The following is a 236,124-nucleotide window of genomic DNA, read 5'->3' as shown; positions in this document are numbered from 1 at the left end:
ATGTTAGAACTACATCATGTTTTGGAAAAGTGCAACAAAGTGATCTATTGTTGTCAGAGCTGACTTGATGCACTTGTTCTGTGGAATTCGGTGAGTCAGGTCAAAGGTGATACATACACTACTTTATTTTGAAATGCGCACCACTTTTTGAAAACTGGACACCATTTTTTCTTTTCTCCACATCTTTGCAGAATCATACAGACTTGATTTTCATCACAGTGAGAGACGGCCGGAGTTGGTCCCCGAATGAACCGCTGTATTGTTCGGGTGCAGTGAGGCAAGCCTCTGTGAGGGTCGGTTTGTAAAGTAATCTCGAAATCCCCCGGAGTGGTTCAGAGACGCAGTAACACATCCCAGACATGACACATCCGTGCTGTGGATGCAGTGGAGGAAAAAAAACATGATATTTACCTTCAGCGGGAATGAGGAAGCCCACAGCTAAAGGCCCTCGTTGTGCTGATGTTCATTTGAAAGGGCGGAGTTGCCTAACATGGCAGCTAATGGCACTAATGGACTTGTCTATGACAGGGCTGCACAAACACAATGAGTACGCATGAACTGCTTTTGTTGTAGAAGAAGCGAGGAGATGTTGACTGAGAGGCCTTTAATTAGGCAGAGCCCCTATTTTGAACGGATCATTGTACCCGACGTGCCCTCGGTTTGCAGAGGGCTAGATTACATAGGAGCCAGAGGAAGAATTGGTGTGTGGATGACCAGGAGAAACCAACACCCTTTCCCACAGTCAGGCCAATATGTACCCCAAAGTCAAAGTCAACACACCTAGTCATGCAGCATGCAGGAAACAGCGGGGCGTCGGCAGGAAAAGGGGAGCCATTCTAGCGAGCTCTGGAATTTCCATTTGCGTTTTTTGCGAACAGAAACCCACAGAGGACGGACTTTGTACACGACGCTGGCTAAATCTAGGCTGACAAACAGCCACCAGTGGATGAGAAGCTTTAACATTTCAGTTCATTTTATAAACAGCTTTGTTAAGGCCATCCATTTTTTATATGTGACTGCGTCAGGGACTGCAGCGGCATTTTGTTTCGAAATGTACTCGTGAAGAATGAAGTCAGAGAAATAAAGAAGGTCGGGGGTTGAACAGGAAACAGTGATGATTCTTCTGTCTGTAGAAAAACCCGCCATTAGCAGTATCACATCTCTACTGTGAATCTCTCACCTTCTCTCGGGTTGACACTTACTGACTTTTTCCAAGCTGCTTCATACTGTAGAAACCCAGCAACTAAAGCAAGTGTGGCAGAAACATTCCAAAAGTCTCACCTGGTGCGCAGTTCGTCATGTTCCCAGTCTCCTTCCACGTGAAATAGTTTAAACTGTATGTGAAGGTGAGATCCCGGATCTGTTTTCCATCCATTACACCAACAGTTTTAGTAGCATTTAAGGGTGACTTTGTTTTACGTTTACACAGTCCAGAGTTCTTGAAAAATGCCAAAAGATGAATAAAACATTGATGAAATGAGCAAAGACTTCGGTGCACGCTGCTTTGTGTGAAGGCAAAAATGCAAACCGACCAACTTAAGTCTTCTAATGGCCCACGGCACATATTTCTTGTCACCAACACCAGACAACAAGAGGGATTAGAAGGAGGAACAGAGAACAACAATTCACTCTCCGGGCTCTTGCAGTGCAGTTGAGGGGAAAGGGCAGAAATAGCTGCTTCATTAGAGGTTCGCTTGAGGCGGGGACATGCTCAAGTTTTCAAACACTGTCATTATAAGAAGACAGCAAGAAGATCAAACAGTTGAGAGACCTTCACGACACTGAGGCCTTCTAAACGCCTACTTAAAAAATAGTTGGAAATGGCATATGCAGAGAGCATGTGTACAATATTGTATTTCATAGTAAAGTATACTTTGTGCACATCAATAAACTGAGTCAAATTTTATTTTAATCTACGTAAAATGACACATGAAGACAGGAACATCTTTCCTCACTTTAAGTATTAAGATGCATCGTCTTATTTACCGTACTTGAAATATTTCAACGCAGAGGCTGTAGAAATATGTTTTGTCAGGTCACAGTGGGAAAAACATAAAGATATATTAAAAACTGCTACCAAAAAAGAGAATTCCTGGTGAGGAAATCCAAAAAAATAAAATTGCTAATAACAACAGGGAAGTAGACGTAGGAAGATGTTTTTACCAGCCTATTGTTGAATGTTTGTGGTGAAATTGAGTCAAAAACAAATACAAAAAATAGTACATCTTCACACTGGTTAAACAACAAGGGTTTTTAATTTAATGTTTAGCTACTTGTACCCCCACTCAACAATGCAATACAGTACTGTAACGTGCAGAGTGAGAAGTGAGATGTGGTTCAAGAACTGACCCTTAAGGTACGCAAAATCAAATCTTTGTGACAATAACAACAAACAAAATACAGATTAAACATTTTTACTTATCTAAAGGATATAGTCTTTAACTGGTGTACAGCATTTGGAAAGGAAACTAGGACAAACTGGTTAAATAATATACAGCCAATACATCAGCATCTGGAGAAAATGAAGTGCATCCACATTTCATGTAGAGACAAGGAGCAACAATTGTTGCTAACATTGGACGTCAAACGTCGGTTTCATCCTTTCCCATTGATGAGCATCACTTCTTTCTAGTGTGAACGGACGGCCGGCCATCGGGACCCAACTAAGCCGCAGCTGTCAGGGTCTGCAGTAACGCACGGCTCTGCATGTGTATTAAAGAAGGCGACACATGTTCCAGAGGAAGCATGAGATGTCGGCCTCCTCCTCTTTAGTGTCTGCCCGTGTGGAATGAATAAAACATGTGCTCCATGGTGGGCTGAACAATGTCAATGAACCAGCGCCGAACAATTCAAGAGGATGTGAATGGTAATGGAAATAGTCAGAGCCAAGGCTGCAGAAGCTGTTATTACCCCCCCCAGCTAGTTACAATGATCTCTCATCGTCTCCGGGCCTCCAAGCAGCGGCTTCACTTCAAACTGTGCCAGTGAGGTCCTCAATGCGACGAGGGATTAATTTGATTTGCACGCTCACTAATGAGGATGTAATGTAAATTGACAGTGGAATAGTGTGACCGTGACTGCGCTTGTTATGTGCCGCAGTGGGTTCAGTGTCACGGACGCAGCAAGTGTGAGCTATGAATTCCAGAGTTTTCTGAATTAACCATGAGCTTCTGCTCGACTTGGCGTAGAGTGAATGATGTTATTTGGCTTTCGTTGCTGTTTTTAGCTCACATGGTTCCATACTTAGAACTTCTGTTTCCACTGCAGCATGAACGGATTCAGAAATACTTCCAAAAAGCTATTTATGTACACGCCCGTTGTTAGCAGCATCTGTATGCATGTGTCCCGCATGTGAAGCGCAGACAGCGAAGGAGCTTTGTGAATGACATCGTCCAGGCTGAGGCAACGAACAGCAACAGCGCCGTGCGAACAGAGGCAGAGGAGCGTGCATGTCTGTATACACTCATGACAAATAGCAAGTTACACCGATGTGTGCACGCCAGAAGGCCACAAATAAGCCGACGCACACTAATAGACCAAGCAACTCATGCGGCTTTAAGAGCAAGCAGGATCCACTCTTCTACATGAGAAAACAGGTCTATAAGGGTTCATTTTCAGCGTCTTCTCATCATTAAAAAGATATAGATGTTAGTTCAGGATGTTCCATTATTTTGTGCCGTTTCGCTTTCCTTGTTAATTAAATGCTCTCCAACTGGGCGGAATCAGTTATGCTCTAATACTCTGCAGCATGGTGGATGATGGGGGCTCAGGTGGTCGAGGTAATCACAAGGTTCCGTGTTTGATCCTCGGCTGCTTGAGGTGTCCTCGAGTGAGACACTGAACCCGTAACCTCGGCACATTACATCATTGTACGGATGGGTAAATGTAGACAAGTGATGAAAATCACATTGAGAGGCCAGAGGACTAAAGAGCACAATGTTAATCCCCATCTTCCAATTGGAAGACCGCCACCTCTTCTTCAAAGACCCTCCCATCATCTTCATAAACTACAATGTGATTAATCAGATTAATTCAGCAGCCACATATTTGTGTTCGCAAAGCAGATTAGTCCACAAAAAAAATATAATTTGTATATATATATATAACACTAATTTAACACTAATATTGGATATTATGCAGACTTTACTATGGACAAACTCTTCGATGAAGATGCTTCGCTTCACTATTTCCACTCTGTTCTCTCCTTATTCACTTTCCTTTCCTCTGACACAACCAGAGGGAGGAGGGTCGCAAGCGGTTGAGCAATGAATGGATGTTATTCAGGGAGCTCTCCAAAATGTGTGATAAATGGGGTTGATACATGAGTCATGATGGTAGGTGATCTTCTCATCAGTCCAACCACAGAAGTTTAGTCTTTTTTCATTTGTGCTGCAAAATGCTCAATAAAGTCAAAGTTATTTTGGATCAAAGTAGAATGCCAAGTATGTGTGTGTGTGTGGCTGAAATGGCACTGAAGTGTGTAGGAGTAGATTGTGTCATCATATTTCTGTTTTTCAAACATCAAAGAATGTACACATTCAATGCCATATGTGAAAGCACATATGCACTTCCATTGACCTCATCCTCTTATTTTACCACAGGAATCTCCTGTGCAGGCCTTTCACATATGGCAAGGAGAGAGAGAGAGTGGAAGAAGATTTATTTTTTCTATGGAGCCTCAGGAAATGGTCTTAAATTCAATCCATTTATGAGGACCACCGACCAAATAGTGCTTGAATCCTAAAATCCTATTATAGGTAGATGACATCAAAAAAGAAGATATCGTATTAATAATTATAGAATAAAAAGATTGGAGACAATATGCTAGAGGGGTTGGTACCAGATGGATACAAAGTATTCTTATATTAAGTGTCCATTCCAGGATTGTTATTGAAAGTTATCTTGACTTTCAGCACCGGGCCTCCTTCTGAAATTCCACACGCAGCTATCAATCACACACCCAGAATGCATCTGTGAAAACACTGTGTCCAATTAGATCATCAAGAAAAAGGAATCTTAACTTGACCACCATAAATCAAATCCAGGTTGGCTCAATTCTGAAGAAGGAGTTTTGTAATTTCAAACATACTGTATTTAGATTACAACATAATACAGTGATATCTTCCTGTCATCTTCACTTCACGTAGATGTGCGATTCATACTCTTTTGAGTTGGTGAGTATTGACAATAAACAAAAACTGGCTTATTTCAGAAAATGTGTTTTAGCAACTCATAATATATTGAAAAGTTCCAGATAAATAGAGCAAAAGAGTTTGTAGTGAAATCAGCTTCCCATGTTTCTTTTTATCATGTAATTCAAAGTAATTCCTTTTTGGTTACCACCTAACAAATGGATAAAGACGTTTGTGATCCGCTAATTGTCTACATTAATTGTAAAGGCTCACATGGTTGCTTCAAAGGTAACAGTGTGTTTTTTGCTTTAAAATCCAAACAAGCAAAAGTAGCAATAAGATGATAGAACAACAAAAATAGTGAAATGCCATTGGTATTTTGGCTCTTATTGTCACCATTCAGAGATGGGATGGGTGGGGTAATGTGATCTAGCGTGGCCTGACTGCGGTGCAGAAAGGTCAGCAGGCGAAATGCCACAACATGTTAGCATGCTGTGTAGCCTTGCAGCCCGTGGACAGTGGTGTGAAGAGCAGGAACCAATCCCCAAAAAACCCTTGTCACACCCAGAGTGCCTGAGCCGAATATGATCTGTAAACAATGCTTTGGATTCGCAGCGACATAGTGGAGACACAGAATTGAGCGCAGGTCCCATTCAAATAGATATTAGATGCATAGACACTAGTGCAATAGTGCTCAGAGGAATTGCCGTTTGGCGGGATGCTCTCTACATTCATAGTTCACACGTTTTAACACTACAGCAAGTGGAAGTGTACAGGAGTCGCAGTCACAAAATGGGTTCATGTAAAGACAGAGAGAAGCAGCAAACAAAACCCTGTTTTGCATACAGTCAACTGCGCCCAGTTCATGTCGGTTTTAAGGTGGTAGGCAGCACTCGAGGGGCTGAGGGCGATTTAGGACATGTAGGCGGCAAGGTAATGTTCCCAACCAGCACTAAACATTAAATATTAATTTATAGGTAGGAGACAGAAGCAATACAAACAAGATTGGGTTTTAAAAATCTAAATATCCATTTATCTAAATGCAGAAGAATCTAGGTGTGAAAAAATGTGATCCAGCAGGGGTGTGTGTGAGTGTGTCACAGCAGGGTAGCACCTACTACCCCCGACTAGGTGTGAGATTGGTGTACGGACCAGCTGGAGTCATTTACAGTAAAAGAGCACACTCATCACAGAGAAAGGCAGCCTTAAGGAAACAAATGATACAAAAGGAAGATATATTTACACTGTAAGCAAACGCCCTTTGACTTACCGGTACTCCTTGAATAATGTGTTCAGGCCTTCATGGCAGTGTCTACAAGAGAGATCTTTGGGCTCCACCTGGTGGAAACCATTTCATGGCGCTACAAACTTCTGTCTCAGCTCATTTACCTACGTCTGAAATATCCAACAGATGTCATTTACAATTGAGGGTATTTATTTCATACTTTTTTCACTGATTTGAAAGCCTTTCAGGATCTTTGATTTCATGTCGGGGTGTTTTCTCTATCTTTAATTCTTGATGTTTGAAATCGTAAGGGGCTTAAGGGCAGAATAGTGGAGGGAGTGTACGGTCCAGCCACAAGACTTCCACCTACGCCATCAGGGGGATTGAGATCAGGTGTGCCAGGAGACACACCTGGACCTCATCAAGGGGTGGGTACAAAAAGGCAAGGAGGAGCAACATCAAGGAGGAGACAGGTTGGGTGCCCCCTTAGATGGCCGTCAGGCGGGCGAAAGCAACCCCGGGAAGCCGGATAGTGGTCTGGTTTAATTTAGATAAACGTGTTTTGTTTTATTAAAACCTTCTACAAAGATACCATCTGCCTCTTGACTGCTGACTCCATTTTTCCAGAATTCTCAGTGCAATCCTTTCACAAGAAGTATACAGTTTAATATTACCATTATGTGCCACCCTTGACATCGCTTATCCTTCTTTTAGTCTTCATGCTATTATTGGTTATGCTGTTTTTAACGTCACACTGCAATGACTTGAAGGTAATACCTTTGGGCAAAGTTAGCATCTAATGCTTAGCTACATAAAGGTTTCAAAATGTCTGCCAACAAATGGTCTGAGGAACAAAACTAAACCGCCTCAAAGTCTGTAGGCGTGGAGATTTGCCTTCATGGAGCCGGTGTTACAGACTATGTGGCCTTTCAGAACAGAGGAGTCTATGTACCAAAAGATTGCACACAGTTTGACGTTGTATAACTAATTATGTGTCTTCTGAAGGTAATTGGTAGAACCAGATCTTATCTAGGCGCATCATAGCAATAGGAGTGAATACATTATGCATGTGACAATTCAAAGTTAATTTTTTTTGTCCATCCATTTTGCTTTTCAATTCACTGGTTTGACTCCAATGTAGAAACAATTACATAAAAGTACCCAAAACTGATTGGTGCTTGTCTAATCCAAACAGACGCGTAATTAGATGTTCCAAATGAATGTTTTCGCCCTGTTTAAGCACTTGGATTGCTTCAGAGTGACAAAAACAAATTCACAGTGTGCCTAGAAAAGCTTGTTTTAATAATTTTCATAAAAATAAACCAGGTAAAGACAAGTCAACAAAAAAACAAAAACAGGATGATATTCCTGCCTTAAGGCCTCAACAATGAACGGAAAAGTGGGAAATTTAGAACAAGGTTTTAAGTGAATACATTTGAACAATGTAGAATTAAAGATGATTTTAAGAATAACCATTTAGGGGCATTCAGTCTATTTAATACATTTGTTTTATGTTCAATGTAATTCATTGCTTAATTCAGGTTTAAGCATAATACAGATCTGAATTGCCTCCAACCGCAGAGACGACCCACAATGTAAAAATCTTCAGAGTTAGAAAACTAAGCCATCTTCATTATGAGGTGTCCATTGAAGGGGTTTCTGAAATGTAAGAACAGATACATGCATCTTATTCACAGTGAACACTTACAATACACTGAGGAAAGATTATTTTACATGCCCAATCAGCACTATATAATCTTAGTAAGCATATAAAAGCTGACATCAGCAGGGTCCCCTGCTTCTTCGTAAGTATTTTAATGGATTGGGCTACTAAATTAGTTTAGCTTGCCATGTGCAGCGTTGCTCTGCCCACCAGAAACAGAATGGAGGAACAGCAGACTCACGCGTTTCATTGAAGAGGAAGGAATCCTGATACTCCTTCATGTACTGAGAGGATCTGGCCTCATCCAGGAACAGAGAGTAGACCCTTTTGATGTCCTCCACCTGAACTTCTGTCCCCTGAAACAGCCAAAAAAACAGTGATGACAACACTGAGACCACAGGCATGACTAAACTACCTAAATATAAATCTGTCCAGAGACCTAAAAAAGTTCCTTTCGGTCACGCGTCAGCTGAAACACTACACTCTGCTTGTTTGAACTGAGCCCACCTTGCGCTTGCGGCACACCAGTCCAGCGGTGCTGATCAGCTGGATGGCGTAGCGCAGCGACGTCTCCATGCCAATGCGTGTCAAGACAGTGTGAGCCTCTTCGCTCAGCTCCACGTCCTCCTCCTCGCACCTGGATCGAATAGCATGCAGGTTTATTTTCCCCTTCTGGTGAGTAAGCAAAACCTAGTTGGCTTCCCAGTGGAAGAACACAGATTCTCACCGGATCTTGAGGATCTGCCTCGTCTCTTTTTCGGTGTAAGGGGAGGTGGCGATGATGAGCAGGCGATCCAGCAGGTCGATGGGGATGCCGTGAGGGCTTTGATAGTTTGTGCCACGAATACTAAACCATACAAGAGATACATATTTAAAGAAAGAAATAACTGGGATAAGAAAATTTATTCCAATGAATTTTAAAAACTTCAAGTCAATATTTTATAGTAGTCTATCAAACCAGAAATACAGGTTAAAAGTTATTCAAACGGTGTACAGATCTACACAGAAATTGTACCGAGTGATGCCCCTGTTGGTCGCCATGATGAGAACTGGGGACAAGTCGCTCTCCAGGGCTCGGTTCAGGAAGGAAAAGCACTCCATGTCCAGCATATGGACCTCGTCAATAAATAGCACCTGGAACCACAAGCCAAGTCATAATAAGACAGACGAACCAAATATTACATTTATAAACACACACACACACACACACACACACACACACACACACACAGTTGCACCTACCCCAGGAATGATCTCGGCCTTGCCCTCTTCCCTCCACTCACACACTTTGGCGTTAATCTGCTCGCGCACTTCCGACTTGATCTCCCCGGTGTCCCCAGAGAAGAGAGCCAGAAAGCCTTGCGTGCGGCTGTTGATGACGTCGATCTCATGGAGTGACACTGTGTGGACAACTTCTTTTCTCTTCTGCAACTCTCCCTCTGGACACTGTACAAACTGTGTCTACAAAAGGACCAAAAAAACAATACATAATTTAAAAAAATAAATACTCATAGCAAACTATGGAATAAATTGTGTCAGCTTGACATCTGCTGGGCTACCTGAGCTCCCATGGCATCGTAGTCCCTGGCTCTGGTGAAGGAGCGGCCCAATTTGCTGATCTTTCCCGTGGCTTTGTCAATGGTTATAACATCTCTGACAGAAAACAGAGAGACCGTTTTGACGCCCGTACGTATATCCAACAGGCCTCAGTGATCCCTATAAATGAAGTAATTAACTCACCCTGCTTGAACCTTATCTTTACTGAGACTGTCGATCATCTTGTTGCCCAAGTCATAGATGGTCTCCATCTCAGTAGTCTTTAGAGTCAGCTTGCCCACTTTGGCACCCTGAGAAAAAATGAAATAATACTGTGTTTGACCGTGTACAACAGCAAGTTGAATGAGAGCAGTCCGAATTGCATCAAGGCAGCCTACCGATCCAGTGGCTGGTCTATCGATCTGGATCTCCACCACCTCTCCTTCAATAATCTCAGTCTCTTCTCTGAAAAAGAAGGCGACGATGAAGACAGATTCATTTTGACACAACGAGACAATGAATAGATGTAAAATACTGTTTGCTCGCTCACTCACTTGATCCTCACGCCGATGGCTTTCCTAAAAGCTTGGCTGAGTGCCTCCGTCTTGCTCATCTCTAGAGAGAAGATCTCACTTCCAGCCATGGCCGTGAAGGGTGTATCAGGGCCAAGAGACTGGGCAATGCCTGCATGAAAAAAAGACATCGGAGTAAACTTAGAACTAGTGAATCTGGGGGTTAAAACACTTGCTTTAACAACAGTATAACTGAAGCCAATTCTAACAACGGTAAGACTTAGAGATGAAATTACTTTGTGATCTGAAATGCCTCCTGTGGCCCTTACCCATAGCGATGGCCGTCTTTCCTGTGCCAGGTTGCCCAGCAATCAGTACGGCTCTGCCAGCTATGTGGCCATCTTTGATCATCTCCAGGATGACCCCTGCTGCTCGACGGGAGGCCAGCTGGCCAACCATCCCCTGAGATACCTGCAGGTGAACAGGAACGTGTATCCTTAAGCCAAACACTAATTATTGCACAACTGCACGTTATTCTGTGCTGTATTGCGATATCTAACTAATGAGCAACAGATACAATCTAACTCACACCTTGTGGGTGTATTGTTGAGGACTCAAAAGAAAGTCTTTGTCAAATGTGTGGCAGTTTAAACACAGGACATTATCAATGTCATTAAGCATTGATTAAACAAGCAAAAAAAAGTACGTACAGGAGCGAGGGGGGGGGAGCTTATGGGATTCTGCAGTTCATTTTACAAGCAAACTCTTCATCACATCGCCAGACTTAACCGGGGAGGATGGCATCATTTAATCAGAGTCCATTTCACCAGTGTTTCTGAGGAAGACTAGGCCACAACTTGATGCCAAATGAGAACAATAATGTTGCAACCAGAAAAAAAATAATTAAATCAATATTTTACTTCATGACCTCAGTGAATATGTCAAAGAAAGATAGACAAAAAAGCTTATTTGGAAAGTACCTAAACTAAGTGTATTTCACAGATATTTCTGACTGCCAGGAACAGCAACCTGGGCTTGTTTTTTTAGGGTGGATTTTGGATTTTTGAGGGCCACAGGAAAACACGTCTTGCATTAAGTTCCCCTTTTCTCTAACTGGGAGTTTTGGCTGCCGCCAGTGGTAGCAGACGTATGCCAATTAACACGTTCTCTGAAGTAAGACCATCATATCGGACAGTAAAAGTAATGCATTACTAACCCATAGCATATATTTTATCATACTTTTATTTTATCTTATTGCTGCACTATGTCGTCATTATTGTACTGTCTTCTGTCATGCACCACCGCCAAGACAATTTCCATGCATGTCCAACATATTATGGCAATAAACGTTTCCTGATTCCTGATTCAAATTTTTACTTTAAGTTGCATATTTGTAAAGTGCTCTGGTGGGCTTTTGATAGTTAATTCAGGGTACAATGATTTAGAAAAGTAAAGTCTGGTGTTATTTCCTAGGAACCAAAGTGTATTTCACTGGTGTTGTGTGCAGAGGAAACCAATCCCAGAGCAACAGAGTATAAACAGACTTTGCGCTACCTGTCTTGGCTCCAAAGCATCATCCAATCCAAGGCCACGAATATGAGAGTGTGCTCCTAAGATAAAAATAAAAAAGACAAGATATAGAAAAGGAGGTTAGGAAGAGTTATAACTTGCATAAACATATTGGGGTTGACCTGTGACAGCCCACATCAACTTGTCACCCGAAAGAGCTCAGTGTCATATAATGTGGAGTCTTACCGATCCTCTCTATCCGTGTGATGTCACGAACCTCTGGAACCTTTGTACCCGCCATCTGTACAGAAGGAACAAAATTAGTTTAAAATAAGAAAAACAGTAAATGGTTCCAGAGAACAAATACTCCTCCTAGCCTTTCTACTTCCATTTTAGTTAAATGATAATATATTGGTCACTAATAACACCATGACAAAAAAATACGGCAAAAGCGGCAAAATGTTAATGATTGATATACTTGATACAACAAAATCTTACATATGAATAGTAGCTCACATCATCTATATGACCTTGCTATATACATTGGGGCTGAAATAAGTAAACAATACAAATGTATACAGTCAGAATTATATAGAGGTTTGATTTTTGGTTGATCAAAACATTTGCCGTCACCAAACTTTACCATCAGTTCAATATCCGATTTCAAATTGTCCAATCAGCAGACTTTCAGTCGGGCGTACTCCTGAAATAGGTCTGTACTGTACTGTATTTTGCAACTATATTAAGTATTTTTTCCGATTATATAAGAGAAAAACGTATTCGCACTGCAGGATTAAAGGACGGAAGTAAATAACAATAGTGGAAAACATATTTTTAACAATGTTTAGTCTGTTGTCATAGTGACAGTTGTAACGCATGGCACAACATAAGACAGTTAGGCGCATTGCTGTGGCATTCCATTTAAATTTTACTTGTCTTATTTTTTTCTTTTACCGTTAGTAATCAGAAATGAACACAAAACAAATTAACTTATATGCTGAGGCTATAGAACTGCAATAATACCTTCTCGGCAGCTCTAGCACAACAAACCATAACGCTAGAGCTAACTAGCTCTAGCTGATGTTATGTTAGCAAACTAGCTAGCTTAACACTTCGGGTTTTCGTTTTTGGTTATTTTCGCTTGTTTTACACATCACCAGAGTTTCATCCTGCAGCAAATAACATCACATTAATGAAAACACCCTATCAGGCCTGAAGCATTTACCACAGTTACCGAATTTAAACTCACCCGTGCAGCCACACTTGAACAAATGTGAGAATGCGGCGCTTCTTTCTAGTGGTGCGCAGGATAATGTGTCCGACGAGAAACAAGTCCCTTCTTCTTCTTCTTGTTTGGTTTAATGGCAATGCGCATCCATCGTATTGGTGCATTACCGCCACCTTCTGCCCCGGAGTGTGGATCAGACATGCTTGCTATCTTTCTCCCAAAATACCCCTCCCTCCCCCCAAAATAAAAATAAAATGAGAAATAAACATTATACATACATACACACATATCTAAATAAAATGAATAAAAAACTAAACTATTCCTATCCATACACATACATATACCCAAAATCACCTTTGTTATACATCCCTGCGTTTCCATCAAAATTGCACAATGGTAGGTAGATTTGGAATTGTTCAGAGGGGTAAGTCACAATTACTATGTTGTTTCTTGTGAGGTCTTGCACTGGTTCAAAAACGTAACCCCAACAGTGAATCATTTCCCCACACAGAAGCTCTGCAGAGGGGGCTGAACACTGGCTGATGACAGCCTTGGTGAACACTGTACATTCCTCCACTAGAGGTGGCAATCTCACAAGGGATTTTAAAGCTATTTACTAAAAGTGCACAATCCCTCAACTTTTAAGTACACATACAGAGACTGGAGTTCAAAAAGAATTGAGGGGAAGTATGTCCGGATCAATGTATGTATCAATCAATACAATATTCCTTAAAAATGGGAAACACTCACCCCTCAAGGAGTTTTTCATATCCTCTCTAATTTAGCTTCAAAGTTTTTGCTCAAGGCTGCAGTGTTAAGATTCCACATTTTAACTTCACTTGAGCCCTCGTCGCAAGGATACTGGAGGTTATACACATTAGAATATATCTATATACATATCTATTCTGTTTTTCAATATAATCAGCTAGTAAGTTTCAATGCATGTAACTGGCAACAAAATAATGCATAATGAGTCAGATATGGTAATTGATTAAACACACTGAACATATTTTTAGGTATTTCTATTATTTCTATACGTATGAAACACTGTCAGTGGAACCAAAATGACCACACAGCGTTATTATCAGGATTCTTTGAAATTACAAGCACTAAAGATTTAGTAAAGAAAAATGTAAAGAGCCCATAGTTTGAATTTCATGTACATTGTAACCATTATATTGGAACTGATTTTAGAAAGAAAACAAGTTACTGTTGCATCACATGATACTTTCAACTAACTTTCGACCAACTCAGTGACGTAGATCTTTCGAGTCAGACCGGACCGACCTCTAGTTCAGCATTCCACAACCATTCAAAACCTGCTGCTAGACGAAACGCCTCACCTACTACTCTGTGATTCATCTTAAACCTCTCATACCTCAAAGCTTGCATAACTCACGTGATTTCTGTCTTAAAACACATTTTTTCAAAAACAGGTGATGTTGTTTATACAAACACACCTTTTTTTCCACAGTTTTAAAAGCGTAGTGGTTGTGATTTTTGGAACAACAATAGAGTGAAGACGAATCCTTTTAGATCAAGCTTGAATTAATTGTGCTCCCCCGGCCTGCAGATAAAGAGATTATTCCAGCAGAGGGAAAGTTTGCAATTGAGAAATTCAATAAGGATATCCCAGTTCAATCTTTGTTAAAAGTTTATTGATCATCATAAGTTTAGCAGGATCTGTATAAATGAGGACGGACATATTTCAATCAAGTACAACCTTCATAATTTTAAATGACAATTTTCATGTTTTCACTTCAATTAACCCAATCTAACATTACACAGATTTTACATTGATTTGCAAAATCAGGCATCACAATTACCCTGAATCACACAACACATCTTCAATAAAAAATACCTAATAAAAGAACAATCACATATCATCGATAATAATTATGGTTTTGTTCTGTAAATGCTTTCAGTTCTGAATTACATGGATCATAGGAGGTGGGTTATTTAATCACTTATTGATGAGGGTGATGCCCGAGTCATACCAAACCCAGAAGCCTGGATGGACAGCCTCACTAAAGGAGGCCTTGAAGCGGTGGATGAGGGTCATACTGTCCCCTACAGCGTAGAAAGCGAGGGTGCCCCTGGCGTGATCTAGGAACACCCCGATACGTGATGAGTAGGGCGCGTTGATCTCGATCTGGTCTTTGCTGTGGCGGGCCGAGTAGCTGGAATCGGAGCAGAAGAGGCTCCAAGACTTGCGGTTGTAGCCGATGCGGCAGGCGTCTCCGTAACCTGTCCTCTTGATCCCTTTGTAGGTGACTCCGATGGCAGCCCCCTCTCCGCTCCAGTCAACCTCCCAGTAGTATGCTCCCCCAAAGAGAGACTCCTTACACAGGACCTGGGGCAGGGAGTCGAACCTGGCCGGGTGATCACCGTAGGACTGGGGGTCTTTCTTGAGGACAGCTTTCCGGTTCCCCCGAGACAAGTAGAGCTGTCTGTAGGCAGTGTTTGAGTCCAGGGTGAGCTCGCAAGCATCTAGGGAGATAAATAGATCATGTCATTCACAAGAGGAAGCCTTTAAATGCTTGGGTTAATTGTGAAAGAGGAAACCCAAGATGGACAAAGCCTCTGGACAACCCCCTCACCATAGCCCCACCAGTGGCAAGTAGTTAGGATTCCTAGTTTTGTTAGATTCTGGACTTTTGCTTCGATATAATTTAAAGGAGAAGTGGGAGACCCTTTGGCTGGGCACAGAAAATCAGATTAATAACTAGGGTTGGATGTCACCTGCCTGCTGTTTATCTCCACCTCTGCAGGTCACAGTTGGTGGGACATTCGGTGGCCTCTCCTAGATCTGCTCGGCCTATTATCTCCCGACCTATTATCTGGAATGCCAGAGGTATCAACACTGCTTGTGAAATTCCGGCTGATAAAGTGTGTCTTGAACATTACCTTGAGACCTAAAACATTTGAACCCCTTCTTTCTGATCTCAGAGACCATGCAGTTTGTTTTAGTTGAATAAAAATAACAACCGGTCCTATTGCTTATAACAGATTACACTTACTAAAGCAGAACAACTGTTTTCTCGAGGATCTGCTGAGATTTGATGGTTTGCTTCTAATTGGGCTGGTGAGAGTGAACATCAAGTTCCATGCTCTCACTTTAAACACGTATGAACGGCTTAAACTGCAAACTTAAAATCACAAAGCTCTGTGAGTGCCAGCTGAGAACTTTCTCACGAGTCAAACCCAGTCTCAGTCAACACTGTTGGGCATCCAGTATAGTTACTGAAACCACAGGGTCTGACAGAGAACCACATCGGCAGTTAATTTGCCTCCAATATGCTGAAATGATCAGGGAGAACGGGGAGCGGAGGAACGCAGACTCACATTTCATGAAATCCTCTCTGTACTGGGGGTCCTGGGGCGGTAGAGACTTGTACACCTGGGCCTCATCACCTGTGAAAATGAATCATTTAAGAAAATAGATTATTCATTTGACTGATCTTCTCTAATTATTCTATTCATCTAAGAACATGAATCGATAATAACTGCCTTTAACATGAAATTCTGTCCTCGTCAATGTGTCTGATCAAAACTGCCACATTCGATGTCACAGGAGTGTCTTTAGGGATATTACTGGCAGTTTGACTCTCTAATCAAAGGAAACATTTAAGCATTAAGCCATTTTTAAAAGGTTAACTAGGTGGCACCTGAGGGAACTCAGGCTTCCCTTGAGAGAACAACTTCAAAGAGGACTGGACAAAGCCCTGCTGAGGACAAAGGACATTGTAACTAATGTCAAATTATGCTTAACGTTCTATTTGGTTCTCTATCATTCTTATATACCATTCATGGATTGTTTAAAGTTATGTGTAATATTAATAACAAAATAAAACCCATTTCCATCATCCCCCAACAAACGGAAAGTTTTTTTTCTCAAACATTTGACTTACTTTTTATTGACTGTCTCTTTTTGGATTCGTCCAGTTGGCAGAAGGTCATTTTGTTAACTGCAAAAAAAAGTCATTGAAAAAAGATGAATACAGTAACAAGTAGGCTACTTAGTGATACTAGATCATTGACAATATGAGTAATATGAGTAAATCTGGTTCGGTCCTTTTGAACTCACCTGCCTTGGCCACCTTGACCAGTTCGTCATTGCTGAATTCGTTCATGTGCTGTTTCATCTCGGAGACGGCCTTCGTGACTGGGCCGAAGGTGAAGTAGGGGTTGACGCTCACCGTTGGCAGCTCCTCTGCCTCCGTCTGGGCTATCAGCATGTGGTAGCTCTAGCCACAGAAGAAAAAAAGCCATGATACAGTGTACTCCAATTGTGTTTGTTTTTCCACCTGCGTTGCAGCACGCACGACATTTTAGTGATGTAAGGGGTGGATTTCTTTTCTTCTTTTTTTTACATTGCCTGCTCAGCATTTAAGGGGAAAGGGCTTTTCTATCATGCATTGGATGTTTTTAAAACATTGATTAATGGACATTTGACTACTGTCTCCATGTGTCCGTGGAGTGTGTTGTCCCACGGTTACCTGGATGAAGTGGATGTGATCCTCAGTGCGGGACAGCTGGGTGATCTCCGTGTCCCTCCTCTTCAGATCGGCGATCTCATGGGTCAGGCGCTCCATGTGGCCCTCTGCGTTGTTGAGTGCCGCTCTCTTGTTGGCGGAGATGAGCTTGGTCATCTCCTGCTGCATCCTCTCAATAGAGCGCATCATGTCGGCGAACATCTTCTCGCATTCCTGCAGCGCCGTGTGGGCCGAGTTCTGCACGGGAAGCGAGCATGCACGGCATCAATCAAACGGGTGTCACACTGACGCGGGCCGTCATGCCTTCTACGCAGAGTGGTACAAACCTTGAGTGAGTCCACTGCTTGTTTGAGTTCCTCCATCTGCTTGAGTCGGTCATGAATCTTCTCCTGGATCTCGGCCTGGGTAGCGCCCAGCCGTTGCTATGGGGAAAACAACAAATTGTTGTTATTGATGATGATGACAACAATTCCTCAAATTAACGTCGCAAATTGAAAAGAACACATTGAATGTGTCATTTTCTTTTTCTTACTTAATGTGAGAATTTATGTTAACGGTGCAAAAAGTGGACCACAGTCGCTGTAAATTCTGGAAGGAACTTTATGATCATCGGGGTGTGTCACACATAATGTTTCATCTATTGTTAACTGCTCTGTTAATAATTACCCGCCACTGTGTCATAGGTCCATGTGTCACTGCTGATTCCCAAATAAGCAAATGTTCATGCAAATTGACCAACGCTTGTCCAGCTGGGAAAGGCATGTTGTATCGCTGATATTAATGCTGTTGATGAGCTAGTGACCGCCGGGAAAGAAGGGAACATACCTGCTCCTCCGCCCTCTCCTGCTCGGCAGACACCATGTCGTGACCCTTGTGTTCTTTCACCGTGCACAGCACGCAGATGCACATCTGGTCGGTGCGGCAGAAGAGCTCCAGACCCTTCTGATGCTGGGGACAGATCTGTCTGTCCAGGTGGCCGATCTCATCCACCAGCTTGTGCCTTTTAAAAGTGTTTGACTCGTAGTGGGGCTTGAGATGCTTCTCGCAGTAGGAGGCCAGACACATTAGGCAGGTCTTGACGGCCTTGTGCTTTTTTCCGATGCAGATGTCACAACCTACATCCTGGGGCCCGGCGTAGTTGTAGTCGGGCGAAGGGGGCGGAGGCGGAAAGGATTCAGAGTTGCGTTGCATGGTGGAGCTCCGCGAGCCTCCAATGCGTCTCGGGGTGGGCCTCTTGCTGTAGGTGACCCTGCACACTGGGCAGATGTACGAGCCTGTGTGGTCGGCGTGGTCCCAGTAGGTCTTCAGACAAACGGAGCAGAAGATGTGGCCACACGGGATGGAGACGGGATCTCTGAGGTATTCCTTACACAGGTGGCAGCTGTCCTGGTCAGAAGACATGGAGACGATTCAACGGTCTGTGGCTCTAATGCAGTGAAGATGCTGTGGAGACACAACGGTGTGTGGCAGCACAGTGGCAAAGTGATCTCACAGCTACTACGTGCGCGAGTTATATAGAGTAAACAGAGAGGGCGGCTAAACTGGTTAAGCCGAAACCAGTCAAACAAGGGCGGGGCAACAATGGAATACAGTGAACGCCTCCGTCAGTTACAGATTGCAATGAGAATGAATAAAAGGTGTAAGGTACAAGGTTCTGCTTGAAAAGGTGTAGTTCCTCAGTTCTTTTCATTTAATTGAATGTTCTTTCATTAATATGAAATAATATATGCCTTAACTAGATGAACAAAAGCAAGTGCTATCAAAAAGAAAAAAGGGAAAAAGAAAAATCTGTAGCATAAAGAAACCCTTTACAGTTGAGTATAGTCTCATTGCTGAGTGTTAGAGAGTTTCCTTTAGGGATGTACAAACTGACATCAAGAGATTCTTTTCTTAACGTTCTTAAATTTTACAACTACTTAAACTGTAATGTCCGGTCACAAGCCGCATTGACAGCGACTCCTACTATTTGTGATGTGTGGTCAACAGATGAATTGCGGTGATGTTAAATGAACGACTTTGTAGGCCCTTGTTCGATTCTGGAGCCACTGAGACTTACCTGACCTTCACCTCACCTGTAACCAGTTAATGATTAACTTTACTTTGCATTTTATTGCCACTGACTCTCTCTGTTGTTTAACTGGACTGCTCCAGTTTCTGTAAGTCAACACTGGAACTAAAACTATTTCTATCATAAGTAAGAAAATGTCCACTTTGAAACCAACTCTAGAGTGTTGCTTCATCTGAGGTCATTACCTTCCTTCGTAGATTTCACCTTAGAGCGAACACGCCTCCCAGCCAAAATGGAGTTTCAGGGCAGTTGAAATGGCGATAGGAATGCAACTACACTTGATAGCCCAGATAACAGGAGGGCCGAGAGAGCCTGCTTCAAAGATTCCATTGTGGTGGAGCCAGCAGGGCCCAAGCTGAGTGCCAGAAATTATAGGGTCTGTTGTCCGTCAACAACAGGAACTACAGTTGATATGCGATACTAAATGTAGCGTCGTATTTGTCCAAAAGAAGATTCTGTGACTGGGGTCATGCTTAGCACTAAACAACACTATCTTGATAGATTAATGGCTGTGAGCTGTCATGCAGATGAATATAATTACGTTTTCCATATTTTTTTTCAAAATGATTTTATTAATTCATTTTATTTTAAATAATCATATTTAGTTGTCAAAAGACCTTGGGATGTTGATCTTTATTGACTGCAAGTCATGTGAATTAAGTCTGTCTAAGGCAAAGAATACCAGAGGAAATGGTTGAGTCAGCGTGACATCCGTTCTCATCCGATTGCAAACTAGGCCAGAAGGATTTAAATTGACACTTCAACAGGTCTGTAAACTGAAACCTTATTCAAATAGAATTATTTTCTTTTTAAGGAGTTCCGTTTTTGTCTGTGTTTTTTTTTTCCGACCCAGACGGCCTTTTAACCCTTTTTTCGCTAAGCAATGGATTTTGCTTCCACACTTTACCTTGGTATCTGAGCCACTCAATAGTTATAGTTCATATAGTTCCCAACTTACGGACAACATTTGCCCAAGTATTGGTTTAAAATCACTTAAGAGCATACATGATCGACTAAATATCTGTCTGGGCTCAGTCCAGTTTTTTATGACATACTCGTATGAATACCATGAAAAGCCCTCAACGTGTGCTGCTTTCTGCTCCTCTTATGACCGTCGTTGTAGTGTCGGCGATGCTTACTGTGCAGCCTTTCCATTCACATTCGGTCTGTTTCACCACTATTCCCTTTTTTTGTGTCCACCAGTATCAGCAAAGTTTTCCCCAAACATATTTAGATTAGGTTCTCGCCCTGTTTATACTACTGGCGTTCAGTCATGTGGATCCTTGCTTCCTTGAATCAAATAGCCTTTTGTGTTATCGTGCACTTTTCCTGGAGAAAGCAGGTTGACCTCTCGCCTAGAACTGGGCTTGGGCTCAGCTTCAAATGACTGTAGAGTTTCTGTCTGCTTCTCTAAAGAACACTGGGACATGCAACTCTGTAAGAGAAGCCTGTTATTAAGTCTTATTAAAGTGTCTTGTAACATAAAGTTCTCCATGCTTTACTTTCACCAATGTGTACACTGTATAGGTGTCACTTCTCTATCAAGAGTTAGAAACTCCACAGTAAATCAGAGTAATAAATCCAAGTTTTCATTCCCATGACAACAGCTCTCACTACTATCAGGTAGTTCATTTGTAAGCAGAGAGCGCTCCTCTAACTCTGGTGGAAGAAAGGAAAAACTGGCTTATCTTAAACCGACCAAATATGGAGAGGTGAAACTGCCGAGAGTATGAAGTAATGATATGAAACCAAGGTGCAGCCAATAAACTTTTTGCAAACTTTAATTACATTTTTTTATTGCCTTAGCATTCTGCATTAGGAAGCAAATACTAAAATGACTCTATGGATATGGACTTTAATAAAAAGTCCATATTCCTTCATAGTACTGGCTCTTGATCAAACAACAAAGGTATTGGAAGAATATATTGAAATGCTAATGAGAAGCCATCATGTCAGCAGACTTTTATTGATGCACAGTGAGTTTCCCCCCAGCTGCACTTCGTACGCTTGAGAGGAATATTTCAAGAATTAAAAAAACCAACATAACTTTCGGGTGAAGCCTGAACTCAAAAATGTGGGACAGGCATTGCAACAACACACCTGGACCTCACAGGAATGTCCTGTACGAGCACACGCACTTGTGCACGTGTTCCTTTGGGTGTCTCATTATTTTCTTTTGGCCGCTCAAACATTAACACATCTACAATCACCATGTAAACGTAGCCAGACCGGTCCGACTGGACACAGTGTCAATACGGCAACCCGGAACGAGGGGTCTGAAGCAGTTATGAAGTTATGTGGTGACGAAAAGGAGCAGCAATATCCCTGATGCTTGAAAGTTACCCAAAAACGCTGCTTTGAGCTCAGAGGCGTCTCTGTTTGTTCACAGGGTGGTCCCTGGAATTCCAACAGTACTAAGGCTTCCTCTTGTGTTTGTCGGAGTACAACCGGTTTAAGACAATGGCGATTCTGTCCAACAACAATAGGAGGAAATACAGCTGCAGAGAACTGTGCGCATACCTCCCCCGCAGATGAGCCACATGAGAAATGAGGGAATAAAGGAAACTGTGAGGAAAAGGGAAGCTCTTTTCTTTCCCTTTCTTTTCTGCAGATTAGTTGCCCCTCAATGTGCTTCTTTCATTTATTTTTATTCTCTCTCTCAAAATCTGAATCAGAAACATTTATTAGGCAGGTATGTTGTACGTACTAGGAGTCATGTTGGGTGGTGCTTCCAGGAAAACCAAGGAGAATAATATACAATTAAATTAACAATAGAATATAAAAGGATTTAAAATAAGATATAAAATATCAGATAAAGTTCAGATTGCAATACTATTGAAAGTGTCCAAAGGTGTCTTGGGTTCTCTCTCTCTTTCTCTTCCCCGTCCTTGCTTAACCGGCTTATCTAAACTGGGCAGGGCTCGAGCTACTCACAGTGCAGGGGGAGGACCTTGTCTGCTTTCAATCAATAACCTCTGGAATTCAGAAATACAAGTAGGTCCTGTCTCTGGCAGGCTGCACCACGCTCTTGAGGGCGGGACCCTGGGCTCATTCGACGGAATCTGAATCTGCTCCTGGCACTCTCCGTTTGTTCCTGCAGGTCTGACTCTTTTTGGAGGCTATCGCGATGGCCGACCACACTTCTCCAGATTATTTCAGCTGTTCCCTGTGTGTGAACCTGCTGAAGGACCCTGTGGCTATCCCTTGTGGCCACAGCTTTTGTATGGACTGTATCAGTGGCTACTGGAATGAGGCTGACTACACAGGGATTTACATTTGCCCTCAGTGTAAAATCACATTCACCCAGAGGCCGGTGCTGCGACCCAACGCCACCCTGAACATGGTGGCTGAGAAGATAAGGAAGAGCGGCCTCACCAACCTCAACACGTCCCAGGGGAACGTCTACGCCGGACAGAACGATGTCCCCTGTGACTTCTGCTCTGGGAAGAAATTAAAGGCTGTGAAGTCCTGTCTTAACTGTCTGGCCTCCTACTGCGAGAAGCACCTGAAGCCACACTACGAGTCGGCTACTTTCAAGCGGCACAAGCTGGTGGATGAGCTGGGAAACCTGGACAGGAAGATCTGCCCACAGCACCAGAAGTCCTTGGAGCTCTTCTGTCGCACAGACCAGATGTGTATCTGTGCTATCTGCACAGTCAGTGAACACAGGGGCCATGACATTGTCTCTGCTGATGCAGAACGGGGAGAGAAACAGGTAACATCCTTTTAATAAATTGTTTTGTTAGTTGTTCAGAGAGTGAAAGTGTGATTTTGTGTCAGGGGGAGAAGCAGTGTATTCAGTGGAAGAGAGAAACGACACCGTTTCACAGATGAACGTGCTTAATATATAAAGTTTACATAGACACTAGTGTTTTCAGTTAAAGCAAACCGTGTTTTTCAGTCAGCCGCTAACTGGCAGTTGTACTTTGACCCGACGCTATCAGCTAAAGCTGTCAGGCATTCGCCGCCAAAACAAATCCAGCTCTCTGATTAGCTGCGGGGAGGCATGGGGGAGTGTCTTTCAGTTATCGCCTCTGAAAGCTGCTTTTCAGGGAATGCGGTGTTCCAGCTGTGGGAGAGATACACAGAAACTGTCTCTTGACTTCCTTCTGTGGCCTTGGTTCCCAGCCGTGAGAGTGGGAGTCTGTAACGATACTGGAATGTCAGGAAGTCCAGGCCCTCAAACAACTCCAATCAACCAATCACGCCAGTGTAACCTTGGCAATGCACATTCAAATCACTCACCAATCCCAGGAGTAGATGTAGAGTAGAAGTGAACAGATACTGCGGTATAAATCCTACAGGGTAAATCCTCATGGGTAATTTAGATGGGTTTTAATGGCAGCCATGCAGGCTCAATGATGACAGGGTTATAATTCATCCTGCTGTTTTCCTCACAACATTGGGAGTCTGGTTTCTCTCCTCCAAAGATTAACAACCTGAGTCTCACACGTCTCACTCCATCTCCCACCACCCTTCTCATGTTCACCCCCGTAGATTCCCCACATTCCTCAAGCTTATCTTGAAGAATGGGTTAGTGGGCTCGAGCAAAAGCTGAATTAGAAACCCCTCTATTCTGAATGTCAGTGCTGCATGCACCTTAAAACATCTCTTTAAAAGTCACATTCCTGACGTGATCAGAATTCCAGCACAGATTTTTTTTTACCCCGATCTCCCTCTGAGATAAAAGCTGCCGCATTAAGAAGCTTCTTTGAGTGGGGTTTATTACACATACCAAAGGGCCTCCCCCGATAGTCCTCGATGAGAAAGAATTTTTTTCTACCGAACCAACAAATATGGGGCTTAACATCTCACACAATAAAACAGCATGACATTCGACTACCTCTTTTAAAGTTGATGCGATTTTTATGATCAACGTTGCTGCATGATCCATTTTTTTACAGACAGTCAGTATGGTAGTGCACGCAGAACCAAACAGTGAGAAAGATGGGTGTGTAATGTGCCTCTTATTCTGCAGAAACTTCTGGGAATCTCCCAAGCTGAGATTAAACAGAAATGCCAGGAGAGGGTGAAGGAATTGGACGAGCTGAAGACTGCAGTGGATTCGTTGAAGGTAAGAATTCTGTGCTAAAGACAGACATGGCTGTAAAATGTTCTGTGTAGCGGTGTCTTTGGGACCACTGACACCTGGAGTGCTCTGTCCAGAACTCGGCCCAAAGAGCCATGGTGGAGAGCCAGAAGATGTTCGAGGACATGATCCGCTCCATTGAGAGGATGAGGTCAGAGGTGACCAAGCTGATCGGTATCAACGAGAAAGCTGCTTTCAACCAGGCCGAGGCTTTGATCGAGCGGCTGGAACAAGAGATAGATGAACTGAAAAAAAAGGAGTCCGGCCTCAAGCAGCTCTACAGCACTGACGACCACATCCACTTTCTGCAGGCAAGTAACAGCTTTGGAGCAACTGCCGAAAGACGAAATGCAACGTGTGGTCTGATCTGGGTATCAAAGCTGAAGTGTTTCATGTATGGGTGGGGTTTTAAAAAAGACTTACACCCTTCTTTCCCTGGTTGTTCATGATTACAATGACAGCATAACGACATATTGAGACCTTTGTGTAATTTTGGGTGTAGTATGTAAGTATTTTCCAACAAGCAACTGCCAAAGTATTAATGGCAACGCTTATTGCAAAAATGTCCCTACCTTTGGACATCCCTTTTATTATGAATCCGTCTCTGGAGTGATGTGTTTTAAGCAAGTGTGAAAAATATACTGTTCCTCAGACGGGTCGCATCGATGTAGTCTCTGTCCTCTGTCATGACAATGTTCTCCTCTTTTGCCATCAGAACTTCAACTACCTGTGCACCCCCACCGATGACGGCTTCATACCCAGAGTGACGGTGAACCCTGACTTCTCCTTTGGCTCGGTCAGGAAAGCTGTGGCTGAGATCAAAGACCGCCTGGAGGAGTTTGGGAAAGAGGAGCTGCTGAAGATCTCCAAGTCAGGTGGGATTTCAGCAGCAGAATACACCTCTGCATTAGGGCAGAAGAAGGACACACCATGAAACATGCTGAAAATGAATGTGTTCTGTGTCGCAGTGAACGAGGTCCCAGTTTACACCACAGAAAGTCGAACATTGGACAGAAGGAGCAGAGGTGAGTGTTGTAACTCCTATAGCAGACTGCAGAGGGCTCATTATTAATGAGATTGACAATGTGGTCAGCATGAACCGTAAGGGGCAAACCACAAAGTGAGTCTTTAGTTAAAAGCACATCACCAAAGAATTAAAGGCATGTGTGTGGGTGTATACAGTTCACACTGACCTGACGCAGCGCTTCTTCATATGCAGGCAAAGAAATGGTGGACAACGCTCCCCCTTCTCTTCGGGAGCCAAAGGCCAGGGCAGATTTTGTGAAATGTACGTATCTGGGCGTATTTAACTGAAGAGAGTTAAGCTCCAACACAATTGAATTGCTAATGAAACCCTATGAAAATGTATTGGCTTTGCTCCACAGACTTCTGCCAGCTGAAAATGGACCCGAGCACAGCCTACAAGGAGCTGTACGTCTCTGAAAACAACAAAAAAGTGATCCGCACCAGGGACCTGCAGCCCTACGGAGACAACCCGGAGAGGTTTGACAGCTTTGCCCAGGTGCTGTGTCGAGAGGCCCTGTCCGGAGGCCGCTTCTACTGGGAGATCGAGTGGAGTGGGGAGTTCTCCATCGGGGTGGCCTACAGGAGCATCAGCAGGAAGGGCAAAGGCTCGCTGTGTCTGCTGGGCTACAACGACAAATCCTGGAGTCTGCTCTGCTCCGACTCGGGCTACTCCGCCTGGCACAACCGGGTGGACGTAGCCGTCAGCGGCCCCCACTCGCCCAGGATAGGCGTGTACCTGGACCACTCTGCGGGCGTGCTGGCATTTTACAGCATAGGCAACTCCATGAGTCTCCTGCACAGGTTTGAGACCACATTCGTTGAGCCCCTCTATCCGGGCTTCGGAGTTGGAACCTCAGTCAAGATCTGCAATGTCAAGTGAACACCCTGATATTTCAGCTCTTAATTAGAAATTTTAGCTCTTTCATGTGTTTTTGGAATATATATATTTTTGCTATATCGTCAGACTGTACCAAACCACATTGATGAAGTTATATTGCTTTTTTTTTTTTATTGTATACATCACATATTTTACAGTTTGCGTTAAATCACAATTAAAGGCTTTTTTTAAATACATTATTGAAATACATAATCACTACTTAATTACACAAGAAAAATATATAGTCTGAGCAGAACTACTGTATAATGTTATTACATGTCAGTATCACATTTTTAGATGTACCCATATACTTTGTGCAGTATATCACAAGCGATGATTTGATTTGGGGTCATAATGGATGTACCCTAAGATGAGGGACATTTTATTATGATTATTACATTGTGGTCAAATTTCATTGCATAAGTCTATTAAAGTATATTGCATATTGAGATCAGTGTGAGTAATACGGTAACATTTGTTTTGGTGCAACTGGATTTTTTAGTATTATGGTTCAAACTTTAAATACATTCAGAGACTATTTCTTGTTCATTTCATTTTGTAATTTTTTGACATTATCGGAGTGGTGAGAGTTTTTTCACTTAAACTAACCCTTGTTTTATTTATTGTAGGTTTTCTTAATGTAAATGTAATGACAATTTAATTGATACCGCAAAAGACTTGTTTTGTAATAATAAAGATTATTCGTTGGTCGCTCTAAATAAAGAGCTAAATGAATAAATTAATTTTGGTGCTCAATAATGATCTATTCCTACCAAAGAATATAAAATGACCAGGTGGCGTCATATCTATATTGACAAATGAACGGTCTAACGAATTAGAGAAGTTATGGATATTAATGACAGGTCTACTTTTGTTTGTGCTAAAGAATAGTCAAAACCTTTTCACAAGTACCTGTATCAGGAATGATGCAATTTATCCTTTTAAAGTATTTAACTGGTATGTTAAACAAATTAACAGGCTAGCGGCTCCGAAACACATCACAGCACATCCTGAACATTGACAATACCGACGGCTCCCTCTGTTGCTTGATAACGGGAACTGAACTGTAATAACCACTGTTATCGTTAATGGGAGTATAATCATTAAATGAACCATCAAGCTACAGTCAAGTGTTAACATGTGACTGCATATCTGCATTATTAGCAAAAACTAACCTTAAATAAATCGAGACATTTAGGCCTTTTAAAATGGACAAAAGGACACCATACTGTATTACGATAGACCAGATATCCAAAACCAGCTCATGTATATTTACATTCAAATGTAAAGCTCTACATTGATTTTTAGTAGACAATCATGTTCAAGACAGGCGCAAGTAGTTATCCCAGCAATCCAATTTTCACAGGAATGATGTGTTCAAGGTGCATACTACTACATAAAGTAAAACCCATTTGGGGTAGTGACACATGGAGTTTATCTAATGGCAAAAGTCTTTATTTCTCCACATTTTTCCGAGTGGGAAAACTACACGTTAGCAGCAACAACCTCCTTGTTGTCCAACAATGAACAATTAGCACCCACAATACCAAGCTCTTGAATTGGCCAAAAAAGTTCAGTTCAAACTAGAGTGTTTCCTTGTGTGGTGTCAAAATGTCTGAAAACAGCGACTACTAGATGAATACAAGAAAACATTTGTCAAATACATGCACTTATTAAAACAAAAAAAAAAAAGGAATCACAACACAATTGTTTTAACAATAGACATCTGTTTATTGGTTCCCAGGATTGTTGCAGGAAGTTGAGCATACAACGCTCAAATGAAAAATAAGAAGCATGACAGTCCAAATTTCAGACATCATAGCCAATGATGCCTCCTTTGCCGATGCACTCTCCAATGTAAAACCACATCAACACTTCAGTGGCCACCAGACCATTCCTTACGGCATCCTGTGAGGAAACAAGAAATTGAATTAGATTTTGTCATGAAAGAAATGTATTGAATAAATTTGATATTTGCCAAAATTCATAATGTGGTCAGTTGCTCAATCATGTTTGGATTTTGTACAGGCAAGGCAATGTTATTTGTATAGCACATTTCAACCACGTACTTCACAACAAAAAAAACACAAAAATAAAGCAAGACGATTAAAAACAGTTAACATTAATTAAAGAAAGTCATTAAAAAGATAAAAGACAACGTTAGAATAGATTTGCAGTGTAGTATTCCAAAATTCAGAAATGGACAATTAAAGTCAGCAGCAAACCGAAGTCTTAATCTACAGCACCGACAAGTTCAATGTAAAATAGTCTCAATGTAACGAGAATAGTTATTTATACCAGGTAAAAAAATATTCTCCTTGCCTGTTAAATCGTGATTTGTTGCATGTCTTAATCAATTAATTAAAAATGAACAATTTAGTGGTTTCAATAGATGGGTCAGTGCAGGCCATTGTAGAGTCCTACAAATGACAGAAATTACACAATCACTAAATAAAGATGATTGTTCCCACTTGGCTACAAGACTCGGTCAATTGTGAACGACTACAATTGTTTAGTTGTCTGCCAAAAATGACTACTGAAAGAAAGATTGGAAGCTTTGTATTTGCAGCTGATTATTTAAAGTTTTGCTACTTCACTATTAACAGTTGACATTCAATAGAGAAGCTAACATTTATTTGTTTTAGTAAGAACAAAAAAAAAGTAATTCAATGTTTAAATAAATTGTCATTTTAAAGTGTTCCGTTGTATAACGTTTTGACAACTTAAGCAAATCAACAATTAGCTTGGCTGCAAGAAATTAATAATACATTTTAATTTAAAAAATGTTATTTATTAAAGTGAGCCTTTTGTCAAACCTCTTAAAATGACTTCGGTGAAGTAAACGGATCCTGCTACACCTACAACGACCATAACAGACGCACCTTCACTGTGATTTGACCGAGACGTCCTGACTGGAAAGACTTGATGATGGCAGAGGCCCCTTCGATGGCCTTGGGGATCTCGGCAGGGGAAGGTGGCACAAGTTCAACCCGGGCATAGTACCAGAAGGTCGCTAGGCGAGGTTTTGAGTAGGTGACAGCGGCTAGAGGAGAGGAACATTTGCAGTTACGAGTCTGCTGCACGGCGCCGCTACAGTTAGCTGTGAGCTACAGAGATCATAGCATGTTGATTGGTAGCTTTAGCCACTTAGCTAACGTAACTTGGCTTATGCTTAAAGGTTGCAAACACAAATCACGCGTGCTAGCTAGGTAAAACAATTTGGGAAGACACAAAACATGAAAGTAACATTAAAACTCAATTCAGTGTTTGTGTGTTATTTAATTATTGCTAACGTTGGATAAATGTATAACCCGTTTATTCACCGCTGAGTCTCAGTGCGACTGACAGCCTCGGCCTAGCTAACCAATGTTAACGTTAGCGAATGTCCTGTCAATAGAGATTGTAAAGCCTCCGGTTGAGTCCACGTTATTAAGTCCTATCTGAGATTAATAACACGAGAAATTAACTTACCGCTGAGCAGGGAAGGTACTTTAGTGACCAGTTTTTGGACTGCCTGTGCCATGTTGAAACGTTTGTCGATGCTATGTGCACCTCCGCTTTCTGCTGGCCGAACGAATGTCACCTCCAGACGAAGGACCCGTGACTCCTTGGACCTCACAACTGCCTGTACAAAAAGAAAATACTGCTGCGCTGTAACTATGGTTCACAAAATAAATCATTTCTTTTTTTATGGCTTAAGTATAAATCACTTCATTAAAATGAATCTCATTAGTTAATAAAATACGTAAATATTTACAATATGTCCACTAATGGGGTCAAAGAAACTATGCTGTTTTTTATTCGTCTCATAATTCAATTTTTTTATAAAACAAATTTCGGCGTACCTTCAAAGGCCATATAACAAGCAAATGATGAACGTCCCAGACTAATATTTGAATGACGGTACATCACCACAGGGCATGATGTCATGGTCGAGTGGACCTATAATAATATATTTGGTTAGATAAATTACTAAATGTATCAGTAAAACACAGATAATTCATAACCTTTTTACAACCAATGATCGTGTTAGACAATAATCTTTGTAAAGATTTTGCTGGAATACTTAATGTGCACATCCCCACTTTGTCTATGAATCCCATTATGCTTTCATTAATTTTCAGGAGGAATCATGCGTTTGCCTCGATTCTTTTTGGGAGTGAAGTATTTGGTGGTTGGTGAAACACAGATAAAATGTTGCACATGTGGTGGGGTTGGGAACGCAGCCGTTCGGCTGGCTCCTCCCCGACCAAACGGCCAATTAGTGGCAGGCCAAGACCGCCCCCTTTAGAACTTAATTGGCCCATAACATAAATTAGTTAATTACTAATTACAGTGTTAATATGTTACACTAGTAAATTGAGTTGTGTTTACTATTACAGAACTGACTACTGAAAAGCAAACGGCACAATTGTCTGAGTTAAGGGAGAGGGGACAAGGAATCCCAGATGTGTTAAAAACAATAAACAATTGCCGTAACAAAACTCACGTGCGTTACGTGAAACATTCCTAAAAGAAGCTAAAAAATTCTATCCCAAAAAAGGCAGACATTAAACTAGTTAAAGCCAAATTATATTGAGTAGCATGTTATATTTGAGGCACCGAATGCTTCTTTCAAATGTATTTACCCCAGATGTCAAGTTTCCAGAAGTTTAGAACATTGTGTTTCTAAATGTTCTCTTGAGTTGGATTTACAGTCACTCCCAATCAGGGATTGAGGGTACCAGCCAGACGCCGCACTCAGGCCTCTTACAAGGTGTCCTTTCGCTTTGTTTCATTTTTGTTGATTTCATGCAGTCAAAATGAAATATACCTGTGCAAAAACAAGCAAGACAGTGATTAAGTTTTTAGTGATACATTTTTTTGTGTTTCACTGCCGATACTATTTCCATTGAGTGTTTAAGGGTAATGTGGAGTTCTGAACCTCTGATTAAGGAACAATACTGTTACCCTCGCCCCTTCTGAGACAAGAAGTCATACAAAGTAAACTGACTCGAGCTTAAAAATGAAGAATTTAATAACTAACAAGTATTAAGCAATACAGTTAAAGTGAAATAAAGCATGAATAGTATAATATTTTGCAAAATAAAGAAGTCCCCCTCTCCAGTCTCATATGACCATCAATATTGGTTCACAAGAGGCTTCTGCCTGCCTCTTCTCCAGCTCAGCTCTTCTGATCTCACGTGGGTGTCCCTTGTGATGTTGTCGTATGTAATTGGCTCACATGACTCCCGCCTGGTTTTATCTGATGGCCGCATCTGAAATCCCTCATTGACCCGACCAATCCCGATTCACTTCAGTACAATGAATGATCACCCCTTAGGCTTAAAGCTTCATCATGTAAACATAATATAGCATGCATAATATCATCAGCTAATAGCTAGTACACTTTAATAATAACACAGGTCCAAAAACAAAATAATTGCCTCGCAGGGCTGTCATATATCCTTTGCTCACTCACTACCTGACAGGAGAAAAAAAAAAAAAACCCTCTTCAGGGAGAAAATTGGGAGAAATTCATCAAGGAAGGATTAAAGTACTTCCTCCAGGTTTTAACGTTAAATTTGGGCAGAATGTTTATGTGTACAGTAATTAAAATGACTTGAATGATTATAAATTGTGTTTCATTCATATTGCAATTATTTGATCTAACACACTAATGTAATAACTAATATCTAACACACAAACTCTAATTCTATCACTTAACATTATCACATGTATTTTAATTTCTGCTACTCTGTGTGCTCTACTGCTTGAGTCCCTAACCGTAGTCAATGATTCTGTTATTGTATCGTATTTCATCTAAAAGAGTAAAGTAGATTGTGAGTTTTGTTATGTAATGCAAATGTCTTATTTTACTTTACCGTATTAAACTGAAATGATTAAGTTGTCTGGTTTTTATTTGTGGGGAGTAAAACGTAAAAATCATAGCAGCTTTGGAAATAAACGGTAGCCTTCTGGCATATACCGTAAAATGAATGCAAAATCAAGTCATCCTACTATCACATACTGTAAAAATGTATACTGTAAAAAATAAATTACAGTAGCTGCATCAAAAAAATGGTGGTCCTTTATTACGTGGAGCATTATATGTAGCCTGGATTTCATTTGACGGAGATCAAACGTTGCAGTTGTTGCCCAATGTTTCAAATCACTTGATGGATAATCGTACCAAAATACATGATTTGTTTCAACTTACACTATTGCAGTTTAATGTATCTTATTTAATTTGTGATTCTGATAGAACTGATTAAGGCAATATTGACGTATTTAATAATTATAACAGGCAAGTTTGTTTGTTCAGTTGGCGATGTCTTCTTCTGAATGTCTGACACTCACAAATTTGATATTTCATAGTTGTCTTCTTCCTGCTGAGAAACAAACTGTATATATAGATATACGTTAAATTTGGTATCTGGTCACTAATGAATTGATGAACATTATAGGTAACATCTCTTGAAAGTTATTTACCTCAGTGTCGCCGACATGCGTTTCAGTCTGCTTGCACTTGTTGTCTCCCATCACCTCCCTGACTAGTAAGAAAAGAAGCTTTCCTCCTTCCTCCACAAGCTTAATCACATCCTCCAGATACTTCTCCTCCACATTTTGTCCATTCACTTGCATCACGACATCCCCCTCAAGTAATCCTGCACTCTGCCCAGAGCCTCCAAAAGCCACCTTCAAACAGATGAAAAGAAACATCGAAAACCACATTTGACCATCGATAATGCTCCTGGGCTGCTCTCTTCTGGTTCCTTTTACCTCAGAAAGCCTTAAGTAATGTTCTATTTTATCCTTACCTGGCTGACAAAAGTCCCAGGACCTTGTGGAAAGCAACCCAGGTGAAAGCCAAACCCTGATGGGCCTTTTTGCAGGGTGCAGTGCCTGGGCTTGCAGGAGCCATCCACTTCCTTTTGTGCTGGCTGCTCTGCTGCAGCAGCTGATACGCTGCTCTCCTTTTCCCTCACAACACCATCCTCACTAAAGAGAAGAGGTGACAGGCCCAACTGCAAGATAAAGCAAACAAATTGTTTACACTGATCTTTATCCAGATCCTTATCCTGCTGGATCTCCAATTATTGGAAATTGTATATTTTTGGGAAAAAAACCTATCCGGGATGCCCACCTGGGTGTAGAAGTCCATCCCCTTGAAAGTGATGGTCGTGAGGGAGACCTGGTGTCTGCTCAGCCTCACTCTGTCCACAATCTCCCCATGTGTAAGTGTCTCCACTGGCTCCCCATTGACCTCGAGCAGCACCTCTCCATCCTGCATCCCGGCCCTCTCTGCTGCGCTCCCACTTTCAATCTGACGTAGCACGTGAACTATAGATTTAAAATAAAAATACACTATTTAAGAGAGCGGCTCAAGTCTGGAATGCCGGTGTTCAGGAGTCTCGTTTAGTCCTCTCACGTGTGGGTCCTGTTCGCTTCTTCTCCAGTCGAAGGACAAAGCCGTACCCATCACCCCCGCTGACCAAGTGCAGTTTTCTGGGCCTGTTAGGCAGGTTATGTGAAACGGCCATGCTGGGCAGGATGGGCATCCTCTGTCGCATGTAGTTCTTCTGACTCTCGCTGTCGATCACTAAGATGGTGATGTGCTCGCCACATTTTCTCATCTACAGCAGAATGTTATTGGTGACTGCTAGTCAAGAATGGTCACAATGACTTCAGACTTGTAATGGTTAATACCAAAACTAAGGATGGACATTAAAAACAAACTTTTCTTCTTGATTATGAAAAAAGGCAGACTTTGTACCATCCTGCTGAGTGTAGAGTGTGTGAGGTCGGCCACCGATGCGCCGTTCATCCACACCAGTTGATCTCCCTTACACACCCCTGCCTGTTCAGCTGCACCTCGCGGGAACAGATTCACAGAGAATCGGCCTTTCTCTCCTGCAGAGCACAAACAGGAGGAGCCACTTAGTAACACGCGCCCTTCTGTTGGACATCTAATCTCAAACCTTGGACTTGTTGTTACCTTTCACTGGTGTGAAGGTGATGCCGAGGCCTGAGGCGGGATCCCTGGTGATGTGGCAGAGTCTGGGGGGTTTGCATCCCTCGCCCTTGTGAGCTATGCTCAGACTACGGAGGTCGTGACCTCTGGACAAAGCCTGCTCATACTGCTCCCCATCCAACACTAATAAACATAACTGCTGTCCACTTACCGTTATTTTCCTAGCCACCTGATTCATTCAAATAAAGAAACTGCTCCAGTTAGAATCAGTCCTTCTGTTACTTTGATAATGAAGGAACCTTAGCTTACCTCTGGGTGAGAGACATGGTCAACATAGCAGTTGTTGACTTCCAGAAGTCTGTCTCCATCTCGAAGGCCACTGCGACCTGCCACCCCTCCTGACACTACATTTCTGATTATGTGACCCTGGAGTCCGCTCTCCACGCGCAGATTGAAGCCATAGGACCCGCCCTCCTCTTGTTTAAGAACACACAGGCGCGGGCTGAGTGTCCACACTGAGTCCAAGTAAGGGACAGACAGAGAAGTGCTGTCAGAGCACAGTTACCTCAAGCTTGTGTGCACACAAGATATTTAGAAATGTGGCTACCTGTGTCTTCTGTGGTGACCATCACTGGGTTGTCTATTCCCTCTTTAGGATTAAATGTAAATTTACTGCAAAAGGAGAATTTCAAAATCTTTGATTTTGCTTTAGGTCGTAAACTGACTATTAAATGTGATAAATGAGCTATTTTCCTTTTGTTTATGACACTGTAATTTCAAGGTCTAAGCATATACATGTAAATGTGTAAAAATACCAGATTTGTTTCTAAATTGAAAGTGAATGAAATGAAAGTAATAAGTAAATTGCCTCACTTACAAATAAATGACACTTAATGTGCATATAAGCTGCACAGCCTCACCTATTATCACTACACAGACAGCGTTAATCTGGGAACATCAGGCCTTATCTTGGGTCTTAAAGATTACTATGTTCCAAAAGTCACCATGGCAAGCCTTAGACTATCCAAAAGCTGCATGTACTGTTGAATGTGTTACTCTGTCTTTCAGGATAAATGTCCAACTCTACTCTATGCCAGGTTATTTTAACATTATTCTTTAGCAGCAGTATCGTGTCCACGCTTGAGTTTGAACTGACACTGAAGTGAAGACAGCACTTTAAAATGTATTAACATTTGAGAAAACAATTAAAAGATAGGCACACTTACTCTGTGAGTTCCATCAAACCTTGATAAAACAGAAATCACATGGAGAAATATTTTTAGCAGCATAACATTCAGGTTGTGAAATCCAATATTAACACATTCATGTATTTACAATTTTAACCAGAATATTACTACTCATACAACACACATCAAAGCTTTGCAAATGTAGTGTCAGAACGCGGGGTGCGGGGGCAAGGAGGGAGGACTCAGACGGAGTAGTGTTGATAAATAAAAGGACTTTAACAGTCAAAACTCAAACTCAAAATCACTCCAACCAAAAAAGGGGAGGCAGGAGGAGAAAACAAAACAGACAAAAACCAGGGACCTGGACTTGAAACCACAAATAGACTTACTTGACATGGCCGGTCGACATGTAATGACGCCACACAAGACAAGAGACTCACAGGGCTTAAATACACAAGGGAGGTGCAGGTGATTGAACACAGGTGGAAACAATCAGGCACGGCAGACAATTACGGGGGAAGACAAGACAAGGCAGGAAGTGAAGTTACCCAGGAACACAAGAGACATGAAAACTACAAAATAAGACAAGAAGCAGACCCAAACCGTGACATGTAGAAGAACGTTTCAGACATCATTATTTGCCAAACATGACGCTTTTGATTAATCTGCACTCACAGCTCTATGAACGTCTGCGCGGCTTTGTCTTCTAAACTGTGAGGCATTAGCAACGATTAGTACGATTTGACGATTTGAGTCTTGGATGACAGAGCTGCTGACTTTAACTGTCAGAGCCCATAAAACTGTGGTTGACTTTATGCAACCATCTTTAGTCTTTGGCCTCTCTTTGGGGATGGAATCAATGGACATTAAAAACCGTATTGCATTTGCCCAATGAATATGTGAGCAATAGAATAATCCAAACTTGGCAAGATCTATAGTCAGTATTTTCACATAAGTGGATTGTGGTATCAGAACGTTATTAATGAACATTCAGGGAAATTTAGAATAGGATTACTGGAAAATATATAGTTGAGCTCACAAAAACATTATTTCTATGACTTTATGTGCTTAAAAGACATAAAAGGATATGACTGGTACATTTACTGAACAATTTATTCATTAAATTTCATTCCTTCTTTTCTAATATCCAGGTGGTGTGCCGCTAGGACGCATTTTGGGCCCTTATGTAAATATCTCCTCTGTTTAAAGACAATAATGTCTTATTGTCTGATTATGTTAAATTAAGATTAATATCAACTCTCCTTTAATGCCCTGATGAAATCCCCATATGAATACTACATTTGTACTTAATGAAAATAAAACATGTCTGCCACATGCAAATAGGTTTATATTCATATCTTCACTCTGACTGGTTCAGTCACAGAATACAAATACGTTGAGAAATTTATTTCACAGCATCATGTAGAAAATGTTGATGATGAACTTATTGAAGCATAGTTTGTTGTACCTAAACAGAAAGAAGCAAGTGCGAGAGGATCGTAGATCTGGATAACAGGGAAGTCAACATGCAGCTGCCTCCAACACGAGGCCAGGTTTCACTGCTAATAATTATTCTATCAATATTATATAATGTGCTAATAAACATTCACCTCTATAGTATAATGCGTTGTGGCTGTTAGCAGGAGAATAGCTAACGCAGTGAACCGTCACTGTCCTCACCCTGCTTATCTATTTGGTTCATCGTGTCAGTGACACTGAGTCCTTGTTGCGCTGACACAGTGTAACAACATAAAAACAAACTTTTTATCATAAAGTAACGCAATTAGAAACTCTTTGCTCCCAGAAGAATTAATTCTCTCACATAACCTCTAAGTAGCTAAATAGCCTAAGCCACGGACAGCTAATGCAGAAAATTAGTCACTGTTTGCTTTTCCATACTATAAACCTACTTTTCTAATATCCAACTGCATAGTTGTCCTCTATATAAAACACAAAGACAAGCTGCTGAAGCTTGATCAGATGAGAGTTTTGAGTTGTTGATTGATGATCACAATTAGAAATAATATTTACTTTCTTCATTAAGTCAGAAGTCAAGAGTTTTATATAAAATCTATATTTCGTCAGGTTTCACTGGAATCTCTGTTTTACTAAATGTAACACCGTACAAAACCAAGGTAGCACACGCATGAGAAAAACTTTAAAAAGGTAAAAACATAAAAGCAAGAGGAAATTTAGGTACGCAGGGGAGAAAACAAAGATTAGGAAATGTTGAAAGGCTTTACATATATTACCTGCACTTGATCTCATCTTGTGTGTCTTTCCCATCTGTTCAGCAGTGTCCCACACACAGGGATGGAACAGAAGGAGTGCTGTATGACCAAACATTTATTTTGACCAGACTCCTCCCTTTGAGGGACAGCAGGCTTAATGTTTAATCTCTTTGGGAAATGTTGTACAGCACTGTGGACTGACTGTACTGAACAAATTAAATAACTGTTCTGTTCTTGTTGCACTGTAAAAATGTAGAACTGTGTGAAATACTTTCTTCTCCCGTTCCCATGAGATTTACATCAGGAGACTGTGTGTTGGTGTCAAGGCCAAAGCTCGAGACATGTTGCACAAACACACCAATAAGCCAAGAAAAATCCTAGAAGGAGTGATACTGATGAGCATGACGGAGAACTGAGGGTCTGGAAATTCACAGAAGGAAGCAGTGTGAGAAATCATAACATAATACCTTATATCTATTTCACTTCACTTCAGAGTTCAAGATCATTAACTTAATTACTCACTTTTTAAGATAAAGATCAAAAGACAGTAAGCATTTAATAGTTTGTCCTTGTGTTCAACTGGACAGAGGAACTATCTATATATGTTTGAATGATGATTCAGCAGGATTCCAACAATGCCTCTGGAACCCAACGATTTTGTATAACTCAAAATGTCAGCGTTAAGCTCTTACAAGTCTCTCACATTTCAGCTTTCATCAACAACCAATACATCAACATGTAGATGTTTTTTTGTTGAAAGAACCAAACAACCCCTGTAAAATTATTTCACAAGCATCAGGTCTTGATAAAAACAAAAAAATGTGGAGGCTTTTAAAACTACAATTTCTCAGTCATTTTTAGTTTATTCAAACTAGTTATATGTGTATGCCTTTGGGATTCTCAAAATGAAGTTAGTACAATTTACAGTTTCTTACTGTGTGTCCTGTTTAGGGGGTAACTTCACTGTGGTACAATCACTTATGACCAACAGTGACTCTTTCAGACAAAGGTGATTCTCATCAGACATGCTGGGAATGGAGAGAGGAGGGTCCAACCCTTGCGTCCCCGAAACCCTAAGCCCTGAACCCTCTTAATGACTTAATTGACATCACCTGGTAGGTGGTTGCGTCTCGATGGGCTTGAAATGCTTTTAAAAATGGGACAACAATTTGCTGTCACCATAACAATGTCAACAAATATGGTGTACAAATGTGGATATTTGTTTTCTACTTTATACTCCCTGGGGATAAGTAAATATCGTATGATTTCATGTGGGTTTTTTGTTCCATTTTTCATCCTTAATGTTTCTGTGTAAATGTAATATTAGAGTCGGAATCCCCATATTGTCCTCTCTATTGACCTTCTTTTAGTCACAATGCTTTCACTGGCTAGTAAGAGTAATTGGGAAAAGATTTGGGAAAAGATTTCACAGCGGGCCTACAAATTCTGCCAGAGATATCTGTAAACACAGGACAATTTGACAGTGGGACAAGCCCTAGACCCTTCGGTAGTTAGTGGAAGTGCCTCAAAGAGTCGCAAGGTTGGAGATTGGGATCAAGTCATCTTCAGTTTGTTTATTCCAACTATGAGATAACACACACTCCTTATTAAAAACCGTATCTAAACCTGTAATGATTTATTGCCCACTAGATGGCAACAATTCTCAATATAAATGTGTGTTCACTGAAAATAGTTTGATCGTTTTTCATTCAAATTAGTTCAATTGAAAAATTGAACATATTCTAAAATTCGTAACAAGCCAAGTCAAGTACTCAACATATGTACTGATTTTGGGGGAAAACAAGTTTGAACTTTCGACTACATTGTGAATCTCGGCATTTAGTGCAATGAGAGTAGCTGTCTCAGATACACATTTAACATTATAGGTAACATTAAGTGCAAAGACAGCAACAGGTCCACACGTTTAGCAGCTTACCATCCCCTAAAGCACACCAAAATGAAAAGTTTAACATACTATAGTATTTGTGACAAGTGACAAACTGTTCCTTCTCTTGCTTGCAAGGTGCAAAGGCCCACGCACAATCAATTAGTAACTTCCCCACGTTCAAAGGTTAGGCTCCACTATACTACGAGTTTGTGAAAATGAATGTGCAAGCATTTGGCATGTGTGTGTTATGGTTCTACTTAGACGGACACAATATTTACGAGTTTACAAGGGTGACCTTATAGCCATCTCCATGTGAAGCTAAAAGGGGGGGCATGTGATTGAACTTGGGAAACGGACGGAAAAAGAGAAGAAATAACAAACTTTTAATGTTTCTACCATATGTTTATGTCATAACACCTCCCTTCTTAACGGCTTACAGGGAGAGTGAGATAGAGATGGGGAGGAGTGATTGAAAGAGAGGGAGAAAGAGAGAGAGAGAGAGAGAGAGAGAGAGAGAGAGAGAGAGAGAGAGAGAGAGAGGAGCCAATAGGATTCTAAGGAACTTTTCAATGCTTGTTCCGGATTCATGTGTCAGCCGCGCTCAGTCATCCCTCATGAGTTCCTCCCAGCCACAGGAAGACATGAAGCTACCATCTGTGCCTAAATCCTTGCCAAATCACTGCAGTGTACTAACGGTCAGAATTCTTTAACGAAGACAGTTACCTTTATGTGAGCACGACCCTGTTGGCTGCACATAGCTCAAATCCGAGCATGGCTGTTCCTCTGTAGGTCTCAATTGACTACCTTGAATAGAGATAAAGACATCTTGTTAGAACGGGACGATAGCAAAGGCTGGCAAGCCACCAGCACTGCTCATCATTTTGCATATTCTGTGGCTAAGCTCAGTCTCAGTGCGCCTGTGTGACATCCTTGCAGAGAATCCAAAGGCCACTCTTTTATCGTGACACACTTGGCTTCTCTGTTAGTGTCTGAGTCTCGCGTTTCCACTGCCTGTGAATCCATAGCAACAGCTACGTGAATGGTCTATTCAGGACAGCCTCGCTGCAACCTCTGCCTGTGAGACTGCATGCAAACAAACTGCACAGTTGGTTTGATCCAGCATTTTAGACCTGTCCCCAGGTGGAAATAAACACTCAGTAATAAATTTAAGGAGAAGAGGACACTATGCTCCATGAAATCCCCATGTTCTCCTCTACTCAATATTATTATTATTATCAGTATTATTGATATTTTTATTTAAGGTTTATGATGCTGGACATCCTTCTTGAACATTTCTGTAAATGGTATAGCCTACCCCCCAAACTTCCCCTCCACATTTGATTGTGTAATGCTTTAGTCTGTTTTAGTTCTTTTCCTCTTTTTCTTTTTCTCCTTTTTTTCTGTAAAGTCATTCTTGATGGATTGCAATCCAGATGTTGTTTGGAAGGACACTGATGCTATTGAGACAATACTTTTTACACCATAAGGAATTTCAACATAATTTTGAGCCAAACCTAATAACGTCCAGTATATCTTTTTGAAAAATTGATTCATCTGCAAGAAAATTGTTGTGGAATAGCGAGTGCATGGTGTAAATATATGTGTGTTCATGTTATTTATCCCCAAAAAACATACAAATGCAAAAACATTAAACTAGATTTTTGCCATTTTACTTCTTATGTGAATTTAATTCTAAGCAATGTATTAGCAACTTACCATAGCCTTTTCAAGGCAGAAATAAAATGCTTTTTCCTTATGCTGTCCCAAATTACCTGATGTCCCAATATACCTGAATTCACCCTATATGTTTATATACATTTATTTTTGTTATTGCCTTTCCTAAAAAAGTGTCCGTAATTGACAGTTTTATGCCTCTCTTTTTTACCCAATTTAACACAATAATTGAATGAAGGTTCATTCCTGACGATTTGTTCTATTTTATATGTATATGTATCTACATCATAGAGGCCTTGCAGGAAAAGTGTTGCATTCCGTAGGCATCACCTTTGTGATTGACAAATGCTATGAATGTGTTTCTTCAGAATCCATAATTGCTGGTTCATCACAATGACATCTCTGCTGAAAGGTCAGCTCGTTTGAGAAACAGTTTTTCCAGCATTTAGTTTTACATTGAGCAATAAAGTTACATCCTCTGCTAAGAGAAATTGTGGATGTAAAAAAGGGAAACGATCACTTGCACACTCCACCTAACAGATATGGCCCGATTCTGACCAACACGCACTCTACGGACATTGTGGAAGATGTCATTATTCTATAGAATTTCACTTTTATCCGATTGTCTTGCAAAAAAAGACATGGCGTTCATTTTATTATATAATAGTTGATGTTGGAAAACAACGTCAGTGAAAATATGTCTGTGCATCAATCTGTGTCGCAAAATATAGTGTGATAATTGCTACACTGTCTTTTGAAAGTCATTACATCACAAACACAGCATATATAAATTTGTGTACAAAAGGTTGGTTGCAAATGTGTGTCCTGAGTGTGTCCTGAGATCATTCCATGTTATGGAAAGTTAATTCATTTACAAAATATTGTGAATATTTAACAGTAATATCTAAAAATAAATACATGAATGGTGATTTATGATGATATGACCATTGAGGATATGAAGCGCACATACTGGGAGCATATAAAAACACAATTAAGTGCTAATTGAGAATAAGATTGAGTTGAATGTCCGGCTTGAGTTTAGAGTGTTCTGATTGGCTGAGTGGAACGATTGTACAACACATGGGATTGACGGGAATTTAACAGATGAATGATGTGGCAAAAATCAAAGGGCAAATAGAAAGAAGTAGTTCCTGTTTTACATGTATTTTCTTCATGTATGTGTATGTCTAGATCTTGGCACTGTTTTCTAACTCAAAGAGGATACTAAACATATCAGATATTTCCTAATAAACCTATGAAATAGTGATTAGACAGCCACTGGTGTACTTTTAAAAAGTGTGACTGCGTATTCATCCGCCTCGTTGAGACTTCCATTTCCGGGATATTTTCTCTGCAGACCAAGCGCCACCGCCATTGCAGGTCCAGGGAGTCGGTGTAGTGGCAGTCGGTTGTTAGCAGGGTAACCCCGCAAGTAAACAGTTTAGGGACAATTTAAAAAGTACCACCCCACCGACAGCAGGTTTTACACGAGGCTTACAATTAATTCGTTAAGACTTTAGGTTGGAACCCCCCTTGCTGTCCGGCTAGGATCTGAGGGCAGAAGCCGTATTTTGTTAGCGATAGAAGAAACCGGAGGGGAGTGCGAGAGGAACCGCCATGGCTCAGATCCTGCCTATTCGCTTTCAGGAGCACCTGCAGGTATGTGGATGAATGAATGGGTGAATTATTCTCAAAGTTGTCTTTCAGTCTTAATTACTGCGGTATTCTGAGTGGCTCATGGAACTTTTCAAACACAAGTTAAGATAGCTAACAAGCCGAGTTAGCTTACGTGGGCTATGCTAACTAGCTTGGCAGGGTGGATGACGTTTATCTTAGTTAGCATCTAACGTTAGCCTGCTTGCTAACACTTTGACTAACAACCCTGGCTCAGCATACAAATATAAAAGGTTGACGCAAAGGCTATTTAACTCATTAAGTAAGTCATAAGTCATTTTTATAAATGTTGTTATCTGACATTTCTTATGAGGTAAAGTTAACTTAATGTATAACTATCGGCAACGAATAAAAAGGCAACGACTTCTCAGAAAAAGTGCTTCCTGAGTACAGCAATAGCGTTACACCTTGCTGTATTATTAGTACAATACTTATGGGTGTAAATTCATTTGATTTTATAACAATATAACGTTACATTTAATTAACGTTAGTGGTTCATTATCGTATCACCTGCGCTGACCTGGTCAAACCGCAGTTCGTACACCACTTGCCATTTAGTAACTTGTCATGTAAATGCTGTGTTTATATGTTTGGAATTAAGCTAACGTTATCTATTTGGAGTTTAACGTTACACAATGGTGCAAAATAGGTTGTTTTGAAACTTTGAAGGTTGTTACCGGACCAAAGGAGGAGAATGACGTCGGCAGGTGTTAAAGTGGTCATGTGGTGTGTAGGCTTGTCGATAGCTGACTGACATTACCAGGTTGAACACCTTTGCTAAGGTTAACCCAGGCTGAATAATTAACAAATAACGATTTATGTCAGGCACAGCCTACTCTTTATAAGCCTGGTAGTAATGAAGCAAGTGTCGCATACGTCTCAAGTGCTAGAAAACAGGCCTCGTGCACTATCTGCACTGGGCTCCTTTTTTTAGTTTAAATGGCCACACCTATACTATAACCTTAACAAAAGTGCCAGCTTGTCAGGTTAAGGAAGCGGAAACATTTGTGACTGAGCTTAAAGGGTTCAGTTTATAGGGCTGACTTTCAAGCTGTAATGAATAAATTATAGTGACTATTGGTGTTTTCATTCAAGCCCTATCTGAGATACATGATCTCTACACCTATTGGCTTTTAATTTAATTTTTCTTCGCCCTTTCATTTGTTATAAATAATAAATGCTTTAGGCTTCATTCTTATATAAAAGATGACTGAGCTCAATGTTGACTATTTACTTGTGATCCAGGCAGTTGCTCAAATTTTCCATAAAATGTCTTGCATGTTTTGTGAGAATAGCAAGGTCGGGTACTCGTTTAAAGCGGGGGATGTTGTCCTGAGGTTTGTCTATTTCTTTTTCTTTTTTGGACTTAAATGATGTTAGAACAAAAGACTATCAACAAAGTATCTCAGTCCAGCACTGGAGTCTGTATTTTCCGTCTTTGTTTATATGGCAGCAATTGCTCTGTTAAAATATAGGTCTGTCAGACTAGATTCTAGAGTTTCACAAAGCAATGCGAAAGTCCTTTTTGCAAACAGTTACAATGAAATGATTATGGATTTATTCTTGACACTCAAGTACTCTTTGCAGGAGTGGGAGTGAAGAAAAGTGCAATGCAGAAAGGTGAATTGCTCTGGCTACTCTGAATTAGAATTGAACTAGTATTTTATCTTCAGCAGAGGTGAAGGGCTTTTACAATTTGGTCCAAAGCCTAAATCTTTACAATATATTACATTTGTTGTAACCTTTGAATGAACCAGGGTGTTTAACCTGAATCTTTTTTTTTCCTTCACGCTTGACACGTTTTTCTTTATTATGCATTTCTTTGAAGAATAATACATTGTTTTATTAGGATTGCTAACACCATCATATGCTAGTTCTAGGATGTGAACGGTGTGCCTTTCTTGATTTGTGTCATTGACACCTTACACGGTCATTTTGTGTGACTAATCAACTCCCAAGAGACTATCCAACTATCACTAATGCATGACCTGCATATGGTGTTTCATGCATGTTTCACGCATGCATCACTGTAATCAGAATGCAAAATATCAAATCTCGGCAATATAATGTAAAAGCCATATCAAGATGAATTGTCAGAATTACCTTAGTCATTACGAATGGGTCCCCCCTTTTTTTTTGCATCTTTGATTGCTCAGTCTGCTCATTTACCTTAACTTCATCAGCTAAAATAAGGTTGCAACTCCACCCTGGGACAGGATGGAAGTTATCCTTGTTTATTGATGCCTTTTGAGCCTTCTGTTTAGGTCAGTCAGAGGCAATATGAAAGTTTTTTTTTTACTCTAAATTATGCTTTTATTCATTCTAATGAAGCGTGCACACAATTATTTAATTTACATTGATTGTATGATTAAGATATTGTTCTAATAACATAAAAAGCTAATACTAGGCCAACTCTGCATTGCTTATGACAGCTTAAAACTAGGCATTTATCTCAGTCTGTACTCTTCTTCCATCAAACTTTACAATTGTGTCTTCTCTCATCCAGTCAACTTGCATTTTTATATATCCATTTTGGTATATAGTGCAAACTTCAGATAAATAACTCAAGTAAAATTTCTGGATCTCCCCACAAAAGATAATGTATGCAATCAGTTTGTCATGCTTTCAGCTTTGCACACTTATCCTAGCAAACTGAAAATATGTAATGGAAAATGAAGGAATGACTGCATAGCAGTTACTACTTCTGAGGAGCTAATCGGTTATCAAAAAACAGTCAATTTAACTAATCCTCAGTACACATACCTACCTGAAAGTTGGTTGTCTGTAACAATTAAAAGTGATTCTCAATCTTGTTTACATAATGACACCCTGGTGACTGTTCTTGACAAAGGCTTCCCTTGCATATTTTATTTATAGTAAGCAGTTTGACAAGCCAGGTTCTCTTTACTGGGCCAACTAGGCACTGTTGATGATCTATGCAGGGAAAAGCCTCAGCTTAACACACCATGTGTTAATTCAACAATGCATTTCACATGCATGTACATAATGACATGTTGCTGTTAATGTGCTTTCTCTTCACATGTGGCTGTGTGGTTTCTATACTCCGTATACAGTAATCTAATATTTACAAAACATGACTGTCTTTGCTCAAACTCCCAAGAACCTGAGCGTTAACTGTCCAAGATTACGTTCATACAAATGCCTCAATTGTTATATAATAAAAAGATCTATGCCTTACTACCAAAATTCTATGGTATTGCTTGTTTTACATTTTCTCATCTCTCTCAGCTGACAACTTTTTTGTTTGACACTCAGATGAGTCCCACAAACTCTGTTATCAAGTTTTGAAAATATTATGCATATGCAATGTACCCTTTCCATTGAAAAATTACCATCAGTATTAATAACTAATAACTGGCACCTTATCAGATGCCAACTTCATGGCTGATATTTGCAAATTGTCCTATTTCAATAGTGAATTTGTGATTAACCGTAAGATTCAGATGAATGTGTCTAGTTTTAAATTGGGGGGTTTGAGGACTCCATTGCCATAATACGCTAAAATAAGGAAATTCAAATCTGGAAGGATGACCATGAATGCATGTAATTCAGATTCCATGGTTTTGTAAAAAATACGCTATGTTTGTTACATCTCTACTGTTTTACCTAGTGGGACGGCCATTAGATTGTGGTGTTGTGCTCTTAAGACATTGCCTTACAAGGATTGTATGGTGCACTTTGAACTGTGCAAGGAATTGACCACGTGACATCTTGTGACAGGCCGGTGAGGATACAGAACTGCTGAACACATGACTTTCCGCAGCACTGTGTAAATGTAAGATAGTGTGCGTTTGTGGAAAAAAGGAAACTGCCGTCCCAAAACCACCTCAGCAGAAAGGCTCTGGAGTGGAGATGGATGAGCTCCAGAAATGCATCCTTCTTGCCCCCCTCCACCCCACACCCCCTCTTACACCCATGCTTTATCAGTAAAGGCAGCTCTCTTGCTCCCCCACCCCTGGGCTGGTCATGTCTCCAGCCAGTGTCACATGGTAGGGGAACAGGCAGCACTGGGCAGGCTGTTTTTTTCAGTCCATGTAGACAATGGGTCCCTGATTTCCTGTTGTGGAGGACTGCAAAGAAGTGCTGCAAGCCTCAGCACATTACACAGCACATCCTTCCCTGCTAAACCTTGAACTTAACATGTACAGAACACATTCGCAGGGCTTTTTTTCTGCTGAGCAAGACGCTGCTTTCCTTATTTCAAGGAGGAGCACAAATGTTGGATCAACAAATAGGATCCTGTGTTGTTAAAACTGCTGGCTGATTCCTGAAAAGCAGCGATCATCTCAATTTTCTCTTGGATTTAGTCAGTTTCACTGAGCTTTCTTAAAAGAGAACATGCGTCTTCTGAGCTAGAAAAGTTTTCTATGGATCAGCAGGAGAACGTCATCGCTAGGGCTGTGTGATGCATCAGTCATTTGCAAGAGTGGGATAAACATGTTTTGGAACCCATATACAATGTACGCCTGATATTAAACGGTTTTCATTGAGGCTTTCATGGGTCCACATTAAGGGATGGGTATTGTTATTTTTATCCCTTTTTCCGATACCGGTGCTAAACCGGAAACGATAATTGGTGAAGAGGTTCTTTTAAAAATTGAACAACTGTTAAAACAATACGGTAACTATAAATTAATAAACACTTGGCGGAGCCAATAATTTAATAATTGTAGGGGAAACACTGACAAATATCAATAGAAAGTAGATGGCTAGCCAGTTAAACAGTAGGCTATTGTTACCTGCTGCCGGGATGCAGTCATCAGTTAGTGTAAAGTATTTCAATATGCACTGAAATCTGTTTTCGAGTCAAACCGAGACCGTTTTTTTTTTATCGATGCCATCCGATCTACTGGTACTGGTGTAGAGATCGCGATCGACCTTTGGGCACCCCTGCTGTTAACGGTTTCTCACGCGACTAATGGTTAAGATTGTGACTCACTTTGGTGTTGCTAGCATTTTTCGCTGCCATTTCTCTGGCTAGCTGGACTTGTTGCCAAACCAACATTGACATTAAAATCCTGTTTTTTATCCTCTAGACTTTTACTTCTGTTGTTTAACAAGCTTAGTTACCTGGGTTGAACAGTGTTCAGATTAGTCTTTTGATCATGCTGGATTATACACGGCATTCCTTCTCTCTTAGCTTTCTGCCCAGTCTCCCTCATGCTTTCCTCTTGCTAAACTGTTGCTGTCTAGCTGCGGAGGGATTTATACGTTTTAGGCTAGCTTTTGCTCTTGAATGCTCAACCCCTATACCCTGCTCCACCGGTGACAAGTGCTGAAGGTGACCCTGAACCCCTGGTTGCTCCCCTTGTGGTTCAAACCACCCCATTGCCCCTAATTCTTAGACTGGGTCAAGGGTAGAGGTCAAATTCTGTGAACCAAATGTATGTGAAGATAAAATTGTTTACTTAACAGCTGAGCTAAAAGCAGCAGGAGCAGTGCACCTGGCTCAGGCAGGCTAGATTTTCTGAATTGATTGTTGCTCCACTGGTTTGACCTGCTTTAAACCAGATTCCTGTAATTGATGTCACAGAAGCGTTGGTCCTCAAGAGGTTTGCCGCCACGGTTTCCATAGTAAACCAGTCAGAAAGCTCAAACTAGGGTGTAATCCATATTCCAGAATTGCTATATTGATCCACTTATTTATTCCAGGGAACAAGATAACATACTAATTGTGATTAGTCTGTGATGCAAAGTATTTTCCCTGTGAATTGAGGGGCTTCCTGCTGATCAGATGGGAAGAGAGCGGGCAAGGAAATCTGTCTAAAAAAAAAAAAAAAAAATTGTCTAATGATTGAGGATAGCCTCCTGTCCTGCTTAATATGTAGGCATACCTAGTCTGGTTTATAGAGATTAGAGCAACTTTATGGACAGTCACACATGTTTAGATCTCATGGAAACATCATGTTGTTAATTTCCATGTCCTTTTTAAAAAAACAATTTTTAACACCAGAGTTCATTTAGAGGAACATGGCTCTTTCCCTTTTGTGGTGTGTAAATAAATGTTGCTTGAATAAACACTGCTTCTATACCAGATGGTGGCAGCAATATGAAACGCAGAAGCGCCAATAACGTTTCTGTATGATGTCACCCTCCAGTCAAATAAGAAACTAATACACTGATGAACGCTTGCTACAGACAACTTTTCAGTTCTTTCCCCATACCTTGTAGTAACACTTAATACGGCAAATTACAAATCGCAGTGTCATCGAGAGGTAACAGGGTTACACACTCTTGAAAGAATGTGGGTGGAGGAGGGTGTGTCCTGTCATTGATAAAAGGTGTTACCATTTTCGTTGATAATTTCCTGGAACTGTGGTTTCTGTTTGCTGATTAGGACTAAACTACACACAATTGTTAAGTGGAGCAACATTTTATCACATGCAAGCCTTGAAATGAATACACAACGCTGAGAAATGTGGCTAAATAGCTTACAGGCTTATTTGCAGAGATCCAATTTGTCTTTACTAAAGGCTACTTTTGACATCTGGAAATGTAAGTTACGAGGCCACAAATCCATGAGTGACTGGTAAAGCACAGTCATCGATGCTTGCCAGTAGAAGAATAAAATAGAGCAGGGGTCCCCAACTGCCAGTCCATGGGCTGACTGGTACTGGTCCACACCACTTTTTATTTTAATCATTTCCGAAATGTTTTATTTTGAAAATGAACCGGTTTCTCTGCCAATTACACCAAGACCGGTCTGCAAAATATTGTCTATGAAAACTGAGGCAATAAAGTTTGGGAACCCCTGGAATAGAGAACACGTCATTAGTATAGGGCCTTAGTACAGTGGCTTGTGGACCTGGTGATTGGAGACCACTGTGGTACAGAACAAGTTCAAACAAATCCTGTTAAGCTTTCTGTTTTTTGTTCTGACCATTCGGGTCCCTTTTAAACAAAAATATACATCTCTGTGCACTTGATTTAACAAAGTTTATATTTGGCAGATGTGAAGTATTATTACTTTTAACAGCTCAGTGATCAAGGAGCAACCTGTGCACTTTTTTGCACTGTGAATTTGAACTGAGTTCTATAATTGACTACTAAATGCATTTGTCAAGCTGTTTCTAGAGCTGCTGTGTCTCATGTTGAATCAGGAGGAACTTGTGCTGCAGTGTAATTTGTAAAACTGGTGTAGCCTGTTGCAGTTGGGTTGTGAAAGTAGAGGAAATTGCAACAGCAAACATGTTTTTAAGTAGTTTCATTTCCTTCAGGTTTACCTCACTATAGCGTTACCATTTGCAGTGTGTTCTCAAGAAGCCTGTGAAGTTCAGTTTGTGTAGTGAAAGTCGTTTAGCTCTTGCTGCACTCATTTTGGCATTGTAACAATGATGCATGGTTTGTAATTGTGCCAGTCTTAGTGCTTGTGCAGATGTTGTGCTGTGTCAGGGTTTGTGCGAGGCATGCAGGATGCCCCGTTTCCAGCCTTGGCAGTAGACTGGGATGCAGAGCTTGCTGGTGTGCTGCAAAGCATTTTACCTATGGCTTCCAGCTTCTACTTTGATGCAGATGAAACCTTCTTATGGTCTGTATCAGTTAGTTGCTGATGCAGGAACATTAGGGAACACGGGGAAACTGAAGCCACACTGCTGGACTGTGGTTTACTTTGTTAGTTGTATCAATTTGGCATTTATCTAATTAAGTGAGCTCCTGGTATTCAGCCTGCATTGAGACTAGGGCTGCAACAACGAATCGATGAAATCGATTAGAATAGATTATTAAAAGCGTTGGCAACGAATTTCATTATCGATTTGTTGTGTCGCGCGACTATTATGTTTGAGTATTAAAAGAAAGTTGCGCGCGCCGCGCAGAGCTGAGAAAAAAAAAGTTGAGCGCTCGCGCAGCAGAACATCGGAGAGACCCGTACTACTGTTCTGAAACATGCGGAGGAAGAGAAGCCAATGCGATCTAAATATTTCACACTGAAATGGGGGGTGCGGGTCCTAGCGGGCAACGGGGGGGGGGGGGGGTGGTGCGGTTTTCTTTGCAGCGCCAGTAGTTTTACGTTCTAATCGCCGCGCTCGACTTCAAGGTGTAACCTTTATTATTGTTCGGTCTGAAACAGCGCGCCCAGTGACGGGCGGTGCAGCAATATTGATGTCCGGGTGGAAATCAGGAGAAAGGTCGGTCCGGGATATTTTCGGGAGGGGCTTTGAAATTCGGGAGGGTTGACATGTCTCATTGTAAGATATGCAAAAGCGACATGGCCTGGCACGGGAGCACCACGGCAATGATTCATGATTTTGTGCCTAATATATTTAATTTGGCGGCTGTAAAGTATACATCATGCGATGTGTGTATGTTTTTTGTGTTAGTCCATTTTATTTGCTTACTTAGGGATGTTCAAGGAGCAATCTGTTAGTGCAAAACATATTTAGAAAGTGCACAGTCAGTTCTATTTTTCAATAAAGGGTTGGAAATTAATGTTTTTACATTTTTTATTTTTTTATCCGATTCATCGATTAATCGAACAAATAATCGACAGATGAATCAATTATTAAAATAATCGTTAGTTGCAGCTCTAATTGAGACTACAGTGTCGTTATATAGTTCTTGTTAAATCTTTGGTCTATGCATAAATTGACGCTGGTTTGACCATACCCCCAGCCCAGCTCTACCCACTCCAGCTCCTTGTGTCCAGGGAGCTGCTGTACTATGTCAGGCTTGATTACCTCATCAGTTGGCTGTGGTAGTGCAAGGTTGCTGACCAGTGTCAAAGCCTACTTATTGAACACGGTTGTTGTTTGATCACGCACTTAGACTGTTAAGAATAAGAATAATGTGATGCCTGTGTGGCCATTGGTTACCTTTTCAAAAACCTAATACATCTTTCCCCCCCCCTTCCCCACATACACACTTTCCTCTTTCTCAGCTCCAAAACTTGGGGATCAATCCATCCAACATAGGCTTCAGCACCTTAACCATGGAGTCTGATAAGTTCATCTGCATCCGGGAGAAGGTGGGTGAGCAGACTCAAGTGGTGATCATTGACATGGCCGACCCCAACACGCCTATCCGCAGGCCCATCTCAGCAGACAGCGCCATTATGAATCCAGCCAGCAAAGTCATTGCACTTAAAGGTAAGGCTGTGTATTGGTATTGCAGACCACATGGCGCTAAAACTAATATTACGTGTTGTACTGAACTTGCCGGCAGCAGCATTAAGCTCTGATATGTTTGGTCAGTATACCAATGGTATCCATTTAATACAAATATTTTATATATATATTCTCATCTTTTCATGTCCATAAACACCGAGCTACTTTAGTTTTCCACTGTTAATTAATTTGTAGGGACACACGTATGTCTCTTCCAAACATTTGTCCAGTAAAATTTCAAAGTAGTATATTTTTGTTTTTGTCCAGCATCCATAATTGCTTTGACTTTTTTGTTTTTGTCTTTTGTTCTTTTTTTTTTTCTTTACTGCTTTCTTATGTGTTTGCAGACGGTGAGTTGAAATTTACCTACTTCATTGTGGAAGTAAAATCCTGTTTTCAAGAAATCATTTCAAAATTATCTCATTCAGCATTTCCCTTTTCATGTCACTATATTGATTTCAGCTGGTATGATTTTATAATCATTTGCCATTTGGCACTTAACTAGTTTTTGGTACAAATTTCCCAAAGCCTGATTTTTAATGTCGTAGCTTTTTTATATCTGAGCCAGTCTCTGGATAATTTTTTAGACGTTTTATTTTGTAAACAGGATTTAGCTTTCACAGCCTCATAGCTTGCTGAGATTCCATAATTTGTATTACATTAGATGTTAAATGTGGTACTACTGTGGGTAAAAATTATTTAATTTAATTCACTTCTCAATTTTCCTTTTGAAATCCATTCCTTCTGTGTGACGTGGTCATTACCCACATCTGTTATTTCTCTTGTTTCTTAGCTGTGTTAAATGTGTTAGTTCACTCATTCTTTTGCCAAACTGGCTCTCCAAACCAAGGCTTGAAGATTATATTTCTACAACTACCACAGAGCGTATACTTAGTCCTGACTTGTGGGAAGTCAGTGTGGATTTGGATTTTATTGGTTCTAACTTTTCCCGGGTGAGGAGTCACTTGGGACAAGATATTTAGGAAAAAAATTGTTGCGTGAGAAAAGTTAAAGAGCTCTTGTCCAGCTTATCCATTATTGTGTGCCTTCTGTCTGTCTGTCCACCTCTTTGGCTGTGTCCCTTCCCAACTATTAGAATAACATTTCATAAGCATTTCACAGCTTTGGCTGGACTTAACTGCAGTCCCAGTCTTATGCTATGAAATGGATGGATGTCAAAGATCCGTCTCGTAAGGTGGATTGCATCAAAATGCATTCACAATGATCCTTGGGGCATTGCCATGAACACTTAATTACCCCCCACCCCCCCCCCAGTTATAACTGGGAGTATGCTATTTTGTCTCCTCCACTGAGGATGAGTTACAACGTGCGGTTATAAAATTTGTGCTGAACTTTTATAGTTCTAGTTCATCGCTGACAATCATGTGACATGCAGACAGGATCACAACAATAATTCTGTCTATATTCATTATGCTGCCTTGTTAAATTAAATTCATCAGGCTTTTTTTCCTTTTAGTTGGTTTATATAGACTGTCATAATTCCACAGTGAATCTCTTAACCTCAGTGTGTCGTAAACTTCTAAATTGATCTAAATTGTGCTGAGTATAGTTCTAAAAATGCTTCCCACAAGCTTCACCTAATGTGAAGTAGCTCTGGTGTATTGTGACCTCCAGATCCATATTCCCAGAAGTTATAGTACTAGTCTTTAATAATTTGGCATAGGGTTAGCATAGATTCTTCCCCTCTGTCTATTCTCACTGTCTTGATAATGCTTCTCAGCCGACCCTGTCATTTGACACAGTATCGAGCCGTAACCATTTCTAAAGTACGGACACAATACGCACACCTCCCGACAGCCAGTCGGAATTCAATTCCAAATCCCTTTGCTTGCTCTTGGCTGCTGCTGCAAGTGATCCATTCGCCACACCGCTTTCTGTACTCTGATCCCATGGCTTACTGATGACAAACTGATCTCGACAGTTGTGCTAACGCATTGGTTTTTGCTTTTTCTCACTTTGTCAAAAAATATTAAATAATGAGCAAACAAGGAAGTCACACTGCTTCTTAATAAATCTTCACTAAATTACCCTAACTAATGAATATGAATGCAGGTGAGTGAACATTTTTTGAATGGGTAGTTCTGATCTTTGAGACAAATATTTAACTATAATCAACTAGTCAACATAATCATTTTGGGAAACCTTTCCTACAACTGGTCCAAAAGTCTCCCCTCCAGGTTAATTGTTCCTGTATTTGTCATGCGTCTATCGTGTTTCACCGTAATACATTTGACTCCGATGCAGATGTGTTTGCCTTTTTTGTAAGTTGTTTGTTTCTTGCTTCTACCCTCCGTCTGCTTCGTCTTGTCTCAATGAAGGCTGTTCATTTGATGGGGTGGGCCACGTAGTCGGACATGACAATACATTACATAAATACTGAGTGCATTTGTAAATCCTCTTTGAAAAAATATGGTCTGTCGGTCTAAACTGTTTTAGTCTTGTATATATGTAATTCATAACTATTAAGCTCAGACAGATGCATTCAGACTGCAGAAAGCTTTTTTAAAAACATTTTTTAGTTTTGCTGACTAATAAGGTAACGATTTGAAAGTAGGGCAAATTGGAACTTTCTTACCTTATTTGATCTATAATCCTATGTGCATCTGGGCTTGAACAGCGCTGCACTTTACAGGTATCTTATGAATTGGAAGTCCATTAAGATCACTAGAGTTTAGAATAAAATGTACTTGCATAAAGTACACAACTGTCAACAACTACTTCCAAGAGGTTAAAATTGAATTGGTTTATACGCCAGTTGTCTCACTACACTTAAGCTAGGACACTATTTCCGACTACAGCATGTATGGCTTCCCCTTTCTATTAGTCATGGCATCATTGCTTGACGACCTTGATCATGTCAATCTCCCTTTTCTATCAAAATTTAGTGTTTCCTACAAATGTATGTGCAGACCCATTGTTGGTCAGAGACTATAACATTCTTCTTGGGCCCCGTTTCCTGTCCTTCCCCCTCCCCCACTAGCCGCCAAAACCCTTCAGATCTTCAACATCGAGATGAAGAGCAAGATGAAGGCACACACAATGACCGATGATGTTACCTTCTGGAAGTGGATCTCCCTTAACACAGTTGCACTTGTGACTGATAATGCCGTCTACCACTGGAGCATGGAGGGGGACTCTCAGCCTGTGAAAGTCTTTGACCGCCACTCCAGCCTGGCAGGCTGCCAAATAATCAACTACCGCACCGACGCCAAGCAGAAATGGCTCCTGCTCATCGGCATCTCAGCCCAGGTAAATAAAGTGTATTACCAAACATATTTGAAGATTGAGACTTGCCTTCACAGAGAATATGGAGCCTTTTGGCATTTATGAGTGACTATTGTTGCACAGTAGCTTAAGCCTTGTTTAGTCAGTTGGTTTAATGTTATTTCACATTAATGTCCGTTTTACCCTTTTCAGCAAAATCGGGTGGTTGGAGCCATGCAGCTGTACTCTGTTGACCGAAAGGTTTCTCAGCCCATTGAAGGCCACGCAGCGAGCTTCGCACAATTCAAGATGGAGGGAAATACAGAGGAGTCTACTTTGTTCTGCTTTGCTGTCAGAGGGCAAGCTGGAGGAAAGGTGATTGGAGTTAATGACATGGAGAAACCTTTTAACGTAATTTAGCAGCATTATCATAGCAAATCCTGAGTTTCTAATCGTTTTTCTCCTCTGATGCAGTTGCATATCATTGAAGTGGGGACCCCACCAACTGGCAACCAACCATTTCCAAAGAAGGCAGTGGATGTGTTCTTCCCTCCAGAAGCCCAGAATGACTTCCCTGTGGCCATGCAGGTGTGAAGTACTCTTCCAGATTACATTTGTTGTCCTGCGAATGTAATAATCATGGCATTGCTGAATAGTATCATCCTGTTTTTAGATTTTCAGATTTAATTCAGGTAATTCAATCCGGTGCAATAGGTCAAGTTTATTGTGAAGCTCTTAAGATGCCAGTCATTGCTGTTCAAATTTTAGATTTTTTTGTAAGCAAACAATGAAACGATGTGAAATCTAAATCCTTACAAAGCTTAATGATGCATGTCTGTTCAAACCATAATCTAACTTTCAGACTCTGTACTTCATCTTTTCTTTTTTTGACAGATAAGCTCCAAGCAAGATGTGGTTTTCCTCATTACCAAATATGGCTACATTCACTTGTACGACTTGGAGACGGGTACCTGCATTTACATGAACCGCATCAGCGGAGAGACCATCTTTGTCACTGCTCCGCATGAGGCCACCGCAGGAATCATCGGGGTCAACAGGAAGGGACAGGTAAGTCAGGCAGACTCAGACGTTGCCAGGAGGCATTATGATTAAATCCAAGGTGTAGGGTTACACACACACACACACACACACACACACACACACACACACACACAGAAGAGGGTTGTGTTTTACTGCTGTTGAAAAGCTGAACCACAGGAGAACTGGATCCAGCCAGTTGATTAATAATGATCCAGCAGGCCACACACCAAATGAATAATTGAGCAAAGGGGAAAGTTGATCTGAGGCGGTGACTGATAGAGCGGTGTTGTACGTGCAGCTCATGCAAAGGAACACATACACTGTGGCAGTGATCAGAGATAATTGGTGCCTCCACTTGGTAACCTAATGCTAAGTAATACATTATTACAACCCTTTTTCCCCATACATTTGTCTTGAATTGTCTTTGGACAAGCAGCCAACAGAGGCATCTCCATTAACATCAAATCTGATATTTGTTTTAATCCAATACTTACAAAATGTTTATTCCTCCTGTGGGATTATTGTACTGTTTTGTAACCAAAACGCACTGTGGGAGAATGAAAAAAACACTGCTAAAACACTTGGGTCAAGATAAAAACAAAAGATTAGAACCAATTTGATCATGAGACTCCTTTTTAATCCTTTTTTGAGACTTTGTGTCTGATTCACTTCTACGCTTCTTCAGTATTGTTGGGCCCACACTGCCTTAACTGGTTCCTTGTGGCTGTCAGGAAGTTTTTAAATGGTAGCTATGGACTTCAGTGTCTGCTTGTGAGGCTCAGCATGAGGCTCTGATAATGGGACTCAAACGCAGAGTGTACACCTTTCAGACCTGATGGGATGGCTGCATTGCAGACCTGCTGGACACAACCCAGTGTTCTCATCCAATCACAACCCTCACCTTATCTGTTTTACTTGTCTGTGTGTTTCGGTGTGGGCCACTGTATCAGTTAATAAACGGTTCATGTGTCATCTGACTTTTGGTGCCCTTTTGGTGAAGTTATTTTGGCCCGCTTGCCCCCTTTTGGCCAATCCCATTGCAATGGCATTATAATTAAATGAAGGATTCACTCACTTTTCCAAATAATTTATTGAAAACTGCCATGATCTCTTATTATTCCTGAACTAAATATTTCCAACTTAATCTCTTTCCGGTGCTGTGCTCCTTTCACCACCCTTACAATACATGCAGAATCTACTCTAAGGGACCTATTTTTACGACCAACCTCAATAAGCCAACCGACATTGGAGTGAGAGTGCTTCTGCTTTAGTGGTTGGAAGAATGAAACTAGGATCATTGACCTGCTGGGCTTGTTTGTAGAGGGACCAACACCAGCTGTCTTCCTCCCTTCAACCCCCCCCCCCCCCCCCACCCTCTCCGCCACCTTTCTCTTTTCATCGGACTAATTCTCCTTTCGGTTTCTTTTCCCAGACTTCTCACAAAGCCATGCGTTACACTGACCCACTAATGATACATTTGCGTTCAGCACCCACAACCGAGAGCCAGGCGGCGTTTAATGCTATTGCCCAGTTACATTCAGCACAGTTTCCCACTCTTCGAATTTCTGGCACAGACCGAATAAGGAATGTTTATTTATGCCAGCATAGTTTACATGTTTCAAAGATGAATTCATATAAAAAGTCAGGTGGGGGAGGTAGATCACCATGACTTGGTCGATTGAAAAGTATTCCACATGTGTTTAAATATTTGATTTAGATGCATACAAAAGGAGGGCCTTATGGGAACATAAAGTCTCTTTGCTTGATTTCTGGCTGGCCACTGGTGATTGTGTTAACCATGGTTTCCACTGTAATGCAGGTGCTGTCAGTCTGTGTGGAAGAAGAAAACATCATTCCATACATCACGAACGTGCTCCAGAACCCGGACCTGGCTCTCCGCTTAGCTGTCCGCAACAACCTTGCCGGTGGTGAAGAGCTCTTTGCACGCAAATTCAACAACCTGTTTGCAGCTGGCAGCTATTCTGAGGCCGCCAAGGTTGCTGCCAATGCACCAAAGGTACTCATCCTGTATAATGGTGCCAATCAACAGCTCCCTGAAATGGTGTGAACAAAAAGGAATGTAGGGTCCACGTGGTTGTAGTTATTGCAGTGTTTTGTTTAATGTCCCACCGATGTGCTACAACTGAATTACTTGGCACACTCATTTTGCATAGTGACTGAGAGTTTTTCTTAAATTGTACTGTTTATCAGTCATTTAGATCTCCTCTCACCGTGAATTGACCTTTGCCCATCTTAGGGTATCCTGCGAACCCCAGACACTATCCGTCGCTTCCAGGGTGTTCCAACTCAGCCGGGCCAGACCTCCCCTCTGCTGCAGTACTTTGGCATCCTGTTGGACCAGGGCCAGCTCAACAAGTTTGAGTCGCTTGAGCTTTGCAGGCCGGTCCTCCAGCAAGGACGAAAGCAGCTCCTGGAGAAGTGGCTAAAGGAAGACAAGGTATGGTTGATCTCCATTGCAGGCTCCAGTTACAGGGAGAGGCTCTTCCTGTTACTGGCTGTTTGTTTATTTGACTCTCCTGTCATATCCGATCGTGTGAGAACATCAGTTATGCCAGGAATTTGCAATGTTGCTCATAAATGGGTAGATTTGGGTCGTTCTAAGCCACATTCAATAGTAAACGGAATGAGACAATACAAATTGTATTTTAATTCAATGTTCATGTTTTTTACCGTACTTGCTATTTTTTAACTTGGTTTGATCTGACAGTTTGGGTGTATTTCCATTACGTCTTGTTACTTGGCCTGTATTTCTCTTGTACATGCAATGCATAAAAGTATGGAAACTACAACAAACACAAAATGGAAATAAAGTATACATAAGTTTTACAGTTTGCGTCCAAAGCTGATGTTGGTTGTCCTACGTTTCAGTTGGAGTGCTCTGAAGAGCTGGGCGACCTGGTGAAGGCGGTGGATCCCACTTTGGCTCTCAGCGTCTACCTGAGGGCCAACGTCCCCAACAAAGTTATTCAGTGCTTTGCAGAGACTGGTCAGTTCCCCAAGATCGTCCTGTACGCCAAGAAGGTATGTTTGTCTGGCTGAGATTCGGTTTGAGCTCTGGAACTAAAAGATGCAGGGCCTTTCCATCCTGCCTAATTCAGAGATGTAGTTTTCAAGTTAATTGTAAATTGTGTAGCAATTAAAAGACATGGTCTCGCTGTATCCGTTGTTTTGGTCCCAGGTGGGCTACACTCCGGACTGGATCTTTCTGCTCCGTAATGTGATGCGGATTAACCCAGAACAAGGCCTGCAGTTCGCCCAGATGCTGGTGCAGGATGAAGAACCACTGGCTGACATCACACAGGTCAGAGGAAGGGATGAGGGTTTTCCTGTGATCAATCAGGAAAAGGTTGTTGCCTTACAGCACACGGGAGATTTGGTTGTTTAGGTTAAAAACTTCCTTGTCTCGGGATAGTCGACCAAATACTTTTTTAAAACCATGACAAATATTTTACTGAGTCACATGACACAAAGCTGTGAACCTCAGCTGTCTTGTAGTATAAAGGAAATTCAGCTCTTGAATCACTGAAGACATATGACACTTCAAATGCCAACTGCTAACACAAGTATCTGTTGCCTCATGTGCTGCACTGGCGGGTAATGAGCGTAAAATGTGTTGCATTTAAGTCTTTCTTAAATCCTTGGGATGCGTTTTTTTCACCCATCTTTTGCTGCATCTCTCCCAGTGGTCAGAACCTTAGGTGACAGTGGCTGACAGTTTTCTGCTTATGTTGTTGTTGTGTACAAATGGCTAAAGGGCAGTTGTATTTTTTGTTTAAAAGGTTGAGTGTTTTTACAGATAAAATGAATATGCTCCCTTGTGTCTATCCAGATTGTGGATGTATTCATGGAGTACAACCTGATCCAGCAGTGCACCTCCTTCCTACTGGATGCTCTGAAGAACAACAGACCCTCAGAAGGACCCCTGCAGACTCGCCTGTTGGAGATGAACCTCATGCATGCCCCACAGGTAAACGCATCTACACGTTTTACTTTAACAATTAATAGAGCTCATGTTACATTTTTTTATTGCCTTGTCATCTTTGCAGGTTGCTGATGCTATCCTGGGAAACCAAATGTTCACCAACTACGACCGTGCCCACATCGCCCAGCTTTGTGAGAAGGCTGGCCTCCTGCAAAGGGCCCTGGAGCACTACACCGACCTGTATGACATCAAGCGCGCTGTGGTGCACACACACCTGCTCAACCCAGAGGTAGGCTTCACTTACTGACTGAAATGGATAGAAAGATAGCTTTAAGTTTTCATTCCTATGGCTTAAACTGCAACTCCCTCCTCATATCTCTAGTGGCTGGTGAACTACTTTGGCTCGCTGTCAGTGGAGGACTCTCTGGAGTGCCTCAGGGCCATGCTGTCGGCCAACATCCGCCAGAACCTGCAAATCTGTGTCCAGGTGGCTTCCAAGTACCATGAACAGCTCACCACGCAGTCTCTCACGGAGCTCTTTGAGTCCTTCAAGAGTTTTGAAGGTGAGATTCCAAACTTGACACTGCCCTACTGCTTCGATTTAGAATCTTTCTTCAGTGGAACAAAAAGTGATGAGAGTGTATACTGTTATTGATGGGGATGTTTGTTTATACATGAAGGAATTGTAAAGGAATATTCTTGGTTTGTGTATTGAGTGACTGATCTGTCATACATGCGCACTTTAATTCTGTTATGTCAAACTATTGATGGGTACATGCGAATTGTATTAGATCACAAATTATTTCCTGTGAAATGCCACATTTCAAGAGACCTCTTGTTTGGTTCTGTCACATTTCCCTACAAATTGTGTTAACAGAGAAACAAATTTACAAGTTCATGGCCATTGATGTCAGACTCGATGTGCAACAGATTAGCCAAGAAAATCCTTAAAAGTGCATTTGGTGTTATACAGTAGGGCATTTCACAGAGCGAGACATCAGTGGTATTCCACATGTCCTGTAGTTGTTTAAATGCTGCCATTCCCTCATGCCCAGTTAGGTGTCACTGAAATATCCGTTAGACAAGTAGGGCACAGCAGAGCCAGAACAATCAATAGATGTGCAGAACGACCTGGAGGTTATTGCGTTCAACTTTTACTGGGAAATGACTCAAAGTTAAACGGCTAAACAGGAAAGTTCACAATGGCCGCTACGGAGATTTGTACTAAATTTAAAAATGTAGCGCCTAACATTAGATTGTGGATGTAGAAACGTAATATATGTTACTCTTTGGCTCTCAGGTCTGTTCTACTTCTTGGGCTCGATTGTGAACTTCAGTCAGGACCCTGAAGTTCACTTCAAATACATCCAGGCTGCTTGCAAGACAGGCCAGATCAAAGAAGTGGAGAGGATCTGCAGAGAGAGCAACTGCTACGACCCTGAGCGTGTAAAGAACTTCCTCAAGGTAAAGTCACAGGGAGTGATCCAAGGCTAAGAAAGTGTTGCTTCTTTTCTTTTACCTGGTCCTTTTCTTATGTGGTCACTCTCCCTTATACTTGGTTTCTTTCTGTTCAAGGTTTGCGTCCTTTGTTTTAAACCTTTAAAACCCAGCCTCAAATCATGGTTATTGAAGTAGTGTCAGCATTTACAATGCTGCATGTTATTAAAGGAAAAGCTTCAACTCAAAATTTCGACTCCCTATGGATTAGACAGTTGTTGATGTCACTGGCAGGTCCCCAGCAGTGAATTGTCTTTTGTGTTTTTCCTCCTTTGTCTTTGGATTGGCAGGACATGTATCAGGTAATTTTCTGTTTTTTTACAGGAACGACACCCCCCCCCCCCCCTCCATTTTTTCTTTTTTACCCCTGAACTTCACGCGCAGGGTTGAAATGATTGTGTATGCTGATACACAAATCATACTCGTATTACATGTCGTTATATAGTTCTAGCCACTCGTTGACTGTTTAGTGTGTAATTGGAGTTGGACTAGTTAGGTACCCGCACTCTCTATTTGACATTGGCGGTGTGAGTGTGTGTGTGTGGTCTTTTTTTTCCCCCATAGTTCTGCACCTTCTTGGATCACACTGATAACTTGCACAACCGTGGTTTGTTAATCCTTACTGAGTGTTAAAGAAGGCATTGTGTTACACAGAACTAGTGGCCAGTGCTGTGTAGTGTTGACCTGAAAATGGAAGAAATAGAGACTAGTCAGGTTACTGTACTCTGGGGCCAGTCCCAGATGTAGCCAATTCTGTACTAGTCAAATGTATGTCATTACATTACATGTCATTTAGCTGACGCTTTTATCCAAAGCGACGTACAATAAGTGCATTTCCACATAGATACAAACTCAGAAAACAAGAAAGTACATTTTTCATCAAATAAGCAGTTACAAAACATGTTATAGAAAAGTGCCATTATAAGTACAATTTAAGTGCTATCATTTGTTAGTGCTACGGTTTGCTAGTGTTTTAGTCAAGGTAGAGTCTAAAGAGGTGTGTCTTGAGTTTTCGACGGAAGATGTAGAGGCTCTCTGCGGTCCTGATGTCATCGGAGAGCTCATTCCACCATCTGGGAGCTGTGATCCAATGTGTTCATTGAAAAGAAGTTGTAATAATGCTTATGTTTAGCCTTCCAAATCTATGCGGTGTTGTAAGCGGTTGGCATGCATCCTATGATCACAACTACGTATTATAACCAATGGGGATAAGTTTGTTTCAAGATAACATTTGAAGGAAAAATTGGGTAAGAGTCTGCCAAATGCTTGTAATCGTTAGATGTTGAGTAAGAAAGCTAACCTAGAATCTTGAGAGCATGAAACATGCTTATTTTGCAATGTGACGTACATTTGTTGTGACAAACCTATGAGCCTTTTCAGTATAGTCTTAAATGTATCATTTTTATGTTCAGTGAGTGAAGAATGTGTCATACCTACAGCAAAATGAATCTATTTGAAAATAAATACAAACTCTTTTTCAGTGCTGTGTTGAAAGACTGATCATGGTCTACGTGTTTAGTGGCTTGGATAAGGCTCTGCTATTTTACTGAACCCGGAATTTCTCTCTCCTCCACACTCTGTTACGACCAGGAAGCCAAACTCACCGACCAGCTGCCACTCATCATTGTCTGTGACCGCTTTGACTTTGTCCACGACCTGGTCCTCTACCTGTACCGCAACAACCTGCAGAAGTACATTGAGATCTATGTTCAGAAGGTACGGCTTTCATATCCTTTGTAGTGATGATAAAGCATTCTAAAATTAGACTGATTTATGGTTTAACTTTGTGTCTTAGGTGAATCCTAGCCGTCTGCCTGTTGTGATTGGTGGTCTCTTAGACGTGGACTGCTCGGAGGATGTCATTAAGAGCCTAATCTTGGTTGTCAGGGGACAGTTCTCTACTGATGAACTGGTCGCTGAGGTGGAAAAGAGAAACAGGTACTGCACCATTTCTACCACATCTTTCTAAACCTACTGGCTGAAATGGTCAAATGTAGTTTTGTCCTCCCTGATGAGGATAATGGATATTTACTTCTATAAAGTAAAAAAAAAAGGTTAATCACCTCAGTTTCAGGTTTGAACCAACTTTTCTATGAGTTATAAATGAGCTTTTAAACATTGTCGCCACATTATTACTTTAAAGACAACCTATGGTATTTGAAATCACGTTTTGATTAACAGCCATTTCTAAAATATTTTCGATAAATTGCAATAATCTGATTAAACACTGATCCCCTCGTGGACCAGCTATTCTATTAATTGCTCTCAATAGGATTTTAATAGCGCTTCATTCCTGTCTGCGGTGTTGTAAGCGGTCAGAAAACGTGCTGACGACCCTCTTCCCTGACAGACTGAAGCTACTGCTGCCCTGGCTGGAGTCCCGTATCCACGAGGGCTGTGAGGAACCCGCCACCCACAATGCTTTGGCAAAGATCTACATCGACAGCAACAACAACCCGGAGCGCTTCCTGAGGGAAAACCCATTCTATGACAGCCGCGTGGTGGGAAAGTACTGCGAGAAGAGAGACCCCCACTTGGCCTGTGTGGCCTACGAGAGAGGACAGTGTGACCAGGAGTTGATCAATGTGAGGATGAATACTTCTACTAGGCCTGTCTCTCACCGGTGTGGTACGTTAAACTGCCATCACTAGCAGAAAGAATATTAATTGAGGTTGCTTCTACATCAGGTCTGCAATGAGAACTCCCTGTTCAAGAGCTTGTCTCGCTACCTGGTGCGCCGCAAAGACCCCGACCTCTGGGCCAGCGTGCTGCTTGAGACCAACCCGTTCAGACGACCACTCATTGACCAGGTATGGTTTCCACCGTCTCCCATTTGATGCAACTGCCTGGTGTGCTCTAAGCTACTATTCCTTGTCCCTTAGGTGGTGCAAACAGCCTTGTCAGAAACCCAGGACCCAGAGGAGGTATCCGTCACAGTCAAAGCCTTCATGACCGCAGACTTGCCCAACGAGCTCATTGAGCTGCTGGAGAAGATTGTATTGGACAACTCTGTCTTCAGTGAACACAGGTCTTTAGTTTTGAAATGACACAGCAAAGAAATCCCCAAATGTCCCAACTAAAGTGTCCAGCGGTTTCAATTTCTGGTTCCTTTTCTCCCAAGAAATCTGCAAAACCTGCTGATCTTGACTGCAATCAAAGCTGACCGTACTCGAGTGATGGAGTACATCAGCAGGCTGGACAACTATGATGCTCCCGATATTGCCAACATTGCCATCAGCAACGAGCTCTTCGAGGAGGCCTTCGCCATCTTCAAGAAGTTTGACGTCAACACCTCTGCAGTGCAGGTCAGTTGCTCTTAAACGGCTGGAGAAACTCCATTATTGAATGAAGTATTGTTGAATTTTCTTTTTTTTTGGTTTCTATCTAGGTGCTTATCGAACATATTGGCAACCTGGACCGGGCCTATGAGTTTGCAGAACGCTGCAATGAGCCGGCGGTGTGGAGCCAGCTGGCCAAAGCTCAGCTACAGAAGGATTTGGTCAAAGAGGCAATCGACTCCTACATCAAAGCCGATGATCCCTCTGCTTATATGGAGGTGGTACAGGCTGCTGACAAGAGCGGTAAGGACACTTGTTGAGCTAAAGTATAAAGATTAAAAAAAAAAAAAAAATCCCTGGCAGGATTTTATTTCATAGCGTTCAAATTGCCTAGGGCTGTACTGCAGTCAAGAGGGCTTTTAAGAAACTAGACAATGTAGAGGAATTAAATTGTTGATGAATCACTAAACAGAAAGCAGGGGGTCAAAAAAGCTGTTTGTCACTTTGATAGTCGTTATCGTTTCTCTAGCAAGCCTACCCAACCCTCCTATAAGTGTGTTGAGGCAACCTCTCAAAGCTCATGATGACCTTGCTTCTTCAGAGCTTGTGTCACAAGCTCTCAGGTGTTTTATGTGACTGCTTATGAAAACATTTCCTGATTTTGACACGGATAAGTTTTAAAATAACAATTAATAAATCATGGGGAAGAATTTGGAGAAAGTTTAGAAGCAAATTACTGATGCTGGCCTAAAAACAAGCTTAATTAACATGATTAATGTAAAAAAGCACCAGCAACTTGATGTCTGGTTTCTGTGTGTTTCAGGAAACTGGGAGGACTTGGTCAAATTCCTTCAGATGGCTCGCAAGAAGGCCCGTGAATCCTACGTGGAGACGGAGCTCATCTTTGCCCTGGCAAAAACCAATCGCCTGGCTGAACTGGAAGAGTTCATCAACGGGCCCAACAATGCTCACATCCAACAGGTTAGACCTGCTCTCATTCCACCTACTGGGAATAAACTGTTGGGGTCCATACGTAGGAAGAGCCGTGTCTTGATTGCATCCGTTCTGTAGGTTGGTGACCGATGCTATGACGAGAAAATGTACGACGCTGCCAAGCTGCTGTACAACAACGTCTCCAACTTTGGTCGCCTGGCTTCCACTCTGGTGCACCTCGGGGAGTACCAGGCTGCAGTGGATGGCGCCCGTAAGGCCAACAGCACCCGCACCTGGAAAGAGGTGTGCTTTGCCTGCGTGGATGGAAAGGAATTCAGACTTGCCCAGATGTGCGGTCTCCACATCGTGGTTCACGCCGACGAACTGGAGGAGCTGATCAACTACTACCAAGTAAGACGGGAATTAGGTGTACGCTTGCGTTTTCAATTCCTTCTGCTATTCCCACCCATCCTACATACATGCATTACCGGAATTTGACCACACCCCATGTTCCCACTTCTCTCCCAGGACCGCGGTTACTTTGAGGAGCTCATCACCATGCTGGAGGCCGCCCTGGGCCTGGAGCGTGCTCACATGGGGATGTTTACAGAGCTGGCCATCCTTTACTCAAAGTTCAAGCCCCAGAAGATGCGGGAGCATCTGGAGCTCTTCTGGTCCAGAGTTAACATCCCGAAGGTCCTGAGAGCAGCGGAGCAGGCTCATCTGTGGGCCGAGCTGGTGTTCCTGTACGACAAGTACGAAGAGTTCGACAACGCCATCATCACCATGATGAACCACCCAACAGATGCCTGGAAGGAGGGACAATTCAAAGACATAATAACCAAGGTACAGTTGAATTTGTTATCAAAATCCATTGTTCATGTTTTTTTTCTTCTTCAATATCAGTGTTTTATGACTTTAATGTCTCTTATTTGGATTTTTCTTATTACAAAACTATCATGGCTCATTTTGCAGTGCATTTCCCCCTTCAGTGTTTATGCTAATTAGTCTTATGGCTTTCACTGTGTAGGTGGCCAACGTGGAGCTGTACTACAAAGCCACTCAGTTCTATCTGGAGTTCAAGCCCTTGTTACTGAACGATTTGCTCATAGTGCTTTCCCCAAGACTGGACCACTCCCGTGCTGTCAACTTCTTCAACAAGGTACCCTTTAATCCCTCTTATAACACAAGGGATGTTGTATAAACTTTGTCTGTTGGGGTTTTAAGATTCAGTGTTTTTCCATTCATATGTATATGCAGATTATTTGATGTTCAAAATCTGAGTGACGCTCTACAAAGCGCTCTTGACCACTGACTTTCATTTCATAACATTTTCTTCTGCAATGGTTTCATTACACCTGAGGGCAGAATTGGTGCAACCAATTGTTACACACTAAACAATAGTAAAGGATGAATTTGTCAATTTTCTGGCTAATATGACTGTATGCACGTCTCCACAGGTGAAACAGCTGCCTCTTGTCAAACCCTACCTGCGGTCAGTACAGAACCACAACAACAAATCAGTCAATGAAGCACTTAACAACCTCTTCATCACAGAGGAGGACTATCAGGTGAGCGGGCCTGTGACATGGTAATTGTATTAATGTCATCCATGTCATTCTTCCTTGTTTTGACGTCATCACCTTTATACTGTCAGGCACTGAGGACATCAATAGATGCCTACGACAACTTTGATAACATCTCACTGGCCCAGCGTCTGGAGAAGCACGAGCTGATTGAGTTCAGGAGAATTGCAGCTTACCTCTTCAAGGGCAATAACCGCTGGAAACAAAGTGTGGAGCTCTGCAAAAAAGACAAGCTGTACAAGGTGCTTGTTTTTCCCTCTAAGAACATTCACTTGACCGTTTCTGATACGCCGCTGAGCTTTGGCTGGAGGCCGTTCCTGAACCCGTGTGTGCTGTGTCTCTCCCGCAGGATGCCATGCAGTATGCGTCTGAGTCCAAGGACATCGAGTTGGCGGAGGAGCTGCTCTCCTGGTTCCTCCAGGAGGACAAGAGGGAGTGTTTTGCCGCCTGCCTGTTCACCTGCTACGACCTGCTGCGGCCTGACGTGGTGCTGGAGACCGCCTGGAGGCACAACATCATGGACTTTTCTATGCCATACTTCATTCAGGTCATGAGGGAGTACCTCAGCAAGGTGGGTTAGCGCTTTGCGGAACGGTGACATGAACTGATTTTAAAATGAACCGTGCCCATATAGCTGAAGCGAGGCACATTTTACATTGTTCTACACCTATTGAAGCAGGATCTCTTATGAGCCATTGTGACCAGGTTTTTCCCTTTCTTGAAGGTGCTGCCAGATATAAAGATACTGCATGTAATTTTCATAATTTTTTTACTTTCTTTGGTTTAGGGATCAGACAGAAAATCAAATGGTTTACACAACTGTAGCCGATAATCAGTTTTAAAGAAATAATGTAGCAAAACATATATGGCAAATTGACATTCCTTTGACCGGGTCATTGATGTGATGGACAGATTCAATGATTTCCAATGGTTCTGTTTACCAAAATCCCTATACATCGAAATTATTTTAATGTTTTCCTATCCTGCAACTCTTCTCTTGCAGGTTGATGCAGTATATGAACAGGTGAAAGTTAAATGCTGTGTATTTGATCAATTTAGCTCTGAAGGCTGCAGCCTCGAGTGTGCATGTTTTTAGCTACTCATTTTGAGTCGCTGAAACCGAAATTCAAGTTGAAATCGAATGTGTTGTGGAATTTTCTACATACATGTTACTACGTCCAAGGAAATTAAACTAGTAATCGGCTGTAACTATAGAGGATTGGACATTTTGTGGTCCCTTCATTAACATTTGATGCATTTTGATATCTGGCATTAACTTGCATGCATAATAAGTTATGCAAAAACGTTTGTTCAATACTTTCAATGATGGCATCTGCAATACAGTGCCTCGCTAAGGAGACAGATCAAACCTCTACATGCTAATCAAGTGACAGGCTTCAACATGTATCATTTTCTGCAACTTCACGTAAAAGTGCATTTCCTCACAGATGTTGCACTTCACAGTATGGAGGGGTTGTTTGGTAGTGGTTGTAGGATAAAAGCATGTCCATGACGTGTCTTGCTGATGTGTAGCAGCGGGCTGTTGGTTTGTGCCTTGGAGCACCTGGTCTGACTGAGACGCACCTTCCCAAACTGCATTTCAGTGCTGCTGCCTCTTACTTGCTGCCAGCGGTGTGACACAAAGAGCATGACACTGTCTGTTTCCCAAGAACTTGGGGGGGGGCGGGGGGAGAAACTGGAGAGGCATGGAGAAACTGAATGACTTATGCTTATGTACGAGATGTGGGAGTACGCTACTTTTAACTCTCACCCGGTGACCTGGTTCTTTGGCTTTATTGACTGTTCTGCTTATTGCTGCATTTGACTTGCTGCGCATTGTTGTTGTTGTACTTATTGTCTATTTATTTGAATAATTGGCTGCTCTTACTGTCAGCCTGGCCAAGCAAGAGGGATCCACAGATGAAAGGGATTGTAACTGTTTTCTTTTGTTGTTCAACTTTAACATTACTAGTTGGACTTCTACCGCTAGTGGTCAAGCTTATATTCTGTATGAGCTCCTCGTACTGTGTGACGGGTCCAAACGTTTTGTTCAAAGCCAATTGTTCAGTCACTTTAAATAGTCTTGTTCTTCAGTTAGGTTTTGTCTGGGTTCTGCGTGAAATCTGCCTAGCCCTTCAACCCTCATGCGCATCCTTTTTCAAAACCAAAATTGTCTCGTATTCATTAATTTAAGATTTTTTGTGGGAGGAGTTATTGTTTTTGGTGTGTTGCATGTGGTCATTCATTGAGGCTTTTCTCTAAATGGTATTGCTTATTTGCTTTGCAGGTGGATAAACTAGAAACCTCAGAGACTGTAAGGAAAGAGGAGGAGCAGGCAACAGAGACGCAACCCATCGTCTATGGTAACAGTCCTCTGGTGACATTATGTCCATTCCACTGATTAAAAGCAATACTCCCCCATATCTGGTTCAACATAGAATTAAGACACCAAAAACGTAATGAATTCAATTTATGGGTGTTCTTTGACAGTCATTAATTCGACATGCCTTGTGTACACATTTAATTCTAATATAGATTACAATTAAATGTTGTGTGTGTGTGTATTGCAGGCACGCCCCAGTTGATGCTGACAGCGGGCCCCAGCGTACCCGTGGTACCTCAGCAACCGTACGCCTACGGCTACCAGGCGCCTGCAGGATATGCTCAGCCAGCCGCTCAGCCAGGCTTTGGCTATGGCATGTAAATACCCCCACACCACCCGCCCCCTTCTCTCCACCTGCAGACTGGAGCAACCATCCATCCATCTCCCTCGGTCCTTCACCAGACCATTAGTGTCTCTCTGCCCCCCCACCCCCCGGGGGCGGGGAATAGCACAAACGACCCTCTTTCCCACCCGTTCTTAAACTGTCATGAAGGAGTCTTTCTGTTGTCAAAGAAAGATTGAATCACAAGATTGATTAATTTTCTCACATTCCATATTGACTAGATTAATTTCTTTTGTCTGTTTTATTTGCAATTGGAAAGTTTATTTACAATGGGGGGCTTTTGGGAAGAGCCAGTCCTCTTGGTTAAAAGAAGAAAAAAAAGGTCTGTCATGAAGCATCTGATTTGCACTCATTAGTAAAAAGAAAATTAATGTTGAACCTCTTCCTATTGATGTGTGTGGGCAGCTACTTCTGTCCAACTGTAAAATGCATTTAATAATTGTATATCCAGACACAAACGCTACTATGTTCTTCTATATTTGAACATGAGACCGCCGCTTCCATGACCACAATCCTGAAACACTACATTGTACCAGTCATGTCCCCATACACAGAAAAGTGCTTTACATAAGATTTACAGTTGGATTCTTCACTGCAAAGCCTATGTGGGACTCTCCTAACTATTGATATTCAGGCAACATTTCCATGTGATTTAAATACTGATCTAATGTGGGACCACTCCACCTCAAGAGGGACTGGAGAACTGTTAGACTAACATGCCCCCCCCCTCCCCGACCCCCCACTTACTGCTGCGGTTGTTTCTGGATTTTTCAAAAAGGATTCGTGTTCTGTTTAGGGTTATCTGTGTACTTTTTCAGTTGACCTGCTTATCCAGTTCAGAAACCCTATCACAGGACTCGTGGTTATTTGAAGCTTTTATCAAAGGCTTGCGTGTATACAGGAAATTAACTCCTTTGAACTTATATTCTTATCTAAATTACCTTAGATTGAAATTGTGCACTTAAGATACTTGATTTGTGCATAATCAGTATCCTAATGAATGAAACAGCAGTTTTGTTTTTCACTTAAAAATAAAGGCTTCTTGTTTGTCAAGAATAGTGTGATTGTGTCTTCTTTGCACTGGGCAGGAGTAAATTTCCATTAAGCCCAAAACATTACTGCACATTCCGCTTAAAGGGGCTTTAAACGTTAAAATGAATTGAATTGATGTCATGGTTCTGATTGTACTGCTAAATACAGAGCACTGATCAGCTCCTGTAATGTGCATTGTTTTGTTATTCTATTGTCCCTGTGCAGATGTTTTCCTGTGCAGTCAAATTACTATAGTGATACGACTGATGTAATCCATTTGTGTTGCACAGCAAATGTCCAAATCTGGCCATTAATGGCCAGGGGCTAAATCTTGACAGACTTGTGTTGTGAGAGTTGATGTCTTGACAACACATGCATAAAAATGTACGCCTAGGTGTGCAACCAACATTTTATCTATATTTTACATATTTCAAAAAGGGTGGTAACTGAGCTTGTGAACAGGTTTTCAATAAACCTAGTTTCTTTCAGGCTCCTCCCTCTGACAGCAGCCCAGCCAATGGTACAGCGCGTTTTCATTTCCTAATTCATTCATACACTGACTCCGATGTATTTTAGCGCAGTTTTGACATGAACAAAATAAGATCTGTTGCGTTATTTCTCGAACATGGCATGTCCTTTTCTGGATGGTGCCATATTACTTCGCAGGGTGTTAAACATTGGGGCACCAGATTAAAATACACAAGTTAATTACGGTTGTACCAGGTATTATTCTTGTGATTAAATATTACCATGAATGTGTATTGCAAAAGATTTGATTTCTGGTTCATACTCACCGTATGCTTGCATTAATATTTTCAGCTTAATTGGGGTGACGTATGATGACAGATTGTGTTCGTTGCCATGGTAAAATGTATCATGGCTCTATTCATGCGGCCTTTATACTGTGGTGGTGCACGTGCTCAACTGAGTCAACCTACTCAGTGGATCAAATCTAAACTGTTGTTCTGAAACTGAAAACTAAGATGAGGGAAACTGAGTTTAGGGTTTAACTCAGTTTGTTAAACCTACTTGAAACTGACCCCAGCTCACAACTGATGTTTTGAGCAACTCCTGGGAAATTTTGCTTTGAAGTCAAACTGTCGGGAAAAAAAATGTTTTTATTGTGATGGGATCAACAATAGACATCCATTCCTTGCATTCAAGAGTCAACAAAAAACAAGCTAACCATGTCAAGCATTACATTTTAGCCTAAAACTAGTAGAGTTTCAAGTCTCCAGTGACTTTGTCAATCAGATCGGCGGGTCCAGGACCGACACCGAGCACAGTGCGCGATCCGGGCGCGATTTGAGTTCTTCCTGCGTCCTGAATTAGGCTGATAGGAAGCCCCAACTCTTTGGCATGGCCCAGCAGATCGATCAGGGTGTCCTCATCAGGGGCCTTAACCACCACCTTGGGCTGGCCGCAGTATTCCCACTGTTTGAGAAGCTCGGGGTTCCTGCGTTGAACCTGCTTGTAAGCTGATACAGCAGCGTGTGAGCACTGGGCAGCGACCTTCCCTTTACCCATCTTCAGGTCATTTCGGACCACTAGTACCATCTTGAACTCGCCTCCTTCTCCCATCACACTAGCCTCACCAGTGCCGTTCCCCAGGGCTCCAATCAGGTTTTTGGAGGTCGTGCCCAAGCGAGCACGAAGGTGCCAGCCAAGCAGGAGCCCACAGCCCAGTCCTGCTACTGCACCCAGGCCCAATGGACCACATGCCAAGTCCATGGTGTTAAGCCTGCAAAAAGGGAGTACAGAAAGAATTGGTCTTTGAATGTCTCATCGGCACCTATAAACTTTTCTGATTTGATCACTTTCTTCCTTTAGTTGTCTTCTGCGCAAATTCAGAATTCAAGGTGAACCTTTAAAGTTTTTTAGAACTTTTAAATTGGAATTTGTACAAATTATGATATTGTTCACACGATATACCTTGACAACAATCCTAAAATATACCGTTTAGTAAGTGACGGATATTATTAGGCCAAGTAACGTTATATCGTTTAACAATTGTAAATGAGTAACGTTAAAACTTTATTTACTGATGGTAACATTTGTTTGCACATTTGTTTTCTAAATACCTCACATATATAGGAGATTTGACTTAATTGTTCGGTATGTTTTTTTTAAATTATAAACTAACGTTGACTACAACGTCGTGTGCTAACAAGCCAACGTTAGCTAACGTTAATTAACTTTGAGTTGCCTAAGTTAACGTTAGTTCTATTGAAGTTAGCTTCCGAGCTGGAAGAGACCGCTTCCTCTCCAAAAACCCTTAAGTACAATACACATCACTTGGCAAACCAAATAACATTCAGTTGATATATCATTCCACGGAAGCGCCAAACAGCATTTAGCACACAGGCTACATGGCAAACAACGTCTCATTTCATACCTACTGGTTTGTTCAACGTGACAACCGCGTAATGAATGCCGCTTCGTCTCATTTTTTTGTCGCTTGGTGATGACGTAATGACGCCAATACTACCCTATAACCTTTCAGAATAAAATATAAATAACTTTTCTTTTTAATTCTCCTTCTTCACTTTAATAAAGCTGGTAAGAAGAGACTACACACGAAAAAATGTTGGAAAAAAAGGTTTGATCATCATCATCCACAATGGAAGTGTGAAATTAGAATCAGATAGATAGTAAAATGTGTTGTAACGTTATTCTCTGATTCGGCAAAGCCATTTGAATAACAACTTTAACGTAAGTATTTCACGAAGTTTGAATAATTCATGTTTGTACAGCTACAGGAAAGCTCACACCTTGCTATGTCCTCCATGAAAAGGTGTCCTATGCAGACGCAGTCCCTCCACCAGAGGACAGCATCAGACTAAGGATGTGATATATTTTACAGTAAGAGCTCTTTTTTGTGCCACCCAACCACAGATGAATCTATTTGATCAATAAATACATGTGCCGTCCTCTCTGTTTACTTTTTGTGTTACATCTCAATGCCGCCACTCGCTGAGTGTTTAATGTTACACTGAAATGAATTGGGGCTGATTCCCATCAGCGTAAATGCTGACTGATGGAGAGAGTTCATAGAGGTTCAATACAAATTGGGTCCACCTGCATGTATTCAAGGGGTTGTGTAGTAAATACACCTGTATTTAGAAAGCTTCAATGTTTTGTCAGTCAGTGGCAAAAACCTAACCAATCAAAAAAAACAATTACAATATAGCACAGCTGTAAATAGCATGCAAAAAGAAGACCAGTGAAGGAGGCCATGTACCAAGAGATATGTCTCAACCATGAAGGAGTCCGCCAAACTGAATTACTGGGTTATTTTCAAATGCTGTTAAATAATGTATTCAAATCTTTTTCCATCACAACCAGTGAAAATATAACTCAGTCATTATGATTTACTCTCCCTGTCTTCTGCTCATCTGCTTTGAAGGTCATCTGTGATTCTAACTGAGGTCCGTCAGAAATCAGATGAAACATAAAAAGTGCAACGAGGTCACACAAACGCTTACACATTATACAGTATGTAGCACAGAGCTCGACTGTGTTGACATACTTCTTCTAATCACGGTCATGGGATGGTAATTAAGTTTTTGACCAAGAACTGATATTTAAAGATGCAGCTACTAATATGATATTTTGAATTTTTCTAATTTCTACGTTTGATGGCAAACAGGAGCAGTCTCCTCAGCTTGTCATTCTCTTTTTTTTTTGCACAAAACTAAGAATGGAACCAGGCAAATAAATTGACGCTACTTAAGTTGGAAGCTATTTATATACGATCAGCTTTGATCTTAAAGTCCTGTTTGCATTCAATATTTAGTTATGTGGTCAAACAAATCGGTTTATTTGTTGTTTAATATGGCACTACTGACCTAAATGAGATGATCAACGCCACTGAAACATATATTAACCCCCCTGTCATTTCTAATCTCTACTCATTGTTCCCTTCTCAAGGGCACCTCACTCTCCCTACTCAAAGCTTTCCCCGTTGGATTCAACACTAACGTTTAGACCAACACTGCCTCCTACTGAGCAAAGCACAGAACTACAGGCCCCTAAAACTCCATTGAAATGTAATATATTTTCACAATTCCTTTCTAAATTCATAGTTTCAAATGTTTATTTTTGCAGCAACGTTTCTAATATATCTGAGACACCGAATAGTTATCTTATTTAATGTGTCAAGAGTACAAAAGACAAAAATATATGTATAAAATGTTTTTTCCTTTAAAAGCCACATTTATGTTACTACGTGGAGTTCATCTTTTCCGTATGTCAAATTGTGAGATGAAACTAACATAGTATTCTTTACAACACACCAGTGTGTGATATTCAGTGTGAGCATAGATTGGGTGCAGTATACACGGTTAAACACAATACACAAACAGATCCGGCCTAAAGATAGCGTGCTGCATATGTTCTGTCATGCTGCTGTAAACTGAGACGACCGCCTAATGCCAGCTGGCTGAGAGGCGACATCGCAAAGACGTTTTCTTGTTCTCACGAGTATTTGGTGTTATGGAAGAGCGTTGACTAATTTGGGATAGAGACTGAACTGAATGTAAAAGTCGAATTAATCCCGTAAGACTATATTGCTTTAAAAAAAAAAGACTGTTCAAGTCTGTTTGTCATGTGGAAAGGACTTTCTTTTATTACTTGATGCTCCTCATGCACAAAATACTAAATTATCTCACAGCAGTGCTACAGGTGATTAACTGATAGCTGACCTCTGGGCAGCCTCCAAAGGTTACACAAGCCTATAAGTTTTGCACTTTAATGTATTAAGTATGTATATTGTTATAGAAGACAAAGAAAGCCCGGTCCCCTTGAGAGTTACTCTTAGTAAAGACAAAGTCCAAAGTGATAAAGTCCAAATCGACAGTCTATCAATAAAGTTGGATGTTTTTTATTAGCAGTCAGACACATCTTCCACCACTCAGAGTTATGAAACCCATTTCTCCCTCCGATAAACAAGGTGATGCTGTTACTCAAGCAGGGCAATGAGGTCTTCTGTCTCTAGTTATGACCTGAAAAACATGATGTCCTGAGGTTGTTGTTTGTTTCAATTGGGAAATGAACAGAGCTCTCTTTGCCCAAATCTATTCACTCTCTGTGCGAAACCTACTGAGGCCTGAGAAGTGTTAGAAGTGAGTTCCAGGAAAGTGATCCACTTATTTATAGACCTTTAATTAGAATGGCCCTCTGGAGGTTTTACCAGTCAAATGATGAAATCTCCCCCCCCCTTTCCGTGTCTCTCTCCTTCCAGCCTGCTGTCCCCACCCCCCCTGAAACTCTGTTTCAGTCCTTGATCCCGCACTGGCCCCCTCCTTTACCACACCCTGCTCTCAAGTTATGATGCACTTCATGGGTAGCCTACTCTTGTCCTACATTGCCACTGGGTCTCCATCATAGCTTTCCAAGTCGTACGTTGGGTGAAGCATCAGCTGAACGGTGAGTTTATTTTCTCTGCATAATGCACGCAATAAACTGTTATATTATAGACCTCCTTTGTTGTTTACATGTTCTGAATTAAAAGTCTCTATAGTGCACTGTTATCTCTCTTTGCAATGTGAAAATTGATTTGATCCGCAGCATATCCAATTCCTCATCCAGAAGTGCGTGTTGAGTTTCTCATTGTCCCTGGCACAAGAGTTTCTCAACAGGTCTGGGTTGTTTTTGTAGAAACGATTGCGCAATCAAGTGCTGGATCAGTGCCACTGTGTTTCACACATCATGCAGGGTTGCAATGAAAGTGTTTACTACTGTAGGTTCTGATTGTGTATAATGAATAGTTTGGATCAAAACCCTAATGAATAATTTTGTGTAGAATTAAATACTTGTACATAAGCCTCTAAGGTGCACCAAATCTCAGAATAAGTGTTGCTTACGGAATATTATACATTGACACACTTTGTTGAGGGCTTTTATGAGATAATCTATGGTTCATGTTGACACAGTTTGTGCTTTCAGAGCATTCTGCCAGAGAGGTCTTATTTCAACCCAAACATAACCAAGTCAAGTTTGTTGCCTGATGGTAAAGAGATTTCTGGCAGAACATCCTAGAGGGAAACCTTTCCCATGTGCTTCCAGTCGGAGTGCGTGCGTTCAAAGTTTTGGATGTGTGATGAAAGGCTTTTGTTTGTGGTGCCCCGAGAAAACCCAAACTGTGAGAGATCTCCAAATGCCTTACAGCTTAATTGTCTGGGAAGATTTTTCATTTTGCTCTGTGTGACACTTCAGTTGCTCCAATCAGACTCAGCCATGCTATTCAGTGTATTTGCCCAAAAGGGCTGCACACTAAACCAAAATATACTGGACCCACCAAGTGGTATTCAACCTTTTCAGGTGTCAGGTCCCGCAGCAAGATACCATTTTATGGAAATGACATGTTAGTGTCGGTCCCCCTGGCAGACCCACGTTAATACACAGGATAGACGGATTAAACGTTCCATGAGAGGGAAAAGATAGAGTGAGTGTGTGTGTGTGTGCGTGTGAGGCTCTGACAACACTACCAGATGGTGAACTGCATACCTCCGTGTTGGAGTTCCCGTCTCAACGCTCACTGACAGATTCCAGAGAAACCTGCGGCTCCGTGCCGAGACACTGCACATATGCTTTTAGACATGTTTGTGAATCTGTGTGAATTTCCTATGAAATTCTTCAATATGGTTTCCTCCCAACATGTTACCGTTCCTTCCTAGTGTTTTTTCACAAGAAGGTCCCGTGTTCCAAACCTCCCAGCGACTTGTATGTGACTCGCTTGCCCAATCTCTCTGCGCCCCATGTTGCCTCCTGCCACTCACCCCCCCGGGGAAAAGCGGCATGCAAGATGACTGAACGTTCCTTCTGCTGTGAGCCATTTGATTAATAATCAATGAATAGATTACGGATCCAGTGTACACACCTCAAATGAAACAAGACTTGCTCCAAGTGTCAACATCAATGCTTTTCGTTACTCGTCCGGTCACTGCAGGAGCAGGTGAACGCCAGGCTGCTGCGTGGGAGTGTGTTCGGACACGCTGAAGTGCAGTGGTTTGGAGGCGGCGTCTGTTGATGTTGCTTCGTGTGAGAGTCTGTGTTTGCTTTGGGCTTGCATCCGTGTCTGACTGGCGCGCACTGTGCACGGTACGGTGCGCGCGTAACTCAGTGTTAAAAGGCCCGTCTCTTGTTTCAGCAGAACTCCTTCCTGGTCAATGAGATGGCAGAGTGCGAGGCAGCAGGCGAACTCTCTCAGAGGCACCTCGGTGTCACGGAACAACAAAATGCCGAGCTGATGGGTAAAGATAGAAGATTTCTAAAATACAGCTGACAGATGAACTTAAGAAAGTGTTTAATAATTCTTATGTTGTCAGTGAATGTGCACAGAAATCCCCCTGTAAGAGTTGTTTTGTTGTATATGCGTAATTGTTATTTGTGCGTGATGTTGCCTACGCTGTGCTGCTAGACTCGAGTCTGTTTGAGGATGGGAGTCAACAGAGGAACAGGCAGGAGCATGAAGACGTTGTGTTATGGAAGAAACCTCTGGTCACAATCCACTACTTTACTCTGGAACTGCTCGTCACCCTGAGAGACTGGCTGTGCAGGTGAGGCCGAGGGCGTCAAAATCACCGCTCTGTTTCTGAATGCATGCTCCTTGTGCTCTCCATATCATGAATGAATGCATTTTGTTAAAATTAAAATGTATCCTCCAATTTGGGGAGAGAGAGAGAGAGAGAGAGAGAGAGGGATATTTGGTTTTTTTCTTATCTTTTTATGCCTCAGTGGAAATTTGACAAATTTGAAGAACTAAGTGGCTGATTACATTTTAAGCTGTAATGCCTTTGTTTAGTTGGACTTATAAATTAAAATAAAAACTGTCCACAATCACAAAATGCATATCTGACTGTGAAATCACCATTATAATATTATATTTATAGAGGTGCTCGGGCTTCCTGTCAATTGCTATCGTACACTTGCCACAAGCTGTACCTCGCACACACGCACGAAAGCAGATGCAGGCGTATATAATCAGTCATGAGGTGACCTTGAGGGCCTCCGTGCTATCAACCCAGAAGCCCTTCTCCCTCAGAGTTTAGTCTTCATTCAGATACTTAATGGAGCTTCTAATGCAGCTCTAATGATTTGTTTTTCCCCCCCTCATAACAAATAAACCTCACTGCTAGTAGAGCTGTCGTGGTCTTTCCACCTCACTGACTGATGTCACCTTTCTCACAAAAGCAACAGCTAGAGTTTGACGTCAGATTCCCCGAGCTGCACAACGTGTCCTTTACACACTGAACAGTCTTTGTTGACACAAAGGGCCTAGAAGAAGGTCAGAGTATACGCTCGGGGAGGCCTACGTGGTTAAGTGTGGGAGGACAACGTGTTTATTTTCTAAACTACAAGAGGATGTGGTGAGCCGCAAGCACCACGAGTGGTGCTCTGACAGAGAGAAGCTGCTGTTCACCAACACTCAGAGAACATGTTGTAACTGCTGCTGCAGGCGGGTGTATGGGACCCCACTACTGATAGGGTAGGGGCATGTATACTCATATATACAGTATATACACAATAGAAGTCTGATACAATTGGTGCTGCCTATTAGTGAAGGGTTTATAGACATAAACAATCCCAGGAGGAACACTATTACATGACAGGCTATAGTCATCAACAGTCAACTTTGGTACTAACATTTAGTACCAAGTATAGAGACGTTTATTTGCATGTAGAGCAGCGGTGTGAACCGATACGCGGATGGGAGAGTCAGTAGGTGGGCGACAGGTGGGGGGGGGGCTGTCCACAATTAGCCATGGTGTCGGTCATGATGAGGCTAGTGAAGGCTCTCAGCACACCGGTAAGTTCATTACGGAGGGAATCATTCTTGTGACCTTTTGTCTGAAAGCTAACGTTACATTATCAACGTGGCTACAGCTAACGTTAGCTAACGTTTGGCTGATAGGCATAACATCGGTTTTACAACACAGTGTTAGCTGGCTAATGTTGGGTTAGCAAGTATTTAAAAGTCCCCAATTTAAAACCTTTTCAAGAAAAGTCTGTTACATACGAAATGTTAGCAGAAATAGGACACAAACAAGGTTATAACCTAACGTGAATTAGCACTCAGGGTCCCTAGCTTGTTTTTTGGCCCTCTGCTCCGAAAATGGCACCATGATAAAAATAACTAACGTTACTTTGTCTATCTCTCTGACATCTCTGTTCGGTCAGGATAAAGGGGAAGCTCTGTGAGTTATCTGGTGTGTAAACATGTTATTGGTGAAGAAATAAATCATTATAACATAAAGAAAACTCATTTTGAGAATGGCCCGGAAACGTTCAAAGTTCTATCAAACATGGAAATTCATAATTAATGCTAATCCTTGATTCACCATCAGTCATTGTCTCAACCAATTTGACCCATTGCCCAAGTGTATTTCCTATATGACTGTTATTGATTATAATTGTATCTTATTGGACATGTTGCTTCCGAATCCCTTTCCTCTCAGTGACACTGCCTCTCTCCTCATCTTGTTTTCAACTGCTCTCACACTTTGGCCTCCCTACTCCCCATCTCCCTCCTAGTCTTTTGTACCATTCACCTCTGCATTTTGTCATTTTCCACTTTCCCTTTCTTTGTCTCCTTCTCCTAGGCTTAGGCAGCAAAAACAGACTGTGTTTGGCCTGCTGGTCCTGCTTATCCTCCTCTTCATTGCATACTCTATTGAAGGAACACACCAGAAGGTGAGTGAACACTATAGTTATTTCCCATAGTACATCATAACCATATTTCCGGGGGCTGTTGAGAGTCACCATCTAAACGGAGGTCCTGCATGTTGGGCTGACATAAATCATAAAGCTTGTGTCATGAGGGCGGGCATGAATCAATCATTTGTCTTTCTGTGCTTGGGCAAGGCACAAGCAGCACCAGCACTGCTAAGGTTGAAAACTTTATTGCAGTCCTTTTACTATTATAAGTACGATAATGGTGCGTTTGTCCCAAATAGTTATGGCCTCAGACTGATTGTGATTTGTACCACAGGTACATATGTGCACATGAACTTCCTGCAAAGGCCTGTTTTACCTGCTAATTGTGTGTGTGCACAGGACAAACTACTGCAGCTGTGGCTGTAAACACACACAGTTATTTTCCACTGTACTAGTTGTACATTTTCTGACACGTGTTGTAGTATTTTGAAAAGTTTCTTCTTGATAAACAGGGTACACATAACAATTGGAACTTCCCAGCAAAGAGTGGGTGTTTTTGTTTTGATGGGTTTTCTGGGAAATGGAGTCTTCGGTCCGAGCCTCCCCCATTCCCCACCAACCCCTCAGTCCCCTCCCTTCTTCCCAGTAATCTACACACAGCATGTTTCCTCCTGAAAATGACCTGCTGTGGCTCAAAGGAGGAGGTGCAAACTGAGTGATAGACGGAGTGATAGTGGTAGATATAGGGGAGGAAGGAGAGCATATAAAGAAAGGGAGATCTTGGCTTGTCTTACTTAACTAGTAGTGTTTTACACAACTAAAAGAACACCAAAAAGAGTGCTGTCCCTTTGTCAGTGTGCTGAACCCGGCTACCCTACAGCCCTCTAAACTCAACAACAACTCTGTTTCTAAAGCTCTCACTCTCTTCCTCTCTCTCTCTTTCTCTAACACTCCCTTGCCCTCACCCACCCTTTTAAGTGGCCTCTGTTCTCTGTTGTGCACACTTTCACTCTTGTACCTTGTCTCATTCCCATCTCTTTCCCTCCCCTCTTCTCTCGGTGACCCCCCCTCCCCTTGTTTTCCTCACACTCTGCATGTGTCTCTGCCATGTGGTTAACTGTCCCTCTTTCTGGCCTCTGTGCAGTATGTGCGCTACATTGAGAAGAAGACCCTGTGGTGCTCCTATTGGGTCGGCCTGGGCATCCTGTCCTCGGTGGGTCTCGGCACCGGCCTCCACACCTTCCTTCTTTACCTGGTAAGAACATTATTTCTTGTGACTCCATAATAATTTGCCTTCCACTTTTTGCAGTGCAGTTATTTACTTGCCTTAGCATGTTTATGATGGTGCTCAAACCTAGCGGATGGTGGTGGTGCAGTGACGCAGGTCCCAAAAGCCTGTGTTTATGCTGTTGTCGGGTCGTTGCTAAGGCTTTAATAAGGGCACCGTTGAAAGCTTTTGGGGCTCTTTCGGCATTTGCACATGCATACGTGAGTTAGTATGGGTTTGTGCATTTCAGAGAGTGGGGGAAGATGAATAGACACTGTGGTAGGCGCACTGTTTTGACAGGCAGTCTAGGAACAATCGCACTCCCTGAACCCTCTGACTGAGCGCACATGAGGATAAACCCAGCCCCCCCCCTGCTTTCTGAGTTCTTTCTCCTTCCTTTCTCCCCGCTCTTCTGCTCCCCACTGTGTTGCTCACTCTCACTTTCCGTTCTCTTACTCCTTCTCCTTTTTATTTCCCTCCTCTGCGTACAGTCCCCCTTTGGCCCACCCCCACACCCCTTCCCTTCCCCTTCTTTTTTTCTGGTTTTACACATACTCTTGTCAGCTTTTGAGTGTTTTTTGCTGGGTTTTGAGCGTGGGAAGGTTTTCTTGGTCTCTACTGCTGATCAGATCGGGGTCCTGAAACATCTCCTTGTCTTCACTGCTCTCAGTACATCTGTCATCAGGGAGTCCACTGTAACTCTAACCCAGTGGAGCGGAACTGGAAACTTGCTGTTTTTGAAAAACCAAAGTCTGGCGCTCCCAAATGTAATTTGAGAGTATATTTTGCTACTCGCTTCCATTGTGACCAACTCACTTGTTTATGAGCTTTCAATGTAGGATATCACCATCTAGTGAGCATTGCTGCTACTGCAGGTTGTGGTGTCATTGGGTTCATGACAGAACTTGGTGCTCTTTCCAGGAGCGGCTGTTGTGCATTTTTTCATTGACCTGGACTGATATTTCTTTTTAAAGGGCCGATACTTGTGTAGTTTTTTGGGAGGGATTTGAGCTATTAATAGCCTTCATGATGTTTTGGTGTTACTATACAAAATATGTTTTTCAAAACTTAACCTTATGCATGTTTTTGTTTTTTTCGGGGGGTTTTAAATATCACTTTTAAGTATTACTTAATGGACCACTTAAAGGGTAAAAATGCTTTTGATACTGCATTTAGACTATGAGACAGACTGTAATCTATTGATGGCATTCCAGCTTGTCCACGTTCAGAACAAAAATCGTCTGTGTTCATTGAGGATAATTCATTACTTTCAATATGTTAAATACTGGCTGATTGTCATTTTAAAATAAAAGTGCAGCCTGTGGTTGGCCTTATTTATAACTCTAACTATATATGTTTTATATAAGGAGCCCAGTCTGATCTAGCATCTAAATCCTCTCTAAAGGACAGAACTGACCTCAGCAATTTCCAATTACACATCATCTTTTTTTGTGGATCCTTGTTATAATGGTAGGGAAAACACTGGTAATTGAAATAGATCAAATGCACCCACACAAGGCTTGAACTTTCTGGTAAAAGCGACCTCCCTGTCGATAAGACTTAATAATATGGTCAAAATAAGAACTAAAGTATGTCTTGATGTTTAACCAGCTCTTAACTTTGATTAACCCTCGTGTCAACATTTGGAAACAACACTTTCACGGTTTGTCCGTGCATCACTAGAGACATATTTCAGCTAAGGGGCAAAGTACCACAATTCACTTTTATTTCACTTTTATTTCACGGCTAGTTTCAAATTGTGTGAAACACTTTCATTGCATCTTCCTGACAATGAGACGCAGAGCTCTAACCACCAGTAAATTAGACAATTACTTCACTGTCAGCAAATGAATAGCGACAGTTTAGATAATCAATTCATTTTTAAGCATTATCAAAGTTGGTTTAACAAAAATGTCTTTGTCTTCGTTGATAGTGAACAGACTTCATTGTGGTTTGGTTTTTCCAATAAAACAAGACTGATGAGGTCACCCTGGGCTCTTTTTCAATTTTGCTTCTATTTTTGAAATTTTCCAGACCAAATGGCAAATTGTGAAAGTAATCTAAAACTGAATAGATATTAACACTGATTATCAGTTGCCGTCATACCGTTTTTTTTTTTGTTAACCATAATAATCTTTTGCTGCAGCAGACGTTTGTAACTAAGCTGGTTCATTACTATTAACAGCCAGTAGAGGGTACCAGTGGTTTGAAGATGTGGATTAACCAGTTCAGACAAGTTCACAGCATACTTAAAATACATGTAGTATCATTCAATCAATACAAAGTATCAATATTTGTATTTACATAAAAGCTACAGTTGTTTGTACAATTTATTGTTAATATGGGAAATTAAAAAGAGCCTGCCATATATATATATATATATTGTTAGCATTGTGAACCATAAAACTACTCCAGTTTTTCGATTTAACATTACATCAGAAGCTCTTTATTTGTAATTGCCATATTTTTGTGGCATTTCCATCTTTCGCCCAATAGTGTTAACTTCATTCAATCGAGCAACGCTACACGCAAGGTTTTGTTTTTTAACAGGTGTTACTATGTTCATGTGTGGACACATGAACGTCTGCACATGAACATAGTAACAGCACACATCCGTAAGGGTTGGCGGGAAGCTGTAAACATTGTCTTATGAGACTACTGCAGAGCCAGTAACATGCCAACCGTCCCAGTCAATGAAACCAGAGCAGAAGTGGCAGCTCTCCTGTTCCCTGACATGGGGAATTGCTGCGCTGTGTCTATTGTCTGCGTTTGTGTCCCGCTGGGACTGCGGGAAATCATTGTCCACAGTCAGGACTGGTTATTGGAGAAAGATAAATCATTGCAACTCAGGCGTGGAGAATAAGACGAAAAAAGAAAACTTCTTGGCACACAATCAAGTGTATTTTATCCAGCTGCTCTGAGGGGAGGAGGTCGTGGGTGGGTACTTACAGGCCATAAAAACAATAGAATCATGCCGGAGCACTTGAGTAATCACATTTCTGATTTCTGGGTTGTAGAGGATCAGTGCGCACTGAGGGTCTTGCACCTGCACATGCATTGGTCATAATGATGGTAAAAATTACAAATATGAGTGGCAATAGCTTTTGTCTCCACCTATATATATTGTTTTTCTGCCCTTCAAAAATCCTCCTCTCACTGAGAAGGGGTTACCAATGCGTGAGAGTCTTGGGAAACTTGGGAATGCTGTAAATTTTTCAGAGCTCATTAGAGTCCACCACCATTAAATTATTTTCAGTAATGGCTGTTGCCATTGAGTCGTTATTGGCAGCATGAACAGTGTTGTGCTGAATGTTAAATCGGCAGCAACAAAGAATTAAAGTAATTAGGATAGAAGCTGCGCACTTTGCTGTTTACGTAAGAACAACTCGGGTAGTCTTGTTTTCTGTCCGATTCTTTATTCTCTTTCTGGAAGCATGCTTTTTGGCAGCCAGAAAGAAAACTGCCGTCCTATGGGAATACAAACCATGTTTTAGCATGTTTATAACTGTTGATTTACAGTGCCCTGACTTTTGAAAAAATAAACTTGCAACTTATCTAAATAGTGAAACACTATCGTTTTCTCTTTTCTGTTTTTTTTGGTTTGTTAAATTATAGGTTGCCGAGGAGGTTTTTTGAGAATATACAGATTCACCTCTGCAAACCCCCTAAAATGAAGTTTTGGCTATTGGCAATTACCAGGTGCTCAGCTTTAATTGGCCCAAACTATCACCGTTAAGTGCTCAGCAGGCTGGGAGAGTCTACTTTAAAAACACTGCTGCTGAGGTTCTTAAAGTTCTCCCGCTCAAATGCTGTTACACAGTTAACACACACGCATAGTCTCACAAGAACACGTGGGTGAGGGAAACTCGTTCACAGAATGTTGAACAAAAGGCTGATGTGTGTGTGTGTGTGTGTGTGTGTGTGTGGTACACTACCTCTCACTCACCTGACCCTTGTGGGGTTTTTATAGTGACAAACCTTGCTACAACCCGTGAAGCAAACAATGGGGCACCTTCATGTTCACATCAACGAGCAGCTTTGTTTGAATTGTGACTCACACACAGTTGAGCCGGTCTGTGTGACCTGTACTAAATGTTCTATAACTCATACGCGTCGCCTGACACGTGTTGATAAGAGAGTTGTTTATGACCATAGAGATGATTATGCTCCCGGTTGGCTCCTCAGGAAGTGTTGAATTTACTCTGATGGTTGTTGATTTATGGTATATATAAACATTATTGATTCACAACTATCTTGACTTTGTTGTAAACCCTGTCTGTAACAAACGTGACTTAACATAGCACCGACGCTCCTTTGTCTACCACATGGAGAATTGATACCTCGCATGCATGTCATAAGTGACACATCAAGATCCTATTCGGTTTCTTTTAAAAGCTATTTTGAGTCGCCACTGGCTGGAAGTAACGGATCTCTCGCTTTAACTTCCACACGTCTTAAATTCAATCTGTAAATTCCTTTTTAACTACATCGAGATAGTATGTCAGAACTCTCGCTTGGATTTGATGCTCCAACTACTGAATTGCTCATATTACTAACGAGCTATAAAGATATGTTGGTTTGGAATTTTACACTAGTAGGTTATAGATCCGCAGCTGGGTGGGAGGGGAATTGAACTTGCATTTTTTTAATGTGAACTTGGTTTAGCTAAAATAATCCCACGTCAATCTGTAGTCTTTCAACTGTAGAATTGAACAGTGGTTCAATTCTACATTTGAAAAAGGATGAAACACACTTTTTCATTGTGTGGGAACTCAAATGAAAGATATTTATGTATCGTAAAGTCGTATTTATGTATAAAATATTACAATCAGTCAAATGCTGACAGAAGTGTTGCTCAAATTAATGATTGTATTTAGCATTTTTGTCTGAAGTAGAAACCCTAATAAAAACAGTTTTTCAAAGACATAATATGATGTCTTCAAAAGGTATGAATAAGTTGTTTAATCGACCATGATACATAACAACACAAATGCTTTCATCTTTGACTTTAAAATAATTCATCTTCTTCCACATAAAGCTGGAGGCATAGATTTTCTGCACAAAATGTTACCCACTCATCTTTACCAAACTCGATGAATGCCAGAGAGATGTGTACATGGGAGTTGTGTGTGTGTGTGTGTGTGTGTGTGTGTGTGTGTGTGTGTGGTGTTTCTAATGGCATCTAAATGTTGACTGTCCCACCTCAGCCATCCGAGGCACGCGCCTGTCTGTCTCTGCAGGCCGCAGGAGTCCTGTTTATACCAAGTACAATAACCATTTCATCTGAAAGACATTCACTCAGAAACACACACACTAACACTCACATACAGCCCACAGGAAGCACATCCCGGGCCAAAGCTGGCTTAGTGTGTAGCCAGTCTGGACTGGCACTTACCATTCTGCCAGAACAAGCGCAGCCTGATCAGACACAACTAGAGGCACCCTGAGAGACTGCGAGTGTTAAGGTTATATGAAGCCGAGTTTTGTTATGAAATTCGACTATAAAGGTCACACAAGGCTTTTCTGTTCCCAAGGCTTTTACACAGCATCGGGAGGGTCGGTGTTGGGGTTGCTGCCTTAGCCCCAATTAGCCCCTCCAGTCGTTATTGTTGACCAAATTAAACATGCAATGAAGCAATGTACACCTATTGCACATTTTCTATACTTCATAGCATCATTCAACTTTAACACAAAGTTCTTTAACACCATTTTTAATTTGTTGAAATTTTAAATGAATATTTCCATAGCCATTGAGATGGAGAATGTAAATAATTGTTATCATAGTCTTAAAATGTTCAGTGTCGTATATAAAACTTGTATTTCTATTGCGTAGTGTCATTGTTATTTGCACACATATTAGGGTGGGAGTGAAAACCTGGGCAACAAACTTGAGGAAGGACGGGGCTTTTTACGTTTAAAATTCATCATTCATTATCTTCACTTAAATATATTTGAAAGAAAGTTTCCAAAAACAGTAAATTTCTAGCGATGTACCGCTATAAACTCAAATAACAACGTCGGGTATCTGTGACTGTGGGGCCAATCTATGCAATTAAATTATTTATACATACCCACTGGATTCCTAATTCCTGTTTTAAGTTGTGACCCATCTTATACAACATTAAAATTGTTTGCACTACCGGAATGTATTTCCTTATTGTACCAAGTTGCTGGTTTACAATTTACAACCAGAACAATATGAAACATTTACATTTGTGCCTTCATTTGTTACGTTGACTGTATTGGTATAGAATAAGTCTATTGGGGGAATCCCTAATATTACAAAAACAAGAAATTAAACGGGGCAGCCAGATTCCAAGTGTGAATTCGTTGCTTTTAATCGTGAGGTCCGAGCAGATGCAGCCCATAATCGTCCCTGTCACCAGCCATGGCATGTTCTCTGCTTGTTGGTTCATCGTTGCAATTGAAGCCTCAAACCAGCCATTGGTTGTTTTTTTGTTTTTTTGGCAAAGATAACCATAAACAGACGAGTTGCCAGTGACCAAGACCACCGGACGGTCCAGTCATTAACAGGTCGCTGTGGTTGTCAAAAGCCATATAAGCTAATTAGACATGGTCCGGCTGGCATAACCTGTAAACCGCTCCTCACAGTGGGAAACTGGGCCGCAGGCGGAGAGTGTTCGGTACCACGAAGCCCTGGTCAGGAACTCTGAGGGCGGTAAGAGGATGCAAGACGTAGGCCAGTGATGGAGCTGAGACAGAGAGGAGGGAGAAGTGGGTGGTTAAAAAACTACACATACACACACTGACTGTGAGATGCATTTGACGGGCTGGTCCAAATTATTTGAAAGTGAATTTATATTTACTGTTCAAGTTTAGGACTATCGGAGGTAAATTTGGTTCCAATATGTAGAACAAGTTTCTGAATAAATCAGATTTCTTTTTATCAGTAATCAGTAAATTTCTCAGTAAAAACACTCGAATATGCATGTTGTACTAAACCTATAGTTACATATCAATGTAAAATAAGAATAAAACATAGATAACATGAAACAGGTGATCTTTTCCTATGTTTTCTTGAGGAGCTACAAAACGTGACTGTATCATTATTAATGGCTTTAGGCCCATGTGTAATTTTCAAAAGCAAGTCATTAAAAAGCATACACGTTTTAACAAAATTGTTTAATGTATTTCCTAATCAAATAATACCTTATCACATCAATAAATAATTGCTATATTCATATGTATGTCACTGACTACCTGCTGGCACAATGACCCCAAACTGGCGGTAAGAATTTGTATTGTATCTTCTGTGCACACATAATGCTCCTGTTCACTAATAGCGGGGAAACTCAGGGTATCTTTCACTAAAGACCCACAGATATGGGATTAGTGTTATAGAGGCAAACCGGGAATAACATTTTACTTTGCTCTTCAGTTGTTTAATTTATTGTTCCGTAAAACATTTAAACCTTCACGACATTCCACATAACCACTCACTGGCTAACTTTTTAACAGGCCGTCTAATGGGCTCTGGGTCTCGTTGTGGCTTTCATTTGCCATGTCAGTGATAACATGTACCTCTCATTCGTTAAAAAACCTACACCGTGGAACACAAGAATGTTGTTTAAATACGTGAGTAAAATTACAGGAGGACCAGAGAGGTGGTGAAGATATATTTTTAACACAGACACACAGAGTTATATTTTATTATCACATTCGATTTGAGTTTCAGGGTCTGTGCCGATGTAATCACATCCACAAGTGGGGATCCCACTCCCCCAAGTGTTGGCCCTGTCAGCACCAATGGATATTTTAGAGGATCATTCAAAAAATGTCAACATTTGCAAAATCTCAAATCAAACACAGTTAGGATTTGGAAAAGTGCAATAGTTATTTTAGTATGCAAATCCTAACCACTACTTTGTTTATAGTAAACGGTAAACAACGTATGAGAATGAACAATGGTTTCTCTCAGAGAAGGAAAAAATACTTCCTCCTTTTTTTTCCCAGGTATAATTTGTTATCTATGCCTTTGTGTACGTGTGTCCCTAAAGTCAAACACAACCTGAGACAGTGCGGCTACTTGAATGTTGTGAGTAGTGAGTCACCGGTACAACACAAGATGACTGGGTTTTTGTATAAGCTGAGTAGCAGTGACACAGCGATAGACAGAAAAAGAAGGGGAGGTGGGGCGGGCTCTTGGAGTCACGCAAAGCTCTCTGTCGGCAGGCTGTTTGTGTGTATTTGGTAAACCTGAGATGGACTTTAAAGGTGTGAGCAAGATGAATATTGTGTTTCTTGGTCACACAAACATTCTCTCCAAGCGTGTGTGTACTTTTCCAAAGATTGGTCTTCTGGTTTGTTAAGAATGTCTATTTGAACAAATATCGTTGTCTCTTGAAGTCCCAGCTGTGCATTTTGTATATAATTCATGTAAATGTGACTTCTGGCTTACGAACACTGTAACTATTCTCTGTCATCTCAAAGGAGTTTGTTTTTTACAGAGATGAATGTGGCCCGTCGTCTCGTTCGCTACTGTCATGCCCTTCCTCGTCCTGCTCCGTCCTGTCCGGCTTTGTCCCATTCGGCTCATGAAGTTGGAGCCTCACCCCGGATAAGCCGCGTTGCTTGGGTCCTGCATTGCGTCATGCCAAACTCCCCACTGGGAGCACCCTTTCTTGCACACATACGCTTGAGTGGCTACACATCGACGAGATCGAATACAAGTCGCTAATCGGATCGCATTGTTTCTCACTTGTTTGATAATCTCTTTGATAACTTTAGTGTGTATCCGGTCTTCTTCCGTGACCTTTTCTTTGTGACTGGATCCTGTTCAGTATAAACCTAATTTAACGTTGTGCATAATGAACCTATGTAGAACGAATAGTTCCTCTGCAAGCCAGTGCTTCCAGCTGCTCTTTACAACAGGTGTCCTACATGAACTCACACATAAGTTAAAAATCTGCCTGTTTGTGATAAATTCTTGACACTATATAAGGAGGAATTACTCTCAATTAGATAATGGAGACATCCAATAAATACTGCTGGTATTTCATTTCAAAATGCCACAGGTGTGTTGAAATGGAGACCGTGTTCATTTTGCTATTTCTGTGCATTTGCGTATAATTGTGAGCTTGTGTTGCCGAAGGCTTGTTTTAGAGTTCAAATAAGAAGAATCCGCTGCTGAGTCAACTTTCCCTTCACACTAGAAATCCAACCTGCACCTCTCATTTCCTTTGAATCCAGTTTCCCTCCTTGGTGTCCTGTTACGCTTTCAGAAAGAGAAAGTGGCAGTTATTGCAGACATCCAGCAGATGTTTCATTGTTTCTTGGTGAATAAAGACCATCGCATTTTCCTCTGCTTTTAATGATATAAGGACAATGATGTCATTAAAGAAATTGTGTATTATTGGATGAAGGTCCATCTCCCACTGTGGCTATCTGCGGGCTGTAAAGAGCCATCAAAGAAGGCGCAGAAGGGCATGGTTCTGATACTATCAAGTTTGTGGAAAGGCACTTTTGCGTGGATGATCGTTTGGGATCACTACCATCCCAGACAGACCAATGGACTCGCTGCAGCAAACACAAGCATCACTTGCGGGATCAAATACAACACAAGTCAGCATCAAACTGTCAGGCAGTTTTAAATGTCTTTCTGCCCAAAGATCGTGCCTGATGAGAATGATTTCCTGTGTTAGTAAAACAATCCTGTTTATTTGTTGTTGTCCATGAGGCACATTTGTTTGAGTGAATGATTATTCAGCTGGTGTGTGTGTGTGTGTGCGTGTGTGTTGAGTTTCTACACCCCAGCGTAGGTTTCCATCCTTGATTGTTTCCACTCTTAATCTGTTGCCACTTCTCCCGTAGCCTTTAAACAGCATGAAGCAGCATAACAACCAAAGTTGTGTGTTTTTCTCTGTTTCCTAATGGTTTGTTAACTCCTCCAGAAATGAAAGCAGCAGGCACACTCCCTCTACATGCTAGTTTGGTGGGAAAGTCAGAGAAGAAGTTCCACTGCAGTGTTAATTACACAAGAGGCTGCACAGATACCGGCCCACATGTAACCATCCCCATGTCATGAATCAGTATTTGACTCCCCTTCCTCTGACTCAAACTACTCCCATCAGGTGGATTCACAACTCCTACTCTTTTCTCCTTTTCTTTTCATCTTCCTCTTTCTCCCCCTGTTTCTCCGTCTTTCTCTGTTAGGGACCCCACATAGCATCGGTGACCTTGGCAGCCTATAAATGTGGCTCGTGGATTTCCCCGAACCACCCTATCCGGACCAAATAGTCTGTCCCCTGCAGAACGCACCAGCACTGAGCTCCGATGCTGAGCTGGTGGGCGTGGAGGCTGCGGGGGCAGACGGGTTGGTGGGGTCAGCTGCCATCCAGGGAAGCGTCTCTCTCTGGACCATCATCTCCAAAGTCCGCCTTGAAGCTTGTATGTGGGTAAGTGCCTGCTACACACCGGCTGTGCACGCTGCCGGCAGCAACATCTGAAGAGCAGCCAACTGCGGGATGTGCAGAGTTACACTTTTATAAACATTTTTCATGGCCCAGTTTTGGTTGCAGCTTGGATTGACCATGCACATTCGCCACAGCTTTGACCAGAATTCCGAGTGGTTGCTTGGAAATTTTGTTTAATGTCAGGTGAAAACCTCCTAAATGTCAGGTTCCCAGGCACTAAGGAAAACAATCTTGTCTTCACATCGACCACCATGCATACTTAAAGGCGTCATTAGACACGATTGTGGAAACATAAAATCTAACAAAATTGAAAAGGAACCGTCAGACTATACATGCCAAGGACTCCAAATTAGGTGCACAAATCAGACCATCAGTTTTTTCTTAGTTATCAATCATTTTGTATGCTGTGGTAGTAGGGAAAATAACAACTTGGCCTTTCGTTTCTAGTTTCTCTCTCTGTCAATGTTAAAACAAAGAATAATTCTAATCTTTTAGATCTCCCTTTGACCGTGTGAAAGACTCTGTGGTGCTTGCACCCTTTTTGAAGAATTACTGTCAATTACTTTATAATCTCTGAAAGTAAGGATCAAGTTATCTAAATTTGCATCAAACTGCACATGCAAATGTCTTTATTGTTACTCACTTGCTTGGAAATCCCCGGCTTCTTACCATAAACCCCCACCCCCACTCAATGTTGGTGGTTTCACACCTTGAACCAGCCCTAGTGGCTGATGAGGAAGATGAAATGAAACATTTAACCACTATGGCAAAAATATATAAAAATAACATTTGGTCTTTCTGTTCTTGTGAGAAGCAGTAGAGCCTTCTTGGTGTGTAGTTACATTTAGACCAGGGCTCCGGTGGGTTATCACTGACTCACACATGTCTCAGAGTTACCACAAAACAGGCGCAGACTCACACTCACACGGAACACCAACACAACAGGTATCGCCACAGTGACATCTTTTCATGTAGACTGTTACAGGCAGTTAGACACTAAGAAAAGAGAACTCAGTGACGTTTATTATTCTTTATCTGTTTCCCCTGTTCTGCGTAATGTGGAAGTGAGGAGAGAGGGGGTGGGGGGTTACAGTCCCTCAACCGCCTCAGTAGGAGCTGCACAGCCAACAGAAATGGTGTTCACAACCTGCTTTGCACTGTGATTGGCTTCCTTATTGTTTTGAAATACATTAACTTACATACACACTTGCAAAATTTTAAATTGCACACATCAATATTTAATAGAGATATTGTAGGCTTCATCTGAATGAGCATGTGTTTGTTTATGTGTGTGTGTGTGTGTGTGTGCGTGTGTGTATGCCATCCAATCCCTTTGTAGTTACCATGGGATACCCTCCACCCAGTGACCACCACACCCATGTAACCCCATCTGGTGTGGCCTCGGCAGAAGCTTGTCAGCTCTATAGCTAGAGACACCTGTTGCACCCACCCACAGTTTCAAAGCGCCCACACCAGCATTCCTCCTCCCCCTCCTCCTCCCGCCGGGCCTCCCATCTTCTGCTTAAACTGGTGATGAGACACCCACCCCCCATCCCCCCACCACCACAACCTCTTCTTCTGTCTCCCTCCTTTCTCTTTCCTCCTTTCTCTTTGTTGCCTTGTCTGTTCCCCCTTGAAGCCTCTCGGTCCACTACTGTATGTCCGTTAAGTGCTGCACTTCAAACACCAACACTGTGCAGGTGGACGTCTTTCAGTGCCCCCTACACAAACACACACACGCACACAGATGCAGGCACGCACGCTCACTAATAGAGGCAGAGCTATTGAATGGAGCAGCTGCCAGGGAGATTAAGGCAGGTCTCCATTAGGAAAAAAACTGGCAGATTTCATCAAAGACAGCAGTGTTAAGTAGAGAACAGGGTGTCCAGATTATAGATGCCGTCTGCCAGGATTTGGGCTTGAACCGCCCCACAAGAATGATTGTTTGGGCTTGTTGTCGCTGCCATGGTTGCTAACTACCCACTAATCATCTTCTGGCTCAGAAATCCTGCTACATACAAGTAATGTGGCTGTGATTAGTTAGTTATGTTCTTCTAGGAGAGCGATTGAAGCTGTGATTTTGTGCGTTTTCCACCCAAACAACAGAGTTTTCGTCCAGTGCTGGGCTTCATAGGATGTTAGGCATGTGTTGAGGATTGAAATCATCCATATGCCATTTGTAATTGTAATGTACACCAACTGTATCCTTAACGTCTTCTTTCAAGCTTCTTGTACCACGACTCGCACCCTGTGCCTGGAAACATTGAGCTGTGAGCAACTCCAAAAACACTGCATTTCTTGGGGTCTGTTTTCATTGTGTTAATCAAGTTTGTAGCCCTTACCCCCTCCCCCTTTCCTCATGTCTTGGCGGTATGAACTTGGTGAACTTAACCAAGGGCTGCAGATTTATTTCCCTCAAATCACATCCGCTTCTTTCCCGTTAAGCCTCCTGCACTTTACAGCTACCAGCTCTTTTTGCTTGTCAGATATTGATATCTTGGTTTCCTTTAGGCGCCCCTGAGTTTGTTAGCGCATCTTAAATTCTCCAGAAACACTGCATTACCCATGTCCAAGGTAGATTAGAAAAGAGCAGTTAGTGGTGCTGTGTTGATATTCTGTTTATAAGTTGAAGTTTTTTCACCCGACCTGGACCTGTGTTTTGTATCCATGGTCGCTTAATAATCTTTTGGCTTTCCGTCCTCATAAATCCTTTCTGTTTTTTTCTGATTAGGTGCTCTAATCACACAACCCAGAGATCAAGCAGTGCAAGCTCCAGTGGATAGTGAAAAGTGTTATTTTGGTGCCATGAACCATGTGGTTGATAATTCTAATCAGCAAGATACCAAACAAAATAAAGCAAATTGAAACTAAATTAAAGCCGCATATTGCAAAATATATAAATGAAAGCAATACATCAGCTTCAGCATAAAATGCATTTTAATAAGTTACCATCATTAATAACCTGCACTCTACCTAACAACTTAAATCTCTCCCTTTTTGTTTAAGGAGAGGCCTTTCTTGCCAAAACAGGTCACAGTAGAACATAAATCCAGGGAGTGCTGCAAACGGTGAACTTTGAAAAGCTGAGCAGCGGTTTTTAACAGTCTCCACATCTGTTTCTGGGTTTCTGCCTGAGCAGGGTGCAGGTACAGCGATTGGAGAGCTGCCTCCCTACTTCATGGCCCGGGCCGCACGACTGTCCGGCACCGAGCCCGACGACCACCAGAGGTTTGAGGAGATCGTGGACCAGACTCCGTCTGCACAGGTGAGACACTGCTCCATGCACCCTCTCCGACCTCTATGTAAACCACCTCACACCTTCCTCCTTCTGCCTCTACACCACACAATTCTCATCTTGCAGAGCTTTAACTTTTATATCTGCAAGCTTCACTTCCTTCTCTCTCCTGTTCTCTTTTACGCTTGCATTTACCTTGTACCATTTTATTTCTGATTAATTATTGTTGGTGTTGAGTGTTGGTATACCTAAAATCATAAAGGCATATTTGTTGTACCAGATTCCGACATTGTGCTTTGCGTATGTGTGTATTTGTGTGCGTTTGTAGACCCTTGAGCAAACTCCACCTCAACGAGTGTCTCAACGGCACAGCGGGAATTGAGTGCTTTCACATCGTTATGACTAAGAGAACAGCAATAATGCGCTTGAGTGAAATGTTCCTGCTGTTTCCGTTTGTTTTTAAATCACCTGCAAAAAAAATAGTTTCAAATCAAACATCTCTGGTAATGTTTTAACAATGCCTAACAAATAGTTATTTTTGCACCTCTTGTGATTTTGAATGGAGAAGGAATGACAGTAGGTTGGTTAAGGATTTTCATCACACGTGTCTTTCCTCAATGTGCAGGCAGACATGTCAACCCTCCCGATTTTTCCGGGAGACTCCCGAATTTCAAAGCCCCTCTCGAAAATCTCTCGGACCGACCTTTCTCCCGAATTTCTCCCGATTTCCACTCAATATTGCTACACCGTCCGTCACTGGGCGCGCCGCTTCAGACCGAACAATAATAAAGGTTACACCTTGAAGTCAAGTGCGGCAATTAGAACGGAAAAAGATCAGACTGGCTGCAAAGAAAAAAAAAAGATTGTGCAAGCCCGGCCGCCGACCGCTAGCACCCCCTCCCCACATCGACCACAAGCACACCCCCAGGTCAGGTCAGGTGCATCATAAATGGGTTTGAACCTAAAATCACCTTTGTTTACTGTTGACTGTTGACAGAAAAAAAAATAGCGTTGATATCCAAGGTATGGATATGAGTACATAGTGATTCACAGAAGCAGTGATTTTGTTTCTCGTATTCATTTCAGAAACAGAAAAGCTGTAGTTAAGATGTGAATCATTACTTGCATGCTGTGTTCTATAAGGGTATAAATTGGGTTTCTGGTGACCAGCTGAACATATTTCCCACCCTAAATTGAGGCATTAATTTACTTATAGCTGAGGTGGGTGGTAGAACATATGGGTGCTGGGTATTTCACTGAAAGTGATCATACTCATAAACATCAAATTTGAGAAATTACCAGAAATTACTCTTTTTCAACATTGTTATCTCTCATTGGAGATAGTAAGACAAGTAAAAAAATAACCAGGCACATGTTTTCTTTCCTTTCGTCTTCCCTGATCAAGCTACTATGGAATGTCTTGTTAGGCAATTGATCAATGGATCAATGCTCATTCGCTGGTGTCCCTTGCATTTATTTTTTGCATTTGACTGGATCGCATACTCATAAATCTCACTTCCTTCCTTACTTGGCCCCTGCTTTTCCCTTTTCTTTTTAAGTCAAACTGTGTAGCCATGGTTCAAACAGCACTTATAGACCTACTTAATAATTCGTTGTGTAGCAAATAGTATACCAAATGATCAAATTATAATTGGGATATTTAGAAAATGTGGCAAAAATCCATGCCGAAAGCTGCACTGAGGCTAATGCTTTTGGACCGCTGGACATGTTTAATACTGGTGGATAAGGTTGCTGCTTTTGCTGGAAGAATGTTACAAACACGCAGCGTGAGGGAGAAAAAACGTTCTGTCCATATGATCGTCTCAACAATGGAGAGCTTCAGCGCGTCTTTATCCAAACAAACGCAGAGTGCGACGCAGGAGGAGCATCGTCGGTTTGTCTCGCATCCTTGCGAGCACAGATTAGAAGTGACGCTGCATGCTGCTCTCAGGAACACAGCATTAGTCGCTCTCTCTCTTTCCCGCTCACTCTCTCTCTCTCTGACATTGTTTCTTTTTACTGTCCCTCTCTTTCTATGCTCAGATTCTTTGTCACGCACTCCGTTAGTCTCCTACTGTGCATTACCCTCTCTCTCTCTGATGATATCTGGCAGCCGGGTACATGTACATGTAATGTGTGTTTGTGGGATTGGACCGCATCTGGAGGCAGGTTGCGAGCACCGACGAGGAACATTTTTTCTCTTGCCAGGGCTGCTACCGTTATTCGGATGTTCTTTTCTTGGGCTTCCCTTTTTCACTCAGTGAGATCCCGCGACACCTCTCTGATTTTGACTCCCACCTTTTACCTTTTTTTGTCCTTTTGAATTGGACACGGATTGCGTTCATCTGCTATGGATTTGTGTGTGAGGTTTTGATTGAAAGCTCAGTAGTAGTCGGGCAAAGTGGAAACAGACTCCAGTGGGATTGAATTGAAAAGACTTTGGTATTGGTGGATCGTTTTATATCAGACTGGAAGTGGTTACATTTTGACCTCAAGGATGTAACCTCCTTCAAAACCAACACTCCTTCAAAACCAACACTCCTTCAAACACACACACTCCACCCTGTGGCAGCAGAGCTGGATTGAAATGCACACTTTGTCCCCTCTACTCTGGTCACAAAGTCTTGTAAGTGGCATGGTATTTCTTCTGTCTTGCACGTGCCAACTTCCTGCCACAAGTGCACGTGATGCCCAGCAGCAGAGAACTCCGTTTTTTTTTTTCTCATTCATTCAAGAGAGCTATTCAAAAATAATGAAGTCATGCCTTCTCAAACGGCTCCAGACGCTTATGTCATGAACATCGACTTTTTTTCCCCCCTCATAAATCTTTAGCTCAGTGCGAGAGCGGGGGGTGCGCTGGAAAGGAATCCTCATTATCGTGCGGACCGTCTCGGTGGATCCTGCAAGGGTCGTGTTCATGCTTGTAACATAATAATATAGTTGTTTCTTGGCTTTTTTTTCCATTCGGCAACGAAAGGGTTAACAGGCTGTGAATTCTTGGTTGCCAACTCCCAGGATTGTATCTCCTGTAACTCAAATCAGAGCCATCTGCGCTGGGCGTATGCCTGCCTTCCCCCCGGCCTACTGCACTCAAAGGCTCTCTGTGCTGTGGTTTGCCCGGCCCCGTCACGTGACTTCTCTGAAAATGCCCCCTCCCTCCTCCTCTGTCTTTATTTCCAGTAAACTGTTTGAAAGGAGGGGGGTGAGTCAGAGTAAAACCAGCTTCCCTTTAACCGCAGCTTGTTAAAGAATTTGTCAACGTGGACTTGGGTGCATTTTTTGTGCGTGTGTCGGTGGGCGTGTGCGTGCATGTGTCCGGATAGATTTGAACGCATGTTCTTTTCTTTTTTTTTTCTTGAAAGGGAACCGTTGCTTCTATTGCGTCAGGAGTCCTTAAGTGCTTCACTTCCTGTGCCGGAGAGAGCAGGCGCAGGCTTGTCAGGAGTTAATGAGATAAACTTTAGCCATCTTTGCGTCAGTGGCTCACGGACGCTTCAGAGATGTGTATCTTCAGTGTGAAAGACTTTCATTAAAAAGAAACGAGAGGGAGAGAAAAATATGTGCGTGGGTGTTGACTTGTGCTATGCATAGATTTTTCCTTTTCCAAATAAAGGAGAGTGCCTTGTCGCTGCCTGCTTTTTGTCGGTTTATACCTCTTCAGTACTCCTAAAGACTACTGACAACAAGTTGTTTGCTTTGTCAACTTTTTCACTTGGTCCACTTTTTGGGGGGAACCCCCAGAGCAACTTTTGCATCCACTTAAGCATTTCAGATGATAAAACAGGCAAAAATGTAAGAAAGCACGCTATTGTAGTTTCAATATTCTGACAATAACCAGTTATAGATCAAGATAAAGAAACATTAATCCTGTAAAGTTGCTGTATCAAGTTTGTTTATTTTTATAGCTACCATCAAATGGCAGCAGTAATTTGAACTGTCATGTTAAATATGGAAGACAGGACATGCTATGTATTTATGGTCTAAGAGTCATTTCTTTGCCATGTACCTAATGTGGATTGAATCATATTTTCAATTAGTGGACCTTGTGACATAATTCCATGAATGCTAATATTGTGAGGAACATTATGCTATTCATCATTTATTAAATCATATTAAATCAAAACAGATGTGGCACATTTGTAATGATTGAAATAATGTGTGGTTCGCTATACCATTTAATTTAAAAGAGTTTAAGACAAAACTTGTCCAAGCACTGGTGGTATGATTATTCAAATGAGGAATCGGTAAGTCTGACTGTCAGAAGTATAATGCGGCTCACTTCAAAACTGTGCTCAGTCTCCCACAGAGCAGGGCGCCATTTGGGGTGACTGTGTAGACTGCAAATAAAGCATCTGTGCCGCTCAGCCAAAACTGGAACTAAAACCTCCACAGTTTTAATGACGCTGCACCCTGGACAAGATCTTACAGAATGTAATTGCTGCTAAGCCTAACCCTGCAGGCCAGCAGTGACTGGGGTGGGATGGGTTCGGCGGTGGGAGCGGGTGGTGGGAGGGGAGTGCACCTCCCTAGCAAAGATGGTGATTTTCCATAAGCTGCCAACAACAGTCTGAATGTCTGAACCCCCCGGCATACAAGATAGATGCTTCTCCCAGTCTAGAGATGCAGAACAGAGGGAAAGTCCAGGTTACACGGTTCAATTATAGTAAATCACAGTGTCAAAAGTTCACACACATGCAACCCCCTCCCCCCACCCCGCCTTTAGACCCTGCCCTCACCTCCTCAGAGACCCTTTGTTCACGCTACGGCGATATTTTCATCCCGGTTCTCATTGCATGATTTAATAGCTCGGCCCCCGGTATCTTTTGTAAACAATGGACGTGTCATGATGTCAGATATCTCCATGGCACTGATTGGTTCTACAGGTTTCTGTCCGCACTGCAACCGTCAGGTGTCCCCGGTCCAGAAACAGTCCTCAGCGGTTCATCGGTAAACCATCCATTCACATTCCTTCCTCCCATGTCTCCCACCAGCTGAGCAACACACACACACACTCATGAATGCACAGATGGGGACAGGCTAGAATTAAAACTACAGGCAAGTCCAAGGAGAAACCGTCATCATTGGATGTCAGTGCATGCAGAAATTCAAATTGTGAACCAATCAGAATCCCCCCCCGCCCCCTCCCCACACCACACCACCATATTAGGCGACATCCCATGTCTCTCAAGTTTCCTGTTTACTTGGTTGCACCCCTTTAAAAGATGGTCATTGGCACTGTACTGGTTTTGTTGACCATATTAGGTATGATCAGGTATTGCCAGGCCCCTCCCGTAGTTTGAATTTATGTTTTACAGAAAACTTATTTTTTTCTTGTATGTGCATACTACTAGGAATAATTTTCGTCAATTAATTTGTTATTTAAATCTTTGACCTGATCTGAAAAATATGTTTTCAGTAGGAAAATGTCCAGCAAACAGAATTCAAACATAAAATAATAACACAAGTCCCTAACTATAGTCCCTACTACTTTAAAAATGCAAATGATCTGGTTCAGGACAAATAATCAAGTTTCTGAATGTCTTAAGGTGTAAGTTCGCTTTAATACCAACGTTAATATGTGCATAGCTACAGTTGATGTGGAAGTGTGTATTTTACTAAAAAGAGGATATCTTAGTTTGCAACAAAAACTTTTATACCAGTTTAATCTGATAGACTTTTATTGCAAACCATCATCAGACTTTGATTTAATCAGAGCAAACTACAATATACAAGTTTGCTACACTAGAAGACTAATTTAAATGAGTTTATTTGTTAGCAGAATAAAGATCCAAAAAAGACAGCTGTTGCTTATGAAGAGATATGTAAAACAAAAATGCTTCATTCAATACGCCTTAAATATAATTTAGAAGGAATAGCCTTCATCTATTGGGATAACACGTTTACAAGAGGATGGCAGTAATTCATTTATTACATTAACTTTGTAAATAAAGAGAAACAATGTTTTCATGAAAAAGTGCAATGTCCCTCGTTTATTGAATTATTTTAAAACAATTTCTGTACAAGAAACATGCAGCGGTTATTAATTCCATTGTCACTGGAAACGTGTGACCAAGAGAACCGCCTTTGGTCAGAGTGACTCACAAATTCTGCCTCTTTGTGCCGGTCTTGCCCTATCCGTCCGTCCTTGCGGGTAACACAAACCTCTTTTCAAAACAATGACACATTTTTCCCCAATATACCTTTTCTGGGAAGAGGAGCCTTGATCAATGGGGATTTGAAACAAGGTGTTCTGGGAACGCAGTGGGGATGCAAAGGAAACCTCTGATGCAGGACCCTTCATAAAATGTAATGCCTAGGTAATTTATAAAATGATTACTTCCAGACAATACTAGATTTGCCAGTGCCATCTAAATTCTTATACGTTGGATACAAATGCTACAACTAGTTTATCACTTTCAAGGAGTAAAAATACAATTACTTGTGTATGTTGCAGGAGAATTCAGGTTTTATAGCTGTAAAGTCTGCCGGACGGTCATGAATTTAGCAATTCATTTAATTGTGAAACACATTTTATAAAAAATTTAAATAAATTAATATTCATCAAGTTGTAGACGGATTTTTTTGTTGTAGATATACTTATGCAGACAACTTAACTCACCAAGAGTTCTTCACACCCCACACATTTATTTAGTTGAATGTAGATAAATGACAACTAAAACTGAAATGTCTATGTTTTGGATAGTTTTTTATTGTTTTAAATGAAACACAGAAACTTTGGAGGTTTTAGAAACTTCTAACTGAGTGAATATATGCACACTCCATTTTTAACTTTGCACAGGAGTACATCTCATTTCTTAGGATCTAATTACTGTGTTTGACAGTTCAAATGTTGCTTAATAAATGATGACAACCTCTTTGTGGGGGCTCATTTACTGGATGTAGGAAAACCTCTTTTTTTTTATTACTCATTTGATAACTGAAAACTACTCGCCTATATTTCGTTTGATTTATACACCAATATGGTTTTAGACATAAAATGAAAAATAATTACTGAAGCGACAGACTTCAACAATTTAAAAATGAACTGAAACATTCAGAGATTATTGAGGAATCCTGAAAGCTGATATTTGATAATATGATTATTTTAAATTAGGTACTGATTCCAAACTGTTTTATTTGATTTAATCCAGCATTGAATATTCTTTAGATCATTCGTTAAAAAATGATTCCAGCTTGTTACACATATTTATTTAAAACACCTCTGTGATATTTCCTCTACCACAGAAATGTTAAATACATAGAAGAAATACATAGAAAAGTTAAAAGGCTTTGCTCTTAAGCAAATGTTTTAGTTTCCTACTTTATTATTTTAAACACATCTATTATCAATCTGAAAATATGTCAAAAAATGTATTATGAATTTAAATACACATTTTTAAGAATTCTATTCCTTTTAAATCCGGTAATTATCTGACAAAGACATCTGTATTAATTATGAATTATTGTTATTCTACAATTAGCTGTGATGTGAAACCAGTGAAGCGGATTAGAGATGCGTACTGTAAATAAAGCAATGTCTAAATTATACAAACACTATCGCACATTTTTCCAATTTCTGCTGTTTTTTAGGACTTTGCCAACCGAGGAAAAGTGGCCGTGCAGAAGCTCATTCAAAGGGTCGGCTTCTTTGGGATTTTTGCCTGCGCTTCCGTAAGTCACATCACAATTATTTCTATTACATATAAGAGTTTTCATCCCCATTAAAACATTTAAACAGGTTAAATGATTTTGTCATGTTAACAAAACAATTGATGTATGTGTGCTTCGTTTTTAAAACACACACACACACACAATTCTGAAGTATTCATTATATTAACAACAAATACATTCTTTGGCTAGTGTCATGGGACTGTGTTCGGTGGGTGCACCAGTAGAATATAGATGGAATGGATGGAAGACATTTTAATACTGTGCTACAATGTTTCATGTACCTTCTTAATGTCATTTTTTTTTTGGTTCTTGAGGTGAATTTACACAATATCAAACATTGCCATCTCTATTGTTGCCCTCAGATTCCAAATCCATTGTTTGACCTGGCAGGAATAACATGTGGACATTTCTTGGTCCCCTTCTGGACTTTTTTTCGAGCAACACTCAACACTCAAAAGCAGTCATCAAAATGCACATTCAGGTGAACCGCTGTTTAAGTTATATAAATTCATGAAAACAATACCGGGAGGGATTTCTCCAAAAGTGAAAATCTAGACTTGCATACAGCAAAACACCCTTTTCACAGCATTGAATAAGTTGTGGTCGTCTTGTATCTTTCTTAGACAGAAACCTCTTCTTTGTTTTTGCCAGAATTTGTAATTGTGTTTTCTTTTATATTCTTCAGAGGGCAAAGTGTGTTAAATAATGAACCACACTAATGCAAAGTAATTCTCTACAGTTGTTGGCTGTTAGCAAGGAGGCCATTTTGTGCAGCCAGTCGATGGAGGCAACCATTTTGTGTTTGCAGCTGCTGCACCCCCCAGTGCTTAGTACAGTAGACCAGTCCGAGTACAGCAGAAAATGAATGAGAAACCAAAGGATATATCCTAACCCCTTTGAATGGGAAAGTGCTTTTAGGACTTGGCATCCCAAATGTTTCCTCCAATCTTGGAAAATCTTCCATTTGTATCCAGGAGTTTGCAGTGTGTCTGTGATTACCGTCAGCGGCTTGTCTTTCTGTTTTTTTTTTTTCTGAGTTTGGAATTTGTTCATAGTGATTCAGAGAGGAAAAGTTAAAAGCAAAGATCCTTTTTCCTTTTTCCTCCTTCCTTATCATACAAAGCATTTTCAGGAGAGAAAAGGGTGGGGTGGAGGTCAAACCTGGTAAGCGTAAGCTAAAGCTGATAAACGTTGTTGGTGGGAGGTGATGGCAAAAGAGGGAGGGAGAGCTTCTGCAGCAGAGGGAGACTGGGGGTCGCATGCACGGCAGGCACTGTACCAGATTACACCCAGGGGTCCCAGGGGCCCCAACAATGACAGAGGTGAGTCCCTCCCGCGCTTGTGGAAAGAAAGACCTCACCCTGCTCTCCAGCATTACTAGGGGTCCCAATCTCTTCTGGAGCTGCTTCTTCTGGTCACGCGCGGAGAATGGTTGATGTCAGGGAGAAAGTAGCGGGGCCCCTTGAGTCAGCCGGAGGTCCGACAGACGGGCGTGTATGTCATTAAGCAAAAGTGAAATGAGGGAAATATTTAAGACCCTTTGACTAAAATGAGCGTGTCAAGACCATGTCACCATCACCATCTGTCTGGCCATGTTGCTTTCTCTTTCTCCACGCTTAGTGGGGGATGCCTGACCGTATGAAGAACAGAATCAGGGACTTTACTTAAATATTTGGACTGCGACTCACTAATTCTGTCTAACCCCCGCAATGAGGGTGGGTTAAAAAACACCCCCACCAAAATACACATATGACATACAGTATATAGCATGTTAGAAAAGCAGACAAAAGACCACCGTAGCAAAGCTCATCAAAGAGCGCTGGCACAAAATTGTTTTTGTTATCCTAAGTTTATATGTGACATTGTGATTGTTGTACTGATGAGGCTGTCACATTTATCCCTCCTCCCCTTTAGTGTAATACTTATACTTTAATAATATGTACGTTGCTCTTCGTCATCACTTACATTGTTTAATAAATGTCCTTAGTTTGCAGTATCTGCACTCCAAAACTTCTAATCAATGTACTCAGTTTATAATAGCTTGTGGAGTTCCATAATTCAGACACATCTGCATGTCAGAAAGTAGTGTTTTATTTTATTTTAATAGAATTAGCCTGTTCAAATTTAGATAAGACATTTTTAAACGCGTTAATGTATTTTAATGTGAAAATAACTGAAGCTACACATTTATATTGAGTGGAAGGTTATGGCTCCAACATTACATAAATTAAAAACGTCTCATCTCCTATATCATTTGTTGCACTTTTCCCTGTAATTCAACAGTTTATATTTAGTGTCTTTCGAATCCTTTGGATCTGGACTAGAATTTAAATAAAGTTCTGTGGGTTTGAACAATCCTTTTTTGCACAACATAGGTTTGTAATGATGGACCCGCAAAAAGCTGTGTTGGGTTAAGCCTTTCTAATGGCATGTTGAAGGCAACCTAGATGTAACTGGATCAAACCACTTCTTTAGTGGTCAAAATGCATATTGGTCATAAGAGTTCAGTACCGTACAACAACTCAAGATCCAGTCAATAATTGGATGCATGTCGGGGCCCCTGTGCAGGAACACACAGGGCTGAAATGAACCAGAATGGATGCCAGTTGCAATTCTGGCCTGATGACTCAGCAAGAATCAGAGCTGGAAGGAGCCGGCCTCCAGCTCCCCTCTGAAGCAATGACACATCGCCTTTGATTCCTCCGCTCCTGTATTCATCCAATCATTTACACACACGCACACGTACAAGCACTCCTCTGGTGTGATATGCTGACCTAGTGTGCTGTGTTGGTCGTGTACCGTAGAGCCCAAGCCTTTTATTTCTTGGCAAAAGGGCGTCTTCAAGGCTGCTTTTTAGACCAAACCGCAATGGCGGAACAAGGCATGGGCTCAGGAATAAAGGGTAGGTTGAGCGAGTGTGTGGGCGAGATGAGGAATTACCGTTTAAACTATGATGCATGCAGGGCCTTGTTCTAAAAACCAGCACTGACCTCATGGTTCAGTAACTGATTCGCTCTTTCTGTGTGTCTTTGTCATACAGAAACTGTTTGTGATCGTCACCTTCAGCAGGCACATAGTGGAGCAGATGGTCTCCCTCATAGGGTGAGTAGGCCTAAATTTCTGTGTATGTGGGTGTGTACTTACATGCGTTTGTTCGCTCACCAAAAGTACCCTTTTGGGTGTGCTGCTATCATAGGTGAAAGAGGGTTGGGGACCTTTTTAGGTGTCATGATGCATTCAAGTAAGTCCCTTTTGTCTGCAATCGGTCTCCACTCCTTTGTGACTCCATTGAAGGTCATGTAGAGTCAGAGGTGGCTTTGAGTGGAATAACCTGGTAATTTTCTAGTTTTTGAAGGATGTCTGGTTGGTTCAAGCGGTGTGAAATTACGTCACATTACGCTCTCCATTGGGCCTCAGACAGGCTACATTGTGATTAATGGCTTTTATTTTTTCCACTGGATGACTATGGGCATGAACTTGTCTTAGTTTCCTCTCAGTAACGGATGAACTCTTGTCTGTCATCGAAACCTCCCCGTACTTTTCTCTCATGACACACTGTTGTTGCCCTTTTAACCAATTATGTTACCTACATGACCTCATAGAGAGCTCAGGCCAAAAGAGAAGGCCTCTGGTGAGATGGGTCACCCTCACCCAATCTTTTATTCTTTCATTAAAATAAGCTTCTTCAGGTCTCAGACCAATCCGACTGTATATGCTGGTGTTTATTAGCTTGAAACCTCTTGAGAGAAAAGAAAATATTGAAATATTGAGTTTGATCCCCAAATAAAAACATTTTGTGCCAGTACTTGTGTATGCCAAGCTGAAAACCTCATCTTTATGTTACATTTACAAATGGCATATGGTTGTAGTCGTGCATTAAGATACCGGTTTTATCACTAAGCCAGACACAGAGGGGCTGGAAAAACCAAAAATAAAAAGTCTAACAAAATGTAACAATCCCACACAGATACAGATTCTGGGCTTTTTGGAAATGAGAGCAAAATGTAAGCCGAAAGAGCCTTGGTGCTTGGTGTGGGTGCTGATTGGTGCCATGATGGGTGTCCTTGTAGAGATGCCAGGGGTTGCAGCTGGAAACTGCCCTTGACACACCTGCTGGTGGGAGTATGTTTATTACACACACGCTCTCTCTCTCTCTCTCTCTCTCTCTCTCTCTCTCTCTCTCTCTCTCTCTCTCTCTCTCTCTCTCACTGAAATCGGGCTACCAAATTTGATCGGCTCTCTTTTGTTTTTAATATGGGGTCTTAGTGAGAGGGCTTCTTATGGCTGCTGTTGCTCTATTCTCCTTGTGTCCATTTTATTATTAATTTAATACACAAATCTTCTCAATGAGGTCTAATCAATGGAGGCTAAGGTTGCCCAAATTGGATGTGTGTTTGTGTGAGTTGGGCTGTGAAAGTCCCCTCTTGTCAGTCACTGTTCATTGAGCTGCAGATTCACAGAGACAGATCATTGGTTATTGACAGGTTTCAGTTTGACTCACTGCTCGCTACTCTCTAAAGGAAAGTTTCCCTCAATACAACTTGTCAACCGTCAGCTTCCTTCCTCGCTCATGCCCTGCCGTACTCAGCTCTGATCATCTCGTTTTCACTCTCACTCACACACAACCTTATGAATGGGTGAAAGCCTTTCAACCCCTTAAGCACAGGCAAACCACAGTGGGAGTGTTAACTGTGCAGGTGCTTGAAAGTAATTTTGCGCCGTGACACCCCCTTAAATACCCCCACCTGCAGTGGCCCCCCACCGAGTCTGTCATGTTGCAAGTGCTTGCACACACGTCAACTTTGTGCACACACATACATGCAAACATTTTTCCTGCTGATGCCCTCCTCAAAGAAACGGTATTCTACATTACATTTTTTTTTCATTCACCAAGTGTATTGAAACAATTTTATGCAACATCATCCTTTCTTGGTCTTTTGCAAACTAAATGACGTACTTTTGAACCTACGTTCATCAAATGTTTTACGTTTTTGAAAGTTCTTGCAGAATTTATTAATTTGCCTCTGGGTCTGAGTATTTCTAAATTTCCCCATGTGAAATGTCAATCATTTGCAAATAATTGTGGATGATTTGCTTTCCTTTTATCATATTTTGCTTCATGATTAAATTATGACGTCATTTCTAATAGAATAATGACCCAAATTTTGTAACGCCGAACCCACATTTCAACATTTGGCCCCAGTTTGTTTCAGTTTGCTTTGCTCTGGATTCACTATTTGTAAAACTCGGGAATAGTATTTGCCTTAGTCTGTGACTAAATGGACCGTGGTGACGTTCGTATATGTTTATACAAAGGTCTGTGTGTGACATCGTGCACAGAACATGTCTGTGCCTAAGAAATTTCAACTGATCACACACTGAAAATGTACATAACACTGTTACACTGTACATAAAACGTGTTATTTCACATGATTTTCTTATTTTAAGTTTCTACTAATTTAATTTAATCATTTATCAGCTCAATGACGAAACTCTGTAGTGAGTGAAGGTTAGACCATAAGTTTAAACTGCAGTGAAAACAGATTGTTTGGTGATTTTAAAAACAAGTGTGAGCATTGTGGTGCTTTTTTGTTTTATTTTAAAGTTTATAGAACATTTATTTCCAAAACTGAAGTTAGTAGTAATAATTGAGCGCTGATTTACAAGTTGTTTGGTGAATACAGTACATCATTATTGTGTAGTTATATTTCCATTTGGTTAATATTCCAAATCGTGTATACTCAAGACGGCTGGCCATGAATTCTAAAGTTTAAAAGCATATTGTGTAACTTGGAGATGTCTTCATTTATTCAATATATCTTGTTTTCAAATGTTGGAATTTTTAGGGATATTTCTGAAAGTTTTCACTTATTCATCAGCAGATCAAATGTTTTTCTGAATGACAAATGGAAAGTGTGTTAATAAAATCCAGCCTCATAAGAGAGCTTTGGATCTCTTTATGAGGCTTTAAAGATGTCAACAGCCATTTCCATCACCTGCGTTAACAAAAACAGCTTTTTGGCGGGACGGGAGGGGGTTTTACCGGCCAGAAATAAAATTCAGAGAATATGCAAATAACCTCAGACAAATTGAACATAAGTGACTTCAAATTGCCATTGTACATTTATGACTGTCAGATGTTCATTTTAAGAGTATGACCAAAAAAAATGTTATTCTAATTAATGTCTGTTTCGAGTGTCAAGACATTTCAAATTTGATAAATTACTTGTGGCATTTGAGGTTGAATCTGTAGCCCTCGGACAGCAGTAGTAGGATAATAATAAAGATAATTTTTCCTTTGAAGTGACACAAAGTCACAACAAAGCCCTCCTTGGACGCCTTTTGGGCTGATAACAAGAACTGATAACCAGGTCTCATGGAGCTGTGTGTCTGATCAGACTCGTTAGGCTTCCCACGTCCTCAGACCAATGTACACATGTCTCTACTTTAAGGACGGCAGTGCGTGTACATTCGTTGTTTGAGTCAGAAAACTTTTTTGCAAACTGTTGCGACGCTTGGCTTTGATCAAGATCTGAGGCAGTTGTACTGTCCAGAGTTTTTAAGTCTAGGGATTTTTTCTATTTGGCTAAATATACTTCTATTTCTACCACAAAATCACTTATAACTTACATTATATCATCCACATTTTTAATTGTACTCAAACTCAATTGATCTCTCTCTTGACATAATGAGAAACAGAGTTGGATACCACAAATTGCTCATTTCTAATATGAATATTCCTTTGAATTGTGTGTGTAATTGAGGTCAATAAGCCGAGACAGACTACAAAGAAGGAACAGGCCCCTGTTGCTGTGCTCCATATAACTTCAGGCTAACAGATTAATCTTTTTCTGAGCTCAGTCCTCCCTCTCCTCCTTCTTATCTCAGCTCGTGAGGTGGTGATATGCAGCAGGAAGAGCTCAGAATCAATCATTGCATGCAGTAAGGGCATAGGGAGCTTTCCTTTGTTAGACGTACTGTCTGGGCCTCCGGCCCCTGAGTTTGATCTGTTGTGAGTCACTCTGTTGAGGCTGAATTGCTAACTCTGATTCATGCCACTTTTGTTATATCCATATGTGATGATATGTGAGGAGGAAGAAGTAGCTGTCTGCAGGACACGGTGCGTTTACACTGTGTTAGCGGTGACTGTGGCTGGATTGGATTGGGATTGAATTGGGTTGGTTTTCTCTTGAGGCCTGGGAAAGGACATTGTCTGAGGGGATTATGTTTGTGAGAGTATGGAAAAGAGAGGAAATAAGAGAGGAGCAGAAACAACAAGAGAGACACCTTTACAGTTTAATCCTATTATATCTTATCTAGCTTTACACTTAAAATAACTGTTCTCTATAATCCGTCATCTTGATTGAGTCAGCCACTGACTGTGTCTTGCATTGAGCTTGACAAACCTCTCAGATTTAGGTGTCAAGGGAGGCCTATGACTGTAGGGCTCTCGGTGTGAAAGCCATTGAGATGCAGAGAGGAAGAGATGGGACCTGAAAAGGTTATCCAGTAGTCAACGGTGCACGTCTCCATGAGAATCGCAGCCATTTACATGCCAGTCCGTCCCTAAGGCTAGAGTCTATTACCAGCACAATAGGCCCGCAGATGGCTGTTCCATCCACACGAGGCTGCTGGCATTAGAGGGCCACAGCAGGCCGGCCGGCCGGCTCAGCAGGAGGCCGGGGCAGAGCCACAGGTCAGGGCAGCCAGCAGTTGTATGCGCCGCTCACCGGATCGTACTGGAACTTGAATTGATTTTTGAATTGCATTTGAATTACGTTATAATGTAATGCAATGGCTCAGATGTTCCAGCTGTGATAGTATACCTTAACTAGTTACTCATAGGTTCTAATTGGAGTAAGTATAATTTACGCTGTTTGTTCAAGTTTCTATCTGTACTTTTTGTACAGTCAGTTAATTCTTCTGTATAAAGACTAACTTTGTTCGTGTAACTCAGACGGTCTGAAAATGCAAACAACTTAAGTAAAGTTGGGTTAGAGGAGAAGTGAAATTGCTGAGAACCATGCAAGCTATTCTGGGTTTTCACAGTACTGCAGTTATTTGTGTGCATGTAAAAGTACTAGAGTTAAGGAGCAAAGTCACTGCTTGTTTCCACTGAATTCCCCCCATCTTGAACACACACCCTCGGCTCATATAGAAACTAGGTCTGTGTGGTTTCATGCTGAATGTGAGGTTGTCTCGGTTGAAGGTAACTACGGCGTCACCTTGTAAGTTGAAAGCAGGAAGGGTTTTTTTGTTTTATGTTCCCCATGTCACCCAAGAATGTCCTTCATCAATTAATATTATCTGTTCAATAATTGTACACGTCAAATATAGGAAGGGTACTGCAGTCTAAAACATAATCTTTCCATCGTTTTTACCAGTCGCACCTGTGTCACATGACTGATCTTATAAATAGTCATCTTTGAGCCGTATGAGCAACGTCTTTCCGTCAACCCAATCCACCAGAAGGGAGTATTCTCTATCCCGTTAGTCACCGGGTGCTCCGGTCACTTGAGAAGCGCCTTGACAAAGATTCTCTCTTTTTCATACAGCGTTGTTAAGTTTAATGAGAGGCCCGGTGGTGCGTCCGTTTTCTCATTTCCCCCAGTTCCAGTCGGGTTACCTTGGCCCATAAGCTCTGAATGAAAAGCCGAGGCAGTAACATTTAGAGAGGGGTCTACTCTCTCAAATTTCTGTAGCTTTGTGGAGAGAGGAAATAAGAATAAATAAGAATTTCATCGTTCAGAGTAACCTGTTTAACTGTACACATGACAATAAATATCTGGAATCTCTGATGCAAGAGGTCATAAAGCAATTTAGAATAATATTCAACTAATCAAGAAGAAGTACGGTTCGAAACGTGTGCTGCAGGTAATAGCACCATGAGGCAAACAAAGGGGGCACACAAATATCTGAATGTGATTGCAGCTTTGATGAGTAAGTGTGTATGTGTTTGTGTGTGAGTGAGTGAGAGATAGAAAGACAGACAAAGAGAGGTCAGATATGTGTTCCAGGTCTGGTGTCATATTATGTGCCTCCCAGAACTTCCTGCTCTATTCATTGTTTGGAGTCCCAGTCTCACCCTCTGCGCCCCCAGTCTCACCCTCGGCTCGTTCCCTACTCGTACTCAGGCCGAGGCAAGGAAATGACTCAAGTGTTTAATAATATGGACGGCAACTGGCTTGTATGTTGTTTTGGGACACAGTGCGCCATTGATTCATTTTTAGAGCAGCTCAGATACCAGGGGGACCACAAAGATGACCTCGAGCAGCATCATCCTCTCAAATGCATTGTTTGATGAATCCTATAATCGTCATGTGTGCTGTGATTCTACCAGTTATCATGAGTATGTGTGTCTTCGTCTGTGTTGAGAGAAAGAGAAGAGTCATCGCAGACACAAACTGACTCAGAGGCCCCGGACCCTTCGCCCTGCCCCCACCACACCTTAGTCAAAACAGACATGTTGTTCCCATCAGAAAATCCACAACAGCGATTATTTGAGAGGGAAGAGATAAATATGCTCGCAAACAATAGTCCAGTTTGGAATCAGCCTGAAAACCAGGGCCACCATAAATCTTGATTATGCTGAAATGTTTTTTTAATTTTTATCCCCAACACATAAATAATTTGCTTATTATTTCATTTTGTGACAATCTTCAAAGATTGTGCTTTGACTAAATTATAGGACTAGACAGCCATAGGATCTTAAATCCCATTCACACGGTATTACTGCTTTATTGGGAAATAACGTTGTGTTCAGGCGCTCTTCCAGAACTAGTATTCTGTCACACAAACATCAAACTTTGGTGGCTTCTAACCACAAGCTCTGCAGCTGGTAAAATCGAATAAACAGCTGGACTGTTGGGGCAACAAATCAGAAACATTACATTACATGTCATTTAGCTGACACTTTCATCCACTTACAATAAGTGCATTTCAACCATAGAGATACAAACTCAGAAGAACAAGAAACAAAAAAGGGCAATTTCGTCAAAATAAGCCGTATTACAAACCTGACCAGGTACCTGAAATCACTTTTCTTTTTTGCTTTTGTGATGTACAAACTTTTAAAATCAGAAAGAATTGACCTTGCTACCTTTCTTACCAACTAATACCTTCTCAGTATTTTGTAAAGCAATCACTTACAGAACAGAAGTAGAACGTACAGTGTTGAAGCGGATGCTTCAGAGCCTCTGTGGCTTCTACAACCCATGCAGTTGTCTGATCTATACAAACCACACAAACTGTATACAGTGTATTGTATCCTAAAAAGTCCCTGACATACATCCTTGTGTTCACTGGCTAATATACATGCATTGAGTCTACATGACCGTCGACCTTCAAGCCTTCTCAGGTTCTCATCTAGTACCACGTTCCACCCATCTTTGGTGTGTTTCAGACCTTCACATTTATATACCATGAGGTAATGTGTCCATTCCTCTTGTCTGTTTCAAATGTTCCCATTTGAGACTAATAAAGTTTAAGTTTAAGTAGAAATACAGTGGTTGTGGTTGTCCCATAGGAAACAATGTCACCACAGATCACACACAGTGGCCATTGCTTCCAGCATGACATCACAGGATGGATGGAGAAACGGGAGAATCAGCGATGCCCTGCACCACCTCCTCTTCTTCGGTTCTTCTAACTCCTCCTCTATTTCCTGGCTGCCTGTCGCTGCCACTCTACAAGTAGCAGAAGGACATGTCTGGATGTGTCTCCACTCACATCTGAGTCACTCACATTGAACAGCCCTGTCTCACCATTGGAAAGGTCCAGGCCTGGTTACACAGTGACCCAGTAACCCCAGACACCTCCACACCCAGACCAGGAGGGCCTGTGTGGGCATGGCGTGGGGTTGTGGGGGTTGGAAGGCTGTTTTATGTGGCTGACTGGGAAGTGAGAGGAATAATAGACTTCTATAATGGGTGCCCCCTGATTTCCTGGCAGCACTGCAGGCACCGGAGAGGACAGCATGTGTCCGAGCTTGTGCGTGCGTGTGTGCGTGGTGTGTGTGTGTGCGCTGGCTGACACAGATGGCTGTGGAGAAGGGATGTGATAAACACACTGGGCAGGGGATCTCCGTCCAGGAGTAGGCTCCATGCTTAAGTGGTGAAGTCACTGGGAAAAAGTCTGGTTGAACTGGAGAAGGCACACTCACTCACACACACGCACACAGATATTACCTTACAGCATTTGCACGTAAATTAAAACTCTCCTCACAATAAAGTAAAATACACTCCTCCCCTCATAATTCCATAATTAAATCATTCTACCACTTAACAAAACCAAATTGGAGCAGTATTTATTTATCAAGTAATGAGCTGTAAAAAAGCAACGAGTGGGTAAAGAGGTCAGTGTCGCCGTACCGCGGGTCAGAGCGCTGCCTCACCCTGTGTGCGTGTGCGTCTTCCGGCGTCTGTGCTGTTGTGTTAGGTGTGAGCTGCGGCCCTGTGGAACGTTGGGTAACACTAGCGATTGCCTAAGCCAGTTGTTGTGATGGTGTCGTAACAAGTTAGACCTGGCCAGGGTTTGGATGTCATGTGAGCCCTTGTTCTCAATCATCCCCTGTGTGTGTGTGTGTGTGTGTGTGTGTGTGTGTGCGCACCATTGGGATTACAGTAACATCAAGAATAAGGAACTGTGACTCTGTGGGTGTGTTTTTTTAAGGTGCCATTGTAGGTGGCAGCATTCAAAAGGGGCAGACAGTTCAAAGGTCGCCTTTCTTACTCATGCCTGCGGAATCTAGTTTTCTCAAAGTGAACATATGACGCCTAAACACTCACATTCACACTCTGTGAACAGCAGGTGGAAGTGATAGTTTATTAAAAAAATGAGAGGCTGACATGGCCTCAAAATAACCCCTTCACACTAATGAAACAGAAGCAAGAAGGTGAGAGACTTGAGGCTTTCCTACCGTACCATATCTCCTTGTTTAGTTAAAGCTTATCTCACTGGCATTTCTTTCCTGGTTATTGAGCAAGATAGCATCATTTCTTGGTTAACGAGCAGGCAGGGCCTCTATGACGTTTTTTTCCAGGTGAAGGAGATATGAATGTTTCCATCCATCATGTGACAACATGAGACATTGGTGATAGCAGCCGGTATCCTTGTTCTCCTTACAGTTATAGTAGTATTTACTGTAAAGTGCACTTATGGGCAGCATTGTTTCATTTTATCAAACACTAGTGTGACAGTTTTTTGTCGTATTCATATGTTTATGTTACACACATGAGAAAGTAACTTTTGTGAAAGTTGATCAGTTTGACAGTATGTCGGGTGCTGCGAGTCAGAAAGCAAGAACTCACTTTGTCAGGTCACTTTAAATTCATTTGTTGATTAACTAGCATTCTCCCTCTCTTGCATTCTTTAATAGCACAGACAGGACAAAAAGAGAGTTTGTATGGGTGTTTTATTTGAACTACAGTCTATAGCTGCATCATGAGTCATTTAACAGTTTGAGTTGTTGAGCTGCTCGTCACATGTCGCATACAGTGATATCTGTTCATGGCTTTAGATACCGTTGTTATAACTTTTCATTTTAGTTACTTAGATCTTTTTTTATTTTTGACTGCTGTTTTTCCTACATTCCTAAAATAATTTCATCCTCAAATCTTGAACTCAATATGTTTCCAGGTTTTTTTAATTATTGCTTATCTTTCCTATTCTATATACAGTATAATCTGTCTATGTTGATGATATTAAGCCACATATATTTACGGCAAACCGCTTTTGTAACCAAGGAATGTACAGCTGATAATTTTGTTAAAACTTCTGGAAGTAATTCAGTCAATTAGAGAACCGCTGTCGTAAAGTTTGATGGGACTTACACATGCATGCTGTTATGTGGTAAAACCAAATACATTTTAAGACAGGGCATTATTGTGTTATCTTTAAAAAATATATTGAATAGGTTTTCTATTTAGAAGAAGAATTGCTTTTTATAAAACTGTTCTGATCAACCGGAATGCTAAGCAATTAATTATTTGGATACAGACCCAGAAATGTCTATTCTAATACAAAATACATAGAAGAGTTATTTGTGTTAATTAATTAATTTGATTAATGTACTGCATTGAATATACATCACCACTACCTTTATAAATTATGCAAAATTTTGAATATGATCTTAGGATCACAACTATGTCACATCTGTTCCACTTGATTAGATAAAACCATTTGTTATCCATTTAATTTATAACTAAATTATATAATATGATATTCATGTTCTGCACACCTACTTTAATATATAGTGAGTATATATATTTATATATATTAATGTAACAATTATATATATATAGTACAACATTATTATTTTATTTCTTAAAACCAAATTATGCTCATCATGAATGTAGATATAATTTCCTTTTTCATAGTTCAGTCTTTTGAGTTTCTACAGAAATTATCTAAAAGATCAGATTTTCTGAGAAAATTCATTATCAAACTAATTAAATTCCCTGTTTCTGGAGTGTTGTAGAGCCTGACCAATGGAAATAGAAACAAGTGTGGAGTTGTTAGTTTATATGTAGTTTTTATGTGCAGGATTTTTTCACAAACCCTTTTCTAATATTTACTCAGTATCCGAGTCCAGTTTATTGTTTGACAAATTACACCTTCGGGCTATTCGAAATTTCAGCTTCTAGGTTTTCTCTCCTTTACTTTGACTCAATCTAGAGAGCACTCCAAAAATATATTTTAAATGTTTGAACTTTTGAGTAACATTTAAATAAACTTTTACTACAATGAACAGCTTCACCTTAAATAATAAAATATATTCAATTGAAAGTTACATAAAAGTTAACTTTTTCTCAAAATGAAGAAAGTTCCGAACTTCTTCTCACAGAAAGATGTTCAGCATTGGTGGTAATTCATGAACACACTTACAGTGGGAATTCTTAAATCCAACAATGGTCACAACACCCAAAGCAGAAAGTGAAAATATAATCCCAAAAAGCTGGTAGTCACCAGAATTTTAATGAGAGGAGCGAAAGGCTGTCCCGACTGAGGCATTCAAACGTGTTTTAGACTGCCAGCTTTGAGCTTCTTTGTTGGTGGATTTGCACAGGCTCATGAGTCAGTATTGCTCATGTAGGGGAGGATTGAACCGCCATTTCTAAAAACATTTTTGCTCACCCTTTGTCCCGACCTGTTTACATTTATCTGCTGATCTGGTGTTCTGACTTTTCGGATCTTTGTCTTTTTTTGCGCAAACACACAATAGGCTTTTCTTAAAGGTTTTATCTTTTTTAATTGGTTTGTTACGTTTCCGTTTTGTGTAGTGGATGATAGTGCTTTTTGTTAAGTGGGGGAAGGGAGTAGGAGCGGCTTCGTTTCCCTCCAAAACCAAAAAAAAACGGGCTTGACTTTTGATACCATGTTTCCTAACCATTTTCTATTGTGTAATCTAAAGCGTGATCCATCTGTGAGACTTCCTGTGTGCTTTGCCCATTCACTTGTAGGATATCTATTACCTTGTTTGAAGTTAATCATTGCTAAAAGGCTTCCTTGTTGTAAACGCAATCATTTAACACAATCAGGGTTTTTTTTCTAACCATAACATAGGTGTGTGTGTGTATGTGTGTGTGGGGTGGAACTGGTTAAGGGACGGAAATGACTTGCCTCCCTCAGAGAAAGTTATCAGCCATAAACTCAACCGTATGTGACATGACTGCCCCCGCAAACCTGCTTGAACATCTTTGATGATGCCTCCCCGACATGAACTCAAGGCTTCTCAGTGGTATGTAAGGAACGTTTTTAAACTATGGCACACCGGATGTAACTTACTTATGTTTACCCACAATAGAGAATAAGTGAAGGCCTTCAGTATGTATTTGTTTAGTGATTAATCACTAACTCGGGCCAAGGGATGGGCCACTGATTCGATGTTCTCGGCCATTCTCTGCATCTTTGTGTGTGTGACAGGGGAGGGGAGGGGGGTGGAGGGGAGGGGGTGTTCAGTAGTATGCTAGTAGTTGGTGGCTAAATCTTGTAAAAGGGTTTCCTAATATGGGCCGTCTTACTCGAGCGCCTCCCTCTGTGGGCCATCCCCCAAATCTCAGCCAGTGATGACACAGCTCAGTAAGACTCACTTCCTCATTAATTGTCTAAACCAGTTCTTACAGGAACCGCCTGTGATAAATGTGAGAGTTCTGAGAAGTCATTCACTTCTCCTCGCTGCAGCGGCAGAGGAGGCACCGCAGGGGGGTTCAACGAGTTCAGAGACGTGTGCGTGTGTGTGAGGGAGAGGAAGCGGACTATGTGTGTGAGGCAGAGTGAGGGTGTATACTGCTGCCGCCGCTGCTGCTGCTGCTGTACGAGGACCAGCCAACTTCATTCATGCAGTCTTTTGAAATGTTTTATTTTTATTATGTATGTCAGCAGCACAGTCTTTATACAACAGTGGTGAAGATTTTGTGCTTTTTTCTTGCTGCATGTGTGTGTTTATGTGCCTGTGGGGATGAGTGGTGGACGGATCGCACTCGCTGCTGCTCTCCCCGTCTTCCTCTCTTTGTGGAGAGGAAGCAGGGGAGAGCAACACTGTACAGGACATAGGACAGCATGCCTCTCTTTGTTGCTGCCCTTGGGCTGGTGAGTAACAATGATGTGACGTGATTTGTGCCACCCCCCCCCCCCATGCCTCTTCCCCTCCTCTCTCTTTCTCTCTTCTTCCTCCCCCTCCACCCCATCCTCTGTTGGTTGAGGCAGATCTGTTCCACTGCTGGGTGCGGCACTGCAGAAGCCCTTCAGGGAGTATTTGGACGCCCAGAAGGCCAAGCTGCACCATCACGCTGGAGCAGGGATCCCAACTGTAAGTAGAGGGGCCTCAGCCCCCGCTCACAGCCTGTATTCATTCACGTGCGCGCGCCAAGACAAGAAGGCAGCTCCCTTGCTTTTGCCTCTTTTCCCTCATTCTCCCTCCACTTTTTTCCTTGCTGTATTCTCTTTATCTATCCTTCCTTTAGATCTCTGATCTATTCTATTCTCTTCTTTTTTCCCAGTAGTTTTCAACCTCTTTACTTTAACCATGCGCTTTCAGATTTATCTAAATTCAACCTAATTTCATGTTTATAAGAGAAATGTTGATGTTTCAGACTTTACTCTGACCTGTAGTGATACAGAAGATTACAGAGGCTTGTTTAGGAATAGAATGACAGAGTAGGTTTGCGCTGCACTGGGCGGGCTGCAGGGGTGGGAGGAAGGAGAGAGATGGGGTGGGGGAGGAGAGGGGCCAATCTGGGGTCTGGCTCCGCTCGCTGTATTGAACTGTACTACTGTAGCGTGGGGTGTGCTGACTCATACTCCATCTTACCAATCGGGAGTATGTGTGTGAGAGTGGTCACTCCCCAATGTGTCACACACCCACACTTGCACTCAATGCCCCGCCTGAACCCAGCACTGACTGTAGACCAGGGCGGGGGCCTCTCCTTCGCCAGTGACAATCCATCAAAACCCCCTGTCTAGAACAAAAAGAGCCAGTTGTAGCTGTAGACTATTTCTCTTTCAAAGCTGTTTCCTGCCTCCCTATATATTTCTCATCCCCTCTTTTTCTCTCATGTCCAAAAAAACGATTGAAAACGATTTTTCTCCTTTCATGCTCAAGACAAAAAGGGTAAACTTTGAGTCTCACAAGGACAGATTAAGGCATTTCTAGAACAATGTTCCTCTTTTCCTGTAACTTGAGCCTCCTGCAGTTACAGAAGAGAAGCAAGCCAATTTAACTTGGTGGAAGCAGACTGGGGTCAGTGGGGGCGTTAGGAGGGAGGATGGTGGGGGCTGCCGCGTGTTTTATTACCCCTGATCTCTATCTGTCCTGCACATGGAGCTGGATCCCCACCTAGCCTACAGGAGCAGAGGGGAGGGCAGGGTGTAGGGTGAAGGGGGGGGAGGGGCTCCAACTTACTGACCCAGCTCTTCTCTCCCCCTCTCTCTCTCTGTTCTTACTGCGTTTCCTGGGCAGGAGGAGAGCTGGCTGCCGTGGCTCTTTGAGAAGGTTGTGGTCATCATGGTATGCTTCTTTGTCTGCTCCATTGTCAACTCCATGGCCCAGAGCTACGGCAAGCGCAGGCAGCAGGCCAAGTGCTCGGGGGGCAAAACGGAGTGAAGGCCAGGTAGCAATCTCAGCCCGCCGCCAACTTCAGCAGCTCCCAGCAGCCCCTTAGTCATCGCGGCTCTCGCTCCCTGCCGCTGAGCCATCATTATCTGGAGCAAAATATCCGCCTCCAACTCGTTCTCCTCTTATGTTGAGCTTGGACTTCCTTTCTTTGACTTGCTTTTGAAGGCTTTGCATTTGGTACATATGACAAGGTAGGTGTTGGTTGGGATGCGTGTGTGTGCGTGCGTGCGAGCTGTTCTGTTGTCTGTTCATGTTGGTGCTTTCATCAGCTCCTGAGCCATAACGCTCCTCGGTGAGGCGTTCTTTCCACTGGACCTCACCAATACACTTTATTTAAATACGCTAGAATTGTTGATTGTGAAATTAGTTATTTATTCAATTACTTAATTATGTAATATCTTTATTAGCTAGTTTATTATTAACACTGTATTGTGTATTTATGACTGTGCTGTGTAGTTGTTTAGCGGCATTTCCTGGGGTAAGATAAAACCGGTACATGAGTGTCCACTTCGGAGCCGTCTCATTTCCCCATGTGGTAGGGTTGTAAGTCATTTGAGATGTTAATAATATTTCAAACTGTTAGTGGTGCTTTAGACGTCCACTTCTTTTGTGTTTGGTCATCAAGGTACTTTTGGATGAGAAATGATGAATCGGCCATGAATCACTCTGCGGCTCCCTTTGTCTGCCCTTATTGTTCTGCTTCCAGGAAGAGAGCACATGAGTCAGCCCGGGGCTACTTTACCAGATGCAGCCATATAATTAATGTGTACGCGTGCGCCTGTGTTTGAGACGGGGAGCGAGAGGCAGATAGGAGGCTAGCTTTGTGGGACTGCCACATTTGTTGCTCTCCCTTTTATCTTTTATGGATTTAAGCAGACCGGCTCCACTAATAGACTAGGAGTGCCTGGAAGTCTTAGTATAGCAGACGGTAGCTGCTCATTCAACTTAGAGACAGGCTGTGTCGTGGTGAATGTTTGTCTTTGTCTTTACTTGTCCATTTCAGCTTTTTTTTTATCCTCTTTTGCCTCACATGAGTGGAAAGCTCCTGTTTGACACACATTAGCAACTCTGCACCTTTTTATATGATCAACGTTTATTTTTTTTCTTCGTCGGATAACGACAGCTGGGTCTCTATATGCGGTACCTTCTTTTATTCATAGTCACTAGAGAAACGTGCTATTTTCTTCTTCCTCTCTGTACCGCTGCTGTGCTACGCTGGACTGAGCACAGTGGGTGCTCGAGCAAGCAGGGGAGAGAGAGAGAGAGAGAGAGAGAGAAAGAGAGAGAGAAAAAAAGGACCCTCTAGAGCCCAGTGAAAAGCGTCTGTGCCGTTACCTCAGCTGAACCTTCGAATGAACTCGTTGCACTGCCTCAGTGCCGGAGCCAGGAGACGAATCACTCGCGTAGATTCAAAACAGAGAGGCACTGTTGAGCCGGCTGAACCCTGTGCTCTGCACCAGCTCTCTACAGAACGTTCACGTCTCTTCTTCCTACTGTCATGGTAAGTCGGAACAGGAATCTTTTTTTTTTTTCTGTTCTCATTGTTGTCGCTGCCGTACATGCGTCTGTCTCAGGCATGTCTGTCACTCTCTCGGCCTGTTAGATAGCTTATCAGACTGGTGTTGGCTGTTAAGATTGCAAGGCGACAACAGTCTGTAGGCTGTCTGACATTTCGGGCTTTCATCTGACCAGCATCCTGTTTTGTCCTCTTTCTGTTGTTGTCAATGTCCCCGTTAGCATCAGTTCCCATTTTCGAGGTGTGTGCTGCGATGTCACTTCCTTTTATCCCAACCGCTTGTGAAACATCAGAGATATGGCCCTATTGTTTATTTCCCCCATGCTGACATCCATGAGGGTTTTTATGTGGTTTTTATGTGGGGAACTGTGTTCTCGCATGTTTGCAAATGCAGATGTAGTGATGCCAACAGAGTACTTCTCTATGTGTGTGTGTGTGTGTGTGTGTGTGTGTGTGTGTGTGAGAGAGAGAGTTGACTCTGTCCTCTTGAATTTCCAGAGAATTCAGAAAGTACACACCTTATTGCAACACAACATATTGTGACACACAGTCCTACGTATGGTACTCACAGCTCTCACCCAGCTCTCCCCTTCCCTTTCACGCTTCCCTCTTCTCTCTTAGTGAGAACTTTCTTCTGTTGCTCAATATGCGCTTGTTCTTGTAGGAGGCTGCATTATATTGAAACAACTCTCTTGTCGGGGATGTGTCTCTAAGTCCACAAGTGAGTAATTATACAAAGCTGAAAATGATTGCTTAACCAGCAGATACTTAAGCTTCAGTTTCTTTTTTAGATTCCTTGTTGTTTTTTTCTAAAAGCAGAGCAAAAGGGTAAAACTGATCATACAAGCAAAATCATTGGATAACACGGGAATGGCTCACTGGCTAAGAGAGTATTTTTCTTGGCCGTTTCAGGATGTCCGGTTCAGTAAGGGAGCCCCCTTTTTGCTTGCCTGTCCGTGTGTGTGGGTGTGTGTTTGTCTAGAATTTGTATTTTGTATTTTGATGAGCAAGTGCTTCTATTTCTTGTCTTATAAATGTGTAGCATGGTTGTTAAGATATGTATGTAGTGGTTTATCATGTGCTTTCACTATCAATAAAGTCGATTGAGCAGCAGATTGGTGTTATTTCATTTGTGATACGTCTTGACCACAATGAGCCGGTGTTGACCCTCAGACATCTAAAGAATCTCACATGTCAGCCAAGAAAGATGGTCAAGAAGGATACCATCACAACTCCGATTTCACCGGCTAATGTTTCACATCCAAATGGTTATCACATTACTCATTGGCTCTCTCCATGCTGACATCATCTCCATTTCAGATTCCATGTAAACTGTGAATATAGCTTACCTTATGCTCTTCAAATTCAAATCACATTCAAATGCAACACTGTTACCATAAACTGCATATTATATTTGCATGTGAAAGATTGTTACAAAAGTATTGTTCCATTTTAAAATAAGATTATTATATGAAACATTAACTTTGATTTACAAAAAATAATGATCCTTTTTAAAATACAAATTATTTCATCATACCTGCATGAATTGATGATATGATTCAGGTCTATTTGACGTCATGTACTAAGGTTTTGTATCCTGAGATCAGTGGTGTGATCTGTGCTACAAAACACCTGTCTGAAGAAGTCACCTCCCAGAGCAGCCACACCCTGAGCACCACGAAGACAACGTTTTCCACTCACCCCACCCCACTCCACCCCGGGGCTCTGGCTGAAAACTCAACATGCAAATCCTGCCTGTCCAAACAGGCTGGGGGACGGATGTTCAAATAATGACTGTGTTTTTGTTCTCCCTTTCTTTCTCTCTCTGGTCTCTCTGTATGCTCTACGTGTACTCTGGTTGAATCCCATTTACCCCCCACCCCCCCACCCCCTCCCCCTTCCCCCTCTGTCTGCTGCCTAACCACCGGGAGAAGCCTAAATATCACTGACTTCATCCACCACCCACAAGCCCACTCTGCATTTATGCGTTATCCACTTTGTTCCTTCCACACTCGTGTCTCATCAAATAATGCTGAACAAGTTGTTTTTAATTCCTTTAATGAAAAAAAACAGTCTAAATCACATTAAGCTTCTCTATTTAGCAGTCAGGGGGTCGCATCGGACCAGAGTGGAGCAAGTCGGCGCATAGAAAGATTACTTTCGAGGCGCAAGTTTGTGTATGATTGCAAAAATAATGCAGAATCCTACAAAATAAAACAGGGATGTGGAAATGTTACGCTAGCTTTATGTGTGTGGATAGCTCTTCCTACACACACGTTTATATATGTGCACACACACACACACACATGATTACTGTAAAGCCCCGGCTCCCAAAGCCTTTGTTTGCTTTATTGTGGCTTTTGGCATTCCAAGATCAAACAAGCTTATCATCGACTGCAGGCTCTTCACAATTCACTCCATCTGAGAGGAGAAATATTATTGCTCTCATTTGAATTAGATTGCTGGGGTTCACTCAAAAACGTTGAGTGCTTAACTCAATTTATCACCAGGCACCTGGCTGGCCTCTGTCAAGGAATTATTTAAACACATTAGTAAAACCATCACTATGTTACCGAGTATTATTTCTGCCTACACACTGACCAAACACCCACATCTGGAGCTCTTCCACCTTTCTCAAGGAGCTATGCCGTGTTGACTAATTCTACAGCTACGATCATTCCAGGTTGTCTATGAGCTTTTGTATTTGGTTCAGGAAGAGTTGAGTGGGAACGCTTGCTTTTTGTAAAAGATGGAGGAGTGGGGAGACTTGCACAATGGATCGTGATGCTCCTGCAGTGGCCCAGACGTCACTACAGGATAGGAACATGCATCATTAAGGTGTGTCATAAGAAGCACAGGGGGCGTGACTCCTGTAGCACTGGTCCAACACACACACACACACACACACACACACACACAAAGTCAGAAGCAACCCTCCGATGTAAGAACGTCATTGAGTGAAAATGCTTGAAATCTAACATTATGGACTTTACTCTGCAGCTGACTAAATGAAAAAAAGTGAGTAAAATCTAGTAAAAATGATCAGCAACGAATGACATTAATATGAACAACTTAAGCAATCAGCCTTTATGGCAGTGCAGCTCATTTTACTCTTGTCCACTCTGCATGAGGCCTGTTTAACACACGCAGAGCGGTTGTATGCAGCGTGCCCATCAACGTGCCCCTAACAACCACAGAGAGCAAACAAAACCCAACACATCTACGGCAGACTGCACAGCAAACACACTGTGCTCCCAGTTCATCTGGACTGGCCTTTCTGCAGTTATATTCCACCAAATAACTTCTACTGTGTTTACCTCTCCCGGTCCCCTTAAAGAAGTCACACTCCCACTTTTTATGTTTGATTGATGCCAACAGTTTGACACATCTGGGATGACCACCACATCTGTCATTTACCTCCACAGAACCAACATCTTTTAAATACCAAAAAAGGGATTTTATTTAAGAAGAGACAGTTGAAAACATAATCATCCCACACATTAACAGGCTTTTATTTTATTTTTTTAATGGAAATCTACCAAGTATACCAGACATATGCATTGAAGAAAGAAAAAGAATCACATGGACATGCTGACAGCTTTCACCCACAGCTTTGAATGAATGTATTTCCAAGGGGAAACATGAGAACACAACGGAGTTGGTTGATATGCAAAGTGATTTTGAGTGATCACAAAAGCAACCTCAAGTCATGACACGAAACCTAAACAGCTATGGGACTTTCTAAGAGTGTCTAGTCTGTCCCCTTTTTCAATATCAACAAAGCTGAACAAAACAAAGAACACACACACACAAAACATATTTCCGTTCCCGGTGCAGCTGGTTTCAATCACCGGGCAATCAACGTAAAACGAAATATCGGATGGAGCGTTCAAAGTAACGCCGGACCTGCAGGGGGCCCGTCCTGAGCCTCTTGGGAACGGGACCCCCACAACAAAAGAATCTGTGGTATAGATTGACCCTCTAGCTCCAAGACTGAGGATTTGGTGGGAATTTCAACTGTAATCATTGTCAATTTTAGATCTAGAACTATAGATCTAATGCTGTTTAACAATGACTCTTCTAAGAAAAATCTCATTTATAAGCATTGCTGCTGCTGTTCTGTCCTTCTGACGGATTTCCCATCAGCTTTATTTTAGAAAAGCAGCAGAAAGGGTTAGCTGATGATTACTGTTATGCGTCAGGGTGGGGCAAGAGACCGTCCCACGTCCTGTCTTTGGTTTTCTCTCTCTATCTCTCCTCGCTCTCTCTCCAGGTGCAATCCCGGTGATTGGGTTCCACCTGTACCTGTTCCACCTTATATTAAAAAGTGTCTGAGAAGGATAATGAAGTGTGTTAAATTGCCGTTTGTGTAACTTTCTCCACCTGACTGTCTCTTGATCGTCCCCCACGCCTCCCCTAGACAAATGCAAAAAGGACACGTAACAATTATTTTTTTAATATCCACCTCAGGATTATCCAACAGGCTTCCATTTTTGCCCCATTACCATCATGAGTAATCATACCATTAGATTTGGAAAACAACTGATCTAAAGAGGGGCACTAGTCCCCTTTACATGTAAAATGTGTCTATACTTATTTCTTCTTCACTTGGACGGTTTACTGAAGAGGGTTTGACTAAGAGGCTGATTTCTCATGCATGTAGCAAAGAGGAAGTTTCTCTGAACTCTCCTTAAACACAACGTTTCATGATGTTGTTAGGATCTTAGGTGGGATTAAAGTGCAGCAATACAGTGTTTTACAGGCAGATATTAGGGTGAATGAATAATAGTTTCATTCCCATTTCCCCACTGCCACCTACAGGTAAGAAATAGGATTTGTAAAAAAAACGGGCAGTGAATTACGAGGATAAAGACGAGGAAGAACCCCACCTCAGCCTGAGACAATTGTACAGTTAAGCAATAAAATGTGTATTTTTCAAAGCAGACATTTTGCCTTGTCATCGTATTGGACACATGGGATCTAACATTCTAACAAACCAATACTATAATTACAATAGTTTACTGCTTGGTTCTTGCTTTGGACTTCAGTGATCAACACTGAAATGTTTAAATGAACAGTTTTAAGAAAAAAGTTCCATATTCAGAGTTTCAGGCAATTTTTCCAAAGGAACATTACTCATGTGTCCATGCTCTGTCAGACAAAAAACAATTATTTTTCTTATAGCAACACTGGACTGGAGAGAATTGGTTGTTTCACTATGTATCTTTATCCCGATAAATTTCGCTTCGTGGTTTACAGTTGTTTTTTTATTCTTTTGCTCTGTACAAAATGTATGGTCATACATGCTTGGCATAAAAAAAGACCCAGACAGCAACAAAGACAAACAATTAAATTCTTCTATGTTTCAGTAATGATGCGTTTGAAATGCTTCATCTTTGCACGTTAAGAATCAGACGGAACTGACCTTTTTGTTTCTGAGAACAAAGATCCAGATCAAACAAGGGGATGTTCCACTTTTCTGATGTAAAGTTCCCAAAAACAGTACAACATTAGAACACGACGTTATAACCACGGATGATCTCATCAGGTTATGATTAAAAGTAAATATGACTCTCTATATTGTAGGTGAAAGAAACATGTAAAGGAAAGTGATCTTTAGTGGAGGAGGCACATTAAAAGGTTGCTTTCTGACATAAAGAAATCTACTGAATGATGATGATTTGATTTATTAATGATTTATTCACACTTGCTGAAGAAAACTATTGTAATGCCAGTGGAGGAAGTATTCAGTTCCTAATACCACAATGTTAAAATAATACAGTAATATGAGTCAACATGTTGCACTGGAAATGTAACTTTGGAAAACATATCTCGATGAACAGATAAATTGCCCTGTTACTCGTTATAGGTTATTGTTATGTATTACACATGCATTAAGTAAAAGCAGGATTTGAATTGTATTGTTGCTTGAGACCGTGCTCTTTTTTGTTTGGGATTACAACTAATGATTATCTTTTATTTTGGATTAATGCTTATTTTCCTGATTGATTCCTTACAGTTCTTATGAACTAATAAGAAAAAATAATATTTCAAAACATATTTATTTACGGCTGGAGTTTCATTGTAATGTAATCGAATTTCAGGGAACCTTACGTTGAGAACAAGTCTTTTGAATAATTGCCTACGTTTTGTACTTGAGTAACTTAATAGCTTTATAGCAAATTGTTGTCTGGAAGAATGTATCTTATTTGTGCGTGAGGTTAAGGCCTCCGTTAATGTTGTTATCCCTTGTCCACTGACTCGTCTCCGAGGCTGCCGGAGCCGAGTAGTGCCGGTGACCGACACTAGAGGCTTCCCCTGATGCCCGGTGCCTGTCTTGTTGTGGTTAGCTGGGTGCTAGCCCATGCCGTCTGCCGTAGCCGGTTCTTTCGGGGATGGCTGTCCCATGAGGTCGGGGAGCGGACCATTGTTGCCTGACTAAGCACCGAGTGAAGTTTCGTGGCCATGGCGGGTGTTTTCGACATTGATTTGGATCAACCGGATGAGAATGTCTCTGACGACGACCTCGAGGACGGGGTGAGTTCACGTTAACGTTGGGGCTAATGCCGCCGCTGTTAGCCGGTTAGCTAGCAGCTAGCAGGGCTGAGGCCTGCGCTGCTAGCACCGTTGACCTGGCACGTATCCGTTATCGGACACGCTCGCGTTCACCCTTTCCCGCGGAAACTAGCAGTGCCGCATTGAACAGCGTGCTGCAGAAATCCTTTTGAGTTTTCTGAATGTAAAACTATGGCCGAACTCAGGTCGGTTTCATCACCACCCCGATACACGCAACTACTAGTTACTGTTGTTGGAGAAGTTGGTGTTTCACGGCATATGTTCGGGTAACCTCCACATGATGTTAACCCGGCGATGTGCTGACGAGGGGAAAGATGGACAACGAGGGCTGGGATGAAGCACGCTGAACATAAAGGAGAAAAGAGTTTTCCTTAATGTGGCGTTTTATTTCACCGGGTGTAGCCAACGTAACACCCTGGTCACCATGACGATGGAAAGCGCCGGTACGAGCTGTACCGGCACGTCGTATAATAAATGTTAATTAGTTGACACTTCATGTATTAACGTTAACTCATTAATGAAATCGGGACAAACAACATGCTGGAATCTGTTTGTGTAAGAACGACCTCGCTGTTCGACAGCTTTCATCCCGCTCACTTTACGTGGAGTCAATAGTTACTACGTTAGTTAAGTTGGTTAAGTTGGTTAACCTGAGTGTTTCACGTCACAAAACGCGTCTGACTCCGGTCATTGGGTTATTAGCTATACTAGAAATGGGCTTTTTGCTGCATAACGTTAGCAGGAGGTTTGTTTATATTTAAGCACCCCAGCGATGCTTTATTCAGTCGTAACTAAAGGCGAATAAACTGTGGTCACAAACCCTGAAATGAAATGTATACAACGTCTACGATAAACCTGCACGTTTTTCTGTCCTGTGCCTCATGCTTTCAGGGCCAGCCTAGTGAATACATGGACCAGTGCAGTGGCTTTGACTTGTAAGTACAACAGAACTATATTTCACTGGCTCCCTGAAGTGGACATAAAATACAGTTTATTTGGGTGGCTGGATGTTATCCTGAAGGAGTTGTGAAGAACTTTTAGGGCTTTGAAACCTTCTATGGTACTTTTTTTTTAGCAAATGGTGCTAAAACATAAACCAGCCGTCTTGAAATTAGAGTTGGGTTACAACTAACCGAAGGGTTTATTCAAACTATCTGAAGCCCTCTGAACATCGTCTGTCTGAAGAACAGCATCCTACTAAAAGAGATTCTTTAATAATGAATTGTTTAATTGGGGTCTGCACAATCCTGTACAAAGCAACTGTGTGAGTTTCTTTTAATTTGTCACCCATCTAAATAGACCCGTTAATGATTAATATAATCTAGGATAGGGTCTCTTAAGGCTAGTTATCCTATTGGGGGTCTCTGCACTGATGAGAACTATGTCCAATGCTTGTTATTCTTGATAATACAGTTGTCTTTGAAATTGCAAACATAATGATACGGGAATGTTTCAAATGTGATTTTCTTTTTTCTTCTTTTTTTTCCAGTAACATGGATGACTGTGAGAAGTTTGAAATTTCAGAAAACAGCGTCAACCAGGGAACAGAGCCGATCAGACCTGAATGCTTTGAGCTGCTGAAGGTTTTGGGGAAAGGTGGCTATGGGAAGGTGAGCCATCTGCTTGGACACACTTATGAATTTGTCTTCCTCCACAGTCGGCACTATCAGAACTATGGCGAACACCATACTACACTCTCATTTTGAGTCATTTGAGGGGTCATTTTTGGCTAAAACTTAAAAAAACTAATGCTTATGCTTATAACACTCCTTGTCACATCACCTACATTTATTTAATTATCAGGAATTTTTGACAAAACGGGAAGTTCTAAAAACATGTGAAATGCTGTATTATTTATGAATGTTTTAACTTTGCCTGTATAAATATCTGTGGATTATGTTTGATTTGATTTACAATTTTCAATAGGTGTTTCAAGTTCGGAAGGTTTCTGGTTCCACCTCTGGGAAGATATTCGCAATGAAAGTTTTGAAGAAAGTGAGTGAATGGCCCGTCTCAGGTTTTGCTGAAGGGATTTCATTTTCTTCAATAGAAATCATGTAATTCATTTTAAGAGCAACTGAATTGGGTTTGTTTGTCCACCATGACTCCTATGAACTCCCCAAATACAAAGTAGTGTAGTGTGGGAGCATCTGCATTATAAAGCAGTTCATAAATAAGCAAAGACAAGGGGCCCACAGCTATGGGGAATGAGCACATGAAATACTCAGTTCGACTTATCAGCGTTTTACACGTGGGGCTTCTCTGGTGACGTACTGAGGAAGGCTCTGCGTACTGTTCAGCTTCGTTTAAATAGTCAGCTCATATTCCTCGAACCTTAGGGATAATAACTGTGTTTATTGGCTAAATGTGACTTGACTGTTGCTCTGCAGCTGATGAAACGTTGACACCTGCTAATGGGGCTAAAGTAATTATTCACAGTTTCACACCCTGACTCGCTGTGTGCCGCTCTGTCCCTTGCCAGGCCATGATTGTGCGTAATGCGAAGGACACGGCTCACACTAAAGCTGAAAGGAACATTCTAGAGGAGGTGAAGCATCCTTTCATTGTGGACCTCATCTATGCCTTCCAGACCGGGGGAAAGTTGTACCTCATCCTGGAGTACCTGAGTGGTGAGCATCCTGTGGCCCAATCAAACATGCAGCAAAGCACTCACACATGGACTATTTAGTGTGCAGCGGATATTGGGGCGGCGTTTTATTTTTTAACAAAGTAAAAATGTCGATCTCCAATGTGGATACATATGACTGAGTCTATGTGTGGTGACTGCAGGTGGGGAGCTGTTTATGCAACTGGAAAGAGAGGGCATCTTCATGGAGGACACAGCATGGTGAGTCTTTCCCTGGTAGAGTCTGAACCATCTGGCATAACATTAGCCGTCAGCTGACTAACAAAGTTGGGAGGGAGCTTATTCTGAGAAACAAAATCAATTTAAAAAAATGTTGTTTTTGTACTTCCCTGTTTTGTGATGTTTTGTTTAAACACGTCAAATCTAAATCCTGTTGAATCTTTTTATCCCCCTCTCTACTGCCTGTGTTTGTTTCCATATTGTTTACAATATAAACCCATTTCCTGATGGCAACAGTAGGGGCATCTTAACAAACACCCAGTGTTGCCAGTTGCCTCTGCAAGGTCTTTTATTGCTGACTCATGACTTCCAAGCCAGATACGGCTCTGGTGTCAGTATGATTTGTTATGGCAGAAAAATGTTGGAACACTAGTTGAGGGGATTTTAAGTGGAAAGCAGTCTGTTCTGTTAAACCAGACACTGTTTCTGGTTGGGTTGCTGTTCTATATTAGAAATATACACAGCCTCTAGATGAAAATAGTGTTAGGTGTGTTATAATCCTACAATAACCTAGATGACGATGCAAATAAGACCTAGTGCAGATCTCTGAGAACATTTATAACCCCACATAATCACTTTGATGTCCGCGACAGTTTGCTGAATGTGTGACCTGCATCTCTTGACAGTTTCTACTTGGCTGAGATCTCTATGGCACTTGGTCACCTGCACCAGAAAGGCATCATCTATAGAGACCTAAAGCCCGAGAACATCATGCTCAACAACAATGGTATGCAAACCTGAAGGGTTGCTGGGAAGAAAGACAAACTATTCTTACTGCTGAGTAGCTCCAGTTCTCACGTTGGTCCCATCCCCTTCTAGGACATGTAAAGCTGACCGACTTTGGTCTCTGCAAAGAGTCCATCCACGACGGAACGGTGACCCACACCTTCTGTGGCACTATTGAATACATGTATGTCACACACAATCACCATGCAGACTGATTCATCATTGTCTTATTTTCTACCTCCTAGTGTATCTGTTGTGTCATTGTGGTCCTTCCCTTCTTCTTCCTCAGGGCTCCAGAGATCCTGATGAGGAGTGGACACAACCGAGCTGTTGACTGGTGGAGTTTGGGAGCTCTTATGTATGACATGCTGACAGGAGCAGTAAGTGCACACTAATCAACCCCATAGATGCTTTGCTAACGAAAGAAATTGTTATTCAAGCTTTTGCTAACAGTTTTTATCTGACGACTCTTTCTTAGCCCCCGTTCACCGGTGAAAACCGAAAGAAGACAATTGATAAAATCTTGAAATGCAAACTCAGCCTTCCGCCTTACCTAACCCAAGAAGCCAGGGACCTCCTGAAAAAGGTGAGCCTTCCTTCTGACTCATGCTCTGATGCACGTGTGGTTACTGCTGGAAACAAAGCTAATGCCCAAACCTCCTCTTTCAGCTGCTGAAACGAAATGCCTCGTTGCGACTTGGTGGCGGACCAGGAGATGCTGCCGAGGTCCAGGTAAATACCCCAGATGAAGCTCCGAAAGGGGGGGGGGGGGGGTCTACTGGCCGGCCATCGTTGAGATTGCAGCAATACTAGGAGAAAAAGGGATGTTGTTTTCAATAAAACATCTTTGATGTGAAGTGACGAGCATTGGCCAATCAGCATGGATCTCTACAGAGTCTTCATTTCTCCTCCCACTTTACATCCTTTCACTCCAAATCAGTGTTGCCAACGTGGCAACGTTAGCACTAAATCTTGCAACTTTCCAGTCCCTCTCGTCGGCTTTTTTTTTTTTTTTGTCAAAAGTGACTAGCAGGAAAAATCTGGCGACCCTTTCTGGTGTTATTGTAGACTTTTCTGGTGCCTGACCTTATTATTGTTTAGCTGTTCTCAGCGAGTCAGTCTCACAGGAGCCTCACAGTCCCAGCTGCACTCAGCAGAGATGAATCGCACATGTGCAAATCGGCCCCTGATTCTACAGCGTCCATTGCAACTATGCAAATGAGATAATAACGTCATTTTAACGGCGCACGCCCCTCCTTCCACGTTGTCACCCTTTTCACCCCCTATGAGTTTGCGAGTATGAAGTATTAAACCCACGTCTGTCATTGTGTTCCCTAGGCCCACCCATTCTTCCGTCACATCAATTGGGATGACCTCCTCGCTCGCAAAGTAGAGCCTCCATTCAAGCCATATCTGGTAAGCTTTTTGTTTTCATTTTTGTGACCAACATCATTTCTTTGCTAGACGATTACCTGACTTGCTGTTCTTTTTGCAGCAATCGGCTGATGACGTCAGCCAGTTTGACTCCAAGTTCACCAGCCAGACTCCAGTGGACAGCCCTGACGACTCCACGCTCAGTGAGAGTGCCAATCAAGCCTTCCTGGTGGGTGTTTTACCGTCTCACATTTTGGAGTGACCATAACTATTCGTAACATGACAACACATTTTTTTAGGGAATAAACCATGATATAATTGTTATTCTTGTCTGTAAAGTAAAGCCAGCTCTGGACCCGTTGTTTTTTTATTTTCTCGGAAAGTCTTACGAGAATCAGTTAATTCATCCCATCTGGTAAAGTCCTGTTGGCTTTCCTGGAAGCTTCTCTCATTGTTCCACCACATCACATGATAGGGTTTACTCAGCATTTCATTGTTCATCACCAGCGGTGGTTTGTTTTTGGAAAGATGGTCTTTGAAGGGATGGACTGAGCTCTCTCTCTGTTTTGGCCCCCCTCCCCCAGGGTTTCACATATGTAGCCCCGTCTGTGCTGGAAAACGTCAAAGAGAAGTTCTCTCTTGAGCCAAAGGTGCGCTCACCTCGGAAGTTCCCAGGAAGCCCAAGAACACCTGTGAGGTAACGGCACGTTTCTTTGGCCCCAGGTTACATTGAAGGCCATCTGTTATTTTCAGTAATTTCAGCATATTTTACCCGTTGGCCCGACCTTGTAAATCAGGGGACAAACAAAGCCACCATTGGAAGGGTAAATGTGAGCACCAAATGGAACAGGTCAGGGCTGCTTGTGTTAGTCTTGAGTTGAATTCCATTTAGAGGAATTTGAGATTAAATAAGAGAACACTTGCTTGTCAGGCGGATAAAGAAAACTTCAAAGCTGTCAGGCTGAACATCTGCTCAATATTAGACAAATGGTTCCTTCGGGGGGGGGGGGGAGGGGGTGTAGATAAATAAATCTGCCTTTACCCTCCATATTTTATCTAGGTTTGTTTTTGCCACAGAAACATTAGAAAACAATGGGCCTGTACTTCGCAAACACCAGTGTCTGACATCTCCCTCTTCCACAGTCCGTTGAAGTTTGTCGCTGGGGACTGCTGGCTCCGGGGACCCCCGGCGGCGGGGCGCACTGCAGAGCAGCCCATGGAGGTGTCTGCAGTGGAGACAATGGATACGAGTGGCAGTGGCTCTGAGGCCTCTGCGCCGCTTCCCATCAGGCACCCGAAAGGCATCAATGCGGCACACTCCAAAAAGCAGACCTACCCCATGAACTCCAAGCGGCCAGAACACCTACGGATGAACCTATGACGCTTGGCTCTTCGGCGAACATTAGGACTCTTCTAGTTCCTCGTCTTCCTTTTTTTGCTTTCAGAGAGACTCGTAGAACATGTTTTCCAATAGACTGACGCTGTCAGTGCCGATCACCAGCTCTTCCAGCAGCGCCTTGCCACCCCGACGCAGATAATCAGCCGTACAGAAGATGGGAGAGTCGGGGGAAGTTGGGTGAGCAAGGTGGCTCTTCAACGAGAGTTGGCTTCCTAGTTGTAGGCTTGGTAACGACAGCGTGGTCTACTCTACTGACTAATATGGTGCTCTTTGATCCTCAAGTCTGCTGAATGTTAATTCTGGTGTTAATGACTCATTGCCTCATTTGGTAACGGGGCTTTTGTGAGAACTCACAGGGTTGGCTGTGAGTAGATACATTTATTAGAAAACAATTCCACAATGACCACAGTATTCCTTTCATGTTTGAGGAGAACATGTTGCCTTTCGTCACTGGAGTGTGTGGCCAGTAGCAGGAGGAGCACGAATACAAAAAAAAAGACAGAGGTGAGCTTTCAGCTTCCACCACAATCAGTACCAATGGCTGGCTGCTTCACTCTGTCTGACTGAGTGCGTTCTGTCGGAGGCGTTGTTCTTTCTCTTTCTGTTGAATGTAAGCCGACTGTATGCATTGTTTTTGTGTGAATCTCCTGCTCTGCGTTGCTCTAATCACCCCTGTAGCAATAGTTTGAACTCCCCTTCTCATGCAATCTCCCCGACCATGTCATGTCAACAAGTCGACCCGAAATCTGCACATTCATTTCACTGAAATGCATTGATTCAGGCCGTGTCTTTGTGCTTTGTGTACCCCTTCCATGCATTTGCAGTAACTGGGCCCATGTGTTAGAGGCTGAGCCCTGATTGGGATGAGATGTATGACCAGTTTGTGTGATGTGCAGCTACTATCTAAGCCTCTGGAGTCAAGCCATTGAAATCTGCAATCCCTAATACTGACCGCGCTGTCACATGCAGATTCCCTCAATGACAACTGAAAGTTAAGTTTCAGTTTGAAAGGCTCACTGGTGTTTCCTGTTATCCAAACATTTGGTGTTTAAGGAATTGAAAAATACTGTTTCAATGACCAAATGCTTTCTCTTTTGCTGGTGAGCAAAACATCCCTGGACAACAAGTGTGTTGCTGCTTGGATACAAGACCTACAAGGTTCAAAGGTCACACACATTAGGTTTTCCACGCTGATGCTGTTTGAGGTTATTTGATGAGTAGCTCAGACAAAGGTTTCTAAATGGACCTGTGTCTGTCTGAGCCAAGTCGCTTTCTTCCACCATTCCGGTACAAATATGTTTATGATCAATCACTAGTTTTTTACCTCACCTAACGTTTGGTTCATTTGTTACAATATTTATTTGATGTGCCAATGTGTTTCCACTGTATTGTTCACACTATGCAAACAATGTATTTATGATGTAGTTATTTAGGTCAGGCAGCAGAATGGGTAATCATTTGTCTTCTGACAAGACTTGTTATGCCATAATGGTAATAAGCATGTACAGTACAATTTTATTTTCACAGAACATGTCTTACAGCATTCTCGGATGAATTCCAAAATTGAGTTACTTTATTGACCTACAGTATTTATTCAGTCTTAGTATCAAAATGAAGGGAGACTTTCAAAAAGACATTCAATTATCTTAAACCTTGCTGAAAACTTGAACAATTTAGTTTTGCAGTCAAACTTATGCAAAACCCAACAATGTCCATTTGTTTGCTTCACATGTGATCCAAGCAGGATCACGTGTTCGTGTGCGTGTGCAGGTACTTTTGAGTATCTGCCACACTGAGTGAGTTGTTTGAGAAGCTTCCTTCAGGTATGAAACACTTTGTGACTACAGTGGGTGTTTAATAACATTATCCCTGTTGCTTGTTACCTCTAGATATGACCCTCAAAATGGAAATGTTAATATGCATCACGTATATGATGAAGTTCAAATAAATGATCAGCGGCAATGTAACGATGGTACAAAGTGGCTAAACCCATTCATTTCCACTCTTTTATCCGATTATCTTGGGTTGTGGATTGATGTGATTCAAACCGTTACTCAAAGCTTTAGCTACTCAGCAAATAAATGAGTGTTTGCTACTTAAAGAGTCACAAACATTCAAAAGATAGATCTTTATTCAGATAGTTTATGCATTTGAATGGATAAAAGAAACAGTAAAGAGGTTTTGTACATAACAAAAATAGAAGTTTTCCCAGTCTTTGGTTTTTACAAAAACAAGGCTGACGCCTCTAGAAAAATAATTTGTGCGAATTAGTCTCACACGCTCTGTTGCATCCTTTTTATCAGACAATGCAAAGAAATAGTAATCAAAAGCATAACAAACTGTTTGTCCATTACATTAAATTATTCATCAGTCTGCCATGGCAACGCTCTGGTCACTACTGGACCATTTAATAACAATTATTACTTTAGTGGGCTTCCAAGAAGCCTTTACAGGTCAACTATGCAGCTAAAGCAGAATTCAGAAGCACTCTTGAACAGTTGAATACAAAGAAACATTGGATAGGAGAGTTTGTGTGTTGTATGTTTTGTCAAATGTGATTGAAAAATCTTTTTAAAATACATTTTACTTTATATATATATATATATAATCTCCCAGTGTGAATTCAATCTGATGTTCCCGTATTTACAAGTAGAGAGAACTGGAAGTAGAACAATGTGTTCCTCATTCAGGAAAAGTTAAATCAAGATTAAAAAGGTGAATAAAGTCATGTAAATGAAAAAAAACAATCCAAAAATAGGATGTAGGGATGTGCTGGTAGTTCAATCAAACACATCTGCAATGTGTGTCCTTCCTGCAGGGGGCACCGCCCTCAGATGATCAATGAAACTGGGTGTAGCAGTTACTTTGACGGCCACATGCAATTACATTAATTACCAGCTCATACCCATGCCCTGCACCCAAAAGCCCTCAATAAACAATCAATAAATCTGCAAATGTGGAGATGTGGCTCCGTCCCTCCATTTGTAAACCTTCTCTGTGATCACAGTGCGGCAGAGAGGGCAGCTCTTCTCCCGGTTGAACCACAGAGCGATGCATTCGTCACAGAATATGTGCTGCACGGAGGAAAAAAAACATGTCAGCATGTCCTGGTCCTACCATACATGACTAGATGTATAAAAAGTACTGCCCTTCAATTCATCGGATTAAGGGGAAAAAAAGGCTCGGACTTGAGATACATTTTTGTACTCGGTATTATTACACAGAAAGATGTGAGAAAAATATATATATATATATATATATATATATATATATATATATATAAGTGATACCGCGCCATGCATGATTTGAGCAACTGCTGTGATAAAGTTTGATAACATAATTAAGGGGTTACAGACCTCTGGAGCAACTAAATACATTGATGCACACAGGAGAGTGAACTTGCTGTTTAACGTCTCATCGAAAATTCTAGGATTAGAAAAGCGTGCAGCGCACACTTGTTTGGTTTTACCTGACAGAGCAGGGCCCGAGGCTCCCTGTACTCCCCCTGACAGATGGGACAGATGTCCCCTGCCTCGTTGCACTGACCCCTGGTGGCGGCTGAGCCTGTATGCTGAGAAACAAAGAACATCTTTAAAACAGCTACTTTCTGAATTGGACTAGCTATCAAACAAGTGGTTTACCACTGACCTCGCCCTTAACCAGTATCCTCATGGTTTTCATAAACAACGCCCCTTGTCCATACAATCCCAACAACTGAAAGAGACCAATAAACAAAAGGTTTAACTTTTTTGTAAAAAACACCAAGATCTATTGCTTGGTTGATTGATGGCACCTTCAGTATGAGATAGAGCAAAGCCAGCAGGACCCCCAGTGTGAGTCCAGGGGTGCCGTCAGTCTCCTGGTATGTGACCAGGTAGCGGAACCAAAGTGGGAAAGGCGCCGTGGCCTGGTGGACTTGACCCAGCTCCTCACTCAGCATCACCCACCGCCCCTGGCGACATTCAAACATACAAAATAAGAGCTACTTGACTTTCCCGGCCAACCTATACATAACATTAACGTTATTAACCCTCCCACTCTCACCTGGGTCCTGTATGTCACCAGCGAGGATGGCAGCAGCAGGATAAGGCACTTGATCCCCATAGAGATGAACTTTATTATGAAGTTGGTGATGCCGACAGCCCAGAGAACCTCCCAGAAACCCAGCGGCTCAATGGTTGGGCTGAGGAAGATGAGGCTGGAAGGAGGGTGACATTCAGGTTAAATGGCACGCGTTAGCACAGTCACGTACAGCTGGTTACTAAACTATGGCACAGGTGAACAGTCCTGCTTGATGAGAGAGTAAAGTCACCCAGAATATGTGTTCTGGCTACACATTCAACATACTAATTGAGAGGATATCCCAAGAACATCTAATTGGTCACTGGAAACAGCCAGATAGCCTTGTTGTCCCGGGGTAACTGATGTGAAGAGATGCATCAACTCATACCAATGGTGAAGGGCCTCGTCGAGGAAGGTGTAGTAAAGCAGGAGGCTGGAGGAGACCAGGAACAGCAGGAGCCATACACACTGCAGCTTTGAGTGACGGTCCTGAGGAGAAACAGGTGAATGGTTTAGGAATCTAGCTGTACATGGCCTAAGGAATGTGTCCTCCTTCTCCCAGCTTACCTGAAGAAAGACCTGAGTTTGAATGTTTTTATTCACATATAGAAAAGTTGTGAAGAGGCCAACTCCAACTGCCAGACCTAGTAAACAGGAAAGAAGAGAGTAAACAATGATGCCTTTCGTTCACAGTGACAGGAATGCAGTTTGCTTCACTCCTACCCACCGAGCGCGTGTTGGATGACTAGTTTAGCACACACGATGACAAGGAAAGGAAGACTCTTTTGAAGCCAGCGGAAGAGGCAGCGAAGCTCAGACATGGAGCTACTGGGTTCTCCAGAGTCCAGATCAGAGTCAGGCGGGTCGAGCTCAGCCTCAGGATGCGCGTGGTGTGGCACCCGATGGTGTCCGTGTGGCTGAGAGTGGGAGTGGCTGTGGGAGGTGACTCTGGACCTCCTGGAGGATGCGCACCCACTGGACTCCCCAGGCTTGCTGGTCATGGTTACCCGCACCTCGTGGCTCTCCGGGTCGTTGGTGGCAGCAGCAGCAGCAGCAGAAGGGGTCGGTGTTCTGGGAAGTGTTTGTTGCAGAGTTGGGGATAAACCATTTCCTGTATGGGCGCCCCGCTCACTTGCATCAGGCTGCATAACAGCAGGAGAGTCCCTCAGTTTCAGTGCTCCTCTGGTATCACTCCTTTGACAAAGAAGACAAAGCTATAAAGTCTCAGTCACAAGGTGTCCAGGATCGATCATCCGGGTTCACAAGTAGTTTATAATGAAAGTTGTCGGTCAAACTACTCTTTAGAATGAATGGCAACAGCGTTTAGCGTTTCAAGTGAGAGTGACGACTAGAAGGTTAACAACGTCAGTGTATCATTCATCAGGAATAAATTGTGTGAAATATGAGCGATAGTATATTAATCCCAGCTGAACGTTAAGACTGTTACACCCGTCATTGTCGGGGAATAAACCCCAAAGCAGAGACAAGCAGACAACTGTCTCCTCGAGCCGCCGCCGTTAGCATTAGCAGCTAACAGATGTTTTCTATCCGGAGAGCCTGGCGGGGGAAACGCTTCGACTCACCTGTCATTCTGCATCCGGAGTTTCATGGTAAGTTGCTGGTCTCCATCTAATACAATCTCCACGTCGCCAAACTAAACATAAGCTAAGTTAAATCAAAAGCAAAACTAAGCTGTAGCGTTTAGGCTAAACCATAAGCTGGTGGATCAGACATCTTGACGTTGTTTACGACATCACGTCGCGAACTTCTTCTGTAGATGTTTACGACGCACCAGATGCAAGGCCGCCACCTAGTGGATCACACCCTGAATAATAACATTAAACGCAAAAACATTGCTAGTATGACTAATACAGTTATACTGTTACATATCCTTAAAATCTTTTTTAGCAATTATGTTTTTTGATTAAACTGTATTTATTGTAATTGTCTTATTGATTATTGATAAGACCGTTTCATTGTGTTCAAAATATCGTTTTCTTATTTCTTATAATTAATAGGCTGATCTACCACTGATACTCTTTTAATCACCAATCAGTCTCTTTCCTGCTGAAAGAGACTGATTGGTGAAGCTATTGCAAAGCTTTGTTCTCAGTATTCTTTCCTCGTACGAGTGCATGTGCGTGTGTGTGATCATTTCCATCCAAATGCAGCACATATTCTTCAACTCTTTTTCTAATGCACAAATACAACATGTGTAAACCTGGTTCACAGGAGGTTTCAGTGGCTCACACTTTTTGAAACATTTGATTGACTGAGTCAACCGTTGGCGGCCAGGAGGCAGCGTAGAGCCGTGGGGACTATTCTGTTTTCTAACATCTGTCTGCTAGTGGAATTGATAGAGTTGACAACTAAAGACAGACAATTTATGGTAAATAAATCCAAACACCATTGTTTAACATATTCACACATTCGGACTGACATCAAAGCTTAAAAGCTTTATTCTTTCAGCCAAGACAAGCCCTCTCACTAGTTTCTAACTTTTGGAAAAATGCTTCTACGGGAAGTTTAAGACGTTTGATGCCTCTGTCATACCTGTTCAATACACAGAGCTGGAGCTAACATCCTGTTAGCTTAGCATAGCATGTAGACTGTAACCAGGCAGCATTCCAGTTATATCATTTGGTCCAAAATGTAAAGAGAATATCGCTTTAAAGCTAAACAAATGAACACTTCATATTTCTAGGTTATCTGCAGGACTATTTCTAGGCTTTTAATGGTATTTTTTTTACAGTAATTATAACTATAGTTACTTTACGTTGCTTTCCATCTCTAGGATGTCTAGGAACACAACCATGAATGCATTCTTCTTTTTTTGCATTGGTTTCTTCTGTGTTTATTGAATTCCACATCTTATAATGTGGTAAAATGTTGTAATATTAGCGTAATTTCCGACCAATTAAGCTTCGAACGTTTGGGAATTCAGCAACAGTGGCTGACAAATTAAACTCAATGCCACGCTTCCAAAGCGTAAAACATTTAAATTCAAATGGTCTTTCAATGTCATAAAGGAAACATCACATAAATTGATGAAATGTAACCAGTCATTGTTCTTTTGTTTGGATGAGAATGTTTTTGGCTGCAGTACCATGACCTGTTTCTGTTAAGGAGGTTTTCTTTTCTCTGATGTCTGCCCACACATTGGATAAGCCTGAAGTCGGCAACAGTGCTGAAAGGAGCTTGATGTACTACGACTCTGAGAGCTGTTCCCCATCTCTAACCCGGCCTGTAATTGTGTTATTGCTCTATGGAATTGTCATTGTAGTTTTACTGCCACAGTCATGGCAGAGCAGCCAAGTCCGTGGAGGGAGGTTAACCTGACACATAAATAGCTATCTGCCAAGATGAAGGGAGCTCGCCAGTGAGCCGATGAGGAGAGCAGTGACCTGACATTGCTTCTGACAGACTGCGTACTTCCCCTGTCATCTTCCTTTCTCTGCTCACGGTGCCACCTGCTGCTTCCTCTGATGTCTTACTAACTGCCAAGCTTCAATGATAGTGTTCTCCTGTCTTGAATACAATGTGTTTGCATGTGTGTGTGCATGTATACACATCAAAGTAATTCACGGTTTTCAACTAGCTGTTCACTAGCTATTATTTAGGAAATGTATGGTATTAAATGATAATTTGAAGTGCATCTGTAACCAAAGGGTGGTTTCCACAATCAAGTGGTGTGTATGCGCCACTGTAGTTGACAACTCAAAATGAATTTTAAATACAATTTAGTCCACTCTGAATCCAAATCTACAGTTAAAAACCCATTATAAAAACAATGCCTAAAATGACAGAATCTAAAAGTATTCTACATTTTGCAACACCGTAAAAGCCCAGTAAAAGAGATGGACCTCTATTTAAAAAGCTAAGATAGGTAATTACATTACAAGGACAATGTATTTCAAAGCCAAATGGCGGACGGATTTCTAAAAGCTCTTTAAAACCACTGGTCTCAATTCTTTAGTCAAAAGTCCTCCTATCCACCTCCACTCCGTGCTGCTCCAATTCCCACCTTCCCCCGTATCACACCAGGCTCTTTAAAGGTGCTTTGGTGCATTCTGGGACGCACCTGTTGATCCTAATGAGATGCACCATTAGACACTCACTTAATAAAACATAGATATACAAATAAAACCACATCTGCAATAACCAACACAATAAAAATGCAAGTAAAAGCATGCAGATTTAAAAATCTAAAAATTACTGTATAATTAAAGCAAAGTAGTGTCTAACGGTTACACATATTTGTTCATTTTCTAGAGAATTGTTATCATAGGAAAAATGTTGAAACGGATTAGAAATCTAATATTACGTAAAAGTAAAAGTATTATTTTTTATGCATCAATGACTATTTTACACTGTGTACATACAGTACATGACACACAGCAGATTTCATAAGCAATGATTGAGGGTTATTAGAGAGGTTATTTTTAGGCAAGCATTTTCTTTATCTCATAGATCTTTTTCATATTTCATATCATTCCAACACAAGTCCAGCATCAAACTACCAACAATTCACATTGTAATTGCTACTGTTAATCGAAACACACGTGACACCCATATACTCACAACGATTAAAGTGTTTTAAGTCTAAGTCTAAAAAAATGTAAATAACCTTTATCGATGAAAACATTGTTATACAATTGCACTGGCCTGGGGCCACCAGTTCAATATTTATGTACAATAACAATAACATTTGTATAGCACCAATCATACACACAATACAGTTTAATCTGCTTCACGTCAAATTGTTTAACTCAGTTATACTGAAATTGTTCACAAATTGTCAAAGGCTTTGCATTTTGTGTCTCTGTGCTGAGTCTCCGTGGCATACCTTTGGACATCATCTCAGACAAGTCATCCCACAATCCTGGAAGGCTTCCAGACCTCTGGTTATCCACCTCAGGTGGAGGCCAGACCTGGAGGCAGCGCTCTGTTGCATCTCTGCCCCCTGCCCTGGATTGAAAACGAGTCCGATCCAGTCCTGCCCCTGGCATGGCCCCATTGTTCCTTGGGTTATTTATCACATCTGTTTAATGCTCACCAGGATAAAGTAGCCTTGCCTCTGTCCATGCACATCGATGTTTGCTCTAACCGTGTTTCATCCAGCTGACAGGGAGCAGCTATTTTGCCAAACGTCACCAGATCAGTCCGAGAGTTTGGCTTCCTTCCAAAGACATTGGTTTAAAGCCAGACTAGAAAAGGTTTAAGTTGCACTGGTCTCTTCAACAACAATACCGTAGATTGGGATTTGTGCTACATATAGTGATTTATTGGGAGAAACAAGACAATTCTATATGAAATCAGACATTGAAAAAAAAGACATTTGAGGAAAAAAGGGTAACATTCAGACACCAAATGTAATATTTACAATAAAAAAGGAGTATTAAGGTAGTCAAACTTTTAGTCAATGTCCCCCCAGTGTTGCATGACCAGAGAATACAGTTGGTACTTTAGAGATAACATTAGAAAAGCTAGGGGTCAATTGGAACCAGGTTCACTCTTTTTTTTAAGTCCATCCATTGATCCATTGATCCATTTTGACTAATATGAACAGGAGAGCCAAATACAACAAACAGCAATGTACAAGCAGTTATGTAAATATTGTTTTAAGACAGTGTTGAAAATGAAACTACCCTTTACCCAGTAAGGAAAACAAAGTGCTTTCCACATACCCCAACCCATGTAAATCAGACATTCATAAAAGTGAACTGAGAAGGATTCAGTAGAATCAATTCAGTCAAGACCACCCCGGAGTTACAGCCGTGAATATTTAACACCATCTTGTGGGCCTCCCTCATTACTCATCAAAAGGGATTTTTATAGGATTCCACAAAAACATAAAAGGCTTTCTCTTTCTGTGCAGCAGCATCCGATATCACCTCTGGCCTTCAACTTCTAATGTATGCATCATAAACACAGAACTGTACAGCATCAAAGACACTGATGGACAGATTTCCCTTTCTCTGATACTTGAAGCCAACTTGAATTCACTGAATATCCAGAAGGTGGTGCTGTCTGATAAGTTATGAGAGGACGCTCAAATTGAGCACAGGAGGATTACTCTTAGCCCACTGTATCACCACACAGCTACCTTTGCTACCAAACATGTATTTTTAAGGCTGCAAACTGATACTTTTATATAGTTGAGCTACCTAATGCTCATATTGTGATATATTGTACTCTGCACATCCCTGTGGCCCACCGGTGGCCACCAAGGTGAAAAGAATTGTTCCCCGGTGACCTCTGCGTGCCTCTGCTTATCAGGAGCGTGCCCTACCTGCTCTTCAGGCCACTCGCACCAGCTTGTTATAATGCCATCGGTGTGGTAGCACACTTGTCATCCTTTTCCCTTTCATTTTAATAGATGGTCTTCTCCACAGCTGCCACATGAGACAAAAAAACTGCCTTTTCGGCCCCGACACGGCCTCTCAATTGTCAACCTGATGGATGTGTGCAGCCTGCATCTAGGACACTGCATCAGCTTTGCGGGCTCTTAGCCGCTTACCGTGGATACACATCGCTGCTCACTTCTTGTCGCTGTTGTGGTGTTGTTGTTTTGTAACGTGGCTCTGACTGGGTAAAACATGGTGCCCGTTTAAATGTGTTAATGATGCTTGTGTCATGATATCACAACCAGAGACACTAAGGAGGATCCATCCGGGAGGATGTTGTCGCACTTAAATTGTACTTATAATGGCTCTTATCTATAGCAAGTTGTAAATCGGCTTATTTATGGAAATTGCATTTTGTTGTTGTATCCTTATGGTTGAAATGCACTTATTGTAAGTCGCTTTGGGGTTAAGAAAACTGGTTGAAGGGGGCATCTCCATGGACTCAAACACTGGTTAAAAGCGTTCTTTTAATACACCATGATGTGTTTTTGTGTTATTGATGTCATGTAATGCCTCAGCAGAGGTCCTACTCTTCCACCACCCTCCCCTGCTCTTTCTCCCTTGGTAGCCAGAGGCCAAAGTCGTGGGCTGCCATACCAGTCCTAATAAATCCTCGGCCGAGAGTGGCGGCAGCAGCAGCAGGACTGCATTCTTCCGGAGGCAGCACTTCCCCTAATCTTCCCCCGGAGATGGAGCAACAGTTGGCCTGGCTTGTGGGGAGGGGAATGGAGAGGAAAAGGGGGTTAATGCTCTCTGTTGGTCTCCGTGTAAAGCACAAGACGCCACACAGTGACCAGCAGAAAGCATTACCCTATCGGCCTCACTTGTTTTTTCTCCACAATGATGGACACAGTGATCCCCTCTGGTGTGTGTGTGTGTGAAAAAGTAAAAGCATGAAAAGAAAGGGCGAAGCTCGGTGGCACCGAACTAGGAAATGCCTTGCAGATGTGTGCTCTAATGTTGCCACTTGCGTCAGCCAAGAGCTTTTTGTTGGCCCTAAGCAGAACATAATTCTACATCGTAAACGTGTTGAAGGGTTTCATAAACAAGAAGGAATAGCTGAAACGCCTCTCTTTTTTTCCCCTGCATCCCATTAGGTGAGTGAAGGTGATTAACAGACTCATTGTGTGGCAGACCCCGGTCAATAAGCACGGTTTTGTCCACTTATAAAGCTGACACAGCCTGTGTGGTCTTTATTGAGGTGGTCAGGCCCCAATGACCGAATTCCTCTCTGCTGGTCTCTAGTTTCAATTGATTGCTTTAATTTGGCCCATAATGAGTGTGATGCCTCTCGACTGCAATTAGTGTGTGTATACTTGTGGGCTGTGTTTAATTACTGCAGTGGATGGATGCTGTGTGGCCGAGCAGGAGCCTGCAGGATCCACAACTGGGCTTTGGATCTACTGGCACATGAACCCAAAGTGTGTCAGGGCCAGAACTTAACTTAAGGCCTCCTGTCTAAGGGAGGTTGTCAAATTTATTTTTACCCTTCTGCCATAAATCCAACGGGTTTAACCTGGTGAACTGAGCCCCGGTTTCACATACCTTCAACGAAAGTGTGTCTCGACTACAAACCACACACTGTATGTCGGGGGGTTCAAATTCATCACATGTTTCAGGACATTTTCCCAAGAACTCGGTCTTAACTACAATGTTCTGTTTAATGCTTCTTAACACTTCCACTGAACCACAGAAGGACGTATCGTATTTTTGACTGGATCATATATATTTGACAGTTGTAGTTATTCTTCATGTACAGATGTTCTACTAAACATAAACACATGATAAATAACACACCGTTGAATATTAAACCGGTAGATTCCACCCTTTTGGTCTGTGGTCCCATGCAAATGATTATGCAATTGTTTCCAATAATCACAAATAAGATGTCTAGAAGTTGTTTGCACTGAGTATATATTAATATATAACTAAATAAGAAAATATTCAAACTTCGTCCAAAAAAGAAATTCAAACCAGTGAAGCAAAAGTTCTTCGAATCTACCTAATTTATGCTCTTAGATTTAGAGGCATCCCTCCCCTATCTAGCTCTATATCAAGTAGTAACAACTAGCTACTTCTCACCCAGCTACAAATGTAAAGTGCTAATCATGCATTGATGCTTCACAATTCACAATCTGACTCTGATGTATGAACATACGATAATATATAAGTTACAGAGACCAAATGTCTGTATAATGACCACTTTCACTTTTACACCTTCACATTCTCTATATTTTCTCTCTATATCCAAAGCGACTTACATTGCATTATAACCCATGCCGTACATTCTGCCTGGTCAGCAATTAGGGGTTAGGTGCCTTGCTCAGGGACACTTCGAACCTTGCAGTTCCCAGCGCACCACACTACTCCACCCCAATGAATACCATTATTGCATATGGATGTCCACATAAAGATACTCTATCTGTTAATGCAATTTGTGCTCACTTTGAGTGCATTTGCCAAAACAGGATGGAACTAATAGACACCAACAGTAATACAATCGTGAAACCTGCATGCAGTCATCCAGATGGTTAGCTACCAAAGGAGCTGGATGTCCTCAGCATAATGAAAAGAAAATTCACCCCCAGACACCCTCCCTCTGTCTCTCATTTGTCTCTCCATGGCTCTGTCTTTTTTTAATGAAAACATGCTTGCTCATCAGCAGAGGAGGCTGGGCGTGGGCTCCTCTTGCTGGGTGATAGCGGCAGCTCCCTTGGGGCGTGGTGGCGGTGGTGGCGGTGGTGGCGGTGGTGGCGGTGGTGGAGGGCTCGGTTCCGTGTGTCCCGACACTGTCGGCCTGTAGTGAATGCAAATGAGGCTGAGCTCCGTGTGATATAGTCTCTGCGTATACCCAAGCACTAACTCTATCTCTTACTATCACGCTCTCTCCCTCGCTGTCTCTCGTCCTATCTATCTCAAGGTCCCGAGGGTGCGCACACCCTCCTCCACCTTTGTTTAAATCATGATGATACGCTGCGCTTAGCACTCAGCTGTCACACACGCGTAGAGCCAAAATGGTGGCTTCATTGCACTAGTAGGCATATAGATTCTATTACATATTTGGATCATGCAGAACATGCATTGTAGTACAGTCCCAAAACAGCCTTTCAAATATAGTAAAATGTAAAAAAAAAAGTATAAGACACCTTGTTTTTATCTTATTGAATTCCAGGCAGCAGGGCAATTGGTCCCAGGTTAGAGTTGAAGGATTCCTTAGGTTGAAGGACTAAAATGTCCACATAAAATAGTGGAATTGAACCATGACCTGGATTGTGCCCTTGGAGATATGGATGCTCCTAATAAGCAGAAAGCAAGTTGACCTCTTAAGCATGCGTCTCCCGTCTTAGCTCATAGAAAATTTGCTCAACTTTGCATGGTTGTTTATGCCTCATCAATAAGTGACTGATTGTTTGTTCACAAATCTCCTATCTCCAGTAGGCCTAACCTCCACCTCAACTTAATTATGTTCCTGCTGTTTCATGCTAATTTGAAGTGTAAAGCAGACTTCTGATGATGTTCTGTGTTTGATTGCTCTCAAGCTCCTCCACCAGTTGGACGGTTACCATTTGTTTTTCTCAGTCATTAAGCAGATAATCTTATGTTGATTGCCAAGAGCTAATTACAATAGCCGGAGCCTTTCTGCACAGTAGAGAATAAGACCGTCAAACAGGTAACGGTGAAGAGCTTTTAGTGAAGCGGCCCTGCTGTTCCATTATCCACATTCTCTTTATGATCCCCAGAAATATGACTTGATTCCTGCCTTCAATTAGATTGTTTCCAGAAGAGAAGGAGGCCATACAGGCTGTTTTTGTTTTACTGCCTTGATTGTCCTTGTTTCCTAATGTATTTTAATAAACTGATCCCACAGGGCCTGAGTGCAAGGGGAAATGAATACAAAATGTACAGCAGCAGTGGTTTTAACTTTTTAAGGTATGGATTGTAAAATACATGACACAGGAAAGCAGATTGCTGATGAAAGAGAAGTCTTCTCTCCAAGCGTATGGCTATTGAACCTGAACATTACATGTACCAAGAAGTCTTGGTACTGTATATTTTAAATCTTGGCTGATTATGTGTCACACCAAAGTTCAACAAATAAGTCACAATAAAGGTAATCAAAGTCTATACGCTTTCAATGCAGATAACCTTGGGATTTGAGCCCTCAGTTTGAAGCAAAACATCCTTTTTGCTACGCAGGACGCAATCAGCCCTAAAGTCGGATCCTGACCTTGTACAGAAGGCGTTCCTTCGCACCGTTCTCACAAGCTGGCAGAATGACAGTATTAGCTGTGACCTCCAGTCATACCTGCAGCTGCTCCTGACGGAATATTGTCGCTGCAAATTAAACTGAGGAAAAGAATAAAGGCTGGCGAGGAAGCCGAAATGACCATCCCTGCTACATTTAACTGGGTCAAATTTTAAGTCAGTTAAATTACCATTGAGTCGGATCTTTCAAGGAGTCAAAAGAGTTTTAAATATATGTTTGTTGTTGAAGTAGGATAATGCGTAATGCAAAACAAATGATATCATCGTCATGATGACAGCTTGAATCGCTCCTCCTCTATTGTCTGGGGTGGTTATAAGACATTCACCTTAGGGTAAGTCTTTCCCACTGTACCCACTAAAGACAGTCACTTCCCACCTGTCTCCATGTCCCCCTCCTTTACATTTTCTATGTGTGTGTCATCCATCTATCCCCCTGCTTCAATCCCTCTGTGTCTATACTATCATAATTGCTGTCATTGCCCTTGGCCTCAGCTCTGGTGGCAGATATCGCTGAGATAACGGCTTACTCTATCTTTTCTCCTCGGTCCTCAGGGACAAACGAAGACTGATGTTCCTGGCCTTGGAAAACACTGGCTTGCAGGATGGTAAACATTCCTGTTAGTGTGGCTTACCTCTGTAACAGTAAGGGCTACTTGTGGTATATAAATAGTAAGAAGAATCACACTAACCAGAATTGATTTGAAATGCATCCCAGTAGCTTAAGGATAAAACGTCCATGCAGGTGTTTTGATAAAGGAACGCAGCTTCATACAGCAGCGCGGCACTGCTGCACAAATAGTCAGAAGTTGAGTGTTTGCAAATGAGCCTACACAGCAAAAAATGAGCAAATTAGAGTGTGTGTGTATGTGCGTGTTTTTCTGTGAACTTGCACTTGTGCACATGCATTTATTTTTGCACCTGCGTTGTGTATGTGTGATTGACTTGTCTCGGCCTGGCTGTGTGTGTGTAAGCTGAATATTGTTGCCTCTGAGACGTGGCCCTTCCAGCGTCTCCAGCTGCAGGCTTTGACCCAAGTGGCCGATGGCTTGTATGGCCCACCACATCAAACACACACATGCATGCATGCATCTTCAAACACACATTCAAACCCTAATGTATGCTATCACCGTTCTCATGTGGAAGCTCCTTGTAAGGTCGCTGCTGAAATGCTCCCTCCCGTTAGAATGGAAGGATAACATGTCTAATGGCTGGAACTCTATATCCTTGAATAATTCAGGATAGGGCATGAGATTTCTGACACCGCATAGCCCTATATGTTGCTATCCCATCGCGTTCCTGCACTAACCGCTCAAGTAGATGTGACATGCATAGACCTCATTACCACATAATTGCTGGGTGCACCAGCGAGGATGTCTATCTTCTCATAAGAGCCCTTAATGCTAAACAATGGGCCCAGTGTTTCCTCGGCGGAGGTACATAATGGCATGAGATTTAGTGAAAAAGAGAGTGGGCTGGAGCAGGTGACGTCTCCCTCGTTCCCCTTTTCCTATTCTTCCCTCTCTCTCTTTTAGCTGGTTAATATGCATTTCATTAGGCTGCCTGCTGTGTGGTAGGCATGGCCTTTTGGGTCGTCTCCTCCACTTGCAGCCTGATTTCTTTCATAGTCAGACATACTGATTCTCCAAGATGGCAGCAGGTTCGTTCCCACTTTCCACGTTGCATCCAGCCCCAGAAAAACCTGTGGATAATTCACCCTCCCCTCACTCCCCTGTCTCGAACTGAGATGGATGCAGATGAGCTTTTCCATACCTCTCCATGTGTGTGTGTGTGTGTGTGTGTGTGTGTGTAGGAGGCGGTGTGCCTTAAGCAAGAAATGGATTGGTCTGTGTCTTCAGACTTGGCCCAGTGAGGCAGGCGGAGAGTATAATCTGATTTAAAGCATGTCAAGGATTGTGAATAATTTCCTCATTACCCCCACCCCTCCCGTCATTTTCAGGGCATATTTAATTTAACAAGGAGAGGGCTTGTGTGTGTGTGTGTGTGTGTGTGTGTGTGTGTGTGTGTGCGTGTTTGTGCATGTCTCTTTGTGTGTATGTCACGTCTATGCTGAAGCCTGTCTCCTATCTTGCTGCTCGAGGAGGAAAGAATTACTCTTGGATACTCTCTCTTTCCGTCTCTCACGTAGCCTCTCTCTCTTTCTGTTCGACCCCCTGAGAGCTACAGCTGTCACAGTGTCACTTTTCCCATCCATAATTGAGGAGTGCGCAGTGCACAAAGCCCATGAAACCATGTCAACCACTTCCAGTTGCTCCTGTTAAATAATCAGGCAGAACCAACAGTACCAGGGGGGAATCTGCCTGTGCAGCTGCCTGTATCACTGGCTTGTGCAATCAGTCCTCAACTTAACCCTCTTCTGTCTTCTCCACCCGACGACACCAAGCACTCACCCACCTGCCCTGAAAAAACTTCACTGGCCCAGTTGCTGGAGTTGGGCCAGAATGTGAGGATGAACACTAGCTTTGTGAGGTTTATGGGAACATTGGGAGCAGAAGTGGCCAAGAGAGTCCCAGGTAACCTCAACAAAGGGGTTGTGCTCATAGCGGTACTAAATGCTAACGTCTGTACAGTGACATACTCTCAATGAAGCTAGAATGCTGTACCATTTAAGTTTGGTAGCATTTGGTAATTAGAACTAAACAGGAAGTACAACTGATGCTTACTGCCATTAGTTTTGGCAGTATAGCAAATACAGACATTTTGAACTGATGTTTTTGTATTGTACAAGACAAGTCAAAGGTTTGGACACACCTTCTTATTCAATTCAATAAGAAGCTGTGTCAAACATTTTCCCTGGTACTGTATGTGGAGATATTTTCTTGTATAAGAGAGAACTTTGACCATATGGCTCTAGTGGAGTGTCTGATAATTACCAGATTCATCCTGCAGGTACCTCAAATACCTGTAGCTCAATTTATCGAGAGTTTTCCATCTGAACCACACCCTGGAACCACATGCTGGCGCTTGAGGAGAATTCAGGGTATTACCAAAGCGTCCTCAGCCTTTTGTGTCCCTGAACCTTTGTACAGAATATATTGTCAGTCCTAATATCTAATATCTCATCCTGTCTGGACCAAACGACTTACAAGAATACCTTGGCATCCTTTAGTCCACTAAGCTAGCTTGTCTGAACACAAGCAAGGGATGCTTACTGTGCGCATTGATTGTGTTCACTGTTACAGCACCAACAAAGTGTAAGAGGAAATGCATTGTTTTTTGCTTCAGACACAGGTTTTTGTCATATTTCAAATAAAATCTGGGATAATTAGAACTCTATTAGCTCTGTGATTAGTGAGCCACAAGGTGTTCTGTCTCTGTTCATATTCCTTCACTGCTACCCCTCTTCTCTCTCCCCTGCCTCTCTCTCACCCGATGGCAGATTCTTGCTGGCATCTTCCAGTGTCAGGAATCAAAGCGGGCAAAACAGCTCCCAGGAAGGCATATGGCCTGCTGTGTAACCCCCTTTCCCTTTCTGGGTCTCCGTATAATTAAGCCTCACCACCTTCAACTCACACAGCTCACTGATACATTAGCTATAAGTACAACCCTACCTACCTAGATGAGTATTTGACCCACACTTCACTCTCACAACGTGCAGTGCTTGAAGACAGGTAGAAAAAAGAAAAAAATATTCAAGCACTTCAAAAGTAGAGAGCTTACATTTAGAAAATAAATGTTGCTAGAAATTGAATGATACATTAGCCTGTGTACAGAAATTGTCCAATCAGTGTCTATGTTGTGTGATTACCAGAGCTGTGTGGAAATGAATACTCTCTACAGAGTATAGTGTTAATAGTTTTATAGTAGTATTGCAGCATGAAATTTGACAAGCAGATCAGTAATGTTGTTGCTTTTTCCAGCTTCGTCTCCTGGCTAAAGTTAAGCCTTTCCTGAACAGGCATGATCTAGAAAAGGCGATCCACGCTCTTATCAGTTCAAGGTTGGATTACTGTAATGCGTTACGTAGTAAATTACGTTGGTCTGAATCAGATCTCCAATAAAATCACTTTTATAAAGATGGGAAACATTTTCCATATGTAATATTTTTCCATTGTTTATAATTGTGTACATTCTCTTCATTTGCCCATTTCATTTTTAGGTAATTACTTCGAGGCCAGGCAGAGGACGAAAGAATATTTGACATCCGATCTGCAGTCGGAAGAGGAGGACAACGACATTCCAAAAAAATGCCAGTGTGAGTAAATAAATTTGTTTCTCTTTTCCATTTGACTGGCTTTTAAATACATTTCTTTCAGGTTTACATTGAAACAAATGAGTATTTTTCTTTCTTACACCCTTCGTAGCCATTTCTTTGGAGAGTCTGATGAAGATAGCAGCGAGGGGGACAATCGTCTTATAAAAATACGTAGAGGTCCAAACACATCTGGCCCTGCACATGCCAGAGGTCCGCCCATTGAATTTGTAAATCTGACTTTGAAAGAGTCAGTGCCTCCCCAGCCAGCAACCTCACCGCACGTCACTGCAGTAACGACAATAAGGATGCTGCAGAAGAAACTTGTTGGCTGAATAAATCCTCGCACTCCTTACAGGAAGGTGATCGGATGCCCTGCATGTATAAATAAATCACTCTTCACGGCGATAGTTATTTAGTCTCCACAAGGGAAGACTACAGACAACCCCCACCCACTGGGTGCCAGGTGTGACGTCATGTGGCAATAAAGCAGTGAGCGCTACATGGCTATCTAACAGTTTAATACAACGTTAGTGTGTTGGCCTTGAATAACGCTGCCGACACATTAAACTAATTGGTTAACATTTGACATATTACATACATTTTTTACACCAGATGCATGTTCATTTAAAATGATTAATTATTAAGTATTATCGTGCTTGTAATTGTATTAATCAGACACCTGGTAAATAGTTACATTACAAACGAGAAACGAGTTTAGATCTTTGCCCGATTGGTCTGCAACAACCACTACTGTAGTGTGGGATTGAAAATATACACCCAAACAGCTCTCTTGCCACCACTGTATGGAATAAAAACAATGCCATTCAAATAAAAAACACAGGCTATGTTGTACGTAAGCCACCGTTTTGAAGTTGTCCTATAAGACACGTCAGGCAGTCTTGCCAGAAACAAAATAAAACTCATAAACCTGTTTTCCTGCTTCTGGAATCATGAATCAGGAAACATTTATTGCCATTATATGTCAGACATACATGGAATTTGACTTGGCGGTTGGTGCATGACGGAAGACAGTACAATAATGACAACAGACAACGTAGTGCAGCAATAAGATAAAAATAAAAATATAATGAAATATATGCTATGGGTTAGTACGCTAAAGCTATGGGTTAGTAAAAAATAAAGATAAAGTGTACCAGATAAAGATAAAGTACTTAGCAACCGCTGAGCAGTAGTGACATACTCACCATTGTGCGTACTGGTAGTTCCATTACCTTTTTGTCAAACACACTTTTTAGAAAGCAAGAGTTGGAGCAACCTCCCACGCACAATATTATGCAATTTGCAGCAGTAGGATGCAAGATTAGCCGGGGACAGAAACAGAGGGACACGTTCTCTCTCTCTCACAGGCACATGCACACACGAACAATCGCAGGATTCTCTTTGTAAACGTTTTTGCATACCAAACCGTTAGGTAATGATAATACAATGACATACTATAAAAGAATCGACTTTTTACAATCACAGAGTCCATTTTTTGCATTGCCGATGATGCTTACCTAATTAATTATGCAATTTACTCACACGGTTTTCTCATATGCTCACAAATCAATTCAAAAATTGTAAATGTTTGTAATTTCTAATTCATGAAACTATAAATGATACAACTATACATCTACAAAAGTATGTTTTATACAGTAAGAAGAAATTATGCACTCATAGTTGGAACTTAAGTGAAAATGTTTGCTTTGTGTCAGCAGTGGTTAGAAGACGCTTAAAAAAGCTACTGTTAGTGACTCTGACACAGTCTACAAAATTGCCACAAAATGCAAAGCATCACATGCTAGGAATTTATTTCTGGTATTATATTCAATTGCATTATATTGTGTTGTTATTTCATCCATTAACTCCCCACCCGTAAGCCTCTCAGTAATTACACTTGGTCAGTGAGCAGTTCCGCTGTGGATCGAGTGCTTTCCTTAATGCACCTGTATTCATTAAAGGGAACGTGGTTATTGACCAAGCCATGTGTTTCCAATGAAGCCAGTAACCTGCCGGCTGTACGAATATCCTGCTGCTGCTGCTTCTTTCGCTCCTTTCTCCAGTGAGGAACAGCTTTAACAACTCCACTGTTTTATATACTTGAGATGTCTTCTCTTCCTGTGCAGCAAGCTCCTCTACTCAGACATGATCTACTCTTGTGTGTAACCTGAATGATGATGTTTGGGCCTCTCTTCCAAATCCCTGCTTTGCTGTTATTCGCATTGACACATGTAAGGACCGGCAAAGGTCAATGGCTTCCCCCACAGAGGGAAAGAAGAGAAGCTCTGGATCATATCATCTGCATATCTATGGCCCAGAGAGAGTGAATTGCTTCCGTGGATTTATTGACTAGCACAAGTATCTAAATGGGGAGTCATAACTGTGTGTGTGTCGAGCAAGGATTTCAAGCAGGCGATATTATGTTAATGTGATGTCTGATGGAAGAAAATAAAAGAGTGGAGTAGTATTTGTGCTTTCCTGCCACTCAGATTCTGCATCTCATGAAAGCAGTCAGCTTCAAGGTTTTCCACTCTGTGTGCACTAACCAGAGCTATTCATAGCTTTGATTGCCCCTGAGCAGAGCTTTGTCTGTGTGAGTGACTTACCAGACTGCGAAAGATGCAATGTCTGAGGAATTGTTTTTTTTCATTTGTGTGTTAGAGATTTTTAAATAATTCATTCATTTTTAGTCATTCTGTTATTCTTTAACATGCTTGTTCAACTCTGCAATAACAAAAGAGCAAACTTCAGGAAGTCAAACATAGAGGAGCAGGAGTTTAAGTGTAAACATTCCTCATCATAACAAGGTAGTTTAGAAGGATTATTTTGCCCCACACAGGGATGCTTCCTGGCTGAAATGTTTGTCAGGAGCATCCTTAATGACTTCCTAGCGTCCTTAATGGCCCACCAGTCAGCGAGTCCTTGACTTTGTCGGCTGCTTAGTTGCGTAGAGAACATAAGGACAATATGATTCTTGCGGTGTGTGTGAGAGAGAACTGTCTATATGGAGTGTGTATTCATGCTTAGTGTACGTGTGTGTCTTTAAATGCCTCTCTGCTTCTCTATGTGTGTCTGCCCTGTGCATGCAGGCAGTGCAGAAAAGCCCATCACCCGGCTCAGCACAGCACAGCATTGGCCCCCACTTTGCTCTTCAGACATGTTGTGCGTTTCTTGTGAGCAATCAGGTAATTGATCATAGAGACAGGTAATTTTTTCTGTGTCAACCAAATGAAAAGTTCGGCAAAAAGCATCCGTCTCACCCAACACAGCCTGGAGTAAGAGGACAAGGGAAGAGTAAAAATGGGGCTCTGTGGATGGATAGCAAAACAAAAAGGCCTTAAACCAGAAGTATTAGAGAGGAGTCCATTGCAGATGTCTATATCCCCTAATCTCTGTGTGCACAGATGAAAGGGATATGTGTGATATTGTGTTAAATATGTAAATAAGAAAAGGTAAAACACATATGTACATGTAATATTAAGATGTAAAAACAGAAAATTGGTTTACTAAATATTTACAGAATGTTGTCCACATTTAGTGTTTAAACTACAATTAGCAATGTACATAAAGTGCAATATATATATATATATATGCTCAGAGCAGACCAAACAGGCAGCCGGCCGTTGGCTCATGAGCTGCAGTTTTTGGCCACCACCAGCTTTTGATGTTTGAACAGAAGCCTGAAACGGTGACCGCAGCAATCCAGTGATTCAAATATTTCAATGGTCATGTCCTGTGTTTCACTTGGCCCTGCCTGCACACTGTGGGCTGTAAAAGGTGAGCTACTGTTGGCGTGACAAAGTGCCTACGGGCAGAAATTGACCCCCTCCTGCATACATGTGATCTAGATTGCTTGCTTCATTGGTGTCATTTAGGTTTGTTCTGGAGCAGTGAGTAAACCAATCTTCTTACATACACCCTTGTCTGCAGTTTGGCTTGATTTATGAACAGGTAATAACCCAGCTGAACTTGAGGCTCATTCGTCACCTGTCATTAAGATGTACTGGTAAGGTGTTTTCCTGTTACAAATAGCCACCCTCAGCCCCCATAGTAGTGCTGCTGCTGCTGCTTCTGGGGCCGTGTTGTGGAGAGCAGTGGAGGGAGAAAAGAGAAGAAAGGAGCCTTGCTGCCTCTGCAGATGTGTGTAGCTCACACAGAAAGGACGGCTGCAGTACACTAGAAGATCTCGTTCCCCTCCCGGTGATCACTCATTGTCTTTTTTTTATTTCACCTTCGCGAGTGAGTGTGCACTGCCTCTCCTCACCTCCCTCCCTGACCCACCCCTCTACCCCGCACAGACGTTGTTGGGCTCAACCGTCCACTGGAGGCAGACGTTGATGCTAGGTCTAGCATGAAGCTCTGAGGCCATGGAGGACTAATAAGTGGTTGAAATGCAATAAACTAAAAATAAATAAATAAACAAAGGCAAGCTGGCTGAATGGATGAGGTCGAGAAAGACACAGTTGCATATTTATCATTAAATATTTATTTACTTTAGCAGAAATCCCCCCCCTCCCACACACTAACATTCAGAAGAGACCGAAACGCAAGGTGATGGAGACATGCAGAGAAAGAGAGAGAGACTGGAGAGTGTGCTCAACAGGGAAAAAAGTCCCAGTTCATGTTGCAAGAAAATCCTGACTGACCTTAAATACGATTTGGAGCAACCAAATGCACCTTCACGTCTTCAACATTTTTGTTTCCAAAGTGGAAGCTGTCCCAGAAGTGAAATAACTGAAGCATCTGTGACAGCTAAGGTTACACAGCTAATTCTCATTAATATCTGAGCCTAATTATAGCATTCAGAATAGCAGTTGTAGGCTTAACAGTCAGACTATTTCCAGAGAGGCTCAGATGTTCATTTACTTGTTCACACCACGGAGGTGCTACAATGACTCGTAACAGAGGCGTTCGAACTTCAAGTGGCTTTTCAAGACATACTGATGCATTAACAGATTAATGACTAACCCCCTCCCTTTAAACAGTTTGGGCCTCCTTCCAGAAGTGAAATTTTGCATTTATATTCAACAGTCATTAGACAAAGATAACCAGAGTAAATACAAACTGAATTTTTTTATGTATGATTTCATTTATAGGGGACAAAGCTTTCCAAACCTACATGGGCCTGTATAGAAGTAGTTGCCCCCTAACCCTAACAGGTGGCTGAGGCCCTGTTCGCTGCAAAAACTGCATGGTGAAATCTTCACCTATGGGTGGCGCTACAACAACTTGATGAATTGAAATGGCTGTAACTCAGACGTTTTTAATCTTGCTAACTTGAGGTACGTGCAGTTCTACCTCGTACAAAATGTTCACAGATGCAATGTAAAAATACTACTGCCAGACATCTAAACACAGTTTAAATTTAAATGTTGTTTGTTTTGCTGTGGTCTCAAAAAGACTTGTAATAGAAGTCTTTGACCACACAGATCAAAATTATTTTTAAGAATGTCTGTCCAATTTTCATATTAATGTTCAGTTCTGCTTATCTTGAAATAGTTCAAGTTCTAAATATTAGAAAAAAATGAGTCAGAATCATATATGTGTGTACTGTATGTGTGGGCAGTGGGTCGAGGTGCCACATCGACACTGAGCCTCTGAGGCACAGACTGTCGGGCAGATGTTTATCTCTAATCAATATGAACACAAAGAGCAAAGTCTTGTCATCTGTAGTCTATTACAGCATGGCTCCAGTAAAATATGTCGACATTACCTGTTGTGTGTGTGTGTGTGTGTGTGTGTGTGTGTGTGTGTGCGTGCGCGGGGGAGGGGGGGGGGGGGGGGTTAAACCCGCAGTGGAGGACTGAATGTGCAGCTTTGAGCTCTTCGGTGGCAGTGGCCCATTCAAAGCTGCCGTGATATGATGGTGAAGGGAACTCAGCCAACTGTGCGCCTCCCAGGTAAGTGGTACCATGAAAGCACTCGTACATGCAAGAGCAAACCCGATTTGCAAACCAAATGCCCTCATCCAAAACGGTCCAGTGGAGGATATCAAAGAACCCATTTGACACTAACTGAATCATATTGGTTACAATGTGTGTTGCCGCTTTTCAGCCGCTGCCACGCGCTTCGGAGATAATGTCAGAATAATGAGTTAAACATGTCAATTTGATGATTTATAGAAAAGACAATAATTTTGCTGTAAACATGCTGTGATGTCATCAGCTGAAAGTTTGCATGATCAAGAATGACCATTTGATCAATTACTGATCATTTCCGTTGATGAGGCGATGCGCAATATTACAACAGTAGTGGGGACCCTTTTCAGTAAATCCCATTCTGTGCATGGAAATAGTTCACGCTGATCACACACATTACAGTATGCCAACCATATTGCCACTCAGAACAAGACACAGATGCAGACATGCATAATGCATGAGTGTTGAGCAAGTGTTCACATTGTGATGCCAGTGCGCTATGTTGAGAGTATTTATAGAATATTGCAGCGGGAATAAAGGCTCAAATACATATGTACATACATACACGCACATTTGCATGTACACTGTTGTACACAACAGCTGCAGACACACACACACTAGTGTCTGCTGGCAGTTCAGATGGATGTCTTTTTGGCAGCTCATAACCCTTATCAAAGCCCCTGCTTGGCTTGCACCGAGACAGTAATGACACATACACTGTGTTTCTGCACGCATTAATAGAAATGTACACTGTAGTCCTCCCCGTGACTGTCAGTTCTGTTTCGTGTTGATAATGAGAAGTGATTACAATGCTCTTCTTTACATCTAGAACAGATTTAGACTACTGCATCTATTGATCACTGAGCTAAGCAGGATACTGTATCTACTGCTTTTCTCTGTTGGGAAAAGGCTGCTGCTCTTGGTAAACTTATTCACCAGTCAGTAGCATGTTGAAATAATCCTCGCACGGGACATACATCCCATGAAAATGTTGTGTGCTGTGGATCCTTGGTTGTGTGTTTGTTTTGCTGCAAAGGCATGGATGGATGGAACTCTTCTTGCATTTTAATAATGAAAGTTCAATTCTGCCGTAGATAGTCACAAGTCCTTCATCTCAATTAGAAATGAAAACAACAAAGAATACTTTTTTTGTCTTTGCATTACTTGAATTTTTAGATAGATAGATTAAATTAATTTTGAATTGATGTATATTGAAAGGTCCGTAATGCGAGATTGGAAGCATATCTATTGTCTGTTGACAGCTATCAACATGAAGACAGCTGAGACGGCAGCTTGGAGCCAACATTGCTTCCCCTGAACAGTCACTGGAAGTCGGCTGATTGGCCTCTGTTAGTAAATGGACTTACGTGCAGTGCTTTTCTAGTCTTCTGACCAATTCAAAGCACTACATGACATCATTCACCCATTCATACACTAATGACAGGACCTACCATACACAGTGGCACCTGCCCATCAGTAACTAACATTCACACACTGTAGTCACAGCTAGAGGAGCAATGCTGGGGTTAAGTGTCTTGCCCAAGGACACATCAACATGCAGGTTAGCAGGGCATCGAACCGCCAACCCTCTGATTGGAGGACGACCGCGCTCCAACTCACCCACAGTCGCTGTGACCACTGTGTGATCACAGTGTGGAGCGGCGGTTGTGAACAACGGGGAGGGCTTACAAACACTAAAAGGAAGTGTTACTACCTGGTTATGGAAACAAAACACGGAGAAGCTCAGATTACAACATACACACACACACACACACATACACACCGCACAGGGAGAGTGACTTCATTCCCTGCTCAAGGAGAGATTACTTCACTATATCTTTACACAGAAAATGTTTGTTTGTTGCCATATTAATGATCTGTGTCCTATACAGTCACAAGACAATAACTTATATTTGACAATTATTAGGTCTTCTTAATTCGTATGAAATAGGTACCTAAAGACTCCTAATCAGACTCTTAATTTAATGCAATGTATTGACTGAATTCAACCCCACTTGATTCCCAACCTGTGAGTTGACTTGAGTTGGGTTGTCAAACATGGAGCTCCCACATTTATGAGCTGGAAATTAGATGGAAATCTGGACCTGATGAGTTGGGTGACTTAAACGAGTGCTTGTTGCATCTCGCATCTGTTGTTCATTTCAAATGAAGGTCTGGTGGTATCCATCAATCACAGTGTTACTGTGTTAATTTACACATTTTGGCAAGTGTTGCAAATTTTTGCCCCAGCACAATCATCTAATGTAATTGAGCTCAATGCAGGGAGCTAAGGGGCGAGGTTCCTGATGTCTTACTGATAAGGCGAGGAAATCCTATCCCATCCTATCGTGAGGACTGGAGGCCTGCCGGGTGGTGAACGGGCCTCTGTAACAATCAGCTGAGGAGGAGAGGAGAACACTGGAGCCTCCTCTATCCCGCACACGGCCTCCACTTAAACAATTAGGGTCCGAGGCTGCTCTAATTTGAAACATGGCTGTTCCTGTTGCACAAGGGCCTCTACTCCATCATCACCCCCTCGGCCACTCTACCCCCAACGCCACTCAGCGTGCCCTTGAGTTGAACTCTAACATTCCCATTGCTCTTTGTCTCACTGCCCCCTTCTCCTCGCTGTGTCTGCTCTTCTCTCCGTCCCTCCCTCTGCTTCTCTTTCTGGTCTAATTGCAGCAGTCCATACGGATGGTGGGAAACCTGGCTGTGTTCCCTGTGGCTGCGGTGTCCTTTATTGTGGCACGAGCTGCTGTAATCCGAATGTAAGGGGTGTGCTTTTATATTTAGAGCAGCTATTTACGAAGGTAGAAACTGTTGACACAAATGTTCATCTTCTAGAAAATGTGAACTGAAGCACAGTGTTGACGCCGCCCCCTTGAAATGGCCCCCGTTCCCTTGGTGTCACTGTGAAGAAAATGACAAAGCATCATGTCACAGAGGAATGCCAGGCATGTTGTAGCCAGTGGCCCAGGTCAGCCTCCTGACAGCAGGCCAGTTTTATGGTTTTGCTGGCTGCTGCTTTTGATGGTGTGGTTGTGACAATGATCTCATTGTCTCCCTTTCCCCGCCTGGTCTCCGAGAACGCTATGCTCGACCTTCCCAAGCGGCTGGTAGTAAAGAGAAAGATGTGGGGGCACACATTTCATTAGCTTTCAATTTATATTGAATTTATTAATCTCAAGCTTTTGCTATAAGGTTGGAGGGAGCTCATGACAAAGGGGGGGGGTGGGGGGGGGTTGGGGAAATATCTTCAGTATAGATACCTTCTTCCTCCATCTGCTTGCAATGTGTGCACAAAGTATATGAAAGAGAGTTGGGCGGGGAGGGAGGGGTGGAAAGGAACCAAGAAGGCGGGAAGGGAGAGGGAAAAAAACAACTAACAACAAGGGCTTGTGAAAAGACCGCAGAGGAGAAAAAAAGTGTGTCAGATCATTTACCAGCGGGGATGCACGACTTTGTCTTTTTAAAGGCGGCAGCCCTGCAGGAAGGCTCTTGTCTAGTCAGCACTGCAACAAAGGCACTGCTATGGCTTTATTTACTCGCCTGGAATGTTCCTGTGCGCACAGCGGCAGCACCCGAACAACTAACCCTCAGCTCCATAAAGGGAGGGAACATGGCGCTAACCTCGGCCAAACTTCACCCCACATTGAGAGGCAAGGAATTGTTGCAACAACGGAGCTGACAAGCAAGTCACACTATTTAACCAGAGAAGAGACTCAACAAAGAGCAGCTCTCTGCCTCTGAATGACCCTGTTTGACGTTGTTCTGAAGAGACTTGTGTTGTGGCTCGGTGGGCCTGTTACAGAGCGGGCTGCAGGCATTTGTGCAGGTGTCTGCTGAGAGAGTGCTGAAGTTTGCACGTGCCTTGCAAGGACAGTTAACTAGCAGGCGGACACTATTTGTTCAATGCCAAGAGATTAGTCATTTATTTCTCTGTTTGAGCGCTTCTGGTTTACAATCTGCTCGGCTTGACCCCTCACTTAGCGAGCCTTGACACACTCCACCCGGCTGCTCAGATAGAGGGCGAGGGCAGGGAGCCAGCCCCTCTGCATCTCCAGCACTCGGCAGCCCTCTCAAGCTAATGATGAGGGCTGCTCCTGCTGCGTCATACGGAGAACTCTCAACGTGCCACGTCTGTGCTTGTGTCGGTGGGTGGGAGGTTTCAGGTGATTTTTAGGTGCAACCTGCTGTTGCATCATACAACCTTTTTTCCGTAAACCTCAGATCAGAGCATCCGAGGTATAGCCACTGCACCTGCATCCAGCTCACACTAACAACCACCAGGGCCAGGTTTTAAATTAATTTCAATTCAAAGATGAATTGAATTGAAAGATGATTTCCAAACAGGGTTCCTTGATGGGTTTACAATCAAAAATAGCTAAATTTGTTGTGTTGGGATCCTCAAGAGAAATGACTGCATCGTTAAAATTGGCTGGAAACCTAAAAAAATAAATAAGTTGATTTCCGCTATTGAGTTCTAGTGTTTCCTTTGCATTCTGAAATGTATGTGAGCTAAAATAATAACTATTAATACACAATGCAGTGTCAAACGATATGCAAAAAACTGACATCTTGGTAACTTCACAAATATTCCACACTCTATGCCTAAGTACAAGCTCAATTTACTCTCCTCTGACCATATGACCCTTCTTCAGCAGACTCCGAACAAGTGCTTCTATTTCAATTTTTAAGTATTTAAATTAAATAAGACACGATTTCACTGAAAACTGTATATCTGCAAAGGGGGCTATTGGCAGAATATGAACTGAATAGAGTGGACACAGAATTTAATGCGTTTCTATATATTTTATATCACCCTGTGGTTCCTAAAAACATCATCATTATAATTCAATCTCAACCTTGGCTCTCAGATGTTTTCCTCCACCCTTTCAGAACTTGAAAGCTGTCAGGGCTTAGAGACATTATTTGAGTAAATTATCAGAAAAAATGCTGGTTCTAATTATTTTCTATGCCCTTTTGCATATTACGTCTGTGGATGCTCAATAAGCAGCGTGTATCTTATATGTTTGTGTGGGAGAAAAGGAGAAGGCAAAGCAGAGAGCACATATTTCTGTGTGCTTCAATATGGGGGTTGGGAGGAGGGCTGTTTTATTTGAACATGGCACGCTTGTTGACCCTCTTCATAACTGTGCCTCGTCTGCAGAGGCAGAGAATGGGATTGAACCACTTAGCCTTTGTAAACACAAGTTACACTGTTGAACTATGGACCTCAGAGTCGCGCTCTTAGCTGCTGGATGCCTCAGCTGTGTCTGCCAGTGAAGGGAAAAAACTCTTATTTTGGGAGGTGGTCAATTGCATTGATTTGCAGAAGGCTTTTGAAATGGGTCAGGTGACTCTGGAGATCTCTCAGTAGCGGTGTTGTTTGCCTTGTGTTTAAGGTCATTGGTCTTACAGAGCTATAGATGAACATACACTTTTAACTGCATTCTCACTTTGAGCATTTGAGCAGGTTGAAGCAGCACAGTCTTGTTTTTTATATTCTTTTATCTAATCTGATCTGATCACAGACACACATAAAAGTCTGCCCATGTTCCCTTTTCTTATTCCCTTCATCATGCAGGATTTAGTCATGCAACTGTGGTACGGGGCTCTGGCAAATCTCCTATAAACCCCTCTTATAACCGAATGGCAGGGACCACAAAGCATGTCAAATCAAATGTCAAAAAAGCAGTTGGGCCAACTCCAAACTCTCTTAAACTTTCATTCCATCAATAATCTTGAGTGCTTCTGGGATTGTATCCGTGGGACGTAGATAAGAGAGAGCCGGCGTTAAGTGCGAGAAAACCATCAGCAGATATGATAGCAATCTGGGATCCACATTAGTTACCCTGCGATGTGCTCATCGGCCGTGCTATTACAGATGTATTTTTTTCTGTTAAACAATCTTACACAGATGGTATCATGCCACAATTGTTTTATTTATTTTTTTGTATCAAGGAGAGTGGTGATAGAGCGTGGGAAGCACCGAATGTGAGATCATCATTCATTCCTATGGGCACATCGAAGGTTGAGAAAGCTGCTTTATCCTTTGGGATGAGATGAGAGACACAAAGCTAATGCCGAGGGCCTCAGACACACAACACAATACAAGCACAAAATTCCTGTTACACATTGTGTTGGTAATTAGTGCATGGAGATCCAGTAATTAGCATATCTATACTGAATCATATCATTTTGAATCATCGGGAATGTTTACTGTGATATTTTGTTAGGAATTCACTACAGCTTTGGAGAAGTGTGGACTGTAAGTTGGCAAGAAATACTGTTGCTGAGGACAATGTTGAATTAAATTGTGCACAGGGAATTCATCTTCTCCAAGTCATGTTAATGAAGAGTACCATCATTACATATATTGAACAAATTGAACTCGCTGATTGTCGCTGTACAGTATTGTCACTCTTCAGGTTGGCACACCTTCATGACTTAATCAGCATTACAGGAGCAGCCAACTGTTTTCTTCCCCCCCCGGAACCAGCTGTCATCATCACCTTTATGGCCTGGTTTTCCCAACTCTCACTTTCACTTTTACAAACAAAAAATGCCACTCATGATTTAAGGTTATTATTTAATTCTGGGCATACAAGAAAAGAACTGTCACAGATTGTTGCACGTAGCTTTTCTTTTTTGGAACACTGCCATATATTGCTTTTCCCTCACTGAAAAACATTACACGGCAGCAATGACTTCATAAGAATAAAAGATTACGATAGCAGAGACTTTTGTAACACTGGAATTACATGACAAAAGCAAAGGTATTACTTGTAGAAACTACTTCATAAAGATTGTGCTGTAAGGCAGAGAGATTATGCACTAGAGTATTATGGGATAACACAATGAATTAAAAAGAAACTACCTTGACTAAAGACAGCTTACATTGTACTATAATTAGGAGGTTTTGCACAACGAGGAGACATGGACTTGTTAATAACTCATTAAACATGGAGCGCTCACACTTGCAATTGGAGGAAGTAATATTCTGGCTGTGTGCCCCAGGGTAAAACTATGAAGGAAAGGTCTGTTGGCTGAATTTAGTTCAAATTCCTGGGTTGCTTAAAAAATAAAGCAGAATATTAAATACCAAAACAAGATGGATAGTGACTGAAGAATAGGTTAAACTATTTTGTAATAATATTGCATCCACAGAGAAAGGATTTTTTTTGTATATAAATGTCTGCTCTAATAGCACTGCAACAATTATCTCCATGAAAAGCACACAGAGACAAACTAATCCCAGCGGTAACATAAATTCAGCCGGACACAGAGCCTCTCTTAAATCATCTGATCATTCTCAAATAAAAACTGTTTTCATCTGGCCTATTCTGTTTTACAGTTTTCTGCTGTAATTGAAGCAATTTGCCCAAATACAACTTGGATGGTGGTTGTATGAGATTGATGGTGCAGTTCTCAATTGCGTGGTGTTTGGTAATATTTTGGAAATATTACATGCATAACCCAGCTCATTTCAGAAAAAAATAAATGATGAGTTAAATAATATATAACTATCAGGTTGCAGTCAGAAGTTGTTTGGAAGGAGCCAAAACCTTTGCAGAAATTTGCCATCTGCTAGTGCAAGCGTCCATGGCAGTGGCAATACAAATTATATAGATATTTTTGTCAGAGCTTGGATCCATTTTTGTTGTGAATAACAGATTATTTTTTCTTCAGGTAAATACGGAAGTTAATTCATGCCAATATTTCAGACCGACGCAAGCCACAGTCGGTGTGGTTAAGATCAACAGAACGCATTTTATCAAAACACACAAAACAAATGGCGCATCAGTGTCTCATGGCTGCACATTTAAATTGCAAGTGAGACATCACATACGCTAGGTGGTGCACTGTGTAAGTGAGCAAGTTTATGTAGTTTGATCATCGGTAACAGAATCTGTTGCTCAGCAGCGCCACTTGCGCTGGCCTAGCGGCAATACCTATCAGTCTTGTGTTATTACAGCCCTCATGACCACGACAGTGTTAAGGCAGTCGTACCAAAACACGGAACCTGCTGTTCGGGCTTTCAAAACAAAACAATCACCGTTGTTTGCGCATAGCAGCAACTTTCTATGACATAAAGTAGTGAAATAAAATAAGAAATAGTATTTAGTGATTTCACATATTTCAACACATTCAGGTTTTACAGAATAATCATTTCAACATAGGCACAATATTAAATTACAAAAAATGCCCCACTTTTACTTTTCCGGAAATGTTGGCTACTTTCTGACGTGTGTGTGTCTGTCGTCAGTTCGCTTGACAAAGCTTTGACCACGAACGAGCCAATAGGCTGTGGAAGGCAGAGTTGTCCCTGTGGCCGCCATTAAAGAAAGGAATCCATGAATTCAAATGGAAACCAACAGGAACCGAAGCAGAAATTATGACCGAAATTATTGTCTAAATAAAGACCGATGTCACATTTCAAGAGTTTTTCCCGGGATGTATTTGGTTTTTAGACTCATTTTTGCGATGGAGGAGTAAGACAGGACGTCTTTATTTTTTTAAGCAGGGACCGTTTTAGGGCTAAGGGGGAGGGGGGTGGGGGGGAAGTTGCTTCTTTGCTCTCCTTTTCTTTTTGTTTTATGAACATTTTCCGCTGCCTTTAATTAGCTTTTACTGTGTGCTTTTGGGATGTCGCCGTGAAGCCCACACAGTCTCTTTTACGCGCTTTTAGCTCAGGCGGGGGAACTGCAATCGGAAGGTTGTTGAATTAACTATCCTCCAGCCAAATGTTCCAAAAAATATTTCTCGTTGATTTCGACTGAACATCTCTGAAGACACAACATTCGCCGATTGTTCTCTATTTCCTGGGAAGTGAAATGATGGAGAGTTGGATCGCGCACTGAAGAAGGATGAGTTCTTGTTATGTACCAAACGGGGCCAGCTTGGAGGATTGCCATTCCAATCTATTCTGTCTGGTAAGAGATTTAAAACTAAAGGAAAGCAGCCATTTTTAACTAGCTGAACGGGGGCTAAGCTAACGTTAGCCACACGGGCATCAGTTGATAGGAGCTTAGCTAGGCTTACGGCCCTGTCGAGCTGACATCATTCCAGGGCAACAAGGCATCCCAGTTCGCTCCTGTTCCCTTCTGTTTAACACTTTGTCACTTAACCTGCTTGTAACGGCCTGTCTGTCCCCGTCTTCTTCATGCTGCATGTCCACTGCCCCAGTTCGTGAACCAAAACATTCAAGGTGAACGCAACTCGCGTGTTAAGCTTCATTTACTACCTTTCTCGGGATTGAAAACACCAACATTTCGCGTGCATGTCACGGAAATAAATGCTTTGCATCTCACTGCCAAAAGCACGACCCTGTGTCCCGGCGAGTCGGTTGTTGGAGCACTTTCTCCCTCTCGCCTCGACAACCGTGTTTATTGTTAACTTTCGCTCTCGCGCTCATTACGTTTCCACTATGTTTTTATCAGCTGCTGACCGGCGGTTCAAACACCTCCTGCACTCCTCCAGCTGGAGGCGGGAAGTTCTGTCGCTGACAATAAGACAAACGCTGAGCTGTAATTTTAGCAGGGAAATTCCGTGTTGTTGTTATTATTTTTTGGCGCAACCGTGTCAACTCCTAAGAGGGACAAATGTCCATGCCTGACTCGCACACCGTGTCGACGAACGCACGCCCCTCACGCTTTGCCCAGAAACATCTGTGTTGTTGTTATTGTTGCGACCACCACGCAAAAAGATATTTTGAGGTAACAGTGTTGGTTCGCAAACGTTAATTATTAATGTAATATCTTATCGTATCTGCACGTCAGTTTGAGCTCAATCTCCTTGGACTTTATTTGCTTTATTTGTTGCTTTATTACACCAACTAGAGCACGGGCCGCAGGCTGATTATATAATCCCTGGCATGCATTCCGGGGCATTACAAACATCTAGATGACCGCTTTTCTAATCTACACTGCCTGCGACTCTTTAGATTGGGATAGAGCAAATGGTGTACTCCCCCCTTCCTCTCCCTTGTCATCATGTTGTCCTTCGTGGCCAGGTGACAATAACCTTACTACTTGTGAGATACGTAGTGCAGTGAGCATCCACTGTGTAGTCCTCAGCCCCCCAACAGCATGTGGGTAGGTGTTGCTGTGTGCCCAGCTCTTGGTCTGGCTCTACAACCAAGAACATGGTTGGAATGGGTTTGTTGTGGAAGTAAATGGGCTTGTCAGCAGGCTCCACCACACTTTGACTTGTACGTTAGCTAAGGAGTGTAATGCCTACCTGCTCGAGCTCCTCTGAACATTTTGCTTCTGAAATTGGAGATGTGTTCTCTCAAAGGCTAAAATGTCACCATTGTTCAAGATTAAATGACACAGGAGCACTGCAAAAAGCAAAAGACCACAAAGTACATTGATTGATTTCACGTGCATGCAACGAAACAAGTTGCTAATAGTGACGTGAGCAGTAAGAGTACAAACGCCTCAATAGTAATGTTAACACAGAATGGAGTACAATAACAACACAGTGGAATACGACTCCACTCATGCCATAAATTGACCCCCTCTCCCGAACAGGTAACATTTTATTGCAGAAAAATCCCTGCTCTCTCAATACTACTTAGTTGGGTCTATTGTGTGTGCTGAAGTTGTAATTACCATGTTTACGACTGCACTTGAAGGCAGCGTTGGCCACAGTGGACAGCAGAGGTGGAGGCTGGTAGTTGTGGGTCTCTGCCTTCCTGGCTGACATTTTCCTGCACACTGAGACTAAGCATAACACCACTGCTGTTATGACTCACTCACTGAACAGACTCCACTTTGTGGTTTTATGGTGAAAGAATGCAAATACATTGTGGGACTTTTTTCCCCTCTTCGTTTTCAGTGGATTCTCTGGAGTATGATCTTACTTGTTGCATACTTTTTTTGTATTTCAAGGGGGCTTATGTGAATTTACTTTCTGTGGGATTTACAGTTTAGTCTGTTTCGGATTGATTGTGGACTTATGTAGCTGACATTTGTTCCATGCATTTCAGCCCCCTTAGCTGCTCAAATTAAAAAGCCTTCAGCAACAATGATCTGTTTCACATCGTATGTGGCATACCTTAAATTGAAAAGACCTCATTTCACATTTCGAATCCTCTTCAAACCATATACCCACACTTGGTTAGTTTAATGTTTGCTCAGTGACATGGTTAAAACGAAAGAAGAGGGGACTTGGTGAGAGAGGAGCATCTGCAGCATGATTTGAGGCGCTTCACCTGTTGCTTGTCTCATATAGTGAATGGCAGGAAGGCAGCTGTCTGAACACGGCGCTCCCTACTGAGAGCCAGAACCATAAGTGGCCAGAGAGAAGGTGAGCAGCTGTCAAAATCAGGGGTCGTAACCCCCTCCCCCCCCCCACACCCTCCCTCCCAAGTTTGTGCAACCTCCAAAGAACGAGCACGCACAACCCGTCTGCAGCGTTTCTAAACCCGAGATTCCCTCCCAATGCAGCAGTGTTGTTTTTAGATTTTTGAAAATGAAAGATATAATTTGTGAGCAGTTGCTGACATAGTGAAATATTTGCTGAGGGTGTTTGAGGATCACTTGTGCACAAAGCCTGGAGCTTGGACATTATCCATTGCACCCTCTCTTCTTGCACACAGGCTGCCACTCATCTATTTGAAAAGGACAAACCAAACAACTGCTAGAGGCCCATTTATCCTTGATGGAGAGTCTGGCTTGTGTATTTTGTTGATGAGGAGTGGAGTACCGACAGGTCTGGTTGTTGAGCGAGGGTCTCTGCAGGCTCAGTAATATCTCAGGACACAAGTTCATTTCTTATCTATTGTATACGCAAGCACTGGACAGGCGAACACAGCTGCTAGCAGTGACTTTCTGCACCACAGCGCTTTATGACTTTTGGAAGGCTATGAAAATGCAGTTTAACGTCAGTTTAATTTATTAACAAAAAAACTTGCTGTATAAGCCAGAGAGGTGGCTTGTTTAAGAAGAAGTCGCTTGAAAGTCATCTAAATATGTATTTAAAGGCTTTTTTTTGTTGCTTTTGTCTCAAACCACAAACCTTCACAAATCATCTGTGGGTTAAGGTGACGTGCACACACACCAATAAACATTTCGTCGCTTAACGAGGGCTGTTTGGTTTCATTCTGTTTGTGGAATCATAGATTACAGACACATTGTCAGTCGTCCTCATTAGTTTCATCCTCCTGTGAATCAGCAGTGCAAATACTTGGCTCATTTCCTGTGTAAACCGGTAGAGAGAGACCTGTTTTATTGGAAGTGATTCCAGTTGAATTAATAATAGCAATTAATTATAAAATCATCAAGCTTTAGAGCTGTTCTCTCAGACATGTGGTCATAATGTACGTGGTGACACTACCAACTGACCAAAACTACACAAACGTCTGTGTTGTCACTTTTGAACTCAGCATTTGTTTTTCACCACAGCCACACAGTATTGAGCTAAGCGTCTCACTGGGATTGAGAGGTAAAACTCGATGGCTTTTTAAAAAAAATGTTTTTGCTCTCTAGCATCCTAGCAGTGCAGAAGAGAAAAGCGCGCTCTGAAGGTCAGTGAGCACTTTTCAGCTCCATACTGCAGCTGAGCAACATCATGTCTCGCATAAATTGTCCATGCATTGTAATCCAGTATTATTTCAGACGTTTCAACACTGGAGCTCCTATAAAGAAAACTGTTGATTGAAATGTTTCACCCCTCAGTGATCATTATATCAGAGAAATTATGATAAGTAGATGTGATGCTTTTAGAAATGATAATCTTGTTATCTAATGTAGATTTCAATTCACAGTCTTCTTTCTGACAGTAATGCACCTCTATTACACATTTGCTGTAGTGACGGTTTCACTTGTGCCACATATTCTAGAAAGAAAAGATTCATAATGTATGCAACTGCCTGCTTGGCACATTCCGAAGGCGGCAGAAACGATCTCAAATAAGGTGATGAATGGAACTGTGTTATAAGATAAATAGTCTCGCCTTATGCTCTTCTCGGTCTCGTAGACTGGTATTTCACCAGCGGCAGCATTAATCAATATTCCAGCTGAGACTTTTACTACAACCGCTAAATATCAGAAACGAGGCAGGTCAAAGTGTCCACGGGATGTGGTCAGTTGTAGTCAACAACATGCTCATGTTCTAGCTGCATGCCATTTTGAACTACTATACCATTTTTAGTTTACTTGGACACAGAGTAGGTTGTGGGATATTGTCTTTTTTCCTTTTTACATCCGTTGTTCAATAACACACTGAGTTGACTATTGTTGTCATCAGTTTGGCTAATGTTGATTTGACTGACAACAGTAATTGTTTCACAGCAGATTGTAACTGCTTAAGTGCCGTACTGAAACTGGTTTGAGGTAAAGTGCAGTTTGCCTCGGCCTATATTCGTAGTTCTGTTGTTTTTGTAAATGTAACGTCCACGTAGAAGATGATAAAACGGTAAAGAACAGGCAGTTGGAAGCAACTGGATGCAAGTACATAGTAATGTCAAAGAGGGATTCCCAAATGTTTGACATAAAAAGGCCTGTAGTAAAATCTGCAGCCATGTACATGACGAGCTCTCTGATGACATCAGGACCGCAGAGAGCCTACACATCTTCCGCTGCAAACTAAAGACACACTTCTTCAGACTATACCATGAATAAAAACACTAAGATATTGTAGCACTTAAATTGTACTTATAATGGCTCTCATCTTTAGCAAGTTGTAAATCAGCTTATTTGATGAAATTGCACTCTTGTTCTTCTGAGTTTGTATCCTTATGGTTGAAAGGCACTTATTGTAAGTCGCTTTGGGGAAAAAAAGCATCAGCTAAATGAAATGTAATATAATAAAGACATGATGCCACACCACTCACTTTTGGAGCCTGCTAAGATGAGGGTGTTCACATCTGCACTGCTCACGGTCTGTTTTCACAGTTAACCACCATTCCCACCCTCGCTTTGCGCCGTGTGCACAGATGTCGCCCTGCGAAGTGCATGTGTACTTTAGTGCTTCTCACACGCCAGCAGGAAGGAGCAGCCTAACTGCTGCAGCTCCGTCTTTGCACAAAGACCGAGCCTGTCCTGGGCGCGTGTTGCAGCTCTTCCATTCCTTGCCGAGTGTATCTGTGTATCTGTGCAAATGCTGTGTTTTAAATGAGATTTGTGGTTGGCCAATCGTTATAGCTTCATTAACTTTGCTATGTTGATATAATATAAACCAGTGTTCTTCTGCGTGCGGGGCCGTGGTGGCAGTGCCTACAAGTACCAGGATGCTTTGCTCGGAGTTTCTGAAACCCCGAACGGTTCCCGCCAACCCGAGGCCCTAATGCACGGCTAATGTAGCCATGACCTCTGCCTCTGTTTGGCCATATAGCCTTGTTTAAATGCATTTGGCCGATTATGAGGAGGAGATCACCAATCCACGCTGGGATAGCTGCCTGTAGTTCCTCCTCGCGTGCCAGCACATCACCGCCGCGTCTAATGACGGTGCTGGATGCAGGAAGAACGACGGCTCTCTGGGTTAATGCAAATGGCCCAGAGGAATTGCTTTGATCAAATACGTTTAGCTTCATCATCCTCTGGCTTTTGCCCTTGAATTATTCCATTGAGTTGGTAGGCAAACTATTCTAGCATCAAACTAATTACGTGTGGTTGCGTGTGCATGCATACTACATTTGGATTGCTTACTAACCTGTTGTTGTTGTGATCCAGCTGACTCCACACAATGCTCTGTTTTGACAGTCCCCAGTCTGCCCCCAACCCACACAACCACCATCACAAATCTCCCAGCTTATCCGTAGCCAGCCAAAACACCACCGCATTGCCACAACCACGGGTAATCACTTGTTCAGCCTCAGCGCCTCTGCACTCGAGTTAAGATATCCCTCTGAATTGTAATGGATTAATTGGTTGAATATACAGAGGGCTGAGTTTGCCAACTCAGCCTGAACGGGATGGGACTTAACGGCATGAAAATGAACAGCCCATGTCCACCCAGCTTACTTGTCTACGGGGATGGATGGAGGACCAAGATTGCTAGCGGAAAACGGGATGTTCGCTCAAGGCGTGTGTGCGTGTGTGTGTGTGTGTGTGTGTTCGCGCATGTTTCTACACGTTGAGGTAGTCATGGGTTGTCTGGCGGTGCTTGGATGATTAGCAGTGCTAGCCAGCAGCGATGCGTAATGTTCCTGCTTTAACACTTAATAACCCCACCAGTGATTTACTGCCAATGAGGCTTTTTTTCTGAGTGTTTTGTTCTCTTTATAAAAGGCAGACAGCGTTTATAGAAAGGCAAAGCACCCCGCCAGCACTCACCAATAATGAGGATTAAGGTGGAGAGACCACATTTACCAGCATCAGTTCTTTCCTATTTGTGTTTTTGTATGTGGTGACATTGAAAGCACCCGAGGCACAAGTACACAGTCTTTGCAAAAACAAACATCCCAATTTGGAGGGCAATGTCTCTTCTTTTTTTTTTCAGCAACAAACAATGGGGCTCTGTTTTGTCATTTTACTTTATCCTTCAATCTTTCCCTCCCTCTCTGTTCTTCTCCCCCTAGTTTTGACATCCCAGATGTCTTATTGTCAGAAGTGTTCTGTGGGCGAACTGCCCCATAAAGGAAGATTAACGCCTCCTCCTTACGCTCGCCTCTGCGCATGTTTCCCCAGAGGTGCCCAGTGGATCCTGAAGCAGCGACTGACGGCCTCTTTCTCTCCCCTCTCCCCCCCTCCCCCACCTTGCAGGCTGACTTAACAGGGATCAAATGGAAGAGGTTTGTGTGGCAGGGTCCCACCTCTGCGCCCATCCTCTTCCCCGTGACCGAGGAGGACCCCATCCTATGCAGCTTCAGCCGCTGCCTGAAGGCCGATGTGCTGAGCGTATGGCGGCGCTGTCAGCGGCAGGGGCGGAGGGAGCTTTGGCTCTTCTGGTGGGCCGACGACCCCAACTTCGCCGACCTCATCCACCACGAGCTTGCAGGTGGGAGACTCTTTGCATACACACGATAAGGGCATGTCAGCTGGTAAAGATGCATGTTTTATTAAGCTGTGCAGTTACGTTGGTTGCCTCCCCACCGGGGTGGGGGTCAGAAGACCGAGGTAAGGATGCAGGGACTGAGTTCAAGGGAGCAGGGAGAGGTCTCTTTGACACGGACACATAGGTGGTTCTCCTGGTGAAGGAGTAGCTCATTTGCCCCGCCAAGAAAGTTTTTGTATTTCTTTGGGCAAATCAGAGGATTGAAAGAGAGTGAGAGAGGACTGCTTTTCTCTCATTGACTCTGCTCTGGCAACAAAGTAAAACTATCCATGAATACAGAAATCACCTGGTACAGATACATTCAAGGTTATAAAGCTAAAAGCGTGATAAGCTGTAAAAGATAAAGTGGAGGACTTGCAGCTTTTGTGAGAGAAGCACTTGAACGTTGATCTCCCCGTCACCAAGTGTTCAAATCTGTGAAATTTGATAACTTGCAATACCCACACACTTTCTCTGACTGATGAGCTACCCAGCCAGGCAGGTAGAGCAATCACCTGTAGGGTGACCCTCTCTCTCTCTCTCTCACACTGTCTCATCATTTGTGTTCCAGTTTGTTATCATACACCCTCTGTTTTACTTTGACCATGTCACTTGTCACCTTCTGTTGGCTGGTGCACTTTATTCTTTTTTTTAAACTTAACTAAGCCATAGCTTTAGATTACTAATCCATAGCATATATTTCATTATATTTTATTGTATTTTTATCTTATTCTGGCACTACGTTGTCTGTTGCCCAGTGTTGTACAGTCTGCTGTCATGCACCAACCGCGAGGTCCACATCCATGTATGTCTGACATATCATGGCAATAAACAATTCTTGATCCTGATTTCTGATTCAAACAGGGAATCTAAAGCCAAATGGGGGCACTCCACAAAGGATGCAGAAAACGGTTTTGGGTGCTGGGCTCAGTCCTATTTAGAACTTGAGTGAGAAACGCAGCATGCAGGAGCAGCCATCCAGAAATGTAGCAAATGCATCCACCCCCACACTTTCTTCTCTTCCCCTCCTCGGTAACAGTCCTGTTAATGGTGGAAGATGGGAAAAGGCCATCTTTATTCATGCTCTCTGCCATGTAAATTGAACTTTGGAGTCTGAGCTGAGCACAGCCTGCATGCCGCAGCCGGAGTGTGACCCCCCTGCTTGAAGTGGACTCCAAATGGGAACCGAAGGCCAGGATCGTCTGCTCATTCAGCCCTAACGGGTCTTGGTGATTACCTGAAGCATCTGGCTCAGGCTCGCTAATAGAGTGGGCTACATTTTAAGTGGGAGAGGGTGGTATGGACAATCTATATTTGGACATTGTGGGGAGTCCCTGCTGTGTTCTTAGGCTGGCTTTGGAGAGATTAAACATGATATTGTATGCGTGTGAAGAGATAGAAATTGAATATTGATATATCCTTCCGGCTAATTTTTAAACAAAATCATGAATGGTTTGGCAGGTTTTGATGTGGTGCGCTTTGAATTTCTATGAGAACACCACATCCAGACCAGAGCACATGTGTTCTGTTCTGTTCAACGTGAGCAGTCAGGGATACGTGCAAGTGCAACCCCTGCCCCTGATGAGCCTTCTCACATTCCCCACTCGCCATGTTTGTCAAGTGTTGTGCAGCCTGACTCGACGACGTCTCTGAGTGAATGATTCCCAGATGAGCGCTGTTCTCCTTGTTTCCTGTTTTGGAAGCTGCAGCCTCCCTTCCCTCGAGTACAAGACATCGAACTCCTACTGCTTGAGCCTTTGCCCTTCCTGTAGCAGCTATGTAGCTTTTCCCTGCCAGGACGGCATGCCCCGAGTCCTGTGTTTGTGTCCATTGCATTTGGATACCAGCGAGGGTTTTCCTTGCAGACAATGACGGGACCTGCCCTACCCGCGCGCTCCACTGAAATGTCTGAAACTGTTGCCGTATTTTCCACTACAGTTCAATGTTTTTTTTCTTGTCTTTTGTCCGAGCCTGGCTGTGGATAAAAACACTTTTTCCTTTCGCATTTTCATCCTCTTTTTAGTCGTATGGCAATGTCGGCAGTAAACATGGAAATCCGCTCTTTTCTTTTCATTTCGGCGAGCCGAAATGGCGCTTACTCATCCCCCCCCCCCCCACCCTCATTAGATTAGCGGCCTGTGAAAGTCTTTTAATTTTGAGCAAGTGCCATCTCTGTATACCAGTGTGCCAGTAATCCCTTCTCTCCAGGGAGATGAGGGGAGAAGGAGTGAGCTGCAGAGATGAGCGTACTGAAGGGCGGAAAAACTTGAGGGATCTTTTAATGTCTGACGCTTAATCACTATTGATGGGAGGGGTGAGGGTAACCACCAAGCGCCCTCCCCCCACCGCCTCCCCTGCTCTTCACTGTGGCACAACACGCCTTGCTCGCGCTAACACACGAGTAAAACCAATTCTAATCTTCCCCTGGCCATGCACGGCAATGATTCCCAACAAGCGAGCTGCTGAATTGCTTGCCCACCACCGCCCCTCCCCCTTTCCCTCCCACCGGTTGAGTACAGGCATGGATTCTCATGCAAATGCAACGCACTCTTCATCGTCCGCTCCCCTCGCGTTCAGAGGCATGGCAACGTTAAAACAATAGAGGGACATACGTATCGACCACGCATGCTAAATAACTGAAACAAATACAACAACAACATTTTTTTCAGTGACAGCTAGTGGTCGGGCGAACGGTTTGGCCGGACTCTGAAAAAGGATCCGACCACTGCAACCTACCACCGACCTGCCGCTCTGACAGAGGAACCTACACCAGACCATCGGCACCTGCCGTTCTGACAAAGGAACCTTCCAACGGCCCCTTTTCGTACTCGTCGTACATTTCTCACTCGTCTGTCCTGGTCTCTGTCCCACGCTCCATAGCATCTCTTCCCGTAGGTATCCCACTGAGACCCGGGGCCGCTGATGTTCTGGTACCATGTTTTCACTTTTTGCTCTTTCCTAGTTCACTCTTCACTTATGTGGATCAAGAGTGATGGGCTGCACGTTGCAGCTGTTCTTTACCTTTCTAATGAAGTCAAAGGGGAAAAACTCATTTTGGCCAATGTCTCCTTTGATTGAAAGTCATTTTGGTGTTGCTTGTAAGTCAGTGAAACCTCTCTCCATGCATATAGCTCTTCGTGAGCAGCGAGGCAGGGCTTTTTAGTTGCTCAAAGTTGAAAGGGAGAGACGGTCATCTGCTGTCCAGCCCAGGTTATCAGAAAGTCCTCTCCACCGCGGTCCCTGGAGTTCACACATCCATTTATCTTTGTCTCTTGAGGGCGACTGACAGAGGGCCGGTGGGGGATGGAAGTAGAGTACTGCATCTGTCTCCTCCACGAGTTGATGAGCACTTTGTTTCACCGAATGATAGGTCTAATGTAACAGCCCTCTGTGAGCATGTTTTACACAAAGATCTTCTGGCGATTTGATTTTCATCAAATCTGATTTTTTTTCTAGCTTTGCCAAGTTCATAAGTTTTAGCTCTCCCTCGGTGGTGTTTTGAGTCACTGGTGAAAGAAAAACAACCCTGCAATGCACCTCCGGGCAGAGTATCCAGTTCCAAAGGGCATATTTCAGTAGTCTGCAAGGGATCAGTCACTGGTTTTACAAGTCAAACTACTCTCAGTGAAAATCATCGAGCCAATCTCAATATTGGGCGACTGATACGGACACATTTCCCCGTCATCATTCTCGGGTTGATGTGAAACAGTAGGGGTCCTAAAATGTACACTCACTAATCACAACTGGTTCATCATAACAATGTCATTTTTGAATTTGACAAAGCAGCCGGCTGGACTCAAATTAGTATCAGCCTGTGCCTATGGACGGAGCTCTGGTCTTTACACATGTCGTCGCCGGAGCTTTCATCAAGGGAGTCTGTGGTGAAAAGAAAGCGATCTGTTTCCTGCTCTTCACGCAATCATCTGCTACAGGAGGCCAGATGAAACGGCACCAAAATACGCTGCAGAAATGCAAACAGATCTTCTGGCGTATGAGTGTCTTTTTTTTTTGCTGTTCATTCAAAATGATCTGTGGTTGTGTCGGTTGCTGATCCATTACACACGCAAGTATGAATTCTTGTTAAACAGCTGTGACTTAAAAACACCAGTTGTTTTCAAATTCGATACATAAAATACGTACAAATATCTTGTGCTATTGCTTTGCTTGTTTTCATAATCCTGTCAATAATCATATCTGCTTCTCCCCCCCGCCCCCACATGTCTGTGGATTGCGGTATTCTTTATGACTTGACTAATGTTGACTGTGTGAAAATGTGTGCTCATATTTGTACAGCAAAATGTCAAGGCATCGGTTTTGCTGTTTTCTGACTCTGCACTGCAAGAGCTTATCTGCTCTGCTTGGATAGTGTCAGAAGCGATGACACACAAAAGTGAGTGTGATACAGATTCAGTCCCACAGTGATGTTAGGCCCAACGTCCCCGATGAAGGCCCCCAGGCAACGATTCCGAGAGGAGAAAAGCCACTCGCGCTTTAGAACTCCCAGATGTTATTGACTTGGACAGCCCGATAGTCAAAAGGAATTTTGAAATCACCATGCTTTTGCAGTAAACGTTAGTGTGGAAAGTGTCTGTGCTGTGAAATCCTGGCTATGGCTTAAACTAATTACACACTGACTTTGTCTAAGGCGGGAAACATTGCTTTCTGCAAAGACATGAAAAGATCCTGTTGATACCGTGAACCTTGTTTTTTTTACTATAGTTCTTCTCTGAGGCATTGTTATTTTCTATTTGAACACTTCTAGTTTTGGTGCAGGTTTGTCGGTGTGGTTCTGGTTCCTGAGAGGCCAGGGATGTGTATCAAGATTACTGCTCAGTAATACATCTAGTTCAGAACCTCAGATTTGGATTTGTAGTAATTTTGCTCTTCTTTTTTTTAACTTCAAAGATGGTTCCAGACTTGACTGTACGACACAGAGGGCGATAACTAGATAAACTCAGGGCCGCCCTGAGGGGGGAAAAATACAGGAGGCCGATGGCTTTCGTGCTTGGGGATCAATTTTCCAGGGCTAATCTCCTTCCTGTGAACCACCCTGCGCTTTCCTCTTCTCCTCCAGCTCCATCTCCCTCCCCCGCTCCCTCTGATAGATCTCCATTGACCGGCACAGTGCAGGGACTCCGCCATGCCTGCAGCTCTGGCCCATGGGTGCAGTCTCCTCTCCTCTCTCGCTATCCGTCTCTTTTCCCTCTCTTGCTTGAGAAATATTCATTAATTAGTAATGGAGCTTTTACAGAGCACCACTGGTTTCCCCCCCCCCCCTCTCTCGCTCTTTCTTCTTTCTGTGCAGATAAGGAAGGAAGTGGAGGAGAAAACCTTCTGGCCAGGCTTGGTAGAATCCCCCTGAGCTCAGTCGACCACAAGGCATTAATCTTGCTGTTTAATGACTGCTCTAATTGCTTATACACAGACAACCAACTAAGAGGGGGGGGGTCAAGTATTTTTTCCGTCGCTTAATACTAAATTCTATAACGTTGGACCCTAGAAACAAACACCCATGTGCCTTTTTGTGATGTCAAGGTGTGTTGTGTTTTTCTCGGGGGGGTTTGTGAGCCGAGCACTGATTGGATCTGGATGTCAGAGGAAAGGTGTTGTGCTCTTTCGTGTCTCAATGACTTCCTTCGCTGCATGTAGACGCAAGTCTTTGTAACAGAGCTCAAGAGCTCTTCTAAAGGGCAGCTCATGCAGGCCGGCGGAACGGGAGGCAGCGACATGAAAGTGTCCCAGCCATCAGCCAAGCTCATAAATCTTTGTCCAAATGAGGCCACTCATCTTAACGTCCCAATCCCACCCCACCCCCCCCACACACACACACACACACACACACTGACCCCCGCACACCGCGTCCCACCCCACTGTTGCGATACAAGAGCTCACAGATCCATCACCAAGCCTTGATTTTGGGTCCCAGATTACTGATATAATTTTTCAACAATCTTTGTTACCAGAATTGTTCGTTATGACACTTTATTGTGATTAAATATGTAGCGGCTAGTGTTGGATTGGAGTGTGGTTTGGTATCACACTACAATTCCATTACTTGTAAGTTGTAATGATACTGAATGAAAGCACCTGAGCTCGAAAATCAGCATATATATACATATATATATATATATTTGTTTTTTTGTACCTTTTTGGTAAAATGAGTATAAGTATTTAATTCCCACTGGAGCAAACCTTAGCAGACTCTTTAAAAAATGCTATACACAGTTATCAGGATATGAAATTACCTAAATCGGGATCAAACAATTATTCAATGAATCCATCACTTAAGAAAAGACATAGAGAATTTTGGGCTGTTATGTTTATAGAGCTACTCGTTTGTATTTTACAGCGGGTATCAAGTAACCCACACAACAGTACAAATTACAACCCCCCCCTCTTTTCATGGCACTATCTGCTGATTTATCTTTAATCTTTTCAGTCATAAGACGTTTTGCATCACCAATCATGTTTCCATTGGCCGCGCATAGAAGTGGACTGCAGCGCTAAGTTCGTCTCAGTCTGTCTGCAGAGGGGAGTGTTGCAGCAGGACTGCTTGATGTACGAGAGGCTGTTAGGAGCACTTGATATAAACCAGACGCCTGTTTGAGAGCTTCTTGAGGGAGAGACTGAGCAGGAACAAGTGAGGAGGAGGAGGAGGAGGAGGAGGAGCAGCAGCAGCGGGGCAGGTGTGGTCTTGGCGGAGGAAAGGAAATGGGATTGCCATGGAACTTGATGGGAAAGTAGGCGTTGAGAGGTTTCTGCTGCTTTTCCAGGAGAGCCATCATCCAGCGTGTACTGACGCCGGAGTGAAGGTTTAATTGCAAAGGGCAAACAGGGTCGAGGTCTCTGTTACTATAGATTCAAGCCGTGTTGCGTTTGTCTTCTGATCAGTCGCACTAATTTGTCTCTTCATCCAGCAGTAGTTTGACCTAAATCCTAGTTTGTCTTTTTTTTTTCCTGCTTTCCTTTCTTGTTGACTTCTTGTCCTCTTGTCCGCTACAGCTCTCAGGCTGGCCAGACCAGCCACTGAGTGACTCAAAGCATTTTTGTGGAGGGGAAAAACGTGCTTGGTCACGTGCCTACTCCATCACATCTCCGTTTACTAGAAGGGATACTGTCGCTGATACACATTTATTCTGCAGTTGCTGTAATGTTGGGAAATTGCTGTTTTCCTTCCTTTTTCCTGCCTCTGCCCCGCTTTTCTGTGTTCCTGATCTTATCCCACAATGCGTGTGTGTATGTGTGTGTGTGTGTGTGTGTACCTGAGGAATTTGTTTGTTGCCCTCAATATTATCGGACATGCAGCCCTGTTTACTTGGCTTCTAGCCTGAGGTTGCTTTCCCTTAGTATTGTTTCAAAAGCTAGTGTAACACTCACAGTTGCATCCGTGCCGCATTAGCGTCTGTCGGGTCAAGATCAGGAAAACATAAGAGCTCCCAGCATCTTCTCAAACCCTGCAAGGCTGGCACAGGGTTCACAGTATCTCTTTTGATTAAGGGAAGAAATCAATGCAGTTTCCTCTCCCGATAGCCACAGAGTCATCCAAATTCTAATTCCTTTATACCTTCCTTTTGCGTTACAACAGCAAGCCAAAGACTCTCTTAATAATTGAATAGGTTTCGATTGACCTGCTTCTGGGCTGGCTCGGCCCTCCCCGGTGCCTGCCAAGCTGACACGATGGGTGGCTCACACTCACACACCCGGTATTTATTTAGTCTGTGCTCCGGCAGAGACGGCGCGCTCGGGGAGATGTTTGCTGAGCTTAAGTGCTGTAGGATGTGAGCAGTGGCCGCTAATGACATTAGAGCAGCGTTCAGGCCAGCGCAAAATGCGATTCAGAAAGCAAGTGGGATACAGGTTTGTTTGTCCCGAGTAGCCCGCTAAGGGTCCGGTGTGCATGGCGCCGCGGTCCGGTTCGCGTGGACCAGATAATTACAAATCTGTGAGCCTAACACAGTCTGATGACGCTCGTAACTCTTTGCAGGTGTGAAACAGAAACTGGGGGTTGGCAGTGTCACACTTTCTGTCTGTTGGCTAGACACTGCTAGTTTGTCCTCTCTTATGAGCACGGCGAGTCACAATGTCGGTGTAGAAAAGCATCTCCATATCCATTTCCACATATCCGTTTTTGGCCATTTGGAAAGAACAATGCCGATTTTTACAGCAAAAATGAAAATAAATGTTTCCCTCTGTACCCTCTGCACTGCAAAACGGAACCGGGGCACTGCTGAACTGTGAAATGTTTCGCTCATGCCCCAGTGCTCAAACTCTGTGTGGAGGCTCAAAAAAAACCCCTAAAACCTCCACAACCTGAAAGCAAGCAGCGGCCTGTTTCCTCCCGTTTGCATTTTCATCACCGAGTACAATGTTTTTTGTGATACCATTCTCAGATGTCACTCCAGTTATGGCTTATTGTTTTGCATCCCAGGAAATATACATTTTCTGTAGCAAGGTGTTCAGTGTTAACCAGCAGCTAGTTGAAATTGGCATGTCATTCTAATGGGATTGCCAGAGGGTGGACATGTCACAACTCTCCTTCAGTGACATGTTGTGAAAGCACAAAATCCTATTTGCCGTTACCCGTGTCCTTGATTGGTAACATCAACGCTCAAAGCTACAGATCATGGACTCAGACACAGACGCTTTGCAATCCACAGCAGCAGACGCTATGTAAAGATACTCTAGAACCAGAGTAGCTGTTTTTTTTTATAACTGACAATATCAGTTAATCTCTTTTTCTCAATGTAAACAAGGCATGGCTGAGTGATAAAATAACATATTTTGAGGATACAGGGTAATATGGCAATATGTTTGGTACGACAGTTGGTGCTTGATCTTGTAAACATTGGTTCTCCCTATTAACGACTGTGCCATCTGATGTGTGAGGCTGCTTTCTGCTGCGCCTTTGCCTCAGCCTGCAGCATCATGCACCATTATTGCTGATTCAGTGGAGTTTTGTGCTCTCAAGAATGACATTGTGGGCCCTGGAGAGTTCCTACAGGTGTGTGAAAATGGCACCAAAACTCTTAAAGGCTTCCACTCCTCTCACATTTTTATGTCTCTCCCTCTCTCTCTCTCCCTCCCCCCTCCCCTTGTTTTCCCGTCCAGCCGAGGACGACGGGCTGTGGGAGAACGGGCTTTCCTACGAGTGTCGCACACTGCTGTTCAAAGCCATCCACAACCTGCTGGAGCGCTGCCTCATGAATCGCAGCTTCGTTCGCATTGGAAAGTGGTTCGTCAAGCCGTACGAGAAGGATGAGAAGCCCATCAACAAAAGGTACGCCCGGCACCGCTTCTTCTGCTCCACGTTGTCCCTCTATGGCCGTGCTTTGCCATTAGGGAATGGGTATTCTTCTCTCTATTACGCACGTTATGTCTCTTGTAAGGTTGTGGCGGGGTGTGTGGGCTGAGCAGCGTGCCAACACACGCACGGGTGACCAACTTTATGTGTAGGCGATTGAACCCACACTTGATACAGATATTTGTATTCATAAGGAATGCACTGGACATAGGGAGATATTAAACGGCTTAAGATTTCTTAAAAGGTCTTCTGATGGTCCATTATATCTTGTTTTCATCTATTTTCTTCGGTGTAAGGATGGAGAGGGACGCTGTAGCCATAATGTAAAAAGCGTGATTTAGGAGGTCATTACACAATATTTATCAAAAAAGTATTAACATATCAGTATTTAATTTAAAGCATAGCTTTAGAGGTGTAGCGCAGATCTTGTTTTAATACCCAAAGCAGGCTGACTGATGTGTTTGTATTTTGGAGGCCTTCACTTAGCTAGCACCTGCAGAAGCTTCTAGATTGTGAGGATCTAGAATGACAGGCAGGTCTCAATAGCTTCAGTCTTCCAGCGCTAGTGTGTGCGCGTGTTATTGTTTTTAGAGTTGTTGCCAGATCTGTCAGTCAGGTGACCGCGGGGGCCTTTCAGCGACATATTTCTGTGCAAACAAACGTGAGTTTGTCTGCGGGCCACCTGCCGTGTGCAGGGTAGAGATGGTCAGAAGTCTGCTCTCTGCGGTGCGCTTGTCTTTACCATCGCCCAGTTGAGTGTTGGCAGATGAGAGTTGTTAATGCAGAATTTTTGTAAACAATGACTCTCACCCATGCGGTGCAGGTGTGATATATTTCCACTTAACTAGCAGAATAATATGCAAACACTGAAACAAAATACTGACTAGCTAGCCGCTTATTCATGACTTGTTTTGCCTCTTTAGTCCGCTGATGGAGAACAAAACAATGGTTGTTTCCTCTGCACCGGAATTCACAGGCCACTCTCTGTCAGTCTGTCTCTCTCTCTCTCTCTTTCCTTCTCTCCCCCTCTCTCTTCCTCCGTCCTTCCCTTCATCCCCCCCCTGTTGTCACAGAGCAGACTGAGCAGGTTATAAATAGTGGTGCAACCACCCTGAATCTTAGTTGTCGTCAGGGATGTTTTTCTTCTCCCTTTGGTGTGTTCCGCTGTGCTCCAGCCACGCTGGGGTTTCGACAAAACAAAGAACCACAAAACTGTGACGGACATTTAGAAGGGCTTTTTAAAAAACAAAAAACTTGTAAAGCATTTCCTGTAGTGTTATTAAAGTTTGGCAGTTGTATTTGCCATTAAGTAATAACGCTTCACCTGTCGCGGTCAGTATCCAGAGTTTCTCTTCCCCTCTCATGCATTTTGTCAAAATAAAGATGCTCAAGTTTGTCCCACCAGTGCTGCCATTGAGAGCTCATTGTTCAGCCCTTAGGGAGACTGTAATGTCAGTGCTCAGAACTCGCATCAGTCTCAAGGACTTGCTGATTCTACAGGGAATGCGGTAGAGCATTTCCAGGGAATTGCCGCTCGTATTGTCCAGTGAAAACTACTTAACTGTAGATCCATTCACTCCTGTTACTCTTGGATCCATTTAAATCCTCCTTGAACACAGAAACACACATTGATCAGATTAGTTAACTGCGTTGGCCATCCTTTCAGTGGTCTGCTCGAAGCACCATATTCACCTTTCATTGAGAAGATCAGGCACCGCTTAGTATTGCCTCTTTGTCTGAGTCACACATAGATGAACAGCCAGGGAAATCGGCAGCTTTAAACGCAAATGTGACCTTGAAATTCTTAAACAATTCAATTTTACACATACATTTTCTCTTGATACATTTATCAATGATCTTATCAATAGCAATGTATTCAATTAAATATTTCCTGCTTCGACAAAACAAGACAAGACACAAAATTGCCTCAGGCTTTAGGACATTTTGATCTCCACCAATAGCAGTTTTCTGGAACTAACGATATATCAGTAACTTAAATAAGAGCAATCAGATCAATGGACTGTTGAAGTAAACAATAGCCCCCTCACCCCCCCAATCAATTTCAGTTCAGTTCACCATTGTGCACATATAACCCAGGCTGCTTGAATCACATGTGCTTCACAGTACACTGGCTGACAGTAACACATCATCTCAAAGCTTCTCTGCAGCACCCACAGTCTCCAGTTGGTGGAGGGTGTGGCCAGCTGACCGTGTTCATAACTTGCGTGATGTGTGTGTGGTAAGCAGCAGGCAGCCAGCTGAGTTGACACTCTTTGATATTGATAACCTCTATTGATGCCTCCAATAGCTCTTATCTCTAGTTATGGTTATAAGGAACCTGTCATAGTCGAAGCCTTTGTTTGTTGATGTGAACTTCAAATGCAGCAGTGTGTGTTGATTAGAGCTGACAGTAACTCTCTTTGTCTGGAGTACAGGCGGCTCCAAGTTGTGCAGCGTGGTTGTTTCTGTGTGAACCTTGTGCTGCTCGCTAGACAGGCTTCAGGAAACGTATGGAGCGGGAGAGAACAAGGGAGGGAGGCAGGGAACGAGCAAGCCAGAGCTCCTCTTGGTTGTCATGGCAGCAGGGAAATGCACCATGGGATTGTGTGTTTCCAAGGTGAAGTTGGATGCCCACGCTCTATTGGTCAACTCAAGGCAGGACTGAGGCGTTGACTTGCTCCTAAATGGCTGCGTACTCTAAAGTCTGAGCAGTGTTGAATCCAATCCTCTTTGATGTCTCAGTTTGATCAGCACAAAACCCTTCTTTTCTTATCGGCTTGATATGCGCTCTGTTTTAAAAGACACGGAACGTGGTCCCGCCGCGCTGACATCAGGAGAGTTGGATTACTACCCCACTCTACTTGAATATGCGTAGCTGGCTGTGCATTTAGTCATTTGACCGGGCTGGTTTCATAACAGCGTGGTTTGTTTATGATGCTTTCAGTATGCAGTAGCTCACATTACAAGACCCACTGATAATGTATATGCAATAACAAATATGCCTGCATAAACGGATGTGACTGTCTGGGTTTTCCCGTGCGTCGTGTCGCCGAGCACATTCCATTGTTTTGGCCCGATAGTGGGAGGCGAGTGTGTGTGAGTCCTGGTGCACTGGCCGGCTGAAGCAGACAGCAGCATTCTGCTAAGTAGGACAGTGCAGGATAAAGGGCCACTGCCTCCAGTCTGGGGCTAAAGCGCTAAATTTATCCCCTCCCTGCTCCCAGCACAACACAAACGCACAGGGAGACGGCCACACAAACACGCTCGTCAACAACCAGCGTGCCAGCCGGTCCACGCGGAGGGCAGTCGAGGAGCTGGCACACAAGCTTTTTGTTGGAGTTGTTGACATGCAGCACAAGAAATGCAGCAATCCGAAGCTGTGTCTCTAACATGTGGTGTGCAATGGCCAATGTAGATGCACAGGAAAACTCTCCAATGGACCACGCCCCCCTCTATTGTTCCTTGGACTCCGTCGGTCTCTCTCGCACCAACCCCAGGGAGACTGGGCTGTGGGCCCATGTGACCCAGCACTCTGCATATATGATGTTGCTGGAGAGATCCTGTCCAGAAGATAAATATGGCTCTTAACAGTGTTTTGTATGTATTGGTGTGGGTCAGTTCCTAAATCGCTGCACAATTATGATATTAATAGCCCATTTCCCATTGCTTCTCTTAAGTATTGGATCTAAATCAGCGCGTCTTTTGCATCACTGAACTTACAAAGACCCTCCAATTAGCGGGCGCATGTACTTACTTTAACCGTATGCCCCCATTTGAACTAACCCCATATCATTTATTTTTGACTGCATTGGTTAACAAAGCGACCGATTCCCTCGACACAGTACTGGGTGGGGTCTGTCACTTTGATGTGCCCAAGCTGTCCTCCCGCGTCTCCAGATACGTAAGCATGTTGTCTACACGTAACATCTGTGAGGTGGAGTGTTCGAATCCATCATTTCATTACCAGACAGAAATAAGTCTTTTCTCGTCATTGATCAGTGGACATGGATGTATTATGTCTTTCTATCACGGTGAACAAGGTGCTGCATTTTCAAGCAGGGTTGTTATTGTAAACCCAAATTAAGAAAAGAATTGAGTTTTACTGAAACTAAGAATGGATAATATCCTTTTTATGTAACTAAACTGACATATTTTGTTTTAGAAGGGGAAATAAATGAGGTTTCTTGCATCGGTGAGTGACAGCAGAGCATGGAGACGCTGCAGCCAGCAGCGCCCATGAAACTCACTGTGTTTAGACGTGTTGCCTTTTGTTAGTACACAGGGACAAGGACCGTTAACTCAAGCCATTTAGTTCAGGTCAAGAGAGGGGACTTTACAGAGGAAAGGTTTGTAGTGAAAGAGTACCGTATTTTCGCGACTATAAGGCGCACTTAAAATCCTTTTTTTCCTAAAAAAACGGCGCGTGCGCCTTGTAATCCGGAGCGCCGTGTATATGGCTCAATTGGTTGATCCATACTGGTTAACGAGGATCCATTGGAGGGAAAGTCTGGTGCCAGCAGCCGCGGTAATTCCAGCTCCAACAGCGTATTGTAACGGACTGTGTTTTCATGTTCTGGAGCGGCATTGCACTTTACAGAGTTTTGGGATGGTCAGTGAAGGGCGCACAATGTGACGTCACTCATCTTAGTGCCACCTATGGGGACGCGGGAATTGTTGTTGTTTTGGAGAGCGATGGTGTGTTTTTGTTCGGCGTAGGCTACGGCCGACAGTAGCCTGTTTCTCGACAATAAAAGCAGAAGATAAGCACATTGTCCAGAGTCGCTACAGTACATTAAAGCTCGTAGTTGGATGTCGGGATCGCGCTGACGGTCCGCCGCGAGGCGCCACCGTCTGTTCCAGCGCTGCCTCTCGGTGCAAGATGCACCAAAGCATTTGCCAAGAATGTTTTCATTAATCAAGAACGAAAGTTGGAGGTTCAGAGATATTGTTAATATCCACATTAACGTTTGAACAACGTTTCCATGGGAGTGAAGAGTTTTCAGAACGCTTAATAACGTTTGATTTAGCACAGCCCGATCTAGTGGATGCATAACGCAGCCCCAGTCAAACGTTTTACTGCAGTTACTTCTATGCGCCTTGTGATCCGGTGCGCTCTATATATGAAAATAGTTCTAAAATTGGCGATTTATTGAAGGTGCGCCTTGTAATTCAGTGCGCCGTATAGTCGCGAAAATACGGTAGTTTAATTTTCCAAATTTGAGCCATTCCTTTACAACTGTTTGATCTCAGGGTTAGTTGCATGTTCCACTACTATGTTGTCAACATTAGTTGATGACTTATAAATGTCAACTAAAATCCAAAGGAATTCTCCTTGTAAAGGAAACTGGTAAAATGTAAAATACTTAATCCCTACAGGCACATTTCATGAGCATAATTTCATGGGCACAATGAACAACATGCTTACAGTGTTTCAAGTGTGAAGATACAAGTATGGCTGCAACTACCGATTATTTTAATGATGTAACAATCGATCAATTATTTTTTTAATTACTTGGTTAATCAAATAAAACGGCAGCATTCAGAGTGCAAAAAAACATTCAGAAAGTGTACAAATAGGTTGCTCCTCGAACATAATAACATCATTTATAAAACATCCAAATCAGAAAACTTTCTTTGAGTGTCAGAACTTGTTCTCCTCACCACACTCAAAGAAAAACACACACACACACACACACAAGTTCACTTGGAGCTTATTCATTTAATTATTACCATCATTGTAGTGCAAGTTAAGTAAATGTATACACCACATTTAAACACGATGACCAGATGCTATGAAATTACTTTAAAATTACATTAAAAAGTACAACACGCATATATTTGTTGACAATAACCGATGTGGGACAAAGCACACAATGTATACATGACAACAAATTGCTGCACTCCTGCTGCTGTTATTAACGAGCTAACGAGTAATAAGCAGCAGAAGAAAAGCCTCTTCAAAACGGGACAACGTGGTGTCATGTTGATTTTGCATATTCTGCTCCCACACCTTACATCCACGTCTCTGCCAGCGCCATGTGATCCACAACAACAACTGCTGCTGCTCTGTCCTCTACCTCGGCTCTTTCAAAAAAAGAGAGATTTTTTTCTCTGCGCTCATCTCCCCGACTCATTGAGTAATGAAATGATTTGCCAACACTATTATTACTCAATTTTTATTAATTTTCTCAATCCGTTCTGGCAGCCCTAAACTACCATGTTTTCTCACCAACCTTCTGACCTGACCTGAGAGGAGGGGTTGAGTGAATTCTGAAGGAGTCGTCACTGTTGTCGTGCCTTCCTCTTTCCTTTTCCAAGTAACAGTGATGGATGGGGTACAGTCTAATCCAGAGATTGAGACAGATGGCCACATTTAATGATAATCCCTCATGTGGTGTTTGACCTTTCACCTCATTGCTGTACACTACAAGGTGACTGCATTGTATTTACAGGATCCCTGCCACGGCGACTGGTAAACCGTGAATAGCAATCTTTCAGCCAAAAGCACCCACAATGTTTCCTCTGAGCTCGATTGACTTTTACCTTCAGATTCATTGTGTTTATACAAGTCAAGATTGTTTCCATTTTCCAAACGTATTTTTTTTTGTTGTTGTTTGATTTCATGTAGTATCTATCATCTAGTGTCAGTGCAGTGATCCAAAATGCATTTCAGCATGCACCCTGTTGAAACCCATCTTTGTGGCCTTCAAGGTGTTGATCTCATGTTGAGAATCACAGCTTCATTAATGGAACCTGTTGTTGTTGTGCTGTAGGGCTCTAAAGCCGTGGCGGTTACCTCTCTGTCAAACACTCATTTCTATACTGCGTCATGCTCAGCGTGACTTCAGTGCAATCACTGTAGCACATGTTATCAAAGCGTCAACAGTTGAACATTGAGGGAGAAAGAACAACGTCCTGTTTGTCAACCAAGACACCGTATTCAACGACTCAAATCGAGCCGTAGATACCGTGGGTTAAAACCACTGGTGGGTCATTTTTGTTTCTGCTTACTGTGAACTGTTAAGCTGATGTGGAAGTCTAATGTTGCTACACACATTCTCCCCCTCTGGTATCTATTGTGACTTTCCGCAGGTTAATTAACTTGTTTGTTTCTCTGGGATCCAGTGTAGAAAACCCACAAATATTGTCATGGCATTTAGTTACAGTTCTGTGGCACAGCTGGTGGTATATTTAAATCACAGTAACTACGCCATGACCAAATTTCCACAAAGCGTTTGCGCTCATTTAAAAGAAGCGGGACAGAAGTAGGCCTGGTCTTTGTGGTTTAACTGCAGATGCCCAGCTTTACAGCAGACAAGGCGCCCTAATTAGCCATGGCTGTGGTTAATGAACCTTTTATTATTACAACGGCAAATTTAATACCACTGCGGGCGCGATGACCTGACGAGACCACATCTGAGAAAGAGTTTAAAATGCCATCTCTGTCCCACATTACTGTAGCCTACAATCAAATGGTGCTTTATAGGATGCTACGCAATTAAATATGATGCCGTGTGTGCGTGCCCCTGTCGTACGTACATACCACATCGCTGCTCTTTCCATGCCCTCGTCGTTCCATCTCTTTCAATTTCACTCTCCACCTTTAATCTGATGTTTATAAAGAGGCTCACCCCCTTCTCCGTTTGTGGTGGAGGGAAATCAATTCTAAGTAATAGAGCTCAGATTGCGTGAGTGAATGTGCTGGCCTTAAGAGTTTGGGTTTAGTCTCCTGTGTGAGTCGCGTGCTGAACCTGGGGGGCGGCTGCGTGCTCGTGTTACTTCAGAGGCAGACGGTGTTTACTCAGGTGGTCGGACGCTTGGGAAGATGTTTTCACCCTGGACATGTATCCTCGTATTCAATGCTGTTTACCTCCTTCGTTCTCTTGTTTGCTCTTCTGTAGCTCCATGCTTGATTAATTGTCACACATTAGAGAGGGGGGGGGGGGGGGGGGTTCATAATACATCTTCACGTTTCTTGGGCCATGTCAATTCCTTGTGTGGCTTTAATAAGTCAAGTTGGAACTGCCTTGAAGTCCTTGGCTGACCTTTACCGACTCCTCACATTACATCGTATCATGGTTTTGAGTAACAGATCAAATATTTACCAAACAAATATAACTTTTAGTAATGCCCTTGTTATGTATTTTATTTTCCCTAGTACTCAATGGACCTTATTGGCCGATACAGATCACATTTGTTTTTTCGGGGATAGCAGCTGGTATACACGCCTTGTTCTTTTTTTTTTCTTTCTTGATTTTCAATCCAAGTGGGTGGCAAAAGAACCACAACCCGTTACGCCATCTAAGCAATAATAGCAACTCCATAATTCCACTGCCTCCTTGCCCCTTCCATGAAAAACATTTGATAACTCACGCTGGTTTCTGTTTACGTGTTTTTCCTCCATAACAAGTCGGCCTTGTTCACGTGCAGTGGCTGATTGTTTTGTTTTTTCCAGAAACATTGATCATTTTGTGCCACAGAGCCCACGTCAGTAATCGCATCGTGTCACCGCTGTGGCGTGTAACCACCAAAACATGTTTACTTGTCAAATAAAATCACAGATATTCATGTGCACGACAGGCCAGATGTGACTTCTGTGTCCAGAAAGGGAAAGTGGCCATAGATGGAAGGCGGACTCCTGCCAGTAGTCGGGACACTTGTTGTTGTTGTTATTGTTGTGCTGAGGAAGTGTACACCAGCTAAGCGGAAGCCCAGTTGTTAAAGCGCCGCCGGGCCAAGCCCAATAAACATTTGTGGAATGTTACAGCTCTGCCACTTCCTTCATGTTTTGGCGTCTGTGTCTTCATATCGTTCACACACTGTCCTTTGGCTGTCAATTGCCTTTATTCTACTAAAATTGAGTTTCCTATTCTCTGTGGAGCCCTGTGGGTGTGCCTTTCTTTGACAACTTAAAACCGCAGCAATGAAATACTGCCTCAATGTGATCAAGTGATCATGTTCATTTGTTAGAAATGTCAGAAAGGCTTTCTAAAAGCAATTTACTGTGAAGCGAAACAGCACAAAAACAACCTGCGACAGTATTGTGTTTAGTAACGAAGATGAGAAGGTAGCAGAATGCCACTCTAGTATCACCCGGCAGTAGAATTGCCAGCAACATCCTTTGAGTTGTGCATGGATTTATTGCACATCAGATGGTAAGAGAATAGATTTACATGGACATGAGCTTTTACTTCATCGTGCACTCCAAGGACAATTTTTGCATATCCTCACGCTCGTATTTGAATATCTAATAGGCACTTTATTTTAATGTTCTTGTTTTTTGTGTACGTGTTTTGTGTATTTATGTCTTTTTGTTGTTGCCACCATCCCAGTATGTGCGACATACTTGGCAATGAACGCTTCCTATTCTGATTGCAACAACAAGCAAATAATTTGTCCACTGGCGAGCCTTCCAGATAACACATGGAAGAAAATCATATTAAGTTGATCTGTTTGTTCTATTCAGAACGGACAACCCTTTTCCTTTCAAGCATTGTATTTTTCCAACGTTTAAAAAAATTGCTTATTTAAAGCAAATCAACAAGCTTAGTAGAAAGTTGTTGACTTGTATTTGCAAAGCCTCTGATGAATAATAAATAATCACATTGGGGTATTTTTCAAATAAAAATGAATCAGATGGTCCACTTCCATGTCTTCTGCATCTTTGAAGTATCGCAGGTTTTATTTTGTATATATCGTCCAATCAGAACAGCAGTAATTTAAGGTTCCGCTTTCATTAAAATGTTGCTGCTAGCATCGGCCTCTTTGTGGGCACAGGGGCGCTGCATTGTCGTCCTGTGAGAGAGAGAGACTAGTGGCTTAGCTGTTAACTGTTGGTTAAATTGTTTTTAAACGTCATAATCCCATTTTCACAGCCATTCACCTTTTCCACATTTTATTAGTTAGTCTTATTCCAAAATGGATTAAATTACCTTTTTCCTCCAAATTTGACACACAACCGATATTAAGTGTAAAAAAAGCTTGATCTCTTCAGAGATGTACAATTGAGTTCAAGTTGGGCTCTGACCGGCCCACTCGGGTTGTCCCAAAGCCCTTCCTTCGTTGTCCTGTTGAAAGATGAACCGTTGCCAGTCTGAGGTCCAGAGGTTTTCATCGAGGATGTCTCATTGCTGCATTCCTCTTTCCCTCAATCCTGACTAGTCTCCCAGTTCCTCCCCACAGGATGATGCTGCCACCTCCATGCTTCACTGTTGGGATGGTGTTGGCCAGGTGATGACCAGTGCCTGGTTTTTAGACATAATTGTCCTTCTGCAAGGTTCTCCTCTCTTCATAGAGAGCAACGCTGTCACAGTGACCAGCAGGTTCTTGCTCACCTCCTTGACCAAGGCCCTTCTCCCCCGATCGCTCACTTTGGCTGGGCAGCCAACTTTAGGAAGAGTCCTGCTGGATCCAAACTTCTTCCATTTCCGGAGGATGGAGGCCAGTGTGCTCATTGGGACCTTCAATGGTGCAGAAATGTTTCTGAACCCTTTGCCAGATCTGTGCCTCCATACAGTTCTCAATTCCTTGTACTTCATGTCCAATCAAATGAATGAAGCAGCGTGGACTCTAATCAAGTTCTAGAAATATCTCAAGAAATCCAGTGCAATTTTTGCCATTAAGTGTAGCAATAGCATATTTAGAAATATAGTACATTCCAGAAATTCAGGTAGCCTATAGGTAGGTAGACCTTCTGTAAACTAAGTATACCACAATACTTTCAAGTACATTCAGAACATTGGTTATTTTTTCAGACGTGGACTTAGTTACCCTGGTCCTTAAACCAGTCATCTGGTGCAGTGTGGGTTGGGTGTGGGTCCTTGTACTCTGAGTCGGGCTAACGTCCACGCTAGCTGCTAATTGTTTTGCGTTGAGGTGATACTTGAGGCTCGATGCGAATTCCTTGTTGCACAGCTTGCACACAACCATGCTCTTATCGACGCTTCCATCCATGTGTTTATTATAATAAAATGTCCCATTCACGGGGCCAACCGACACGGTCTCGTCAGCTTCTTCGTTCATGTTCACTGTGGTTTGTTGTTGTCTGAAGTCATGAACGCTAGTTGGTGCTCCAGTATAATCGGTCCTCCCGAAACTCATCCAGTGAGAAACGTTCCGCGGTGCAAAAAATAAGTGTAAAAATGCGTAAAAAATGTGTTATTTTTTATGTAATTAATTAATCTTAATTAACGCTCAAATGATCAGTTGCTTCTTGTGGTTCCGCGAAAATGTAAAGGTGATCGGGCCTTTTCTGTTGCAGCTCCTAGGCTTTGGAATGACCTTACTCTGTCTGTAAAAACCTGTCCTTCATTGGGCGTCTTTCAGAGTGCGCTTACAACCTACTTGTTTTCTTTAGCGTTTGATAATGCTTTGTAAGGTTTGTATATCATATGTTTTGTATTAATTTTTTGTGGTTTTTACCGTTTGTTTTACCTTCAGCACTTTGGTTCCACTTGTGGTGTTGAAAGTGCTTTATAAATAAAGTTGAGTTGAGTTGAGTTGTTGTGTGTCGAATGTTGAGGAAAAAACCCCATAATTCAATCTATCTTGAAATAAGACATAACAGTGGGAATTCTTTCCGGATTCTTGAATTTCATGATTCGAAACATTTCAACAATTTCAGGGAGTTGTTTAAGTTATTTAAGGTGTTACAAAGTTTGAGACGTGTGCTCATTTGACACTGATGGAGGCTGTCGGTCCAACGCTGCTCCCTCCCTCCGTCCCTTCATGCCGCCGTGCAGAGACCACTAGCAGCTGGCACCTCATTTCCATGGCATGCCAGTCAAAGGAAAATGTGCTCACCTGGCCCTCTTTTGTATGTGGGCCATGCTCCAAACCCTGACTGGATTATCTTAATTGTCCCCTTACCGAGCAAAAGGCCACTGGCCATTTGCATCGGAGAGGTGGAGCAGGGACTGCCCTCCAATAACAGTGGCGTGTGCGTGCGCCGTGTGTGGCGTGAGAGCAGCAGCAGCCCGTTAATAGCTGGAAGAGCAGTACAGCTGAGAAGAGAGTGGGAGGGAAGGTGGATTCGGAGAGAGAAAAAAATATTTAAAGATCTTTTTTTTTTAATTCAGACTCCAGCGGTAATCTTCCATCCTTTTTATTTCTTTTCTCAACATGACTGAGAGGCGGCGTTAACGGGATGCCTTACATCTCATTAATGAACAGCATTCTGTCAAGTGTCTACTTCATTTGAAGGCTCTCCTTTGGTACACTATCTCATCTTTAATAGAGCAAACAAACGGGATTTGTTGATTTGTTTGAAGAGGGATTTCTGGGTCCTTTGGCTCATGCACAGCGTGCTGCTGTAACCATGCACAGTTCTGTGGTACTCCACACTAAAGCTGTCACTATCACTGCGTTTTGTTGTGCAATATATTGCACCAAAATGAATTGTTTTAACTAATGTTATTGTAATTTTTGGATCATTTTATGCCACTGATTAGATAATGACAATATGATAATATAATATCATCATAATAATTCTTCAGAATATTTATACATTGAATTGGAATGTATGCATGACATGTAATGGACACAAAGCAGGGCGCAGGGCGGCGGTCCGGGGACCTTGCCCTGCGCATGACCCTCCCGTTCAAAGAGGCGGACCCCCGGTCCGAAGGAACAAACCGTAGTTCAGGTTGACTGACTGATTGTGGTATGATGGTTGTGTTTTAGGTGAGATTTTAGGTTTGTTGTGTTGCCTCTTTTTGTTCCCACCGTTTTAAAACCGTCAACACACCGCCTCGTTCATGTCTCTCGCCTGCGCTTTTGACAAAGAAAGCTAACAGGAGGACACAGGCAGCGCGATCGACTTTTTGGTGACATTGATTTTTAAGTGAAAATGAATATAATATATTGCAGCACCAAAAATGTTTGCGCTTATTGCCATATATTTTGCGATACGCCAATATATTGATTATTGCGACAGGCCAAGGTCAACACTGGCCTTGACCTTTGGCCTTATTTCTGTTTTTGCAACAAGACAACATTTTAAAGTCCCTGAGAGGCAGGTTCGAAACCCTTTAACAGACACTGTGTCATGGAGGTTTGCGGGAGCCTCGTAGGGAAAGTAAGACATGTTTTTCAAATGAAATCATCATTTCGTGGCAATTGATTTTGGATCAGATACGGAACGGCACAGGGTCGACTGCGTGCATTTTAAGGGACGCACTGACTGCGCGCCGTAGCTTCACATTTACTAAGTCTTGAGCTCTGTCAGACAGTCCGCCCGCCAAGTACAGCTTGATCCAAGAGGACATAATGGAGTCTATTATAACTGTCTCCGCTTGCTGGATTAGCCCAAATTGGGGTGTGACCGGACCTTATCCCGGAGCAGAGTACCGGTAGGTGGAGCGCCAGCCTCAGGACCGAGCTGGGTTAGTTTCCGCTATAGTCTCAGCTCCCTGCCGGGGCATTCCACTCTCAGCAGCTTCACGCAAGAGCCCCATCACTATGGAGTACACACAGGTTCTCTGCTATCATCATTCCTAACACTCTGCTCCCTTGCTTTCTATGTCTCATTGTCTGCAGCAGATGTTAATACGATTTGCTAGAATGTCTGAGAATTTCAGAAACTAGCTATGCAGGAAAGTCAAAGAATATATTGCTATTATATATATATTACTGTTTTCTGGAGGTTACTGAAGTAGATATTTCTGGATGTAGTGCTATTCAATGAAATACCTGCCTAATCAGTGTTTTGGCTTCCACATGCCCAAACTAGACCTGCTCACCAGCACTCAAAGACACACACACACACACACACTTTCCCACCAGCCTGACCAGCTGTTGTGTGCGCCTGTTGTGTTATTGTGCATTAATGTGGCCCGACAGCGCCTGTGTCACATGTTGGGTCAGGGCTGCTGTGCACGGACAGCGTGACTCATCGGACAGGCGTGCGCTGCAGCTTTGTCCCAGCTCCCGTAAAGCCTGCTGCCTTTGTGTGTCTCTGAGGGACGCGGCGGTGGGGACTCGTATCATGCGCTGCTGTTTTTGTAGATGTTTTGCTGCTTACTCGACCAAGAGCTCGCCAAACACCTGTTGACTTTTGAACCAGTCGGTCACTCTGCAACCCGGCGGTGTCCAGCTGTCCAGTCGGTCAATAGTGAATAAATATCACAGCTTATAATGAGACCGGCAGCCTGGATTATCTCCAGTGTTCCCCGTGACCTTATGTTATTTCAGTTACGTAATACAAAAGTGTGTGTTATGGCGCCTGGACATGTAAGGTGATTTGTACACATATAACTATTCCTGTAATCAGCATAGCAACCTGATCACTTGGCATGTAATGCCAACAGCTTGCACATCTGATTATCCTCCCTACAAATCAGCTGACACCAACAGTATTGTACCAGATTTAAAACAATTCTTAACTAATGTGATTGTGTACAGACCGCTGTGTGAGAGAGTCTTGTTGTACTACTGCCTGCTGAGCCACAGATGGCAGCTCCCCACCCCGAGCTTCCAAGTGACCTGCAAACGCAGATGTGTGTGAATGCGTAGCGTCGGCTTTGCTCCACGTGCGAGAAGAGGGCGGCCGACTGCGGATCTGTTGATGCCTGCATAACAACTCTTCTCTGCTGTTGCCCAACGTGCCACTTGCCCCCCCCCCCCCCCCCCCCCCCCCCCCCCATTGCTCTCGATGCCATTTCTCCTCTGGTAGAAATGACTTCTGTCAGCTTATACATTTTTGCATTGGCAAAGTAGATATTGCTTGATGGGATAAACAGTGAGCTTTAATGACTCCAATGACCTACTCAGGATAAAACAAACATGGTTAGCCTTTCGCTTTAGGGAGTATATATAGGGACTAAATATATCGTGATACAATTGGACCTGCATGTTCAACTTAGAATAAGAAATCTGAGACTATTGTAGGGTTTCAGACTGAGGCCTCAGGTTTTTTTTTTTTACTAGATTTGTACATTAAAACAATCAAATAAATAATTGTGGTGTGGCAAAAGTCTTGTCGGAGGCACCCTTCATGACTTGTTTCTTCATCAACTGAGTGGACTCATTCAAATGTTCCAGGCGGCTGTGCCTCCTCATGCAGGGCTAATACCATCCAATACGGCAAAGTTAGTCTTTAGTTTCTGGTTTTGGTTCTGCAGCCCCTTTTATGTGCAGTGCTGAAGCCTCATACTTCATCATTTCCTCATAACTGAAAAAAAAAACGTCTGAATGGAGGGCTGCTTTCTGACGAGTCATACAGGATGGGGATTGTAGATTTGTCTGCCATGTCCTGGATTGCAGTCACGATGGGACAGGAATGCTGAGTGGCTTGTGTAAACATGAGGAATGAATACTAATGACCAGCAGAGCTTTTTTTAGTGCACATATAGGTACGTAAAAATTGTAACTCTAATACCTGAATACGTGCCTATCTAATCCTCCCTCTCGCTGTGACTCACCCTCATTGGCCTACTTGCTTCCAGCTGTCCGACTTGAATATTATACAGTCCTAGTCGTTCACCAACTAGCACCACGTCATTTTCACCGAAAAAAACCTGAACCAAGGAGGGTAAGAGGAATGTGAAGCTCTGTGAGGCTTTGGGCATCTCTCCTCTACGTAGGTGGTATTATCTTATTCAAGTGTGCCTTGCTCTCCCACTCCCGCTCCTTCTCTTTAATCCTCTGCACAGTAGGTGTGCCAGAGAGACAAGACTGATATTTGCTTAAACAAATCCTCCGAGGAGTCAACCCTTTTTGATCCACTTCCAAAATTACAGCGTTCACCTTCATTCGCTCGCCCGCCACTTGCGCCGTCTCTCGCGCGCCCTGCCTTTGTGGCCCTAAACTCAAATGTCCCCGCCGTGTGTGACATTTATTAAGAGGATTACTGTTAAACATAGCGCTAGAAGGATGCTCCATTTAATCATGGTCTGCAGCGGTATCAGAATATAGACTTGTCCAGCCGTCACCACCATTTGACACAGCCTCGCGAGGCATCTTTGTATCACCAGAGGGTCTCACATCGCACACATAATCTTCTCTCCCTTGTGTTTGTCTCCGGCTTGATCTTTGCGATTAACATTCTCAGTTTTTGTCGAAACTGACGGGGAGGGATAAATAAGTCGGGCCGTTACATCATATTTCCAGTGTCTGTGTTTCCCCGAGCATTATAGGGGGGGCGGGCGACGCAGCAGAACCCTCCCACCCCCCAAGATAATCAGTTTTTTTTTTTCTAAGTTTACAATCCTCCACTTGAACACCTCCTACACTACAACACCCCTCGCTCTGCTCCCGTTTCCCCGCGGCAGTTACCTGTCCACCTCACTCTCTGCGCACACGTAGTAGGTGCACATAAGTAGCGCATCAGAAAGGACTCATCTCTGTTCTCTCTTTTCATCCTCACAGTGAGCACTTATCGTGTGCCTTCACATTCTTCTTGCACGGGGAGAGCAACGTGTGCACGAGCGTGGAGATCAACCAGCACCAGCCCGTGTACCATCTGACGGAGGAGCACCTCACTCTGGCCCAGCAATCATCCACTCCCTTCCAAGGTATGTTTTTGTGTTTGTATATGTCTTGTCTCGAGTACACTGCCATTACTTTGTTAGCAGCTAAGAATCCAGCGGGACAAGTCCAAATGCACCGTTGGAGCTGCAACAATTACAGCAAACATGTTAAAACGGAATCCTTCGGGATTGTTAACTTTCCTTAAGAAAACTGTATGAAAGCTTGTTGCTGGGACACATCTTACCCAAAGGTTTCCCGAAAGGCTGATCAGCAGCTCAGGGGCTGGATAGACACCCAGACAGTGTCGTGCTATAATTTGTCACTTTGATTTGACCATCGAGCGGCGAGCCACATAGTTATGGCGAGGCACAACATTAGCCTTCAAGTACGCGTGTGACAGATGAATAATAATACTGGTACCATGTGTTGCTTTTTGTTCTCTCTTTAGTTGGTTTAGTGCTTTGAGACTACTTCATTCTAAAACAAAAAGCAGCGTAATCAGCTGACAGAATCCAGTAGAATTTGAGTGTGCATTCAAATTGTAGCCCAATTCTTTTCATCTTTTTTGTTTTGTTTGTTGATTTCTAATGTTAGCTAAAATGTAGGGTTAGTTGAGGACACAAACTGTGAATATTGGAAGACTTTTCGTGGTGGCCCCACTGCAGCTGTTCAAACATAAAACTTTTGATAAATCGACCTCAACGGCTTTGTCCGGCAAAAAAAAGAAGTTAATCAGAACGAGTCAGAAGCTAACATAAGTCTACTTTCAGGAAGCCAATTTGACCAAAAAAAGGAAACTTGAAAATGTTTTTATATGCACATTACTGCTTGCGATGGATCTAAGAAATGTTTCTTCTGAAACACAAGTTAATCCTCAACATTCAAGCATCCAAATAACAGCACTTTTATTTAGCTAAGCTCACTGCCCGTTGGGCCAAGGAGATAAGGTGGGAAATACCCGAGTCGATAAGAGAATTATGCCTTCAGAAGCATTTTTCTTTTAAAATATTATAACGTTGAATGCTGAGCACAAGTGTATGGTTATGGGTTCTGTTTAATGAATATTGGTTTACTGTGTGCGTGTGTGTGAGTGCTGTGTTGAGTGCTGTTGCCAAGATAACGTATACACAATCTTCTTGTCAGTCTTTCATTACGATTGGCCTGCAGCCAAAAAACGCAAAGCGTCTGTAGTCCCTTTAAATTATGGTATAGAGTAGCTATAAAAATATGTGGCGCTATTGATGTTCAATCATTGGCTTTAAATCCATTACCCCACCTTAAGCCGAACACTATGTAATCCCCGAACCATTGTTTGCTAAAATTTCCCCTCACTCAAACAAATGTTAATGTCATAAACATTTACTTTGTGAGAGGAAGGAAGGAAGTAGGTAGCTCTCTGAGCAACACAATTACAATACAAATGAAAGTGAGGTTTGAATTATTTGGCTGTACGTTGCTTATTTTGCGAACCTTCCCTCTCCACTACCTGTCATATAAATGGACCCTATCGTTGACAAAAAGCAGTATTTTGCCCACGTAATGACCATTTAGCAGTTGGGCGAGTTGTAGCGGAGTCTCATCTGTCAGAAGCGAGGGAAGCGTCACAACCATTCCATACGTTCTGCTCATTACCCTACCTGGAGGACTTGCACTGAGTGCAGCCGGGTTGCTTTTGAACGACAATAAATGTGTCCGTTAGTAAGGATCCATCATTAGCACTACCAAGTTCTCCGTAGCGTGGCAGCCGATCTAACAGCACTGCTTTGGCGATTGGCCTATAATACACACTTTGTAAACCCATGAGACTTTGCATTAGTCGCTGCTTCCTAACATTAGTGACACACAAGTTGTCCCATTTTTACCTGCTTATTTTCAGTCAAATACATGTGATCCTTACACAACCCCTGGGGTAATTACAGTGATCTCTTCTTCAACTCACTACAGTAATTCCCATATAGGCCACACATTAACTGTGTAGAGCTCTCTTGAAGGAAGGTGATAATGTCCTGTCTAGTTAAAGGCCAGTGCCTCGGATAAAAAGAAAACGATTATTGGAGCTTAGCCTATGGATTGTAAGGATGGTGATGGGGTTCCTGGTAATTTAGGAGGATCATATTGCTCTTTGGCCACCAACTAGAGGATAGGTACTGATGGCTCATTTTATTGGTCAATGAATGTCCTTTTCCCTTTTTAAAATTGGCTTGTTCGTCCGCACAGACACACACACACACACCTCCTCTCAATAGCATGAGAATCATGACTAAAAATGGTAAAATTGTATAAATTCTCATTTTTATGGGACACACTGTAAAACCTTAAGGCACCCATGGAGGGTCCTACACCTCCACCCCGCCCCCATGTTGAGCCTGAAGCAGACATGCATCCCTGTAGTCATTTTGTCATCGAGTAAGACGAGTGTCGATACACAGGGGTGTGTTTTCACCGCCGCAGTGCATCTCCTCCTGGCTAACCAAGCATAGCGTTGAGGAGGGCTGGGATCCATCCCCCTTCATCCATCCAGGCCCCCTCTCCCCCTCATCTCTCGCCAAGCTTGGTTTACTGCGCGGCAGAGCGCTCCGGCAGGCAGAGCTCTCCAGGATGTGACCTCATAAAAGGGCGCAGAGTGAATGTAATGAACTCTCAGCCCATTACACTGATCTGAGCACATTTGACATGTCTTCAGGGAGCCAGAGAGAGGCTCAGAGAGAGTAGGGTGTGGCGGCAATGTGAGGGGGGGGGGGGGGGGGGGGGGTAAACGGTGAAACATTTGCATAATTGTGGTTAATTTGATCTCTCTTCCACAGCGTGTGTGTGTGTGTGTGTGTAAATAAGTTGGATTGGACTTAATTAAGGTTAATATGACCGAGCTGGATGTTTTGAAACCTTTTGAACTTCCTGCTGCGGGTTCATTTTTGCTGATGCAGTAGTTGTCGGTGGGCTTTGGCAAAACTTTCTTCCGGGGGGCATCTAAGATGCATTGTGTATGGGCGACATAGTAACTCATCATTTGTTGGCAATATAACCGGAGTGGTGTATTTATTTCCCAGTCCTTATCGCTCCTTTTGTTGTAAACAATAATATTTGTAATCACATTTTATGCTGCAAGTAGTTTCCCACTCAATAGCAAATGCCAAAAATGACACGTCTTTGGGCTTTGTGGATATATTTTTGATGAATAACTTGTTTTCTGTTCCTGCTTCGCAACAAAAACGTTTGTGTTTTGCCAGTTTAATGGTCGATATGTGGAGCACTGGCAGTAGGTAGTATTTGGTTTACATTTATAATACAACTCTATGAACAAACCTTAAGGCTCACAGTGACGATATTGTAATGCATGCGTTGGCAGGCCATCTGAATCCTGCCTGGGAATAGTAGACTGCCACGACCAATAAGAGCCGCTATATGTGAGATATAGTCACTGAGTTTAGAAAATACAAATGGGTACCACAAATAGCATTAAGACATTTGTTTTTTGTAATACCCAAGTGTTGTAGGATGTGGTAGGTGCAGCATCTCATGTTGGGACAGAGGCAGGATCAATACCAAGGGACAGAGGCTAGCCAGTCCAGTTGTGACATAATAGAAAGCGCCACTTAACTAATCTTAACTAATGCCCACTCACACACCGAGCCAGTCTCTACTCACATATAAGCATGTCGAACCATTTCTATTCCCTCTTTCCGCATTACAATGCTTTATACACACGAGAATGGGAATGCGAAGCAAGCGAGGTTGTGCTTATCGCCTGTGTGCGCGCATCTGAGAATGATATGCATGTGCCTTCCATGCTTCTATGTATGCATTATGTATGTAGTTTATGGTTCTATCTGCCTTCTCTGATGGATGTGTGTCTGGTCCACAGGCAGACTGATGGGCTCTCTGTGTGCTCCCGTATGTCTGTGCAGTCAAGTGTGTTTGCAGAGGAGCGGCCCTTTTTATAAGCCTCTGTTTATGGGCTCTGAGAGGCCACCGCTTGCCAATAATTGGCGTCTGGATTGCTCTCTAAGCATTTGCCGAGTCAGACGGGACCGGCTCGGTCCAACGGTGCTCTGGAAAGGTCAATGCTGATTTGCCCTGAGATGAAAGCATATGTGGAAAAACAGAAGGGAAGGATGATGAAGATAATAATTAGATTGCTGCAATAGTGAAAATGGAGAGAAGAATGACATGCATAGTAAGAATGTATGAATTAACTAATGCCCCATTGAAAGCCAGAAGGAAAGGGCATGAGGTAGTAATGATGGAAAGGAATTTGGACATGATTGGAAGATAAAGATAAAGAAAAACGAGGTAAAGAGCAAAATGGTCGACATTAAGGTTTTAAAGCGGATACAAAAGAAGGGATGGATGAAGACAGAATTAGGACTGTGGATTGAAAGGTTCACAATGTGAACAAATGTTTGAGGGTTTATTTTTTTTAAAAGCGTTTTACGGATTTAGAAAATAATATAATGCTGGAAGGAGAAGTGAGGACGAGAGTAAAGATTAATCAAAGTAAAAAAAGGGATATGCAGGAGGTAAAGGACATAGTTTACCAGAACAGCCATCCCAGATTGCAAATTCAGTGGTTAGAATCTGTTTATACGACAACCTCTCACCTTAGACCCTCAATTCGGATCAAGAACGACCTCTCTTTTTGTATGAGTGATGAGGGATTGAGGGCAGTGAGTTTAAGCTGTCCTCATGCTGACTAATGTTGTCTCTTTCCCCCCCCCCCCTAGTTATCCTGAGTCCTTTTGGCCTGAACGGGACACTGACTGGCCAGTCGTTCAAGCTGTCAGACCCGCCCACCAAGAAGCTGATTGAGGAGTGGAACCAGTTCTATCCCATCAGCCCGAGCGCCAAAGATGGTGTGTCGGAGGACAAAGCAGAGGACATGGATTGGGAGGATGACTGTCTGGCCTCTGTGGAGGTCCTCGTAGGTCCGTTTTTGCAATATGATTCAGATTTGTAGAGATGGTGTTTTAAATGTAGAGGTACCTGCTTTGAGTTCTTTGATTGTGTGAACATGTCTCCTCTGCTTGAGCAGGTGGTGTGCGGATGCTTTACCCAGCCTGCCTTGTACTGGTGCCCCAGTCAGACATCCCTGTTGTGGCCCCTGTGGGGTCCTCCCACTGCACTGCCGTATACTCGGGTGGCCACCAAGTGCCTGCTTCCCAGCGAGAGCCCGCCATGTCTTTGGTGACCCTCACCCCTCCCACATCGCCTGAGGAGGCACATACAGGTAATGGTGTGAACACAGCGTACATGCATAATGCCTATAAAGAGCGAGAGTTGCTTTTGATTGGATCAATCATGACGAAATGCCGCCGAATGTCTGTTTTACCCCTGCTCTTCCCCTCCCCCAGTGGACTCTCACTCGGCCCAGAAATGGGTTAAGATGCCTTCATGGTCTGATGCGTTCAGCGTGGATACAACAAGTCACCACGGGGGCAAGATTCCACGCCAGCAAGCCAGTCAGGTGGTGGAGCGCGTCTGGCAGGAGTGCAATATCAACCGAGCCCATAACAAGTAAGTCTGTTTTTTCTGGGAAAAGTGGCCAGATTGATCAGCCATGCGACATAGAAAGCTGAAACCAAAGGATTGTCTTTGTGTTTTGGGGCTGCGGTAGGGCTGGCTGCCATAATGATTCAACCGGTATAGCGGTATCAGTTTTCCTCACGGTAGGAATTTTTGACACACCGTCACCAACTGATATTGCTCTTCAGCAGGCAGCAGAGCTTCTTGTCTTGCGTTTATTGAAATTGAGGCATGCTTATAACATTTTATAACAATTAATACCCCACAATTAAGGCTCTTTAACAGGGTAAAACACCATGACGCAACAGTTTTTGACACATAAACAATTTTGTAACACACAACCGCAAGCTCGGTACAGCCTGCCAGAGGTGGGATCAAGTCACTGTTAGGCAAGTCACAAGCAAGTCTCAAGTCATTGCCCTCGAGTCCCGAGTCAAGTCGAGTCAAAGACGAAGCAAGTCCCAAGTCGAGTCACAAGTCACAGCCAACAAGTCTCAAGTCGAGTCACAAGTCGTACCATTTCAGTTTCGAGTCATTTCGAGTCATTTTATTATAGTGGGGACGGGGAACCCTGGGTGATGGTGCGCTGCCTCACAGACCTAGACTACGAAGGGAAGGGTAATGGTGGATCGACTGTGACTGTGTTATAGTGCTGTAACGCTCACCCCAATGCTGCAGCGTAAATAAGGAGGCGATGACTGGCTTGCAACTCCGCTGCATTTATTTATATAAAACAACTCAACTTCGGTCACTGTTGGCCGTCACCACGCCGAACGAACACTTCCGCATACACGGCCCCCCAAAACTCGGGTTGTCTCGCGTAACTACAGCTGGTAACAGCGCATAACGTGAACACATGCAACATCTGCATAACTGATTAACTAATAACTTTAACTCAGCTCATTACACTACTTTAAAACGGACGTTGACATAATGTTGGCGAGGATTTCCATCGGAGTCTGAATCCGGGTTCAAAAATCCAGATTTTTGTAACCATGAACGAGCTGTCTCGTTGATACGGTCAAATGGACTGCAGTGATTGGATGTCGTGCAGGCAGCGCGCGCTCTCTGCATACAGGTGGCGCATATTTTTTTGACAGATGCAGATAAACAGCGCGGCGCGGTGGTGTGAAAATGTTTTCCCCTAGTTTTCATGGGAAGTAGCAAGTCTTCTCGAGTCAAAAGGCTCGAGTCCAAGTCAAGTCACGAGTCATCGGTATTCAAGTCCAAGTCGAGTTGCAAGTCTTTGTAAGTTTTGTCGAGTCGAGTCTCAAGTCATCAAATTCATGACTCGAGTCTGACTCGAGTCCAAGTCACGTGACTCGAGTCCACACCTCTGCAGCCTGCCCGCCATCACATCAACAAGAAACTCTTTCGCTAACGTAAGATAAAAACACACAAATGAGTGATGCAGGAGGAACAACAAGAGACCAGAGATGCACTGATACAACTAATGCGAGGAGAGGAGCAGTGTGCTCACAGGAGGGTTTTTGCTTTTGAAAAATCCAAGGTAAGTTAGATGAATGAAAGTGTACATATAATCTTACAATACCGTGATATACATATTTGGCCAGAGCGCCCAGCCTTAGGCTGCGGTAAACCAGCTGGGGGAGTTCCCTGTATCTGGGAAAACATGACAAAGTGAGCAATGATTGAGCGATAGAAAAATTAGGTGGAAGGGTTAAGGTTTATGTAAATAAATAAGATGTCAAAGCAACCTTAAGAGCGTCTACTCGCCCATCTCCCCACTTAATTGGTGCACTGTAAATTCATTAACAGAATGTTCAAACAGTAGAGAGAACCAGCCAGCCTCTCTTGGCGGTACTTGTTATTTTATGAGCACCCACAAGTTATTGGTGTAACAAGGCGAGTAAAGAAGAACGCGGTTGTACGGCAGCGTTCAAGTGCCCTTCAAAAGTCGCTACATTTCATTTTCAGTTTAAAACAATACAACTAACATGACTACTTGGACTGACTCACTGTTCAACATGAGCCCAGGTGCCATGCCTGGTTCATTATATGGAAATAAACTTTAAATGAAGTGTGTGTTTTTGCGTTGGATTGAAGTGTACTACTTGAACATTCCCTGAACTTAGTTCCATTTATTTTTTATAGTTGTAATTTCCCCCTCTTGACCCACATTAGAGCGGTCACGGTGTGTGTGTGTGTGTGTGTGTGTGTGTGTGTGTGTGTGGACATCTTGTACATGGTTTTCTATCATTCCATCATATAAACTGGCCAAAATACCATAGAAACATACAAATGAATAAATTTATCTAGTAATTACAGTAAGGATTAGCTTTCTGTTTTGTCTGTTGTATTATACCATCAGTGAATCTGACACATTGGGAGCAACCTGGGGTCTGTTGCCTCTTGACCAAGCAGAATGTCGGCTGGAGTTAGCTGCTGGGCTTGTCAGCCAAAAATATTGTTGCCGCAAGCAGAGCGATAAAATCCGCCACGCCACTAACCACCATATACAAGAAGGACACAAGATATTATTACTATTACTATTTTTTTTTTATCACAATTTAAGGATTTGTGTTTAGAAAAAGACGAGATATACGGAGGAGTAGTTTATGCACATGACTAAAGAGCTGCCATACTCTCAAACTAAATTTGCCGTTAGTAGAAATGTATTTGAAAGTTGTTTTTCTTCCTCAGGCGAAAGTTCTCTGCTGCAACCAACGGTACCTGCGAAGAAGAGCGGGCTGAGAAAGCGGGAGCCTGGGACTTTGTGGAGCATTCCCAGAGGTCATACTGCAACTGTTCCAGGTCAGTCATTTACCTTGGGGCTATTGTACAGCATACACAGTATGCTGAACAATATCCACACTGTGTGTGTGTGTGTATATATATATATATATATATATATATATATACACATACACACACACACTGTACAATATTGCTCTCACGCGTGCTCATAGACATTTTAAAGAGGTTAAACAGAGTCTGGAGCTTTTGAAAAATATATCCACATCCAGACTGACAAGCATATTATTCTTCAATTCATCACTGTTTGTCTAAGTGACAGCCTCGCTGTGGCTGAAACCTCTTCCCTGGCGGTGTGTTGCTGTAAGTCAGACACACTATTCCTGATGGGAGTAATTTGGGGGGGGACAAATAGCCTGACCTCAGATGGAGCACTCAAGGGATTCAGTTAAGAGTAAAGAGGATCGTGCATGTTGCTGATAAATTATCTATATTATTATTATTGATATCCAAACATATTGAATGATGTTTAAAAGTCTTTGTTTTTCTCAAATTGAAAAGGTTGAATGCTTTTGCCCTCATACCTCCTTTTCAGTATGACAATTTTCTAAATTCTACTTCTCACTTCCCTTCTGTAGTATTGTTTTCCATGTTCATCACATTTTGGTTTAATAACTTTCTTTGAGGTGCTGTAACCTGCGTCAGTTAAGATTCACAGTTAAGTGCCATCATCATCTTTTTTTGTGTGTGTTTTGATTGGATACCTTGAAAGGGTGGGCATACTTCCATATGGATACCTTTTTGCACTAGTTTCTTCTTTTCGTCAATGATGAGGGAGAGGAGAGCCGGCTTGGGCCACAGACAAGAGCAGAGTGGACTGGAGCATGCTAATTGGTTGGAAGCCGACCAGCACTTTAGCGACAAAGATATGGGAAGCTGTGTGCGTTGCCAGTTTTATTGGCCATTAGCTTTGTTTTGTAGATGGAACCCTTTCTGTGTCTGCTTATCTCAACATGTAATTGTCAGCACGCGCTAGTGACCCGGCTGTCAAAGAAACAAAGCCTCCTCATCAACACCCTAATGTAAAACGGCAGCAGTAGGCTGAGCAGTGGGCTGAGCAGTGGGCTGAGCAGTGGGCTGAGCAGTGGGCTGAGCAGTGGGCTGAGCAGTGGGCTGAGCAGTGGGCTGAGCAGTGGGCTGAGCAGTGGGCTGAGCAGTGACCCGGCGACGGAGACCCTGAAGGAACACTGATGTCAACCCAGGCCATGGACAGTGGTTGTGTATAGGAGGAGTCGAGCCAATTGGCTCTGTGTGTTGTGTGGTCTCCTGAAGACCACATGAAGCCTTGCCATTTAGGATGTTAGGAGAGTCTTTGTGTTCATGGCATGGGTTTGACTGGACATAATAAAGAAAACTAGCAATGTGCAAAAACACATCCACAGAGGGGTCTAAGTGTTATAGACGTTCCCCCTCTTCCCTCGTTATTAGTGTTTTTGCAAATTGATTGGAGGTGAATTGGTGGAGCTGCCACTTTGTAGGTGAGAGGATTGAGTTACTCCTGAAGAAGCAGATGTGTGGGTTCAAAGCAGAGGTCACTAACTGGCGGACCGCGGCCCAGACCCTTTAAAGCACAGACCAATTGCATTTGAGTTGAACCATCCCACGTGATACCACTCGGCTAATCAAGTCTCTGCATCCGAGGAAGGATAATATCATCTCAACAGGGCACAGATTAGAGAGATAGTGGCAAATTACAAATAAAAAAAACAGTCGGAGGTAAAAGACGATGGAGACGGATAAAGTAAGAGAAAGGAACGGGTGAGCGAACGGGCACTCTCCGAAAAGAGAGAAGTGTAAAGCGAAAGTACAGCCTTTAATGGACACACTCATTTCTGTTCATGCTTCCCACTGGAGCACTAAACCAGTGTGTCTCATATGCTTAGAAACTGTAGCACTTAAAAAGCACACTTAAAATTGCAGATGTGAAACACCATCATGAGGCACAATGAGCACCTCCGTGTGAAGAAGAGAATCGTCCTGACTGCATCCACGCCCAGGTTTTTAAATCCTGGCAGGACAAGCTAGAGCAATTCTCCCACCAAGCAAAAAAGTGGGGGAGTGGGATATGTATATTCTATAAAACCGTTTTGCTTGGTGTCACTGGTGTCTGAGAGTCTCACCCTTCTTCCTGATTGTCTTCCTCTCTGCAGATACAAATCAGTGAAGCAGCGAACAGTCAGCACCCCAGGCCAAACTCCGTCAGCGGGCCAGACCTGCCAGACTCCTACCAAGCACAAAGCAGGGGGAGAGAAGCCAGAGAAAGGTGACAAGCTGCAGAAAAGACCCCAGACACCTTTCCATCATCGCAGCCTGACCAGCGATGATGCGTCAATGGAGGCCGAAGCCACAGCTGGCCAAAGGTTAGCCATGAGGGGCCAGGATGGAGGAAGATTCCCCAGCATACGCTCCACGGATGTGTCCGGCATCCAAAAAGCCCCCCAGCTCCACAGTGGGGGCGTCAGCGCTGGGCCGTCGGAACAGGCCAACTCTCCCCAGCCCCCGCCTCTTAGCCCTCACCCCTGCGAGCCTGGCGAGGAGTCAGGGGAGAGTATGAAGAACCCTTCAACCCCCAACAGCCAACACTTTTACCAGCTGCCCCCGGAGCCCTGCCTGGTCGGGGTGAAGGGGGGCAGCGAGGAACACGGCGGGCCAGAGAGCCTGAATCAGCACTTCCACTCCCATCACCCCCACTCCCACCCTGGGGCTTCTACTTACTCCGACCCCCCGGAGCCCACTGTGTATGTGAGCGCAGCGGTCAACTTGGAGGAGTACGGCTCCCACGCACCATGGCGGTTGTTCAACCTACCGCGCAGGAAAGAAGCCGAGCTGCCCACGCCACTGCTGCCATGGGACAAGCTGAGGGACGAGCCCTTATCATCGCAGGACAACCCGATGTCAGTCACAGAGTGAGTGACACCTGCCATATTTTAGATCACAAGTTTGATGCCTTCGGTCACAAAGGCTTCAGCCATTCAGTTAGGCTCCTGAACCGTCTATTTCCAACCCTTACCACTGTTTACGGAGTGGTCCTCATGCTGCATTGGTGCACTTTAAATAGTCCAGAAAAAATATTCTGACAGAATTCTCACTCTTTATTTCATATTCCCCCACCTGTCTGCTTCTGAAGGTTCAATGTAGCGCTAAGCTGCATACGGCAGGTTTATCTTTTTTCTACATGTCCTTTTGACATCATATACTAGCATTACCCTGTGTGATTCCCTCACACACGCAAACACACATACTTAAACTCTAGGGTCAGATGAAGATATACCTGCTATTGAAAACCAGTTAAAGGTTAAATGAACACTGTTAGCTGGCATTGAGCATCAGTCTGCACCAAGGGGGGAATAGGGGGGGGGGTGGGGGGGGGGGGCTTTTCCAGTATGAAGGCAGTCTCTAGTGGGCCGGCCAGAGGGAATTATTGGCGGGATTATTCAATTCCAACAGGGACAACCGCTTGGAATAGCTATTCTACTGATCCTAAATCCCCCCCCCCCCCCCCATCCACAGCGCTGAATGGCGGCTAATCTCTGGCCATGGCCACTGCGCACCATCACCAAGAAGACAGAGGTGCAGGGAAATAAAGGCTCTCCCCACCCCCACCATCCCTCCCTTTCCTGTTGGATATAAGGAACAAGCAGGCCCAAGTCATAGCCACATGAGAGACTCCCATGAGCCATGTCAGAGTAACAAGTGACAGACTGTATGAGCACTCTGTGCCGCAGTCACCATGTCTCCATAAATCTGCTAGAAATGTAATTGTCTGACAACAAACATGATGCATCAAGTTCTGCTCCCTGACACCTGTCAGGGTTGTTTTCATCCGCTGCCATTTCTGTTTCTGCAGATAAACATGGTAGCAGCTACGACAAATGATAGCCGGCAACCAGAGCCGCTCAGGAAATATTCCTGTTCACAAATTTAAAAGAGTTTTAAAAGTTGTTGTTTTCTACGGCGAGACATATTTACAATTCTTCTTTTGTAATATTTGCGAACTGGTCAGACTGACATCTAACAATAAGTGATGCACCCATTTAAATGATCTTTCTAAGAATTGCAATGGATTTTTCTGTATACATATCAGAACATCCCTATTTGATGTATAACATAGTAATAACATCATTTTCAGTATTTATTTACAATAATGCAAGAATTTATTTACAAGAATGTGACATATGTATTAAATCCCACCTACTGACCAATGATTCCTAACACCTCAGTGTTCCCTTTCTCCCCAGGGTGATGTCCACATCTAAATGGCCCCTTAAGGTGTCTGAAGAACGTGTCCAGATGTACCGAGCCAGGAGGAACCAGTACCTATCTGCTGCCATAACAGACGGGGATCATGAGCCAGAGGTGGACCCCTACGCCTTCGAGGAAGGAGATGTCAAGTTCACATTCTCCAACAAGAAGGATAAGGCAGGCGGGGAGCGGGAGCCCGGCAAAAAACACAAGGTAAGCCCAGCTGAGGGGGGGGAATGTCACATGGTATTCAGGACTTTATGCTTTAGGCGCTGCAACTCAAGAATAATTTACAGTAAAAAGGTCAAGCTTATGACCAGAAACACCCCAACGATATTTAAGCATCGTTTCAGCTGAGCTGCATCGGCTAACAGTGTAGCTAGTATTATGGTGGGATATTAATGCAGCTCCTTTCATGAACTTTTTTTTCTATTCGACCCACTGCCAAGTTGTTATTGTGACTAGATGACCTGAGAAGCAGTTCATGTTGAACTCAGCTTTGCCAAAAAATAAGCCTTTCACAGTGCCTGTTGTTTGCTTTCATCCAGTTTGCAGCCACACAGTTGGATTTGATAAAAAAGAAGACTCTGTAAGTTAAGCGGTAGCAAGCCTTGCTGAAAGGCCACATGGAGAGTAACCACTTCATTCACAGCTTCCTCACTCGCTGCGCGCGGTAGAAAGGGAAGAAGAGGGCTGATTTGAAAGATCAGTAAACAGGCGAGTTAGAAAATCGTGCGACACTGCTATAAACATAACGGTACCTCACTGTACAGGAAGCTATCCCTGCATCTCCATTGTTAGCGGAGCCCCGAGGAACACCAAGTAGTTTGTTCGTCCAATTTCCTTTTAAGTTACTGGTTTCCTCTTTGAGCTCCCTTCTTCTTCCTCCTTCCCTCCGTGTTCCTCTGCCTCCGGGGTTTCTTGGCTCCAGCTCTACATGAGGACCACTTGTTGGCCTCATAAGGCCCCCAAGCGCTGCAAGGGAGACTTGATGTGTGTATTTTCATTGCTCTGCTGCATGCTTGCAGTAAGCTTCACAGAGCCTGGAGTCTAACCACGGCAGCAAAACCTGGCTCGCTGAACCATAACGCTCGCTTAAAAAAGCACAGTCAAATATTTCCCTTCTCCTCGGTCCCCCCGGTCTGCTGGAATGTAAGGGTGAAGGCAGCTCACAGTGAAGGGGGGGGGGGGGGAGTCCCCGATGAGCAGTCTGTGCAGCTGAGCCGTTCCATTGTCTGCTTTGTGTGAATGGGTGTGTTTACCCACCACATGCGCTTAGGATTTCTCTCTAACTTTTTACCTCAGATACTGCTGCAAGAAACTTATATTCCTGCCTGGCCTGTATAGAATACAAACATGGAGCACCAAAAGAATTTCCTCTTGATGAATGTAGTACATCATGAGGTGAATTACTTTTACCTTTTTGTGAGAGTGTGTAGAGCTTGACAAGCAGCTGCCTATGACTATTAAACCACTTACTGTTTCCCACTCAAGCGCAGAAACGTAGTATGAACCGTACATGAGCATCTCAAGCCATCAGACGACAAAGTCCTCAGACTGGAGAGTGATTGACTCAGCTGCTGCGGGCCATGTGACACACGTTCTGAGCTGGAGCATCATTATATGGCACTGCAGACAAGTGGTACACCCATGTCACAGCCTGCTGAATGATGTAGTGGAAGATAAGTGCTGAATAAAAAACAAATAAGCCTCGGATAAATGAGGGAAGTGAGATGGAGGGAATGGGTGATGGGAGGCCTTCATGCAGCCTCTGAGTCAAATAAGCTTTTGCAGTATATAAAGGCTCCATGCACGCTTCCCCTCCCAACGGCAGGTTATTCATAAGGGGTTGAGGCATCATAACCACCTATAGACTTTGATCTTGGCGCAGACGTTGTGCGCTATTGTGGATTCTTCCTTTAAGGGAGAGAGATTAAAGACTGCGTTGCTCAGAGAAAAGCCTTGGAGCGTGATGAAATCAATGACAGGGACATAACATTCCTGATCCCCAGCTAGAACTGCTCAGCTCACAGTGTTCACACAACTAGTCATAAGTGAGCACATAAACACACACACTCACACACAGAAAGTCAGCCCTCTCAGATATTGATGTCTGGATGGATTCCTTGCATCATGATTTTACTCTGATCCACACTGGAAACCTCAATTGCCACAGCAGAGGCAAGTTGCCCCGTTTCTCTGTTCTTCTGTTTCAGTCCAGTTTCTACTTTTTATTGTGGCTCATTTTATGTTATTAGTATATGTGCCTTGATGGGAGCTAAGGAGCCCCCTTTTATAAGTAGGCTGCCGACTGTTTTTGCGATTAAACCTAGTTGGGGTCCAGTTGTTAATCAGTTATAGTCTCAAAGGATTTTTCACATCCCCATCATAACACTGTAATGCAGCCGACTTTACTCAGGAACGGGTTATCATTAAGCGCACAAAAAAGCTTCATCGACATTGGACGGAGTTTTTGTCATGTTTAACCTTCCTGCCTTTTTTTTCCTCGTAGGGTGAAGATGGAGGAGCTGGTACATCAGATGGTAAGCAACGTGTCACATTGTTTACCTCCAGTAAATCTCAGTAAACTGACACCAAACATGTATTTACATTTGAAGTAATTTGCTGCCAAGAATGTCATTAGTAAAACTAAAAGTAAAACATTTTGTCAACACCATCACATTTTTGCATGCCAAGGAATAATACTGATTCGTCTCCACAATTTTCAATTCAATTCATTTTATTTTGTATAGCCCAAAATGACAAATTTGCCTCAGAGGGTCTTACAGTCTGTACACATGCAACATCCTCTGTCCCGAAACCCTCACATCGGCACAGGAAAAACTCCCCAAAATATGAAAAAACCCTTCAATGGAGTAAAAAGGGAAGAAACCTTAGGGAGAACGTCAGAGGAGGGATCCCTCTCCCGGGATGGACAGACTGCAATGGATGTCATGTGTACAGAATCAACAATGTAAAAGATGTACAATACAATCAATTCCTCTAACAGAGATGATACAAGTAATTGCAAGTAGCAGAACAAGTGTACGGCAGGACCACTGCAGGGACAACCTCCATCAGATAGAACCACCATCCACAGAGGCTTCTGTGGGGAGGGAGAGCAGAAAGATGTTGGTTTATGACAAATGTAGTACAAATACCATTAAAATCTGAATCGGTGTTCCACTCTTGGAAAGTGTAACTGACACGGTGCATTTAGGGACAGAGTTTTTCTCTGGGCCCTCGGGAGGCTCCTCAGAGAGATTGAAGAGGTTCAAAGTATGATCAGTCAGTTCATTATGTGTTGATCTGATAATGCTTATCCTGTTCCAACTGCGTTAACCTTACAGCAAACTTCTGAATTGTGATGTTTGGAGAAGAGCTTTGCTAAAGCTACAGGTTGCTTATTAATATTCTAGCGTGTTATAATCTGCATTTTTGTTCACTTGCCCCTGAAACAAGAAGCTGTTCGTAAGGATAGTCAAAAGTTTACATACACCTGTGAAGAACGTAATGTCATGGCTCTCTTGAGTTTCCCCTTATTTCTACAAGTCTCTGATAGGTTGATTGGAACAGATACTTCTTTGTCACAAAGAAGACGTGACGAAAAAATTACGTTTGATTTTTTTCTGACTTTATTATGGGTTAACAGAAAAAATGGTCAAATCTGCTCCCTCAAAAGGACGACACCATGGTCCTCATTGCATCTCTGTTCATTCAAACCCAGACACTTTGCGATCATGAATCAAACTTTTGTTTTACTTTCAAGTCACCCTTTCAGTATGTAAATCCATACTGCATTCATGCACTAAATAATCACATTTATTCAAGTATTGATATTTTCATTCATTCAATTTAATTCAAAAGATATGTCATGCCACAAGCATTTAAAATATCCAAGTTTCTAAATTGATTGATTAGAGACAGATACATTAGTAGGGTCTACTTGTGGACAAATACATTTAAGTGTTAAATATCAGCGTGTGTGTTTCTTCATGCAGATGCTCAGCGGGCGGCCGCTCACAACCGCATGGCTTCCACCAGCCTGATCCACGAGACAGACCTGGTGGTGTCCATCAACGACCTGGACAACCTCTTCAATTCAGACGAGGATGAATCGGCGGTTAGTAGAGACATTTGCTTACTGTGCAGCGAGTGTCTCATCACACAGCGTGTTCACAGTATTTGTGTATGTGTGTGCGTGTATACACACGCGTCCTCGCTGGCATGCATGTGCCAGAGCGTTGTCTTCACTTTGCCTTTCACCGGCTGACAATTCTCACTACCCACTTACCGGTTGCTCCAAGAAGTTGTCGTGTGTGATACTGACTTGGAGCCCACAGGTGTGAGAAACTTAACAGGGATGAATTTAGAGCAAGGTTATTAAGTGACACTCTGAGTCACCAAACTGGTCCGGTGCTGAAATCCCTCATTTATTTTTTCTGTCCACAGCCTGGTTCCCGACGCCCGGTGAACGGAACGGATGAGAGATTTGGCGGCAAGGAACCAAAGCCATCTACTTTGGACCCAGTATCCTGCATTAGTATGTATCTCTACATCTGTGACTACTGATGTCTCTCCCTCCCCTTTCTCTGAACACAGATGTGCCATTTCTCCTCAAAGTACAATAATCGATTCAGCTCAAATGCTAATCTAGAATCAGATTGGTCATACCCCGATAGCCCCTTGAAAATTAAGATTCCCTCTGCGCTCACTCACATCGCTAAGTGAAACTGCATCATATCCTTTTAATCCACTAAATAAAATTGAGGCCTCTGCTACTAATGATGCTCACCCTTGAGCTGGACATCTAGTGGTGGAGAAAATGGCTGTAATTAACTCCACAGTGCATCTGTGTTTAATGAAGTCTCCCTTTACCTGTTTACCTGAGCTTTATATGTTAACACCACACTCTCAATGTTCCACCCTATTTGTTGACTTAAACACAACGAACTAGACCTTATTGCTCTGTTTATTCAGTTAGTTATTTATACTTAGGTTTGACTTTTGGGACACGACTGTATCACTAAAGTGAATATAAGACCATTTTTATATTTTTAGTGTGAAGCAAATTGGTCTCGGATCAACCATTTTGCTTTAGTTTAATGACCAGCTGCTGTACAGTCCTAGACTCTGCCCAGTGCTCATGAATTATGTTTGTTAGCCCCCTGAGCGCATCTCGCGTTTGAGGCTTGGGCTGTTCCACACAAACCCTGTGGTCGTATTTACATAGATTCGTACAGGTATCTACTAGTAAAGATGTTCCTCTAGTTTATAGTAGAATAATCTTGTGCTCCTGCACCTTTGAACTTAGCTTAAACCGCTCTGCTGGGTCCTGTAAATATTCTTGCGAATATATAAAGAATATGAAGAAACGTGTCAGGGTAAAAACTATGTAAGCATGTCATCAGTCGTGGGCCTGTCAGATTAATTATTAATTATTAAACCTGTTTTTTGTATTTACATGGTAGCTGCCTGTAGCAAAAGCTGCTTGTCAAATGTTGTTACAAAACACAATCACATACATCAGCCTGATTCTCTACTGAAGCCATACTAGCAGTTTAAGATGACCCATTTTACATTAATTCCTCCTTTAAAAATTAGTTTGCTGCAAAAAGCGCTGTTTGTAGATATAATATCATTCAGTTTCACATTGGAAACGGACATACATTATGTGAACCTCATAATCAGCATATTTAGATGTGCATTTGAAACATTTTAGTTTTTTATAATCCATGTCATATTCTGATGGGTCCTTTTCTCCCATCAGGCTCGGCAGATCTGCACCAGATGTTTCCCACGCCTCCCTCCCTAGAACAGCACATCATGGGGTACTCGCCCATGAACATGTTTAGCAAGGAATACAGCATGGAGGTCAACACGGGCATGACAATGCTAGACGGCACCTCATCTCTGGGAGGCCACTTCAAGATTGAGGTGGAGGAGAGCTTCTGCAGTCCCAAGCCATGTGAGATCAAGGTGGGTCTGGACCGTGTCAAAGAACAGCTAATGCATTTTTCTCAGTTCATGGAAACAAACAGACCAGACATTGCTCCGCCTTACCGAAGTCTTATTTTCTTTCCATTTTGTAGGACTATTCATTTGTGTACAAGCCCGAGTTGTGCCAGCCATTCGTAGGCTGCTCCATGTTTGCCCCACTGAAGGTGCTACCGAGCCAGTGTCTCCCGCCGGTCAAAATACCAGAGGATTGCATTTACAGACCAAGCTGGACCATGGGCAGGGAGATGCTCAACCCCGTGCCTGTCATGACCTTCCTCAACAAGGACTGGTATGCTGCTTGCATTGCTGTTCCCTGACGTTTGAAATGAGTGTTATCATGCAACTGAGATCTTTAATCAGGGTCTTTCTTTCTGATCGTTATGTATTTGTGAAATGTCCCATCTGAAATTTTCTGCGGTGGTCCACATAATGTTTACTTCTACAGTATATTAAAGTAGCACACCCGGTGCCCTGGTTAGGCGATGTTTCAGACTGAGCATATTGTTAGAAATACAGAGATGCCAAATGTCTCGTGAAAAACGTTTGATTCGACTCGCAAAATAGTATTTACTCAACGATACTGATATCACCATATTTTTGAAGAACCCGTCAAGAGGTGGCGGCAGATGGAGGACGTCCGCCCCTTCATTCTCTATGTAGGAAAAAACCCTGTTTTTAAAGGAGAGTACCAACACCAGTGCACCGTGCAACAAGTGAAATTTTCCACTTAAATTGCAGCTTCACAGAAGCACATTTAGCGACTCCAGTGAAAATTATGCTAACACTCCACTGGTTTCTGTGCAATTTCTATCCGGCTCTTTTCAAAGATTCCTGATGATCTGGCTACTGAGGCATTCTAATTTAGTCTTTAGTCATAGGCAGGAGAAATGCCACGACTTTGCTGTGCTGTACTGTGCTTGCTGGTGCTGGTTTTTGTTTTGTGTGCACAGAAGCATACACTCCTACTCTGCTGCCTCTCTGTCCACACACCCTCTGGTCTCTCCCCGGACAACCCCTCAGCAGGCTGCTCAATTTCCCACGCATGGCTGCTTATGGCTGCCTCAAGCGGAAATGAGTGTAAAATGACGTCTTGGTTGAAGATCAGGATTATCACTGGAGTGGTGAGATGGCCCACCACAGCGGCTCCATGCCACCTCACTGCTTACGGCAGCTTGAAGTCTCCGTTGTATCTGGCAGTGTTCCTCTTAACTACACACAGCTGCACCTCTGCTGCTTTTCAAACCCACAGGAATTTCTTATCAATGTGTTGATAAGAAGAATCCACAAACAAACCAGGTTCAGTGATGTCTGTTTTTTGCTTTTCAGTCATCATTGCAGTACAATTGAATGTTACAACATTTATATTCACCATCATTATGCATCATACAGGGTTCCACTTCAAAGTGAAGCTTTAGCCCATATTCTACTCAAGACAAAACATTTCTCCAGGCTTATGGACGATATGGCCTTTAAATAAAAGATTCAACATCAAGGAAACAGTGTTGATCAACTTGGACTATTATTCAGCACCGACTATCATTGACATTAAACAGGGTCTGCCTCCTGGGGACTCGCTCTCTGTCCCACCAGACAGCAGTCCTTGGCCTGCTCGTTAAGTCTAGAATGCACATTTCCCCGCTGTGGGACTAACAAGGATGATCTTCTTTGATTTTAATCTGGAACTGACGGATGAACCAGGTCTGGGTAAAGACGTGGGCTGATCAGTCACCAATCTCCTGTTGCTTGTGAGCCAGATTGTTCCTCTAATCGGACGTTTGCCAGGCAAGGACCGGGTATTGAAGTAGCTTTCACCGTGACTCTCCTTCCTCTGGCTGGGTGATCAGCTGACTGTGGTGGATCGTCTCGTGGTTCTCTTCCCCCTCACCACTCCAATCCCCACGCTTACTTCTCTATCCTTGACAGGGGACTTCTGTCATTTGCTATAAGTGCTTCACGAGTGATTGAAAAAAAAACAATTAGGCCAAAGATGTCACATCGTTCGATGTGCAGCTGTTACCATATTATATGTGTGTATTTAATATACCAGACCAGGAGTCTCAAATTTGTCATACAGACCAGTGATCTTTATCAAATCTTGCTATCATTACCACTTTTAACAATGTCATTTCCTCTCTGTGTTTGGCTGAATTCCGTTGCTTAAAACGCACTACAAGCCATTGGAATATGGGCGAATGAGAATAGCGAGACCCGCTCCTATTGCAGGCGGGAAAATGTTTCGGCACTTGACTGAGCTTGGCAAATGTCCAAAGGGTCGGTAAAGATCTCATAACGTTGTGCTGCTTTAATGGCTGCGTCCCGTGTTGACCGTGGCCTGGCTGCAGCAGAGAGCCTCGTGCTGGGACTTCCTCTAATGGGTCTGAGCCAGGAGTTGTACACGTACAGCTAGGGACATGATGTGCTCTCCCTCCCTCTCTCCCTCTCTCTCTCTCTCTCCCTCCCTCACTGCTGAATGTCATTCTATGCTGCTTCTTTTTTGCTACCCATTTTCTCTCTCTCTCTCTCTCTCTCTCTCTCTCTCTCTCTCTCTCTCTCTCTCTCTCTCTCTCTCTCTCTCTCTCTCTCTCTCTCTCTCTCTCTCTCTCTCTCTCTCTCTCTCTCTCTCTCTCTCTCTCAAATATTCTTGTCTCATGTGTTAGTCACACATGTGGTCTAAGCTCACACTGCATTGATTTTGTGGTGAAGGTTGTCGTGCCCGACTGCCTTATTACTCAAAGCATCCCCACAGATGCTGTGGGACAGTTGGATGTTGGATGGTATTTTGTTGTTTGAAGCAATGTACTGAACATTTCTGGTACCTTTCCGGGTATAATAAAATAATGTGCCACAAATGTACCATCTTTTTGTGTTGATATTTGAGCAGGGATTAGTACTAATTTTCCACAAGGCTTTGTTTATTTTCAAACCTTGAAATGTCCCACTGTCAGACCTACTCTAGTGGCTTTTGGTTTCTAATTGATGTCCTTTTTGTCTATCTTCCCTCAGTAACATCCCCAGTGTGGGCAGCACCTTGGACCAGGACTACAACCAGACCTACACCCCTCAGACCCACACGCCTTTCATATCCAACAGTGCTCCTCCAAGTAACAGTGGCGCTGGTATCTTGCCTTCACCTGCAACCCCACGCTTCTCTGCCCCCACCCCACGTACGCCACGCACCCCACGCACACCCCGGGGCCCCTCCAGCGTCCAGGGCTCGCTCAAATACGAGAACTCCGATCTGTACTCGCCAGCGTCCACCCCCTCCACCTGCCGACCGCTGAACTCTGTAGAGCCGGCCACCGTACCCTCCATCCCCGAGGCCCACAGCCTCTACGTCACCCTCATCCTCTCTGAGTCGGTCATGAACCTATTCAAGGACTGTAACTTCGACAGCTGCTGCATCTGCGTGTGCAACATGAACATCAAAGGAGCCGATGTGGGCGTGTACTTGAGTGACCCCGTCGGCGAGGCTCAGGAGGCCTGCAGCTGCGGCTTCAGCGCCATGGTCAATCGGCGTTACGGCAACGGCTCGGGCCTCTTCCTGGAGGACGAGCTGGATATCATCGGCCGTGGCTCCGACGTCAGCAGAGAGGCAGAGAAGCGCTTTGAGGCCCTGCGGCTCTCCTCGCTGGAAAGAACTGGAGTAGGGAGGGGGGACAGTGTCCCAGATGAAGTTATTCTCCTCCTACAGGACCAGTGCACCAACCCCTTTTCGCCCATTTCAATCTTAGAGCATGACATAGTGTCACGGGGGCCAAGTGGGGCCCCTGTGCCGCCCTGTGTGAGGGTGGAGGAGAGGGACTACCACAGCGACTGTTACATGGCCCTGGAGCACGGAAGGCAGTTCATGGACAACATGTCGGGCGGCAAGGTGGACGAGGCGCTGGTCAAGAGCACCTGCCTGCACCACTGGGCCAAGCAAAACGGTGAGAGATGTTGATGTCAGAGTTGTCACGCATCCCAGCTATGGCTTGGTTGGACTCCTGCTACTAAGAATGAATCCAAATAATTTATTGAGAAACTAAAAATATTCTTCAAACAATTGAAATGGCAAAAATCTCACAAAATTCACAACTGATATTCAACTAAATTAAACTAAATATTTCTGTTTTATATGCTGTGATTTGTAATGCTTGTAAACATTGATACATAATAATGCATTTTTTCTTATGATCAGTTGAGAAACATGGCGGCGTTAGTAGTCTTGTGAATGATGTCGTCATTATTCATGAGCTTTCTCCTTTACTTGTCTGCTCTCCAGCGGTGGACGTGACTGCGCTGTGCTCTCAGGATGTTCTGCGGGTGCTGATGTCCCTCCAGCCCATACTCCAGGATGCAATCCAGAAGAAGAGGACAGTAAGGTCGTGGGGCGTTCAGGGTCCCCTAACCTGGCAGCAGTTCCACAAGATGGCTGGACGGGGCTCTTACGGTAAAGTTAGGGACCAACTGGGGAGCTTTTTCCAATAGTGCCCGGTTCTGACTAATGCTTTGCCAGCATCCAGTTTATCTGCCTTAAAGTCACTGAATCAGTGTTTTCCACCACATACGCAATAAAGCTTAAAACTTTCCATGGATAATATTTCTAGAGAAACTATGGGAGTTGATAAGAGCAGTTGGTGCTTTTCTGTGTAACATTTGGAATGTGTGTGTCTTGGGGTAGAAAAATTCTAGATGTTGTCAGGTAAATAACCACTCTGGTCCCTCTGCTTCGGTCCTGATGTCAGCTCTGTTGGGAGGAGCTTTCAGATGCTCCGGCGACATCACATTGTAAAGCATAGTGGCTAGGGAAAAGTGGAGGGAGAGTGGCTGACACCTCACCTGTGAACAGCACTTGCTCACGGTTCTTTCTGTTTCTCTCTACCTACTTTGTGTTTATCCCTGTCTTTGGTGTCCACCTTCCATCTCACCCCCACAGGTACAGACGAGTCCCCAGAGCCGCTGCCCATCCCCACTTTCCTGGTGGGCTACGAGTATGACTTTGTGGTGCTGTCGCCGTTTGGTCTTCCCTACTGGGAGAAGCTGTTGCTGGATCCCTTCGGCTCCCAGCGGGACATCGGGTACCTGGTTGTTTGTCCTGACAACGAGGCCTTGCTCAGCGGCGCAAAGAGCTTCTTCCGAGACCTCACCGCCGTCTACGAGGTAGGGACTCTGAGGAAGGGTGCGAACGCTATCCAAATGTTATGTTGCTCTATTTCTCCCCAGTTAATTAGTAATTGGTCAGATCATTTGTGATCACGGTCTTGTGGAAACGTGGCAAATAACCTAATCAATGAAAACGCACTGCCAATACTTATAAGATTGGATTCTTGCACCAGTTCACACACTTGTGTTCTTTTCCACTTGCCTGTGTTTTTCTGCAGTCATGTCGACTGGGCCAGCACCGACCCATTTCCAAAGGCTACCCCGACGGCATTGTCCTAGTCGGTGGCAATGGGGCCAACAACCTGGTGGATCAGCCAGTCAGCGACTGGTTCCTCAAGGCTGCTAGTAGCAACAGCGATGCTTTCACTAAGCTCAAACTCTATGCACAAGTGTGCCGACACAACCTCGGTACGCATCATTTATAGCCTGCAGTGTTACTGTTGTTGTTTTTTTAAGGTTGCTCGGGCAGTTCTTTGTGCTGGATTTCCACCTTTGACACCACTTGCTATAGTGGTGCGTGTGTGTGTGTTTGAAAGAGAGCTTGAAGTGACTGGCAGAAGATCAAGTGGAAACGGAGTAAATTCAGTGTGTTTTAATTCAATTGGTGATTGATGTTATTAATGGAAGTCCAATGCTGTGCTTTGTCCCCTTAGCCCCATACCTCGCATCACAGCCATTGGACAGCTCACTCCTCACACAGCCCAGTCTCCCACCATCGTCCAGCCAGTCACCATCCACACAACTGTCTAGCTCCACCTCCAGCTCTGTCGGCCAGCAAGGCTCGGTGAACGCTGCAGGCTCCTCTGTTCACAACAACAACAACAACAACAACAACACCAGCAACAGCAGCAGCACTGGGTCCGGGGATGGAACCACGTCATCCAACAGTCTGGTGACATCCTCGGGCCAGCCTTGCAGCGCGATACCGTCTGCCAAACCCAGCTCTTTTCCCCCCTTTGGGAGCACCCAGAGCCAAGGAGGTGGCCCACAGAGTGGACAGCTTGGGCAGCAGGCTGGCACCCTGAATACTGGCACCTCAGGGGAGAACTCCAGCAGCCAGTCCCAGGGGACCACTGAGCCTCCCGAAAGGTACTGCAGAAAAGCCTTTACAATTCTAAAAAAAGGAAAATTATTTGTGATCTATGAAGAACTGGGGCGTTGAATAGATGCTTGTAATAATACGGTGTGTGATCTTTCTGTGATTTCCTCAGTACTTTGGAACGAGATAAGATAGGCGTGCCCACGGATGGGGAGTCCCACGCCATCACGTATCCACCCGCCATAGTTGTTTACATTGTGGACCCCTTCAGCTACGATGAGGCCGACGGGGGCCCGGGGCCAGTGCCGGCCCACTCCAGTGTGTGGACGCTGGGGTTGCTACGCTGCTATCTTGAGATGCTTCAATTCCTGCCCCCACACATCCGCAATTCTATTTCTGTACAGGTAAGCAAAGTTCCCAAGAGAGACACATTTACATAGCTGATAATATTGTATTTAAAAAAATGCATTAGTTGTATATTAAATGTCTGCGTGTCAATTACACAAATTCATGTGTTGTGTGAGCGGGTGTCTCTCGTCCAACAACTTGTCTTTTTCCTCCTCAGATTGTCCCCTGCCAGTACCTGCTTCAGCCGGTACGAGGGGAAGACCGTCACATCTATGCCCAGCACCTCAAGTCTCTCGCCTTCTCCGTCTTCGCTCAGTGCAGACGGCCGCTGCCCACCTCCACCAATGTTAAGTCGCTGACGGGCTTCGGCCCCGGCCTGGCCATCGACACGGCACTGAAGAGCCTGGAGGTAAATGCAACACACAGTTCCGTTTTGGCAGTGGCCCTCTTAATTGTTTTGACATAATCCATCCGTAAAGCAGACAGAAGTGTAGTGCCGGTGTGCTGTTGCTGATCAGTAGCACGCTAGCGTGGTACTCTGAACGTTAGGCGAGTAAACTGAGCATGACACGGTGGCCCAAGCAGCTATTCAGTTGCTTTCAGATCATGTGCCAATAACAAACCTGACCTCATATGACCCAGCCTTTTGCCCCGGCTGTGCTCAGTTTACCGCTGAAAAGAGAGAAGGCAATGAGATACTGTTTTGAGTGCCAACCACCCTCATAGTTTTTTCCTCTGGAACAGGTCTAAAGGAACTTGTAAGCCCTCTGCTACGACCGTTTCTCTTTCCATTATCTGCTTGGCTAGCTCCATGAGACTTCCATAATGGGATCTTCACTCCAGGTTTAGACAAAGAGGCACTTTAGATCAGGACCTTATTCAGTGGACTTCCTTCCTTCCAGCCAGCACTACCCTTTCCCTTTGACACACTGGCAAACATTGAGCTTTCTGGTTGGAAAGGACTGGGATATTGATAGCTCAATTTAGTTTTACTAAAAAAATTGTTTTGGTTTAGCCTTGCTGTAACAAGCACATATTAGGATGAAATTAGGATGATTGAAAGAGAGGATGTCCTGTTCCTGTGACAGTCCTGCAGCCTGTCATGCATGCAAAAAAGTTAAACATCCAGAGCATGTCCACTTTTACCTGCATTTGTTTAGTAGCGCTGGATCCTTTATCTCGACATCTTCCTTCCCAATCTGCAGCGGCCGGAATGTCTGCGCCTGTATACACCCCCGTTCATTCTCGCACCGGTAAAGGACAAGCAGACGGAGCTCGGGGAGACATTTGGGGAGGCGTCGCAGAAATACAACGTGCTGTTTGTCGGATACTGTTTGTCTCACGACCAACGCTGGATCCTGGCTACATGCACTGACCTGTATGGGGAACTCCTAGAGACCTGCATCATCAACATCGATGTGCCCAACAGGTACAACTACCACCATTCACCTTTCATATTAAAACCCCCACACCAGTACTGGGCCTATTAAAGACTATTCTACTAGAAGAAATAAGAGAGAATTCACCGTTGTCTTGCCTAAACTTAAAGTGTAACTTTTTCACTTATGTATAAACTACTAGACCTATGTGATACATTTAGTTTGGTTGTGTACTTGCATTATTATTATTATTACTGATCGGTGAAAATAGGTTTACTAATCCTGTCTTTCTTAGCGACCTGCCATCATCCTCCATATCTTTTACACATCAGATGTGTGTGACCTTACTAAAGGTGCATGGCAGCTGTCATCAAAACTGGGATTTTATCTTTTTGCATCACTTCATGCCAGCTGTCAAACAGGTTAAACTCCAGTGTAATTTGGGCTTGACAGGCTAAGTACACGTCTGTCAGTCAGGAATGTCCTCTGCACAGTCAAATACATGCCGCATGTTTAACATCAACAAAATGTTAAACCAGTTCTCGTGACTATAAACGTTTGTCCACTTGACTCACTGCCATGGCTGTCCGTTAATGTCTGTTCTACATACTTTGAAAAGTGCTTTTGACATGTGAGTTGATGCTCGTCCTGCAGGGCGCGGAGGAAAAAGGGCTCTGTTCGGCGGCTTGGCCTCCAGAAGCTGTGGGATTGGTGCTTGGGGCTGGTACAGATGACATCGGTCCCCTGGAGGGTGGTGATTGGCCGACTGGGCAGGGTTGGACACGGAGAGTTAAAAGGTAAGGAGGAGCTAATTGATGCAAAAGTAATGCCTCGTGACATTAAAAAACAGCAACATTTAGGGGAGTCACATGTTCATCCCCCCTGGTGCTTTCTTCTCTTGATGTTCCAGACTGGAGTATTCTGCTGAGCAGGAGGAACCTCCAGTCACTGAGTCGTCGGTTGAAGGAAATGTGTCGAATGTGTGGCATTTCCGCCTCAGATACTCCCAGCATTCTTAGCGTGTGCTTGGTTGCCGTGGAGCCCCAGGGATCATTTATCATCATGCCAGGTGCAGTGTGTGTGTGCGCGCAAATTACATAGATTATCAGAATACTTAGTCTCTGTATTAACATGCACTTCTCATCTGAGTTGCATTACTCCACCAAGGGAGGTGTCTGTGTGTATGTGTGTGTTGGTGTTTGGGTGTGAGTGTGGGGCATGATGGGTGACAGCAGCATATTTCAATGCTCCTTGTCCAGAGCAGATTGATAGCATGGGAGATCATGTACCTTTTGCTCATAAAGCACAACCTTTCAGCTGTCCATTGATGGGGAGTCAGATCAGTGGATTTATTTGGGGAAACAAGTGGGGGATAGTCAGTTCATCATACCAGGATTGTGTTGAGTGATGCTGGGCTGGGACGTCTCCTTTCTACAGCCCTGCTGAAAAAAATTAGCAGGGCTGTATTACCCTCCAATGGCTACGACAAGTTAATCATTGTAATGCACAACATAAACTTAAAATCTATTGGCTATTGGCTCTAGATGTGTAACGCGTGGTTCCGTTACGATTTAAAAATACGACTTAAAAAATGTATGCGGTCATTGAAAATTACATTATTTTGATCACATTTGCAAAATTGTTATTTGCCGCTCGGTTAAGGATGGCAATTTTTCTTTCGAAGGAGTTATACACAACATTCTGAACATTAACATAGCAATAACTGTTTTCTTCATGTATCCTTTCTTTGGGTCATGCAACTTTTAACATACTCATTAGTGTATCTTAATGAAATGGAATCAGTTCAAACCAGTAAATGGGCAAAATGGAAATATTTCCTACATCTAATTCTGTTGGCCCAAAACTCTGTTTTGATGCACATTACATGTCGTAGTATCACTTTTCTAAAGGATCTGAAGTATGGGTCACATTTAATTTATTTCTCTGGAAGCAGAGTTTTTTATATTACTTTGAGTTCTACGATGCTCAGCGCCGGCCAGTTTAAGGATCTGACCCGTAGTAGGTTAAAGTATTTGTAACAAGCGTTCTTCTTTTGTTACGGTTTATTAACCTGCTGCTCTCTCCTTCCTCCTCTTCCATTAGACTCTGTGTCGACGGGCTCCGTGTTTGGCCGCAGCACCACCTTGAACATGCAGACGTCCCAGCTGAACACCCCACAGGACACCTCCTGCACCCACATCTTAGTCTTCCCCACGTCCGCCTTTGTCCAAGTGGCTAGCTCCAATTACACCAACATCGACCCAAACATCGACATTCTAAACGCCACCACCGGTCAGTAGGGCTGCTTTCTCATTTTTTAACTCGATGTAGCTCAGCCAGACTTTAAGCAAAGCCACGGATGTTAAAAGGAAATTCCATTGCTGCGTTTACCGTTATAATTTGTACATTTTTTAACCATTCCGGTTTACTTATCTAGTGTATTATGAGATTTGAAGTAGTGTATGCCTCCACACTTACTACATTTTGAGTACTCTCAAGCGTTTAAAACTTTTCTCCTCAGTGCAAATGTATGTATTGACAGTAATATTAAGCATAGTAAGTAGAATGTCCAAAAAATGTCTTTAATCTATGCAATGTGTATTGGCACAGAAATTGTTTTTGACACACAGACAGGAGGGAGGAGGCATTGGGTTAAGACGTGGAGGCACATAGAATGTATTAGTCTGAAAATAATCTCGTTTTGTCCTCAGACGGGTCCGATGCTATCGGGATCTTTGACCTGCTGGACCAGGAGAACGAGTTGGTGGACCCAGACATAATCAACATCTCCCCCAACACTTCACCAGTACACTCCCCTGGCTCTCATTACCACCACGGTGGTGATGGCAGTAAGGTGGGTCGACCTGTACATGCACACAGGCCACGGCGAGCTCCATATACTTTTGAAAGTAGCCTTGGATTCTGTTCTTCTGTATCTTGTAAAATGAGTCAGAATATTGCAGCATTGGACAGTGTGGCCATGGGCATCTTGTGATATTCGACGTGAACACAATGCTAACCACGAGTTTCTCCCCTGTTGCAGGGCCAGAGTACTGACCGTATGGAGTCTCATGAAGAGGTTCCAAACCTCCTGCAGCAGCCCCTAGCACTCGGCTACTTTGTCTCCACGGCAAAAGCCGGCCCACTACCTGACTGGTTCTGGTCAGCCTGTCCGCAGGCTCAGAACCAGTGTCCACTCTTTCTCAAGGTAGCCGGCTCCGCCCCTCTCACATCTTTATTTAGTGGGCTTCTTTTAGTGCCTCCTTTCTACACATCTTAAAAATAAATAAAGCTACAATTTTATGGAAATCTTAAGGAAGATCCCGGTCAATTAAAAGATTTCCTTCATGGAACCTTTACACAGTTTTTCATTCTGGGAAATATGTTATCTTGCCGAGTGTTGGATTCAAAGATCAATAACACACGTTTGTTAAATATAAAGCTTCACCTGGCATCTGGTTAGGGAAGCAGCCAGCTTTGCTCAGTCCAGTATGAACAAAATCATTTTGTCAGCCCTTCTAAAAGCTTTTTTATGATTTGTTATTATTATAGCTTATCTTTTTTTAATTTGTATAGATGTAAAAAGTTGATAGCTCGGAAACATTACTGTGTGAGCGAGAACCCGGGAAGCCCTTTCCTAGTTATACCAGAGGGCACAAGAGGGGTTTGATTTGCACTGATTCTTTCCTTCCAGAATTAGCTGTATACTCGCTGTTGCTATCACAGGAGGACAAGAAATGTAATTATTTAAATGACATGTAATCAAAGTTAATAACTTTGTTATAATGCCATTGACACACCTCGTTTCCCTTTGCTTCCTCTCAGGCCTCTTTGCACCTCCATGTGTCTTCAGTGCAATCAGATGAACTACTGCACAGCAAACACTCCCATCCCCTCGACTCCAATCAGACCTCAGATGTACTCAGGTAAACCACACAAATTACTACCAACAACACGCTGACTGGGTTTTCAAAGGGGGTCTGTGTTGCAGATTTGATTCAGACAGAAGTTGTTGTTATTATACAAATGATGACTAATTGGCAATATTCATGGACATTGAAATGGCATTGATGTATTGATATGTATTGCTTCACCAATCCAAAAAGAAATGTAGGTGTATTTTATTCACTAATCTTTTCAAACCCACTGTATCACACTATAAGTAACTGCATTTCTAATGTATGCCTAAACAGATATGTGCTGGAGCAGTACAACGCCCTCTCCTGGCTGACATGTGACCCGGCTACACAGGACCGACGATCATGTCTACCCATTCACTTTGTGGTGCTCAACCAGATGTACAACTTCATCATGAACATGTTGTAGCTAACAGCTTGTTACTGGACATTTCAAAGAAGAGGAAAGCAAAGACTCCAGAGGGGGGGGTTTCATCAAGACTTGAAGAAAAACGGCAAGAACCGTACGGCTGAGCCATGCACCGAGCTGGGCCATGCACCGAGATGGGCCATGCACCGAGATGGGAGCAGACGGCTGGTACTGGTTGAGACAGTCCAGTCCGTGTGAATCAAAGACATGCACTTAGAGACAAGGGAATAAAGATGCAAATGAATGAACGTGAGAGAATGACAGATTGGTTGTCATGGTATGTAGCATGGCAGCACAGTCACTGGCCAGTGTGTATTGGAGAGACAAGTTTATTTGTAAAGTTATTGAAAGAAAAGGGACATATTTGATAGTGGAAATAATAGATCTTTGGTATTAAGACCCAAAATTCCTTTTTATTCCTTTGGATGAAATAGTATTCAAATGACATGCCTGCATCTATCTTATTTATTGTACGTTTTTAAATGTATAATTTGTCTTATTTCTTAACCTCTTTTATATATAAAAAATGGAGAAGGTTTATATCACCTTCCTGCTTTAAAGCAATTTGTCCAAGATATATGTAATCGTCTTAATTATTAAAAAAACAGGAAAGAAAATCCCATAAAAATTAAATAAAGTACCCGTAGGTTGCTTTTAGAGTATTATTTTTTGTAATGGAGACAGAATATTTGTATTGTCACAATGTACAGAAGAATGAGAGTGCAGAATTATGTTCCATGCCTTTGAGCTTGGACGACTTACAGCAAAGCTGTAGCTACAGAGGACTTGTACAGCAATGAACTTCACTGTGTTCAAATAAAGAGGTACATTGTTGTATATAGTATTTTATACCACACATTTAGACACAAAAACCAAATGGCTATATATATATATATATATATATCTAATATATAGATATATATATATATATATGAATGCCATGCCAGCAGTTGGTGGTGTGGCTTCTGTTTTAGGAATAAAGTGTGTCAACTTATTTCCCTGTGCTTGTGTTTTATTGCTTTGGGGAGGGGGATGGCGATGAGCAGTTTGACAAGGACACAATAGTGGAATGGAAAGAGAAATTTGGGCAACTGTTGGAGGTAGCGAACCTCAGGTCTAACCTTTTTTAGAGAGAGTTTGAGCGTTAGAACGGGATAACCGTTGCCTTTATGGCAGACACGCAGTGTGTTGGAGCACATCCCTTCAGTGTACCGTACCACTCTGATCGGCTGTAGTTTTGATCTTTTCACAGCACTTATTAATTATTGATACATTTAGGCCAGTCCCATTTTACTTCAGTGTAAAAGTAAATGCGTGGTGTGAATGACCTTTAACCGGTTATGGGTGGCTTACCATTGGTTATGCATTTTTCGGCACTGAAGAGCATCTACTGTCTGATTCTCTGCTCTTCAGAGGTTAAGCTATGATTGCTATTTCCCTCATTCGCCATCATATTAACCATTATTTTTGGTTTGAGTTATTTGACCATCAAATTGTATGTGGTCTTTTGAGTGTAGAAAATATATTTAATATTAAATAAAACCCTACAAATTTGAGTCTGGCGACATGTTTTCTCATGGTAATCAGGGTCATGTTTGCAGTAACTCTCCTACTATGTAGTTGGTCTGCAAGCTTCTTAGCACTCACTTTTGTATTTATAAGTAGGAAAAGCAGCAAAATATACTTGCATATCAAACAGAGTTGGATATCTTACGTGTAAATTGCTTAATAGGCCTGAGGTTGTATTGTAGCAGCTTGCAATTCTTTCTTTTGAGAATTTGCTGCAATTTTCTTTGCTCTCAGCATCCTTTAGATACACAGTGGTCCTGCTATGCTTTTCGGTCATCCCTCAGCAGCTGCTGTCATTGTGCCCTTGACTATTTAGTGAAATTTAGGGTAAGAAATAGATAAATGTAATTAGTCACACAGAGATAATTGTTTGGACAAATTTCTGCCACATCATATTAAAATATGATTAAGATATGGTCATTTAATACGGCATATTCTCAATTACCGTTGAATGATGTTATATTAATATCTGCATGTTAGCCAGATGTAGATATCAAACCTGTCCGCCACTTGCAGGGCAGAAACATAAGACACAAAGCGTTATTAGGGTCCTCGCTAAGACTAGTTTCCCCCCCCCCCCCCCCGATGTCCGATCAACTGGAAATTTGACACACATGTGCTCTTGGACATGCTCTACAAAAAAGTCGATCATGGCATGCAAATGCACCTAACTAGATTTTCTTCCATTTTGAATTTTGTGAAAAACACATTTTTGGCAATTTCTCCTAAACGCTGTGTCTGATTGTCACGAAACCTTCAGTGGATCATTATTGGTTCAATGTGCCCCTGATATATACGAATGGTGCTGATGGCTCATTGTTTTGATATGGGTTAATTAACTTTGCAAGGGGTGTGGCTTAATCTGTCAAGACTCATAACTTCAAGATGATGGGGCCTGCCCTCACCAAAATTGTTACATTTGTCAACATTGAACCCCTGAACCCACCCTGACTTTCTCTGAATATTTGAAAATCTGCCTTTTTGGCCTGTTTTTGGCCTATTTTTATGATTTCTAACAGTTGTAATGATATGATAAATGATCATATGATCATTTTTAACCTGTCTTATGGTTTTAAGAAGATATTACGGCTAATGAACTTTGTAAGGGGTGTGGCTTAATCTGGCAAGATTTATAACTTCCAAATGACTTGGCCTGCCCTCACCAAAATGGTAGCATGTGTAAACATTGAACCCCTGAACACACCCTAATTTTCATAATATTTGAAGATTAGGGGGCAGGGCTTTTAATCATTAAAGATCTGAAAGATTTTGAGGGAAGTTGGGTCATGTATGGTATTTTGAGAGGCTTTTATTTTGGGATGGTACATCAGAATATCCTGGTTATACGTGTACTATCAACCTGAAGTGTAAATATCATGTAACGATTGATTGTTTCCTTTTAAATCTAAACTGAAATTGACCAGAGGTTGGCTGGTGATTGAGATTATGGCTCACGTGTGGTATTCTGAGAGGCTTTAATTTTTGAATGGTACATCAGAATGTCCTGCTTATGCCTGAGTGGCACCCTGGGAATGTGTACTCTCTGTCTGAAGTGGAATTCCTGGGAAACGATTGATGGTTTCCATTTAAATCTAATCTGAAATGGACCAGATGTAGTCTTGTGATTGAGATATTGAAGGAAATTGGCTCATGTAGGGTATTTTGAGAGGCTCTAATTTTTGAATGGTACATCAGATGGTCCAGGTTATCACCAAGTCACACCCTGGGGATGTGTATTCTCTGCCTGAAGTGGAATTACTGTGTAACTATTTATAGTTACCCTTTATTTATAACCTTAAATTGACCAGAAGTAGTCTCGTGAAAGATTTGTTAATTGGCTCATGTATGGTATTTTGAAATGATTTAATTTAGACCAGAATGTTCTGGTAATATGTTGACAGAAAGGGCCTAACACCATAATGATGTTAAAGATAAAGCTTGGCATTCCTGGCGTTGCTCCACACGGTTAACGACCACTGGC

General features: G+C 42.7%; 10 protein-coding genes and 1 pseudogene across 16 annotated transcripts; 5 read left to right on the top strand and 6 right to left on the bottom strand.

The window, feature by feature from the left end:
- Positions 1–7,638: 7,638 nt before the first annotated feature.
- ruvbl2 (RuvB-like AAA ATPase 2) lies at positions 7,639–12,916 on the bottom strand. Its single transcript, XM_037468091.2, has 14 exons — positions 12,827–12,916; positions 11,824–11,878; positions 11,623–11,678; positions 10,398–10,539; positions 10,111–10,240; positions 9,955–10,021; positions 9,761–9,867; positions 9,580–9,673; positions 9,263–9,481; positions 9,036–9,154; positions 8,748–8,867; positions 8,528–8,657; positions 8,262–8,376; positions 7,639–8,016 (listed from the first exon to the last, which is right to left on the bottom strand). The coding sequence occupies exons 2-14, from the start codon at positions 11,876–11,878 to the stop codon at positions 7,991–7,993; spliced, it is 1,380 nt and encodes a 459-aa protein (XP_037323988.1). The 5' UTR covers positions 12,827–12,916; the 3' UTR covers positions 7,639–7,990.
- A 1,532-nt stretch (positions 12,917–14,448) lies between these two features.
- Positions 14,449–18,805, bottom strand: ftr83 (finTRIM family, member 83). Its single transcript, XM_037468087.2, has 7 exons — positions 18,127–18,805; positions 17,628–17,723; positions 17,305–17,538; positions 16,893–17,052; positions 16,717–16,773; positions 16,151–16,219; positions 14,449–15,295 (listed from the first exon to the last, which is right to left on the bottom strand). The coding sequence occupies exons 1-7, from the start codon at positions 18,700–18,702 to the stop codon at positions 14,769–14,771; spliced, it is 1,719 nt and encodes a 572-aa protein (XP_037323984.1). The 5' UTR covers positions 18,703–18,805; the 3' UTR covers positions 14,449–14,768.
- Positions 18,806–22,342: 3,537 nt separating this feature from the next.
- Positions 22,343–28,182, top strand: ftr82 (finTRIM family, member 82). Its single transcript, XM_037467102.2, has 7 exons — positions 22,343–23,084; positions 24,348–24,443; positions 24,536–24,769; positions 25,174–25,333; positions 25,427–25,483; positions 25,678–25,746; positions 25,844–28,182. The coding sequence occupies exons 1-7, from the start codon at positions 22,497–22,499 to the stop codon at positions 26,362–26,364; spliced, it is 1,725 nt and encodes a 574-aa protein (XP_037322999.2). The 5' UTR covers positions 22,343–22,496; the 3' UTR covers positions 26,365–28,182.
- atp5l (ATP synthase, H+ transporting, mitochondrial F0 complex, subunit g) lies at positions 28,069–29,993 on the bottom strand. 2 transcript variants are annotated; one of them, XM_037467107.2, is made up of 3 exons: positions 29,833–29,993; positions 29,244–29,404; positions 28,069–28,269 (listed from the first exon to the last, which is right to left on the bottom strand). In XM_037467107.2, exons 1-3 carry the CDS (start codon positions 29,882–29,884, stop codon positions 28,171–28,173), a joined length of 312 nt encoding a protein of 103 aa, XP_037323004.1. In that variant the 5' UTR covers positions 29,885–29,993; the 3' UTR covers positions 28,069–28,170. The 2 variants fall into 2 exon arrangements, with proteins under 2 accessions (XP_037323004.1, XP_062414052.1); XM_062558068.1 differs by lacking the exon at positions 28,069–28,269 and adding an exon at positions 28,704–28,781.
- Positions 29,994–31,354: 1,361 nt separating this feature from the next.
- Positions 31,355–37,849, bottom strand: nherf4b (NHERF family PDZ scaffold protein 4b). 4 transcript variants are annotated; one of them, XM_037467103.2, is made up of 11 exons: positions 37,755–37,849; positions 35,542–35,560; positions 34,923–34,987; positions 34,625–34,830; positions 34,340–34,544; positions 34,118–34,254; positions 33,773–33,977; positions 33,488–33,684; positions 33,162–33,368; positions 32,833–33,039; positions 31,355–32,744 (listed from the first exon to the last, which is right to left on the bottom strand). In XM_037467103.2, the coding sequence occupies exons 1-11, from the start codon at positions 37,846–37,848 to the stop codon at positions 32,697–32,699; spliced, it is 1,590 nt and encodes a 529-aa protein (XP_037323000.2). In that variant the 5' UTR covers position 37,849; the 3' UTR covers positions 31,355–32,696. The 4 variants fall into 4 exon arrangements, with proteins under 4 accessions (XP_037323000.2, XP_037323002.2, XP_062414136.1 ...); XM_037467105.2 differs by having other exon boundaries at positions 31,355–32,732; XM_062558152.1 differs by lacking the exon at positions 37,755–37,849 and adding an exon at positions 35,892–35,904.
- A 4,781-nt stretch (positions 37,850–42,630) lies between these two features.
- cltca (clathrin, heavy chain a (Hc)) lies at positions 42,631–71,376 on the top strand. Its single transcript, XM_037468542.2, has 30 exons — positions 42,631–42,954; positions 51,866–52,073; positions 55,093–55,361; positions 55,530–55,691; positions 55,791–55,904; positions 56,211–56,384; positions 58,177–58,374; positions 58,615–58,815; positions 59,247–59,399; positions 59,557–59,679; positions 60,208–60,345; positions 60,425–60,589; positions 60,683–60,863; positions 61,601–61,764; positions 63,388–63,513; positions 63,593–63,735; positions 64,148–64,382; positions 64,485–64,607; positions 64,680–64,825; positions 64,919–65,102; positions 65,186–65,378; positions 65,899–66,056; positions 66,147–66,419; positions 66,537–66,854; positions 67,039–67,170; positions 67,469–67,579; positions 67,666–67,836; positions 67,944–68,165; positions 69,882–69,957; positions 70,165–71,376. The coding sequence occupies exons 1-30, from the start codon at positions 42,913–42,915 to the stop codon at positions 70,296–70,298; spliced, it is 5,037 nt and encodes a 1,678-aa protein (XP_037324439.1). The 5' UTR covers positions 42,631–42,912; the 3' UTR covers positions 70,299–71,376.
- Positions 71,377–72,452: 1,076 nt separating this feature from the next.
- ptrh2 (peptidyl-tRNA hydrolase 2) lies at positions 72,453–73,856 on the bottom strand. 2 transcript variants are annotated; one of them, XM_037468543.2, is made up of 2 exons: positions 73,748–73,856; positions 72,453–73,093 (listed from the first exon to the last, which is right to left on the bottom strand). In XM_037468543.2, the coding sequence occupies exon 2, from the start codon at positions 73,081–73,083 to the stop codon at positions 72,568–72,570; it is 516 nt and encodes a 171-aa protein (XP_037324440.1). In that variant the 5' UTR covers positions 73,084–73,093; positions 73,748–73,856; the 3' UTR covers positions 72,453–72,567. The 2 variants fall into 2 exon arrangements, with proteins under 2 accessions (XP_037324440.1, XP_037324441.1); XM_037468544.2 differs by having other exon boundaries at positions 73,752–73,821.
- A 2,822-nt stretch (positions 73,857–76,678) lies between these two features.
- LOC119215591 (vacuole membrane protein 1-like) lies at positions 76,679–123,051 on the top strand (annotated as a pseudogene).
- Positions 123,052–128,519: 5,468 nt separating this feature from the next.
- rps6kb1a (ribosomal protein S6 kinase b, polypeptide 1a) lies at positions 128,520–137,152 on the top strand. Its single transcript, XM_037467720.2, has 15 exons — positions 128,520–128,781; positions 129,712–129,755; positions 130,310–130,430; positions 130,747–130,815; positions 131,303–131,450; positions 131,611–131,668; positions 132,313–132,413; positions 132,506–132,596; positions 132,702–132,792; positions 132,891–132,998; positions 133,082–133,144; positions 133,751–133,828; positions 133,908–134,015; positions 134,371–134,483; positions 134,930–137,152. The coding sequence occupies exons 1-15, from the start codon at positions 128,710–128,712 to the stop codon at positions 135,165–135,167; spliced, it is 1,503 nt and encodes a 500-aa protein (XP_037323617.1). The 5' UTR covers positions 128,520–128,709; the 3' UTR covers positions 135,168–137,152.
- Positions 137,153–137,298: 146 nt separating this feature from the next.
- rnft1 (ring finger protein, transmembrane 1) lies at positions 137,299–141,029 on the bottom strand. 2 transcript variants are annotated; one of them, XM_062558079.1, is made up of 9 exons: positions 140,831–141,029; positions 139,975–140,461; positions 139,815–139,891; positions 139,636–139,736; positions 139,230–139,383; positions 138,979–139,137; positions 138,834–138,899; positions 138,655–138,756; positions 137,299–138,259 (listed from the first exon to the last, which is right to left on the bottom strand). In XM_062558079.1, exons 2-9 carry the CDS (start codon positions 140,393–140,395, stop codon positions 138,125–138,127), a joined length of 1,215 nt encoding a protein of 404 aa, XP_062414063.1. In that variant the 5' UTR covers positions 140,396–140,461; positions 140,831–141,029; the 3' UTR covers positions 137,299–138,124. The 2 variants fall into 2 exon arrangements, with proteins under 2 accessions (XP_062414063.1, XP_037323619.1); XM_037467722.2 differs by having other exon boundaries at positions 139,975–140,441; positions 140,831–141,028.
- Positions 141,030–168,354: 27,325 nt separating this feature from the next.
- Positions 168,355–234,113, top strand: med13a (mediator complex subunit 13a). The gene is made up of 30 exons (XM_037467074.2): positions 168,355–168,990; positions 175,765–175,999; positions 185,144–185,312; positions 201,702–201,847; positions 206,525–206,725; positions 206,833–207,027; positions 207,152–207,314; positions 209,988–210,098; positions 212,249–213,004; positions 214,337–214,553; positions 216,853–216,883; positions 218,342–218,463; positions 218,793–218,883; positions 220,111–220,319; positions 220,433–220,629; positions 223,344–224,266; positions 224,602–224,769; positions 225,256–225,479; positions 225,701–225,890; positions 226,136–226,571; positions 226,694–226,925; positions 227,087–227,278; positions 228,075–228,298; positions 228,903–229,045; positions 229,159–229,317; positions 230,352–230,540; positions 230,960–231,102; positions 231,292–231,456; positions 232,074–232,174; positions 232,442–234,113. Exons 1-30 carry the CDS (start codon positions 168,925–168,927, stop codon positions 232,572–232,574), a joined length of 6,531 nt encoding a protein of 2,176 aa, XP_037322971.2. The 5' UTR covers positions 168,355–168,924; the 3' UTR covers positions 232,575–234,113.
- Positions 234,114–236,124: the final 2,011 nt, after the last annotated feature.

This window comes from Pungitius pungitius, chromosome 16, assembly GCF_949316345.1.
Source record: "Pungitius pungitius chromosome 16, fPunPun2.1, whole genome shotgun sequence".
NCBI lineage: Eukaryota > Metazoa > Chordata > Actinopteri > Perciformes > Gasterosteidae > Pungitius > Pungitius pungitius.
Note: the sequence above shows the minus strand (reverse complement) of the source record. Positions and strands in the feature narration are given on the sequence as shown.

Excerpts from the sequence above, each read along its gene's own strand:
- ruvbl2 (XM_037468091.2), bottom strand. The coding sequence starts at position 11,878 with ATGGCGGGTACAAAGGTTCCAGAGGTTCGTGACATCACACGGATAGAG. Across the intron at positions 9,674-9,760 it reads AAAGATAAGGTTCAAGCAGG|AGATGTTATAACCATTGACA; the intron begins GTGAGTTAATTA and ends GTTTTCTGTCAG. Across the intron at positions 8,017-8,261 it reads CTTCCTCTTCAATGAAACGC|AAACCCCTTCAATGGACACC; the intron begins GTGAGTCTGCTG and ends CTTACATTTCAG.
- ftr83 (XM_037468087.2), bottom strand. The coding sequence starts at position 18,702 with ATGTCTTCTGACCAGGACAGCTGCCACCTGTGTAAGGAATACCTCAGA. Across the intron at positions 17,539-17,627 it reads AAGCAGTGGACTCACTCAAG|AACTCGGCCCACACGGCGCT; the intron begins GTTTGTACCACT and ends CTTCCCGTGCAG. Across the intron at positions 17,053-17,304 it reads ATCACATCCACTTCATCCAG|AGCTACCACATGCTGATAGC; the intron begins GTAACCGTGGGA and ends TTCTGTGGCTAG.
- ftr82 (XM_037467102.2), top strand. The coding sequence starts at position 22,497 with ATGGCCGACCACACTTCTCCAGATTATTTCAGCTGTTCCCTGTGTGTG. Across the intron at positions 25,484-25,677 it reads ATTGGACAGAAGGAGCAGAG|GCAAAGAAATGGTGGACAAC; the intron begins GTGAGTGTTGTA and ends CTTCATATGCAG. Across the intron at positions 25,747-25,843 it reads CAGGGCAGATTTTGTGAAAT|ACTTCTGCCAGCTGAAAATG; the intron begins GTACGTATCTGG and ends TTTGCTCCACAG.
- atp5l (XM_037467107.2), bottom strand. The coding sequence starts at position 29,884 with ATGGCACAGGCAGTCCAAAAACTGGTCACTAAAGTACCTTCCCTGCTC. Across the intron at positions 29,405-29,832 it reads AGTACCTTCCCTGCTCAGCG|CCGCTGTCACCTACTCAAAA; the intron begins GTAAGTTAATTT and ends CCTCTCCTCTAG. Across the intron at positions 28,270-29,243 it reads TCGGTCAAATCACAGTGAAG|GATGCCGTAAGGAATGGTCT; the intron begins GTGCGTCTGTTA and ends GTTTCCTCACAG.
- nherf4b (XM_037467103.2), bottom strand. The coding sequence starts at position 37,848 with ATGTTTGGTCATACAGCACTCCTTCTGTTCCATCCCTGTGTGTGGGAC. Across the intron at positions 34,545-34,624 it reads ACCATGTCTCTCACCCAGAG|GTGGCTAGGAAAATAACGGT; the intron begins GTAAGCTAAGGT and ends TGAATGAATCAG. Across the intron at positions 33,040-33,161 it reads CTGGGACTTTTGTCAGCCAG|GTGGCTTTTGGAGGCTCTGG; the intron begins GTAAGGATAAAA and ends ATCTGTTTGAAG.
- cltca (XM_037468542.2), top strand. The coding sequence starts at position 42,913 with ATGGCTCAGATCCTGCCTATTCGCTTTCAGGAGCACCTGCAG. Across the intron at positions 67,580-67,665 it reads TCACAGAGGAGGACTATCAG|GCACTGAGGACATCAATAGA; the intron begins GTGAGCGGGCCT and ends TTATACTGTCAG. Across the intron at positions 68,166-69,881 it reads TGAGGGAGTACCTCAGCAAG|GTGGATAAACTAGAAACCTC; the intron begins GTGGGTTAGCGC and ends TTTGCTTTGCAG.
- ptrh2 (XM_037468543.2), bottom strand. The coding sequence starts at position 73,083 with ATGGACTTGGCATGTGGTCCATTGGGCCTGGGTGCAGTAGCAGGACTG.
- rps6kb1a (XM_037467720.2), top strand. The coding sequence starts at position 128,710 with ATGGCGGGTGTTTTCGACATTGATTTGGATCAACCGGATGAGAATGTC. Across the intron at positions 130,431-130,746 it reads GGAAAGGTGGCTATGGGAAG|GTGTTTCAAGTTCGGAAGGT; the intron begins GTGAGCCATCTG and ends AATTTTCAATAG. Across the intron at positions 133,145-133,750 it reads GAGATGCTGCCGAGGTCCAG|GCCCACCCATTCTTCCGTCA; the intron begins GTAAATACCCCA and ends TGTGTTCCCTAG.
- rnft1 (XM_037467722.2), bottom strand. The coding sequence starts at position 140,856 with ATGAAACTCCGGATGCAGAATGACAG. Across the intron at positions 140,442-140,830 it reads CTCCGGATGCAGAATGACAG|GAGTGATACCAGAGGAGCAC; the intron begins GTGAGTCGAAGC and ends TCTTTGTCAAAG. Across the intron at positions 138,757-138,833 it reads GGATACTGGTTAAGGGCGAG|CATACAGGCTCAGCCGCCAC; the intron begins GTCAGTGGTAAA and ends TTTGTTTCTCAG.
- med13a (XM_037467074.2), top strand. The coding sequence starts at position 168,925 with ATGAGTTCTTGTTATGTACCAAACGGGGCCAGCTTGGAGGATTGCCAT. Across the intron at positions 216,884-218,341 it reads AGGAGCTGGTACATCAGATG|ATGCTCAGCGGGCGGCCGCT; the intron begins GTAAGCAACGTG and ends TTCTTCATGCAG. Across the intron at positions 227,279-228,074 it reads CGGCACTGAAGAGCCTGGAG|CGGCCGGAATGTCTGCGCCT; the intron begins GTAAATGCAACA and ends CCCAATCTGCAG.